At 43.4% G+C, this 287,408-nt stretch overlaps 11 protein-coding genes, 8 non-coding genes and 1 pseudogene across 33 annotated transcripts in view; 6 read left to right on the forward strand and 14 right to left on the reverse strand.

Moving 5' to 3' along the window:
* Positions 1–4,876, reverse strand: part of LOC124033608 (collagen and calcium-binding EGF domain-containing protein 1-like) — a 19,460-nt gene extending 14,584 nt beyond the window's left edge. The window contains exons 1-2 of one of the 2 annotated variants that reach the window (XM_046345699.1): positions 4,440–4,872; positions 3,204–3,284 (exon numbers count right to left, since the gene is read on the reverse strand). In XM_046345699.1, coding sequence (XP_046201655.1) covers positions 3,204–3,284; positions 4,440–4,555 — 197 coding nt within the window. In that variant the 5' untranslated portion in view covers positions 4,556–4,872. Of the gene's footprint in view, positions 1–3,203; positions 3,285–4,439 lie in introns of both variants that reach the window. The other variant, XM_046345700.1, reaches the window with a different exon arrangement.
* An 11,538-nt stretch (positions 4,877–16,414) lies between these two features.
* LOC124033609 (switch-associated protein 70-like) lies at positions 16,415–41,091 on the reverse strand. Its single transcript, XM_046345701.1, has 12 exons — positions 40,955–41,091; positions 39,262–39,402; positions 37,266–37,439; positions 36,905–37,132; positions 36,498–36,644; positions 35,026–35,134; positions 34,630–34,811; positions 20,439–20,546; positions 19,938–20,104; positions 17,730–17,928; positions 17,173–17,269; positions 16,415–16,997 (listed from the first exon to the last, which is right to left on the reverse strand). The coding sequence occupies exons 1-12, from the start codon at positions 41,051–41,053 to the stop codon at positions 16,879–16,881; spliced, it is 1,770 nt and encodes a 589-aa protein (XP_046201657.1). The 5' UTR covers positions 41,054–41,091; the 3' UTR covers positions 16,415–16,878.
* A 326-nt stretch (positions 41,092–41,417) lies between these two features.
* On the reverse strand, positions 41,418–46,831 carry LOC124033610 (wee1-like protein kinase 1-A). Of its 2 annotated transcripts, XM_046345702.1 has the most exons (10): positions 45,940–46,830; positions 45,426–45,637; positions 44,842–44,908; positions 44,559–44,731; positions 44,176–44,444; positions 44,001–44,090; positions 43,813–43,898; positions 43,562–43,732; positions 43,204–43,349; positions 41,418–43,002 (listed from the first exon to the last, which is right to left on the reverse strand). In XM_046345702.1, exons 1-10 carry the CDS (start codon positions 46,372–46,374, stop codon positions 42,849–42,851), a joined length of 1,803 nt encoding a protein of 600 aa, XP_046201658.1. In that variant the 5' UTR covers positions 46,375–46,830; the 3' UTR covers positions 41,418–42,848. The 2 variants fall into 2 exon arrangements, with proteins under 2 accessions (XP_046201658.1, XP_046201659.1); XM_046345703.1 differs by lacking the exon at positions 41,418–43,002 and having other exon boundaries at positions 43,207–43,349; positions 43,526–43,732; positions 45,940–46,831.
* Positions 46,832–54,552: 7,721 nt separating this feature from the next.
* Positions 54,553–69,782, reverse strand: LOC124033613 (zinc finger protein 143-like). Of its 2 annotated transcripts, none has more exons than XM_046345707.1 (16): positions 69,456–69,782; positions 68,539–68,651; positions 68,342–68,431; positions 67,937–68,020; positions 67,642–67,767; positions 66,958–67,151; positions 66,770–66,835; positions 66,581–66,694; positions 66,387–66,462; positions 66,015–66,140; positions 65,644–65,823; positions 65,306–65,533; positions 64,365–64,501; positions 58,334–58,489; positions 57,966–58,067; positions 54,553–55,032 (listed from the first exon to the last, which is right to left on the reverse strand). In XM_046345707.1, the coding sequence occupies exons 2-16, from the start codon at positions 68,642–68,644 to the stop codon at positions 54,952–54,954; spliced, it is 1,866 nt and encodes a 621-aa protein (XP_046201663.1). In that variant the 5' UTR covers positions 68,645–68,651; positions 69,456–69,782; the 3' UTR covers positions 54,553–54,951. The 2 variants fall into 2 exon arrangements, with proteins under 2 accessions (XP_046201663.1, XP_046201661.1); XM_046345705.1 differs by having other exon boundaries at positions 67,937–68,032; positions 69,456–69,780.
* A 570-nt stretch (positions 69,783–70,352) lies between these two features.
* Positions 70,353–87,792, reverse strand: LOC124033612 (importin-7). The gene is made up of 24 exons (XM_046345704.1): positions 87,580–87,792; positions 84,159–84,240; positions 80,539–80,692; positions 80,261–80,419; positions 79,962–80,118; positions 79,500–79,589; positions 79,222–79,316; positions 78,790–78,874; positions 78,395–78,629; positions 78,139–78,215; positions 77,171–77,287; positions 76,274–76,363; positions 75,866–76,031; positions 75,548–75,708; positions 75,207–75,335; positions 74,497–74,563; positions 74,192–74,317; positions 73,992–74,089; positions 73,799–73,894; positions 73,435–73,655; positions 73,099–73,307; positions 72,543–72,749; positions 71,548–71,664; positions 70,353–71,418 (listed from the first exon to the last, which is right to left on the reverse strand). The coding sequence occupies exons 1-24, from the start codon at positions 87,661–87,663 to the stop codon at positions 71,318–71,320; spliced, it is 3,123 nt and encodes a 1,040-aa protein (XP_046201660.1). The 5' UTR covers positions 87,664–87,792; the 3' UTR covers positions 70,353–71,317.
* LOC124034760 lies at positions 72,242–72,385 on the reverse strand. Its single transcript, XR_006838645.1, has one exon. It is a non-coding gene; the product is annotated as a small nucleolar RNA SNORD15 (small nucleolar RNA).
* Positions 77,460–77,628, reverse strand: LOC124034763. Its single transcript, XR_006838648.1, has one exon. It is a non-coding gene; the product is annotated as a small nucleolar RNA SNORA23 (small nucleolar RNA).
* Positions 87,793–88,163: 371 nt separating the features above from the next.
* On the forward strand, positions 88,164–96,056 carry LOC124033614 (transmembrane protein 41B). 2 transcript variants are annotated; one of them, XM_046345708.1, is made up of 7 exons: positions 88,164–88,440; positions 89,287–89,404; positions 89,959–90,087; positions 92,875–92,968; positions 93,094–93,198; positions 93,390–93,528; positions 94,854–96,056. In XM_046345708.1, exons 1-7 carry the CDS (start codon positions 88,338–88,340, stop codon positions 95,021–95,023), a joined length of 858 nt encoding a protein of 285 aa, XP_046201664.1. In that variant the 5' UTR covers positions 88,164–88,337; the 3' UTR covers positions 95,024–96,056. The 2 variants fall into 2 exon arrangements, with proteins under 2 accessions (XP_046201664.1, XP_046201665.1); XM_046345709.1 differs by lacking the exon at positions 88,164–88,440 and adding an exon at positions 88,559–88,784.
* A 3,568-nt stretch (positions 96,057–99,624) lies between these two features.
* On the forward strand, positions 99,625–162,334 carry LOC124033615 (DENN domain-containing protein 5A-like). 4 transcript variants are annotated; one of them, XM_046345710.1, is made up of 24 exons: positions 99,625–99,913; positions 128,143–128,211; positions 129,129–129,238; positions 129,395–130,094; positions 134,156–134,343; positions 139,121–139,435; positions 142,424–142,639; positions 142,864–143,098; positions 143,815–143,965; positions 144,105–144,198; positions 144,628–144,732; positions 145,379–145,510; positions 145,780–145,932; positions 146,064–146,151; positions 146,239–146,323; positions 150,721–150,849; positions 151,373–151,494; positions 151,734–151,879; positions 151,988–152,106; positions 152,349–152,530; positions 152,866–152,948; positions 153,167–153,290; positions 153,410–153,578; positions 160,757–162,334. In XM_046345710.1, the coding sequence occupies exons 1-24, from the start codon at positions 99,814–99,816 to the stop codon at positions 160,938–160,940; spliced, it is 3,999 nt and encodes a 1,332-aa protein (XP_046201666.1). In that variant the 5' UTR covers positions 99,625–99,813; the 3' UTR covers positions 160,941–162,334. The 4 variants fall into 4 exon arrangements, with proteins under 4 accessions (XP_046201666.1, XP_046201667.1, XP_046201668.1 ...); XM_046345711.1 differs by lacking the exon at positions 128,143–128,211; XM_046345712.1 differs by lacking the exon at positions 144,628–144,732 and having other exon boundaries at positions 99,626–99,913.
* Positions 115,215–115,269, reverse strand: LOC124034748. The gene has a single exon (XR_006838635.1). It is a non-coding gene; the product is annotated as a U7 small nuclear RNA (small nuclear RNA).
* Positions 117,495–117,549, reverse strand: LOC124034749. The gene has a single exon (XR_006838636.1). It is a non-coding gene; the product is annotated as a U7 small nuclear RNA (small nuclear RNA).
* On the reverse strand, positions 119,750–119,804 carry LOC124034750. Its single transcript, XR_006838637.1, has one exon. It is a non-coding gene; the product is annotated as a U7 small nuclear RNA (small nuclear RNA).
* Positions 121,615–121,669, reverse strand: LOC124034751. The gene has a single exon (XR_006838638.1). It is a non-coding gene; the product is annotated as a U7 small nuclear RNA (small nuclear RNA).
* LOC124034752 lies at positions 124,039–124,093 on the reverse strand. The gene has a single exon (XR_006838639.1). It is a non-coding gene; the product is annotated as a U7 small nuclear RNA (small nuclear RNA).
* LOC124034753 lies at positions 124,946–125,000 on the reverse strand. Its single transcript, XR_006838640.1, has one exon. It is a non-coding gene; the product is annotated as a U7 small nuclear RNA (small nuclear RNA).
* LOC124034756 lies at positions 127,031–127,089 on the reverse strand (annotated as a pseudogene).
* Positions 162,335–162,769: 435 nt separating the features above from the next.
* On the forward strand, positions 162,770–168,017 carry LOC124033616 (SIN3-HDAC complex-associated factor-like). Of its 2 annotated transcripts, none has more exons than XM_046345714.1 (6): positions 162,770–162,907; positions 164,161–164,311; positions 164,694–164,793; positions 164,900–165,014; positions 165,213–165,357; positions 165,504–168,017. In XM_046345714.1, the coding sequence occupies exons 2-6, from the start codon at positions 164,184–164,186 to the stop codon at positions 165,694–165,696; spliced, it is 681 nt and encodes a 226-aa protein (XP_046201670.1). In that variant the 5' UTR covers positions 162,770–162,907; positions 164,161–164,183; the 3' UTR covers positions 165,697–168,017. The 2 variants fall into 2 exon arrangements, with proteins under 2 accessions (XP_046201670.1, XP_046201671.1); XM_046345715.1 differs by lacking the exon at positions 162,770–162,907 and adding an exon at positions 163,000–163,181.
* Positions 168,018–169,587: 1,570 nt separating this feature from the next.
* Positions 169,588–192,790, forward strand: scube2 (signal peptide, CUB domain, EGF-like 2). Of its 6 annotated transcripts, none has more exons than XM_046345716.1 (23): positions 169,588–169,745; positions 170,291–170,407; positions 170,660–170,809; positions 171,083–171,217; positions 172,825–172,950; positions 173,063–173,179; positions 173,933–174,022; positions 174,655–174,771; positions 175,947–176,069; positions 176,476–176,592; positions 176,966–177,088; positions 177,477–177,593; positions 177,886–177,975; positions 178,184–178,306; positions 179,628–179,798; positions 182,120–182,326; positions 188,411–188,581; positions 189,350–189,517; positions 189,811–189,972; positions 190,229–190,426; positions 190,814–190,966; positions 191,170–191,249; positions 191,439–192,790. In XM_046345716.1, the coding sequence occupies exons 1-23, from the start codon at positions 169,658–169,660 to the stop codon at positions 191,583–191,585; spliced, it is 3,090 nt and encodes a 1,029-aa protein (XP_046201672.1). In that variant the 5' UTR covers positions 169,588–169,657; the 3' UTR covers positions 191,586–192,790. The 6 variants fall into 6 exon arrangements, with proteins under 6 accessions (XP_046201672.1, XP_046201673.1, XP_046201674.1 ...); XM_046345717.1 differs by having other exon boundaries at positions 182,123–182,326; XM_046345718.1 differs by having other exon boundaries at positions 170,660–170,785.
* A 2,399-nt stretch (positions 192,791–195,189) lies between these two features.
* On the forward strand, positions 195,190–201,087 carry tmem9b (TMEM9 domain family, member B). The gene is made up of 5 exons (XM_046345725.1): positions 195,190–195,904; positions 196,256–196,347; positions 196,696–196,804; positions 197,501–197,632; positions 197,912–201,087. The coding sequence occupies exons 1-5, from the start codon at positions 195,827–195,829 to the stop codon at positions 198,065–198,067; spliced, it is 567 nt and encodes a 188-aa protein (XP_046201681.1). The 5' UTR covers positions 195,190–195,826; the 3' UTR covers positions 198,068–201,087.
* Positions 199,884–287,408, forward strand: part of dennd2b (DENN domain containing 2B) — a 96,282-nt gene continuing 8,757 nt past the window's right edge. Inside the window, exons 1-14 of one of the 2 annotated variants that reach the window (XM_046345723.1) lie at positions 199,884–200,007; positions 237,258–237,356; positions 249,173–250,462; positions 252,975–253,123; positions 261,222–261,340; positions 261,839–262,057; positions 262,491–262,587; positions 262,750–262,794; positions 267,606–267,790; positions 270,017–270,126; positions 270,715–270,784; positions 272,057–272,134; positions 273,730–273,870; positions 274,020–274,168. In XM_046345723.1, coding sequence (XP_046201679.1) covers positions 237,283–237,356; positions 249,173–250,462; positions 252,975–253,123; positions 261,222–261,340; positions 261,839–262,057; positions 262,491–262,587; positions 262,750–262,794; positions 267,606–267,790; positions 270,017–270,126; positions 270,715–270,784; positions 272,057–272,134; positions 273,730–273,870; positions 274,020–274,168 — 2,726 coding nt within the window. In that variant the 5' untranslated portion in view covers positions 199,884–200,007; positions 237,258–237,282. Of the gene's footprint in view, positions 200,008–212,565; positions 212,716–237,257; positions 237,357–249,172; positions 250,463–252,974; positions 253,124–261,221; positions 261,341–261,838; positions 262,058–262,490; positions 262,588–262,749; positions 262,795–267,605; positions 267,791–270,016; positions 270,127–270,714; positions 270,785–272,056; positions 272,135–273,729; positions 273,871–274,019; positions 274,169–287,408 lie in introns of those variants that run through there. The other variant, XM_046345724.1, reaches the window with a different exon arrangement.

A 287,408-nucleotide genomic window follows, 5' to 3' on the forward strand; every position in this document is an offset into this window, starting at 1 on the left:
CTCTGTCAGAGTGACCATCAGATTTTTGGTCACCTCCCTGACCAAGGCTCTTCTCCCCCAATTGCTCAGTTTGGCCAGATGGCAAGCTCTAGGAAGAGTTTTGGTGGTTCCAAACTTCTTCCATTTAAGAATCATGGAAGCCACTGTGTTCTTGGGGACCTTCAATGCTGCATAAATGTTTTGGTACCCTACCCCAGATCTGTGCCTCGACACAATCCTGTCTCGGAGCTCTACGGACAATTCCTTCGACCTCATGGCTTGTTTTTTTTCTTCTGACATGCACTGTCAACTGTGGGACCTTATATAAACAGGGGTGTGCCTTTCCAAATTTTTTATATTTTTTCTTTCACCTTTATTTAACCAGGTAGGCTAGTTGAGAACAAGTTCTCATTTGCAACTGCGACCTGGCCAAGATAAAGCATAGCAGTGTGAACAGACAACACAGAGTTACACGTGGAGTAAACAATTAACAAGTCAATAACACAGTAGAAAAAAGGGGAATCTATATACATTGTGTTCAAAAGGCATGAGGAGGTAGGCGAATAATTAAAATTTTGCAGATTAACACTGGAGTGATAAATGATCAGATGGTCATGTACAGGTAGAGATATTGGTGTGCAAAAGAGCAGAAAAGTAAATAAATAAAAACAGTGTGGGGATGAGGTAGGTGAAAATGGGTGGGCTATTTACCAATAGACTATGTACTGCTGCAGCGATCGGTTAGCTGCTCAGATAGCTGATGTTTGAAGTTGGTGAGGGAGATAAAAGTCTCCAACTTCAGTGATTTTTGCAATTCGTTCCAGTCACAGGCAGCAGAGTACTGGAACGAAAGGCGGCCAAATGAGTGAGGTGTTGGCTTTAGGGATGATCAGTGAGATACACCTGCTGGAGCGCGTGCTACGGATTGGTGTTGCCATCGTGACCAGTGAACTGAGATAAGGCGGAGCTTTACCTAGCATGGACTTGTAGATGACCTGGAGCCAGTGGGTCTGGCGACGAATATGTAGCGAGGGCCAGCCGACTAGAGCATACAAGTTGCAGTGGTGGGTGGTATAAGGTGCTTTAGTGACAAAGCGGATGGCACTGTGATAAACTGCATCCAGTTTGCTGAGTAGAGTGTTGGAAGCAATTTTGTAGATGACATCGCCGAAGTCGAGGATCGGTAGGATAGTCAGTTTTACTAGGGTAAGCTTGGCGGCGTGAGTGAAGGAGGCTTTGTTGCGGAATAGAAAGCCGACTCTTGATTTGATTTTCGATTGGAGATGTTTGATATGAGTCTGGAAGGAGAGTTTGCAGTCTAGCCAGATACCTTGGTACTTATAGATGTCCACATATTCAAGGTCGGAACCATCCAGGGTGGTGATGCTAGTCGGGCATGCGGGTGCAGGCAGCGATCGGTTGAAAAGCATGCATTTGGTTTTACTAGCGTTTAAGAGCAGTTGGAGGCCACGGAAGGAGTGTTGTATGGCATTGAAGCTCGTTTGGAGGTTAGATAGCACAGTGTCCAATGACGGGCCGAAAGTATATAGAATGGTGTCGTCTGCGTAGAGGTGGATCAGGGAATCGCCCGCAGCAAGAGCAACATCATTGATATATACAGAGAAAAGAGTCGGCCCGAGAATTGAACCCTGTGGCACCCCCATAGAGACTGCCAGAGGACCGGACAAATCATGTCCAATCAACTGAATTTACCACAGGTGGAGTCCAATCAAGTTGTAGAAACATCTTAAGGATAATCAATGGAAACAGGATGCACCTGAGCTCAGTTTCAAGTCTCATAGCAAAGGGTCGGAATACTTATGTCAATAAAACCTGTTTTTCGCTTTGTCATTATGGGGTGTTGTATGTAGATTGAGGAAAAACCTTTTTTAAATCAATTTGTGGAGAGAGAGCGAGAGAGAGAGAGAGAGAGAGAGAGAGAGAGAGAAAAAATACATCTCATTGGCTCTTTGTTTCTAGTGGCTGTGTGGGTTTGCTGCCCGACACCACAATAACCCAGTGCAATTGTGCTAACCCCAACCACAGAGACATGGGAAAGCCTGCAGGCTGCCAGGACTCACTGAGCTATATGGTTAACTCACTCTGCTTGCACGGTTAGGCAGACCAGACAGAATCATTTTCATGCATGGCCATCCTCAAAATGCTATTTTACAGCCTGAGGCAGTCCTTACCACGCTTCCCTGGGAGACATGGCAGGAAAAACTAGAAAACTAGCTAAAACTCCACGACCACCACACACATTTCGTCTGGACCCAAGAATCAAATGAGACAACTTCTATTGCTGTGGTATAACCTTGACAGTACACAGATCATATGCTTCGGACTTAAACCAGATCTGCAGACTGGGGGATTCTCGTGTGTGTGTGTGTGTGTGTGTGTGTGTGTGTGTGTGTGTGTGTGTGTGCGTGCGTGCGTGCGTGCGTGCGTGCGTGCGTGCGTGCGTGCGTGCGTGCGTGCGTGTACATTCCGTGTTGGTAGATGGGGATTTTTTTTGAACGGACCACCCTATTTCGTCTCGTCACTATATCGGCATCGAACACATCGCCCTGCCTAGGAGAGTGGGTGACCTTGACAATTTATTGTTAAAATGATGGACCATCTGGATCTTTCATTTAAAGGTCCTCGCTCCCTTCAGTCTCAACATAGAGTTTGATCTGAAGCCATTCCTGCGATTGTGTTTTTGTTATCCATTGTAAATAAAGTGATTGTAGGTCTATATGATGTAGCCTAATTGTATCTATGATCGTATGTTATCCATTCATGCTTTTTTACATGTTCTATTGATATTTGAAAAATTGTCCAATGAAATCATGCCACACCCGGCCATGATTACAGACACCTGTGTGTGTTCTTTGAAACAATATCAATTAGTGACCCGCAGTGTTTGTCATTAAACCCTGATGGAGACAGATTGGCTGTCGAAACGTTGCTATTAAATTATTTCATCTGAGCTCCTAGAGCAGCATTCCCCAAACGTGGTCCTGGGGACCCCAAGGGGTGCACGTTTTGGGTTTTGCCATAACACTACACAGCTGATTCAAATGATCAATGCTTGATTATTAGTTGATTATTTGAATCAGCTGTGTAGTGCTGAAGCTAAAACCAAGATCTGCACCTCTCGGGGTCCAGAGGACCGAGTTTGGGAAAGCCTGTCCTGGAGTGTGCGGCTTTCCTTTTCTTTTTAAAGGATGGGACACTCTTACCTGAGACAGGTGCCATCCGTGCCCCTTGCTGTAATACAGGGGTACTCCACTGTCACTACCTTGTTTTCCGGACACTCTTCCCTTTACAAAGCCACGAGAAAGAAGACAAGAGAAATAAGTTTATTGGTAATAATGTTGTTACTATAGTAATAGGAGTGGTATTAAAGAGAAAGTCACTCAATTAAATTGGCAGTTATTTCATAGTGGAAATTTCCTTTCAAAGCAGTTCCCAAGCATTATGGCTACTGTAGTACATCATGCTACAATACATAATCACAATTCTATGGCAGCAACTATTGTATGTGAAGCAGTAAGAACATTTCAAAATGAAAGTAAGAAAGACAACTGATTGTGCCATGCAGTGGCCAGCATATGATTGCAAGAGAAACGTTTGTTAAATAACCCTGCAAAGAGGTGCATTTATCATCAGGCTTTGGATGATTTAAAGCAGGTGTGTAGTGCTAATACAAAAACAAAAATGTGCACCCCCTCTGGGTCGCCAGGACCAGGATTAAGAAACACAATAACTGGTTTGAAAATACAGATGTCTGTCACAAAGACATTTTTCTTGGAAAAGTAAAGTAAAATAATAATATCATGAAATCGTTTACAACTGGAATACTGAACTAAGAGGTAATAGAACAGTATTAAATGATCATTTCTGAGCAAAATTAGTTATTCTGGTCTATACTTTGCCCACTTCATTCAAACTATTGTATGTAGGCTATGAACTCCCTCTCCCTATGTGCACCTTAACAACCTATGTCACGCTATGGGCAGAGTTTACAGTTGGCATTGAGTGATTCCGATAACTACTCCTCTGTATTTGCGTGATCTCATTCAATATTCCAATCACATCACAACAGCCTTTTTACTTGCGGACGCACGGATCATTGGGTATGTAGGCTTGATGAGTTGAGCAACGTGGTGGTCTTTCTTTGACTGATTGTCGACATTTTTCACTATCAACGTGTTGTTTTTATTGTTTCTCACACATCACACATTACTATTAAATTCATTTACGTTTCGGTCTAAATAGCACACTCATCACCATGTCCAACTGGATAGCAAGTTACTGGGCAGTTTTATTAACTCCCTACCAATCGTTCACTTGAATTTACATGCACTTTACTTAAGCTTTGATCAGGTGTCCTATATTTTATTTTATTTTCTGATAGGAAATAACAGACTGATATCTACAACGTTCCGTCACAAATGCGCGGACTACCAACTTACCCTGAAGTGAGCACTGCAAATCTTGTTTTTATTGAAGAACTGGCACCACAATCCCAAATAAAAACAACGCAGATGGCACCAAATGGTAAGAGTGTTGCAGCGCAAAGCTGACCCATGTCCCTGGCGAGCTCCGTGACAGCCTTGTTTAGATTTTCTTGGTGCCTCGAAAACGAAGACTGCACTACTGCAAAACAGCTATATGTTTTAATTGATCAATGTCGCACATGTACTGATTTAAAGCTAACATCAGTTATAATTATACTCAGAGGTCAAACACGTGAGACCCTGCACATTAATTACTACACTCAAAACTTCCTCGCGGTACTGTAGTGCGTCAGAGTCTTGTCCCAACTGTTGCGCACTGAATCAGACCCCCTCGAGCGATTCTGGAAGAGTTTATAGACAGACATGCGCCGTGATGAGCGCGATTCCTCTCACTAATCCCCAGCGGAATTACATTCCTGTATTCCTGTTTTTTTTAAACTGACTTTGACGAAAAGGAAACATTTAAGACACAGTTGAAAATACCTCTGTCGTCCTCTTGTGGAACGAACTCTCACCTAGAATAATTTCTCTAATTCCACATGCGTCTCTCTCTCATCTTCTCCTCCCTACACATTAGTGCATTCATTTCATTTGATTTAGGAAATACATATGAGGGGGAAGAGGTCCATTTTCTATGTAAAGAACAGAAACAATTTAGAGGAAATCGTTTAACTGATTGTTTGTTATTCTCCTCTCACCCTCTCTTTCATCAAGGACAATCTGTAGCATAACACATTTACTGATTGCTGAAATTAACTTTCCCACTTAAATTTACCCTATAAATTGTTGATATAGGCCCACTCCTCTTTAATCAATGTCCAGAAGATTATTGTTTAGACTATTTGTTTAGACGATTATTGTTCATCTGTGTGTCATTTGCACTGTTGGCATACTGAAGTTATATGAAGTCCAATAAAGTCTGAAAAACATCATATCTTTTTTTATCATAATCGTGAAAAATACAAGCCTGTATTTGTAGAATATTTCTGTAATTCTAAATCAAAGCTGAATGAACAAGATAACTTTTCAGTTGCTCAGGCCCTAAAGCTGCCACTGTTTTCCTAATTAGATTTGATTGCTTTAAATTCAACCTTCCTAAAACAGAGAAGCTGTTGTCACTGAAGGAACTTTGTAGGGGACATCTTTAATATGTTTACACAACACAAGCTACTTTATTATTTTCAGATTCAGCGAGTAAAATATGATATAATCACACATTTAAATAACTGGTAGACACATTTGATTGCTCGTTAAGTAAATCATCAACTGTTGACATTCCCTTGACAAATAATTTAGGAGATGCAATGCAATATTACCATATTTGTCTGTATGAGGGAAATATTGTGCTTAATTGTTTTGTGCTGCAGTGCTAGGATTGTTCTGGAATCTGGACAGTTTGCAAGGAGAGTGACTTGCATAGTTGAGCTCTGTCTCTGAAGAGGGTAAGGGTTAACCACACTGACAGGGCAAAGCAGCCCACCAGTCACCCCAGTGGTCAGCCTAAAGTGCCAATGGTCAGTCAGTGTCAGTGGTGATGTTATGTAATGCTGTGTTCAGTTGACTTCTGTCCAGCCTCTCTGCATCTTTTCCTCCAGTGGATTTGTTGGCCACCAGTCAATTGCAACAGATGGTTTTATTCAACACAAACAAATCTGTCCTTTAAACTCCACTCCCACTTGCCTAAACGCACTGAATGAAACTGCTTCCCTAGTCTCCTTTTGTTACGTTCCCACTAGAATCAAATAAATGTATCAAATATATAAAGAAGCATTATTAAAGAACCGCAGAGAAAAGCGATGGTATAAACTGCAGTCTCTAGTTCATTATGATGACCACAGAGCCCATGCTTACTCATGTTCCCACGGAATGGAGCTCTTCTCTTGGTTTACTTTGGTTTTGGTTTTGAGTTGGTGTTTGTCTATCTGCGTACATTGAAACCAGTATAAATGTGTTTTCCATTTCAGGCTGGGGCCACATACACAGCAGTGTTTTTACCTTACTGTCATATCTTCTGGGTGAAACAGTCCAGTCCTGAAATGTACTGTATGCAGTAAGTGATAATACTTTGACAATATCCCAGCTAGACTCTCTGTTTCTTTAGTAATGGTTCTCTGACTGTTGTAAGGAATGTATGTCTTCCATGGTCCTCTAGTCCATGGTTCCACATCACCAGAAAAAGAACATTGATAAACACCCTCTCTGGATCAAGTGGAGAAATACATCATATTATTGAGATGGGCCTCTTTCCACAGTCACTTTAGACAGCTATTTCACTCATCTATTTGATGTTTACTTGTTTCTGCCATGTATGCACTGCTGTAGCAACAGCTCCATGCAGAACTGTCATAGGATGAAATACAGCAGTTGAGATGTGTGAAGCAAGCAGGGCCTGGGCTGGAGGCTGGTCCCCCCTTTGTCTTGTATTGGTTGCAGTAACACATAGCAGTCTGTTTATCTATTTGAATTGTGTCAGTGTCACCTTAGAAACCCTGGAAGATAGTTTTCTCATGACTCCAGTACAGCAGTAAACGCCTGACCGATCCAACAGAGTATCACAGAGGTGATTTATCACATCTGGACGTTCAAAATAAATAAATCATTGAAATATGCTTTTTTTTTACCTGGACAAACTTTGGACAAATGTTTTTCTTTTGTTTTCAGAAATCTGTATTTTATAAGACTGTCTATCTGTACTGTACAGAAGCAATAAGAATGTCTCAGCCTCTCAAACTGAGCGGACTCTGACAGCAGAAAGATTTTTACATTGTTCTTTATTGGGCCTCATTGTTACATTTATGCATGACCTGAGGTTGAGGTACCATACGTGCTTTATTTCTCATGCGTCCTTTACAGCAGGGTTTTCCAAACTCAGTCCTGGGGCCCTGTAAGGGGTGCGTACTGGCGGCAGAGAAGTCCGGCGAAAACTGTTACAACAGTGCAGTTTAATAATAAAAATCACCGTAAACAGAACAATCAATACAATGGGTACAAAACCCTTCGCACACCAGAAAATAATGTGTACAAGCACTTACAATAAACAATTCCGGACAAGGACATGGGGGGGAACAGAGGGTTAAATACACAACATGTAATGATGGAATTGAAACTAGGTGCGTGGGAAGAGAAGACAAAACAAATGGAAAATGAAAAATGGATCAATGATGGCTAGAAGACCGGCGACGCCCGAACAAGGAGAGGAACCAACTTCGGCGGAAGTCGTGACAGGCCCCTCTGAGTGCACATTTTAGTTTTTGTCCTAGAACTACACAGCTGATTCAAATAATCAACTCATCATCAAGCTTTGAATATTTGAATGAGCTTTGTAATGCTAGGTCAAAACATGTACACAGGGGGGCCCCAGGACTGAGTTCGGGAAACCCTGCTTTACAGCACTGGGACAAGGCAAGGACTTGTAAAAGAACAGGGGCATCAACTCCAGTTGTTTAATGAAATTCAAACTGCAAAAACTCTGATTTCTTATCATGTTGATTTTCTGCTTCTAATAATGTCCAGAGGGTTGATCCTGCTGCCAGTGGAACTGATTTCTTTAGTACAATTTACAGATTTTGTCACACCAGCTCCTGCAACGCCTTCTACAACTCATCCTGTGTATACTTGACCTGCCGCCACTCCCCTAGTACTCTCTCCCCTCCCTCTCTCTCTCTCTGTGTTACTTCATCCCAGTCTCCTCATCTGAGTCTGCTCTTAGGTTGCCCGGTTCCACTCTGTGTAACAGATTTACAGACTTTTCCTCCCTCGTCCTGCTGTTTTTCAGCCCCATGACTCCCAGCTGTGTCTCCAGGCCTTTGCCCCTAACAGTAATTTATTGACACGTCTCCTCTGCACGTGTATGGAGCTTGATAGGGGTCCTAAGCTCATTTCCATGCAGCCAAAAACCTGTTCATGTGATGAAATGCATGTTGTTCTTGGCGTACTAGAAAAGGAATGACACTAAGTCACTAAGTCAACCCTGTTACGGTTTTGGGTACACACCACTTCCATTCTGTTACAGTATGTGTATTCTCTACATCCTGCTGCCTGGGCCTGAATGTAGGATCGACCATGATCCACACCAGCAGATGGCCAGGCAGGGTGCTTGGGTTCCAGATGAGGTCTTAATCGTGTCAAAGCTCTTCCACCGCCTGCTGGGAGGCTCGGGTCTGTTCTATTCTGTCTCCGGGCTGGCTGCTGGCTGCTAGAAGCACCTGTGGGAGCAGGGGAACTGTCCTCTCCAGCCTCCTCAAAAGTTGAAAGCCTCCAACATCTAATAAATCAGAGGAACATGGAGGTACATGGCGCGCACACACACACAAACACACAAACAGAGAGAGCTGGTGGAGCCCCAGTCGTACCAAAAGGGTGGTATGGTGTGGGTAATCAAAGTGAACCATTAGACCCTCTCTCTTTTATGATAGCCTGGACATTCCTGGATGATAAGAGCAGGGAGTGGACTACACATCAAATGGAATGAGGTGATTAAAACAAGCCACTCAGAGAAGAGTAGGGAGACTTGAGAGGGAGACTGGGAGAGGGACTGGTGCTGAACCTACAGTACAGTAGCACCGGGGCCTGGCTGACTGCCTGGCCGGTTGGCTGGTTGGTGCTGACGTCTCACTTTGTGTGTGTGCAGTGACCAGTTGGGTTTAATCGAGTTGTGAAGCGGCTAGGTCTGGAATGTCTCTCAACATGGCCGTGACCCCCCAGGGACGGACCAGGAGATTACAGTTCTCTACTTCTCCTCTGGTTCCTGCCTCAGACTGGGAGAGTCGAGAGAGAGCCTCAGAATTGGAGATGAACCAGCCACTGACTTCACACACTTACAGTAACTCACTGGTTACTATAGAGAACAGCTGTGGAGCACTTAACCAGGAGTATGGGGATGGAGTATACTACGTTCTTATGTCCACACTAGCAAACCACTTACAATGTATTGGGCATTCATTCTAAGTAGTGTGGTAGTGTGGATATTGGGACATGCAGTATGATGGGACACATTTCTCAGACACTGTAGATAAGACAGAAAACAATAGCAAGTAATTGAAACCAGATCTGAAAAATTCTCTCCCCAGAGTTTAAAGAGCGAAGCGAGAGCAGAACATAGGCAGGGAGGCAATACTGAACCCCACCCCTCATTTAAAACTACTTCTGGCCTATTCTAATTGATGTTCCACTGAAGAAGAGAACCAAATGGAAAACTACAGACAAATGTCACTGGTGAAGCTTAAGTTTTGAATTAAGTACCTCTGAAAAGATCATGTGAACTCTTGCCAATTAATCAGTGTGATGTGCTGTACCTACCGCAGCTGAGCTGGGACAAACATTCCCATTCCCGTAGTCACAGGGACGCTGGTGGTGGCGGAGCAGGACTTGAAGTAGTGGAACACTCACTATGACAGAGAAGGAGAGAATTCACATCATGTCATTTGCATTAAAGGAAATAGTTTAGCATCCTAACTCAGTTTGGAGAAAACATATTCCCAGAGGGAATGGAAGTGTGTGTCAGTGTGTGTCAGTGTGTGTGTGGTGCAATTTCCCCTGAGACGGGTAGTTTAGCGGCTGGCCTGAAGCCAAGTCCTGCTCCGTTTTAATTCAATGGAGAGGAGCAGGGAGCGTCCTTCTCCCCCGGACTATAGCCTAATCAGATGTACCCCCCCCCCCACCCCTCTGTTATCAATGTTGACATTATCAAATTACCTTAATCAAACAAGCCCTGCAGCTACTTTTCCCTCTGCGATACTAGCTCAGACATACCCTCTGTGCTCCTAACGTTGTTGAACCAGAGAAATCTGTGGTCAATAAAGTTAATTTCTTTATGTAGCTACTAAGGGTCCCAGTGGTCTACAGGTCATGTGTTGAAGGACTGAAAGGTGGCATGGAGGCCTTGACTTAGTTATGTGCTCAGTGATATAAATGAATACCAAACAGATTGGACCGCAGGCTACAAATAAACCCTACAGTCTTTAACAGCAGATTTATTATATAGGACTAGGAGGCAATCTTGAAATGGGTGAGAAGCGATTGTTTTAAACAGTAAATGTACTGCTAAGCAGAAGCAGATTGTGACAGTGGGGGAAAAAAACTCAGAGAGGAGGCCTAAAATCACTCTGTGTAAATGTTTGGTTTTACTATTTAATTCTTGTAAAATACCCATTTGGAATTTGAGTAGGTCTTGATTGTGGAAGCAGTGGCAGTGTATAAGAAGCTATATCACAATGGTAGTTGTCGTTAGTTCAAACTATAGTCCTGCACTTTAAGCATTATAGCACATTAGCATGGGACCAAATGACTTGAGATTCCACAATATGGTTTTCTCAATGACTGTGGGTTCTGTGTGTGTGGTTGAATTGTAGGGGGTGCTGAAGCATTAAAGTCTCAGCAGTGAGAATTATTGCTGTAGAAGGACATTACCTAAGACGTGACAGGTTCGTCTTTCTCCACCCCAGTGTATGAATTATCACAGTCCCACTTTGAAACATCCAGATTAAGAAAATTTGGTCTGAAATGAAATGTTTGAGAAAATCAGGAACAAAGTTCAGGGAGGAGACAAACAAAGGATCTGGCATGGCTCTGTCAAACAGCGATGCCATTCACACATGTGGAGTTGGAGTTAGGAGAATGTACTGCAGCTTGGGTTCACATAAACAACCATGTTATGTTTCCCTTATGTCAGCCGGCTGTGTGGTGTTCTGCTCTCCTCCAGGCAGCTCATGTTGAAGTCTCTAGTCTGGGTGTGGAGGAGATAGGGGGTAAGGGTTTGATATGAGCTGTGAGGGAGGTGGTGGTGCTCTTTTGTCCTTTAGGACACCAGAACAAGCTCTGCTGGCAGCTCCACAGTGTCAAGGCTCACAATCTCTCTTCCCCTTCCCTCCTATGGTCATTGCTCTCTCTTCCTGTGCATCACATTCTGGGCTGGATCGATGCCCCCTAACGACATCACTGTCACATAATCATATGACTCTCATTATGTTTACTCTCTGTGTTTGGTCTCATTTATTTATTTTGGCTTGCAACAAAGCTGAGGTGACGCACTCTGAGAGTTAAGAAGGAAGAGAGGCTTTTCTCAGAAGAGAGGCTTTGTAGTGCAAGCAAAAGGAGTCAGTACCAGAGAGTCATTGCTGTACGTGGCAGCTATGGTCTTGGTTTAGCAAGGGAAACAGTACTTGTACACTCAGCTAACCAGCTAGCGATATTACATCTGGTACATGTGTAGGACACAGCAACATGCTGGGAGAGGAGAACCACAGACCCATAGCAGAACCACAGGACCTGGTCTGGCTCTTATCACCCAGAAGGCAGGTTGATGTCACTGACAAAGAGTGATGAGAGCCATCAGATGCATCATGCCCATAGTGAGCACATGTGCACATGCCCCCTCGAGGGGAGGGAGGGGGGTCGATCCCGCAGTCATAGGGTCGATGTGGGGGAAGCGAAGTGGCCCGGGCCTTGCTGAAAACCTCCCAGAGGTCCTGGTACTCCGCAGGAACGGCGGAGAGGTCAGAGGATTCTTCCGAGCCCACAGGAAGACATCCCGGGGCAGGCTGCGCCGACTTCAGGCAATGGGTGTAGCAGAACGGTCTCCAGCCCATGATAGCACCAGCAGTCCAGTTGATAAGGGGATTGTGTTGCTGGACACAAGAAAAACCCAATAAAACGTGAACCTGAGGAGACTTGATGAGCATGAACTACATTGACTCACTGTGGTTTCCTGACACTCGCAGGTTGAGAGTAGTATTGTGGGTGACTGCCTATAGAGCGCCTATCCAGCACACTAACGTGCATGGGAATGGAAAGGGGCTGAGTGGGGATGCCCAACTCTGACACCAGGGTAGAGTCCATGAAGCTCTCATCGGCCCCAGAGTCAATGAGAACCCGGAGAGATTTCGACTGGTTGCCCAACAGCAGGATGGCATAGAGAGGGGTGTGAGTAAGGGGAATAGAAAAATTCTCCATATGGCCCAGCAGAGTACTCGTACCTACTGATGAGCCTGGTCTTTTAATGGATAGCTAGACAGATAATGACCCCAGCCACAAACTCCTCCAGACTGAAGAACACGGCAGATTGTTGTTCCCACACCGCCATAGACAGTCGAGAGCCCTTCTGGACATCAGCGTTATGAGATACGCCATCTTCGAACGGTCCTAGGGGAAATACGAGGGCTGCAGCTCAAAGATGAGGGAACACTGAGAGAGAAACTCCAAGGTTCCTGACTCTCCAGCGAAGCGTTTCGGAGTAGGTAAGCAGGGTTCTCGGGAAGCTGGGGCGGCCTGGAGAGACGCGCTGCTTTCAGCAGAGTTACTGAGGGGCTGGGAGGTTACTGCCATGGCCAGCTGCCTAACAGATAATCCGCAAAATTGCACGGACATGGCGTTCCGCCAAGGTCTGCAAGCCTTCCATAAGACCTTAAAGTAACTCCTCGTGCCTCTCAATGATGGCTACTTGGGAGGAGACGGCGTTGCGGAGCTGGTCCGAGTCTGCTCGGTCAGTCATGGCCAGTTCTTACTGTCAGACTTCAGGGTAAAACCCAGATGCAGACAGTTCGAATCATAGATGTTTATTAACAAAACAGGGGACAAACAGACTCAGGGTCAGGGTAGGCAGAGGTCAGTAATCCAGGGCAGTGTCAGACAGATACAGAACGGCAGGCAGGCAGGCAGGCAGGCAGGCAGGCAGGCAGGCAGGCAGGCAGGCAGGCAGGCAGGCAGGCAGGCAGGCAGGCAGGCAGGCAGGCAGGCAGGCAGGCAGGCAGAGTGGTCAAAACTGGAAAAACTACAAAAACAGGGGCTAGAGAGAAACAGGAGTACGGGTGAAACACACTGGTAGGCTTGCAGAGACAAGACAAACTGGCAACAGACAAACAGAAAACTCAGGTATAAATGCACAAGTGATAATGGGGAAAATGGGTGACACCTGGAGTGGGGTGGAGACAAGCACAAGACAGGTGAAACAGATCAGGGTGTGACAGTTTCAGGTGTTTGAAAAATGCAACATTCTCCAACTTCCGTATGGAATCACCCTCAGCCATCCTCACATACTTTGTGCCCCCTCAGGCAAACCAAATCTTGCTTAGGGCCCCCAAAAGGATAGGGCTGGCCCTGACTAGCTCATGTGGGTGGCCAAATGTATGCAAGTCACACTCTTTACAAACACTTTCCTTTAAAGTGGATGCAGCATAAAAGTAATTAACAGTTTAATTCAACCGTTCCCACACCTCGTGTACCTGCCTCATCACCGGTCTTCACTTCCCTTCCTGTTATGTCACAAGAATGATCTGGGTCAATCAGTTACTTTTCACACAGGGATAATTGGCTCAAGGCATGATGCAGATTGAAGAGCAGATTGAAAACCCTTAACCAACTTATTTGTGGTTCTTTCATTGAGGAAAATGGAGAGGGAGGAGAGCAAACTGGAGATAGAGAGACTAAAGAACTTCTTGTGTTGGAGGAGGAGAGAGAGAAGGGAAAGAGGGGATGAGGAGGAGGAGTGAGATGGGAGGAGAAGGAGGAGGACAATGGGTGGCAGATGAGAGAGACTAAGTTCTTGTGGAGGAGGAGAGGAAAGAAGAAGAGGAGAAAAGGGAAGTAGAAGAGAGGGAGGAGGAGTGGCACTGGGCCATTTGTCAGAGCTAGTAAACAGGAAGTGGTGGATGGAATGCTCAGTGTTGAGGGTTGTGGCTTAAGAGTTGGCAGACACCCTTATTGACAGGACACCAAGAAACGACCTTCCAGGATTTGAAGTCATTCCTGTTAAAATTCCTTCTTTAACAGTTCTCAAAAGCCTCCTTCTCAACTAATAAAATTATCCTCCTCAAAGACAAAACACGTATTTAATTTGACAGAGAGTAACGCCTAACTGAACGTGGCTTTGGATAATTGCGTCTGCTAAATGTTTAAAATGTAAATGCAGTATGAGTCAAATTGGTTCTTTTCATACCTCAACCAACCTTCTACTGGTAGACTGTAGATGAGGTGTGGAGCCAGGTGTTTTCAGGTCTCAGAGTCTCAAGTCTGTCAGTGAGGATGGAAGTCACTTCACATACCTACAAAACAGCAGATTTCTCCACAATGAAATAAAACAGTTGAATGGAAAAATATATATTCAGCACAGAAAAAAGGCTGGAAAGCCCAATTACTGGAGCAACAACAAGAGAGATAGCTACAATAGAATCACGTATGTCTCATGTGTTTTTGTTTAAGCCTGCTCAGCTCTTTGTTAACATGGAGAGAGGCACTCTGAACTGGGTTGGTCTGGAACAATTCTGTCTGGAAGTCTTTGATGGATTGTGCTGCTTCAGCTATGCTTACTTGTATTTCTGTTATTCAAGGGGCTTAGTTAAATTATACTAAGATGTTCAATCCTTGAGTCTTTCCTGAAGAGAAGAAAATGCCTAAAGGGAGAAATTTACTATGTGTATCATGCTGCAGCATGGCTGTCGTGACAGTGTGATGGGTTGTTGTGATGTTTACATGTTTGCTTAGCGTGTTTCTCCATCCTGACAGACAGGCCTGTGGTTCCACACTCCAAGCGGTCAGGTCTCCTGTCTCCTCCCATCGACATGGCTTTGTTCTGCGGCTGCCCAGGGCGAGCCCTCTGACCAGACCACTCTGTGAAGTCAGCTCACTGCGCAACCCGAGCAGGGTGGACGAGAGTGCGGGTCCGGGCATGGGGGGGTGTGCTCGTGCTGTTGCATTTATTAATCATCATAATTGTTTGTCCAAGCTCTCATAAAGGAAAAGGGCTGGTAGAAGTCTGCACATATCTCCTCATACTCCAACTTAGTCACGACTGACTGTTGTTGTACAAGGTCCTAGACCTAGACCTACAGTAGTGAGCTCCAGATGTGAGAAGAACATGCTCACACCCACCCACACACACACACACACACACACACACACACACACACACACACACACACACACACACACACACACACACACACACACACACACAGGACTTAGCAAATCAAAAGCAGGATTTGGCCCCAAAGAAATAAGAAATCAGATTGTATTTGTTTCGACATGACACAAAGTTATTGTAATGAAAACCACAGATTTATGAATGAGGAGAGGGTGTCACTATCAGTCACACATGGTTGGGGTGGTTTGGTCAGGCTGGCTTAGAGAGAGAGAAAGAGCTGGACCTCAGCCTGCCAGGACAGATTCAGACAGACAAACAGATGGCCAAGCCAGCTCTTTGAAGCTCTGCAGAACATCCATTACAGAAATCTGTAGCGCTAGGCTGAGATGTAGTGGAGAGTGGAATTAAGCAGGACCTAGGGCCCCAAGAGAGCGAAAATGAATCCCATTCCAGGGCCCTGGTTCCCCCAGAGAGAATAGAACCCAGCTGAGAGTCCGCAGAGAAACACTAGATCCCAGCGGTTCCATCCCTGCAGTCAGATCTCATAAGTTCTCACCGCACCAACATTCACTATTACACACACGAGCGCAGAGGTCAGCTCACACTTGCATATGTTGGTTAAATTGAACTTTACCTGGCTACAATACAAGGGGAACTATAGCTATGGACTCATGCGGTTCAAGGTATCTACAGTAACTCCCAGCCCACCACAGTATAATATTACTGTGAGTTACAGCAGAGCCGTAAACAGATGCTTTAACTCATGAAACCACAAGAGGGCATCGGCCAAGTCTTTCATAGGAATACTACTGAAGGTTCCACAGTTCCCACAGGCAAACCAGGAAATTACATTTGAAATGGTTAGATTGAAAAAATGTTTTTGAATGAAATGTATCAAATATATAAATCAAGGCTGAGCATATCTAACCCAGAGTCATATATACATGCCATATTTATTTGTTGGATATAGTATATCTAACCTACCCCCCCCCACCCCTGTTCACTACTCGCCTATTCTAACACATAATTTTCACATCCCTCATCCAATAAAACAGACAGCAACAGTATAAAGAAATGTCTTTAAATATATTTTATAAGATACACTACTTATGCGTTGGCATTTTAAATAGAAAACATCTTATTACTTTTATCTTATTACTTTAATCGTATTACTTTCTCATGACATTATTTAAAAAATAAGTTTAACATATTATTCACTGAATATCTACAGCTCTATTTCCTGGTTAAAGACCACAGAATGGTGAAACACTTGGAATGTCAAAGCATTGGCACATTAGTAGGGTTGCAAAATTCCAGATATCCTGGTTAGAAGATTCACAGAATTAGGAGAAAATAAGCAGGAAATCCAGAATCCAGCAATCGGGATTTCTGGAGATCCTGGACATTTTGGGAAAGTTTCAGGAATTTTGCAACCGTACACATGAGTTAATTCTCAACAACAATACGACAACAGTATCGTGATGCTACACGATCACAGTAAGATGTCTGGACCATCAGGTAAGAAGCACCATCTCTAGTCTACTGGGCTGACTGGTTGTGGTTCTTCCTCTCCTGCCAGGACTTCTTCCTCAGGTCCAGCTCAGTGTCTGTGAAGGCTGCTGGGCCCCAGTTAGTCATCCTCTGTGGTCCTTTATCACCTTCACAGACAGAAGGAGAAAGAAAACATCACAGACTGTATTCAAACAATAGATCAATAGAACAAAGACATGAATAGCATTGTAATATGAGTATGGAGAGGAGAACAGAACAGAACATGAACATGCAGTGGAGGACATTCTACTATGGTGATGTTGGCCTCTCATTCTTACTTACCTGGCTGGATGAGACGGACCAGTCCCTCATGCTTGGCCACCTTGTCCTTCCAGCTCTTGGTCTTATTAGCTGCCTGCTCCAGTTTCATTCTCACCTCCTGTAACACAAACCCATACACATAGTTCATCCATATATCTCAATGATGGCCAAGTTCCTTTAAGTAATAAATAAGTTATGCTGTTGTTCTTGAAGTAGAGACAGTACTCAGTGAAATCACCACTAGATGGCAACAGAGTGCAAGAAGAGACCTCTATGATAGTTTTGTGTTGTGTCAACAGTTGACAGAGGAGTAATTCGAGAAGAAAGGCACATTTGGTGCCAGGGACGGACTGTCTGTTTCAGGCAGCCTTCCACTGACTCAACACTATCTTCAGCTGAATAAAGACAAGTAGTTGCTCACAGACATATAGGTCAAAAGGAAGTACTTCCTGCCAAATTAGTTTTAATCTTGTTTATGAAATGTCCCGGCAACACCTTACTTTAAGTGAAGTATTAATAGGGGACATGGTCCCTACTAACAGCCATATTGAAACACAGACAGTGTGTTGTTCTCTGACCTCGTACTGCTCCAGCGCTCCGTGCCTCTCTCTCTCAAGTCTCTCCAGCTGCAACATGGCTGCTTGCAGGGCCATCTCCTTGGCCAGCCGCTCGCTCTCCAGCTCCTGCTTCTCAGCCTGGGTCTGGGAGATGGCTCTCTGCTGCTGCAGGTGGATTTGCTCCAGCTCCGCCCGCTTGGCTGACTCCTCCTCCAGAAGCCTGTGTACATGCAGAAACAGACACACCACATGAACCAATCACAGACAGACTCAAACAAATGCTGGGTGCAGAAGCCTAAGAATGTGAACGTTAACATCTATACACAGCCTACTGATACACTGTTTTTGTGTGATAATGTACACTACATCTGTGTGTGAAGTTGTGTACCACATGGCACCATTTTCCCTATATAGTGTACTACCTTTAACCTGTGCATGAACACTGAGTGTACAAAACATTAGAAACACCTGCTATTTCCATGACAAAGACTGAGCAGGTGAATCCAGGTGAAAGCTAGGATCCCTTTGTCATGACTGACCATGAGAATCCAAATAGGTCAGATCAGGTTTACAATGAATAACATCAATCAGACCCCATTTCACCCGTAGATGGGGGAGGAAATAACTACTGGGGATTGACACTCACGTCCTGTTGTAAATCAAGGGAGAAGATCCAGGCTTGCGCTCTCCAAATTCACCAAAGGAATGTTCTTTGTCTCAACAGACCTTTTCCCACTGAAACTCTAACACATTAAAAAGTGAATACTGGAACAATATTTCTAACGTAGAAAGTGTCATTTTTTTGTTTTGTGATGTCATTAAAAATGTTATGAAGGAAATACTGTAACTTGGAAAGTATACATACCACATGGAAGAAGTTTCCATACTATGTGTTGTGCATGTAATATGGAAAATTGTGTTTTTTTTGTTTAAGAGAGGGATGTGATTTGAGAAGTTATAAGAGATCATTGTTTTCCAAAACATTGCACAGTGAGTAATCACCGCCCCAGCGTGAGGTCAGGGAGCATGCCTGCCTGCCGGAACCTTAAACCTTTCGAGCAAAAGGTATAAATAATGGGTTAAGAAAAAAACACATTGAACCAGAAAAAGTGTGAAGCAGCAACTACATGTTTAAAATGGTTTGAACTGTGAATCTCAACACAAGGTGGAGACGATGAACTCACCTCCAGGACAATCACTGGAACGGCTGTTTAGATGTCCTAAGTAAAGTATCTTCGAAAGCGAATTTAAGTAGGACCATCCTGTTACTCTGCTCAAACCATTGTATTACGTTACTCTCATCCCCCACTGGGAAACCATTGATACAGCTGGCTAGCCTATCTTCAAAGAAGTATCTTCAAGAGTGAATGGAAGGAAAATCAACTCTGTAGTTCTGTTCAGGACTATACAACAAGTCCCCAGATACTGGACAACTACGCAGAAGGACAACAGTAGAAGAGTTGTTTGAATCATTTGACAAAAAAAGGCCCAACACCCTTTTCAGGGCTGCCCCGTTTACCGAGAGATCCCAGGCGAACCCAGGCATTTCACGTAAATACATTTATCATGTCTAGCTCAAAGCGGGCCGCGGTTCGTGTGCAAAGTATATGGTTATTGTAGGTGAGAGTAGTTTCTGAATGTGGCAGTGTTAAGTGGTTCTGTCCCTCTATCTCCATCTATTCTTTAACAAGCAGCCATGTTGTTGTCATTCCGCTGGGGATAATAACCGGTGCAGAGTGTGTGTGTTTATCCTGTGTTCTCATTTAATTAGCTAGTAAATAAATAATTAAAACAATTTGTGTAGTACTGAATCAAAATTAATTAAGGCTCGGGTTTTTGCAGATGCAAGGAGGTTACGACTGCTCAGAATGATGATATGATATTATGAGGAAATGAGGTTATGATTAATAAGTTAACTGTTTATAGATATGATAGGTAAAGACCTTTCATAGTTTAATTCGGGAGATGGATGTGATAGGTAAAGACCTTTTAGATTTGAATTCAGGAGATGGTAACTCTTTAAAGAACCGCTCTCGTGGTGCCCCAGATCCTAATTAGTTAATTGCTACATTATTAATTTAATTGTGTAACAATTAAACAGTTAGTTAATTAGATAAATATGAGGGCAAAAGGGAAAGCAACTCAATATTAGAAAGGTGTTCCTATTGTCTTGTACACTCAGTGTAAGGCTACTGTCTATGAGTGTGTCAAGTGTGTGTTACGTCTAACCTGGTCTGTAGTTTGCGCATGGTCTCCTCATCCTGCCTGGCCTGTCTCTCATCCTCTAGTGCATCCTCCAGGCGGTGGTACATGTCCTCCAGCTCCCTGACACGCTGCAGGTACTGCTCCAACTCACTGGACTTCTGGGCCACCTGCTCCTCCATCTGCTGACGAACCTGACAGGGGACAATGGACACACGCAGGTTGATATGATAATCTGGACACAGATATGATTGCACACACGCACACACACGTGCACACACACCACCACAGTACATGTGCTGTGCATATGACAATCAATTCTGTTTAGTGTAGATTTTCCCAGATAACTCCATAAATAATACTCATACTGTGAGTAATAGTAATACTAATAGTAATAATACTTGGTTATACATCAAACGCAATGATTCAAAGTCATGAGAGAAGTCTTGCTGAGTAATACGTTGTTGCAGTGATTCTGAGTATTAACTTCCTGGAAGAGAGCTAGAGTGTAGCTTTGTGGTTGGTTACCATTTTCTCTCTCTCCAGGTCTGTTCTGTAGCGGTCCTGCAGGTCAGTCTGGTTCTGTTTTCTCCTCTGCTCCTCCAGAGTCGCTGTGGCCGCTGCCTCCTCCAGTTTCTGTCAGAAGCCAAGGGAGAGGAAGCCTTAACACTAGAAAAGCCTAATGTTAGTTGGCTACTAAATACATCGAACTTGCCAGGCAGTTTATTAACTATCTGCTATCTAAATAACTACCTAACATTTATTGACTTGATTATTCAAATAATTCTTAGCTAAGTGGTATAGTCGTTGTGCGTTAATTCTGGCTAAAGATTACTTCCAGCGCCGACAGAGATGGCTGCCTCGTTTAGCGTTCCTAGTCCCACGACTCCATTTTGTTGCTCCCAGCCTATAGACAGAGACTAAAACAGGAAGCTCCCGCTCTCAGGTCTGTTCAATGCTGGTCTGACCAATCTGATTCCACGCTTCAAGATTACTTTGATCACGTGGATTGGGATATGTTCCGCACTGCGTCAAACAACAACATTGACGACTACGCTGATTCGATGAGCGAGTTTATTAGCAAGTGTATCAGCGATGTCGTTCCCACAGCAACTATTAAAACATTCCCAAACCAGAAATCGTGGATTGATGACAGCATTCGCGCGAAACTGAAAGCGCGAACCACTGCTTTTACCCAGGGCAAGGTGACCGGAAATATGACCGAATACAAACAGTGTAGCTATTCCCTCCACAAGGCAATCAAACAAGCTAAGCGTCAGTATAGAGACAAAGTAGAGTCGCAATTCAATGGCTCAGACACAAGAGGTATGTCACAGGGTCTACAATCAATCACGGATTACAAAAGGAAAACCAGCCCCGTTGCGGATCAGGATGTCTTGCTCCCAAATAGACTAAACAACTTCTTTGCTCGCTTTGAGGACAATACAGTGCCACGGACACGGCCCGCTACCAAAACCTGTGGACTCCCCTTCACTGCAGACCAGCTGGCTGGTGTGTTTACGAACATATTCAATCAATCCTTATCCCAGTCTGCTGTTCCCACATGCTTCAAGAGGGCCACCATTGTTCCTGTTTCCAAGAAAGCTAAGGTAACTGAGCTAAACGACTACCGCCCCGTAGCATTCACTTCTGTCATCATGAAGTGCTTTGAAAGACTAGTCAAGGACCACACCACCTCCACCCTACCTGACACCCTAGACCCACTCCAATTTGCTTACCGCTCCAATAGGTCCAGAGACGACGCAATCGCAACCACACTGCACACTGCCCTAACCCATCTGGACAAGAGGAATATCTATGTGAGAATGCTATTCATCAGCACAGCTCATAACACCATAGTACCCTCCAAACTAATCATCAAGCTCGAGACCCTAGGTCTCGACCCCGCCCTGTGCAACTGGGTCCTGGACTTCCTGACGGGCCGCCCCCAGGTGGTGAGGGTAGGTAACAACATCTCCACCCCGCTGATCCTCAACACTGGGGCCCCGCAAGGGTGCGTTCTCAGTCCTCTCCTGTACTCCCTGTTCACCCACGACTGCGTGGCCATGCACACCTCCAACTCAATCATCAAGTTTGCTGACGACACTACAGTGGTAGGCTTGATTACCAACAATGACGAGACAGCCTACAGGGAGGAGGTGAGGGCCCTCGGAGTGTGGTGTCAGGAAAATAACCTCACACTCAACGTCTACAAAACAAAGGAGATGATCGTGGACTTCAGGAAACAGCAGAGGGAGAACCAACCTATCCACATCAATGGGACAGTAGTGGAGAGGGTAGAAAGTTTTAAGTTCCTCGCGTACACATCAACGGACAAGCTGAATTGGTCCACCCACACAGACAGCGTGGCTGAATAAATTTGGCTTGTCACCAAAAGCAACTTTTACAGATGCACAATCGAGAGCATACTGTAAGGTTCTCCAGAAGGTAGTGAGGTCTGCACAACGCATCACCGGGGGCAAACTACCTGCCCTCCAGGACTCCTACACCACTCGATGTCACAGGAAGGCCATAAAGATCATCAAGGACAACAACCACCGAGCCACTGCCTGTTCACCCCACTATCATCCTGAAGGCGAGGTCAGAACAGGTGCATCAAAGCAGGGACCGAGAGACTGAAAAACAGCTTCTATCTCAAGGCCATCAGACTGTTAAACACCCACCACTAACATTGAGTGGCTGCTGCCAACATACTGACTCAACTCCAGCCACTTTAATAATGGGAAAATTGATGTAAAATGTATCACTAGCCACTTTAAACAATGCCACTTCATATGTTTACATACCCTACATTACTCATCTCATATATATATATACTGTACTCATCTACTGCATCTTGCCATTTTTGATGTAATACATGTATCACTAGCCACTTTAAACGATGACACTTTTATGTTTACATACCCTACATTACTCATCTTATATGTATATACTGTACTCTATACCATCTACTGCATCTTGCCTATGCCGTTCTGTACCATCACTCATTCATATATATTTATGTACATATTCTTCATCCCTTTACACTTGTGTGTATAAGGTAATTGTTGTGGAATTGTTAGGTTAGATTACTCGTTGGTTATTACTGCATTGTCAGAACTAGAAGCACAAGCATTTTGCTATACTCGCATTAACATCTGCTAACCATGTGTATGTGTATGTGACAAATAGAATTCGATTTCTACTCCGATTTCAGAACTCTGAGTGTGCCAGAGTACAGAATAACTGATGAATTTACAAACGCTCAACACCCGTTGAATATGGTCGGTGTCAGTAAAAGTCGTAATAAAAAAATAAAAACGTAATTAAATTGTTGCCAGCAGCACAGTTACAGTCACCAATGCTATGGACAACATAAAAACAGCCTAATCAGCTCTGCTAGGGTGAGTAAAATGGTCAGAGTGATGTTTACGAACACCCAAAATCGTAATATGTCTAGGTAGTCATTTGTTATGCTAACAAGCTAGCAAGAGGTTGCATAGCAACAGCATCAACTTCCGGTAGACAAGAGAAGCGCTAGTACTCAACTGAAACGATACTGAAACATTTGTTTACAATATACCAAAATGATATGTAGTATATATGTAGTATATACTCATTAAGTATGTATACAGTATGTTAGTATGGGTATTCGAACACAGATAGTGATTTATTACACATAGAGTCATGATTTAAAAAATGACATTAAAAAGACTCCATGGGGGCTTTAAGGAACATTATGAAATCAAGAAAATGCATTTCAAAAGAACAGAATGGCATATTTTGAGTTTAAATATATTATTGTGGCTTGAGTGTTGCGCATGTATTCATTATATTATATTATATTTTGAAATCGAGCTCAAGGGGTCATTTTTAAGAGTTGTTTAACAAGGATATATTGCAGAATCTGCTCTTTCTGATACTATAATACATATATAGACATCAAAACTACCTGCTTGTGACTCTGTAGGCTCTCCTTCCCCTGCCTCTGTGTAAATATGTATTACTACCACTACGCTGCTGTTCATTGATTATTGATTTCCATTACTATAAGTATTTATCCATTTATTCTGCTACTGGTCATTATTACTCCTGTTTACATGAATATATTACCATTAGTATATTACCATAAGTATTTATATATTCCTGCTACTTTTCAGCACTTTTCAGCCCTGCAGTGGCGCAACGGTCTAAGGCACTGCATCTCAGTGCAAAAGGCGTCACTACAGTTCCTGGTTCAAATCCAGGCTGTATAACATCTGGCCGGGATTGGGAATCCCATAGGGCGGCGCCCAATTGGCTTGGGTAGGCTGTCATTGGAAATAAGAATTTGTTCTTAACTGACTTTCCTAGTTATATAAAGGTTCGAAAAATAATGTACAGTATTGTGCAAATGTGAAAAAATACTGTCAAGTAAAAATGCTTTCAAAAATAGACATGTTAATAGATTATATATTTATCAATTAACAAAATGCAAAGTGAGTGAACAGAAGAAAAATCTACATCAAATCAATATTTGGTGAACACCCTTTGCCTTCAAAACAGCATCAATTCTTCTAAGTACACTTGCACACAGTTTTTGAAGGAACTCGGCTGGTAGGTTGGGCCAAACTTCTTGGAGAACTAACCACAGTTCTTCTGTGGATTTAGGCAGCCTCAGGTGCTTCTCTCTCTTCATGTAATCCCAGACAGACTTGATGGTGTCGAGATCAGGGCTCTGTGGGGGCCATTCCATCTCTTCCAGGAAGGACTCCTTGTTCTTCTTTACGCTGAGATAGTTCTTAATGACTGTATGTTTGGGGTCGTTGTCATGCTGCAGAATACATTTATAGAAGTTACATTTATATTTTATACATTTAAATGTATAATTTATAGAATATATAGTTTAGGTGTAGTTTCGAGGGGCCATCATCTGTCTCGCAGGCTGACTGCTAGTGAATGACTGGCGCTGAATGAGGGGCAGGGGGGAACGTCCTCTTAAAATGGCTTATAACACAAATGATGTTTGTGATAATAAGATTCTAACAACAAGTGTGTTATATAGACTTATTTAGGAAAAATCAAGGACGGGGTGGACATGGCTTTAAAAATGGCAGAGTAATTGAAAAAGTACATTCGCTTTGAGTCAACGTGACAGTATTAATTCAGCCTTTACACGCTCAACTAAAGTTTACTTTGATAAGGAACTTACCTTTAAAAGGAACTTGCCTTTAAGTTTGGTCTAAAGGAGAAAAAACTGATATTGCTTTTCAGTGGGACAAGCTACACTCATTAGACTTATCGGACCCCTTTATCATATGTTTATCCTTTATAATTGTGACAACACAGAAACAAAATAATATTTAAACAATTGAACAGTGCTAGTTGATCTGATTTTGTTTGACATTTTAGTCATTTAGCAGATGCTCTTATCCAGAGCATCTTACATATATTTTCATACTCCCCCACCCACTTGGGAATCAAACCCTCACCCCTGGTGTTGCAAGCGCCATGCTCTACCAACTGAGCTACACAGGATTTGAGTTGAGAACTTGAGTAGAAAAGAATGATGCATAAGAAGAAAAGCTGGGCCTCCAGATGCTGGTGCAAAGGGGGAAGTGGGTAGTCTGAGACAGATCTAGATAACCAGCAGACCAGGACCGGAATACAGGCATCAGCTCTTTCACAGGTGTCCCTGAGCCAGCTACATTTGCATAAGTGCTTTTTTCCCCTCTTCTTAGATCTAATGAAAAACAAGGCAATAGTAAACATGTCGTCCCCCACGAATGATGCAGCACCCCCCTTCGGCCAATCAGTGTAATTTTATAAATTACGGATCTCTATGGCAAGATGAATCATTCACCCATGTTTAGTCAAAATCGGGCCAGTGGCGTCTGAGATATCGCTTGGGTTAGCTAGACTCATATCCCTGAGCATGTGGGCCAAAATTCATCACTCTGAGCCAAACAGATTAACCCCTAAGGTTGATGTCCGAGCCCCATGGAAATCTAATTAGCATAATACATTGCATTGGATGAGTCTCAATCCACCGCATCCGCCTATGTTGCACTTCCGCATCTGAGGTGAAAGCTGACAAAGCTAGAGCGGTCAGACCATGAGACATCCCAAAAATTGGGCTTCTCACAAAATCATCTATAGCGTCCGAAAGTTTTGGCATATAAACTATTTTTCTGCTCTAGGATGTCCACAGGCCTCACAAGACTCTTCTGAAGGTCCCCCAGTACCAATTGAAAAAAAATAATGGATGTACTGTATATATGGAGACTGTTTAGTGCGTTAAATACATGTAAAGAAATATATATATATACTAATGTTTTCTGATTTTTCTTATATCTTTCAGATATAGGACAAACACTTCAGAACAAACGTCCTTTAGATTTTTTGGTGGGGACTATCCGTTGTTCTATTTAGTGAATCTGTTATTCAATGCATTTGTATGGGCTAAAAGCAGTAAGGCCAAATAACAATTTTAATTGAAAAACATTGCATATATTTGCATATATAGGGTTGAATGGCGGGAAATCGGTTACCGAGGTTTATATGGATTTACCGCCCAAAACCTCTCCCTTTTCCAAGGATAAATAACTGCGAAAAAACATGAAATTACAATAAATTATTTACATGAACAGCATGGCGTGAAATGGAACTGTTAAATGATGTGATGTCTAAATCTGTCTTCTCTACAGCCTCTGCATGATGAATCGTCAACGCTCAGGGTGGGGGCAGACAGCCCATCTCAGGGTGGGGGCAGACAGCCCATCTCAGTATAGAACGCAGTTCACAATGCATGGAGACCTATTATTTCATCATGGTAACTTTTTTTTCTTGTGACAGGTAGGCCTTTATTTGCTGCAGCATAGCCTATGCTACAGCAATATAAATACAGAATGTGCATCTAATTTACCCATATCCATCTAGCTTTCGAGGGTCACTTAATTTTTTTATTGTAAAGATTTATTTAAATTTTATTGGAGCTGCAGAGTGATAAAACAACGTGTCACTCGAAATTCGTTGCTGTAAATCAGTGCATATGCGCGAGCACTCTCTCACAGTCTTTCTCTCTCCATCAACTCCATTCAAATTGCATCCAAAATAGATCATTCTGTTCTAGATTGATATATAGCCCTACCTATAGATGTCCTAGCCTACCTCTTTCAGGTAATAAATGTGTATTTCACCTTTATTTAACTAGGCAAGTCAGTTAAGGACGAATTCTTATTTTCAATGACAGCCTAGGAACAGTGGGTTAACTGCCTATTCAGGGGCAGAATGACAGAATTTGTACCTTGTCGGCTCGGGGGTTTGAACTTGCAACCTTGCGGTTACTAGTTCAACGCTCTAACCACAAGGCTACCCTGCAGTAGTAGCCTCATATTTAGCTAATTATCAATGGTTATGCATAATAAGATTCTAACATAACATTCAGAGCTCTTGGAGCCCCATGCAAGAAAAGCTAGACTAGAATAGCTTGCTGGACACACATTCTTTTTGCATTTCTTATACCAATAGACTATTCGAAGAGGGATGCAAGCCCTTGTTTGCTGAATGTTAAATACAGCAGCCAATATAACCCAGTTAGGCAATAGCAGTTACTTATTCACAGCCATAACCATTCAATCTTCATGAAGAGAAGTGAAAGCAGTGTGCATCTAATTCTAGTCTTATATTACTCAAGGATGACATTAGAATGATGACGACAAGGACTATGAAACGTACTTTATTTAACTATTGAAAGAGAGGAAGAAATGAAGCAACAAGAGAGAGAAAGAGGAGGTAGGCTAATAACATTAGGGGAAATATTATGAAAGGTAGGCATATATATATATATATATATATGCCTATCAGCCTACAAATTATACAAATAGGCCCTTTTATATTTCAAAATTTAAATCAAATTCGCTAGCCTATATTGGTAACTTTGTGTGCTACATCAGAATTGTATGTTCTCTCCCTGCTTTATTATGGTTTGAACGATGTGCGTAAATCCAGTACATAAAATACAGTATAATACAGTACAGTAATACAGTTCACACTCAAAAATATTAGCCTAGCAGAGCTAGTTTAATTTATTTACCCAAGAGAGCATACAGTGCCTTCGGAAAATATTCAGACCCCTTGACTTTCACATTTTGTTAGGTTACAGCCTTATTCTAAAATTGATTAAATCATTTCCCCCCTCATCAATCTACACCCCATAATGACAACGCAAAAACAGGTTTTTAGACATTTTTGTTAACTTATATACAATGAAATATCACATTTACATAAGTATTCAGACACTTTACTCAGCACTTTGTTGAAGCACCTTTGGCAGAAATGACAGCTTCGGGTCTTATTGGGTTTGACGCTACAAGCTTGGCACACCTGTATTTGGGGAGTTTCTCCCATTCTTCTCTGTAGATCCTCTAAAGCTATGTCAGGCTGGATGGGGAGCATTGCTGTACAGCTATTTTCAGGTCTCTCCAGAGATGTTCAATCGGTTTGAAGTCCGGGCTCTGGTTGCGCCACTCAAGGACATTCAGAGACTTGTCCTGAAGCCACTCCTGCGTTGTCTTGGCTGTGTGCTTCAGGCCATTGCCCTGTTGGAAGGTGAACCTCTACCCCATACCGAGGTTCTGAGCACTCTGGAGCAGGTTTTCATCAAGGATCTCTCTGTACTTTGCTCTGTTCATCTTTGCCTCGATCCTGACTAGTCTCCCCGTCACTGCCGCTGAAAAACATCCCCACAGCCGCCATCACCATGCTTCATCGTAGGGATGGTGCCAGGTTTCCTCCAGACGTGGCACTTGGCATTCAGGCCAAAGAGTTCAATCTTGGTTTCAACAGACCAGAGAATATTGTTTCTCATGGTCTGAGAGTCTTTAGGTGCATTTTACTGAGGAGTGGCTTCTGTCTGGCCAATCTACCATAAAGAACTGATTGTTGGAGAGTTGCAGAAATGGTTGACCTTCTGGAAGGTTCTCCCATCTCCACAGAGGAATTCTAGAGCTCTGTCAGTGTTACCATCGGGTTCTTGGTCTTATGTTTGGCCGGGCGGCCAGCTCTAGGAATAGTCTTGGTGGTTCCAAACTTCTTCCATTTAAGAACGATGGCCACTGTGTTCTTGGGGACTTTCAATGCTGCAGAAAATGTTTCGGTACACTTCCCCAGATCTGTGCCTCGACACAATCCTGTGTCTGTATGTGTATGTAAACTTCTGACCCCCTGGGAATGTGATGAAATAAATAAAAGCTGAAACAAATCATTCTCTCTACTATTATTTTGACATTTCACAATCTTAAAATAAAGTTGTGATCCTAACTGACCTAAGACAGGACATTTTTACTAGGATTAAATGTCAGGAATTGTGAAAAACTGAGTTTAAATGTATTTGGCTAAGGTGCATGTAAACTTCCGACTTCAACTGTACATATAAATATATGGATGAATGTTTATTGGTCAATAGAGGCCATGTTGTTTTAGGTACTAGTCTGGAAAATGTTGCATTGAGAGACCTTTGTCCATAGACGCCACATATCAAGTTTCGTGCAGATCGGTCATATGTTACCAGAAGAGCAGTATTTGAAGTGTTTTTCACAAAATTCATAATGGCAGACAATCCTTGTGAGGAAAGGGACCTATGTAGCGAATTTTATGACTTTAGGTCAAACGGGGTGAGGGGCGTGACCTTCCAAAATTAGCATTTTCAATCTGTTGTTATAGAGCCACCATCTGGCCAATCAGTGTACTTTTGTAAATCCCGGATCTCTATAGCAACACTCAAGTTGTCAAAATCGGGGCAATGCTGTCTGAGATATCGCATCTGACTAACGTATAAACATACAAACGTACTAACAGACGTAGACAGATCCACATTCCCCTCCCCGATTTCATTGTGGGGGACAATGATCTGTTTCTGAAATTCATAAACATTTCTAACATAATATGCTTGATTCACTGCATTCGGAATTAAGGTATGTTCTCTACAAGTGTTACACTAGTTAAACATGGGTCAAAATTAAGCATGAGACATGGTATGGTGTTCATTCATGAGGAACTGAAACTCCTCTGGGAATAACAGAAACCACAGCCCCGCATAAATCCCAGGACCCCCTCCCCCAGTCAATACTATGAGAGCATCTGAACCACGTGACAAATAACAAATAAACCTTCACTAAAATGTATATTTGTATACATAAATATATAATAAAAGGGTATGGGAGAAATCAAGTGAGGGGGGGGGATTAAGTAAGAAAGAAGGAAAGAAAGAGAGATGGAAAGAAAGAGAGCAAGAGAGAGAGAAAGAGAGCGAGCGAGAGAGAGAGAGAGAAAGAGAGAAAGAGAGAGAGAAAGAGAGAAGAAGAGAGAAGAGAGAGAGAGAAGAGAGAGAGAGAGAGAGAGAGAGAGAGAGAGAGAGAGAGAGAGAGAGAGAGAGAGAGAGAGAGAGAGAGAGAGAGAGGGAGAGAGGTTTTCCTTGACTCAGGAAAGGGAGGGTGGGTGTGCTCTGACCTTTCATTCTGTCCATTATAACTGAATGCAGTAAAGAGTAGAGACAGAATTCCACCATATAATCAGCCTATTGTCTTTAACAGTCACACCTCCTTCACACAGCCACTGGACTTTTCCATCAAGTACTTTCACCACAGACTTCAGAAACAGTGAAGCATTTTACAAATACTGTAACATGCTCATTATAATATATTTTGTACCTTCAGGAGTAGGCTACCTGTAAAATGACATCATGGATCAGGTTTACTGAGGTCAGCCGACAACTGGTAGTATAATTCCCAAACTACTATAATAACCCTACAATGTAACTACTACAATCACCCCTGATTGGCCATGAACGTGTCCAATTTAGTCTGGGTTATCTCAGCTGAGAGAGTGGAAGAATGTGCGACAGGTCTGTGTAAAATGCTTAGGAACAGGCCTGGATGAGGACAGAACCTGCGGCTTTGACCATAGAATACAATCAACATTCTTAGTGTTAATTCTTAAGGGGCTACAGCCCCAAGGCAGAAAAGTTACCTGTCATTTACAGCAGACAAACAGAGGACAATAAAAGTGTGATTAGTAACAGGGAGAGGTGTGAGGATTCCCTGTCCTGAGATGGCAGGTAAGTTTCTGTGGGGGTCTATAGTTCTGAATGAAAGGGGGTTTAACACACTGAATAACATTTGAATGACAAGTGGTGTGAAGCTACATAGCAATTATGTGAGAGAGCGAGCAAGAGAGAGACTGCGAGAGACAGAAAGCGAGAGAGAGACAGAGGGTCTGCTATATAAATGGTTGGAAAGTGGTGTTTGGGGAAAAACACACATTGTAAAATCCATGCACACAAACAACAAGTGTGCGGTTAATATTGGCAAAAAACACACGCACAGACTTCTTTCCACAGGGCCATGGAATGAGACAGGGATGCATCTTGAGGCCCACATTCTTCAACATATACTGTATATCAATGAATTGTCGGGGCACTAGAACATTCTGAAGCACCCAAGCTCACCTACTAGAATTTGAGTCAAATGTCTACTGTTTGCTGATGATCTGGTTCTTCTGTCCCCAACCAATGAGGGCCTACAGCAGCACATTAATCTTCTGCACAGATTCTATCAGACCAGGGCCCTGACAGTGAATCTCATTAAGACAAAAATAATGGTGTTCCAAAAATTATCCAGTTGCTTTACTCCATTAAAAGGAACATAAAATTAAATATCCCAATTAGGATCTGGCGAAAAATTATTGAATCAGTTATAGAACCCATTGTCCTTTATAGTTGTGAGGTCTTGTGTCCGCTCATCAACCAATAATTCACTAAATGGGACAAACACCAACCGTACAAATTCAAACACTAAATAATGCATGCAGAGCAGAATTAGGACAATATCTGCTAATTATCAAGATCCAGAATAGAGTCGTTAAATTCTAGGACCACCTAAAAGGAAGCGATTAGAAAACCTTTCATAACAAAGCCATCATCTACAGGCTGAACCAGGATGGGAGCTGTGGTGAAGCGATGTTTGAGGTCCTGGAACGCCCGGTCAGCAGCTGGAGACCACGTAAATGGAGCCTTGGGGTGAGGTGAGTGCTGACAGGGGGGGAAGCCAGAGTGCTTCAGATCAGGGTGTGACATATAACAAAGTAGTAAATGACCTAGAGACAGAAACCTGGCACAATGTACATTTTGCTGTCTGTTGCTTGATAGCACAATGTACCTTTGTATAATTCTACACATCTGTTGTTTGTCATGACATTCAGGAAGGTTGTACTTTGCTATAAAGAGCTACAACCCAAATATGTTTGTTGGGCTCCCAGCGATCACTTAAAACCATACCCAAACCAGACACGCTCGTGCATCAGCCTGTGTCATCGTGCACAAATCTATTTTGTTCCCCCCCACACCAAACTCGATCACGACACGCAGGTTGAAATATGAAAACAAACTCTGAACCAATTATATTAGTTTGGGGACAGGTCGAAAGGCATTAAACAATTATGGAAATTTAGCTAGCTAGCTTGCAGTTGCTAGCTAATTTGTCCTATTTAGCTAGCTTGCCGTTGCTAGCTAATTTGTCCTGGGATATAAAAGTTGAGTTGTTAATTTACCTGAAATGCACAAGGTCCTCTACTCCGACAATTAATCCACTCATAAAATGGTCAACTGAATCGTTTCTAGTCATCTCTCCTCCTTCCAGGCTTTTTCTTCTTTGGACTTTATATGGCGATTGGCATCTAACTTTCAAAATAAGGTGAATTATCACAACCGACTGACCGACCTCAGTTCATCTTTCAATCACCCACATGGGTATAATCAATGAGGAGATGGCACGTGGGTATATGCTTCTAAAAGCCAATGAGCAGAACTTGCATTGCGTTCGGCGTCACAAATAGAAGCTAATTCTATTTTAGCGCTTGGCAAAGTAGACGCTCGTTCGCGTGCGCGAGCAGTGTGGGTGCAATGATTGAATAAAATGTATGTGTACATTTATTTTGCATTGCGTTTTAGGTAGCGTGTAACTTAAGGGTGGTCATTGACCAACTCCATTATTACAATAATTAATAATCAAGTTTATTTGTTTTTAAGAAATCTAAAAGTCTCTCTCCTTTGAATCAGAAACGACACGCCTCATGGGTCTCTCGGTCGCAGCCGGCTGCAACACAAACCGGGATCGAACACGGATCTGTAGTGACGCCTCTGCTTCAAACCACTGCGCCACTTGAGAGGCCCATTGGTCTTCATTTAAGGTTAGGCATTTCAAATGATCACTGTTCCAGATATGAGATGCGAATCACTTCGCACTGTTCTGTTCTATTTTATTCTGTTATATTACATCATGTTTTTTTACTATAAAATAGGTGTCAAGTGTAAAAAGGGTTCAGGAAATAAGAGCATCTTGTCTGCTAAATTAACAAAACAAGGATATGCCATTGCACAGCCATACCTTTTTGAAGATTGTCTTCGACGATATAATATAACCAGTTGTTATTACAGTGTCAATAAATTAATCTTAAATGGCACTTGTTTTTTTATTGACTGAATATATGAGGCAATTTAGCAATTAGGATTCGTTATCTGTAACATTCTGATAAATTAGGCATTGTTGCTCACTGTTGGCATATACGGTGGATAAATACGCACATATTTTTTCCAGTGCCACCCTTGTTCTATAAATAGCTTATTTTGTTTTGAGTACTCCAAAAAGAATCAGGAGTACTTGAACAGTCAAAGAAGGTCAAATTCCCATCCCAAGTCCCCTCAGCAAGCTGGTCCTAGGGTTCTGTTCACAAACACCAACAGACCCCACAGAGCCCCAGGACAGAAACACAACCGGAAAAAACAAAAATATAATTACTTGACACACTGAAAAGAACTAAACAAAAAACAAAGCAAACTTGAATGCTATTTGGCCCTAAACAGACAGTACACAGTGGCAGAATACCTGACCACTGTGACTGAACCAAAATTAAGGAAAGCTTTGACTTCCGGCTCAGTGAGCATAGCCTTGCTATTGAGAGGCCACCGACTACCCTACCGGGGGCGGCAGGGTAGTCTAGTGGTTAGGTCATTGGACTAGTAACCGAAAGGTTGCAAGTTCAAATCCCCGAGCTGACAAGGTACAAAATCTGTCGTTTTGCCCCTGAACAGGCAGTTAACCCACTGTTCCTAGGCCGTCATTGAAAATAAGAATTTGTTCTTAACTGACTTACCTCGTAAAATAAAGGTATAAAGTAGGCAGACCTGACTCTCGAGAGAATGTGCACATTGGCCACAAAATAGATGGAAAGTGAACTGCACTTTCTAACCCCTAGCCAAATGTATGACCATATTAGAGACACATATTTCCCACAAAGAATGATAAATTAAATTTTGATCAACTCCCATATATATTAGGTGAAATACCACTGTGTGCCTTCACATCAGCATTATTTGTGTCCTGTTGCCACAAGAAAATGACAACCAGGGAAGCACAAAAACAACTCGTGTTTATGTTTATTTATACTTTCCCTTTTGTACTTCAATTATTTGCACATTGTTATAACACTGTACATAGCCAACATTGGAAATGTATCTATTATTTTACTGTTAATTTCTGATTTTTTATTTCACTTTTGTTTATTATCTATTTCACTTGCTTTGGCAATGTAAACATATGTTTCCCATGCCAATAAATCCCTTTGAATTGACAGAGAGAGGAGGGAGAGAGAGAGAGAGAGAGAGAGAGAGAGAGACAGACAGTACCTTCCTCATGGACTCCAGTTGTCTATGCTTGTTTTCATTGGCTATCTGCAGCAGCCTCATCCTCTCCTCCAGCTCCCCCTGTTCGGCCTGCTGTTTCTGCCTGAGCTCCCTGCGCCGCAGCCTGGCCTCAAGGTGCGGAGAGGGCAGGCCCAACCTCAGCAGCTGGATGCATGTTTGGATGGCTGGGAAGGGAAGTGAGGAGAGGAGGGTCAGATAAAGAAAGGCTGGCTGCTTTATCTACTGCAGCGCCCCCACACCCTGATAAACACACAGCTGGGACAGAGCGATGTGAGAACAAGTTACTCTGAGATTTAAAAATAAACCCTAATGTGGTGAGATAAAAGCTGTGCTGTTTACAGAATCTGTTAAGATGGTGGGAGGGATTGGTCACTTTACCTTGAATCCATTCTTGTTTCCTCTTCTTATCTGATGCACTGATCTCAAAGCTTTTGTCGCTGCACTTCACTATAAAGAGGCATTTCTTCCCCTCCTTGTCTGGTAGAGACTGCAGAGAGAACAAGACGTCACACACTCACTGCACACTTCCTTGTGTCGATCCCATTAACCCAGAGTTTGATGAAACATTGAATTTGTGATTCATTTCAGGAAACTAGGCGTGTGTTGCATGTCACTACATCACAGGTGAGCCATTTGAACTTAAACTTAAAAACAAATTGAAATGCGTTTTTTGGCAGAAATGCCTTCTGGAACATGTGAACTTTCATGTGCCTTAATAACAAACTTGTGGGCCTCCCGAGTGGCGCAGTGGTCTAAGGCACTGCATCGCAGTGCTCGCTGTGCCACTAGAGATTCTGGGTTCGAGTATAGGCTCTGTCGCAGCCGGCTGCGACCGGGAGACCCGTGCGGCCCAGCATCATGCGGGTTCGGGGAGGGTTTGGCCGGCGGGGGTATCATTGTCCAATTGCGCTCTAGCAACTCCTGTGGCCGGCCGGGCGCAGTGCACGCTGACACGGTCGCCAGGGGTACGTGTTTCCTTCGAAACATTGGTGCGGCTAGCTTCCAGGTTAAGTAGGCATTGTGTCAAGAAGCAGTGCGGCTTGGTTGGGTTGTGTTTCAGAGGACGCACTGCTCTCGACCTTCGACTCTCCCGAGTCCGTAAGGGAGTTGCAGAGGAGCCTCTTAAAGAAGAAGTTACAGGTCTGTGAGAGCCAGAAATCGTGCTTGTTTGTAGGTGACCAAATACTTATTTTCCACCATAATTTGCAAATAAATTCATAAAAAATCCTACAATGTGATTTTCTGGATTTTTTTCTCTAATTTTGTCTGTCTTAGTTGAAGTGCACCTATGATGACAAATACAGGCCTCTCTCATCTTTTTAAGTGGGAGAACTTGCACAATTGGTGGCTGACTAAATACTTTTTTGCCCCACTGTATGTGTAGGTAATCCTTTCTAACGTGGCTTAAAAATAAATATATAATGTAGTCGAACTGCAAAGGTGTTGCAATCCACTTTCGAGAGGACCGAGTTTTGAAATCAGTGGAATGCGGACGCTATAGACGTTTTTGTGAAAACACTGTTTTTTCGGCATGTCTCATGGTCTGACAAACACTGCTCTAGCCCTGCCACCTTTCAACATAGATGCGGAAGAGCGATACCGGTGGATGCAGTGGATTGAGACGCAGCCCAGATATCTCTAACTTAAACAGATAGATTTTGATGAGGATTGTTTTATCATTTTAATTACATTTACGTGGGGCCGCGGAAATTGTAGGCTATGGGTTAACAATGCCAAAGGAAGCTGGTTAACAAAAGTGGGCTAGCATGCATTCCAACGCTCCACACAATTTATTTAGGAGTTAAATGATAGCATTAAGAGTGACCAATGGAATAATACATTGTTCTTACCTCCACACAACAGTTGCGGTCCAGCGAAATGTCCCCCTTCTTGTCAGTGAGGTCCTCACTCACATAGTATGACATAGAGTTTGGTCCGAGCACAAACCAGCGCTCTGTCCAATTTTTCCTTTTGTGCCCTTTTTTCATCATGTAGCCCTTCAGGATAAAATACATGAATCTGTCACACTCAGGATTGTAATATCTTATCTATATCATTGTTACCACCAGCAGAGGTCTGACAGAGGTCAGTGTAGAGTAGACAGTCACTGTGTCCTAAATGGCACCCTATTCCCTATTTACAGCAGTACTTTTGAACAGAGCCCTATGGGTTCTCGTTAAAAGTATTGCACTATACAGGGAATATGGTCCCATTTGGGATGCATAAAGTGTTGTGAGAGAGGGTACCGCAGGCGAACCTGTCTGAGAACATCCAGTATGAGCTCCTGGAAGACCTCAGAGATGCCCATGGACAGGGTCTGGCGGTTCATGCCCTTACTGAAGTGGCCCATGCCAACCAGCTCTATCAGCTCCCAGGCAATCAGGCATTGCTGCTTCCTGTTCAACATGAGCTTGTAATCATCAAACCTCTCCTGATTCCAAATGCCTCCCATGGCCTCCATCAGCTTCCGCAGGAAGTACTCAATCTGGAGGGGGGAGGAGAGGACACCGTGAGTCAGTCCTGTGGTATGAATGGGAATCATTTTACCTGGAAGAGTATAATTACAGCTAAAATAATAAGATATGTATGTTTATTAAAGGTGTTGCCTTGTCTCTCACTTCCTCTGTGATGATGACCAGTGGGTACCTGTCTTCAGACAGGAAGTTGAAGATGCACCAGACCTTGAAGGCATCATCGTTGGAGATGAGAAGATGGCTCATGTTGATGTTTTTCTTGAAACACAGTGTCCAGCACACATTGTTGAACTCCAGTATGTCAAAGTTATCCCTAACCTGTAATTAACATAAACAAAGCCAACATTCACACAAAACAGAACAACTTCCCTATTTTTCTTCAACATACTATAAGTAAGGGCAACAAGATTAGAAAGAGTCAGTGGTAGCCTAATATTTCTCTGCCCTACGTTTTAGCCCACAGGGTGTGAAGTACAAACATAATGTTCTTCGTCGCTTCATTTTAATTCAAGTCAGATTCCGGAGGAGAAAGGCAAGGAAATAGCCCCCAAGTACAAATAGCGCTAGGACTAAAGCAGTTTACTAATTGACATCAGTGTTGGTGTTATTGCTATGGAAACAGTTGGCAAGCCCTGCAAGTCTACAGATGTGGGCTATATCTGATGGTCTGCCAACTAGAGAACTGAGGACAAAAAACTTTAAAGATCACTTCTTGCTTTATCACTGGTGTTTACAAAGTAAGTGCATTCATTACCAATGGCTGACTGCTTGAATATTAAAAAAGACATGAGTAATTATTATCTCTCCGATGCCAATAGATGGGCCTTTACTTCCCATGCACTGCCGAAGTCATAATAAAACTCCTTGTATGCTATTTGTTTTATTTCACTCGAGTTGTGTTCTGATTATGAGTCGGTCTCTATAAATTTGCTATCACAAAAGGGTCCCCGGCCACAAAAAGTTTGAGAACCCCTGCAATATGTGTAAAAACAAGGTGTTTACCAATCAGATTGTGAAGCTTTTCTAGAAAACAGACTCAGCGAAAACCAAAAACTCTGCATCATGCAATCATCATGTTCTGGAATCTATCTGTAGTAGTGTGCATGTTAACCCTTCACTTCTAAATGCAATGTATGACACAGGATGAAATGGGAGTAGCTGATGTGAGCTCAATGGACGTTTCTTCTGAAACGAAGGCTATATTTTCTTGCACTCATTGCAGTAATTTTCAGCACACATGGTTTTTTCTTTCGATAACTAACAATGGTGGGTCTCACACCTCCTTGATGGCTGTGAAACAGAAAGATTCTGCCACTCGCACAGTAGACATACCATAACAATGGCAGCCTTGTTCAAGGTCAAACAGATCCTGCTTCCTCCATTTATTTCTCAAAAACCAATACATTTTAATATGGTTGACATGCATAATATGGGTGACATGCATATCTTAGAAACTAAGATAAACACTGACAATAGAAATAACACTCATCATATTATGAGCGAGGAACGTTATATACAGAAAAGCATTGCCTTAAACAATGTTTCTAAAGGCACACATAAAACACTTTCCATGAAGTCTTATCATCCACTATGGGGATGCAGCACTCCACAGTTAAACCTCATGCTGAGGGATCTGTCGACCTAGGGGCTATGTACATTCTAGTGGTTCTATTTCTATGGACCCAACATCCCAGAGCCCTCCACTAAAAGAGCCACTGAGGTGAGGAGACAGGATGACGCAGGTGCTCAGAAGCCTTAGTGCAATGTCGGTTTGACATTTTACTGCATTGTTAGGAGCTCGTAACATTCACATTTTGCTGCACTCGCTACAACATCTTTTAAACTATGATCAAATCAAATCAACTTTGATTTAAAGTCTGCCAACTCCTTGTGAATTTATTTATTTAAGTCAGTTAAGATCAAATTCTTATTTTACAATGATGGTCTACCCCAGCCAAACCCTCCCCGGTTGTGATACAGCACAGGATCAAACCAGAATCTGTAGTGATGCCTCTAGCACTGATATGCAGTGTCTAAGACCACTGCGCCACTCGGGAGCCCACTTAGACCGCTTGCGCCACTTGGCATGACAATGAGCAATGGAGTTGGAAAGAGCACAAACAAATCTCTTACTGCTCACCTTGTCCAGTATGAATCTATTGAGGTAGGGCATGTAGCCCTGGTTGGACACAGGGCCCTCATCATCATCCTTAAAGTGCTGCTCCAGGGCGACTGGGTCATGGGGTATCTTCATCACAGTGCACAGGTTATGAGAGAGCACCTGTCAGATCAGATCATGCAGTCAGGGAAACCGTCATAGTAATAGTAATATCATAGTAATATCATTCACCAGGTATCCCCCCCCCCCCCCCCCCAATGCTCAGAAGCATTTTATACAGGATATGCACAATGAGTCTGGGGGCGAGGTTACTGCCATACTGTTGGTATTCACTGGGCATAGTAGAGAGATGTTACAGTAATATTTGGGTGTTTAAGGGATATCAAAAAGATTCCTCATACAAGTGGGCATCATGCTCCCATAAACACAATTACATGGTGATTTTTCAAAAGGATCTCTGTTTAGTCTAAGATCACATTGACATGCATGACTAAGCATGTGTTGCTGTCAGTTCAAGCATTGCTGCCCAAGCATTACTTCTGTTCCTTCCTGGAAACATCTACAAAAAGTGTGTTGAAAAGGTCCCTGTTGAGATGTAGAGTGAAGTAAATATATCAAAATAAATCTTATTATATTTATGAATAAGCCACTCACGAACATCTATAATCTATTCTAGACAAAGGAACAGACTGGACTGTCTGAAAAATAATATTAACAATGGATGGTTGACAACATTTCCGGGCAAGTCAGGATGTTCTCTATGCAGTGTTGTGATAGCTCAGGTTGAATTTAGGTGCTGAATGAAAGGTGAAGGCATATTTTCCAGACATCGAAAATACTTATTTTCTGGATGTCGAAAGTATGTTTTTACGTCTATGATTGGTTCATAATTGGTTCGGTCCGGACCAAAAATCAACGTCCTTGGAAATTGAAATCAAGACCGGTCTGGACTGCACCAAAAAAAAACCACCAACAAAATACAGTCAATCCAGACAGCACCAATAAACGGACCAAAAAAATAAATCCAAAAGACGTTGAGGTCGGTAAATGATGAGTGTAGTGTCTTCATCAGAGCCTGGCTGGTACACAGACCACCGGACAGACCCAGACAGGAAAACAATACCTACCCTTCCAAAGCAGTGCCCCTTGCCTTTTAAAATCTCAACACTCTTACGTTAGATTCTGTCCAAATGACAAAATATCCTGTGTAAAGCAAGATTATCATCAGGCACGCATGTCCCACATTCATAGGTATCTGTCAATCAACAATGGTTATTTCCACAGAACCATTGTTATTCCTGTTTTTTTGTGCGAAAAAGTTAGACACACACGAGTAAGATAAAATACTTCTGATATAAGCAGAAACTGTGTAGCCTGTGAGTTGAGGAACAGCAGAAATGTGTCTCTACTTTGTTGTCGATGTTGCCGACTGAATTATCACTTGGCAGTTGACACAAAATTAACTATAGTGGGGGAAGCGAAGCAGCACATAAAAGTAGTGTACACTGAATTAAAATTAAGATCTCAGATACATTGTCAAATATTTTATCCAACTGATCAGAACTTTTTGTTTGTGTCTGATATTCGGATCAGCAACATGAGAAAATATTCCAATGTCAGAATTAATCTAAATTTCGGTTTTTGAGCAAACATTTTTTTTAAACTTCATTATGGAATAATACTGTAGGCCTACTAGCTACGATTTAAAGCCTACCTTAAGCTGTGATTTGGACACTTTCCCACTTTGATCCACGTCCAAGGCTGTGAATGCGTGCCATATTGACTTCAGAAGTTCATCTCGCAGTAGTCCCATGTTCGTAGCCCCTAGCGCGCTCGAAGTCTAGGTAAAACTGCAATTTTTTCAGACACTGATACATAGTCACGTGATCGAGTGTCGCAGCAGGAAAATGAGACCGCATCATCCAATGACTATGGTAGCACCAGATAGCGCATAGTTGTCGAACGCGTTGCGCTTTCATCAGTATTCAATTGTGAAGAGTAAACGGTTAATAGACCAAACTGCTGAATAAAAAATGTCCCAACAACGAACAAACCTGTTGCATAGTAGTTGACGATCAACTTCACAATAAACTACATAGAAAAAAGTTTGTATAATCTGAAAGACCACCATCTCTCATTTACCCGTTTTCATAAGATAACTAGTCCATCACACAGAATAGTGTGTAGTCCAGGTTTATTCTTTTAGAGCAACATTCATCCACAAACATTTGACAATTCCAAGGTATCCATATTATCGGGAGTGAACATATTTATAATAATAATAATAATATGCCATTTAGCAGACGCTTTTATCCAAAGCGACTTACAGTCATGTGTGCATACATTCTATGTATGGGTGGTCCCGGGAATCGAACCCACTACCCTGGCGTTACAAGCACCATGCTCTACCAACTGAGCTACAGAACCACTAACTTGGAACAAGTAACATGAAACCAATAGCTGTCAAAATGATCTACATGCATAATATACATCATTGTAAAACATGAGATGATGTAAATTAGTCAATGCTACAGTTCTGATTAGTTTTGAACAGAAGAAAATACTGACTTTACTAAAACAATTCTTCAGTGGCTCCATGCATCATATATAAAATAAATGACACCGGGGCTTGACACAATGATCCACTTTGACCAACTGCATCACACACGATTGGATGACTCATCATGAAACATGTACATGAGTAAATCATCTTAAACAACTCTATACATAATGAACATCAGATAGGAAATGTATTACAGATGCAACACATTGAAATTCCATGTTTTACAGAAGAGATTGATTACTGAAACTATTCTAAACATCAATGGAATTTACAAATTCACTGAACTCCACTAACGTTCAAGACAAACATATAGCAGCAGTATGCATTTTTACATTTAGTAGACGCTCTTACACAGAGCGACTTACAGTAGTGAGTGCATACATTTTCATACTGGTCACACATGGGAATTCGAACCCACAACCCTGGCATTGCAAGCACCATGAGCCAAACAGTTTGACTTAGCCAAACAGTTTGCATATGGCAAGTTCAAAGTGCTCATTGAATCATTCATAGTCAATGATCCAGTTCCACTACCTGAAATCAGGTATAATAGACTGTAAAGTGCAAATTGGTATCACACCATCCCAAACCCGCACACTGGCAACAGAATGTTCTAGCATGCTACCACATTCCATTAAAAACAAAAATCGGCTATATTATGTAATACCAATTGCCAGAACATGCCAAGTGCTTGGGAAGGTAACAACCCTTTCACTCTTTAGAATCAAATAAATTTGGTCCATTGTCTTACTAACAACCCTTTCCAAGTACCAAACAGTAAGAACTATAATAGTTGGTTTGTACACTCTGAAGCCCATCTCTCCATGTCTGCCTAGGGAGGCCTTCCCAGTACACTACTGAGTGCAACCAGGGTTGTTTTCATTAGCGCACAAGGTAGCAAGAAATTTTGCAACAGAAAACAAGCATTTCTAATTGGACAATTTCAGGTAGTGCCCCTCTGTTTTGGCCTGTTTTTTTTTCTTCCATGTCGTGCCTAGTGAATATGACTCAGTCTGATACCCATTTGGGTTGGCAGTTGGCCCGCTCAGTAGATTGTCAGGCTGACTGAGCGGTTCATCTTCTTGCCGATGAGCCTGGAGCTCCTGCTGAACCGGAGGGTGGAGCGCGTCAGGACCCTATCTGAGATCAGAAACTTCTCCTCTGCAGCTACTTTGGCTTGCTGGGCCTTTTTCAGCTCCCTGCACGAGGACAAGCCCATATTATTTATTATTATATTATTTATTATTATTATTGTTAGAGAAGCCATTCAAATGTATCATCATGTAATTTTTCACAAAACAAACACTGTCGTAGTATTCTCTCTAACATTCATACTTAGGATATGATAAGTGAAAAAGGAATGGAAGCCTTGAGCCATGACATATGAAAAGGGTACGTACTTCTGCAGTAGCGCATTTTTGAACTTCTCTGCGTTGAGTTCCACGCGGAGCTGGTCAGCGCTCATGCGGGAGGCAGTGAGGAGGACGGGATGCTTGGTGAGGGAAGACGCAGACGGCCTACTGGCAGGGTCAGGGTGGATCATCAACTGCAGCACACAGAATTCATTAATACCACTAATTAAACATTACTACTGCCTGTCCTGCACACAAACAACCATTACAGAATGAAACACTGCACCCTAAACCCTTTTATAGGGCACTACTTTTAACCAGGTCCCATAGGGCTCAGGTCAAATATGCACACAATGTAGGGAAAGTGTACCATTTGGGAAGCACCCCTGGTCGTTTCTAGTCAAACCTTCAGTAAACTTGGGAATTTCTGTGAGAGCACTTGAGGTATCGCAGGTAGTTTTCCTTGTCTGATGTCATGCCACTTGTCACCATTGGTTGGGAGTGGTTCAGCTCCTGAGGCACTGATGACAGTCAGTGCTAGGGCAAAAATATCTGCCCTGGTGAGGTTTCTATAGTCCTGAAAAACACATTGGTCCAATACATGATTTTGGATAATTTAACAAATGAGGTGGTATGGGGGAGGAGTTATCCAATTACCTCTTGTAAGACTTCATTGACCAGGTACCTGCTGTCCCCTTCTTCAACTTGAGGATTGTCCATTCTGGTCACATGGCCAAGATCACCTGGGGGAAAAATACAAAAACAGAATCCAGCTGCCTGGTCAACAAGTACACTCAATTATTAGCTTGTTACATTTGCATGATCATTTTTTTTTTTTCAAGTACCTATTTTGTAAACAACATTTCTATTTGGTCCTTCCTCATCGTCAAATTCATCGACACACACCACAGTCTTCCGGGATAAGAAGATGTTGCCTGAGAAAAGTAAAGCACAGCAAGCATTAAATATTCTAAATGATTTCAATAGCTTAGCTGTATCCAAAACTCTACAGCTACTTACTTGGCTTGATGTCCATGTGAACCAGAGAGGTGGAGTGAATGTACTTCAGTCCACGGGCCACCTGAAGGAGAAGGTCCTTGAGGTCCAGCTCAGAGAAGAAGCGCATGGTTCTGTAGTTCTCTGAGACCACGTCTGCCAGTGTGCCGCCGTTACAGTACTCATTCTGTATGAGCATGTGGTCGTCCTCTGACCAGGCAGAGAAGTACCTCACTACATGGGGGTGCTGCCCCAAGACCGCGTGGGCATACACCTCCCGGAGTGCATTCTGTCTGCGGAAAACAGAACACAATATTAGCACAAAAATGGCATGGCATTAAGGTCAATGAGTCATTTAAATGTACACTTGGATTGTCAGTTTTTCAAAATCCATGGGATTCTCTTACTCGTCTACAGATCCAGCGAGGGGCTTCTTTGAGCGTTTGATGGCATAGATGCAGCCATCGAGTCTTTTCACACATTTGAAGACAGAGCCAAACTCCCCAGATCCTATCTTCTCCAGCTCATGAAACTCTGTGGCATATCTTGATATCATGTTGCTATCCAAAAGAGTCATTCTCTGCAAGAAAAGGACAGAGTTGTTAGACACTTATCTAAAGTACAATTTCAGTGTGTGTGTGGGGGTAGTGGGCGGGTAATTAAAGTATCATTGTGATTACAAAAATATACCTTTGATGGTGGAATGATGTCCTCTTCACACTCTGCATCACTGGCTTCCATGTCCTCTCCACATGAGCTTTAGAGATAAAGGAAGGTAAACTAAATGTGTTATATAACATTCCAACCACTCGAGGGCAGACAATCCCTACAAGTGTACATTGTTAGTAACCACATGGCTTTGGGTTGCTGCCAACAAGCATGCAATAGTCAACCGATTAATTGCACACTAGATCTAGAAGCATGTCTGAATCTATTGTCAACTAAGAATAGGCCATGCTCCATTGACACAGACAGAAATACCAATCTCCCAATTCTAAGATGCTTATTTTTGTTGTTGTAAAACAGTCATAAAAGGAACTTGAGTTGTGGCATGGTAGTAAAATCTGATCTACTTTACAACACTAACTGCAATTACTTTTGAGTTTTATAAAATGGTTTTGACAAACAGGAGTTCCACAACTACCTTAGGATAGGGGAGAGTATAAAGAGGAAATGGAGTTTGTTTGAGGTCAGTAGAAACTAAGTCCCACACCCACAAAATCCCAATGTAATACCTGGTAAATAATGACATCAGTATAAGGTGCTTCTCTTACTCATTCCTGTGTGATCTCTTTCTGTTGTTCCTTTGTAACATTGCTGCCTGGATCAGTAATGAGTCAGGGGTGAATGGATTGATGTTGATCATGGGTGCATGTCTACTCCTGCTGTCTGTGTGCGGTCTTCCTGTTGAGTCCCTATTCATGTAGACACCTATTCCTAGCCGGCAGACTGTGGATCCTGTGGCCACTGCTCTGGACAACAACCCCTGAAAGAGAAAACAAAACATTGCATTAGATAAGAATAACATGTATGGTTGGTGAGGGTCATCCATACAAATATGGAAAACAAGTCAAGGAAATCAATGATTCAGGGAAAACTATGCCATTGACTTTTTCAAAAATGGTAAAAGAATCATGTTCAAACATGTGGAAGACAGAAATAGTAATCTTGCACAGTGGCTGGTTCTCTGGCTGAAAACTTTAAAACGTTCATTTGATTTTACATTGTGGATCTGATAGAATCATTTGAGAACAATAACATGTTAACATGTTACTGTAGTTAACCCACCTTAGGTGTGTGGGGGACATCAAATAGTCGGAGTTTCCTGAAGGTTTTATGGGGCAGTGTGTCGGGACAATCTGGAATGGGAGAGCTTCCATCCTGATTGTCGGAAAACTCCGGGGACGAGCTGTTGTAGTAGGGCCGGGACCCTTTACTCAGAGACGGGGACCCCCTCATCAAGTCAGTCCCTGGTGATTTTAGGGGGAAAAGACATCCAAATCCCTCATCCCAATGTTCAACGCGATCCTCCGCGGTAGCTGTCTTCGTGGTGCCGTTACAGACGGCTTGGTTTAAGTTGGAGTTGTGTCTCGGCGATTGCACCGGGGAGTCAATTTCGGCGAGACTCGACTCGGCTTCAATGCTGTAGTCCTCTCCGTCACTCTGGTTGAAGTCTAGTCTCTGTCGAATAGGTCCCATCTTCGGGGACATACCGACGAACATTCGGCAACTGACACGTATCACTTCCCAGACACAGTAACGTTGGCTATAGCGTTAAAGTGGCTAGCTAACTAAATCGTTTTCAAATTATCCCGAGTAGTTTGACATCCGTGTGCCCATGGCGTTACAATGTTGAGTCAATTTGTAATCCAAAATGACGTGGCTAAATAAATTAGCTAACGTTCGCTCACTAGCCTCGCAAATACGTTAGAGGTTAGCTAGCTACTGTAACACCTTAGCTTCGTTCCATGAGGCGCAGAACACCGTACTGGTAAACGATTATGCTGGGCGCTTATTTACTACAAAAAAACAATTATTAATTTAGTACTTGTGTCTAGATGTCAAAATACTCCAGTCGACTGTTTGTTAACCTGAAATATTGTCACAATTTGTCTTGCTCCGCTTCCTGCGACCGTTGACAGAATTATTCCAACATAAATTTCTTCCACTCTTCAACCAATGAGAACCCATTCCTGAATTTTGAAACGTGGGCGTTACTTCCTTCGAAGTAAAGTTTTTCGTCACAAAATGGATATTTGACAAACGTCACTTGGGCGATTTGAATCCTTTGGATCTTTTTTTTAACCTTGGAGGCTCTTAATTAATTTGTCCTCATTGTACTGTACTGTACTTTTTATTTATTTCACCAGGTAAGCTAGTTGAGAACAAGTTCTCATTTACAACTAAGACCTGGCCAAAATAAAACAAAACAGTGCGACACAAGAGTTACACATGGAATAAACAAGCATACAGTCAATAACAATATAAAAAAATAGTATATACAGTGGTAAGGCAATAAATAGGCCATAGTAGCGAAGTAATTACAATTTAGCAGATTAACACTGGAGTGATAGATAAGCAGATGATGATGTGCAAGTAGAGATACTGGTGTGCAAAAGAGCAGAAAAGTAAATATAAACAATATGGGGATGAGGTAGGTAGATTGGTTGGGCTATTTACAGATGGACTATGTACAGCTGCAGCGATAGGTTAGCTGCTCAGATAGCTGATGTTCAAAGTTAGTGAGGGAAATATAAATCTCCAGCTTCAGTGATTTTTGCAGGTCGTTCCAGTCACTGGCAGCAGAGAACTGGAAGGAAAGGCGGCCAAAGGAGGTGTTGGCTTTGGGGATGACCAGTGAGATATACCTGCTGGAGCATGTGCTACGGGTGGGTGTTGTTATCATGACCAGTGAGCTGAGATAAGGCAGAGTTTTACCTAGCATAGGTTTATAGATGATCTGGAACCAGTGGGTCTGGCGACGAATATGTAACGGGGGCCAGCTGACTAGAGCATACAGGTAGCAGTGGTGGGTGGTATAAGGGGCTTTGGTAACAAAACTGATGACTGTGAGACTGCATCCAATTTGCTGAGTAGAATATTGGAAGCTATCGCCGAGGTCAAGGATCGATAGGATAGTCAGTTTTACTGGGGTAAGTTTGGCGGCGTGAGTGGAGACTTTGTTGCGAAATAGAAAGCTGATTCTAGATTTGATTTTGGATTGGAGATGCTTAATGTGAGTCTGGAAGGAGAGTTAACAGGCTAGCAAGACACCTAGGTATTTGTAGTTGTCCACATATTCTAGGTCAGAACCGTCCAGAGTAGTGATGCTAGTCGGCAGGTGGGTGCGGGCAGCGAACGGTTGAAAAGCATGCATTTGGTTTTACTAGCGTTTAAGAGCAGTCGGAGGCCACAGAAGAAGTGTTGTATGGCGTTGAAGCTTGTTTGGAGGTTACTTAACACAGTGTCTAAAGAAAGGCCAGAAGTATACAGAATGGTGTTGTCTGCGTAGAGGTGGATCAGGGAATCACCCGCAGCAAGAGCGACATCGTTGATATATATACCGAGAAATGAGTCGTCCCGAGAATTGAACCCTGTGGTACCCCATAGTGACTGCCAGAGATCCGGACAACATGCCCTTCGATATTACACTGAACTCTGTCTGCGAAGTAGTTGGTGACTCAGGCGAGGCAGTCATTTGAGAAACCAAGGCTAATGAGTCTGCCAATAAGAATACAGTGGTTGACAGAGTCGAAAGCATTGGCCAGGTCGATGAAGACGGCTGCACAGTACTGTCTTATATCGATGGCGGTTATGATATTGTTTAGGACCTTGAGCGTGGCTGAGGTGCACCCGTGACCAGCTCGGAAACCGCATTGCACAGCGGAGAATATTCGTGGTGGTATTCAAAATGGTTAGTGATCCGTTTTTTAACTTGGCTTTCGAAGACTTTAGAAAGGCAGGGCAGGATGGATATAGGTCTATAACAGTTTGGGTCTAGAGTGTCACCCCCTTTGAAGAGGGAGATGACCGTGGCAGCTTTCCAATCTTTGGGGATCTCGGACGATACGAAACAGGTTGAACAGACTGGTAATAGGGGTTGCAACAATGGCGGCGGATAATTTTAGAAAGAGAGGGTCCAGATTATCTAGCCCAGCTGATTTGTACGGGTCCAGGTTTTACAGCACTTTCAGAACATCTGCTATCTGGATTTGGGTAAAGGAGATGGGAAGGCTTGGGCAAGTAGCTGCGGGGGGTGCGGAGCTGTTGGCCGGGGTTGGGGTAGCCAGGAGGAAAGCATGGCCAGCCGTACAGAAATACTTATTGAAATGTTCAATTATCATGGATTAAATTGGTGGTGACCGTGTTACCTAGCCTCAGTGCAGTGGGCAGCTGGGAGGAGGTGCTCTTCTTGTCTATGGACTTTACAGTGTCCCAAAACTTTTTGGAGTTAGAGCTACAGGATGCAAATTTCTGTTTGAAAAAGCTAGCCTTTGCTTTCCTGACTGACTGTGTGTATCGTTTCCGGATCTCCCTGAACAGTTGCATATCGCGGGGACTAGTCGATGCTATTGCAGTCCGCCACAGGATGTTTTTGTGCTGGTCAAGGACAGTCAGGTCTGGAGTGAACCAATGGCTATATCTGTTTCTTAGTTCTACATTTTTGAAAGGGGCATGCTTATTTAAGATGGTGAGGAAATTACTTTTTTTTTAAAACTACCTGATGGGACTGATGGGATCAATATCCTTCCAGGATACCCGAGCCAGGTCGATTAGAAAGGCCTGTCACAGAAGTGTTTAAGGAGCATTTGACAGTTATGAGGGGTGGTCGTTTGACCGCGGACTCATAGCGGATGCAGGCAATGAGGCAGTGATTGCTGAGATCCTGATTGAAAACAGCAGAGGTGTATTTGGAGGGCAAGTTGGTCAGGATAATATCTATGAGGGTGCCCATGTTTATGGATTTAGGGCTGTACCTGGTGGGTTCCTTGATAATTTGTGTGAGATTGAGGGAATTTTTGCTTAATTCATTGCCCTTTAGCATATCAAATCAAAGCTTACTTGTCACGTGCGCTGAATACAACAGGTGAAGTAGACCTTACAGTGAAATACTTACTTACAGGCTCAAACCAATAGTGCAAAAAAGCTATTAGGTGAACAAGGTAGGTAAAGAACAGGCTATATACAGTAGCGAAACTACATACAGACACCGATTAGTCAGGTTGATTGAGGTGTGTACACGTAGATATGGTTAAAGTGACTATACATATATGATGAACAGAGAGTAGCAGTAGCGTAAAAGAGGGGTTGGCGGGTGGTGGGACACAATACAGATAGCCAGGTTAGCCAATCTGCAGGAGCACTGGTTGGTCGGCCCAATTGAGGTAGTATGTACATGAATGTACAGTGGGACAAAAAAGTATTTAGTCAGCCACCAATTGTGCAAGTTCTCCCACTTAAAAATATGAGGCCTGTAATCTTCATCATAGGTACACTTCAACTATGACAGACAAAATGAGGCAAAAAAAAATCCAGAAAAATCACATTGTAGGATTGTTAATGAATTTATTTGCAAATTATGGTGGAAAATAAGTATTTGGTCAATAAAAGTTTCTCAATACTATGTTATATACCCTTTGTTGGCAATGACAGAGGTCAAACGTTTTCTGTAATTCTTCACAAGGTTTTCGCACACTGTTGCTGGTATTTTGGCCCATTCCTCCATGCAGATCTCCTCTAGAGCAGTGATGTTTTGGGGCTGTTGCTGGGCTGTTGCTGGGCAACACGGACTTTCAACTCCCTCCAAAGATTTTCTATGGGGTTGAGATCTGGAGACTGGTTAGGCCACTCCAGGACCTTGAAATGCTTCTTACGAAGCCACTCCTTCGTTGCCCGGGCGGTGTGTTTGGGATCATTGTCATGCTGAAAGATCCAGCCACGTTTCATCTTCAATGCCCTTGCTGATGGAAGGAGGTTTTCACTCAAAATCTCACAATGCATGGCCCCATTCATTCTTTCCTTTACACAGATCAGTCGTCCTGGTCCCTTTGCAGAAAAACAGCCCCAAAGCATGATGTTTCCACCCCCATGCTTCACAGTAGGGATGGTGTTCTTTGGATGCAACTCAGCATTCTTTGTCCTTTTTTTTAACCAAAAAGTTATATTTTGGTTTCATCTGACCATATGACATTCTCCCAATCTTCTTCTAGATCATCTAAATGCTCTCTAGCAAACTTCAAACGGGCCTGGACATGTACTGGCTTAAGCAGGGGGACACGTCTGGCACTGCAGGATTTGAGTCCCTGGCGGCGTAGTGTGTTACTGATGGTAAGCTTTGTTACTTTGGTCCCAGCTCTCTGCAGGTCATTCACTAGGTCCCCCCGTGTGGTTCTGGGATTTTTGCTCACCGTTCTTGTGATCAATTTGACCCCACGGGGTGAGATCTTGCGTGGAGCCCCAGATCGAGGGAGATTATCAGTGGTCTTGTATGTCTTCCATTTCCTAATAATTGCTCCCACAGTTGATTTCTTCAAACCAAGCTGCTTACCTATTGCAGATTCAGTCTTCCCAGCCTGGTGCAGGTCTACAATTTAGTTTCTGGTGTCCTTTGACAGCTCTTTTGTCTTGGCCATAGTGGAGTTTGGAGTGTGACTGTTTGAGGTTGTGGACAGGTGTCATTTATACTGATAACAAGTTCAAACAGGTGCCATTAATACAGGTAACGAGTGGAGGACAGAGGAGCCTCTTAAAGAAGAAGTTACAGGTCTGTGAGAGCCAGAAATCTTGCTTGTTTGTAGGTGACCAAATACGTATTTTCCACCATAATTTGCAAATAAATTCATTAAATATCCTCCAATGTGATTTTCTGGATTTTTTCCCTCATTTTGTCGGTCATAGTTGAAGTGTACCTATGATGAAACTTACAGGCCTCTCATCTTTTTAAGTGGGAGAACTTGCACAATTGGTGGCTGACTAAATACTTTTTTGCCCCACTGTATAGTTAAAGTGACTATGCATATATGAAAAACAGAGAGTAGCAGCAGCGTAAAGAGACTTTGGAGGGGCAAGATAACATTCTATGACTGGGGTGGCTGTGGTCTTTGACAATATTTAGAGCCTTCCACTGACACCGCCTGGTGAAGAGGTCCTGGATGGCAGGCAGCTTAGCCCCAGTGATGTTCTGGGCCGTACGCCGAGCAATTTCCGTACGTCAAGCAAGAGGCTGAGCAATTGCCGTACCAGGCAGTGATGTAACCAGTCAGCATGCTCTCGATGTTGCAGCTGTAGAACCTTTTGAGGATCTCAGGACCCATGCCAAATATTTTCAGTTTCCTGAGGGGGAATAGGCTTTGTCGTGAACTCTTTACGACCGTCTTGGTGTGTTTGGACCATTCTAGTTTGTTGTTGATGTGGACACCGAGGAACTTGAAGCTCTCAACCTGTTCCATTACAGCCCCGTCGATGAGAATGGGGACGTGCTCGGTCCTCCTTGTCCTGTAGTCCACAATCATCTCCTTAGTCTTGGTAACGTTAAGAGATAGGTTATTATTCTGGCACCACACGGCCAGGTCTCTGACCTCCTCCCAATAGGCTGTCTCGTTGTTGTCTGTGATCAGGCCTACCACTTTTGTGTTGTCTGCAAACTTTATGGTGTTGGAGTCGTGCCTGGCCAAGCAGTCGTGAGTGAACAGGGAGTACAGGAGGGGACTGAGCACGCACCCTGTGGAGCTCCAGTGTTGAGGATCAGCATGGCAGACGTGTTGCTACCTACCCTCACGGGGGTGGCCCGTCAGGAAGTCCAGGATCCAGTTGCAGAGGGAGGTGTTTAGTCCCAGGATCCTTATCTTGGTGATGAGCTTTGAGGGTACTATGGTGTTGAATGCTGAGCTGTAGTCAATGAATAGCATTCTCACATAAGTGTTCCTTTTCTCCAGGTGGGAAAGGGCAGTGTGGAGTGCAATAGAGACTGCATCATCTGTGGATCTGTTCGGGCGGTATGCAAATTGGAGTGGGTCTAGGGTTTCTGAGATAATGGTGTTGTGAGCCATAACCAACCTTTCAAAGCACTTCATGGCTAAGGACGTGAGTGCTACGGTTCTGTAGTCATTTAGGCAGGTTGCCTTTGTGATCTTGGGCACAGGGACTATGGTGGTCTGCTTGAAACATGTTGGTATTACAGACTCATTCAGGGACATGTTGAAAATGTCAGTGAAGACACCTGCCAGTTGGTCAGCACATGCCTGGAACACATGTCCTGGTAATCCGTCTGGCCACGCAGCCTAGTGTATGTTGACCAGTTTAACGGTCTTACTCACGTTGGCTACGGAGAGTGTGATCACACAGTCGTCAGGAACAGCTGATGCTCTCATGCATGCCTCAGTGTTGCTTGCCTTGAAGCGAGCATAGAAGTGATTTAGCTCGTCTGGTAGGCTTGTGTCACCGGGCAGCTCGCAGCTGTGCTTGCCTTTGTAGTCTATAATATGTGGCAGAGCTTGCAAACTAAGACGAGCGTCGGAGCCGGTGTAGTATGATTCAAACTTAGCGGTGTTGACGCTTTGCCTGTTTGATGGTTTGTCGCAGGGCATAGCAGGATTTCTTGGAAGCTTCCGGGCTAGAGTCCCGCACCTTGAAAGCGGCAGCTCTACCGTTTAGCTCAGTGCGAATGTTGCCTGTAATCCATTGCTTCTGGTTGGGTTATGTACGTACAGTCACTGTGGGGACGACGTCCTCGATGCACTTACTGATAAAGCCAGTGACTGATGTGGTGTACTCCTCAATGCCATCGGAAGAATCCTGGAACATGTTCCCTTTCTGTGATAGCAAAACAGTCCTGTAGTTTAGCATCTGCTTCATCTGACCACTTTTTGATAGACCGAGTCACTCTTGCTTCCTGCTTTAATTTTTGCTTGTAAGCAGGAATCAGGAGGATAGAGTTGTGGTTGGATTTACCAAATGGAGGGCGAGAGAGAGCTTTGTACACGTCTCTGTGTGTGGAGTACAGGTGATCTAGAATTTTTTTCTGCCTGGTTTCACATTTAACATGTTGATAGAAACTTGGTAGAACTGATTTAAATTTCCCTGCATTAAAATCTCCGGCCACGAGGAGCACCGCCTCTGGGTGAGTGGTTTCCTGTTTGCTTATTTCCTTATACAGCTGACGGAGTGCGGTCTTATTGACAGCATCTGTCTGTGGTGGTAAATAGACAGCCACAAAAAGTATAGCTGAAAACTCTTGGCAAGTAGTGTGGCCTGCAATTTATCACAATATACTCTACTTCAGGCGAGCAAAATCTAGAGACTTCCTTAGATTTCGAGCACCAGCTGTTTTTACAAATATGCACAGACCCCCCCACCCCCCACCAGTGTGCTGTTATATCCTGCCGGTGCAGTGTATATCCCGCTAGCTGAATATCCATGTCGTCATTCAGCCGTGATTCCGTGAAGCATAGGATATTACCGTTTTTGATGTCCCGTTGGTAGGATATTCGTGATCGTACCTCGTCTAATTTATTGTCCAATGATTGCATGTTGGCGAGTAGTATTGACGGTAACGGCAGCTTTCCCAGTCGCCTTCTCTGGGTCCTGACCAAGCATCCGGCTCTTTGTCCTCTGTTCCTGCGCCGCTTCCTTGGTATATCATTCAATTATTTACACAAAAAGCAAATATGCCCCAAAATCTTATGTTGATAAGAATTGTCTAACTGCTCATATAATAGTATGAGTTGATGTAAAGATGTGGTAGACATTTTAAGCACTTGCTATCAACAAATATCACACTGGCTCTTACACATACAAATAAATTCAATAAAATACTAAACAATATCCCGTTTCAATAGTAATCAAGTAGATTTCAGATGATAAATCTACAGCATTATCACAAAAACAATTAGTGCAAATATATAGAATTGTACTGCTTTATTTAACAACCAATGTGTATCCATTATTTGTACACATTCAAAGTTAAAATATATGCTGGATTCAAAACATTGGCTATTTACTGTATATACACAGAATACAATATTCACACATGGAAAAATGGTACCAAAAGTCCAAACACGCCTTACATTTCTTAATCTCATTCATGCAGCAACACACATCTTACTCAACAAAGTAATGGATGTTTCAGCATTACAGACTCTTGGTGCAGCCATATCAAAATGTCTATTTACAAATCTTAATAAAGAATTCCATGTTTGATTTAAGAACAATACCCTTAAGTCAGAAAACTGTAGAATTTGTATAGATCAGTTGTTCTCGTCATATCAAATATTTCAATAGAAATTGAAAGGCTTATCTTATCTAATCATCCAATCCCATCTCTCCTTGTTGTATTCTTGATGCTATCCTGATGGCTTCTTCGAGTGAAGGTTGTTCACTGAGCTAAGAAACAGAAAGGTTGAAATCACACACTGAGAAAACAATATTTACGCAAAATTGATGGTCTGATCAGGTGTAAGTAACATAATACAAAATCTCGTCATTAGTGTGAGAGCAAAATACTTTTATTGCATCAAATGTTTTTTTTATGGACAGAATAGGGGGTTCTTATAACTATTGTCTGTGTGGACTGAAAGTGGGCCTCTGGGAGATAACACTGACAGGAGATTTACGATGTATTTTGGGTGATAAAACCTGAAGAGACCACAATCTGGAGCATTAAGTTCATGTTTTGTTCTATATGGAACCAGGGAGAGATGACCCCAGGGCAAGATCTTGGTCTCTACACAAAGATAACCGTTTTTACAGCAGATACTTAGAATTCACAGCAGACAGTATCTTTCATACAAATCTTTACCTTGTGATCCATTCCACACATCTGTTGTTCATCATGTAGACTGAAAGGGGTGTATCTTGGCTATAAAATACCTTTGTACTTTTGTCTCGGGGCTCTCAACAAATTTGTCGACCAGCCATCATTATCGTCGAGCACTCAATCGATTCACACTCACACACGCATGTATATATACACACACACATGTAGTGGGGAGAACAAGTATTAGATAAACACTGCCGATTTTGCAGGTTCCTACTTACAAAGCATGTAGAGGTCTGTAATTTTTATCATAGGTACACTTCAACTGTGAGAGACTGAATCTAAAACAAAAATCCAGAAAATCACATTGTATGTTTTTAAGTAATTAATTTGCATTTTATTACATGACATAAGTATTTGATACATCAGAAAAGCAGAACTTAATATTTGGTACAGAAACCTGTTTGCAATTACAGAGATCATACGTTTCCTGTAATTCTTGACCAGGTTTGCACACACTGCAGCAGGGATTTTGGCCCACTCCTCCATACAGACCTTGTCCAGATCCTTCAGGTTTCGGGGCTGTCGCTGGGCAATACGGACTTTCAGCTCCCTCCAAAGATTTTCTATTGGGTTCAGGTCTGGAGACTTGCTAGGCCAATCCAGGACCTTGAGATGCTTCTTACGGAGCCACTCCTTAGTTGCCCTGGCTGTGTGATTTGGGTCGTTGTCATGCTGGAAGACCCAGCCACGACCCATCTTCAAAGCTCTTACTGAGGAAAGAGGTTGTTGGCCAAGATCTCACGATACATGGCCCCATCCATCCTCCCCTCAATACGGTGCAGTCGTCCTGTCCCCTTTGCAGAAAAGCATCCCCAAAGAATGATGTTTCCACCTCCATGCTTCACGGTTGGGATGGTGTTCTCGGTGTTGTACTCATCCTTCTTTCTCCAAACACAGCAAGTGGAGTTTAGACCAAAAAGCTGTGTGTCTCATCAGACCATATGACCTTCTCCCATTCCTCCTCTGGATCATCCAGATTGTCATTGGCTAACTTCAGATGGGCCTGGACATGCGCTGGCTTGAGCAGGGGGACTTTGCGTGCACTGCAGGATTTTAATCCATGACGGCGTAGTGTGTTACTAATGATTTTCTTTGAGACTGTGGTCCCAGAGCTCTCTTCAGGTCATTGACCATGTCCTGCCGTATAGTTCTGGGCTGATCCCTCACCTTCCTCATGATCATTGATGCTCCACGAGGTGAGATCTTGCATGGGGCCCCAGACCGAGGGTGATTGACCGTCATCTTTAACTTCTTCCAATGTCTAATAATTGCACCAACCGTTGTTGCCTTCTCACCAAGCTGCTTGCCTATTGTCCTGTAGCCCATCCCAGCCTTGTGCAGGTCTACAATTTTATCCCTGATGTCCTTACACAGCTCTCTGGTCTTGGCCATTGTGGAGAGGTTGGAGTCTGTTTGATTGAGTGTGTGGACAGGTGTCTTTTATACAGGTAACGAGTTCAAACAGGTGCAGTTAATACAGGTAATGAGTGGAGAACAGGAGGGATCCTTAAAGAAAAACTAACAGGTCTGTGAGAGCTGGAATTATTACTGGTTGGTAGGTGATCAAATACTTATGTCATGCAATAAGATGCAAATGAATTACTTTAAAAAAATCATACAATGTGATTTTCTGGATTTTTGTTTTAGATTCCGTCTCACAGTTGAAGTGTACCTATGGTAAAAATTACAGACCTCTACATGCTTTGTAAGTAGGAAAACCTGCAAAATCGGCAGTGTATCAAATACTTGTTCTCCCCACTGTACATGTGTGTGTTGTATTGACCTGCTCCCTTAATGATTATTATTATTACATATTATTCACTTATTAGTGAATAAAGATTTATTTGAAGTATAACTCTGACTTGTGTGCTAAGTTTGTCTCTCCTCATTTGATAGTAAAGAAATGAACCACCACATTAGATACTTTAGTTTAAAAATTAAGTCTCCTCCCATTTCAGTAAACAGAAGGCGTCATGTAGGTGTCAAAGGGAAGCAAACCTACATAGCAGACTGACGGATGGAGTCTACAAGGAAGAGTCAAGACTAACCTTATATTATATTTATTTACTTAAAACACCTTGTATTAACATCACAATGGAAGGACTGATGTGATCGTTGAAAACAAATAAATACCAACACACCGAATGTTTTTGTTTCTATTTAGCAATGGATGTCTGGAATAGACAGGAGAGGTGCAGAGTTCCTAAAACACGTGTACCTCAAGACTGAATAGGACCCTTAGTGATGGTCAATACAAAAAGAGGCCTAATCTCAGATTCACACTGCTGTAGGCCAGCTCAGTGACTACAATATAATGCACTGTACTTCTTTGTAAGGCTGTGAATTAGGCTAACAAACAGCTGTTTGTTAAAGCTATTGCAGTGTCATTTGAACTCGTTATGCTTCTCAGCATCCAATGGGAATATATTGTGTGGCCTGCTTGTATGTTGCAATATGTAGCAATACTTGGTGTTTTGTGTCAGAGGGAGTCCCCTACCTGGACAGCGATCTGTGTGCCGTTTGAGGTGGCTAACAGAGTGACAGGGTGAACCCCCTCCTCTGTCTGCATGCCCTGAAAGGAAGCCAAATCAATGGCCACCTGGGGGGGGGAAAGAGGTCCAACATGTATTAAGACCTAAAGCCCAAAACGCATCACAAATGACAATGATTAGTAAGTCTGAAAGGGATTTTTGCCCATTAAGTGGAAAGTACACAGTTCTATTGGAGTTTGCTGTGGGTGCGTTGATAGAAATAGAATCACTAGTCATCATTCTAATTATCACTGTTAAGGTATCAAACAGAACTAAACACAGGGACACATTTGGGTATTTCAGATCATGGTGGTAAAGTTTTAGTAAAACTCACCTGCTCTTCTGTACCATCTGCTGCTACCATGGTAACTGAATGTGTACCATCTGCATTAAGCATTTCATGGGAAGGAACCGTGAAGGTGGTGCCATCACTGGTTACCATGGTAATTGTGTTTCCCAATGCCTGCATGTCAGCATGGGAGATACTGACCTGGGAATGAAAAGCATGTAACATTTTATCATACACTAAGTTATAACTTGCCCTCAATTAAATATTGTATAGCTAAACAAAGCGGTCTTCTGTGGGATGCATTGTAGTCAACATGGGCCAGTATCCTTGTGGAACGCTTTCGACACCGTGTACAGTCCATGCCAGATGAATTGAGGGTGTTCTGAGGGTAAGGGGGGTGGGGGTTGAAACTCAATATTAGGAAGGTGTTCTTAAGGTTGTGTACACTTAATGTATAACATTTGTATGTGACAACTATTTAAGATGCATACTTTCAGTTTTTCCAATCTCACTTCACTCGCGCACAAGAGGGAGGCTTGCAGTACTGGCACATGTGCAGACCAAATACACTGCTGGAACGCCGATTGAACTGTTTACATGTCCTTATAATTGGAAAGACTGCTCAGAAAACCAGGTGTTTTAATCGCTTAGTTCGATTATGACCATACACTGATTAAGATAAGCATAGGTAGGGCTTTACACAACTAATGCCATACTTGGCCCTCTGTCATAATCAGTCTCATATTTAATTATTAGTGTGCATGTAAAACATCCTCAGTGTACGGTGCCATGGGTAAAGAGGTGTGAAGCTGTAGGGGGATAAAGGGGGTTGTTGAGACATTAATTAAGAGAGGTAACATAGAAATAGAATGAATATGCTCATTCTAGTTTAGTATTTGCTCACCTATTGGGTAGTGAAGGGCTCATCCTTTAGTGGGGTGCAGGGCCAAAAAAACTAGGTAGAAAATAAAGAGCCTGCACCCGCACAAGCTCCACCACACACCTTTATTCACAAACAACGCTTCCATCCTTTAAGCCATTTCTTGTGAATGCCATCTAATTCATTTATTATTACTACTATTTGGTATCAACATATGTTTTGTCTACCTGATATAAATGTCTACAAGGTTATAATATCCAATCAATAAATAAATACAGTGCATTTGTTAAGTATTCAGACACCTTATCCGCCCCCCCACCGTTGTGTTATATATAGCCTTAATCTAAAATTGTTTTTTTCAATTTTTTATTCTCAGCAATCTACACACAATTCCCCATAATGACAAAGCGAAAAACAGGTTTAGAAATGTTTGCACATTTATTAACTCCACCAATCAGGCCTTTATGGTAAAGTGGCTAGACGGAAGCCACTCCTCATTAAAAGGTATAAGACAGCCTGCTTGGAGTTTGCCAAAGGGCACCTAAAGGACTCTCAGACCATGAGAAAGATTCTCTAGTCTGATGAAATCAAGATTAATTTCTTAGACATGAATGCCAAAAATAGCATCTGGAAGAAAACTGGCACCATCCCTATGGTGAAGCATGGTGTTGGCAGCATCATGCTGTGGGGATGTTTTTTCAGTGGCAGGTACTGGGAGACTCGTCAGGATCGAGGCAAAGGTGAACAGAGCAAAGTACAGAGATCCTTGATGAGAACATGCTCCAGGACTGCCGAGTGGCACACTGCATCTCAGTGCTAGAGGCGTCATTACAGACCCTGGTTAGTTTTCAGGCTATATCACAACCGGCTATGATTGGGAGTCGCATAGGGTGGCTCACAATTGGCCCAGCGTCGTCTGGGTTAGGGTTTGGCCGGGGTAGGCTGTCATTGTAAATACGAATTTGTTCTTAACTGACTTACCTATTTAAATAAAGGAAGGTAAACAATAAAAAGTTCACCATCCAACAGGACAACAAACACAATCAAGACAACTCAGGGGGGGCTTTGGGACAAGTCTCTGAATGTCCTTGAGTGGCCCAGCCAAAGCCCAGACGACTTGAACCCGCTCGATCAAACATCTCTGGGGAGACCTGAAAATACCTGTGCAGCAACCACCTCATCCAACCTGACAGAGCTTGAGAGGAGCTGCAGAGAAGAATAAGAGAAACTCCCCAAATACAGGTGTGCGAAGCTTGTAGCATCATACATATGACTCTGGGCTGTAATCGCTGCCAAAGGTGCCTCAACAATATACTGAGTAAAGGGTCTGAATACTTATGTAAACGTATATTTCAGTTTTCTAAAAATGAGTATTTGCTTTGTCATTATGGGGTATTGTGTGCAATTTTTATGTATATAAAAAAAACTATAATCCATTTTAGATAAAGGCTGTAATGTAACAAAATGTGGAAAAATTGAAGGGGTCTGAATACCTTCTGTATTTCACCTGTATTTAACCAGGTAGGCCAGTTGATAAGTTCTCATTTACAACTGCGACCTGGCCAAGATAAAGCAAAGCAAAGCAGTGCGACAAAAACACAGAGTTACACATGGAATAAACAAACGTACAGTCAATAACACAATAGAAAAATCAATGTACAGTGTGTGCAAATGAAGTAAGATTAGGGAGGTAAGGCAAAAAATAGGCCAGTGGCGAAATAATTACAATTTAGCATTAACACTGGAGTGATAGATGTGCAGATGATGATGTGCAAGTAGAGATACTGGGGTGCAAAAGAGCAAACAAATAAATAATGGGGATGAGGTAGTTGGGTGTGCTTTACAGAAGGGCTGTGTACAGAACAGTGATCGGTAAGCTGCTCTGACAGCTGATGCTTAAAGTTAGAGAGAGATATATAAGTATCCAGCTTCAGTGATTTTTGCAATTCGTTCCAGTCATTGGCAGCAGAGACCTGGAAGGCGGCCAAAGTAGGTGTTGGCTTTGGGGATGACCAGTGAAATATACCTGCTGGAGTGCGTGCTACGGGTGGGTTTTGCTCTGGTGACCAGTGAGCTGAGATATGGCGGGGCTTTACCTGGCAAAGACTTATAGATGAACTGGAGCCAGTGGGTGTAGTAGTAAGGGCCAGCCAATGAGAGCATGCAGGTCGCAGTTGTGGGTAGTACAGTTGAAGTTGTAACTTTACATACACTTAGGTTGGAGTCATTAAAACTCATTTTTCAACCACTCCACAAATTTCTTGTGAACAAACTATAGTTTTTGCAAGTCTGCTGGGACATCTACTTTGTGCATGACAAAGTAATTTTTCCAACAACTGTTTACAGACCGATTATTTCACATATATTTCACAGTATCAAAATTCCAGTGGGTCAGAAGTTTACATACACAAAGTAGACTTTGCCTTTAAACAGCTTGGAAAATTCCAGAAAATGATGTCATGGCTTTAGAAGCTTCTGGTGGGCTAATTGACATCATTTGAGTCAATTGGAGGTGTACCTGTGGATGTATTTCAAGGCCTACCTTCATACTCAGTACCTCTTTGCTTGACATCATGGGAAAATCAAAAGAAATCAGCCAGGACCTTAGATTTAAAAAAAATTGTAGACCTCCACAAGTCTGGTTCATCCTTGGAAGCAGTTACCAAATGCCTGAAGGTACCGCGTTTGTCTGTACAAACAATAGTACGCAAGTATAAACACCATGGGACCACGCAGCCGTCATACCGCTCAGGAAGGAGACGCATGCTGTCTCCTAGAGATGAACGTACTTTGGTGCGAAAAGTGAAAATCAATCCCAGAACAGCAGCAAAGGACGTTGTGAAGATGGAGGAAACAGGTACAAAAGTATCTATATCCACAGTAAAACGAGTCCTATATCGACATTACCGGAAAGGTCGCTCAGCAAGGAAGAAGCCACTGCTCCAAAACCACCATAACAAAGCCAGACTAAGGTTTGCAAGTGCACATGGGGACAAAGACCGTACTTTTTGGAGAAATGTCTTCTGGTCTGATGAAACAAAAATACAACTGTTTGACCATAATGACCATCGTTATGCTTGGAGGAAAAAGGGAGAGGCTTGCAAGCCGAAGAACACCATCCTAACCGTAAATTCCGGAGGTGGCAGCATCATGTTGTTGGGGTGCTTTGCTGCAGGAGGGACTGGTGCACTTCACAAAATAAATAGCATCATGAGGATATATTGAAGCAACATCTCAAGACATCAGTCAGGAAGTTAAACCTTGGTCACAAATGGGTCTTCCAAATAGACAATGAAAGGACAACAAAGTCAAGGTATTGGAGTCGCCATCACAAAGCCCTGACCTCAATCCTATAGAACATTTGTGGGCAGAACTGAAAAAGCATGTGCTGATTCTAGATTCTAGATGCTTAATATGTCTGGAAGGAGAGTTTACAGTCTAACCAAACACCTAGGTATTTGTAGTTGTCCACATATTCTAAGTCAGAACCATCCAGAGTAGTGATGCTAGACGGGTGGGCGAGTGCAGACAGAAATCGGTTGAAGAGCATGCAATTAGTTTTACTAGCATTTAAAAGCAGTTGGAAGCCGCAGAAGTAGTGTTGTATGGCATTGAAGCTCGTTTGGAGGTTCGTTAAAACCTCTTATGACTCCCCCTCTATACTGCCCCTGTTTGAGAAAGTGCGTACCAATAGTAAACTGAAAATATTTTTAACCAAAATTGCTAATATATGCATATAAAAATGATTATTGAATAGAAAACACTAAAGTTTCTAAAACCGTTTAAATTATGTCTCTATGTAAAGCAGAACTGAAAGGGCAGCCTTTCTCCCAAACTCTCTTGTGAAGAGAAAAGTTGGGTCAACTTTGACGTCATGAGCCCCACCCTTCCCAGGAACTACAGATCCAGGAACAGTCTCTATCTCTTCAGCGCGATGTCAGCTTTCAAGTGGCGCGTTCATTGTGAGAATCCCACGAGCCCGTGGCCGATTTGGAGAACGTCTTTTTCCATGATGCAGCATTTCAAGCCGGATTGTCTGTTAGCGTTGCTCTTTGTTCTACATGCTAAAAACATCATAAAGCTCGATTTTGCACATCGTTTGACCAGTTTAATCGACATATAATATGTAAATTGGAAGTTTTGATGCGCAAGCGTGCTGGACCAGAAGTCATTTTTTACGCATTTCAACTGAAGCTGTTAGCATATGCTAATACAGGGACACACAACGTGAAACCAAACGATGTATTGGGTAAGTATGACTCCTTCTACGTCTTCAGATGGAAGAACATCAAAGGTAAGGGAATATTTATGTGGTTATTTGGGGTTTCTGTGGACTCCAAACGTAGAGGGGACATAGTGCTAATATCTGAGCGCTGACTCATAGTATAGCCCAGTGAACGATGTCTGTAATGTTAAAAATAAATGTAATACAGCGGTTGCATTAAGAAGAAGTGTATCTTTGTAAATATGTGTAGAACATGTATATTTAGTCATGTTTATCTCTTGTTATCTGACGTTATCTGTCGGAGCTATCATCATTTCTCCGGACATTTGAGAAGCATTTTTTGAAATGTCGTCATTGTAAACCGAGATTTATGGATATAAATGGCATATTATTGGAAAAAAATGTAATGTACTGTGTAACATGTAATATTACTGTCATCTGATGAAGATTTTCAAAAGGTTAGTGAATTATTTATTTTTTAATCCTACTTTTAAATTTGATTTTTTTCTGGGACAAAATGGCCGCCGCTTGCCTTTTGTTTCGGTGGTTATCTAATATAAATATGTGCTATGTTTTCGCCGTAAAACATTTTAGAAATCTGACTTGCTGGGTAGATTAACAAGATGTTTATCTTTCATTTGAGCTATTGGACTTGTTAATATGTGGAGGTTAAATATTTTTAGGAATATTTTTGCGCATTGTGCGTTATGGTAATGAGCTTGAGCTGTAGTCACGATCCCGGATCCGGGATGGGGAGTCGTAAGAGGGTATTACACAGTGTCCATAGAAGGGCCAGATGTATACAGAATGATGTATATATACCCACACACATTATATATGAAAATCGCTTTTCAACTTACATGTATAGACTGCTCTAATTGATGCTTGTCCTATGGCTATAAATATGGGTGTGGTAGACTTCAGGTGAAATTATTAAATGAATGTGCAGATGCCACTTCTTTTAAACTAACCTGTTGGGTTCCATCTGGGTGTGTTATGAGCTGCACATGCTGCTGACCAATGGCCTCAGTCATCTGTTCCGAACAGGACTCCTCCTCCTCCTCCTCCTCAACCTGGGCAAAATTCACTGAGGGATCATCGATGGCCTCTGAATCACATGGAATAACAACAATGACATTTTTCAATAATTGTCTCGTGACTCAAGTCATTACTCTGGTTGCAGTCCTGATAAGGGCATAACAGCAGTCAGTGATTCACCGTGAGTCAACCTTTAAACACTGAGGTATACGTCAGAATTTAGAAGTAATCTACAGGTAACTGCCAAAATAAAGCAAACGCTTGAGCAAATTAGGAGTACAAAGTATATTGAAAACAGGTTCTTCCACACAGGTGTGGTTCCTGAGTTAATTAAGCAATTCAAAAACATCCCATCATTTTTAGGGTAATGTATAAAATGCCCATTTACCCATTATTTTGGCTACCATGGCTAGAAGAAAAGATCTCAGTTTATCTGAAAGAGGGATCTACAAGGAGCATAGGGGGTTTAAAGAGTGTGTGTCTCAGCCACCAGATCTCAACTCAATTGAACACTTATGGGAGATTCTGGAGTGGGCCTGAGACAGTGTTTTCCATCACCTTTAACAAAAAACAAAATTATGGAATTTCTCATGGAAGGAAGGTGTCACATCCCTCAAATAGAGTTCCAGACACTTGTATGCCAAGGCGCATTGAAGCGGTTCTGGCGGCCCAACCTCCTATTACGACACTATGTTGGCGTTTCCTTTGTTTTGGTAGTTACCTGTATGTTTATTAGGGCACCACACCTTCGTACACATAGGTTGTTTTTTTTTCTCCTCCCCAAAAAACAGAGGAGAGGAAAGACAAATAAGATGAAGTCATTCATTGATGACTAATACATCTGTGTAAGGTGGTGTTGACTTCCAAGCCTGACCTGTAGGGGGTTCATAGTAGGCCTCCTGCTCTTCCTCAATGGGCTCTGTGACGTTATGAGCTGTGCGTTTGTGCATGGCCAGGGTAGAGATCTGCTTGTAGGTCTTCCCACAGTGGTTGCAGTTGTAGGGCTTGCATGGTGTGTGGACAACGTGGTGTTTGTAAAGGCTGGAGTACTCTGTGAACCGCTTGTCACAGCCTGGGACTGTGCAAACGTAAGGCTTCTCTCCTGTAAATATATCCCATTCATGAATCACACTGTAAAAGGCCACACTACAAAAAGGACTGAATAATGTTGTTGTGTGACTTTTAACAAAGAGAAACAGAAGAACTACATACCTGTGTGGATCCTCACGTGGTTCTTATAGTTGGTGGCACTGGCGAAGGCTCGCCCACAGCCAGGCTCTGCACAGTAGTAAGGCCTCTCCCCTGTGTGTGTGCGAATGTGCACCTTCCTGATGTTAGAGGTAGTAAACGATCTCCCGCACCCCTCAAACGGGCACATGAATGGCTTCTCTCCTACAGTACAGAGGGGATGATGAGCTTGTTCAAGACCTCTTCAAGTTCATGGATGAGATCAATTACAAACAGCATGATCAAATGACTTCTAATCTAAATCAGAGGACAAAAATAAAAACTAGTTGTACACTGTATATTGCATATGTAGGGATAAGACTAGGTATAAGTCTGATTCTGGACAAGTTTTGTACCTGTGTGGGTTCTGATGTGCTTTTGGAGGTCACCTGACGTCTTGAACGACTTTGCACAGTGCACTTCCTGGCAGCGATAAGGCTTCTCACCAGTATGTGTCCTGATGTGACTTTTCAGGCCATACCCTTTTGGGAAAAAAAACACATTTTGCTGAGTTGGAAACACGTGCTGAAGATTTAATGGATCACAGTCACACTGACCGAGATTGTTCAGAGTGATTGTTCAGAGTGATTGTTCAGAGTGAGAAATTGTTAAAACTGATATCTCCTTAGCCATTTCAACAAGGTTACTATGACATATGCCTAGAGCACCTCAGCTTCATATCACAAAGGTTTTATGACCTTTGCATTAGTCTGAAGGTTGTTTATTACCTGTAGCAAACTTCTTTCCACAGCCCAGGTGATCACACAGATATGGCCGGTCACCTGTGTGGTACCTCTCATGTACCTGCAGAGGGTAGAAAAGAGCAAATCACAGGATAAACAGATGTCATTTGGACCAATTGAATCTGACTCATTCTACATTCAAGAACCCAAGTCATTTTCAGGGAGTGAGTGTGCTTTACCTTCAGATGGTGTGCTGTTGTGTAGAGTTTCCCACAGCCCTCATAGTCACAGCGGAAAGATTTCTCTGTAGGCTGCTCCCTAGAACTACGACCACTCTGCCTTTGAAGCACAATCTGAAAGAAATATGTATCCTATGTAAGCTGCTGGTAAATATGATATGACATAGATAAACATGAGAAGTATAGTACCTGCATCTGTACACCACAATCTTGCTCAGCTCTCATCAGTACGGAGTTGACATCATCAGCCTCCACCTGAGAAAACAAAAGGGGGAAATAACCAGTGACCATTTTACCTCAAACAGATAAGGTATTTGAAAATTCCATATAATGCTGAGTCGATGAGCTGTTAAGATACAATGTCAATAGCAAACTACCTTAGCGGTGTATTGTTCCAGCACGTTGATGGTCTCTTGGTCGAGGGTTCCATCAGCGTTCAGGTCTGACACTGTTCCATCTGCCTGGATGGCCAGGATGGTGTTGGTCTGAGGCATCTGTACTGTGTGCTGTATGTAAGCTGTGGTGCCATCCTCCAGCTGAACAGCCTGCAGGGTATTCTGGTCATAGGTATCTGTGAGGGAGTTTCAGTTAAGTTTAATACCCTACGGCAAAAAGTTGTTTTTATTTAATTTACCCATCCAAATTTCTGATGAAAAAAATTAAACACGGGGTAAAAACACATTTACAAAAGGTTTCTGACAATCTTAAAAATATGCAATATGCAGAAATCACTGCCAATTCCTAGTTGCTATTTTATTTTAAGTTTGCTTAATTTCATTTTATGTGACAAAACAAGCAATGTAGAGAATCATTGTACCATCTAAATCTCTGAAATATATTTTCAATAACCAAAACTATTATATTTTCAGCCGTTTGATGAATGTGTACAAAACCGAAAGTAAAAGATGCAAAAACTAAATTTAAGATTGGGAAGCATAGCGCACATAGAACAACAGATTGACCACTTATTAGACTTGCTTTCAATGAGAATTACATTTCTATGTGAATTTGGTCAGGTCGCCCAAAAGGTTACATGTTGCAGCTTTAAGATTGAGACAAACCTTTTGGCGTGTGGATGTAAGCGGTTGTGCCATCTTCCAGCTGCACAGCCTGACCATCCTCAAGTCTCAGACCATCTCCTCCAATGACATCACACAAAGGGGATCCTGTCCACCTGTTGGCCTCCTCTGATAAGTAAAAATGGGGAAATATTGACAACTATATTAATTTTCCCATTACAATACAGTTTGATCTTAAAGTGAATAGTGTCAGGAAAAAGAAAATCATGAATAAGCAAAATAAGCAATGAATCATTATAACACAGCAATAATTAACATTGCTAAGAGGAAAACAGACCTGCTCTTGGCATTGATACATGTTGGACATATGCAGTAGATCCATCCTCCAGCTGAATGACCTGTCCATCCATAAACTTGCCATCTGAAATGGAGACTGCACTCTTCAATCAGACTGCTCTCATCAAATAATGGACTAAATCATGCTAATAATCAATAGAAAGAATAAATCTGTCATGACTTGGCCAAGCAGGGTTATCAACTCTTTCTACCAATTTGTAAGTCGCTCTGGATAAGAGCGTCTGCTAAATGACTTAAATGTAATGTAATGTACATTGTCAGACCGTTTGGTGGTGTGGGGGGGGGGGGGTTACTTTATGGGGCAGTGTTCACTGTTAGTCAAGCCAATACCTTTATGGCTACTCTCCATTACTGTATGTTTGGAGATGATTGACACTTGAGTTACCTTTAGGGTTGTGCTGTATGTAAGCTGTAGAGCCATCTGCAAGGGTCACAGCCTGCAAACTCACAGTGTCCATGTCCATCTGATCGCCATCTATTGAACAAAAATTACACAAGAAAAAAAAAACAGCATGTGTAAGTAACTTTTCCTTTGCTGGAAACTTGACAGAATCCCCACCAATAAATTAAAAGTGAACTTACCTGAAACAGCCTCTGTCAAACAGAGAGTGACCTGCTGAGTGTCTCCACCTGCATTTTGGAACTCTGCAATGCCCTGGGCGTCCCGGTTAATCTGAGCCAAAAGCATTGTTGCTCTGTCCAGACGAACACACACACATTATATTAACTGTATGTGTGGCTGCAGTCAGTCACTGCAGTAGCCTGAGGCACAATGGTCATTTATGGATGCGACAAGACCCACGTTATACAATTAGGTAGCAATGTCTGTTGCCTTACTAGATCTGATATGTACACTAATAAAAATCAAACTTCCAGCTGACATGTTGTACAACAGCAGATGGCAACAACATGAACTGTTGAATCTAAGTTGGATGGAACTTGATAGGTAAGTCAACAGTGCAGCTTCAGCTAACTATGTCAGAGAACGTTACCGTATCAAATATGAATGTGACTGGTATGGGATATTTGTTACCTATTCCTAGGTAGCTATAGGTAACGAACTAAATTTGACAGGAACGTTAGCTGGGAACACTTTTTGTTCGATTAACGTTAACTAACCGACACTAAATGATAATTTATTTAACGTTAGCTAGCTAGTTTGTCATGTATGTATCTACTAGCTAACAATGTGGAGAAAATGAAAGTTATTTAGCTAAAGAAACAGTCAATGGGGAAATCGAGTTAACAGATTAGCCTCTTAAACGAACTGCTAACGTTAACTAGTTAGTAGTGTGAAGAGCGCGGACAAATAATTTGCTAGTGCTAATTAGCATGTGGGCTAGCGAATAATACACTTTTTTAGACAATACATGATTTAAACTATGGTTTAATTGAGTATATTTCTCATAGCAAACGCCGAGCACAGCTATCCCCTTCCGTCTCCCAAACTGGATATGGCTGTAGAAAGGCACACTGGGTAAAACCACATTTATACGAACCTCTAAAATTTCCAACAATCCCTTCGGTTCGACCACCATGCATCAGGGCAGGAAATGTTCTCCTGTGCGCGCACCCTTGAACATGTACAAAGATAGCATTTGCCCCGACCTGATCTGTATGATTGGCAAATATTTCAGTCGCGCAAGCTACTAGTAATCTCATTGGTTCAAAGTCCTTTCATTCATTGGTTGATGACCTCCCCTTTTCACTTATTTTTCTCATTCTGCTTTTGGGGTGTTCCATACGCGATTCTGGATCACAATTACGATCGCTTAACTTTGCTCAAAAATTCCAGCGGTTTCCAATAAAATTTTCACTTCACCTATGTTATTATACTTCATATCAGTGTTGTTCGTTCAGCACAACAAATATAGAATCCTAAAAAACGTTTCCGGAAGTAGGACACAGCCATTTTGGAACCGCAAAGCCTCATGGTAGCCTAAAGTCGAGCGAGGTAATGTGGGCAATGCAGTTGAATCAAACTCAAGGGTATTTGTAATGCATTTGATATACATTGACATTAGCCAGCAGTGTCTGTTAAATGAAACTACCCAGATCCAGGAAAACGGTATGCAGTTTGAAGCAAGTTTATGGCCACGTTCTAGTTCGTCTATATCGTGCTGCGCAGTATGCAGTTATATCGGTCACTGATAATGTAGACTCTGTAAAGCTCTACTAGTGGGAGTGATCAACGCTTGCCAAGGAGGACATGACACCCTTCTAGCCGTAGTAGCAAATAAACTAGAATTATAATTAGCTGGCAGCATAGTTCTAAATAGACTACATAATCACCTGATCTGACAAGAGTATACAGACATTCACTCAAATATAGGCTCCAAATCAAATGACTGAGTGCACAACTGTGTAGCTGTTAGTAAACAGTCAAATGCATGCAATCCAACTTAACTTTTTTTAATATATTGGTGTGTGTGTGTGTATATATATATATATATATGGTTCATCCATACACCAACCAAATGCTTGAAACCTTCACGATAAAGTCTAATTGTACATGCTTCAATGAAGTATCCAATTGACTTTCAGTGCTCACAACACGTCTTGTATCGAAACTGAACACCAAGAGCATTCTTTTTTTAGGAATCAAGAATGTTTCCACTTTAGCAGCAAGGTGATGCCACTCATTATTCTACACCGTAACCAAAGTTACAGCAGTTTGTGTTTTAAATGGTCTTATTTGATTTAAAAATTGCAGTCTGATACAGAAGGCTAGGAGACCTGAACAATATGAAAGTGCTAGTCATTAATTTACAGAGATCAGGCATCACATAGTGCTATGAAGTATCCAATATGCTACATATGAATACACTTGACACCTTACAAATACCTCTGGTTGTTTTAGCAAGGCTACTTAAAAATCAAGAACCTTGGCTTGTATATACATAACAAACATGAGAATTTGTTAATGCAGAAAATAACGTAGACAACACTACTGCCAGAGGTATAATCTTATCACGCACAGCCTTTTGGCCAAAACAGTGAAAATGATGAAACATTTAGTCCCGTTATCAATTTCAAATTGTTAAGCCCTCCCGTTTTGTTTAAGTGGGAAGAAAAAAAAAGGAAGTCTCCGTCCTAGTATCCTCCACATTGGATCCCAGAAGACAATGTTGTTTAGAGCTTATTTTTTCTCTTGCTTCAAGCTCAAGTTCTTGGTTTGTTTTCCCAGCCATTTGTTGCATTTGGTTGTCTTCCCACTTCTTCTGGTGCTATTTCCAATTTGATAGTCAGATTGAAGAGTCAGTGAGAAGAACCAGTTCTGGAACCACTACTTAAGGGAACAACACAAGCTTTTTTCACTTCACTACAATCAGTCAGAGTAATAAAAGGGAGAAGGGACGACTCAATTCATTCCTGGAGCGTTGCCTCCAAAGTTGAAATTAGTTGGCACCACTTCTGGCACCGTGAACTTGTATCCGCCGTGCTTCTCGATCATTTTGGATTCTAGAATGAAGAAAATAGGGCAATTATACAACAGGCCAAACATGGAAAGTGTTTGTTTCCTATGAAATTAAAACGATTAAATAAAAATGAAATGCTGTCTAATTGTATGACGGGGATACATTTACTTACCATGTGCTGCCCGTCTCTGGTCTGCAAGTGTGCCAATGTCATGAAGGTGTTTTCCTTGTTCCTCATCAAGGGTTTGTGTGAGTGCCTGGTACCATGCTGGGTCACGGGTCTGGATATCTGAGTTGGAGAAATACAGTTACGTTTTTTCCTCCCCTTTTAGGTACGAATTACACTTAAGCATAAAAAAATGCAACATATTGCATTGATATCTTCAATACCGAGATCTCGTTTGTATTGTTTTTTTTCTCTTTTTTTGGGGGTATCCAATTGTTAGTAGTTAATATCTTGTCTCATCGCTACAACTACCGCACAGGCTCGGGAGAGACGAAGGTCGAAAGCCATGCGTCCTCCGATACACAACCCAACCAAGCCGCACTGCTTAACACAGAGCGCATCCAACCCGGAAGCCAGCAGCACCAATGTGTCGGAGGAAACACCGTGCGTCTGGCGACCTGGTTAGCGTGCACTGCGCCCACCCACCGCAGGAGTCGCTAGTGCGCGATGAGACAAGGATATCCCTACCGGCCAAACCCTTCCTAATCCAGACGACGCGAGGCCAATTGTGCATCGCCCCATGGACCTCCCGGTCACGGCAGGCTGCGACAGACCCAGAGTCTCTGGTGGCACAGCAAGCACTGCGATGCAGTGCCTTAGACCACTGCGCCACCTGGGAGGCCTGTATTGTGTTTTTAAACCTTCTCAGACAAATGCCTCGATGTCTTCAACTGAAGAACACGCTGCTGTGGGGAACTGAACCCAGAGACACAGAACGTGACCCTGACCCAGTGACCACAGACACAGTGTCCCGTTCCGACTCGTCATCGTATCATCACCGAAGAGCATGTACTAATAATGCACTGTAAATAACAGGCCTCACAAATATGTTTCGTAATATTGACTGAGTGTAAACACTTATTCACTGTTTATATCAAATTTGTGTCCTTAACTTGACGACCCATCACTAGCTTTGTGTGCATGAAAGGTGGTCTCCTTACTCTGTAGTATGGCCTTGAAGATCTGGTATTCATCCACCAGGTTGTCTTCGTCGTCTACAGCTGTAGTGTAGCCCTCCAGTGCAGTCTCCTCTGCGTCGTCCTCATCCCAGTCCTCATCATCCCCATCCTCTCCTGCATGCTTGGCCAGCATCTCCAAGTACTCCTGGCCCTCCTCATCAATGTCATCCTCATCACTGCCCAGCTCAACTGAGGAAAGGCACAATGGATGCAATTATTACTGATCAATCTACTAACATAACTCAAACCATCTACCATTGAAGTGCTCCTTGCAGCTGTATCTTATCTATTTACTATAGTAGGAAGATTAAAATAGGTGAGTGACAATGGGACAGCACAAATTTCAGAGGATAGCACAAATTTGGGGTGGCAGGTAGCCCAGTGGTTAGTGCTGGGCCAGCAACTGATCAAATCCCCAAGCTGACAAGGTAAAAATCTGTCGTTCTGCTGCTGAACAAGGCAGTTAATCCACTGTTCTTTGTAAATAATAATTTGTTTTTAACAGACTTGCCTAGTTAAATTTTTTTAAATGCAGTACCATTCTCCTCATCCTCCTCTCCATCTTCATCATCATCTTCATCCTCATTCTCGTTCTCTGCTTGACAGGCGTAGGCCCTCTTGAGGCCGTTGAAGAGCAGGATGGCTGCGGGAAGCAGTTGGCCGGCCACCTGGTTGACAGCCTGGGGCCTCTGCTCCAAGTCAATAAGGGCACACAGGCCAAGCACGCAGATCTTCCTATCATGGAGCCTGGGGGACAACATAAAATATCTTTCTGCACATGTTTGTGCTCTATTTGATATCAAACTATATGTGCGACCATAGAAACTAGACAAGGTGTAAATATATTAAACATGAGCATCTTGCATGGTCTTACCCCAGGAAGCAGTCAACATCTTTGAGCCACTGGGAGATGAAGTGGTTGGTGATGGGCTCAGTGTTGTTTGGGAAGCGCAGGTTCTCCAGGGTGTTGAGCAGCAGAGGGGGGCTGTAGTACAGGGCTGCGATGGCCACTTGCAGACACATGGTCCTCAGTTCACTGGTCTTCACCTCCCTCGTCAGCCTCTCCAGCGCAGCCGCCACAAACAAGGGAACAACCTGCAGGAGCGGAAAAAAAAGTCTAAGGTGACTGTATAGTACAGTGCTTCTCAAAAGCAGTTACTATGATATTCAACCTGCTTAAATAAGATTTGAATAGAGTCGTAGCCATACAAGATTTAGTGTAGAAGCCAGACACTTACCTGATCAATTCCGCGCCCTTTGCACTGCAGAATAACAACCTCCAACAGCTTGGCTGCATGACACTCTGGATCCTCACCTGGATCGCCAGTCAGAACCTGCATGGACAGATTGTCAACCTGTTCACACCAGCAAAAATACACACCACCAATATAATGTGTGAACACATTGCACAGTGGCTGTAAATTACTGTACCTTCTTGCACATGCTGTAGATTATCTCCAGGTATTTAGTGTCAGACAGGAGAGTGTCTGTGTCAACCGTGACGTAGTTGTGAAGGAGAGGCATCATGTCTGAAATAGTCACATTCCCCATTTAATATGGTCTGTGTCTATATAATAGTCATATCACCATAACAGGCCAAGTTGAGACTAGCAGGTTGGTGAGCAGTATACCTGTGAAGTAGTCAAAGCCATCCTGCTGGAAAACCTCAAACACCAAGGGGAGGAGCTGCCACATCTGTTGGGACACCTGCTGGCAGGTCAGGCTGTGTGCCAGAGACAGGATCTCCTCGTAGAACTCTGAAAATCAGCACACACACACACAGGCTGGGTTTCAGACAGAGGTAAATATAGGACAACCCCCACAGAGTGAGTCAGTCACGTAAATTACTCTAGGCACCTCACCCACTTGCGCGTGTCAGAGAGACGGGAGGACCCGGTTGAAATGTGGTGTGACAGGAAGAGCAAGGGAGACTTACCCAGGACATGCTGCTGCAGGACGGTGCCAATCACCTGCAGACATATACCCTCCAGCTGCTGGGTGATCTAAAACAGAAACCCCATTCATTTAGTTAGAGCACTGGAACACACACACACACACACACACACACACACACACACACACACACACACACATATTCACCATGAACATACATGTGGTGCTGCAAGAGTAGATTTGATCATTTCATTGTGCAAGTCATTTCCAGAAAAACAAATACCTGTAGGTAGGCACATTGATAAAAACAACATAAGTAAACAGCTGATCGCTTTACTTTATACAGTCAACGACCATGAGTAGTATACCAAGAAGACATATCTAACTGTTGACCAACATTTGCTGGTTTGGCTGGTTCCAAGCTCCATGGTCCTGTGCGTTGGCAGACGTACGGGCAGAGAGCCACAGTGCTATTTCTAGAGATTTCAAAGTGCCTTGCAGGCTGATGAGAGAACAGCGTGTGTTTCCAGGAGCGGGTGGGCAGCTGGAAGTGTGTTGGCAGGCAGCACCATGACTTTAGCTGGGAGGGAAGCTGTTGTACTGAGTTGGTGTTTGGTTGAATGGCTGTAAGTAAATATGCCTTGTCCGAACCAGAATGGCCAATAGGATATGGGCTGCTGCCCTGTTTCTGTAGCGTGAGACAGCTTGATGTACAAGTAGACCCCACGGACAGGACGCTATGGCTGTACTCACCTCTTTGTGGTCCTCCACCACACTGAGCAGTGTGTCGATAGTGTTGAGGATGCCCATGGCTGTCACCGCTTTGTCGTCCCCTCCCTCCTCGTCAGGCCCCGTCTGGATGACCTGGTTGAAGGTCATCGCCTGAGGAGAGACGGGAATAACAGCCATAAGTGGGTTTCCCTGAGAGCAGAGTCTTTAAAACCAGACCAACATGGAACTAGGATAGATGGTAATTGGACCTTATTTCCTCTCTCCATGGCTGACAAACGGAATCATAAACTGATCAAAGGAAGGCGACTTCCTGCGCAGGGCCTTTTTATGAGTCAGGTACTGAGCGCACACACACTCCTCACCAAGTGCTGTGTCATCTCCACGGCGATGGGCGTGACCTCTTCGCTGTACTCGCAGATCATCTTCTGGATGACGTTAGTGAGGTCATCGTTCTCCGTTTCACGCACAATGTGCAGGAGGGCCTGCATCACAGGCCGGATGAAGGGAGTGATATACTCTTTGGCTAGGAAAGAGGAAAAACATGACAAAGGAGCACTTAGTGATAATCAGTTATATCATTTGGATTTAAGCAGAACACAAGTATTAATGTTATACAGCAAAGACTCCATATACACCTATGGTGTGTTTCTGAGTCTGACAGTGGAGAGATAGCTAGCTACCTTTCTCCTGGTTGCTTATGAGGACCTGCAGGGCGATGGCTGCCTCCACTTTAACAGGCATCTCGTTGTCGTTGATTAGGCAGAGGCGGGTCAGCTCCAGCGCTGTCTGCAGGTTCTGGTCACTCTTAAACTTGACCTCACAGAAGTAATGCAGGACCCAACAGGCCTATGGGGAAACACCAGAACAAACTGGCTATACTTTTGCCAAATTCTCCTAAAGCTAGAATTTCTATCTTGAACTATCAAGATGCGAAGAGTTGAAAACACCACTGCAATGAGGGAAAGCAGAACTTACAGAAAGCATTGGTGTTATACCAAATCATTGTCATTAATATTCTTGATACACATGCTCTCCCCTTCTCCCCACTGGAGCCCTGGGCCAGAATGATCTGGCAACGTGACACTTACTCTGGCTCTCATATAGCCCAGCTCACTGCGGAACAGAGTGAAGACGTGGTTCTGCAGCATGAACTCCATCTGGTCTTTATAGACCTTTTTCTGTTTGGGGGGGAAAGAAAATTTTATTTTTGTTGACCATGAATTTCATTAATATATTTGACTGCCACTTGGGATCCATAAAGTAAACTTAAGTAATAAAACAAATTGGCAAAATAGTTACAACTACTGCAAAATAGTTACACTCCCGGGTGGCGCAGTGGTTAAGGGCTGTGCCACCGGAGACTCTGGGTTCGCGCCCAGGCTCTGTCGTAACCGGCCGCGACCTGGAGCTCCGTGGGGCGACGCACAATTGGCATAGCATGTTCCGGGTTAGGGAGGGATTGGCTGGTAGGGATATCCTTGTCTCATCGCGCACCAGCGACTGTGGCGGGCCGGGCACAGTGCACACTAACCAGGTTGCCAGGTGCACACGGTGTTTCCTCCGACACATTGGTGCGGCTGACTTCCGGGTTGGATGCGCGCTGTGTTAAGAAGCAGTGCGGCTTGGTTGGGTTGTGTATCGGAGGACGCATGACTTTCAACCTTAAGTCTCCCCCGAGCCCGTACGGGAGAAAAAAAGGGGGGTAATTATATATATATATAGAAAAAAAAGGTACACGCAGAGTCAGCTACCTAATAATAATAATAATAATATATGCCATTTAGCAGACGCTTTTATCCAAAGCGACTTACAGTCATGTGTGCATACATTCTACGTATGGGTGGTCCCGGGAATCGAACCCACTACCCTGGCGTTACAAGCGCCATGCTCTACCAACTGAGCTACATACCTCATCTGATGAGTATGTGGTCAGACCAAAGGTCAACTAGAAAATAGGAGATAGCAGATGGTGTTGGGTTAATCACCTTGAGCAGGATTTCAGCCAGAGAGCCAATCATGTGCAGCGCTCCGTCCTTCTTCCTGGGGTCAGAGGTGGGCTCAGTGAGGATCTGATAACAGAAGCCCATGGTCTTCTGAAGAACCTAGAGAATAAAGAAATGTATTCTGGCTAACTGCTTCACATTAACATCAAGCACCTTTTATATGTCCCAAATGGCACACTAATCCATGTATAGTGAACTACTTTTGACCAGGGCCCATGGGTTAGTGCACAATGTAGGGAATAGGGTGCCATTTGAGATGCAGACCAGGAGAGTTTGTGGGAGAGTATGGAGGCTGGCCCGTGGTGAGGAGTCACAGGTCAGTACTATGATCTCCAGTGGCTTTATGGCTGCAGGTGTGGAGTGAGCACCGCCGCACAGACTATAAGACACAGCCAGACGACAGCACGTAACATGGACAGGCACCACACACCCTGTTCACCCACAGCCAAAACGGAATAGAACTACACGCTAAAACAACACCTTACATTTAGAACAGAAAGAAAGCCGTAATACGTAACACATCTGACTAAGGAGCTACAGCAACTAAAGTAGTCTTTCTTCCAGCTATGCTACTTTGTTTTCCAGAGTTCTCCTGGCTCAACACGTCCACAGACCGGTTCCAACAGCTCTGTACTGTTGTTGCAGCAACAGGGCGCTAATGAGAGCCACAGCAGGGCCGGGCAGGAAAGAGGAGTGGGCCAGGCCATAAATAAGGGCAGGAGTGAGGCCAGTAAAAAAACAGGCACTTGGCCATCGAGGGTATGCATCCCAAATGGCACACATTCCCAATATAGTGCACTACTTTTGACCTGGGCTCTGAAAAAAAAGAGGAAGTGCACTATATAGGGAATAGGGTGCCATTTGGGATGGAACCATGATCACATCATGGCTGGCTGTTGACTGTGCCAGGACCAGGAGGACTCAGCTTGCAAATTAGAACCACAACTCACTTCTTTCCTCTTGTTGCAGGAGGTGAAGAGCAGGGTCTGAGCTGCCGTGGTGGGAGAGATGAAATCCTCGAACACATCTGAGACATGACAGAGTCAGCAGATCAGATGGCACATTGCATTGGTTTGTTAGAATAGCTTTACAGTTAAATATTTTAACTGATCACTTCCAGGCAGTCTCTGATTCCAGGACATTCCTTTTGGATGACAAATACCACAGAATATTTCTCTGATTTCCAAAAACAAGAATGGCGCTTACCAAACTTCATGCGAATGTACTCGTATGGGTCCTCCTCCCACAACTCCTGGTCACTGTCCGTGTAGCACATGAGGGGGAAAACCACGTCCTGAATGATACCCTGGATATGTGGCTTCAGGTTCTTCCAGGTGACAGCGTGTGCGATTCCCTGGTTAATATAGTTGAGTGTCTGCTGGAGGACTCTGGGAGCCACGTATTGCTTCTCCTTGTACTGATATAAGACCTTCAGCAGCACCTACAGACAGACAGGCAAATCAGTTCCCTCTGGTTGAGATCAGACTTCCATGCAGACAGACACAGCTGAAAGGCAACCTTCTGTCCCTCAGTCAATCACAGAGTCATGCATCACACATCTTTCAGCTCAGACAAAGCCAAGAGCGGCCTTGGCCTCTCACCTGTTGTGCTGCCACTGCGTATCCCTTGAGGAAGAGATCGGCAAACTCTGTGTACTCTTTGGTAGTGTTGCCTGGGCTGCCATACCTGGGAGGGGATTAAAGATGCTTTCACATGTTAATATACACTGAACCAAAATATAAACACAACACGTAAAGTGTTGGTCCCATGTTTCATGAGCTGAAATTAAAGATCCCAGACATTTTCCATACGCACAAAAAGTTAATCCAATTTTGTGCACACATTTGTTTACATCCCTGTTAGTGAGCATTTCTCATTTGCCAAGATAATCCATCCACCAGACAGGTAATGATAAGTGACATCATTAAGGGATTATCACTTTCACCTGGTCAGTCTCATGGAAAGAGCAGGTTTTCCTAATGTTTTGTACACTCAGTGTAGTGAGTGTGCTGGGGTAGGTTGAGTAGGCTTACCTCTCAAAGAGCCTGGCCAGGATGTGGAGGGCCCACTTCTTACACTTCCACCAGGGCAGCTCAGGTCTCTCGTCCTCATCCACCTGCAAGGTCTCCTGTGAGGCACAGACGGGGAAGGGAAAAAAATACACAAAAATAAATAAATTAGCATTGTTTCAACTAGAAGCAATAAAATAAAGCAAACAAACTACAGCTAATCTGTTTGGGAGCTCCTTGATTTGCATAGTCAACCTATTTGTGATCCCCTCCTTGCCCTACCACAGTAAATCTGCCCTCACCGGAGGCACGTCTCTGTCCACCACTGTCTTCAGGATCTCCATCCACTCCGTCAGGTTCTGTCGGTTGATCAGCTCCAGGGGAAGGTTATACTGTGGGCAGAGAAAAGGAGAAATTCCATCTATTCAATTCAAAACGCTTTGTCGTCTTTCCAATGGACATTAGACAGCAGAGCAATCTGGCATGCTGAGCAGGGACAGGTCTTGCCCAGTGGCCCACATGACAGTGACATCACAGCCAGCAGAAGAAGCAGCCCACATGGACCAGATGGTCCTCAGCCCTCCCCTCCTACAGGACAATCATAACCGACCCATCTCCAAAACCAGTATTATGGAAGGAGTAGCTAAATAACTGGACACTACAGCAATACATCCACATTTAGACAAGTACCCTACACAATCAACAGACTAATATAAACACTTAACTTCGAAAAAGGTGAGAGTGAAGGATGTGGTCAGTAGTACCTGGAAGAGGGCGTAAAGGATCTTGAAGATCTGTTTTTGCACCAGGACAGATTCACTGGAGGGGTCAGGGAGCAGCTGGATGAAGCGGTCCTTCAGCATGGGCATGAAGATCTGCATGGCCGCCACCAGAGGACTGCGCTCGTCTGGCTTCTTGTACCTGTCAAACACACAATCAGAAACATCAGCCACCCGAAGACATAGAAAACAGCTCTATAATACTGTGTGTCCCAAATGACACCCCATTCCCTAAATGGTTGGGACTGTCACAGCATGGTCACTCTAAAACAAGGAGTCCTTACTCATAGTTTTTAACCAGCTGGTAGAGGCAGAGCAGGATGCCCAGCCATCCGGCGCTGTTATCTGACTGCAGGTAGAAGCCAATCTTGTCCACAATGGCAGTCCACTTGCCGGGGTAGTCGTGTTTAATCATGTGGTGGATGCATGTTGTCAGCTGCACTCTGAAGGGTTAAAGAGAGCGGAGAAAGTTTGGAAGACAATTTGGTTGATCCGAGCTACCTCTACCCCCCCTTTGCCGGCGCTGTGCAGTGAGCTAAGCAGCCACAGGGTGGTCGGTTACCTGATGCGCTCGGGGGAGTGGATGATGGCCTCCACGATGTTGTCACGGATGAACTGCCTGTCCTCCTCTGGGATGTTATTGACAGGCGTCTCCGTGCTGGTGCCATCCCCCTCGCTCCAGTGCTGGGTCACCATGTTCTTCAGGTAGATCACCCCTAGGGAAGGGAGAGGGGGGCCATCAACTGACTGAACATAACAGGCTTCTTAGAGATCCTATTGAAAATGGATTACATACAGTGCATTTGTAAAGTATTCAGACCCTTTAACTTTCCACTTTGTTACGTCAGCCTTTTTCCAAAATTGATTGAATAGCCCCCCCACTCAAAATACACCATGATGACAAGAAAAAAGAGAAAAAAGATTACATTTATTACAAATAAACTGAAATATCCCAATTACATTAGTATTCAGACCCTTTACTCAGTACTTTGTTGATGCACCTTTGGCAGCGATTTACAGCCTCAAATCTTATTTGGTATGACGCGACAAGCTTGGCACACCTGTATTTGGGGAGTTTCTCCCATTCTTCTCTGCAGATCCTCTCAAGCTCTGTCAGTTTGGATGGGGAGCGTCGATGCACAGCTATTGTCTGGTCTCAAGAGTTCAATCTTGGTTTCATCAGACCAGAGAATCTTATGTTTCTCATGGACTGGGAGTCCTTTAGGTGCCTTTTGGCAAACTCCAAGCGAGCGGCTATGTTCCTTTTACTGACGAGTGGCTTCCGTCTGGCCAAGCTACCATAAAAGAGTGGCTGCAGAGATGGTTGTCCTTCTGGAAGGTTCTCCCAACTCCACAGAGGAACTCTAGAGCTCTGTTAGAGTGACCAACGGGTTATTGGTCACCTCCCTGACCAAGGCCCTTCTCCCCTGATTGTTCAGTTTGGCTGGGCAGCCAGCTGTAGGAAGAGTCTTGGTGGTTCCAAGCTTCTTCCATTTAAGAATGATCAAGGCCACTGTGTTCTTGGGGACCTTGAATGCTGCAGACACTTTTTGGTACCCTTCCCCAGATCTGTGCCTCGACACAATCCTGTCCCGCAGCGCTACGGACAATTCCTTCGACGTCATGGCTTAGTTTTTGCTCTGACATGCACGGTCAACTGTGGGGCCTTACATAGAATGGTGTGTGCCTTTCCAAATCATGTCCAATCAATTGAATTTACCACAAGTTGTTTAAACATCTCAAGGATGATCAACGGAAACAGGATGCACCTGAGCTCAATTTAGAGTCTCTGTGTCTGAATATTTCTGTAAATAAGTTTGATAAAATTGCATACATTTCTAAAAACCTGTTTTCGCTTTGTCATTATGGGGTATTGTGTGTAGATTGCTGAGTAAATGTTTTATTTAATGCATTTTAGAATAAGGCTGTTACGGGAGGGGTCTGAATACTTCCGAATGCACTGAATGTAATTCTAAGGCAGGTTTAATGTACAGCTGGTATTCCACCCACCTAGATATAATTAATGCAAATTGTATGGTGTTGAAGTAAAAATCTGCTTTGATCATGAGGTTTAAAATGAACACTTCCAATTCCTATGGAATTGCAGCTGGTTAAAGTGGCACAATATTCTCTGTCTCTTTAAAATCACTTTACATCAGGGAGATCTCTAAATTGTTCGAGTCAGTGTGACATTGGGCGGTGTGAAAGAGTCCATCAGCCTAGATAGCAGCCGTGGATCTCATGACCAGCACATTCAATGTGACTCCTCTCATGTGCTCAGGCTGAGAGGGAGTAGCAGTCGGCTGGGCAAGTAAGGAGTGCTTTTAGGCCCCTTTCCTTTCAGTCCTAACACACTAGCATGGCCCTGTTCATTAGCACTCCCCATCCAAGCAAGGAGTCACATTCATCCTTCCTCTGTCCCCTGAAATTACAACAGAAATGACCATATTCAACTGATAAAATCAGAGCAGAGCAGCAGAAAGAGGCCTAATTCCTTGAGTGAGTCATAGAAGAGGTGTAAAAGTGCACTTTAGTTAGGGGTTTGCAATAGTTCCCCCTCTCGTGTTGCAGCTCAGACAGTGAGTCTGAATTTGGAGTACGGGTGTAAATTGTTCTATAGAGCCACAATGGAGTGTCTGAGGTCAGTGGCTCACAGGCAGGGCGAGGCGGTGGATAGGGGGTCAGACAGACTGCTGACACAGATGTGATCGCCGTGCTGCTGGCTGGGAAGTCATAATCCTGCCAGTCAGTGCTGACACAGCAACTCAACATCCCCCTAGCCCACACATGGAGGCAGGGAATAGATGATTCCTGAAATATCAAAGAATGCAATTGCCTATAATATCAGTGACAGATTTGAAAAAACAAACCATGACAAAAAAAAATGCTATTATCTGTCATAAGTATGAGGGCATTTCTCTTCAATAGGAGGGACCTGGGTCTGATCTCACTGCCATCATGGGAATCCCAGGCATTTGCCTGCTAGCTGGTGACGGAATCGCTTAGCTCCTCCCTTTGCGTGTCAGATTACAGCAAATGAGCCTCATTACCACGGCACTTCAGGCCAAAGTGCTGACTGTGAAATTCATGTGGCTCTCCTGGGGAGAGGTCCCAAGCCAACTTCTAAGCATATTTTACCCAATGGCATGACAGATATGATCTATCCCGTGCCACCACTGCAGCTGCATTAACTTAATGCAATCGGTCTGAATCGGAGTCAGGTGCAGCAGGGCTCTATGGCAGGACAAATAGCACAGTCACAAGAAGGATAGCATTCCTGCTCAACACACCAGTTCCTGGAGGTTTGTTTAGAAATATCCAGGTCATCTGTTTGACAAGAGGCACACAGATTAGCACCCAACGCATAAGGCAGGATGGGCTGCTGCCATGTTAGACTTTCCTCCAGGCAGTCACATTACTATTGTGTTGTTGAAGCAAACTACAATGTAGAAGAACTGACAAAATTGAAAGATAGTATCATGTTCTATGGGTGAGCACAAGTTAATATGGTAATGTGGAGGCTAGCAGCAGGTTGAAAATGATAGGCTCTGTCTGGCAGCCACCTGAGGACTGCACACTTTTAAAATGTAATAAAAGTCAAATGAGTCACCGATCAAGAGCAGATCGTCCTACCATATAACTGTACATCATTACCATAGAAGCATGTGTGACACATGGACAGGCTATGAACGGTCCCTCAAACAGAGCATCTCAAACATGTGGAATGTTATTTTATAATAAAGGCAGCTGTGTCAATGACTAGACAGACTGTCCAGACCGAGAAATTATAGAGTTCACTAGAGCTCCCTAGCAGACTAAAAGAAGTGTGAAATGTCAATGCCGTAGGACAGGATAAAATAAGCTGCAACGGTAGCATAATAAAGATGGCGTCATATACAACAAAAACACCTTCTCTTTCTATCATGTGTGTAACTTGGTGAACAAATGTACAGGTTCATGGGAAATTGGTCAGTCTTCACAATATGACTGGTGTCATCAGTGTGGGAGCTGTGGCAGTCAGGGCAGGGGTCATCTTTGAGAAAGCGTGCTCAGTTCATTTGAGCTACGGTTGTAGATACTCTTCTCACCTTTCAGTTCCAGTGAATTTCCATCTGCAAGAGAGCCCAGAAGCCCGCCCCACAGCATCATAATAATAACATCTACCCATCCTCTGAAACTCACCTGCTTGTCTGACGGGCAAATCTAACTGATCAGACATGGTGACTTGCAGCAGAGCTGACACAAAATTCACCTGGGTGTGACCCTGTAAATGAAAGCAGGAAAGGATGCATGAATATCAAACACTGATGTGAATTTGACCTACATATCAGCAAAACAAACCGTGTATAATATATTAACGAGAACCACGTGTCTGTCTTACCAACTGCAGATAAAAAAACAAAATTAAAAGCAAGAGAATTTTGCCATTTTATCTGGGTATGGTCACTGTGCCTGCTTTGTTTATTTGGAAGTATATGCTTTATTCATTTGGATGTATAGGTTTATGGCTGAAAATTAAACTATTCGCAATGAGGGATAATACAGACAGTGCCCGGTTTTTAGGGAATTGCTATAAGTCTACCATGTACTATTTGCAAGTAAGAAAAAGTGTGGCATGGCATTCCTCTTGATTCCTTGCCAAGCAAATTACATGACAATGCTGCAAAAGTTTGTGTTGGGGGGCTAGGGTCAGTCTGTTATATCTGGAGTGATACATTTACATTACATTTAAGTCATTTAGCAGACGCTCTTATCCAGAGCGACTTACAAATTGGTGCATTCACCTTATGACTCCTTGCTGTCCCCAGTCCACCTGGTCATGCTGCTGCTCCAGTTTCAACTGTTCTGCCTGCGGCTATGGAACCCTGATCTGTTCACCAGACGTGCTACTTTGTCCCAGACCTGCAGTTTCCAACTCTCTCTACCACACCTGCTGTCTATCGCTGAATGACCGGCTTTGAAAAGCCATATTCCTTAAGTGCTGACCTGTTGCACCCTGTACAACCACTGTGATTATTATTAGGCTACCCTAATAATAAGGGTATTCTAGTGGTTAGAGCATTGGACTAGTAACCGGAAGGTTGCAAGTTCAAACCCCCGAGCCGGCAAGGTACAAATCTGTCGTTCTGCCCCTGAACAGGCAGTTAACCCACTGTTCCTAGGCCGTTATTGAAAATAAGAATTTGTTCTTAACTGACTTGCCTGGTTAAATAAAAATAAATACAATTTGGCCCTACTGGTCATCTATGAACGTTTGATCATATTGGCTATGTACTGTTATAATCTCCACCTTGCACAGCCAGAAGAGGACTGGCCACCCCACCGAGCCTGGTTTCTTCCTAGGTTCTGGCCTTTGTAGGGAGTTTTTCCTAGCCACCATGCTTCTTCATCTGCATTGCTTGCTGTTTGGGGTTTCAGGCTTTGTTTCTGTATATCACTTTGTGCCATTGGCTGATGTAAAAATCGCTTTATAAATACATTTGATTGATTGATGACAGTAATGCCATATAACCATTATATTGAGGCATGGAGCTCCATTAGCTGTAGCTAATACACATACAGCCACTTAAGGTGCCAAAACATTGATGCAACAGGTACATTATATAATGTAACCCCCCCCCCATAAGAACACACATCAAAGGAATGCAGACCTCCACATGGCCTGCCAGGGCCCTGGCCAACATCTAGGCTGTCATTTGAGACTGCAGCATCTGCATCAAACAGTGAGTGTGTCACCTCTCCCTATTCTCTAGACACTAACTAATAATGTTAAATTTTAAGATGTCCAGTATACACAAGAGTGCAGTATACTTCCCCAGAATCATTGATCACATAAAAGTGAATGAAAATGGGTCTCAATGCCTTGCCCCACCCATCCTTACATCACTTGCTATATTAAGTGAATACTGTTCAGGCTTAACTGCTTCAGAGGAGTCAAAAGTAAGCAATGAAAAATAGCCTGCTCCCCTCCTTTCCCTATAGACAACAATGCACTACGAGACCTCTCCCTGGATAAAACACATGGCTCCGAACTAACAACCCAACTGCACATTCTTGTTCTGTGGATACAAATTATTGGCGTCGTATATTCTGTTGTCACGAAAAACAAAACAACTAACTGATTGTTGAGTGAAGAAGTTCATGTACATTTTATTTGAGCCTTGCTAGGCCTACTCTTATCAAACTAGAGTTAGCTAAAAATACGTTCAAGCTGATCATACACAATATGTACATATCACAGACATAACAACTTGACTTAAAGTTAACTCAAACCCCGGCTATAATGACAACACCGTACATATATTGTTCTAAGGACAGCATAACCGTTAACAGACCAGAGTATACTTGACAATTGCCCAAGAGAGACTTCTTCCTAATAGCTAACTTAGCCATGTTGCGCTCGCGACGTGAAAAGCTAACTATGTGACCATGAAATAATTCACGCCGTCCGTATGTTAGTTATCTATGGCACGTCTACATTTTACATGAAAAATCGACGTCTAGACAATGATAATAGGCCATGTTGCACATAGTTGGCTATTTAATTTGTAAGGCTAACAGTAGCGAAAGAACCTGCGCAAGCGGACAGCTCATCGAATGACTCAATGTAATTGATGTAACGCTCGCCTAAAAAGGTTGCTAACGTAGCGCTAGCCAGCGAAAATTCACTTCAAATTATGTACAAAGAAAACGTTTGCCCCGTTACTAATGCGTAGCTATTATTAATAATGATTGCTATTCTTTACTTTGTATCTTGCAAGTTAACTAGCGTTCCATAAATCAAACCTACCTAGCTAGTTAGCAAATATCAGTTAGCTTGCTAGTTAGCTACGTCCATGAAAGGCAAAGCCAGCAAGTAAAAATAATAAATCTAACATTAGCTACTCCCATATTAGACATACATTTATATTGATAGGAAAGTATGCCCATTAAAGTTTGATTAACTAACGTTACACCTGTCAATTCGTCCGATTGGTGACATTTTGGCTGGCCAACTAGTTAAGTTAGCTATTTAAATTCAACGAGCTAGCTAGTTAGCACTACTGCTGTGCAGGGCAATGTCAGCAGTAAAAAAAAACACCTGACACGTGAGCCACTTAGCCAACTTGCTATCACAGATTTTCAAGCTTTTAGCAAACGCTAGCTACATTCGTATACTAGATCGCATGATTTAGTTCGTGTAGACAAAACTGGTATTAATGGCATAATTTGTCTTTCCAACGATTCAAACATGATACATCAACTAGGCCAAAAGCAAGCATCGTCCAACAAGCCTTTTTACTGCGTAGCTAGCAGCTAATTATCAAGGAAGCTAATGCTAACTTCCCGCACGTTTTTAAAGAACCAGCTGCGGGTATACGGGGTGGATTCACTTGGAGTTGCAGATCTTGATGTTAAAATATAATTCGAAACTTTGACATTACACCCGTAACGGCAAAAGACTATATGTTTCGGTGAGTACCTATTTCGAAGAGAATAATTGATCTGTCAAAGTTCTAGACTGACTCTGGTCTCCCACAACCACAAGCTAGGAGGACTCCATTTCATCTTTGATGTGTGACACAACAGAAGAGGCCCGATTAGCACCATCACAAGTTTTTACCTCGTTCAGCTGTCTCTCCGCGGCCTCACGCAAGTTTGGGTCCATGGTACCCCGAAGGGCCTCGATCAATACGTTCGGATCCATAGCTAAATCTGGTATGACTCGGATTCAGTATTTCTGTGGTCTATGAATTCCCAGTCAATGCGCACATGGACGCACGGCTCTTCAGTTACCGGCGCGAAAGGAAGAAGTGAATGAAGTACCCGGATAGATCAGCGCCAAATTTCTCCAACACGAACATCCGCTTCGAACTATTGCACTCTAGGAGTTGTAGTTTTACATGTGTGATATCTCTCTCACACTGTCTTACAGTCAGTAAATAAAGACAACAAAATATTATGAAAATGGAAAGCATGTCATTGCAGTTGGCTAGTCGATTTGAAGTTTTCAGCACGATCTTTCATGATGATTTGGATGACATCATAACATCAGAACAACCAACCAACAACTTAGTCACAAAAATGAAAGCCAATAATATTACTGCTACTGTAAAAACGACAATAATATACTATATAAACACTAAACTATGTGCTGCTGTAACATTGTCTTGGAAATGCATGGTGCCCCATGGTGGCACTGTGGGGAAAAGGTAGAGAAACAAACTCAGAAAAGGTGAAAGGTTGTGGGAATGTGTCAATTTGCTGGTCGCCGGTTGGCAAAGTGGTATCTTGTCTCTTACTTTCAACTTTGACAGAAGCCCGGTATATTACACCCGAGGTCGGTGTAGCTAGATCGATATCTTAATTTAATAAGCGGACATGGCCAAGAAACGAAGAGAAAGACGAGAGGCCGATAGTGTTTCGTCAGTAACGTTACACGAGGAACCGAAGACAACATTTAACGAGGCACAAACCCTCAAAGGTATGTATAGATAACGACGTTGCTATCCCGCATAACTGGCTAGTAATAGCTAGCTAATTTATTTGTGTTTTAATTGATTAGCTAACGTTAAGATACATTACTGTTTATATGATATGGTACACGTCTCGTTAAATAATGTTGCTAGCCGGCTTGATAACTAGCCAGATGATTGTGAAATGCGGATATGCTGTTGTCAGTCAGCGTTGGCTAACTAACGTTACTAACAGCTGATTATCAAGATTCAGAAGTTACTTGCTTTCAAGGCTGGTGGTGGTATGACGGAGTTGAAGCACAGACAAAATGGGATAGTTACCAGTGTATTTGGTTGAAATTCACATGATCAGGTTAGTAACTTAGTAGCTTGCTATCTATCCAGCCACTGTCAGGGGCCATACCCAGTTTGACATTAAGTTACTAGTGTTAATCAGTGTCAATGACAGAACTACTTGGATGAAGTCAGGAAAATATTAGTAGGCTAACCATGTAATGTTATTCTTATATAGATGGAGCAACACAATTATCATAACAGGATGTTACATAATACGCATTTTATTTATACTTAAAAAATTTATTTAACCTTTTTATTTAAATAAACATAAGCTTGGAGTCATGTGATAACATAGTAGTCAGTTTCAAGGATTATATATCTTGAATGGTTTGACTACATAGCATGCTTCATGTACTCTGGGGAAATCAACCAGGAACTAGAACAACAAGTGATGCAAAGTGAAGCAAGACATTACATGAGGCTTACTGCTGTTGTTACAGAAGAATAGAGGCTTATCAAGTTATTTTTAATTTGCTGACTGTGTGTGCTATATAACTTAGCTACTTCCCTCTCCACAGAGACTCAATACACTGGAGGGGGCTCAGCTCGCATGTCTCTCCTCATCCTGCTGTCTGTCTTCACCTGCGCTGCTTCTGTCATGTACCTAGTGTACAGGAATTTCCCAGAGCTCAACGAGTAATTGTTCTTTGCATTTATCTTTCCAGCAAGCAGACTCATGTTTAGAGAGTTACTTTTGTATAACATTTGTAACTTTTGTGAAACAGCCTACCAAATGGCATTCACCAGCCAAGTTAAATAATTTCATTAAAATAGTTCTCATCATTAGCTGTTATAACAGTTGATGGATTATTTTATGGAGCGGAAATGGATATGATTTTATAACGGCGCATTTTCTCAATTCAAACATTCCCCTGCAACTAGCCATCAGAGTTTAGAAGACACCTGGGACGTCCGAATAGAGAACAAAGAAAGTATCACCATGTAAAGGCTGTTTGGAAATATGACTATTACAGATATGTAGGAGCCTGTTATCAATGATTATCACAGTTAATGATGAGAACCATTTGATTTAAAATGTCTACAGCCAAGTATGTCACACTCCAATAGACAGTCACGTTTTAATTTCTGTTTCTGTAAGTGTCAAAGCCCTTGCACACAGATTCACACATTTTTATTTATCCACAACATTGTATGATGGTGAATTGATATAAATGTTTTTTTCATTTCAGTGATGAGATGGCTACTATTAAAATCCCCAAAGATATGGATGATGCCAAAGCCTTGGGCACTGTACTTTCCAAATATAAGGACACCTACTACACCCAAGTGTTAGTAGCCTACTTTACCACCTATATCTTGTATCCTTTTGGGTAGTAAATGTATTGCAAAGTTTTTAACGTTTGGAGGATTGAGTTACATACTTATTAGCTGTTTCAACATGCATCATGTCTGCGAGGCCCCCTGTGTAATCCAGTGGGTCAGCAGAGGAGAGCGACAGACTGGGAAGCGGGCCAAAACAGGCTTTTGTTACTCTGTGATGGGCCTGTTGATTGCAATCTCCCCTACCTTTCTCTCGCCTGCTCGGTGTACCTCTCATTCATTATTTCCTTTGAACAAAGCAGCCAGCCAAGCCAAGGCCATAGTAAAGGCATGGGGTTGCCTCTGGATAATGAATGGAGAAGTAGGAGGTGGGGGTACAGTGGGCTTTGATCCTTGAGTATTAATTCAGGCAATTGTTGTGTGTTCACAACAACCACAGAGTGCAGTACATTTTCCTTAATTTTATGACCGGAGAAGACTGATGAACAGATGAATGCAGACATGGACATGCAGTTAAACTTAGTTCAACTTTATCAGTACAGTAGCTTCTAAGGACATCCTTTCCACCCACCGCTATTTGCAATAGAAACTCTGTTCCAGATTTGCCAATTGCACTTCAGACAGATATTACAGCCAGATAGAATTATCCGCTATAAAGGAGGAGATAAACATGGTCCTATGCATGTTATGGTCCCACCTCATATGTAAACATCACCCATCTTCAGAGCACATTTTATGAAGAATATGAATTAACACTGCACAGTATGAACTATGAATACAAATGCAGTATCATGCCTGATGTTTTCTACCCTGCTTCCTCTGCTAGTTTTCCTATTCTCTTTCCCCTCCACTGTCTTGGCACATATTAATGCATAGTGTCTGCTCTGGCCAGTATGTGCCAACAGCACAAGGACTGGACCAGCTGACCAGGCCCCAGCCAGTGTCTGGGATGTGTTGCCTTGTAGTTTTATTGGTAAATATATGTTTGATATCCTGTGTGAGAAATGCTTTGCCCACAACATGGTAAAGGTCAGCAACGTTACCAGTAAAACTACAAGACAACACGTCCCAGACAGTGTCTGGGGCCTGGTCAGCTGGTCCAGTCCTTGTGCTGTTAGCACATACTGGTCAGAGCACAGACACTATGCATTAACATGTTCCTAAAGAGTGGAGGGGAAAGAGATTAAGTAAACTAGCAGAAGAAGACATGAGACATGATACTGCATTTGTATTCATAGTTCATATTGTGGTCCTTCTGTAGCTCAGTTGGTAGAGCATGGCGCTTGTAACGCCAGGGTAGTGGGTTCGATTCCCGGGACCACCCATACGTAGAATGTATGCACACATGACTGTAAGTCGCTTTGGATAAAAGCGTCTGCTAAATGGCATATATTATTATTATTATTATACTGTGTAGTGTTAATTCATATTCATAAAAATAAATGTGCTCTCAATATGGATGATGTTTACATATGAAGTGGTACCATAACATGCATAGGACCATGTTTTTCTCCTCTTTTATAGCGGATACTTCTGCACAAATTAGTCCTGCAGCCAGATCTATAATAAACTTGTACTGTATGCTACTACAGTGGAGTATGTTTTAACAATACTGAACAAAAATAGAAATGCAACATTTAAAGTGTTGGTCCCATGTTTCATGAGCTGAATAAAAGATCCCTGAAATGTTCCATATGCACAAAAAGCTTATTTCTCTCATTTTGTGCACAAATTTGTTTACATCCCTGTTAGTGAGGATTTCTCCTTTGCCAAGATAATCCATCCACCTGACAGGTGTGGCAACAATAATCTGATTAAACAGCATGATCAATACACAGGTGCACCTTGTGCTGGGGACAATAAAAGTTCACTCTAAAATGTGTAGTTTTGTCACACAACCCAATGCCACAGATGTCTCAGGTTGAAGGAGCATGCAATTGGCATGCTGACTGCAACAATGTCCACCAGAGCTGTTGCCAATTTGGCAGTACGTCCAACCTGCCTCCCAACCACAGACCACATGTTACCACGCCAGCCCAGGACCTCCACACCCGGCTTCTTCACCTGCGGGATCATCTGAGACCAGCCACCCGGATAGCTGATGAAACAGTGGCTTTGCACAACAGAAGCTTCTGACAGTTTGTGCAGAAATTATGTCTCAGGGAAGCGTATCTGCGTGCTTGTCGTTCTCCCCAAGGGTCTTGACCTGACTGCAGTTCGGCATTGTAACCGACTTCAGTGGACAAATGCTCACATTCGAGGGTCACTGGCATACTAGAGAAGGGTGCTCTTCACGGTTGACTCCCAGTTTCAACTGTACTGGGCAGATGGCAGACAGCATGTATGGCGTTGTGTGGTCGAGCGGTTTCCTGATGTCAACGTTGTGAACAGAGTGCCCCATGGTAGCGGTGAGGTTATGCTATGGGCAGGCATAAACTACAGAAAACTAAAACCCATTGTCGTGCCATTCATCTGTCGCCATCACCTCATGTTCCAGCATGATAATGGAAGGCCCCATGTCGCAAGGATCTGTACACAATTCCTGGAATTTGAAAATGTGTCAGTTCTTCCATGGCCTGCATACTCACCAGATATGTCACCCATTGAGCATGTTTGGGATGCTCTGGATTTATGTGTGCAACTTCACACAGTCATTGAAGAGGAGTGGGACAACATTCCTCAGGCCACGAAATAATATAAATTGTTGCATCTTGCGTTTTTATATTTTTGTTTCGTGTATTTTTGTGACTGCATCCACAAATGTGTGTGCACATACTGCTGTGTGTTCAACCCTTGAGCTGTATTCCTTGACGCTACTGACTCAGCCTCCAGACATTTGCGATCCCTGGATCCATCTTCCTCAGTATCCTGTCTGGTTATCTCTACCCCTTCCCCCTGGCTCTTTTCCTCGTCTGCCTGGTGAGTATACTATTGACACAAGGAGAACTATGACTAATAATAGTGGTGACATTTACAAAATCTACTTTGACTCTGTAAACCAGACTCGGTTTACAAAATGTACTGCCTCTGTCACTGTTTCCCAGTGCTCTGGCCTGGGGGCTTCCTTCTGCTACATGCTGTCTTATCTAGTGGGGCGACCAGTGGTCTACAGATACCTGACAGAGAGAGTCCAGAAATGGTCCCAGCAGGTAAGACCTTTTTGGAAGGAAAAACAGGTTGATTTGGTACGTGAACAGTGTAGGAAGTTGTTGATATGAGAGTACAAGAAAACTTTTAACAATTTAGTAACACCCACAGAACAGTGGAGTCTTAGTAGGGGGCTAGTAGCCTCTGATCCTTTCTGTGAATGACAGGTTCTGCTATCTGTTTTTAATTGCAGGTTGACAAGCACAGAGATCATCTCATCAATTACATCATATTTCTGAGGATCACTCCCTTTCTGCCCAACTGGTTCATCAACATCACCTCACCCATCATCAATGTGCCTTTGGGGTTCTTCTTCCTTGGTACTTTCTTTGGTAAGGCTAAGATATATCAAACTCCAGTATTTCCTTCTCAGTAGAAAACAGTGTTGATAGTGCTGCATTGTCTTTTTTGCTGAGCTATTTTTGAATCTCTCATACCATTTAATGCAGTGGTCACCAAACTTTTCTGAGTCAAGATCACTTTTGCAGTCAAAAAGCAAGCTGAGGTCTACTGCTCAGATTTTTTATTTTTTATTTTTTTACATACATCTCACACAAACAGTTTTGTAGGAATGAGGTTTGGGCAGTAGGCCTAATGCATTATCACAGCATATTGGCTATATGATTGGCCTGCCAATATTGTTAATCTCAGACCATATTATATTTCAAAACTCGAGCTTTGATAATAAAAGAGATTAGTTGGTTTAGCACTTGTGAGGCACTGTGGAGCATGAATTTTAATAATTCGCTTTTAGATTTTACTGGACTGATGGTACCTGCGTCTGATGGCCAACAAGGTCAAATCACGACGTTAGTGATCTTCAGCTCGAAAAGTCAGAGCTTTGGAAAGATGCTAGAGTTTCCGAGTTGGATGACCGGTTAAAAGGATTTTCCCAACCGCCTCTCACGGTCGCTGCTCTCTCCTTCCTTTCCTCCGGTGAGACTGACCAGAGAGAGGGGACACACTCTTCCACCTAAGGGCGAAACTCGAGTCATACCGCATCTGCCTCATGCACAAATTCATGTTGTTCATATGACCAGAGAATGTAAAATATTCCTTGATATTAAAATCGACACGACGAGCTGCTAATAAAAATAAAACGCAGGGCTATCGATACTTGGCAAGTACGGATAAGGGAGTTTTATAATAGTGTTGAATAAAAACAGTGACAGCGCTGAATATAAATTTAAACATGCACTCACTCATAAAAACAGCAGCTCTTTGCTGTATTCGCTGACAGTCTCTCTGTGATCATGGTTTTAAAAGTTATTAAATCTTACATAGGCTAGTAGCCTATTAAATTTAGCTGTAGTCAAGGTTATGGAATTCTGCAGCCACGGTAATTTTAGCTATCCAATTGGGCAGCGCTGTAGGTGCACTCGATTTTGTCTCATATTTGCCGGTCGGCCGGGTAGACGGAGTTTGTCTCTTCAGACAAAATGGTTAAAAAGGAACACTTTGCTTACCCGGTGCACAGGGCTTTTGAATCAAGTGCATCTACGGTCAACAGCTCAACACGATATTTTTAAAAAAGGAGTGCAAGCCTTTATAGTTCGCTAGCTTTTCGACATAAATATTTGGTGATTGACTAGGAATGCCTTAGCCATGTGTTGTGTGTCTTACAATATTGACTTCCTCCCTTATCTCTGACTGTCAGGAGTGGCCCCACCGTCCTTCGTGGCGATCAACGCTGGTACAACACTGTACAAACTGACGACAGCTGGAGAGGCAGTGTCCTGGAACTCTCTGATTGTGCTAGGTGTCCTGGCCATACTCTCTATCCTGCCTGTCTGCTTCCAGAAGAAACTGCAGCAGAAGATGGAGTAGGCCCGAGACAACTCATCTGCCTGCCTGATCCCCCAGCCCATCCCTTGGCTCAGGAATGGTACACCCCGCTGTCACTCACATAGTCCTGCCTGTTGCTGTCCCACACACCTGCTGAGGTTGCTGTGGAAACATTGCTGTTGGCCCAACCCTGACTCCTGTGTCCAAAACATGTGGTGGTGGCCACCTCAACTTTGTGCTCTACAAAGGACTAACTGGCCTCTGCTCATCCTCGGGTTTGTTCTCCCATTTTTGTTAAATGTTGCTTGCCTGTAAAACGATTTAAGGAAGGATACAGAAAACATCAGGCATCTGTCTTTAATATTGTTTTAATCACAATTGTTCTCACAAGTTCAAGCTACACTTCCCTCCTTTGTATTTCTTGAACCATGTTTTGAATTGATTTAATCTCTTAACCTGTGTGATATGGGTGACGTCAAAGCAATACTGATCAGAATCGCAGTTTAGTGTTTTTGATTTTCACAAAATGTTAGGACTATTGTTATGACTGTTTTATACACTGGTTAGAATGTGAGTATATTAAATCATTTAGAATGTTCTATCATTTGAAGATATTGTTAACACACCACCCTAAAATGATCTGTGTGCCATCAATGTTGACATGAAAAATATGCATATGAACACATAGTATGATACATATGAAACTCTTGATGCTTTTGTTGAGCCTATCAGTAAACATATGAAACGGCATATCAAGTATTGAAAACTAGTGTTTTGTATAATATTATTTTATATTTGTTCTACTAATGGTGCTGAGACTCCCTCTCTGCCTGTGTGCTCTCCCTTGTGTGTCACCAGTCCAAATTTTCTGCCAGTTGAGAAATGCAGTAGTGGATGACCCAGCAGTGCCCTTTGCAAAGCTACCAATTCGATTTTTGGTTGTTCATGCTTTTCCCAGGTGTTAGTGATTTCACACTGCTACTTCATGTACAGTGCCTTCAGAAAGTAGTCACACCCCTTGACTTTTTCATAATTTTGTTGTTACAAAGTGGGATTAAAATTGATTTAATTGTAATATTTTTGTCAATGATCTACACAAAATACTCTGTCAAAGTGGAAGAAAAATTCAAACATTTGTAAAAATAAAACACTAATATACGCTACATGACCAAAAGTATGCCAAAATCATGGGCGTTAATATAGAGTTGGTCCCCCCTTTGCTGCAGTCTGTGTTCCAATTAATCTCAAAGGTGGTTAATGGGGTTGAGATCAGGGCTCTGTGCAGGCCAGTCAAGTTCTTCAACACCAATCGCGACAAATCATTTCTGTATGGACCTCGCTTTGTGCACAGGGGCATTGTCATGCTGAAACAAGAAAGGACTTTCCCAACACTGTTGCCACAAAGTTGGAAGCATAGAATCGTCTAGAATGTCATTGTATGCTGTAGTGTTAAGATTTCCCTTCACTGGAACTAAGGGACCTAGCCCAAACCATGGAAAACAGACCCAGACCATTATTCCTCCTCCACCAAACGCACAGTTGCATTGGGGCAGGTAACGTTCTGGCATCCGCCAAACCCATCTGTCGGACTGTCAGATATTGATGCGTGATTGATCACTTCAGAGTATGCTTTTCCAGTGCTCCAGACTCCAAGCGGCGAGATTTAAGTGAAAACTGTAACTAGGCCACTCAGAAACATTAAATGTTGTCTTGGTTAGCAACTCCAGTGTATATTTGGCCTTGTGTTTTAGGTTATTGTCCTGCTGAAAGGTGAATTTGTCTCAACAGTGTCTGTTGGAAAACAGACTGAACAAGGTTTTCCTATAGGATTTTACCTATGCTTTGCTCTATTCTGTTTCTTTTGATCATAAACTCCCTAGTCCTTGCTAATGACAATCATACACATAGCATGATGCATCCACCCCCATGCTTGAAAATATGAAGTGGCACTCAGCGATGATGTTTGGATTTGTCCCAAACATAATGCTTTTTTATCCAGAACATAACGTTAATTACATTTCCACATTTTTTTGTAGTTTTACGTTCGTGCCTTATTGCAAACAGGATACATGTTTTAGAATATTTTATTCTGTAGTAAGTATAGTATTGTGTAGTAACTACAATGTTGTTGATCCATCTCAGTTTTCTCTTATCATAGCCATTAAATTCATTGTGAAATCCCTGAGCGTTTTCCTTCCTTCCTTTACACCATCCAAAGTGTAAGATCTTCACCATGCTCAAAGGGATATTCAACGTCTTTTAATTATTAAAAAAAAACACATATACCTACCAATAGATGCCCTTTGTGAGGCATTGGAAAACCTCCCTGGGCTTTGTGGTTGAATCTGCGTTTGAAATTCACTCAATTCAGGGACCTTAATTATATGTATGTGTGGGGTACAGAGTTGAGGTAGTTATAAAAAAAAATGTTAAACACTCTTATTGCACACAGAGTGAGCCCACGCAACTTATTGTGACTTGTTGAGCACATTTTAACTCCTGAACTTATTTAGGCTTGCCATAGCAAAGGTGGTGAATACTTATTGACTCAAGACTATTCAGCTTTTCATTTTTTATTAGTTTGTAAACATTTCTAAAAACATAATTCCACTTTGACATGATGGGGTATTTTATGAAGGGCAGTGACAAAAAACATCTAAATGGAATACATTTTAAATTCAGGCTGCAACACAAGAAAATGTGAAAAAGAGTCAAGGGGTGTGAATACTTTCTTAAGGGACTGTATATATTTCTTAGAATCCAACCTGTATGTATCTGTTGGTGTGATGCCTAATTTGTACTATAGTTTGGGTGCTTTGATGTGATTGGAGTGATTTTTATTTAGCCTTACCTGATGTCATTATATGAATTCTCTGCTGCTGTGAAACCTTCTGGTTGTATCTAGAGGTTGATGCAGTGAATGTGCGCTTGGGCAGTCTTACTGTTGATGTTTCTTCAAAGTCCATGTCTCAAGCACTGTCCACTCTTCTGCATCTGAGATCACTCATTATTTATGAAAATTGATTTTAAAAAGTGAGGAATCATTTTTTATATTTGGATTATTAACGATCTTACTTGGATCCGCGTTTTAATCCACGATAGAAACCCTTTCTGAACATGAGAAAATACATCTCATTTGTTAGTATTTAATTACCTGAATTAATTTGTGTGGCCTCTTAGCATATCTAAGACTGTGTTGACACAGGCAGCCAAATTCAGATTTTTTTTTTTACCACTAATTGGTGTTTTGACCGATCAGCTCTTTTGCCAATAATTGGTCAAAAGATCATAACTGTTCTGCCTGTGTAAAAACAGCCCTACTGTATCCCAATCCCGCTGTTACCCATCAATTTCATGACCTGTTTCATGTGATTTAGTTGTGTTATTGTTCTTGTTGTTTTGAAATTTGGGCTTCACCTTGTTGTAGTTCATAGAGGTTGCATCATTACCTCATCTTGATTGCACTGCAGTAGTTTTCAGAGGGATCAAGCCCGATGGGAGATCCTGTAGCTGTTCAGTCAATACAAAGTGTGTGCTCTTATGAAAGCTGTTTTGGGATTTAATAAATAAGAATATTTTGTTCCTTTGCCCTTATTACTATCACATTATTATTTCTTCACCCAATTTCATATCAGACGTAATTTCTGGAAATTAATTGATACATATTTGCAAAAACTGTTTAAAAGTCCCCAGGATTTTTATCCCATTTTTAAAGTTCACTGCAATATTAGGGTGTTACATATGTTTCTTATTACAACTTTACAACCTTTGTTGATTTCATGCGGAGAATATTGAGAATATCTGCGCTGGCTTGGATGATTCTTGGTGTGTTTCCATTCATTACACCTGTGATCTTTACAGTATTAAGTTGTGCAAACTGATAATGTATTGCAATATGACCTATGTTTGTAAATTATATTAATTATTGTACATCTTTTTGTCCAAGCTAATGAATGTTGGTTCATTATTAACATATTTATTTTGAAATCATAAAAAATATTCTGTACTTTTTTTCTTTCTCACTGTCTGGTAAATGATTGGAATATGAGAATGTGAATCTAATGGCAATGTTCTGCATGTTTTTACCGTCACATTTTACCACATGGTGGAGCTCTTTGTACATGTCTACAGAGTTCAGCCCCACAGTTGCTTTGACTTATTTGACTTGAACTTTTTATCAAGTAGGACAACATTTTTCTTATGATTTATTGAAATATATTCAAAATTGTGCATCAGGCAAAGTTCATTTGACATGTTTTTCCGGTTTCTGACATCTACTTCTCCTTATCTGTGCTTTGAATACTCAAATAGAATACCTATTACCGTATGTGTATTACAACTATGGTATTACATGTGTATTACATGAATACAATTGTTCAGGCTAAATTGGTGAAATTAAAGTCTGCATTCAGTTGTACACTGGATGGTCTTGGCTACAGTGGAGTAAGAATACTATGGCTCAGGTTCATTATATGTGCAATAAGGCCTATTTAATGCTTCAATACTATAGCATTATTATTATAAAGGAGAGCATTTTACAAGATAAATCCTTAACTCAGGAACTGAAGGGTTAAGTGCATAACGTAATCTGTAAGGAGTTCGCGCATGCTCAGTGTGTTCCCTCTACGCAGCGGTAATGCAAGGGGTTGAGATCTGAGACCGATGAAAACAGCTGTACTTGAAGACCCATAATGCATTTCGGCTGGCATTCTGTTCTGATTTTCATGCTTTGCAGTACATCCACGATGGCTGCGCGAAAACACTACGCGATCATTTAATATGCACCCAACTGACAAAGCAGAGGAAAAGGGTACCACGGGACCAGTCTCAAAATGACCACCGGCTTCAGCTCGAATTCATGTCGTTTCGCAGATTATTTTGTTATCTGCGGACTTGACACTGAAAGCGGGCTTGAACCAGATGAACTGTCCGGTAAGTGTCGGGAACGGGCTGGTAAACCAATAGGAATAATTCTGCATGGTATATAATGTCTTTCCTAGTTTATGTTTCTTTTATATAGATTTTAGAGTACAATATTATATTAATGTTTAGAACAATAAAAACATGACAGTTTATTTATAATGAGGATGAAAACTGGTAATACTGTGTACATCAATAAGTAGGACCGCACACCAGTGTTGTTCATACAAGTTACTATAGTCTACTTTTCCATTCTATATTATAACGTTACGTTTAGTCGTTTAGAATGGATTATTCCAATAAGTGTTGTTATCTTGAAATGCTCGAGAACTGTAGGCCGTCGATGTTCCATAGCCCAGCTGTAATTAAAGACAACGAACAACTGTTCATGGATTAATCTCCTCCTGAGTATAGCCAGCACTCATTGAGTGGTCAAAAGCAGGACAGACACACATTTACATACGTACATCACTGACCTTGATTGGGTGTTTCAGACCTCACCAGAATAAGACATGTTTCTATTTCTACAATTTGTAAATAATAGGGATGTTTCCCCTATCACCATACTGTCAATGGTAATTACACATGCATAAACAAGCATATATATACAAGCAGGTTATGCCAAAAATAGCTACACCCAAGAAGCACATCTGATTTCTTAGTTGTTTATCACATCTGAACGATTTGATTAATTCTCCACTGCCTTCTTACACATTTACCCTCAGTGATAGATTGAAATTAATTGATCAATGCATGGCAGAAAGCAGAGTTCAGAAAACAGAGTGAAACTGGGGGTATCAAGGACCATAAGGTTCTCCCTGGGGGGGCAGAACGCTGAATATGATAGGATGATGTCATTATTAGACTGAGAGGGCCTGCTGTTTCTTCAGAGTGCCATGGGTCTCTGGGGGAGATGAAGATGGTATGTTACATAAAGCAGTTGTGTGTGTGGGGGGGAGAGAAAGTGAACTCTTCCTGAGCTCAGGGTGGTGGGTTAGTTGGGTTAGTTATGTACGAGTTTGAAAAGAAGTGAAACTGGTGTGGGTGAACCTGAAGATGCTGATCTTGGTTTTCTTGTCAACAACAATCATGGGAAGGAACTTGTAGAATCTAGGACATTGTTTTCAAAGGACCATTCAGGCTACACTTTCTTTGGTAGCCTAAGGTCTAAGGATATGTAAGTATGTGCATTTCCCTAAACTCAACTGTTACTTTACAATCAAGCCCTACAGTTTTCTTCTGTAAACATCACCTCCTGTTTATGAATATGTACAAATCAGAACAATAATTTATTATACTGCTGAGACATTTTTGTTAGTCTCGCAGGTGGTCTCAATCATGAGTCAGCACCATTTTATTTTGTGTGTGTGTGTGTCTCATGAGATGTCATTAGTTGCTCTCTACCTCTGTGACTTGTTTCTGGAGGCTCTCTGGAAAGAACAAACCCTTGTATAGTTCAACAAACACAATGAGCATGCATCCTGTGCCTTGCCTGTAAGTTTCCCCTCATAAAGTATCCTCATTTTACAATAATGAGGTATAATGTAGGAAAAGAGAAGACCGTGAACTGCAGTAATAAAAAACATACACAACTCACTGGTTTGTGAGTGGCACCACCCTAGCATGTCTCTCAATTCACTAAACATAGGCCTAAGGTTCTACTTATCATCAAGGGCCATTTTTTTGCAGGGGGGATGGACACATCTTTAGATAACACACACATCTCTCTTATAACACATCTATCTTATGCAAATTTACTTAACACATCTGATGAGATAAATTATTAACAGTATTTGCATTCGTTTTCTTAAATTTTAAGTTTGTCGCAAAGACACGTTTCCTTCCTCTCAGTGTAAAAATGGAAGTAGAATCTTTTACAGGAATCAGTCAAAGATGTGTTCACTTCTCTGTTGTTTATCTTGAGAGAATTATGCTATTCAGATTCTTATCATGATTGTCTCCTCTCCTCGAGTACCTGCCTCTCTGAGATAGAGACCAGCTGGTGAAAGTAAAAGGTCACTGAGGTGTTCAGCAGGAGATTGCATGTCATTCAGTAATTTGTAAATCTAGGAAGAGTGAATTAGACAAATAATGGTGGTCCTCTGACCAGAGACTAGACTGTAGAAGACTAGAGGTTATCCTGTAGGTTCCATACTTGGCCTTCATGTTTTCTCCTGTAGTGACTCACTCAGACAATGGAAAGCCTTTTTGGGGGCTAAGGGTGCTGTTGGCTGAGTTGATATGGGATGAGGAATTTGTCCTCTTTGCCATTCCATGCATAGTTCCAGGGCCATGAGTGCACTGCTGAGACTTATAGCACTGTTTGGTGTAATGGTATGATAGGCTCTTATTAGACATGCTTGTTACAGACAGTTTCCTGAGTCTGTCAGCCACATCTAAGGAATTAAAGCTGTAGGCCTATCAGATATCTCAAGCTGTGTGTTTTATGTATAATATGGTTTGAATGATATGCTTCCAGGATTCCTTCTCTTGTAAGATTGGATCAGCGAATAGGAAGTGACTGCATGCCTAGCGGGGATTTTGAATAGTGAAGACTGCCTAGGGCCAGACCCTGATGTAACCTTCCTCATTGTGGTCAAGGATCAACGGGGTAGGTTATAATGGTTAGGGAGCATCTTCTCTAATCAGAGAGGATTACAATACATCACATTTTCCCTTCTGCTTTTTTAGCTAGATCTTACTAGCTGACAAAAAAATGCTATTACAATGTTACTGCAATCTCGTAGCAAGCAGACAATACACTAGCAATGTTGTGAGTGTACAACTCTCTATGGGGTGTTGCCACGTCACTGAGATATTGTAGGAATGTCTGTGAAAAGTTCATCCCTGTGAGTATATTTGTGAATCTCCTCCAGCTGTACACACACGGCTGTTAGCGTTGGCCTTCCTAAAGCTCTGATGTGGTGAGGTGTCGTGATTGACTAGTGAGTAGATAAGCAGGGTTAAGGTGTCTAAGCTTCCTACAGCCTGGCCTCTGTTCTGCTGCTCACCGACTGACTGTAGAGACTGGCTCGTGACAGAGAGTGTGGACACATACACTACTGCCCCTCTGAAAGTTTTACAGTTTATTTCTGGATCAATTGCTCACCAAAAATTGTGATTTTCAACCATCCCTCTGGGCCTTATGTCACTCCCCCCATCTCCCCTAACCTCTACTTCCCGTCTCCTCTCCCTACTAGTCCACTGTCATGGTCTGCAAACAAATATACCATTCACACATTTCCACTGAAGATTTACCTTACTGTTTTACCAAAAAAGGCTCAGACTTTTCTGTTTCCATCTATGCAAGCCACCCTCCGGGTCTCACTGGGCATAGCTCTTGCAGACCTTCTCTGACTTGGGGCCAAGCCTAGGGTACTTTTCATTTTAATTTACATAACAATGGCTACTGTGGCCTTTTAACACCTCACAAGGCAACTGTTTTGATGATGCAGAGGTTGTTGGTTCTGCTCGTTACAAGTCTTAAGTGTCACACTCCTGATGGACACACATAAGTCTCATTGGAAAAGCACCTCTCCCTATCTCTCTACAGTAGAGATCCATGGAGTATGTATCCTCTTAGGGAGTATGTATCCTCTTCGAGAAACAAGGCCTTTGGATAGTTACATGAATGCTTTCTCATGCAGCTATTTTGGTATCTCTTGATAACACCCTCCACCACAACTATACTCTGTGGAGATACTGCCAGCAGTATGGTTCCTGCTGTGTGCAGGCTATGTGATCTCGGTATGAACTTCCTGCTGCCCCTCTTGTTCTCAGGCTGCTGAGACCCAGTTAGCACTAGCAGAGCTGCTTCATATACGGTAGCAACGGTGAGTCGAGGGGCTCTTCTTCTCCCTTGGCAGACTGAAGGACTCATGTGCACACAGCAAATAGACAGCCTAGCACAAGCTGCTCTCACTGACCAACCAGAGGAGATTATGGGTGTCATGTGCTTAGTGGACTGAGCAAGCTTCGAGCTGCAGTCTCTATGCAATTAGTCTGTGCTGTGGTGAGTGTGTCGAATAAAGGTGTCCGCATGCTTTCCAGCCGAAACACCTTGGAAGAGTTTGTGCATATATCATGACAACATTTTGTGTAGTTTTTGTTCGTATTTGACACCTGTAAGGCTTTTTTTTGTCTACACCCCTTCGTCGGTGATTGGTCAACAGTAGGGACTCTTCAATAAAGTCTTTGTTGTCATTTAATGAGAGACGACTTGTTTTCATGCAAATTTTTCATTGAGAAATACTGCACCAAACATCTTAGTTGGATGTAAAATGGAGCTGCGGCTAACATGTCCTCGGCAACAACGTCAAAACTAATGACAGATTTCATTAGTTATTTTAGATTAATTTGGACTATTTTGACGAAGTGTAGACTTGCTACAGCTTCTCAAAAACTATTGCCGCTTTTTTCTTGTTTTTCAAGTGTTTTTTTATGGGAGTATGCGAGCACACTCGTTCAGTTCAGCAAGACAAGTTTCTCTAGGCACTAGCCTAACTGAAGCACGCTGACACCTTAAGAAACATTAAGAATCACAATAAGGTAGTGTGGTCCATGATGCAGGCTCAGTTATCACTGGGATGTTTGTTGGAGAAAGAGGGGCTTGTCCATATGCTGATCTGGCAGTTTCACTTCAGGTGAGCAGAAGCCTTGTGAAATCATAAGAAACCCCACAATTCATGTCACTTGTGAACACAAGCTGATTTGTCAGTTTTACAGAGTGGTTTGAGTCACACTGGTCTTTCCATGGCTTGTGTTCTGACTCAAACGGTAAAGTCAGGCAGTCAGGATGGATGGGGCTTTCCAGATAGCCCTTTCTCTGATCACCACTAATGATAGTGGATGCAGACGACCTCATTCTGTATACTTCTGGCCCTTCCTTGGACACTGTACTAACTAACCTCCAAACAAGCTTCAATGCCATACAACACTCCTTCCGTGGCCTCCAACTGCTCTTAAACACTAGTAAAACCAAATGCATGCTTTTCAACCGTTCACTGCCTGCACCCTCCCGCCCGACTAGCATCACCACCCTGGACGGTTCCGACCTAGAATATGTGGACAACTATAATAGCTAGGTGTCTGGCTAGACTGTAAACTCTCCTTCCAGACTCATATTAAACATCTCCAATCCGAAATCAAATCTAGAATCGGCTTTCTATTTCGCAACAAAGCCTCCTTCACTCATGCCGCCAAACTTACCCTAGTCAGTAAAACTGACTATCCTACCTAGAGATCGACCGATTATGATTTTTCAGCGCCGATACTGATACCGATTATTGGTGGACCAAAAAAGCTGATACCGATTATTCGGACAATTTTTTTATTTCTAATAATGACAATTACAACAATACTGAATGAGCACTTATTTTAACTTAATATAAAACATAAATAAAATCAATTTAGCCTCAAATAAATAATGAAACATGTTCAATTTGGTTTAAATAATGCAAAAACAAAGTGTTGGAGAAGAAAGTAATATGTGCCATGTAAAATATGTGCCATGTAAAAAAGCTAACGTTTAAGTTCTGTCAGGACCCGGTTACGAACCCGGGTCTCCGGAGTGAGAAACAGTCACTTAACCAACTGAGCCACGAATAGTCAGCAGAACCCAGAAGATGAGGCAGACACAGCAGTACTAGAGACGGTGTACTTAATGAAGTAAAAAGTGAAGTCCTTCAGGAAAACATGTAACTCCACAACCTCAAAAGGAATTCCACAAGAACAAAGGTAATCCTCCAAGACAAAAAGGTAAATCCACAAGGTGGTAGATATAGCATAAAAAGCCTCAAAAGATACTCAAAAATAAATAAACAAGAACAAAAAACAGAATTCCACAAGAGAGTCCACCGGGATCAACAAGAGTTCACAGAATACTAGGGCTGGGTGCTAACATACAAACACAGAGCAAAGAACTGAGGAAAACTAAGGGTTTAAATACAATCAGGGGAAACGAGGCACAGGTGCAAATAATAATGGGGATCAAGGGAAAGCAAAAAGTCAAAAAGCACAATGGGGGCATCTAGTGACCAAAAACCGGAACAACCCTGGCCAAATCCTGACAGGTTCCTACTAACATAATAACACACAGAAATACGAGCCTTTTGTCATTAATATCATCGAATCCGGAAACTATTATTTTGAAAACAAAACGTTTATTATTTCAGTGAAATACGGAACCGTTCGGTATTTTATCTAACGGGTGGCATCCCTAAGTCTAAATATTCTTATTACATTGCACAACCTTCAATGTATGTCATAATTATGTAAAATTCTGGCAAATTAGTTCGCAATGAGCCAGGTAGCCCAAACGATTGCATATACCCTGACTCTGCGTGCAATGAACGCAAGAGAAATTACACAATTTTACCTGGTTAATATTGCCTGCTAAACTGGATCAGTAGTTATAACTAGTGATTATGATTGATTATTTTTTATAAGATAAGTTTAATGCTAGCTAGCAATTTACCTTGGCTTCTACTACATTCGCGTAACAGGCAGGCTACTCGTGGAGTGCGATGGTTAGAGCATTGGACTAGTTAACTGTGCGGTTGCAAGATTGGAACCCCTGAGCTGACAAGGTGAAAATCTGTTGTTCTGCCCCTGAGCAAGGCAGTTAACCCACAGTTCCTAGGCAGTCATTGAACATAAGAATATGTTCTTAACTGACTTGCCTAGTTAAATAAAAGGTATTTAAAAAATAATAATAATAATAAAAAATCGATGCCCAAAAATACAGTTTTCAGATTGTTATGAAAACTTGAAATTGGCCCTAATTAATCGGCCATTCCGATTAATCGGTCGACCTCTAATCCTGCCGATCCTCGACTTCGGCGATGTCATCTACAAAATAGCTTCCAACACTCTACTCAGTAAACTGGATGCAGTCTATCACAGTGCCATCCATTTTGTTACCAAATCACCTTATACCACCCACCACTGCGACCTGTATGCTCTAGTCGGCTGGCCCTCGCTACATATTCATCGCCAGACCCACTGGCTCCAGGTCATCTATAAGTCTTTGCTAGGTAAAGCTCCACCTTATCTCAGTTCACTGGTCACGATAACCACACCCACCGATAGCACACGTTCCAGCAGGTATATCTCACTGATCATCCCCAAAGCTAACACCTCATTTGGCCGCCTTTCCTTCCAGTTCTCTGCTGCCAGTGACTGGAACGATTTGCAAAAATTGCTGAAGTTGGAGACTTTTATTTCCCTCACCAACTATAAACATCAACTATCTGAGCAGCTTACCAATCACTGCAACTGTACATAGTCCATCTGTAAATAGCCCACCCAATCTACCTACCTCATCCCCATACTGTTTTTATTTTATTTACTTTTCTGCTATTTTGCACACCAGTATCTCTACTTGCACATCATCATCTGCTCATTTATCACTCCAGTGTTAATCTGTTAAATTGTAATTATTTGCTCCTAATGCCTATTTATTGCCTACCTCCTCATGCCTTTTGCACACAATGTATATAGACTTTCCTTTCTCTACTGTGCCATTGACTTGTTTGTGTTATTGGCTTGTTTGTTCACAGAGCCCATATATCCGTACAGGAAGCCTCCATCATCTTTCTCCAAGACACTGCCCCTTATTGGGTTACACCACCAGGACTTAAAACAGATGTGTCCTTTAGAGGGTTATTTGTCTTAAGAACCGGAACTGGAGTCCGCCTGAAGATATAGGCCTAGGAATGTTCTGTATCAACACTGTACTGACTATGTTCTCTTATAAGAGTTCAAGCCCCTATAATGAGCAGACATTGTGACTTGCCAAAGGACATCCATGTTAGAGGAGAATGATTCGATTCTCTCTAGGGGAGGTATAAAAAATGTCTTCCGATGTAGAAATTGAAAAAGCTGTCAGTAAAAAAGTATATTTCACTTTCATAAGGGGGCTCTGACTGTCAACGTGTTGACGTTAGGAATATGGGTACTGAGGGTGGAAATGATCAGGCTGAGGTGAATGAGGATGAGCTGTCTGTCTCAGAATGCCTCTGTGCTGTAACCAGTGCATGATTAGCCCCTCCAGATCATGAGCTCTGACAGGGGAACAGAAACCCACTCTCTCCCTATCCACTGCCTAAACATGGCCTGAAGCTTTCCTCTGTAGAGCACTGCATTTCCTTGTGTGTCCCCCACAAAGAGACAAGATAGTCATCTGCCCCCTCTCCCATTTTCTCTTTGATTTTTAATAGATTTTTGTGCACAAAGCCTCTTAAGATGGGACTGTTATTATTATTATTTTTTCATGGAACTCCCTTTGTCCTCTTCTTTTCAATTCAATATGATGAAGTTATTAACGTCCAAAGCTGTGTGATCTCCAGAAAATACTCTTCATATCCAATAAGACAGACTAGTAATTATTAAATGTGATCTTTTCCAAGGCAACATGGACAAAGGTCTCATAATTTTTTGCCATGTCACGATCACGATCACATGTAATTTTTGAAAAAACGATTTAACTAACCAGCTAATATCTCTCTCCCTTAGTATGCCATGCACATGCTATAATCTTTTCATGACACTGACTTTGCCATCAGGGGGCAGTTATATCACTGGCTGCAGCAGCCAAAACGTGGCAAACTTGATGACAAAACCCTCCTTTATGCGACAGTGTTGGGGTGCAGGGTGAGACTAGATTAGCATATGTATTAGGGGCCCTCCTGCCAGGCCGACGTGATTGGCTGGCTACAACTTGGACCTGCTGAGTACATGGGGACAGGCAGCTGACACAACCCACCCCCACTATTCAAATGCTAACATCCCTCGAGTTTCCCAGAAATTCCCTCAGTGAATGACATCACTATAAAGCCCCCCGCACATGCTCAGTGTGTGTCTGCACTCATATTCGCTGCCAATTAATAATTCATAGGTGTTTTAAAGGAGCTCAAGTCCTAAGGAAGTTTCCTCGGGCATCTTACAGTGTCTAACTAAATAGTGTTTAAGCAAATCTGTAACCCTGTGGAATTGAATAATGACTGTTGAAGTGTGTTATACACATGGAAGTATAATTCAATAGGGGAAACAAGTCTGTGTGCCCTTAAAAAATCTAGCCCTCCGGTACTTGTTGGCCATTTCGGATGGCCAGGCTGGACCTCTCCTTTCTGTACTTTTATGTAATTCAAAATCACTTTTTGACTCGAGAACTTGAGACTGAGAAGAAGCCAAGCCATCCTTTATTGAGCAATACACATAATACTTCTCTATATTCTGAGATTATAAAAGGCAGATTTCTACACTGAACAAAAATATTAACGCAATATGTAAAGTGTTGGTCCCATATTTCATGAGCTGAAATAAAGGATCCCAGAAATGTTCCATACACACAAAAAGCTTATTTCTCTCAAATGTTGTGCACACATTTGTTTACATCCCTGTTAGTGAGCCTTTCTCATTTGCCAAGATAATCCATCCACCTGACCAGAGTGGCATATCAAGAAGCTGATTAAACATCATGATCATTACACAGGTGCACCTTGTGCTGGGGGACAATAAATGGTCACTGTAAAATGTGAAGTTTTGTCACAACACAATGCAACAATGTCTCAATTTTTGAAGGAGCGTGCAATTGACATGCTGACTGCAGGAATGTCCACCAGAGCTGTTGCCAGAGAATTTAATGTTAATTTCTCTACCATAAGCTGCCTCCAACGTCATTTTCGAAAAATTGGCAGTACATCCAACTGGCTTCACAATCGCAGACCATGTGTATGGCGTTGTGTGGGCGAGCGGTTTGCTGATGTCAATGTTGTGAACAGAGTGTCCCGTGGTGGTGGGGTTATGGTATGGGCAGGGATAAGCTACGGACAACAAGCATTTTTTATCAATAGCAATTTGAATGCACAAAAATACCATGACAAGATCCTGAGGCCCATTGTAAGGCCTGTTTTATTTAAGGTATCTGTGACCAACAGATGCATATATGTATTCCCAGTCATGTGAATTTCATAGATTGGGGCCTAATGATTTTATTTCAATTGACTGATTTCCTCATATGAACTGTAACTCAGTACAATCTTGGAAATTGTTGCATGTTGGGTTTATATTTTTGTTCAGAATACAGTATATATACATTCACTATGGTGTGTGCATGGTCCACACATGCCTTGAGACCTCTCTGCAGTTCCTGACTCTGGATGTCAAAGCTCAAGTCATACAGAACTGGAATAAATGCTTCACATAAGGAAACCTGCCTTTAAATCCCAGGCAGAGTTCATGACTGGAGAAAAGCTTGTAGAATAAGCTAACTCCGCCCTCTCAGCACCCTGAGGCTCTCTCTATCTCCTCTGCTCCGCTCTGTGGAAACAGAAAGCCATTCTTATAAAGGGGGTTAAGGCGGCTGCACGGCAGAGGAGTAGATAGCGTTTTTACGAAAGCGATGATGCAGACTGACTCCCTCATTACCTCTTAGCCTGTCTGTCCATTTGATCTTAACTCTGCTTCAGCTCTGCTGCTGAGGAGGCAGTCTGCCATGAAGAAAGGCTCATGCTGCTTTTGTTGAAAGGTAATGGAGACAATTCATTTTCAACATTGGTCACAGCCAATGTGGCCAGGCCATGTTGAGTCACATGATCGGGATACTCCTCTGTTTGACAGGGAAAAGCAATGATTGGATGCCACTGGGGCACTGCTTCCTCAATAGACTATACTGGAAAGAGTTCAGTCTTTTCATAAAGTTAGAGAAAACATACTTTCAGTCCTACTCATCCTTTGGAATTGTCTCCCTTTGCCATTAAGCAAGATTTTTATAGAGTGTGTGAGTTGGTTCAGTGAAAATGAGCACATTACCCATGTCTCCTTTTCGACAAGTCCTAGAAGGTCATTCTGTACATGTCACCCCTGGTTACAGTGTCCGTACAGTACATCTCTCTGTGGAAGCTACAAACCCTGAAAGCACTACCAGCAGCCAGACTGGAAATGCCAGACGAGAATGACAGTCTTTTCTGTTCACCCCCAGATAATGTTCCGAAAAAGCCTAGCAAGACACTAGATAGTGTTTAGGGGCAGAGGATTCATTCACATTGCCACTAACTTTAACTGAATGCTACATTAAGCTGTTCTTACACTGAACAAACATATAAACACAACATGTAAGGTGTTGGTCCCATGTTTCATGAGCTGAAATAAAAGATCCCATACATTTCTCTCAAATGTTGTGCACAAATTTGTTTACATTCCTGTTAGTTAGCGTTTCTCCTTTGCCTACATTATCCAACCACCTGACAGGTGTGGAATATCAAGAAGCTTATTAAACAGGATGATCATTACACAGGTGCACCTTTAGCCGGGGACAATAAAAGGCCACTCTAAAATGAGCAGTTTTGTCACACAACACAATGCCACAGATATCTTAAGTTTTGAGGGAGCGTGCAATTGGCATGCTGACAGCAGGAATGTCCACCAGAGCTGTTGCCAGAGAATTAAATGTTAATTGCTCTACCATAACCCCCTTCCAACGTTGTTTTAGAGAATTTGGCAGTATGTCCAACCGGACTTACAATTGCCGACCATGGCGTTGTGTGAGTGAGCGCTTTGCTAACGTCAACGTTATGAACAGAGGGCCCCATGGTGGCAGTGGGGTTATGCTATGGGCAGGCGTAAACTATGGACATTGAACGCAATTGCATTTTATCAATGGCAATTTAAATGTACAGAGATACCATGACGAGATCCTGAGGCCCATTGTCCTGCCATTCATCTGCCGCCATCACATCATGTTTCAGCATGATCATGCACAGCCCCATGTCGCAAGGATCTGTAAACAATTCCTGAAAGCTGAAAATGTCCCAGTTCTTCCATGGCCTGCATACTCACCAGACATGTCACCTATTGTGCATGCTTGGGATGCTCTGGATTGAGGTGTACCAAAGCGTGTTCCAGTTCCCATCAATATCCAGCAACTTCGCACAGCCATTAAAGAGGAGTGGGACAACATTCCACAGGCCACAATCAACAGCCTTATCAACTGCATGCAAAGATGTGCTGCATGAGGCAAATGGTGGTCACACCAGATACTGACTGGTTTTCAGATCCAAGACCCTACTTTTTTTTAAAGGTATCTGTGACCAACGGATGCATATCTGTATTCCCAGTCATGTAAAAATCCATAGATTAGGGCCTCATTTATTTATTTAAATTGACTGATTTCCTTATATGATCTGTAGCTCAATTGTTGCGTGTTGCATTTATATTTTTGTTCAGTATAATTTGTTTCTTCATCATTATGCTTCATATTGTTGGCATACTCTCCCTCCTCTAGTTGTGTGCATCTTTAGGGTCATTTGAACCTAATTTGCATATGACACACCCACACCATGTAACATGGACAACCATGACCCATGTTCCTATGTGTTATGTAGGCATACCACCCTGATGCCACATTGAGGTAGGGAAATTTAGCTAATTATTATTATTATTTTTTTAAGTAGGTAGTGATAATTAGGCATCACGCTTATTAATTTTGGTTGTGTCCAGTATTCCTAATACATGTTCCTGCAACTTTGTGGTCTACTGTATTGAACAAGTCCCCCCTCACACACATTTTGGAGACCCTTTTCCAGATGTGTTTCATTGTGGATGTGAAATGGCTGCATTCATTATTACATTTCTGAATAGTGTAGATTGAATTCCATGAAATACATTCAAAGAGAAAATGGGTATGATATCCTTGAATGTGAACAATAGTACATTTTGATAAATTTTATATAGACAGCCAACATAGTAAATAGACTACCATGACCCATATTCCTATACCACCCGTAGTGCTATAATCAAGTAGTGTCAGTAAGGTACATACTTTCGTGATGTGAAGTAGCAGACCAGAATGAAAGTTTGATGAGAAATTGTTTTCACCTGGTCTTCTGAGAAATGCAATGCTCTGGAGATGCTGTTGCAATTAACTGACAATGGAAGAATAAGGAGTAGAGGGCATGAAGCTCTGTGCTTTCTCTTAAGGTCACAGTCAAAATGATGACCTCTTAGTTTCTGTGCAGTAGGTGTCCTGATATAGGAAGCCCCCTAGGCATTTTAAAAGAAATCAGAACAACAATTTGCATGATTCTGTATGAGATTACCCCACTGATAGAGTACATTGAGACAGCAGTCAGATGTGCTGTATGAAAAGAGGACTACTGGTTTTCACCACGATTGTCTCAGATATTTGTAAACAAATGGTTCTCTGCTGTCACAAAGGGGTCTCCTGCCCACAGCTGTGTGTCTCCAGTTGTTTGGCTGCACATCCCATTCTCACAGGAAAGCTTCTCTGCCGCCTGCTCCCTGTCTGTCTTACTAATCGCCTGACGTTATGCTGCTGGAGTCAACATGGAGTGAACCCATCCATCTCAGTCCACTCAGTTATACATGGACAGTGACTGGTATAATATAGAGGATTTTAAATCCCCATCCATACAAGTGTCTTGGATAGATGAAGCAGTTACTCATTACCCATCTTGTCCCCTTGGCGTAAAGAGTCACTGGTGGCTGTTAATCAACAGGGCTGATTTACTAAACTCTGCTCCATATGTTAGAAATATGCCCTTTCTTATTTCTCATTCAAGGAAGTGATTAAACCCCTAGATCCTCTACCCCTATCCCATTCATCTCTGCTCTGTCATGTATTCTTATACAGCCGCCTTGTGGACAGATTGCGCTGTAAGACGAGGGCCTCCCTCATCTTTATGTAGTGTGACGTCTGATGTGGTGTAGTAATACCCCATAGGATAATCGATTGTCCTGAGAGGTGGGTTTGCTCTGAAGGCACCTCATGCTCAATAACATGGTGTCGTGTCGTGCAGAGGCCAATGCTGGCAAGCTTTACACCACTCCAGCCAACGCTTTGCGTATGGTATCTTAGGCTCTGCCATGGAAACCCATTTCATGAAGCTCCCAACGAAGAGTTATTGTGCTGACATTGCTTCCAGAGTCAGTTTGGAACTCGGTAGTGGCCTACTACTTGTGACTTTGGGTAGTCCATGGATGAGACCAGTACTTTGTGTGCATAGGCATGTGTACTAAACCTACTGGCAGAGAAATATATATTTAAAAAATATATATATTTGACCGTTATTTAACTAGGCAAGTCAGTTAAGAACAAATTCTTATTTTCAATGACGGCCTAGTGGGTTAACTGCCTGTTCAGTGCTCTAACCACTAGGCTACCCTGGCGCCCATAATGAATTCAGTGGCCAACAAATGCATGTCAAACAATTGATCACTTTTTTCTTAGCTATTAGGGGCCCTGCCTTAAGGGCCCTGCCTTACACAGTATTCAGCCTTAAATAGATAACAAGGAAAACCAGTCTAAACATTCATTTATATGGTGATGTATAGGCCTACTGATTTAAGGTGCATTATATAGACTACTGACTGCTGTATCATGTTCTCTTTAACATTGTTGTGGGGCTTCCCCTCTGAGGAAACTACTAGACAAATACTAAATAAGCAAATTTTCCATTATTAATTATGAAAATATGATATGGCTATCTTTGGCATGTATTTTTCTCGGTCATGGGTGGCACACACTGGGATATGGGGGAGGGGAGGGGAGTGGGTGGGGTATATGCATTGTCCCATTTCCCCCTCACTGAAGAGACACACACGAAGGTACAGAAATATATGCCATTTACAGACACATGCATACATTGTGATATTGTTGTGTGGTGGTATTAAACATGTTGTATTGTAGATGTATTGGTGTAATAATGTTATATGATGTACTTTTGTATCTTTTGTTGTATATGTAATGTAAGTGTTTTTATATAGTTTTGGACCCCAAAATAATACTGACCTGGCTGACACCTGGCTGAACTGACCCTGACTCATTGTGACTTTGGCTAGTCCATGTATGAGACCAGTACCGTGTGTGAATAGGCATGTGTACCTGGCCTACTGGCAGAGAAATAATTATTTCAGTGGCCCATGACAGTGGCTTTTAAACACCCACAAATGCTTGTTAAGCAAGTGTTAATTGCAAGTGTTAATTGGCTTTTAAACACCCACAAATGCTTTTAAGCAAGTGTTAATTGATCACTTTTGTCTTGGCTATTAGTTGCCCATGACAGTGGCTTTTAAACACCCACAAATGCTTTTTAAGCAAGTGTTAATTGATCACTTTTTTCTTGGCTATTAGTTGCCCGGCTTTGAGCAGTATTCTGAGGTAACTATATAACAATGAAAACCAGCCATAACACTACCTTACATAGTGATGTATAGGCCTAGTGTTTTGTGGTGCATTATATGGGCTACTAAATGCTCACATCATATTTTCAGTGTTTATTTTTTAACACATTTGTGGGGCTTCCTCTCTGAGGACGCCTACTAGACAAATACTAAAAGAGCAAATTTTCCATGATTCCTCATCAAATCATGATATGGACTCTCTTTGGCATTTACATTTCTCGGTCATGGGTGGCACACACTGGAATATGGAGGAGGGGAGTGGGTGGGGTTTATGCAAATGTTCACATTAACATATATCTGGACTTATAGTTGTATAGTAGCCAGGTTTTCATGACTGGATAGATAGCATGATAAATGCCATGTTCTCTGTGCTCTCTGTTTGTCTCCTGTCTGATTGTGCCTAGTATTGTTGACATACCACTCCATAGTTTGGCTAGTCTAATTGTTCACAATTCTGGCCTAGTTTTCAGCCCAGCATTCTAGGATATGGACGTGAAAGTAAACAGCAGATTAAGCAGTTAATTCTACAGCCATGATTTTCTTGCCCAGGTACCCCCTCCCAGGCAAACCAGCGACCCATCATATGTTAGCAAAGAATATATATATCACGTCATCAGGTGAATGACAATTGTCCCCCACAATGAAATTGGGGAGGGGACTGTGGATCTGTCTCTGTCCATTTGTACGTTATTCACACAATATCTCAGACAGCACTGGGCCGATTTTGACTAAACTCGGGTGAATGATGTGTCTTGCCATAGAGATCCGGAATTTACAAAATTACATTGATTGGTCAAAAGTTTGAGCTATAGTAATTACGTATGGGTGGTCCCGGGAACTGAAGTGGAATATCTCTATTGACCCAAGGGGGGCACTGCATCATTTATCTGGGACGACTTGTTAACTGTTGCCTTGTTGCAAGAAGTAATCAACAATTTAAAATGACTAGATTTGGTGCATCATTTTTCATTGTTTTTACCTCCCCACATTATAATTGGAAGAGGAAGTGTAATCTCTAACATAGCCTATAAGCTAGAAAGGTTACGGCAAACACGTTTGCTAAGAACAGCTGTTTAGCTGGTTCAACAAAGACAATACATTTGTTATTTTCTTCAAAATAACATTTCTAATCAAATTTAGAAAAAATTCTAAATAATAAACAATTCAAACAATAAGCAATCAATCAACGTAAGTTAATGAAATGAGAAACTAACAAAAGACTAAAAAGAAATGCAGTCAATAAACAAAAACAGGTAACAATCATCAGGTTCCCAAGCTTTTTATAATCAAATCAAATACAAGCACACTTTAAAATGTTATTTTTTTCCATCATTGTAAGCCTACCACACACACACACACTAAAATATACATATATTAAACATAAGAATGAGTGTGAGTGTTTGTCACAACCCACCTCGTAGGAAGTGACAAAGAGCTCTTATAGAACCAGGGCACAAATAATAATATAATAATAATCAATCATTTTGCTCTTTATTTAGCCATCTTACATATATAACCTTATTTGTTCATCAAAAATTGTGAATAACTCACCACAGGTTAATGAGAAGGCTGTGCTTGAAAGGATGCACATAACTCTGCAATGTTGGGTTGTATTAGAGAGAGTCTCAGTTTTAAATCATTTCCCACACACAGTCTGGGCCTGTATTTAGTTTTCATGCTAGTGAGGGCCGAGAATCCACTCTCACATAGGTACATGGTTGCATAGGACATCAGTGTCTTAACAGCGCAAGAAATCTGGCAGTGGCTTCTGACTGATTAAATTTTCACAGAACCGCTTGTTGCAATTTCGATGAGGCTCTCTCTCTTGTTCAGATTTCGGTAAGTGGACTGGAGGCAGGGCATGAAAGGGATAACGAATCCAGTTGTTTCTGTCATCCGTTTCGGGAAAGTATCTGCGTAATTGCGCACCCTACTCATTCAGGTGCTTCGCTATATTACATTTGACATTGTTCGTAAGCTTGAGTTAATTTGCACACAAAAAAACATACAATGCTGGAAAGACCTGTGTGTTGTCCTTGTTAATCCAGACAGACAAGAGCTCTAAAGTTCTTTTAATCATAGCCTCAAGAAAAAACATCACCCAGTACCGTGTGTGAATAGGCATGTGTACCTGGCCTACTGGCAGAGAAATCAATAATTCAGTGGCCCTTAAACACCCACAAATGCTTGTTAAGCAAGTGTTAATTGAGCACTTTTTTCTTGGCTATTAGTTGCCTGGCTTTGAGGAGTATTCTGAGGTAACTATATAACGATGAAAACCAGCCATAACACTAACTTACATAGTGATGTATAGGCCTAGTGTTTTGTGGTGCATTATATAGGCTACTAATGCTCACATCATATTTTCAGTGTTTATTTTTTAACATATTTGTGGGGCTTCCTCTCTGAGGACGCCTACTAGACAAATACTAAAAGAGCAAATTTTCCATGATTCCTTATCAAATCATGATATGGACTCTCTTTGGCATTTACGTTTCTCGGTCATGGGTGGCACACATTGGAATATGGAGGAGGGGAGTGGGTGGGGTTTATGCAAATGTTCACATTAACATATATCTGGACTTATAGTTGTATAGTAGCCAGGTTTTCATGACTGGATAGATAGCATGATAAATGCCATGTTCTCTGTGCTCTCTGTTTGTCTCCTGTCTGATTGTGCCTAGTATTGTTGACATACCACTCCATAGTTTGGCTAGTCTAATTGTTCACAATTCTGGCCTAGTTTCCAGCCCAGCATTCTAGGATATGGACGTGAAAGTAAACAGCAGATTAAGCAGTTAATTCTACAGCCATGATTTTCTTGCCCAGGTACCCCCTCCCAGGCAAACCAGCGACCCATCATATGTTAGCAAAGAATATATATATCACGTCATCAGGTGAATGACAATTGTCCCCCACAATGAAATTGGGGAGGGGACTGTGGATCTGTCTCTGTCCATTTGTACGTTATTCACACGATATCTCAGACAGCACTGGGCCGATTTTGACTAAACTCGGGTGAATGATGTGTCTTGCCATAGAGATCCGGAATTTACAAAATTACATTGATTGGTCAAAAGTTTGAGCTATAGTAATTAACTGAAGTGGAATATCTCTATTGACCCAAGGGGGGCACTGCATCATTTATCTGGGACGACTTGTTAACTGTTGCCTTGTTGCAAGAAGTAATCAACAATTTAAAATGACTAGATTTGGTACATCATTTTTCATTATTTTTACCTCCCCACATTATAATTGGAAGAGGAAGTGTAATCTCTAACATAGCCTATAAGCTAGAAAGGTTACGGCAAACACGTTTGCTAAGAACAGCTGTTTAGCTGGTTCAACAAAGACAATACATTTGTTATTTTCTTCAAAATAACATTTCTAATCAAATTTAGAAAAAATTCTAAATAATAAACAATTCAAACAATAAGCAATCAATCAACGTAAGTTAATGAAATGAGAAACTAACAAAAGACTAAAAAGAAATGCAGTCAATAAACAAAAACAGGTAACAATCATCAGGTTCCCAAGCTTTTTATAATCAAATCAAATACAAGCACACTTTAAAATGTTATTTTTTTCCATCATTGTAAGCCTACCACACACACACACACTAAAATATACATATATTAAACATAAGAATGAGTGTGATTGTTTGTCACAACCCACCTCGTAGGAAGTGACAAAGAGCTCTTATAGAACCAGGGCACAAATAATAATATAATAATAATCAATCATTTTGCTCTTTATTTAGCCATCTTACATATATAACCTTATTTGTTCATCAAAAATTGTGAATAACTCACCACAGGTTAATGAGAAGGCTGTGCTTGAAAGGATGCACATAACTCTGCAATGTTGGGTTGTATTAGAGAGAGTCTCAGTTTTAAATCATTTCTCACACACAGTCTGGGCCTGTATTTAGTTTTCATGCTAGTGAGGGCCGAGAGTCCACTCTCACATAGGTACATGGTTGCATAGGACATCAGTGTCTTAACAGCGCAAGAAATCTGGCAGTGGCTTCTGACTGATTAAATTTTCACAGAACCGCTTGTTGCAATTTCGATGAGGCTCTCTTGTTCAGATTTCGGTAAGTGGACTGGAGGCAGGGCATGAAAGGGATAACGAATCCAGTTGTTTCTGTCATCCGTTTCGGGAAAGTATCTGCGTAATTGCGCACCCTACTCATTCAGGTGCTTCGCTATATTACATTTGACATTGTTCGTAAGCTTGAGTTAATTTGCACACAAAAAAAACATACAATGCTGGAAAGACCTGTGTGTTGTCCTTGTTAATCCAGACAGACAAGAGCTCTAACTTCTTAATCATAGCCTCAAGAAAAAACATCACCCAGTACCGTGTGTGAATAGGCATGTGTACCTGGCCTACTGGCAGAGAAATCAATAATTCAGTGGCCCTTAAACACCCACAAATGCTTGTTAAGCAAGTGTTAATTGAGCACTTTTTTCTTGGCTATTAGTTGCCCGGCTTTGAGCAGTATTCTGAGGTAACTATATAACGATGAAAACCAGCCATAACACTAACTTACATAGTGATGTATAGGCCTAGTGTTTTGTGGTGCATTATATGGGCTACTAAATGCTCACATCATATTTTCAGTGTTTATTTTTAACATATTTGTGGGGCTTCCTCTCTGAGGACGCCTACTAGACAAATACTAAAAGAGCAAATTTTCCATGATTCCTCATCAAATCATGATATGGACTCTCTTTGGCATTTACGTTTCTCGGTCATGGGTGGCACACATTGGAATATGGAGGAGGGGAGTGGGTGGGGTTTATGCAAATGTTCACATTAACATATATCTGGACTTATAGTTGTATAGTAGCCAGGTTTTCATGACTGGATAGATAGCATGATAAATGCCATGTTCTCTGTGCTCTCTGTTTGTCTCCTGTCTGATTGTGCCTAGTATTGTTGACATACCACTCCATAGTTTGGCTAGTCTAATTGTTCACAATTCTGGCCTAGTTTCCAGCCCAGCATTCTAGGATATGGACGTGAAAGTAAACAGCAGATTAAGCAGTTAATTCTACAGCCATGATTTTCTTGCCCAGGTACCCCCTCCCAGGCAAACCAGCGACCCATCATATGTTAGCAAAGAATATATATATCACGTCATCAGGTGAATGACAATTGTCCCTCACAATGAAATTGGGGAGGGGACTGTGGATCTGTCTCTGTCCATTTGTACGTTATTATAATATATAATAATATATGCCATTTAGCAGACGCTTTTATCCAAAGCGACTTACAGTAATGTGTGCATACATTCTACGTATGGGTGGTCCCGGGGATCGAACCCACTACCCTGGCGTTACAAGCGCCATGCTCTATCAACTGAGCTACACAGGACCATATTATTCACACGATATCTCAGACAGCACTGGGCCGATTTTGACTAAACTCGGGTGAATGATGTGTCTTGCCATAGAGATCCGGAATTTACAAAATTACATTGATTGGTCAAAAGTTTGAGCTATAGTAATTAACTGAAGTGGAATATCTCTATTGACCCAAGGGGGGGCACTGCATCATTTATCTGGGACGACTTGTTAACTGTTGCCTTGTTGCAAGAAGTAATCAACCATTTAAAATGACTAGATTTGGTACACAGTATTCAGCCTTAAATAGATAACAAGGAAAACCAGGCTAAACACTCATTTATATGGTGATGTATAGGCCTACTGATTTAAGGTGCATTATATAGACTACTGACTGCTGTATCATGTTCTCTTTAACATTGTTGTGGGGGTTCCCCTCTGAGGAAACTACTAGACAAATACTAAAATAGCAAATTTTCCATTATTAATTATGAAAATATGATATGGCTATCTTTGGCATGTATTTTTCTCGGTCATGGGTGGCACACACTGGGATATGGGGGAGGGGAGGGGAGTGGGTGGGGTATATGCATTGTCCCATTTCCCCCTCACTGAAGAGACACACACGAAGGTACAGAAATATATGCCATTTACAGACACATGCATACATTGTGATATTGTTGTGTGGTGGTATTAAACATGTTGTATTGTAGATGTATTGGTGTAATAATGTTATATGATGTACTTTTGTATCTTTTGTTGTATATGTAATGTAAGTGTTTTTATATAGTTTTGGACCCCAAAATAATACTGACCTGGCTGACACCTGGCTGAACTGACCCTGATTCATTGTGACTTTGGCTAGTCCATGTATGAGACCAGTACCGTGTGTGAATAGGCATGTGTACCTGGCCTACTGGCAGAGAAATAATTAATTCAGTGGCCCATGACAGTGGCTTTTAAACACCCACAAATGCTTGTTAAGCAAGTGTTAATTGATCACTTTTTTCTTGGCTATTAGTTGCCCGGCTTTGAGCAGTATGAAAACCAGCCATAACACTAACTTACATAGTGATGTATAGGCCTAGTGTTTTGTGGTGCATTATATGGGCTACTAAATGCTCACATCATATTTTCAGTGTTTATTTTTTAACATATTTGTGGGGCTTCCTCTCTGAGGACGCCTACTAGACAAATACTAAAAGAGCAAATTTTCCATGATTCCTCATCAAATCATGATATGGACTCTCTTTGGCATTTACGTTTCTCGGTCATGGGTGGCACACACTGGAATATGGAGGAGGGGAGTGGGTGGGGTTTATGCAAATGTTCACATTAACATATATCTGGACTTATAGTTGTATAGTAGCCAGGTTTTCATGACTGGATAGATAGCATGATAAATGCCATGTTCTCTGTGCTCTCTGTTTGTCTCCTGTCTGATTGTGCCTAGTATTGTTGACATACCACTCCATAGTTTGGCTAGTCTAATTGTTCACAATTCTGGCCTAGTTTCCAGCCCAGCATTCTAGGATATGGACGTGAAAGTAAACAGCAGATTAAGCAGTTAATTCTACAGCCACGATTTTCTTGCCCAGGTACCCCCTCACAGGCAAACCAGCGACCCATCATATGTTAGCAAAAAATATATATATCACGTCATCAGGTGAATGACAATTGTCCCCCACAATGAAATTGGGGAGGGGACTGTGGATCTGTCTCTGTCCATTTGTACGTTATTATAATATATAATAATATATGCCATTTAGCAGACGCTTTTATCCAAAGCGACTTACAGTCATGTGTGCATACATTCTACGTATGGGTGGTCCCGGGGATCGAACCCACTACCCTGGCGTTACAAGCGCCATGCTCTATCAACTGAGCTACACAGGTCCATATTATTCACACGATATCTCAGACAGCACTGGGCCGATTTTGACTAAACTCGGGTGAATGATGTGTCTTGCCATAGAGATCTGGAATTTACAAAATTACATTGATTGGTCAAAAGTTTGAGCTATAGTAATTAACTGAAGTGGAATATCTCTATTGACCCAAGGGGGGCACTGCATCATTTATCTGGGACGACTTGTTAACTGTTGCCTTGTTGCAAGAAGTAATCAACAATTTAAAATGACTAGATTTGGTACATCATTTTTCATTATTTTTACCTCCCCACATTATAATTGGAAGAGGAAGTGTAATCTCTAACATAGCCTATAAGCTAGAAAGGTTACGGCAAACACGTTTGCTAAGAACAGCTGTTTAGCTGGTTCAACAAAGACAATACATTTGTTATTTTCTTGAAAATAACATTTCTAATCAAATTTAGAAAAAAATCTAATGAATAAACAATTCAAACAATAAGCAATCAATCAACGTAAGTTAATGAAATGAGAAACTAACAAAAGACTAAAAAGAAATGCAGTCAATAAACAAAAACAGGTAACAATCATCAGGTTCCCAAGCTTTTTATAATCAAATCAAATACAAGCACACTTTAAAATGTTATTTTTTTCCATCATTGTGAGCCTACCACACACACACACACTAAAATATACATATATTAAACATAAGAATGAGTGTGAGTGTTTGTCACAACCCACCTCGTAGGAAGTGACAAAGAGCTCTTATAGAACCAGGGCACAAATAATAATATAATAATAATCAATCATTTTGCTCTTTATTTAGCCATCTTACATATATAACCTTATTTGTTCATCAAAAATTGTGAATAACTCACCACAGGTTAATGAGAAGGCTGTGCTTGAAAGGATGCACATAACTCTGCAATGTTGGGTTGTATTAGAGAGAGTCTCAGTTTTAAATCATTTCCCACACACAGTCTGGGCCTGTATTTAGTTTTCATGCTAGTGAGGGCCGAGAATCCACTCTCACATAGGTACATGGTTGCATAGGACATCAGTGTCTTAACAGCGCAAGAAATCTGGCAGTGGCTTCTGACTGATTAAATTTTCACAGAACCGCTTGTTGCAATTTCGATGAGGCTCTCTTGTTCAGATTTCGGTAAGTGGACTGGAGGCAGGGCATGAAAGGGATAACGAATCCAGTTGTTTCTGTCATCCGTTTCGGGAAAGTATCTGCGTAATTGCGCACCCTACTCATTCAGGTGCTTCGCTATATTACATTTGACATTGTTCGTAAGCTTGAGTTAATTTGCACACAAAAAAACATACAATGCTGGAAAGACCTGTGTGTTGTCCTTGTTAATCCAGACAGACAAGAGCTCTAAAGTTCTTTTAATCATAGCCTCAAGAAAAAACATCACCCAGTACCGTGTGTGAATAGGCATGTGTACCTGGCCTACTGGCAGAGAAATCAATAATTCAGTGGCCCTTAAACACCCACAAATGCTTGTTAAGCAAGTGTTAATTGAGCACTTTTTTCTTGGCTATTAGTTGCCCGGCTTTGAGCAGTATTCTGAGGTAACTAATATAACGATGAAAACCAGCCATAACACTACCTTACATAGTGATGTATAGGCCTAGTGTTTTGTGGTGCATTATATGGGCTACTAAATGCTCACATCATATTTTAAGTGTTTATTCTTTAACATATTTGTGGGGCTTCCTCTCTGAGGATGCCTACTAGACAAATACTAAAAGAGCAAATTTTCCATGATTTCTCATCAAATCATGATATGGACTCTCTTTGGCATTTACGTTTCTCGGTCATGGGTGGCACACACTGGAATATGGGGGAGGGGAGTGGGTGGGGTATATGCATTGTCCCATTTCCCCCCCACATGATATCACTGAAGAGACACACACGAAGGTACAGACACATGCATACATTGTGATATTGTTGTGTGGTGGTATTAAACATGTTGTATTGTAGATGTATTGGTGTAATAATGTTATATGATGTACTTTTGTATCTTTTGTTGTATATGTAATGTAAGTGTTTTTATATAGTTTTGGACCCCAAAATAATACTGACCTGGCTGACACCTGGCTGAACTGACCCTGACTCATTGTGACTTTGGCTAGTCCATGTATGAGACCAGTACCGTGTGTGAATAGGCATGTGTACCTGGCCTACTGGCAGAGAAATAATTAATTCAGTGGCCCATGACAGTGGCTTTTAAACACCCACAAATGCTTGTTAAGCAAGTGTTAATTGATCACTTTTTCTTGGCTATTAGTTGCCCATGACAGTGGCTTTTAAACACCCACAAATGCTTGTTAAGCAAGTGTTAATTGATCACTTTTTTCTTGGCTATTAGTTGCCCATGACAGTGGCTTTTAAACACCCACAAATGCTTGTTAAGCAAGTGTTAATTGATCACTTTTTTCTTGGCTATTAGTTGCCCGGCTTTGAGCAGTATTCTGAGGTAACTATATAACAATGAAAACCAGCCATAACACTAACTTACATAGTGATGTATAGGCCTAGTGTTTTGTGGTGCATTATATGGGCTACTAAATGCTCACATCAAATTTTCAGTGTTTATTTTTTAACATATTTGTGGGGCTTCCTCTCTGAGGATGCCTACTAGAAAAATACTAAAAGAGCAAATTTTCCATGATTCCTCATCAAATCATGATATGGACTCTCTTTGGCATTTACGTTTCTCGGTCATGGGTGGCACACATTGGAATATGGAGGAGGGGAGTGGGTGGGGTTTATGCAAATGTTCACATTAACATATATCTGGACTTATAGTTGTATAGTAGCCAGGTTTTCATGACTGGATAGATAGCATGATAAATGCCATGTTCTCTGTGCTCTCTGTTTGTCTCCTGTCTGATTGTGCCTAGTATTGTTGACATACCACTCCATAGTTTGGCTAGTCTAATTGTTCACAATTCTGGCCTAGTTTTCAGCCCAGCATTCTAGGATATGGACGTGAAAGTAAACAGCAGATTAAGCAGTTAATTCTACAGCCACGATTTTCTTGCCCAGGTACCCCCTCCCAGGCAAACCAGCGACCCATCATATGTTAGCAAAGAATATATATATCACGTCATCAGGTGAATGACAATTGTCCCCCACAATGAAATTGGGGAGGGGACTGTGGATCTGTCTCTGTCCATTTGTACGTTATTCACACGATATCTCAGACAGCACTGGGCCGATTTTGACTAAACTCGGGTGAATGATGTGTCTTGTCATAGAGATCCGGAATTTACAAAATTACATTGATTGGTCAAAAGTTTGAGCTATAGTAATTAACTGAAGTGGAATATCTCTATTGACCCAAGGGGGGCACTGCATCATTTATCTGGGATTTAACACAAGAGTTTTTTTGTGACAAAACTATAGGTAGAGTTGAAAATGTGATGGAAACACATTGAACATCCGATTTTTATTCCGTACATGAAAACTTAAGTGAAAAAGTACATTTTTGTGCAGTACATCATCAAGCATTGATTTGGATCAGTTTGGTGGAATCGCACAACTGGTTGGAAATGTGCATATTTTATTTATGCATATTTTAGAATATTCACATGAAAATCTGTCACCAATTGGATGGAAACCTAGCTAGTGATTCTTCAGTTTTGTTCAGCTGTCACTAAATTCCAGCTAAAATAAGCACAATAACATGGTTAAGCAGACACACAATGAATCAATCACATTACTCAGTACTCAGGAAAGAGGATTTCTTTTCCACAGCATCATCAATAATCTGATGTACTGTGTGCCATCACTGGATCACCCCACTGTAGGTGAGTGGGTGAGGAAAATGATGGGTTAGGCCAGACAGGTTTACCCGTCAGACCAATCAGAAATGGTCCTATTTGTGGGTTATCACAGAAAGGAAGTTATACATCTGATGGGTTCGAGAGGAAGGTCTGGGAGAGGCTCTGGATTGGACCAGATCTCCTGACTCAGGGACGTCATACGTCCCACGCAGCCACAGGCTCCCTCAGCTCTAAAATGTGGTGTATAATGTGTGTGACAGCCGGACTGGAGGAGGACTGGACCCTAGCCATGGCACAGGGAGAGAGATGCAGACCTAGGTTTTCTATCTCCTTGTCTGTGTCTAAATCAGGATAACACTGAATGAATCAGCAGACTGACACCTGTGTGATAGCAGGTGTGCTATAAATTCCCCAGGGATGGAGATCATTTACTTTATCTTTGGCTGACAATTGGCCCTTGCTAAGATGTCAGTATAATAATTATATAATCAAAACATATTGGCCCTTGCTAAGATGTCAGTATAATAATTATATAATCAAAACATATTGGCCCTTGCTAAGATGTCAGTATAATAATTATATAATCAAAACCTATTGGCCCTTGCTAAGATGTCAGTATAATAATTATATAATCAAAACATATTGGCCCTTGCTAAGATGTCAGTATAATAATTATATAATCAAAACATATTGGCCCTTGCTAAGATGTCAGTATAATAATTATATAATCAAAACATATTGGCCCTTGCTAAGATGTCAGTATAATAATAGTACAATCAAAACATATTGGCTATTCTTAACAGCAGTCAGTATAATAATAATATAATCTAAACATATTGGCCCTTTCAAACAGCAGTCAGTATAATCAAAACACATCAGTTTATTCTTTGACAAAGCTGTGGTGGTGTGGGGGCTTCTTCTTTGAGGAAACCTACTAGACAAATACTAAAAGAAGGAAGTAATTCCATATTTGCTATGAAGTCAAGATAAGCTCTATACTTGGCATGGGTGGCAGACATTGGGGTGTATGGGGGAGGGGAGGGGCGTGGTATATGCAAATTGTACTGTAGAATAACATCCATCCCCCAGGTTTATCTATCTTTGTGGACAGTGTAGGAAGGAACACAGGGACCAGTCTAGAGATTCTTTATATGATCTCCCACCGACTGTCTTAGGACACACATGATCTACCGACTTCTACCTCAGGCAATCAAGAACATGTTTGTTCATAGCTTTGACTAGAGAAAGACAAAGACAACAGTATAGAATGGAGACTGTTTATTATTGATGTTTGAGCTGCCAGGCCTTTTTCTAGACAAGACTCCATGGGACAATGTACTGTTATGACCATATAGGGAAGAATGTGTGTCATTCATAACTTTGACTGACAGCCGAGCACATATTTTTTAATACTTTCAGAAGAACTTATTGTTTAACAAATACTTTCTTTGTTCATTACCCTAGTTTCTTTTTTATAGCCATGTGTCTGCCACATTCCACTTGTTCTGAAACACCACAGTTGATGTGTGTTTTTTGGGATCGTCCACAATCCTCTCAGGTGTTTTTAAAGTGTTTTAAGTTACACTGTGTTGCTTCCTTCAGAACCAGCACAGGCCTGATCATATTCCCTCATGTATTATAACACACAGATATAGCTCTTCAAGTGTGTTCACTGTCATATCATAATCCACAGCATAGCACTGTCAACAGGGATTAATCATGGGCTTTGGAGAGGAGAGGAGAATACCGCATTGCTACAGCAACACACATTCTCTGAAAACACACCCAGCTGGTTTAGACAGAATCTTGACAGAACCCTGAACCTAACAGAAACCTCTGTTCCTCCATACACACATGAAGAGGATGTGTTGTTCCCTCAGTGTTTCTCTCACCTATAGGAGAACACTGTCAGAACCCTTCTGTCCTGAGTAACTCCTGCTGTGTGTGCACATATTGAGAAGTGATGCGGTACTCAGCGGTAGCCATGTGATTAATTACTGTTGTTTTATCTGTTGTCTAGCTTTATGCCAGTATATAGAGGCTACTAAATTCAGAGATGGGGCCAGAGGATTGGCGAGTGCAGATGAAGGTAACCCCCACCAGCCCCCCTCCTCAGAATGACCTCACCTCCGCTTGCTCCTTTAACCTGACACGCCCTTGTTTCACAGCACTCTCCTTTTGTTGATTTGTAATGTTTCTGAGAACCCAGTTCTGCACAGGTGAGGGGAACTCTGCAAGCACTTTTCCTTCTGTCCTTCCTCCCTCTTTCCACCCTTCCCGGTCCTCCCTCTCTCCTCCTACTCATTCTTCCTCTACCTCCTCCTCCTGCTCTACCTTCACCTCCTCTTTTGGAAGCTAGCTACTGAACAACAAGCCAATCTTTTTGACAATCACTGCGTCTCTACCTCTCACACACCCAGTTCTACCTACATGTACAAGCGCTGGTGTTGCTTGGCCAATGTGTTCTCTCCCCTTCCACTCTGAATGACTTATCAATCATGTCTTGGTGTGTGCATCACTTCTGCTTTCACTGTGGATCTGAATCAATTTAATTTGTGTTGGTTTGTTTGATTGATTGATTGTTTTGCGGGTTGCTTTGCCAGTATTGCCATAAAAGCTGTCACTTTACTGGTAATTCTATATGTAGAAGTTTGTTTTCTTATAAGCAACAAGCATTGTCTTTTTCTGAATAGATTTATACAAACAAAACCATTATTATTATCTGACTATTTGACCTCTTTGGCAGCGGTTACTTTCCTTCACTGACCCAGTACAGGATGCTGTTGACAGCTTTACATGATGCAATACAGCCTTTCTCTCCAGACCACTGTGCTCACTTCCTATTTCCTGTGAGGAGGGTTGTCTTGTGCCTCAAGTCTGCTTCTGATTGGGCCTCTGAATCCTTTTGAACTTCTGTTGCTCTTTGGGCCCTGAGTCCTGAATTATTTGCTCTCTCTTTTTTCTTCTGTCTTTCTCTCTGTCTCTCTATTTCTCCCTCTCTTTCAGGTGAGAATTTTGAGCAGAGTCCACTACGGAGAACCTTTAAATCCAAAGTTCTAGCGCACTACCCAGAGAATGTAGAGTGGAGTCCCTTTGACCAGGATGCCGTTGGCATGGTAATGGAACTGCGGAATGTGTAACTAACACAAAGTGTATTTTATTTGAAGCTATACCCATTTCTGTTTCCAGGGTTTACATCTGTATATCATTATGGGTTAGAACCTGTATTGTTTAGCTGACCAACTAACCTGATCTATTACCTCATCTCTCAGCTGTGTATGCCAAAGGGTCTGGCCTTCCGCACGCAGGCGGACACACGTGAGCCTCAGTTCCACTCCTTCATCATCACTCGGGAGGATGGCTCGCGGACGTACGGCTTTGCCCTCACTTTCTACGAGGAGGTGACCAGCAAGCAGATCTGCAGCGCCATGCAGACCCTGTACCACATGCACAATGCTGAACAATACGACATCCTGCACACCCCCACCACCCCGCGGTGCCCCGAGGACCAGCTCCACCTCCAACCCCACCCTCTCAACCCCCACCCCCAACACACGCTCCTCCCCACGCCCTCCATCTCCCGGCTGCAGCGCTTCAACTCCTACGACATCAGCCGCGACACGCTCTACGTGTCCAAGTGCATCTGCCTCATCGCGCCCATGGCCTTCCCCCAGGCCTGCAGGAAGGTGCTCCAGCAGCTCCACCAGGCCGTCTCCTCCCCCCAGCCCCCACCCCTCCCCTTGGAGAGCTACGTCTACAACATCCTGTACGAGGTGCCCCTGCCTCCCGCCGGGCGCTCCTTGAAGTTCTCGGGGGTGTATGGGCCAGTGGTGTGCCAGAGGCCCAGCACGGCAGAGCTGCCTCTCTTTGACTTCCCTATCAGCCAGGTGTTTGAGCTGCTGGGGGTGGAGAACATCCTCCAGCTGTTTACCTGTGCCCTGTTGGAGATCCAGATCCTGCTCTACTCACAGCGTAAGTCCTTACTTAGGATCTTTCTCTCCGATCTGCTGAACTTTCTGTGGTTTTCTGTCTATTGTCCCCAAGCATCGCTTTTAGAAGGGATTGTGATTTGTTATTTCAACAGAAATACTGACATTTTAGAAGAAATCAGAAATAACAGTTGTGGTTAGGATCTTTGGTATGTTCATTGGAACTATTATCCAGGCAGATTAAATAAACTATCCTGTGATTCCATTAAAGGCCCAGTGCAGTCAACAACTCAATTTCCCAGTGTTTTATATATATTTCCATGCTATGAGTTTGTATTAATACTGTGAAATTATGAAAATGATAATGGACTTTTAGTGTGAGAGCTGTTTGAAAAGACAGCCTGAAATGTATGCATGTTTTGGTGGGATGGAGTTTTGGCCTTCCATGGTGACATCACCATGCGCTAAATTTGTTAATAGACCAATAAAGTTAGAGTTCCAAACCTCTCTGCCAATAACAGATAACAGCTAGTTTTCCCCTCCCTACCCAGACAGTCCTAGCAAAATTCTTGCTTGAGACATTGCCCTTTGCTAACAATCTATTTTTATATATTTTTTTAACCATTTTAATTTGAAACAATCACATTAAGATACAACATTGTCATCCAGGAGTTATTTGATGTTGAGATAAAAATGGCTGCATTGGATCTTTAAGGAAATCTGTGTTCTTCCCAGTTTATGTAAATGTTAGTTTCTCCTCATGGGCTCTCAGCTCAGGCTGTGTGTGTGTGTGTGTGTGTGTGTGTGTGTGTGTGTGTGTGTGTGTGTGTGTGTGTGTGTGTGTGTGTGTGTGTGTGTGTGTGTGTGTGTGTGTGTGTGTGTGTGTGTGTGTGTGTGTGTGTGTGTGTGTGTGTGTGTGTGTGTGTGTGTGTGTGTGCTGGTGTGAGTTGCTGGGGTAAACAGGCTGTTTTGCAGCAGCAGTGTGTGTGCTGTGATCAGGCCTTTGTTTCCCCCTGCTCATGTTCAACCCCAGGCCCACACTGAGAGAGATCGACAGTGAATAGGGACACATTCAAGAGGACCTTTTTGGGAGGAATGAGAAATATTTAGATATGACACAGGTCATTTAGCACATATAAAAATGAGATCTACAGAATTGATAGAAACAGGTCTTCCACTATGTGTGAAAAGAAACAGCATTATACATAATAAATCAGCTCCAATCAGGAATTGTTTTGTTCAGAGACCAATGTTGGAGGTTTTATACAGAATGGTGTATTCTTCTTCCATGGAAGCAGACTGGGATTGACTTTGATCAGAGTCAGTGGAGTGCAGCAGGAAGATTGTTTCAGGATTGGAGAGCTGGCGTGTTGATAGGATCCATTACGGAGACAGGGAAAAGGCAAATTGTTTATAAAACTGTCAGGGGCTAGAGGAGCAATGCTGTGATGTTGCTAGGCAACCCTTGCAGGAGGATAAGGAGGAGGACGCAGTCAGAGATGCAGGATAAAGATGATTGGTTGGAGATGACATCATCCCTTTTTTTCTCCAGAAGGCTCATTGCAGGATGTGTGCTGAGGAGTGTTTTCTAGAGTGTGAACCTGTGAGCTTTCCACTGAGCAGGGACAGGGTGTCGTTAGTTAAAGCTGCATAGGCTGAGGCAAGTGATGCTCCATACTAAAAATTAGCTGACTGGAGAGAGTCTGTTCTAAAAATAGAGGCATAATTCATAACTCAGATACATAGGCCCTGGCCTGGCCAGTGTCTTTCCCACATACAGTACATGAATCCTCATTGAAACGAGCATCTGCTGCTGATTTTCCTATCTCTCCAAGTAGATCAATGGAAGCTTGCCATTTCCCCTACCTGGTCTGCATGTTAGTAGTCCGTATATAGAGATCTCTTTCTGTTAGCAAACCACTCAAATAGGCTCCGATGACCTTATTCGTCTTGGAAAGTCCTTGTGGAAAGCAGCGTAACAGAGGGGAGGACAAGTGGAGGACTACGCCAACACTGAAGCTCATTAGATTAGCCCCAGTTGAATATCTGATGAATGACCATATTAAAGAGTGTTTTCTCTTAGACTAGATTAGCTGTTGGCAAGGCCTGTGTGTGTGTGATAATGTTGTGCAGTGTGTGTGTTTGTGTGTGTGCACGCACTTGTGTGTTTGTGGTTGTGTGTGTGTGTGTGTGTATACTATCATGTGTTTGATTGTGCGTGAGCACACTTCCTTGCGTGTGTGTGTGTGTGTGTGTGTGTGTGTGTGTGTGTGTGTGTGTGTGTGTGTGTGTGTGTGTGTGTGTGTGTGTGTGTGTGTGTGTGTGTGTGTGTGTGTGTGTGTGTGTGTGTGTGTGTGTGTGTGTGTGTGTGTGTGTGTGTGTGTGCATTTGTCTGTCTGCCTGTGTCTGTTTGTGGTTTTTCTCAGGAGGGTGGTATCATGCTCTGAAAAGGCCTGTTGTTGTTCACCAGGTAAGGTCAGAGCACCAGCAGACAGGCTAGATTTGTATTCCTGTCTCTGAGTCCCTTGTCCAGGTCCTGGGAGAGGGCCTGTTATGGGTGGGGGGGGTTCTGTTCTGGGGTAGAGAGGAGAGGGCCTGTTCTGGGGAGAGAGAGGAGAGGGGAGAAGGCCTGTTCTGTGGAGAGGGGAGAGGCCTGTTCTGGGGTAGAGAGGAGAGGGGAGAGGGCCTGTTCTGTGGAGAGAGAGGAGAGGGGAGAGGGCCTGTTCTGTGGAGAGGGGAGAGGCCTGTTCTGGGGAGAGAGAGGAGAGGGGAGAGGGCCTGTTCTGTGGAGAGACGAGAGGGGAGAGGGCCTGTTCTGTGGAGAGAGGAGAAGGGAGAGGGCCTGTTCTGTGGAGAGAGGAGAGGGGAGAGGGCCTGTTCTGGGGGAGAGACGAGAGGGGAGAGGGCCTGTTCTGTGGAGAGACGAGAGGAGAGAGGGCCTGTTCTGTGGAGAGACGAGAGGGGAGAGGGCCTGTTCTGTGGAGAGGGGAGAGGGCCTGTTCTGTGGAGAGACGAGAGGGGAGAGGGCCTGTTCTGTGGAGAGACGAGAGGGGAGAGGGCCTGTTCTGTGGAGAGACGAGAGGGGAGAAGGCCTGTTCTGTGGAGAGACGAGAGGGGAGAGGGCCTGTTCTGTGGAGAGAGGAGAGGGGAGAAGGCCTGTTCTGTGGAGAGAGGAGAGGGGAGAGGGCCTGTTCTGGGGGAGAGAGGAGAGGGGAGAAGGCCTGTTCTGTGGAGAGAGGAGAGGGGAGAGGGCCTGTTCTGTGGAGAGACGAGACGGGAGAGGGCCTGTTCTGTGGAGAGACGAGAGGGGAGAAGGCCTGTTCTGTGGAGAGAGGAGAGGGGAGAGGGCCTGTTCTGTGGAGAGACGAGAGGGGAGAGGGCCTGTTCTGTGGAGAGACGAGAGGGGAGAAGGCCTGTTCTGTGGAGAGAGGAGAGGGGAGAGGGCCTGTTCTGTGGAGAGAGGAGAGGGGAGAGGGCCTGTTCTGTGGAGAGACGAGAGGGGAGAAGGCCTGTTCTGTGGAGAGACGAGAGGGGAGAAGGCCTGTTCTGTGGAGAGAGGAGAGGGGAGAGGGCCTGTTCTGTGGAGAGACGAGTGGGGGGAGGGCCTGTTCTGTGGAGAGACGAGAGGGGAGAAGGCCTGTTCTGTGGAGAGAGGAGAGGGGAGAGGGCCTGTTCTGTGGAGAGAGGAGAGGGGAGAGGGCCTGTTCTGTGGAGAGACGAGACGGGAAAGGGCCTGTTCTGTGGAGAGGGGAGAGGTCCTGTTCTGGGGAGAGGGGAGAGGTCCTGTTCTGGGGGGAGAGGGGGGAGGGCCTGTTCTGGGGGGAGAACAGAAGGCCAAATGAAGAACTAGTAGTTATTTTGGCAGGAGAACAGCAAAGACAGAGCTGCTACTGAATATAGACTCGTTGTGACTGATAGAGAAGGAATGTAGATAAACATGACTGGATGGAAGTTTACATGGATGCCAAACACTTGCCTTGGAGTGGACTGTTTAACCCTGTACATTACAAAACATTGCATACTGTAGGTGTCAAAACATTTAGCCTTTGTGACCATATAAAACCAGTCAGTTTGTGACTCTCTCCTCTGTTGTTTGTGTGACAGACTACCAGAGGCTGATGACTGTGGCCGAGAGCATCACAGCCTTAATGTTCCCTTTCCAGTGGCAGCATGTCTATGTGCCCATCCTGCCCGCCTCACTGCTGCACTTCCTGGATGCCCCAGTGCCCTACCTGATGGGACTGCACTCCAACGGAGAGGGTGACCGCACCAAACTAGAGCTGCCCCAGGAGGTAACCTATACACTCATGCACCTATGCACGCATGTTTGCACACACGCACATACGCACAGCTACTCCCATAAACACACGCACACACACAAATTGAAATATAGATTTTTGAGAGTTGTGCATGTAATTATTTCTCTAGGGTTGTTTACCTTGTTCATTTCTCTCATTTCTCTCCTCTCCCATCCTCCCTATTCCTTCTCTCCAAAAGGCTTTTTAATTGGAAACATTGAGCTCTAGCTGAAACCATTTAGTTGGATGCCCTCATCCCAGCCCTCTTTAAATGCAGCCTGTCAGAGCGATAACAAGTCATTTCTAATCAGATTGCAATGCGTGAATGTGTTTATCTGTAGAGAGAATCACAGGGCCTTACAACACAGATTACAAACCATCCCTCGATCCCTAGATCTCCAGGCTTGTTTTTGTCCTTTGTTTTGATTAACAGTCGTTTTTCCACCAGATTTACACGCAGGACGTGACTTTTTTTAATCAATTGACTTATATGATTGATTAATTACTTAGATAACCCATTGATAAATGCTAAATGGTTATCATGAATCATTATTCATGCTTAATGATTGTTCTTAAATAAAATGGGTTTGTGTTTACGTCTTAATGATGTTCTCAAAGGGTCGAGTGTTTCCTTTGTGAGGACAAACAGCCCTCATTAACCATGCTGTAGCTTACCCATGCTTTTACGGTTGATCAAAACACGTTGCTTTGCTCCTGTACACAGCAATTCTGCTAAAGGCCCTTCAACACAGAGCCTGGAGGAAGGGTGCTGTGTGTGCAACAAGCTTTTACACATCTGGAGGAAGGGTGCTGTGTGTGCAACAAGCTTTTACACATCTGGAGGAAGGGTGCTGTGTGTGCAACAAGCTTGTACACATCTGGAGGAAGGGTGCTGTGTGTGCAACAAGCTTTTACACATGTGGAGGAAGGGTGCTGTGTGTGCAACAAGCTTTTACACATCTGGAGGAAGGGTGCTGTGTGTGCAACAAGCTTTTACACATCTGGAGGAAGGGTGCTGTGTGTGCAACAAGCTTTTACCCATGTGGAGCCGGTCTAATGGAAAGAGCTATGATGAATAAAAAGCCTGAGAATTTGTGAATCGAGGACCTAAGTCAATCTCAATATTGCCTTATTCATCCATGTCCACTCAACGGAACGACTTTATTAGTGTAGTGTCAACAACGCAGCCACTGCCAGCTAGCCTACAAAGTCAACAACGCAGCCACTGCCAGCTAGCCTACTTCAGCAGTACTGTATCATTTTAATCATTTTAGTCAATAAGATTCTTGCTACGTAAGCTTAACTTTCTGAACATTCGAGACGTGTAGTCCACTTGTCATTCCAATCTCCTTTGCATTAGCGTAGCCTCTTCTGTAGCCTGTCAACTATGTGTCTGTCTATCCCTGTTCTCTCCTCTCTGCACAGACCATACAAACGCTCCACACCACGTGGCCGCAGCCACCCTAATCTGGTGGTCCCAGCGCGCATGACCCACGTGGAGTTCCAGGTCTCCGGTAGCCTCTGGAACTGCCGATCTGCGGCCAACAAGGCAGAGTTCATCTCAGCCTATGCCTCCCTCCAGTCCCTCGACTTCTTGGCACTGACGGAAACATGGATCACCACAGACAACACTGCTACTCCTACTGCTCTCTCTTCGTCCGCCCACGTGTTCTCGCACACCCCGAGAGCTTCTGGTCAGCGGGGTGGTGGCACCGGGATCCTCATCTCTCCCAAGTGGTCATTCTCTCTTTCTCCCCTTACCCATCTGTCTATCGCCTCCTTTGAATTCCATGCTGTCACAGTTACCAGCCCTTTCAAGCTTAACATCCTTATCATTTATCGCCCTCCAGGTTCCCTCGGAGAGTTCATCAATGAGCTTGATGCCTTGATAAGCTCCTTTCCTGAGGACGGCTCACCTCTCACAGTGCTGGGCGACTTTAACCTCCCCACGTCTACCTTTGACTCATTCCTCTCTGCCTCCTTCTTTCCACTCCTCTCCTCTTTTGACCTCACCCTCTCACCTTCCCCCCTACTCACAAGGCAGGCAATACGCTCGACCTCATCTTTACTAGATGCTGTTCTTCCACTAACCTCATTGCAACTCCCCTCCAAGTCTCCGACCACTACCTTGTATCCTTTTCCCTCTCGCTCTCATCCAACACCTCCCACACTGCCCCTACTCGGATGGTATCGCGCCGTCCCAACCTTCGCTCTCTCTCCCCCGCTACTCTCTCCTCTTCCATCCTATCATCTCTTCCCTCTGCTCAAACCTTCTCCAACCTATCTCCTGATTCTGCCTCCTCAACCCTCCTCTCCTCCCTTTCTGCATCCTTTGACTCTCTATGTCCCCTATCCTCCAGGCCGGCTCGGTCCTCCCCTCCCGCCCCGTGGCTCGACGACTCATTGCGAGCTCACAGAACAGGGCTCCGGGCAGCCGAGCGGAAATGGAGGAAAACTCGCCTCCCTGCGGACCTGGCATCCTTTCACTCCCTCCTCTCTACATTTTCCTCCTCTGTCTCTGCTGCTAAAGCCATTTTCTACCACTCTAAATTCCAAGCATCTGCCTCTAACCCTAGGAAGCTCTTTGCCACCTTCTCCTCCCTCCTGAATCCTCCTCCCCCTCACCCCCCTCCTCCCTCTCTGCAGATGACTTCGTCAACCATTTTGAAAAGAAGGTCGACGACATCCGATCCTCGTTTGCTAAGTCAAACGGCACCGCTGGTTCTGCTCACACTGCCCTACCCTGTGCTCTGACCTCTTTCTCCCCTCTCTCTCCAGATGAAATCTCGCGTCTTGTGACGGCCGGCCGCCCAACAACCTGCCCGCTTGACCCTATCCCCTCCTCTCTTCTCCAGACCATTTCCGGAGACCTTCTCCCTTACCTCACCTCGCTCATCAACTCATCCCTGACCGCTGGCTACGTCCCTTCCATCTTCAAATCAAATCAAATTTTATTTGTCACATACACATGGTTAGCAGATGTTAATGCGAGTGTTGCACCCCTTCTGAAAAAACCTACACTCGATCCCTCCGATGTCAACAACTTCAGACCAGTATCCCTTCTTTCTTTTCTCTCCAAAACTCTTGAACGTGCCGTCCTTGGCCAGCTCTCCCGCTATCTCTCTCTGAATGACCTTCTTGATCCAAATCAGTCAGGTTTCAAGACTAGTCATTCAACTGAGACTGCTCTCCTCTGTATCACGGAGGCGCTCCGCACTACTAAAGCTAACTTTCTCTCCTCTGCTCTCATCCTTCTAGACCTATCGGCTGCCTTCGATACTGTGAACCATCAGATCCTCCTCTCCACCCTCTCCGAGTTGGGCATCTCCGGCGCGGCCCACGCTTGGATTGCGTCCTACCTGACAGGTCGCTCCTACCAGGTGGCGTGGCGAGAATCTGTCTCCTCACCACGCGCTCTCACCACTGGTGTCCCCCAGGGCTCTGTTCTAGGCCCTCTCCTACTCTCGCTATACACCAAGTCACTTGGCTCTGTCATAACCTCACATGGTCTCTCCTATCATTGCTATGCAGACGACACACAATTAATCTTCTCCTTTCCCCCTTCTGATGACCAGGTGGCGAATCGCATCTCTGCATGTCTGGCAGACATATCAGTGTGGATGACGGATCACCACCTCAAGCTGAACCTCGGCAAGACGGAGCTGCTCTTCCTCCCGGGGAAGGACTGCCCGTTCCATGATCTCGCCATCACGGTTGACAACTCCATTGTGTCCTCCTCCCAGAGCGCTAAGAACCTTGGCGTGATCCTGGACAACACCCTGTCGTTCTCAACTAACATCAAGGCGGTGGCCCGTTCCTGTAGGTTCATGCTCTACAACATCCGCAGAGTACGACCCTGCCTCACACAGGAAGCGGCGCAGGTCCTAATCCAGGCACTTGTCATCTCCCATCTGGATTACTGCAACTCGCTGTTGGCTGGGCTCCCTGCCTGTGCCATTAAACCCCTACAACTCATCCAGAACGCCGCAGCCCGTCTGGTGTTCAACCTTCCCAAGTTCTCTCACGTCACCCCGCTCCTCCGCTCTCTCCACTGGCTTCCAGTTGAAGCTAGCATCCGCTACAAGACCATGGTGCTTGCCTACGGAGCTGTGAGGGGAACGGCACCTCAGTACCTCCAGGCTCTGATCAGGCCCTACACCCAAACAAGGGCACTGCGTTCATCCACCTCTGGCCTGCTCGCCTCCCTACCACTGAGGAAGTACAGTTCCCGCTCAGCCCAGTCAAAACTGTTCGCTGCTCTGGCCCCCCCAATGGTGGAACAAACTCCCTCACGACGCCAGGACAGCGGAGTCAATCACCACCTTCCGGAGACACCTGAAACCCCACCTCTTTAAGGAATACCTAGGATATGATAAGTAATCCTTCTCACCCCCCCCCCTTTAAGATTTAGATGCACTATTGTAAAGTGACTGTTCTACTGGATGTCATAAGGTGAATGCACCAATTTGTAAGTCGCTCTGGATAAGAGCGTCTGCTAAATGACTTAAATGTAATGTAAAATGTAATGTCTATATTTAAATCCTAATACTCTTCAGATGAAAAGCAGCAGATCAAGTCTTGAAGTCATCCACATCTTTTCTCACTATACCGCAATTGGTACTGCTCTGCATTAAGCCACCTAGTGGAGCAAAGTGGGAATGGTTCTGCTATAACAAGAACATAACTATCACTCAGTTTGCTTCTCTCTGGTGTTCTCTGTTTCACCGACATGTTTACAATGACAACTAAACAAGACCACCTGTCATTCCAGGCCAACTTGTGTTTCGTGGACATCGACAACCACTTCATTGAGCTGCCAGAGGACCTCCCTCTGTTCCCCAACAAGCTAGAGTTCATCCAGGAGATCTCCGAGGTGCTGTTGGCCTTTGGCGTGTCTCCGGAGGGGAACCTGCTCCACAGCCAGGGCCAGGCCAAACACCGGGGCTTCCGCTCCACTGACATGGTCACAGACAGACGCAACGGCAACCTGGCCAGCTCGCCCCTCAACTCCTACCTGCTGAGGGAGAACGAGACCATCGCTAGACTGCAGGCCCTGGTCAAGAGGACTGGGGTCAGCCTGGAGAAGGTGAGAGCAGGTCATCTGTCATCCGTTTGACTGGAACATATTATTCTAGATAGAGAGTCTGCATATACACTGAGTCCTAATGTTTGGTATACTCAGTGTAAATTCATGCAGAATAATACTGCCTGTCTGTCACACTCTTTTGAAAATGACTAAGGTTGGGAAAGGCAGTCTATGAGCTGCCCATGTAAGCTGCTGCCGGCTAGCTCCGAGTGTGCTGTGCTCAGCCCTGGTGACGAAGGAAGTCTGTTACATTGCCATCATCAGAAAATTGTCGCCCATAAAGAACCTAATTGCCATCTCGTTTGAACATGACACAGAGGGACGTTGGTAATAGATGGTAATGCTTCAGCAGAATCACATTATAGACCAGTGATTGAATTAATTAGCTTTTAACTACAGAGAGGAGGTCTCTTCATATCTGTAGGAGCCCAGAGTAAGCAGCTTATGGACTAGTAGGGGCTCATCATTAGCTTTCTCTGGAGAGATTGCCTGCCCTGGTAGTCTGCTTTTAGCTCCTCATTTTGTGGGTACGGCTTCAGGTAGGGTCATTGTGGCCATGTCTCACATTAAGGTAACCACCTGATTTAGGATCAGTGGTGTCTCAATGAATTAGAAGGTAACCACCTGATTTAGGATCAGTGGTGTAGAGCAATGAATTAGAGGAGGGCTCAGTGGGTCACATCCCTGCCATCTGATCTGGGCGTCGTAGCCATTACTCATCTTAATGTCTATGCGGACATGTATAGGCGATTCACTCACTGTGTCTTTTTGTCCTGCTCTTGCATGTTGAGATCTGCAATTGTGTCACACTTTGATTGTAACAGAGGAATGTGTGTGTTTTCAGTTTTTTTTTGTCAATAAATCAAAACATCTCAGACGTTTTCCCCCATGCCCCTATCAGTGCTCCAGCAGCTTGTGCTAACATGGAGATAAGAAACCCATACCCTCTATGGCAGGAGTAGGCAACTAGATTCAGCCGCGGGCCGGTTTTTATCACAGCTGATGGTCAGGGGGCCGGAATATAATTCAAATCATTTGAAAACTGCAAGTTGACCACATCTAAGCCCAAACATTGATTGGATTTGATAATAACAATAATTTCATACCTTGATTACACGATCACATATTTATATATTTTTAATTAGTGGAAATATTGGTGATTTTACAGTTATTTTCTTACCAGCCCACCCGCTGCCGGCCACCTGTTGTCAACCCCTGCTCTATGTCTTTCTTAACTTCTGTTGTCAACCCCTGCTCTATGTCTTTCTTAACTTCTGTTGTCAACCCCTGCTCTATGTCTTTCTTAACTTCTGTCGTCAACCTCTGCTCTATGTCTTTCTTAACTTCTGTCGTCAACCTCTGCTCTATGTCTTTCTTAACTTCTGTCGTCAACCTCTGCTCTATGTCTTTCTTAACTTCTGTCGTCAACCTCTGCTCTATGTCTTTCTTAACTTCTGTCGTCAACCCCTGCTCTATGTCTTTCTTAACTTCTGTCGTCAACCTCTGCTCTATGTCTTTCTTAACTTCTGTCGTCAACCTCTGCTCTATGTCTTTCTTAACTTCTGTCGTCAACCTCTGCTCTATGTCTTTCTTAACTTCTGTCGTCAACCCCTGCTCTATGTCTTTCTTAACTTCTGTCGTCAACCCTGCTCTATGTCTTTCTTAACTTCTGTCGTCAACCTCTGCTCTATGTCTTTCTTAACTTCTGTCGTCAACCTCTGCTCTATGTCTTTCTTAACTTCTGTCGTCAACCTCTGCTCTATGTCTTTCTTAACTTCTGTCGTCAACCCCTGCTCTATGTCTTTCTTAACTTCTGTCGTCAACCCCTGCTCTATGTCTTTCTTAACTTCTGTTGTCAACCTCTGCTCTATGTCTTTCTTAACTTCTGTCGTCAACCCCTGCTCTATGTCTTTCTTAACTTCTGTCGTCAACCCCTGCTCTATGTCTTTCTTAACTTCTGTCGTCAACCCCTGCTCTATGTCTTTCTTAACTTCTGTCGTCAACCTCTGCTCTATGTCTTTCTTAACTTCTGTCGTCAACCCCTGCTCTATGTCTTTCTTAACTTCTGTCGTCAACCCCTGCTCTATGTCTTTCTTAACTTCTGTCGTCAACCCCTGCTCTATGTCTTTCTTAACTTCTGTCGTCAACCCCTGCTCTATGTCTTTCTTAACTTCTGTCGTCAACCCCTGCTCTATGTCTTTCTTAACTTCTGTCGTCAACCCCTGCTCTATGTCTTTCTTAACTTCTGTCGTCAACCTCTGCTCTATGTCTTTCTTAACTTCTGTCGTCAACCCCTGCTCTATGTCTTTCTTAACTTCTGTCGTCAACCTCTGCTCTATGTCTTTCTTAACTTCTGTCGTCAACCCCTGCTCTATGTCTTTCTTAACTTCTGTCGTCAACCCCTGCTCTATGTCTTTCTTAACTTCTGTCGTCAACCTCTGCTCTATGTCTTTCTTAACTTCTGTCGTCAACCTCTGCTCTATGTCTTTCTTAACTTCTGTCGTCAACCTCTGCTCTATGTCTTTCTTAACTTCTGTCGTCAACCTCTGCTCTATGTCTTTCTTAACTTCTGTCGTCAACCTCTGCTCTATGTCTTTCTTAACTTCTGTCGTCAACCTCTGCTCTATGTCTTTCTTAACTTCTGTCGTCAACCCCTGCTCTATGTCTTTCTTAACTTCTGTCGTCAACCTCTGCTCTATGTCTTTCTTAACTTCTGTCGTCAACCTCTGCTCTATGTCTTTCTTAACTTCTGTCGTCAACCCCTGCTCTATGTCTTTCTTAACTTCTGTTGTCAACCTCTGCTCTATGTCTTTCTTAACTTCTGTCGTCAACCCCTGCTCTATGTCTTTCTTAACTTCTGTCGTCAACCCCTGCTCTATGTCTTACTTAACTTCTGTCGTCAAACCCCTCTTTTTCTTCTTCTTTTTCACTCTCTATTTTTCTGTGCTGTGTTTTCCTGAGCCGCTGTGTTTCCTCTCCCTCTTCCAGTTGGATGTGAGGGAGGATGCCAGCAGCAACAAGGACCTGAAGGTGCAGTGTGATGAGGAGGAGCTGAAGATGCACCAGCTCAACATCCAGGTGCGAGAGGTCTTCGCCAACCGCTTCACCCAGATGTTCGCCGACTACGAGGTGTTTGTCATCCAGCCCAGCCAGGACAAGGAGTCCTGGTTCAGCAACAGGGACCAGATGCAGAACTTTGACAAGGTGAGATCAGGGATTCCCTATATAGGCACCTATATAGGGGCCCTAGGACTATGGTCAAAAGTAGTGCACTAAATAGGGAATAGGGTGCCATTTGGGACGCTGTCCTACTCCAGACTCTGAAATTAATTTGAGTGGAGGTCTTCAATGCTCTTTAAAGCTTTTCATATTTATTGACCCCCAGGAGACCTCACTTCATTTTGTGATGTGATTCTTGTCGATTCCAGGCCTCCTTCCTCTCTGACCAGCCTGAGCCCTACCTGCCCTTCCTGTCCCGTTTCCTGGAGACTCAGATGTTCGCCTCCTTCATCGATAGTAAGATCCTTTGCCATGATGATGAGGACAAGGAACACACGTTGAGGGTGTTTGACTCCCGCGTGGACAAAATCCGCATGCTGAACGTGCGCACGCCCACCCTGCGCACCTCCATGTACCAGACCTGCACCAATATCGACGAGGCGGGTAAGAAAAGAGGAAACCCATCTTCACACCTGTACTATTAGGAGATCATTGTCTCAGATGGTGCAAGATACTTGTATGTTTTCAAGACATACATGGGAATAGTCAGTAACACCTGGAATAATTCATGTCAAACAGGATTTAGCTGTGGATTTTTTTTCTTCTAACTATAAATTATTTCAAATTCCTCTCTGTAATTGTATGATTCATTGCATGCATGCTAGTTATGTACTAACCTAATACATTACACAGTTATCTACACCGTTGTAATAGTCTTAACTATGTATGTAGCTTGCTGTCATTGGTGCTGATGATGTTGAGTGTTGGGTTAGGTTAGGGATGCATAATTCCAATAACTTTGCAAAAATTCCCAGTTTTTCCAGAAATCCAGTTTGGAAGATTCCCGGAATCAGAAGGGAACAAGCAGGAAATCATGAATCCTCCAAACAGGATTTCTGGAAAACCTGACAATTTTCATAAGATTAAAGGAATTTTGCAAATTCAGGTGATGATAACTCACAGCATGGAGGTGTGGCGGTGAGGAGTCAGAGATGAGATGTGGAGTGGTGAATCTATGTGACTCCTCAGTGCTATGACTCATAGGCACTCACAGAGGGGCTTAACATTGACATAAGACTGTTAAATCCTCCATGACGGTTGGTGCTAATGGATCTGCTGTGACAGTACCTCATCCTCCTCCCCTCTATGTGTCACCCCAGAGAAGGCCATAGAGATGCGGGTGGTTAAGATCGACCACACGGCCCTGCATCCCCACCTGCTGGATATGAAGATTGGCCAGGGTCGCTACGAACACGGCTTCTTCCCCCGGCTGCAGTCTGACGTGCTCTCCACTGGACCCGTCAGCAACAAGTGAGTATCACACCTCCGCAAGAGAGACTGATTTACATACTTTGATTGATAATACTTAAAAAATATGTTTGTTTTGTCTCTCTCTTTGCTATTTGGCTTTCATATCTTTCTAAGTGAAGTTGTTTTGTTTGTATGTTAGATGGGCGAAGAGGAGTGCTCCAGCACAGTGGAGGAGGAAGGACAGACAGAAACAACACGCTGAGCACCTTTACCTGGACAATGACCAGAGAGAGGTGAGAGGACATCAAGCAGCCCTAGAAAAACGGGATTAACATTCCCAAACCATATTCACATGGATTTTGTCTATCTGTTTTTGTGTTATTGTTAGTTTCTTGACGATTTCTTCCTCACTCTTCTTCATGGCTTGCGGTATTCACTTCTAAATATCTAACGTCTGGAACGATTGAATTAAAGTCTTGTTTGTCCATTTTTCTCTGTTACTTTCCCTCAATTATTTCCTCTTGACCTAACCTCTCTTTCTGTTTCTGTTTCTATCCCTCTGACACCTACTGTCTCCCTCATATCTACCTACTGTATTTCTCTCACACACTCTCTCTTTCTTTCTCTCTCTCTCTCTCTCTCTCTCTCTCTCTCTCTCTCTCTCTCTCTCTCTCTCTCTCTCTCTCTCTCTCTCTCTCTCCGTCTCACACACACGCTCCCAGCATGTGGAGTGTCTGTTCCCGGAGCTACAGCTCCTGCTGTTTCTAGACTACTACTGGCTCTCGCAGTCCTTCAGGCCCTGTCTAAAGTCTGTGACTGTGGATGTGGTATGTGTTGGCAGTGGGTGGGGCCTGAGCCTCACACCATGTCCACATGGCCCCTCCCCCCATGTGGTCCTCAATCCCTCCTCCTCCCCCCAGCATCACAGCTTTACCTGATACTCCAGATCACTTTCCAGGGTTTCTTCTCAGGTTTAGGGTTTCACTTTAGGGTGCACTTAACTCCACATTAAGAAAGCAATATTTAGATTAATTTGACAGAATCTCAGAAAACACATGGCACTGACATGCCTCCCAGGATGGATGTTGAGGTCAGAAAGGTAAAATCGTCCATCATGAAATGACCTCAGTACAGGCAGCGCAGCTCATTATACAACTGACTCAGAGCTCCTCCCTCTCCCTCTGGAATGATCAATCCCTCACTGTAGTAGTTACCAGAAATCTATCCACAGTATGCACTGTATACGTTCTGTGGTTGGTTGCTGAGTGGTGTGACCCTCTGTGTTTATGTGATGATGAACATTGAGCCAGATGAATTACTCTCCCTTGGTGTATAGCCTACTCTTGGGCCACTCCACGTGTGTCCTCTCTGACCCTGTCCTATCTGACCCTGTCCTATCTGACCCTGTCCTATCTGACCCTGTCATGTCTTATACCTGTCCTGTCTGACCCTGTCCTCTCTATCTCATTACAGAAATACATCCAGGAGGCCAGGAACCTGGGCACTACCATCCGGCAGCCCAAGCTGTCCAACCTCTCCCCCTCCGTCATCGCTCAGACCAACTGGAAGTTTGTGGAGGGTCTGCTGAAGGAGTGCAGGAATAAGGTACAGTAACTACCAGTCTTCCTACATCTCACTCTTACGCAGACATATTACGATTGCAATAACCATTGCAGTAGACAATCCCATGGATATTGAGATACGACACCTTCAGTGAGTCTCCATTAGTTTCAATGTCACTCAGAAGTATTCTGATGTCAATGACCATTGCAGTAGACTATTACTTGGATATTGAGATCTGACACCTGTAGTGTCAACCATCTGGCCTCCAGAGATGGTAATCTCCCTGTACGGTGATGTGTGTGTCCCTCCAGACCAAGCGCATGCTGGTTGAGAAGATGGGCAGGGAGGCGGTAGAGCTGGGTCATGGGGAGGTCAGCATTACAGGCGTGGAGGAGAACACACTTATCGCCTCCCTCTGTGACCTGCTGGAGAGGATCTGGAGCCACGGGCTGCAGGTCAAACAGGTCAGCACACACACACACACACAGAGTGTGTTATTTAAAAACAGTATATATACACACTAACACACATGTATGCATTTAGGTGCATTCAATGCACATTCATTCATTCCCGCATCTCCATCTTCATCTGCCAGGGTAAATCTGCCTTGTGGTCCCACCTGCTACATTATCAGGAGAGCAAAGAGAAGACGGATGCAGCACCGGCCGGTTTGGGTCCCCCAGGTAAGCCACTCGTTGAATCCTGAAATGTGATAAATGGACGGTGATGTAAAGCCATAGCCACATCCCTCTCTCTCCTCCCCACAACAGGTCTCATCCACAACATAGAGAGACGCAAATCTGACGCTGGCGCTGCCTTGGCCCCTCTCAAGGTATCCCTGATCAGGGACATGAGGTGAGTCTCCTCATCCATTCACCAGGTCTACCACAGTACCAGTGTCTTCAGATGCTCTACCTACCATATATAAACTATTTGTCAAGTATCCTCCTGAATATACATTTCAAGTCATATGGTCTTGAAATGATGGATGGTTGTAAGGGGAATGTTGCAAGTGATACTATACTATTCTGCCTGTGTTGATTGTCCCTTCTGTAGTGGCAGAAGCGGTTCAAATGTATGCCTTCGTACCTCTACGTACTTCTTTGAAAATGACAATTTCAAATCAAGGTGAGATAATGATCCAATTTGTAAGTCGCTCTGGATAAGAGTGTCTGCTAAATGACTTAAATGTAAATGTAAATGTAAATGATTGATTGATCATACCTCAGAATGCAATGATTTCAAAGTGTTTTCACTGCCATCTTGTGGCCAACTGACAAAAAAACACTTTTAGTCAAGACAGAATATTATCAATGATTCAAGACCATATGTAGTGGAAAAATACTGACATCAGCCTCATAGCCATGCATCTCAAGCTTTGCAGCAGGCATAAACACTTGATTACCAGCTATGATTTAAAAAAAAATATATATAATATATGTATATATACACTGTACAGCATATACTGAAAGCTTAGCCTTCCATCTTTGTGTTCTATTTGATGAGACTTGACCTACAGTCCTCATGGTCTTCATGTCTGGTCCCTCATGTCTGGTCCCAATGCTATACCAACATGTAAATCTTGGTGGGACAAACTCCCCAAAATGTATTTAGATGCATGCCAGCAAAACCACTACACAACACAACACTAAACAATACATGAATTGTGCTATAAAACGAGACAAACGGTGCCCACAAACTGTTAGGGCCAACATAAAGCTGTCCCAGCAGCAAAGCTTTCTTTTCAGCACCATGAAGTGAATCCTTAACACTGCTACACCTGGCTATCAGCGGAGTCTTGTCTGGCAGCGACACAGTTCATTCAGCCACATTTACTGCCTTTAAAAACACCACAGCTGATATGGCTGACTTTCATAAACAAATGTGATTTTACTGACAATTGAGATGTACAATCTATGGCATAAGATGACGACGAGCCATCTGTAATTTCGATTAAGACATTAATGAGTGAGCTAGGGCGGATGTAGTCAATATAGCTATTTGTTCTGCACTTTTGAAATGTACAGCGACAGAATTTAGAACATGGGCTGTTCTTACAGTATTCTCCATGTACACCAAGTCAGAACCGTAGGATAAATAAAGGGGCCTGTAAGCAGACAATGAAAGCTCTTACAATATTCAATTATTATATTTCTCGGAAACAGTCTATAGGCTACATGTGCACCACCAAGTCAGAACAGTAGGCTAAGTTATGAGGGGGAAAGTCAAATACATTTAAACTCAGTTTTCCCCAACTCCTGACATGTAATCATAGTACAAATTCCCTGTCTAAGGTCAGTTAGGATCATCACTTTATTTTAAGAATGTGAAATGTCTGAATAAGAGTACAGAGAATGATTTGTTTCAGCTTTTATTTCTTTCATCACATTCCCAGTCAGTCAGAAGTTTACATACACTCGATTAGTTTTTGGTAGCATTGCCTTTAAATTATTTAACTTGGGTCAAATGTTTCGGGTAGCCTTCCACAAGCTTCCCACAATGCGTTGGGTGAAATTTGGCCCATTCCTCCTGACAGAACTGCTGTAACTGAGTCAGGTTTGAAGGCCTCCTTGCTCGCACATGCTTTTTCAGTTCTGCCCACAGATTTTCTATAGGATGAGGTCAGGGCTTTGTGATGGCCACTCCAATACCTTGACTTTGTTGTCCTTAAGCCATTTTGCAACAACTTTGGAAGTATGCTTGGGGTCATTGTTCATTTGGAAGACCCATTTACGACCAAACTTTAACTTCCTGACTGATGTCTTGAGATGTTGCTTCAACATATCCACATAATTTTACTTCCTCATGATGCCATCTATTTTATGAAATGCACCAGTCCCTCCTGCAGCAAAGCACCCCCACAACATGATGCTGCCACCCCCGTGCTTCACGGTTGGGATGGTGTTCTTCGGCTTGCAACACTCCCCCTTTTTTCTCCAAACATAACGATGGTCATTATGGCCAAACAGTTCTATTTTATGTTCATCAGACCAGAGGACATTTCTCCAAAAAGTACGATCTTTGTCTCCATGTGCAGTTGCAAACCGTAGTCTGGCTTTTTAATGGCGGTTTTGGAGCAGTGGCTTCTTCCTTGCTGAGCAGCCTTTCAGGTTATGTCGATATAGGACTTGTTTTGCTGTGGAGATAGATACTTTTGTACCTGTTTCCTCCAGCATCTAAACAAGGTCTTTTGCTATAGTTCTGGGATTTATTTGCACTTTTCGCACCAAAGTATGTTCATCTCTAGGAGACAGAACGCATCTCCTTCCTGAGCGGTATGACGGCTGCGTGGTCCCATGGTTTTTTATACTTGGTACTATTGTCTGTACAGATGAACGTGGTACCTTCAGGCATTTAGAAATTGCTCCCAAGGATGAACCAGACTTGTGGAGGTCTACAATTGTTTTTTGGCTGATTGCCTGATTTTTTTTACATTTCCCATGATGTCAAGCAAAGAGGCACTGAGTTTGAAGGTAATTGACTCAAATGATGTCAATTAACCTATCAGAAGCTTCTAAATAAATTTTCTGGAATTTTCCAAGCTGTTTAATGGCACAGTCAACTTAGTGTATGTGAATTTCTGACATACTGGAATTGTGATACAGTGAATTATAAGTGAAATACTCTGTCTGTAAACAATGGTTGGACAAATTACTTGTGTCATGCACAAAGTAGATGTCCTTACCGACTTGACAAACCTATAGTTTGTGAACAAAACATTTGAGGAGTGGTTGAAAAACGAGTTTTAATGACTCCAACCTAAGTGCATGTAAACTTCTGACTTCAACTGTATATATTTGTTATTTTTTTATTTGTTTTATTTAGCTAAACAGGTGGGTCTCTGTTCTGAAACACTACCACACTAGTTCATTTAGCAGAGACTTTTATCCACACTAGTTCATTTAGTAGACACTTTTATCCACAGTAGTTAATTTAAAAGACACTTTTATCCACACTAGTTCATTTAGCAGACACTGTTCCCCACAGTAGTGCTCAGCCAGGTTGAGAGGAATCCTGAAGTAGGCGATAGTTTATGGGATGCATTGTGTGTTAAGGCAGTCAGACCACTGTCATGTCTACGGTGCACCACAGCCAGTGGTGTTGAGTCATACAGGACGTCATTCCTGGTGTGGTGTGAAGGAGGTGGTAAAGAGGGCTGGGCTGATCTGTGTGACAGCATGTTACTTCCAGCCTAATTCCCCTGCAGACCCCCTGCAGACCAAGCCAGGGAGAGGGGGGTCTGGCTCAGGGCAATACCAGGCAGCTGTTTATTTCTTATTTAGGCAGGTCAGTTAAGAACAAATGTGTATTTACAATGACGGCCTACCCATGGCTGTGGCGTAGTCTTGTAGAAGTCTACTCTGATCACACGTCTGCACAGACACACGTCATGTTTTCTTTCCAAGGGTCCAGAATTTTCCATTGGTGCTTTTTCATTTGTGTGTTGTCACATTGATATACGAACACATTTTAATCGATAAATATTTATATTTGGGTATCTTTACTTAAAAATGGACAATACAGGTTGACCAGGTTGCTTCATTCTACATATCAACATTTCATATTCACCTTGCTGTGCTCTTTATTATTTGACATTTTTCTTCTATTCTACAGGAGGTGGATTCCTGTAGTTAGTCTGCAGATTGCAGATAACCATTGTTTTTCTTACAATATCATTCATGCAATAACAATCTGCATTGTGAATGTTGATATTTTGCCATGGGGAACAGAGGGGAGTGGAGGAAATTGGGTTAATTCGTGAGAGTGGGGGTAGGGGGGAGTAGGAGGGATGAGAGGGGGGTGGGGTGGATGGGGAGCACTTATAGCGCAGACAGAAGTGGAAGGGAATGTGTCTGGACACGGAGGGCTTGATAGTGGCTGGGAGCGATGACAGGAGGCTGGCTTAAACACTAGGGAGTCTGGGGCTGGCCAGGGCTTCTTCCTGGCTGGGCTGGCTACCCCCTCTCAGCCCTGCATGCTCTGGAATCTAGAACAGTGGTGAAAACAACATGCAGCAGAGGTCTATCACCTTGTTCAGAGGGACTTCTCTTGCATCTTATCATATATTAGATTTGTGGTTTGTGTACCTTGGCCAAAGGATGCAAAACATGCTACAACATTATAGACCATCGCTGAAAGGATGACTGTTTGTATATGTGTGTATTTGTGTATGTTTTTCTCCTCTGACCTCTGTGCTGTGTACTATATTATTATTATATTATTATTATTATTATACATTATATCCTCCGTAGACACATCCAGAACATTGGTGAGATCAAGACAGACGTGGGCAAGGCCAGGGCCTGGGTGAGGCTCTCCATGGAGAAGAAGCTGCTGTCCAGGCACCTCAAAAAGCTGCTGTCTGACCATGAACTTACAAAGTGAGCAAAACAACAAGGACCTAGTATACAACTGGCAAATCAAGCTAAACACAAAATGTGTACTTTTTGTAAGAGCCTCTGCTTCAGTAATTGGGATAATACCCCATTCCCTTTAAGTCAGTCTCCTCATAAATCCTCACTAGTTTTTATTGGAATGTCCCACTCCGTCTCACACACATGAATCAACCTGATGTCTGAAAACTATGCATGTATAATACATGAGCTCTTTTGACAGATCCACACGTCATAGTACAATCACCTATTAAACATTTACAATGTTTTTTATAATTGATGAGATGGTGGTGAAGTGGGTCACGTTCAGGACGATTCATTATGGAGGTATTGCATTGTGACCGTTCCATTACCATTCTCCAGTTGTTTATCAAGGAAAACACATTCATCAGCTACTGATTCAGCCTTTTAGGCTTCAGACTGTTACTGTTCAATCTATGATCATTACATCATATGAAATGCTAAACTGATTTTTTTTGTGATTTTTTTGTTGCTTTTGTTTCTTTTGCAGGAAACTATACAAGCGTTATGCTTTTCTGCGCTGTGACGATGAGAAAGAGCAGTTCCTGTACCACCTCCTCTCCTTCAACGCTGTGGACTACTTCTGTTTCACCAATGTCTTCACAACCATCAGTGAGTGCCAGCAAATAGCATACAACCTGGCCACGACACTGACCACTATGTAAACAGAAGCTGGGTAGACTTAATTAGATTAGAGCAATAGATGAATTAGACTTATTTCCTGGCTAAACCTTTTTCCTTGATTTGAGATGCTTACTGAGAAATATATTGAAGACAGAGGTAGCTCTTCTTGTGACCATACTGTACTTGACTGAGTGATTTCAGGCTTCCCTCTCTTCTCTGTCCCACAGTGATCCCATACCATGTTCTGGTGATTCCCAGTAAGAAACTAGGAGGCTCCATGTTCACAGCCAACCCCTGGGTGTGTGTGTCTGGGGAGCTGGCTGAGACAGGGGTGCTCCAGGTCCCCAAGCACACTCAGGAGATCACCTTTGAGGTTGGTGCTCCCCTCACGATTGAATATTCTTGGGATTTTGATAATAATATCAATATATATTCACCTCAACATGACCTTTGCTCTTTGCCTATTCTCTCTCTGTCACAGTGCCAGAACCTGGGCAAGCTGACCACAGTGCAGATGGGCCATGATAACTCCGGTCTTTATGCCAAGTGGCTTGTGGAGTATGTTATGGTCCGGAATGAGATCACAGGTCATGCTTACAAGTGAGTGATATATTTGGTAGCAGCTGCCTTATGCTGGAGATTTCAGTGGCATCTACTCACAAGAAAGACCCTGTTGAAGCTTTGGGTAACTGTTATATTGCTATATTATATTGTGTGTGTGTGTGTGTGTGTGTGTGTGTGTGTGTGTGTGTGTGTGTGTGTGTGTGTGTGTGTGTGTGTGTGTGTGTGTGTGTGTGTGTGTGTGTGTGTGTGTGTGTGTGTGTGTGTGTGTGTGTGTGTAGGTTCCCGTGTGGCCGGTGGCTGGGGAGGGGGGTGGACGATGGCAGTCTGGAGAGGGTCCTGGTGGGAGAGCTAGTGACACCAAACTCAGAGAATGAGGACAGAATGTGTCGCACGCCCCCCATGCAGCAGTCCCCTGGAATGATGAGAAGGTTCGTCACCATCTCACCAAACAGCAAACCAAGTGAGTGACCATTCAAATAAACTGCAAAAATCGTCATCAATATTAACCAATAATCTTCACCAAGGGACTACACACACAGCCCCAAATGTTGCTCTCCTGTACGTCTGCAGTTTTTTCACCGTGGTGTGTTTTAGGGACCATCCTCTCTGGCTAACGTTGGACTGAAAATAATTCAGCGTGAATCTACATGTAGAATCGGTTTGCAAATTACGCCCGGCACTCTGTTAAGAGGTGCTAAGTACTCTCGGCCGGCAAACGCTACCGGTGTGTCACTTTGGAGGGTCTTGTGTCTGCTGGCATTGACTGATTTTGTCCGACTCTTTCCCATCATCCAGAGTTGAACACTAGTCAGATCCAAGAAGGAGTGGGAGAGGCCATCAATGGGATAGTGAAGCACTTCCACAAGCCAGAGAAGGAGGTGAGAGACACAACCCCCCACCACATTGTCTATTATTCATCACAGTGAAGGAGACAGTGGGTCCTCTGTCTGTACACTGCATGCAACACTGATAGTCTCACTCACATGTGTTCCGAATGAACAGATTCATATGGCCACAACTGATGTGTTGGACCAGGGTACTTTGAAAGTAGACAACATCAGTCACACTTTTTCTTTCCCTATCTGTTTTTCTATAGAGGGGCAGTCTGACCCTTCTGCTGTGTGGGGAGTATGGTCTAGTCTGGGCTTTAGAGCAGGTGTTCCAGCATGGCTTCAAATCCCCACGCCTCTTTAAGAATGTCTTCATCTGGGACTTCTTAGGTAAAGCCTCCAATACACAACCATTATACCTGAATATACAGTATACAGTGTCTACCGTGCCATGCTATTGGATGAGGCTGCGCTTATCAATGTCTTCTGTCTGTGATTTCTCCTTATAGAAAAGTCACAAGTGTACTTTGAGAGTGCTGAGCAGAGGGAGGTGACTCCAGATGAGAACTGGCAAACCAGAGTACGCCACTTCTGCCGCTTCATGCGGGCCATCAACAGCACATCTAGGAACATAGGCAAGGATGGGAAGTTCCAGATGCTGGTGTGTCTGGGTGCCAGGTAATATCTCCTCTGTAGCCTCACAAACGCACACAGAACAACAGCTATCATCAGGAACATTTGAATGGGAATTCATTGTACGGCACTAAACGTCCTGGTCAAAAGGGCTAATTAGATTGCTTGAGATGTTTTACAAGACATCTTCAATTCAACTGAAAGAGAGGTGCTTTCATTATCTCTCTAATATCAGCTAGGGTTGCAAAGGGTCGGAAACTTTCCAGTAAACTTTATTTCAGGACATTTTCCGTGGGAAGTTAAGCCCGGGAATTGGGGAATTTAGCTTAAATTCATCAAAAAAGTTAGCTTATAACAGTGAACTTGTTCTAGGTTAGCAATTCTAGGTCTTGGGGCATATTTTGGTTAAACTATCCTAAATGCAATGGAATTGCAACCCTCTGCATGCACAGTGCATTCTTCCATCACATGTGCAGTGCAGTCTTCCATCACATGTACAAATGATTCTTAAGATCTTGCACACTAATGAGATGCTATTGAGCCCACACTACTGCACTTCCTTGTCTGAGCCAAGGACTACATGCTTTCTAGTAAGTTTTGATTACAATACTGGGTGGGATGAATATATTTAATATGACATCCATGATTTGTTGTTAACTAGTAAATAGTAGCCTTCAGCAAAGTGTTTTTAAATTATTTCTAATGTGTTAACAATTTCTGCTAGTTCGTTTTTGCTACCATGTGGGTTTTAGCTTGCTTGAGCCTGCTAACTGAGGAGTGTTTTTTTTTCTTTTGGAAAAGTTTTATTTACACAATTCCTTTTAAAAACAGCTCATACATTCATTTAATCATTTATACACATAAAAACGGCAACAAGGCATAAAACACAGCATTTGGATTTACATTTAAATTTGTTAAAAGTACATGTTGTTAAAACCAATGACAACAACTATGAATAAAAGTACTTTCTTTGTAAAAACCTCAAATCTGTAAAAGCCATTTAAAATGTGTACGAAATGATTCAACAAAGATAAAACATTTTTAAGACGTTTAGAAACATGTTAAAAAGTCACTTTGTTAAAAGGCTGTCTTCAATCGCTTGTACAGGAGCGGGGTGAGTCCTTATCAAACTCGCCTCATCCTGCTCTCCCGAATAGACCATCGTCCCGTCCTTCGGGGCCCAGAGGAGATCCCTCCCCTAGGCGCATCGCCCTAGGCGCCGCAGCGCTGTCAGGCCGTGGCCGCCGGGACCTAGGGTGTTGTGGGGGACCCTTCGCCTGGGGTCGAGGCCCCCTTCCGTTCGTACCACCCCAGGGCTTCCGTGGCTACCATGGCCACTGCCTGGGGGGGGTGGTCTCTACGCTTTTGGCTACCAGCAGGTTACGGGAGGACCACAGTGCTTCCTTCAGGCACGTGAGGGTGGGCCAGTGCTTGATGAAGGCCTTTGGTGGAATGGCCCTTCGGCCCACTCCGTACAGCACGAGCTGAGGTGTTAGGTCCTCCCCTGCTGGTAGACACGATGTGATCAGGGGGCCTGCTTCCTTCCACAGGTCCCTGGCGGCTCTGCACTCCCAGAGCATGTGCCTCACCGACTCATCTTGGCCGCAGCCCGGTCGGGGGCACGCGGATGTCCTCGCCATGCCCCGTGAGTGCATAACGGCCCTGACCGGGAGGATCTCGTGGGCGACCATCCAGGACAGGTCCCGATGCCGATTCAGGAGTGCAGGATGGGCCACGTTGCGCCAGACCGTTGTGGGCTCGCCTATAGCGAGCCCGCGCACTGGACACACTGGTTCCCGTTCCTGCACAAGAGAGAGAAGAGAGCGGTGTTTAGTTAAAACCGTGACTGCTTCCTTTTCCAGTTTGAAATGTCTTAAAAATTTCTGGAGCTGGACGTAGTGGGTGGGGAGCAGGAAAGAGACTGGGGCTCGCAGGTCGACTGGGATCAGCCTCAGAGTCCTGAGGTAAGATCCCAGCCAGAACCGTGCGAGGGCCTGTGTCTTGTTATTGACCGGGGAGGTGGCCAGAGTCAGATGTAACGCTGTGTAGCGGCTGCCCAGGAACAAGTAGAGGTCAGGCAAGCCTTTCCCCCCCCTTGGACCTGGGCCTCTTGACCACCTCCCTCCTCAGCCTCTCCCACTTGCTTCCCCACAGAAAGTAGAACAGCATCCGCTCCAGGGCTAAAATACTCCTTCGGGGGGGATAAAAACAGAACTGATTAATAAAAGCACAGGTAAAATCACAGCTTTTATGATTAAAACCTTGCCCTCAAAAGTCAGCTGTCGTAGTCCCCAAAAACCCAGTCTCTGTCTTACTGTCCCCAGGATCCCACTCCAGTTCCCACTCCCTCCTCCCTCCTGGTCAAACTTTACCCCCAGTACCCTTATGTCCGTCAGTTTAACTGTCAAAGGTAGTCTGGTCAAGTCTGGGTCTGCCCACGGTCCGAAGAATTGGGCCTCTGTCTTGTCTCTGTTCAGTCTCGCCCCAGAGGCTCGTCCGTACCAGTCAGTCCTGTCCAGAGTCCTGTCGACGGATAAAAGGTCAGTGCATAAAATGTTGACGTCGTCCATGTAAAATACGCACTTGGCGGTCATCCCCCCACTCCCCCGGGATACCCACCCCACTGATCCGTTGGTCCCTTCTCAAGACCTGTGCCAGTGGTTCAATGCAGGCCACGAACAGAAGAGGAGATAAAGGACAGCCGTGACGGACGCCGCAGTGTACTCCCACTGCTTTTGATAAATGCCCGTTTACAAGAATTTTGCTGGTGATGTCCCCGTACAGCAGTCCCACCCAAACTAAGAACCTGTCCGGGAAACCCTTTTTTTTTGCAGTACCTTAAAGAGGTACTGGTGCGAGACCCGATCAAAGGCTTTTTCAAAATCTAAATTTAGGACTACAAGCCGCATATTTCTGTCTCTCGCATAACAGATGGCATCTCGGATCAGTATCAGGCTGTCCGTGATCTTCCTTCCGGGCACGGCACAGGTTTGGTCCGGGTGGATCACCTCCCCTAAAACAGAAGACATTCTGAGTGTTAAAACTTTGGTAAAAAGTTTACAATCAAAATTTAAAAGGGTAATCGGTCTCCAGTTTTTCAAGTCTGTCCTGTCGTTTTTCTTATATAAAAGAGTCACGATCCCCACTCTAAAACTGTCAGGTAGTCTGTCGAGGTGTTCGAAGTCAGTAAAAACAGTCAGAAGTTCGTCGGCTAAAACATCCCAAAAGGTCAGATAAAACTCCAAAGGGAGGCCGTCCTCCCCCCGGTGATTTACCCCTCTTAAAACGTTTCAGTCCTTGGTCGATTTCTGTCCTCGTCAGGTCTTTTTTCAGGTCGTCCGTGTTGGGTAAGGTCTTGTCAAGATACGTTAAAAGGTCCCCCATTGTTCCCTCGCACACATCTTTTTCCCCAAACAGTTCCCCATAAAAGTCCTCGACCACTTCCTTTATTCCCTCTGTGTCTGTTTTTAAAACCCCGTCCTTGTTTTTCAATCCTGTCATTGTCCTACCCTGGCTAACTATTTTCTTAAAAAAGTACCTAGTGCACTTCTCCCCCTCTTCTAATTCCCTTTCCTTACTTCTTAAAATAACCCCCTTACTTCTCTGTTCTGCTAAAAGTACCATTTCCTTTTTTACTTCTTTGATTTCTTGGTTAAAATCAAAGCCCTGTTGGCGTAAGTTAAAATACCTTTCCAGTCGCTTTTGCAGTCCCACCATGCGTCTATCTTTTGCTTTGCTTTTTTCCTTTCCTATCTCTCTAAAGAAGGTCCTCGTCCTTCCCTTCACCATTTCCCACCACTGTGCTCGTGTGTCAAAAAAGTCCTGTAGCGTCTGCCACTGGCTGAACTGCTCTCTGTACTGGCTAACTACTCTATCATCTTCTAGCAGGGAGCAGTTCAATTTCCAGGGCCCTCTTCCCACAGTCACACCCGAGGTTAGTGAAAGGGTGCACGTCAGCATTACGTGATCTGAGAAGAAAGCAGGGGTTATTCTAGCATCAGTTGGGGGACAGTCCCGGGTAAACAGATAATCAATGCGAGAGGCTCTGGTGCCGTCACCACTGGTCCAGGTGAAGCCCTCCTCTCTTGGATGCAGGGTTTTAAAACAGTCAGTCAGCTTAAAATCCCTGCACAACCCTTGCAATAAAACACTTGACCTGTCTACCTTAAAATCCTCTCCTGCCCCTCTCCTGTCTGCTCTACTTAAAACACAATTAAAATCCCCACCCACCACTAGAGGATCCCTCCCTAGCATGTGGGACTGCAGGTCCTCTAAAAGTGCGCACCGGTCATGTTTGTCATTAAAACCATATACGTTTAGCACGTTAAACTCTAACGCTAACTGAGGAGTGTTAATTCACCTGTTTCCATACATGTTTCATTTTAAAACAAAAGAGTTGTTTAATCTAACTGCTTAACTATTTATCTGTACATGGAATTGTATTCTGGTTTTTTTACTAATTATTTTCCAATCTTTACAGGAAAATGCCACTGATGTGTGGAGACATTTCACTGCAACTAATGTAGAAGGAAAAGCTGTGTACGTGTTCAAATACTGTGCCAAATCAAATGTGAAGAATGCAACAAAGATGCAGAATCATCTGGCCCAAGTGCATACAGTTCCCTCAGCGCTCACAACAAGCAACCTCTGACAAAAGTCCCTCTACTTCTATTCGAGGTGAAAATTATGAATCAGGCACCTTATCGATAGCAACAGCTCATGGTCCTCCTGGAATCAGAAGTTTTTTTACTCAATGGAGGAACATAGTCAGAGAAATGCCAAGGAAATGGTTAGGTATGTGAAGGGTCATCAAGTTATAGCAGCAATCTACCTCACCAATCAAAGTGAGAAGAGTAAGAGCACCACATTGAAGCTGCCCAGCAACACTCATTGGGGTGGTGTTGTCATCATGCTTGACAGTCTCTCCTGTCAAGGGGAAGGAGTCTCTCCAAGAAATGGCCTTATCACAGTCTGCCCATATGGACAGCCCCATCAAGAGGATCCTACTGGATGATGTATTCTGGAAGAGAGTGGTAAGCAGCCTGAAACTCCTGAAACCTATAGCTGTAGCCATTGCATGGATTGAGGGGGACAATGCCATCCTGTCTGATGTTCAGACTATGTTTGCAGATGTAAGAAAAGAAATCCGTACTGCCCTGCCCATTTCTCTGTTGCTCCAAGCAGAGGTAACTGCAGTTCTGAAATACATCAAAAAGCGTGAAGACTTCTGCCTGAAGCCCATACACGCCGCAGCGTACATGTTGGACCCCAAGTATCCTGGAAAGAACATCCTGTCAGGTTCAGAGATCAACAAGGCTTATGGTGTCATCACTACCGTGTCTCGCCACCTTGGCCTGGATGAGGGCAAGGTTCTTGGCAGTCTGGCGAAGTACACTTCCAAGCAAGGGCTTTGGGATGGAGATACGATATGGCAGTCTTGCCAACATATCTCATCAGCCACCTGGTAATAGGGACTTTGTGGATCTGAGGCTATTTCCCCTGTTGCCTCCATCATCCTCCAAATCCCACCAACATCAGCCACCTTAGAGTGCAACTGGTCCTTGTTTGGGAACACACACACCAAAGTCTGCAACAGACTGACCAATACAAGGGCTGAGAAATTGGTTGGTCATCCGGGCAAATTTTAGGCCTTTTGAGCCTGGCAACGAGCCATCCTCAACAAGGTTAAAAAAAGTGACCGTGAAGATGAGGCCTCGGAGTCTGATGTTCAAGAAGTGAACATTGAGGAGGTGCTGGGAGAAGACATGGAAGCCTTAGAGGAAGACATCCAAAGCTTTAGTTTCTAGATTATAATTTTACAGATGTATGTTGAAAACGTTTTTGGGAGATAAGATGGATCATTGGGGATCATTCAATATTCCCTTTCTTCTGTTGTTCAGTGAAATCATCCCATGTGAAGAGTCAACTCATTTAATTGAAGTTAAATTCGTAACTAAATCGTTTTAAAAATTTATATTGGAAGGATTTAATAATTTGCAATAATGTCTACTTATGATAAGGTAAAAGGTTTATGTTTCTGGCTCCATATGATATGGTAAATATATCCAATGCAAAAAACATCTACATTTAAATGGTATTATTAATTTGCATATATTTCAGTTAATTCCCAAATATTCCTGTTAATTCCCACGGAAAGTTTCCACCTCTGAATATTCCCCAAAATGTGCAACCCTAATAGCAGCACAGCATTTATCACTGTGATAACAGAGTGGGCGGCTTTGTCCTCTTTTGTAGTGTAGTGCTAGGGTGATCCCTCCCCGCCTCCTGCTTCAGATATTCTCCCTCACACTGTGTGTCTTCCTGTCTTGTTGGGCATTGTATGAGTATGTGTGTTTGTGGAGGTTGAATACATAGAAATAAAATTATATTTTTATGGTTGTATAGTTAAGCAATAAGGCACGAGGGGTGTGGTATATGGCCAATATATCACAGCTAAGGGCTGTTTTGTGTCGTGCCTGGATATTTTATTTATTTAACCAGGCAAGTCAGTTAAGAACAAATTGTTATTTACAATGACAGCCTACCCTGGACAACGCTGGGCCAATTGTGCACCACCCTATGGGACTCCCAATCACGTCCGGATGTGATACAGCCTGGATTCAAACCAGGGAATGTAGTGATGCCTCTTGCACTGAGATGCAGTGCCTTCGACCGCTGAGCCACTCGAGATACAGCCCTTAGCCGTGGTATATTAGCCATATACCACAAACTCCCAAGGTGCCTTATTGCTATTATAAACTGATTGTCAACGTAGTTAGAGAAGTAAAAATAAATGTTTTGTATACGGTCTGATATACCATGGCTGTCAGCCAATTAGCATTCAGGGCTCGAACCACCCAGTTTATAATCCCACTTTAAGCTTCCACACACTAGTTCAAAACATACAGTATATATCCTACCTGTTATGACACCTCAGACTTCCTCTTTCTCTCTCTTAACCCTTTGTGGCAGAACAGGGCTTGGTACTGTAGCTCAAATGCACCTGCCGCTTCAATGAAATACCTTCTCTTTGTTCTTTGTCAGAAATCTTTTTAAGTGGCACTTAGCGAGACCAGACATGCCTAAATGCTACGGAAATAATACCTCAGTCATAACCAAGCTTGAGCCCTTCCTATCCTGTCTTTTAGCAGGGATGAGGATTTACTAAAAAAGTTCCCTGAAGTCAGTCTGGTAAACTTCCTGTTTCTCTTTGCTCTTCCTAGGGACCATTTGTTACACCACTGGATCGCTCTCCTCACAGACTGTCCAATCACAGTCCAAATGTACGAGGACACAGCACTGATAAAGGACCGCTCATTGGTAAATTCTCTGATCAGAGTGCTACAGACTTTGCAGGAGTTCAACATTACCCTAGAAGCTTCACTTGTCAAAGGGATCGGTATCTAGGCTCTCTTTCGTTCAAACCAATTGGACCTGACTAAGGAAAACTGCTAGGGACCACTAAAGAACAATTAAACCTTTATATGCAGAAAGATACTTGAACAATTAAGGGATGATTTCTGGCTTATATTAAAGCTACTGTTACATTTGCCATATATTAAGTGCAATGAGCCTTTCAAAATGTGTTGTTATTTTTATCCTCAACAATGTTGCTGTTAGATGTTAAGAATATGTTTTCTATTACGATCCATTACTTTCACTTTGTTGAAGAAGATAACCCACCTGTTGTATACTACTTTATTGAAAGTTAAATATTTTCATTGTTATTGTGAACTGCTGACAATGGCTATATTCTAAAAAGGAAAACAAGGAACAAAAACTGTTAATATATTTTCAGAGAAGAACAGTATTATTTTGATATGTCTGTCAAGTTGCTTGCTCTGTTCTAATTCTAACTGTCATAATGCAGAGCTTGAGGCAAATGATGCAGAAGTATGCTTTATAAGTATGAATATGACATGGTATAGATGTTTGTGTAGGGTGGGAAACTGAATCCTCTACATCAATATGACAGTGTGTAAGTTTGGATCAATCCCCCTGGAAGTACTGTAGGATGCAACTATTTTATATGGAATAACTTGGCCTAAGAAGAGGCCCCTGAATAAGATAATGTAGCGTATGCTAGTGATGCACAATATGTATTCAGTTGGAGAAGTGTCACTATAAGGCCATGTCAGTGCTTCACATTTGACACACAACTCTTCAACAGTACAGTACTCATCATAACCATGGCTTGGTAGAAAGTGAGTCATTTATAAAATGACAGCCTTTGTGTAAATACCTCTAACCAGTGCATCCTTCTTTCCAACAACTTCTCATTATTCCTCACCTGTTCTGCCCATTCCTGGCAGGTTTACAACATCATGTTTTTTCAGTAGTGAAAATTGTATGAGCTGATTGCCACTTAAATTAATAATGAGTGGTACATATGGTTGCTTTAAAAGGTCAGATTCAAAATAGAGCAAACAATTCTCCCATGAACTGTTGGTATTTCTGCTATGCAATATTATCCACATCACACACAAAAAATCAACCCAAGATCTAGATGAGAATCATTGGACCTCCTCCAATTGTCTTACTGTGCAGCATATGATGATGAATAACAACAGCAGTTTGACAGAAGTAGGTGTGAAGGATATCTTTCCTGTGCCAACTTCTGAATTGTGTTGGTTGTACTATTCCATTTATAATCGACATGAGCATCTTGGGAGATATATTTTTGTTTTTCAATACTGTTGTACATTTATTGGCATAGCCGTATAATGTTGTGTTTACTAAGTGAGGAAATGTGTACAGTGTAAAAAAATAAAATTAAGAATAAAATTACAGAAATGCATTAATATGGATGTTATTTTTATTGAAGGAGTATAACTGACTAGAATGGGTACACTATAAATTGCTATATGGTTATCGATGGTATTGTAAATGCCCCATATATTCCCCATATGAACTGTAGAGCAAAAATAAGATAACTTTACCCAGCAGAGAAATCAAACACTGATAACACTTGTAACAACAACAAATGCTGGTTTTAAAATGTAAACAAACTCATTCGCGCCATTTCAAATACTTTTTTTAAATTGTCCATTCATACGTTGATGATACGATGCTTGCTGGGACATGGAGTCTAATGAGGTGTTGATTTAAATAGGATAAAACGGAAAGCATTTCCATACTCACTACTACTCCCAGAATCCCATATTGTTAAATACCATGCATAGTGTGCGCCAATTGGTTGAATTTGTGTTCAAACGGACACGTTACACTCCTAATATGGTGTTTCTACGATGGAACGCTTATGTTCATGTTTTTTTATGCTAATGTCATTCTAATACCCAGCTGTATGCAGCAGTAGTAGTAAGGCATGCGCAGTGTGTAAAAAGACAACGGCGAAGATTCAAAGTTTTTGTTCGGTAAGTCCACTGTTATTTACCATTTACGCAATTTGCATTTAGAAATTAACGCAAATGCTGATGTTTTACAGATCTTACATTTAATTCTAGTCTGTCGCGTGCGAACTATATCTGCAACGGGGTCATTGTAACAATGGGAGAGCATGGATATGGAGCGTGGCGTGGTAGCTAGCTAACGTTAGCAGGCTAGCTAACAACAATAGTCAGATTGCTATTTGGCGCTCTCAGCGGGCGAACGTTTGAATTTAAAGGGAAGGAAACTATATAAAGTATTGTGCGTGTTAAATCTTGCAACAATTTAATTTGAAATGATAAAACAAGCTAGTTTCGCTCAATTCACTTTGTCGTATTTGTTTTTTATGACTTGGTCCGCTTTTTGTTTCTTCAGTGAAAGGAGTTCTCCTTCCCCGCTTTTTGTTTCGGATCCCCCAAGTAACTGAAAATCACTTTCCCGACGGGAACATATCAGTTTTAAACACGGTTAATCAAGGGCAATATGAAAAGCATAGTTAATGTATTTACCAGCGACACACTGTTCTCATTTGTCGAGTATTTGTAGTAGCCAAGTTAGCTAGCGATGGCGTCATTACTAGCGGGGGTTGCCAGATGCTGACATTCTATTTTGTTGGATTGCTTGCAAGTAACAATGATAGTTTTGGCAATATACCGTTGGTGTATTGTAATCTACTAAATTGAATAGCTAGCTTGCAATGGTTGGCTAGATTTAGTTGTGTGAGTCTGTGCTTAAAAACCATTCAAACAATTTCATCCTTTGGTTCCTGTCCCGCGGGCTTTGTTTAAAAATAGTCTCCTCCAGTCAGGAAACAAAAAAGCGAGATGGGAGTCGCAGCCTATAACGTTAATTGTGTATGCATAATAACGGGGACGTCTAGCAGATCTATCACCGGTGGCTAACTGAATGTCATTAATTTGTATAGTAGCATGCAAGATTGATAAAAGGTGTATCTAAATGCGTAAGAAAGTTTATTTATTTATTTGCTCCGCATTGCTTTTTTGTGTAGTTAAAATAGGTCAATCGTCAATAAATATGAGGAAGCTTGTCTCAGCGTGAAGTTATATCATGGATCGCTGAAATTGTAGAATAAGACTTCTAAATGGAAATAACACAATGTTTTGACCAATGTGGCGACCCGCCCCTTTCCCCCAGGGGAAAGCATTACAGCAGCAACGTTACAGTGCTATTACTATTCTGCATGGCATCCTTTGGTAATCTATTTGTTCTTTCTTGGTAGGTTTCTTTCTCCCATTGATCATCATGTTTGGTTTTCACAAGTCGAAAATATATCGCAGCCATGAAGGATGTTGCATTTGCAAAACCAAGTCCTCCAGTTCACGCTTTACTGACAGCAGCAGATATGAAGAAACCTTCAGGCTATGTTTTGGGTAAGCTTTAAGTGTTAATGGCATGATAACATTGCATTCATCAAATACTTCCTTTTCGGGGAGTATTAAACACTACACACTTTTATTTCTGTATTGTAATTCATGTTAATGCTGAGTTTGCACCAGTTTTTGTCCCGGTGATTGTATGCCATAAAAGGTCAAACAAGTGATGGTCAACAGATTGAATTGGGAAGATTATTATTAACTAGTTTAGGATTGGTTCTAGGATGGCTTACCTTGTTTTTTTGCTGTCTGAAGAACAGCGACGCTAACTTTGCGGTGCTTCATATATAAGTTAATGTTATGTAACAATGTTTACTGATTTGCTTGAGGTGTATTGTTTATTGTGCTTTTGTTTTCATTTCCTTGATTATTTATCAAGGTTGTCAGAGGATCGTGTGGGAGACATCTGCAATGCTTGTGTGCTGTTAGTAAAAAGATGGAAAAAACTGCCAAAGGGCTCTAAGAAGAACTGGAACCATGTATGCACCATCTTTTTATTTTAGTTCAATGAGGATTCACTGTGAATTTTCATATAATTGATGCTGTGTCGAAGTTGAGTGATTGACATGTATTATATGACATTAGGTTGTGGATGCAAGAGCTGGGCCTGGCTTCAAGCTAACCAAACCCAAGAAGATGAAGAACAACGATGGGAAGAAGAAAAACAAACTGAAGAGGCTTCACAAATTCAAAAGACAAAGTAGGTCTCTTGTTAAATCAACAAAATTATAGAATATATACTCCAACATTTTTGCACTACTGAGTTTTACTACATAAGTCTTTGTTTCACTTTAGTCATTAGGCCCTACTTGGAGGATCCCGGTAGACATGCAAATGTTGCCTCTAAGTCATGTATCATAAGAGAATGCCCCCAAAATGGTTCTGTTTGTCCTTTCAGACTCGGATGCCCACAGCACGACATCCAGCATGTCTCCATCCCAGTCCCCCAGCTACGAGTCAGATGACGGCTCAGACATTGAGTCCAAACAGAGGCGCCCCACTCCTTCTGTCTTTTCCTTCCTGGACCGTTCTTACTGGAAAAGGTATCTCAATGAAGTATATGAAATTGAAGTCTGTCTGAAAAATCTAAGTTTATAATTTAGTACTGTAGTTTTATCTGGGACAATTCTGCAGAAATGTATTTTTTAGGACAAACTATTGAATGGATACTTCATCCTCTTCCCTGTAGACAAAAGGTGTGCTGTGGGATTGTCTACAAAGGGCGCTTTGGTGAGGTGATGATTGACCCACGTCTCTTCAAGCCCTGCTGCAGCTCCAAGAAGCAGGAGACGTTGATTCCCATGCAGGACACACACCTTCCCCTTCCCGCCATTCACCCCCCGCCTCTCCTGCTACCAAAGGCCCTGAAAGAGGACTGGTGATGGCTCTTGAGCATCCCCTTGGGGTGTCAATGGCACCCGACAAGTTGTCTCCAGTGGCAGACTACCCCCAAAACCATTCCCTATTAGTTCACTGTGTATTTAGACGGCCAAATGATTTTCCTATTTTTGCTTTGATATGTGTTTTTGTTTTTTATACATTCATTTTCTTATCTTTTTTAAAGAAAACTAAAAAGAACCAAAAAAAATGTTTTTATAAAGGCATTAGTTGTACTATTTATAGGATGGGGAGGCAGAATTATATTTGGCCTTGAAGGGCACACTATCCAGGTCTGATTAATTTGGTTTACAACATTTAAAGCTTATTTTCTGTTTTACGGTTACCAGCGTTTGTGTATATATTATGTTCCTTTTGCCAGCATCGTCTTTTTAAAGAAACATTTTACTGTTGTCTAATTGGCAATGAAGTGTTCATGTGCTGATATGCAAGACTCCACCAGCTAGATTTCTAAAAACTAAAAACAACAGCTTATTTGCATTGATGGAATGGACACTTTCAAGTGTTTTCTTATACTTATGTTCCCCTGACACTCAAGCAGATTAATTTGATTTATAGCATCTTAATATATAAAGGGTTATGGGCTATGAGAGTATTTGGGGGGGGGGGTCTTCAGTGAGTTTATACATTATGATTGGCCTTTTAAATGTATACATGCATGTATTGTCTCACTCTCCCACACATGCATGGTTTGGCAAGAGCTGAGTAGTATTGTACATTGTCAGATTTGTAAACACTCCGTACCATGAGCTTATCCATTGCTTTTCCAGCAATTTCATGCAAGTGAATCGAGATAAATTGAGTTCGACCAAGCATGCAGAACTCATCTTTGTCTTGGAATGAAAACCAGCAAATATTTATTTGTAGTTTGTAGTCTTCCATGAGCTGAAAATGCACATTTTATAACCATATTTTGAAGTGTTTTTGTATATACACTTGTGAGTGTTGGCTATGAGAACTATTTTAAATTACAGGATTGACAACTCATATTTTTAAATCACTAAATGTGTACAGATGTGAAAATATTTAGATTGAGGTTTTCTTTTATGGCATCACTTGTAACTTATTCATTGGCCAATAAGTGGCTAGCCTACTCCCCAAGTTTGTCACAACATTTCAGGGGGTTGTGTTTGGTAAGGCACAATGCATTTAAGCTTTAGCAACCAATTATGAAAATTAGCAGTGTGGTGTTGGACAACTTCCGGCAGTAACATAGTTTGTGCCTGCTGAATAACAACCATATCTTTGTCCTATGAGTTGAAGGCTAAAGCAATACTTACACTATTAATGTTCTGTGTTTGTTGGCATCTTGATATTCTGTTATTGAACGTGTATTTTATAATTTTTGTTTTGTTCATCGACAGAAATCAAATCAAAGCTGAGACTATGCAGACATTTTGAATGTGAGAAATTACCTAAATGTTAAAGGAGCAACGTTTGTAAGTCCATCTCTGCCTCGTAGCAAATTGATTTTTCAGCTTTTCATTTTTTTAAAGTGATATTTCATAATTATTATGCGGCTTTGCCTCAAGGGACAACATACATTTATGGTTAGTGGTCGAGTCAAACCAATAAGATGTGTACCTCTGTTAAATAATGAACAGTTTTGCAGTAAGTGGCATGAATTATCAGTTTGTTGTCAGACATGCAGACAGGTAGCCTGAGTGCCAGTCTGTCTGTTCTGTCATGCCAACTTCTTGTTACTCTTTTTCATGCCAAACATTGTATGGCTTGACAATGATATCAATGGTGTTTGCAAGAGCACAAACAGATCTGGCACCTGGCTAGTAGACAGAGTATCCTGTTGTGCAACGTTATTTATTTGCTGTAACTGAACTTCATCACACTAGAATGGTTTGTGTCAGTATACTGTATAACCTTGGTTATCAAAACAGTTACTTTTGTGTGGCAGGTTAGTTGAGTGTTAAAAATCTTTCTGTGATTCTTAAATAATGTCATTAAAAGGAGAGCTGCTGCTTACTTTTATCAAGATGGAAATTCTAAACGGTTTTTGTATATAGGGAAACGCCTATTTTATTGCCGTTTGCGTGGTACATTTGATCATATGAGGTGTGCCTTATAAGAATGAACGTTCCTTTTACATTATGAAATTCAACCTGTAATGTAATTTAATATGTATTTATTTCAAATCCATTTGGAAAACTGATTCTGTTAATTGAACCGTTAGGACCTTCAAGTCATTTTCATTTTGTGCACTTTCGATTTTGTTATGTTTTTGTCTATATTGTTATTGTGTATCTCAAAAACTACGTTAGTTCTGTCTTGTAATAAAACATAAATCCTTTTTGGGTCTTTGTGATCTCATTTCAACCGCTAGATGGTACTAAAATCTTAACACTCGTTTAGTCATCGTAGAGATTGGAGAGAAGGTTGGTTTAAATTAAAGCAATGAATAATGCTTTTTATGAGTTGCACTTGATCGACTTTTTTTCACTAGTTCAGTATAATAGCTCACAAGTAAACTATTTTAATTTCGTTGCCAGTACTCTTAGGCATATCAGAAATGCCAACCCACCTTATGAAAGTACGGCTAGCGCCCCACGGGAGCAGTGCGCAGAATCAATGATCACAGGTGGGCCTACGAGGCACAGAATGTCTGTTGCCCAAACCTCTCATTTTCATTCGGATAATTGAAAATTGAGCGGGTAAGGCGCTCAGCTCAATATTCGATTTTGCCTCTGGTGTTGAACACAAAGGCGCCTAAATTAGCTCGCATGAAGGCTTCTTCAATATAAAGCCGCATTCACGTCAGGCGAAAGGTACCAGAATCAAATAATAGGAAGCTCCAGGCAAATAATTTACTTTCATTTTAACTCTTGAGGTCCCGAGATTATGACATGACGCAGCATAAATCCACATTCCAATGTCGATTGCCTATTCAATGTCTCATTCATCTCTTGCTTAAACCATGTTCGGAAATGTAAGATTTGCCAACTCGTTGTATAAGAATGAACCCGAGTTTCGCACTTGGGAAGTATCAGTATGAACCAATAGTAAGTTCTAAGCAAATAACTTACGTTCATTTAAACTCGGAGGTGTAATGGTCTAGATCTTATATGTGAAATTATATTCACTTGGATAAAGATGAGCGCGATTCAACGCAGCTTTGCGTGAGCTCCTATTTCAACAAAAACGAGTTTTAGACAACAGACGGATTTCAAAGGATGACACTTTGATCGCCGACAAAGACTCTAGACAATTCTGGAGCAGTCAAGTGTGAAATACGATGGGATAATTTATGGCCACCATTATTTCGAGGATTGGGCATTCAGAGATGCCCGCCTCATACAACAGGAGGATGAAAAAGAACATAGAACAGGGCACAGTGCAGATTTGCGGAGTTACATTTATTTTACAAAGTCAGGCTTTTAAGCAATATTTCGGGAACCACTCTTTTCGTCCAGCCAGAAGAGAGACACATTTCCTAGGCCTACTTAAAATACTTTAGGCTATAATTGTATGGTTATAAAATCAGTTATACAGCCTTATCTAATATTCTCAATTGCTTCTGTTTTCAGTACTCTCTCCCTCTCTCTCTAAATTCAAGTAAAGGGCTTTATTGGCATAGGAAACATTTTCACATTGCCAAAACAAGGGTAATAGATAATAAACACAAGTGAAATAAACAATCAGAACTCAATAGTAAGCATTACACTCATAAAGTTTAAAAATAATAGAGACACTATCTCTCTCTCACTCAGACACACACACACACACACACACACACACACACACACACACACACACACACACACACACACACACACACACACACACACACACACACGTAAATTCTTTTCTCTTTCCAAATCCACTCGTGAAGCCGACTGACAGGCTAAAATGAAAATGAGGCGGACACTTGGTCAAGACTTCAGAGCAAACGCGTCCTTTTAAGGACACCTCCAAAACTCGGATCATATCACCATGGGAGCTATTTGCAGTGCAAGGGACTTTTGTTTGTTTTTGCTCTTGTTAAATACTCGTCAAATCGCCGCTCTTCTAGAGAATCCAGGTGCGTTGTATGAGTTTCAAAGGCTGTTTTTATGCACTTTTATAAGAGTGTTTGCGCTCATGTTGTTGTTATTTTCAAATTATGTATAGTTTCCAACTACTTGGCAGACTTTATTTTGTTTTACATTATTATAGTTTGCCCACTCAGTTTTGGCTTCAATTGTAAAAATTGGAACTTGATGAATCTCTTTTGTCTGTTTGCTTTTTTAACGAAGTCCTACATTTGAACCAACCTACTCACTTGTTTTCAGATAAAATGAATAACAAATGTACCAATGATAAGGAATGGGTCCTGACTTGTATTCTTTCTTAATTTTAGTAGTGGATCAGGTTCAATCGGATCAATGTTTTGTTAACTTTAGTACTCAGAACCTGGCGAATTAGACGTTTACCTATTTAACTGAAAGTATTCAGTGTTGAATTGAATATTGGGAATTTAATGAGGACCACATTAATATCATAATCTTAATGTACATGACTAAAATACAGATAACGAAATGCTGTTTCTGGTAACATTTTATGCCATAATGTGGATTTCAAATCCAGATGCATGCGCAGAAGGAAGTGATGGATGTCACATTGATGCTATTTGTCAAAATACCCAAGCCTCTTACAAGTGCTCGTGTAAAGTAGGCTTTAAAGGCGACGGTAAACATTGTGAAGGTAATTATCTCCTCTAGCTCTGTAATTCCTTGTTCCTTTCCTTTTGTATTGGGATCCACATTTGAATTATTTGGACCAATAGTTCCTTGGATTTCAAGACAAGTTTCAATGACATTTTGATGATATATCATATACCTTGTCATAATGCATGACTTTTTATTTAAATGATGTGGCCCATTGTTTGAAAGGACCCTTTTCCATTAAATGCTCAAATGGCAAACATTCATCAATCTCGACTTGACTCCCTTTTAGACATTGATGAATGCGACATCGAGTACAATGGTGGCTGTGTACACGAATGTAACAACATACCAGGCAATTATCGTTGCACTTGCCATGATGGATTCAATTTAGCGCACGATGGACATAATTGTCTTGGTAAGATACATTTCAGACTACAAGGTAAACAACATTTGATGTATTGAGTGTTTGACAATCATTTCGCAGATATAACTTTAGGCCTATAAGGTGAATTAAGGTGGCATTAAAAGTGTATAATTTCAATAGGGAATTCGTTTCTATTCTGCTAAGACCATTGAACAATGTGTGGCAGCCAGGTAAATCGAGATTTGTTGTAATATTTATTTAGTTTTCATGAAGACAGCCTAGGAATTCATGGACATTCATCCAGCTATTTCATTGTTCTGAGAAGTCATGTCCTGGCTCTGCCTGCAGATGTGGACGAGTGTGTCTTCAACAATGGAGGGTGCCAGTATACATGTGTCAACACCATGGGGAGTTATGAGTGCAGCTGCAAAGAGGGCTTCTTCCTCAGTGACAACCAGCACACATGTATCCACCACTCTGTGGGTGAGTACCCCTGAATACCTGCCCTGTGATGGCTTCCAACTCTCCTTCCCACCTTCAAATGTGTGTATGTACAGTATGTGTGTCTCTGTGGCTGTGTGTGTGCGTGTGTGTGCATGCATGTCTGTTGGGTCTCAGTCCATGCATGTTTCTGTATGTTTGTGTCTCAGTCTATGTGTGTGTGTGTGTGTGTGTGTGTGTGCGTCCTTATGTGTGTATGTGTATATGTGTGTTTGTGTTAAGGTAGGCTACTAAGCTGTGTCCAGGGCACAGCAGAGAATTATGGAGCTAATTCCCGAATGTTCACATACAAGAGTGTGATTGACAGCACAATGATGGATGACAGCTGTTAAATCGGTCCCCTCTCTGTGGCATTATCTAGAGCAGTCGGGCTCCAAAGGGCCCATGCTGTGGGAAAAGGAGCCCCGTGTCCCAGAGAACAAAACAAGTTAATAACTGCAACACTTGGGCTTTGTGGCCTGTGTCTTACATTAGAATAAAGCTCTCACACGTATTGTTGTTTTATTCTCACTAAATTCAATGAAGAGATCCAAAGGTTCTTGACTACATTGGGTTTCCCTTGGAAAAGTTACGAATCCTACCAGCACATCCACTCAGCCGTTGCAGCATAAGAATAAAGGAGCTGCTCTCTACAGTGACCTGGGAAAAGGCCAATGATGGTATTAGGATAGAAAATAATAGTGTGATTCTGACTCCCATACACACTGAGTGTACAGAACATTATGGACATCTGTCAATTTTGGAACTACTTCAGATCAGTAGTTTCCAAATATGAGGCTTACTGCCTAAACCTACATTGAGTGTACAACACATTAGTAACACCTGTTCTTTCCATGACATAGACTGACCAGGTGAATCCAGGTGAAAGCTATTATCCCTTATCGGTGTCACCTGTTAAATCCACTTCAATCACTGTAGATGAAGGGGAGGAGACAGGTTAAAGAAGGATTTTTAAGCCTTTAGACAATTGAGACAAGGATTGTGTGTATGTGTGGGGGGGGGGGGGTGCAACTTAACATTAGGTAGGTGTCCTTAATGTTTTGTCAACTCAGTGTATAAAGTATATGAATATGTAGATTGACCTCGGTAAAATCTGATTAAATAAAGTACTTATCTGAGTGTCCACTCAAAGTGTTGGTGGTTAGCTTTGTTTCTGTTTTCCTTCAGGGAAAAGCTCTCTGCCTCTGCCAGTGGGCTTTACTCTTTGTCCTTTCCCAGCCACTTGGTTTTCTTTCCCCTCTTTTTTTTGACATGGCTTGAAAAAGCTATGTCAGCCCAGTCCATTTGGAGTTGCACATTTGAGGGGTCCACTGCACTTGCATGTCAGCTGAATGCATCAGCCCTCTCGAGGAAGTGTTATTGTTGGGCCATGCCCCAAAGGGTTGTGTCAGATTTCTAGTCAGGGGTCTTCAATAATCTATCATCAGACATCATTGGTGTTGTGCAGTGTCAGTTGTTTTGCATCTGTATTTCATTACCATGTACTATGTGTAACAACATGTGAATACACTGTTGTGAGTAGTGTAATTACAGTGTTATTACCCAGGTATAGGAGACACTTAATGTAAAGTGTAACCTCTCTTTCCCAGAGGGTCTTAGCTGTATGAATAAAGAGCATGGCTGTGCTCACATCTGCAAGGAGACACCCAAGGGAGGAGTGGCCTGCGAGTGCCGCCCAGGATTCGAGCTGGCCAAGAACCAAAGAGGCTGCATCTGTATGTGTGAAGTTTTGTGATTGATCGTTTAGCCAGCTCAACCAAGAGTTTTGTTTAGATAACACATGAGTTGAACTTTGGAATTGACCCAAGTTTTGTGTTATTGGCCTAGTGACCTGCAACCATGGTAACGGGGGCTGCCAGCACACCTGCGAGGACATGGAGCAGGGGCCCATCTGCAGGTGTCATGTGAGGTACACCCTGCACCCTGACGGCAGGTCCTGTGTAGGTAAGAGCTGACCAACCACATCCAGGCCTACTTACATACTACTATGGACCCTCACTTTCTCACCACCCGATTCCTCCCCTGTAAGCATCTCTACATATAGCAAACCAGATGACCTAGTCAATAATGGTGAAATGGACTGGATCCTTCTAGATATTTCCATCTGTACACTTCTTCATCCTTTTTGTTACTCTCGCCCACTGAAACTCACCTGGATCACATCTTGAGCCTGTGGATGAAATGGCAATCCTTTTGAGGAGCTTGCCATCTCTCCTGACAGCGAGTGTGTATTTCCTCCATTTGCACCCGGTGGATATGATAAGCATCAGCCGTCAGATAGGAAGGAGACGTACAGTAGGCCTGTGGGTAGTATCTGTTTCTCCCGCGGCGCTACTGTGTGTGTGGGGTCCAGGATTATCACTGAGTTGTCTCCAGCTCCATCTCACAGTTCCATCTCCTGTCTTATCTGCCACACGCATAGACAGCCAAACTGCATGTCTCAGGTGTCACCATGCTTCTGGTTCCAGAGAGGAACACAGAAAAACATCCAGGGGACCACCAAGGTGTGCACTGGGCAATTCAGCTACTGTGCATCAGCAGACAGAACAGAACAGGAGGCAACTTGGTGCAAACCATTTTCTTAAATGTTGACCTGTGTTTATTTTAGTTAGACTAAAACACTGTGTATGTATCTACGTGTATTCTGTTGGTTAGGTTACTGACTGTTACTCACGTCACCCACTGTCTGTATTACAGAGCGGGACGAGACAACTACTGAGAGCTCTGATCACAACGCCACGTCCTTCACTGAGGTGGACAAACGTGTCAAACGCAGACTGCTCATGGGTAATAATTGTATAATTGCACAAATTCCACTGTTATTACCCATTGATACTTTTACAACACTAAAATAACAAAACCAAACAGACTCAGCTACTGAGAGGATTCTGTCAGTTGGACTATTTGAATGACTTTCGTTGCCATGGGTTACACTGCCAGGAATCAGCCAGAGGTGTTTTTCAGAGGGGAGAAGAGCAAGGCCCAGTAAACCAAGGCATTCCATAGGCTTTCGAGCAAACTGTGAAATGACTATGGACCCTCACATTCTCACCGCCCGATTCCTCCCCTGAAAAATATGCTTTTGTGACAGTGTGGTACATTTCACGTTTTCCTTCCGTTTAGGATGGGGATAATGTTGGGTTGCCCAATGTATAGCACTGTCAGTCATGGTGTTCTGTGTCAATGTTCACACCTAGTAAAACACTGTATTGACTGTATGTATGTGACTGGGTTGCTAGCTCAGTGTCTAGGACTAATGCTGTTGTTTACTCAATGTCTGTTGGTAGGGTTAAAAACCAGACTTTGGCAATAGCTCTGTAACGACAGTACATAATGTATAGGCATTTTATAACCCTTCATTCAGTATAGTACACAGCAGCAGCATGTTGACATTGAATCTATTCACTCTGGCCTTTCAGAGAACTGTGCGGTGAATAACGGGGGGTGTGACTCCACGTGTAAGGACACATCCACGGGGGTACGCTGCAGCTGCCCCGTGGGCTTCACTCTGCAGCCTGACGGGAAGACGTGCAAAGGTCAGACCAGCCGTCCACCAAGAACCTCAACTCCATCTCTATGTCTGAGTTACAAATGGCACTCTATTTCCTATTTAGTGCACTACTATTGACCTGGGCCCATAGGGCTCTGGTCAAAAGTAATGCACTTTATAGGGAATAGGTGCCATTTTGGTGGCAGGCCATCTTCATCTCCATCTCTTATTATTCAGTTCAATGTAATTTTACTTAACAAGCTTCACATTTCCCCTCCATAGGTATTTGGACAGTGAAGCTAACATTTTTCATTTGGCTCATTTGGCTCTATACTCCAGCAAATGTTTCATATGAGGCTACAGTACAGAATGTCAGGTTTATGTATCAAATGTCCTCCATGTGAATAATTTAAAAGTATTTGGACGAATTCACTTATAGTGTATAAAAGTAGTCAAAAGTTGATTATTTGGTCCCATATTCCTTGCACGCAATGACTACATCAAGCTTGTGACTTTACAAACTCGTTGGATGCATTTGGAGTTTGTTTTGGTTGAGTTTTGTGTTATATTTTGCCTAACAGGAACTGAATGGTTGAATGATGACTGGAGTAATTTTCTTTCTAAGTGAGTAGATAATATGTTTCTGAATACTAAATTAATCCTGTTAATGCCAGGATTAAGAAAAATCATGAAAGAATTATGAATAATGATGAGTGAGACTGTTCTTTCTGCCTCTGTAATCATTATTCACAAATCATTCATAATCATGGCAGCATCCATGTAGAATGTAGAAGTTCAGAAACATCTTCTATTCTTACTTATAATAAAAGTGACTCCAAAATGTCAGAAGACATTATTCACCATTCAGTTCCTAATGGGCAAAACATAACCCAAAACAAAACAAAAACAAATGGCAAAACATGATGTAGTCATTGTGTGCAAGGAATATGGGACCAAATGCTAACCTTTTGACAACTTTAACACACTAAAAGTGATATACTTATGACTTCTTTAAATGGGGGGACTAGATACATAAAGTTATTTCATTTCTAAATGGTTAAATAGATATGTATCGAAATACCCTCAAATAAAAGCTGACATAATGTACTGTCTCCTAAGTATAGAGACACATTTTAAAAAATTGCTTCTCTGACCAAATATATATGGAGGGGAGTGTATGTTTGTCTGAATAATAACAGTTTTATAATTTGCCTCTCACAGACATTAATGAGTGTGAGCTGCACAACGGCGGTTGCGACCACTTCTGCAGGAACACCATCGGCAGCTTTGAGTGTAACTGCTGGAAGGGCTTCAAACTGCTTACTGACGAGCGCTCCTGTCAGGGTAGGTCTCTTCTCTTCACTCTCCTTCCAGGGTAGGCCTCTTCTCTTCACTCTCCTGCCTGTCTGCCCTACATCTGGGGAAGGGGCTGGGACAGCACAGTATACTGAGTTGTTGTTCTGTGTAGGTGCTGCTTGGAAGATAAGACAGAGAGGGTGGGAGGCTGAACGGTTTGCCAGTATTGACTTGAAGGATTCCTCTGAAGATCCTTAACATGTGCTAGTTTAAAGCTTAACGTTTAGTACAAACTGATTTCATCCCTCTGATACAACCTGTCATTAAGATGCTGCTGTCTCTACCATTAATTATCAACAGACAATGCCACAATTCATCACCTAGTGATACCATGCTGTACCCAATTTCTACTACCTTAAATTGAAAAAGAATATCCCTCTGCTTTTAATGACAGATATAGACGAGTGTTATTTCGAAAGGACATGTGGTCACACGTGTGTGAACTCCCCTGGTGGTTTTGAGTGTGTTTGCAACAAAGGGTACACCCTGTATGGACTGGCCCACTGTGGAGGTAAGACTATAAAACTAATGCTTATGGGGTATTATACTTATGGTATGGGGAAAGGGCTTTGACACCATTCTGAATAGTTCATGTTTGGGTTTTCTATAGACTAATGTGTATAGGGTTTTATGCTTATGGGGAAAGGGCTTTGACACCATTCTGAATAGTTCATGTTTGGGTTTTCTATAAACTAATGTGTATAGGGTATTATGCTTATGGTGAAAGGGCTTTGGTACCATCTATACCATTTCACACCAGTCTGAATAGTTCATTGTGGTGTTTTTAGTCGTTTTTGCTGAAAAAATAATGGCTGCTTTGTGAATGAGGTGAGGTGAGAGATGCTGCGAATAACATATGGATGTTTTCCCTGTTTTCTTCTCAGACATAAATGAGTGCAGTGTGAACAATGGAGGTTGTGAGCAGGGCTGTGAGAACACCATGGGTGGGTTTGAGTGCCAGTGCCACCCTGGTTATAAGCTACACTGGAACAAAAAGGATTGTATCGGTAAGACAGTGCCCCTTCAGGCCTGGGGGGCTCTAGACGGTTTGGGGTGTGTTGTGATAAAAGTTTTTGGTCAACTGTTTTTGACATAAAATCATACATGTGTACCACATGTATGTTTTGAAACTTTTGGGGACTAAAAACAGGAGATACTTTGAGTTATTTTCTTCTCTTTCTCTTTACTTCTCTGTTTTTCTCTCTGGCCTTTGGTTTAAAACCTGGGACAAAAGTAGAATAAAGGCAATTGCTGGAGTTCCCATTTTCTTATTTTCCTTGGATAGAATTCACTCTTTTCCCACAACTTCTCACAACTTCTACCCTCCTCCGTCTGTCTGTCTACCACGGCCAAAGTCTGCACTTTACCTGTGAGTTTGTTATGGTTTCCATCTAGAGGCAGAGGGTTTCCCAGCAACAAAGCCCCCCTCTAAACCGACCTTAAACTGCAGCAGGCAGGAGGGAGGTGACCGCTGCTACCTGACCTGCCAGTCCCAGGTCCACATCACCAGTGGTGAGTTATCAGTTACTACTACTACTATTGGTCTGCATCCCAAATGGCACCCTATTCCCTTTATATAACACAACTTTTGTCCAGGGTCCACATGGCTCTGGTCAAGGGTAGTGCCCTATACAGGAAATAGGGTACCATTTGGGACACAAACTGAGTTACTACTACTATCAGTCTGCAGAGCAGCGCTGTCTCATGTTCCAGCACCCATCTGTTTGCTTTTGGCGACCAGGCCTTTTGTGGCTCTGCCTTTTGTCTTTGGTGGCCTGTCTCATGCCCCTGTGTGCGTTTACAGGGACGGAGGATTCTTATACAGTGACCTGTGGAATGCCTCTGCCCTGCTTGGCTGGAGCACAAAGGAATGGAAGTGGCTCATATTGCTTGGGCAAGTACACACCATCACAGGTCTGCATCAGCCTCTGTCACTCCAGCCTGACCTAAACAACCAGAAACACAACATATAAAGACAAAACAACGTCATACCAAATCAAGTCTTCAGTATTCGCATTTTCATTTATAGACATATGGAAGTCAAGGGATTTTTCTTTTTTATCAAAGGTTAACAATGTGCTATTATTTCCTTTGTACCGTAGGACCAGAAATGTCAAGTGTCCTTCGAATTAAGACCACAGCCACTTTTAAGTCTGGCACAGGAAAGTGCAACTTGAAACGTAGTCAAGAGAGACTGAAGGAGAGCCTGAACGCAGCTCACTCAGGTACAGAGGCTTCTAACATGTCCAACAGCTCCTCATTCATTAAAACAATGCAGATTAACCTGGCACTGCCTACATATCATGCAACAAACTTGATAACAGGAACCAAACCCCGAGGCTGCTTAGATTGTAGTAAACTGGGAGTGAGCTAAATATGAAAGAAATACGTGGGGGGAAGTAGTGCGGTCTGAAATGTTTTGAATGTCTCAGCACTGCACATTGGATGGCATTGACAGGGGAAAACGTAATTAGCCATAGCATTCCTTTCACTTGGCCCTTACCCAGCTATCAATCAAACAGACTTCCGATTGTTGGATAAAATATTTTCTACAATGAGTTCCGGCATTGGTGTTCAAATAAAAAGGGAACTTTTCCCATTCGCCTCTCGTTACCCCCCTGTCCAAAGGCAACAAAAAGGGCAGGAGGAAAAGAGTGCATGTTTAACAGGATACACACACTGCTTTTTAAAGAATGATTAGAAACATCAGTACTTGAACAGTGCTAGAGGCATCACTACAGACCCTGGTTCGATCCCGGACTGTATCACAACCAGCCGTGATCGGGAGTCCAATAGGGCGGTGCACAATTGGCCCAGCGTTGTCCGGGTTAGGGGAGGGTTTGGCCGGTGTAGGCCGTCATTGTAAAATAAGAATTTGTTCTTAACTGACTTGCCTAGTTAAATAAAGGTTAAATAAAAAATAAAACCACACAAAGGATATAATCTCCTTAGATTTAAGTGTTATGACATTCCAATTAAGTTTTATCCTCACTCTACCTGCTACAGTTAACCAGTTATACACCATATAGTTATTCAGTAACGTGTGTGTGTGTGTTTGTCTCTATGCATGCATGTGTGTGTGTGTGTGTTTGTCTCCGTGCATGCATGTGTGTGTGTTTGTCTCCGTGCATGCATGTGTGTGTGTGTTTGTCTCCGTGCATGCATGTGTGTGTGTGTTTGTCTCCGTGCATGCATGTGTGTGTGTGTGTTTGTCTCCGTGCATGCATGTGTGTGTGTGTGTGTTTGTCTCCGTGCATGCATGTGTGTGTGTGTGTGTGTGTGTGTGTGTTTGTCTCCGTGCATGCATGTGTGTGTGTGTGTTTGTCTCCGTGCATGCATGTGTGTGTGTGTGTGTTTGTCTCCGTGCATGCATGTGTGTGTGTGTGTTTGTCTCCGTGCATGCATGTGTGTGTGTGTGTGTTTGTCTCCATGCGTGCATGTGTGTGTGTGTGTGTTTGTCTCCGTGCATGCGTGTGTGTGTGTTTGTCTCCGTGCATGCATGTGTTTGTGCGTGTCCATGTCCTGTGTGGCTGGTCGTGTTCACAGACAGCAGGTCCCCCTTCACGGAGAACGTCCAGTTCAGCTATGTGCGCTTGCGCTGCAGCTCGTCTGGCCCCCGGATGCGGAGCCGCCACGGCAGGAAGGCGGGTTACGAGGAGGAGGGCTCTTCCATCACGGCTGAGTTTGAGTTGGATGTGAACCTAGAGGAGGTAACAGGTTGGTCTCTCTGCCCTGCCCTGCTGTGACCCCAGTCCTCTGGCTGACACTCTGCTTCCTGATTCTCTCTCTGCTCTTGCTTTTCGTCACTTAACAAGCCAAACATGTTAAAGTATCTCCTGTTTTGACGTGGTGTTTTGAGGTGGTGGGATCTTTGGGGAAGGTGTAGGTTTGGAGGTTTCTCTTGTATTCTGAGGGAGCAAGTGGTTGATCAAATGTTCTGGTGTCTGTGTGTTGGAATGGATATGTACACAAGTGTGTGTGTCTATTTTAGTACCGGTATGTGTGTGTGTCTGTCTATTTTAGTACTGGTATGTGTGTGTGTGTCTATTTTAGTACCGGTATGTGTGTGTGTCTGTCTATTTTAGTACTGGTATGTGTGTGTGTCTGTCTATTTTAGTACTGGTATGTGTGTGTGTCTGTCTATTTTAGTACTGGTATGTGTGTGTGTCTGTATATTTTAGTACCGGTATGTGTGTGTGTCTGTCTATTTTAGTACTGGTATGTGTGTGTCTATTTTAGTACTGGTATGTGTGTGTGTCTGTCTATTTTAGTACTGGTATGTGTGTGTCTATTTTAGTACTGGTATGTGTGTGTGTCTGTCTATTTTAGTACTGGTATGTGTGTGTCTATTTTAGTACTGGTATGTGTGTGTGTGTCTGTCTATATTAGTACTGGTATGTGTGTGTGTCTGTCTATTTTAGTACCGGTATGTGTGTGTCTGTCTATTTTAGTACCGGTATGTGTGTGTGTGTCGATTTTAGTACTGGTATGTGTGTGTGTCTGTCTATTTTAGTACCGGTATGTGTGTGTGTCTGTCTATTTTAGTACCGGTATGTGTGTGTGTCTGTCTATTTTAGTACCGGTATGTGTGTGTGTGTCTATTTTAGTACTGGTATGTGTGTGTGTCTGTCTATTTTAGTACTGGTATGTGTGTGTGTCTGTCTATTTTAGTACCGGTATGTGTGTGTGTCTGTCTATTTTAGTACCGGTATGTGTGTGTGTCTGTCTATTTTAGTACCGGTATGTGTGTGTCTGTCTATTTTAGTACTGGTATGTGTGTGTGTCTGTCTATTTTAGTACCGGTATGTGTGTGTGTCTGTCTATTTTAGTACCGGTATGTGTGTGTCTGTCTATTTTAGTACCGGTATGTGTGTGTCTGTCTATTTTAGTATCGGTATGTGTGTGTGTCTGTCTATTTTAGTACCGGTATGTGTGTGTCTGTCTATTTTAGTACCGGTATGTGTGTGTCTGTCTATTTTAGTATCGGTATGTGTGTGTGTCTGTCTATTTTAGTACCGGTATGTGTGTGTCTGTCTATTTTAGTACCGGTATGTGTGTGTCTGTCTATTTTAGTACCGGTATGTGTGTGTCTGTCTATTTTAGTACCGGTATGTGTGTGTCTGTCTATTTTAGTACCGGTATGTGTGTGTCTGTCTATTTTAGTACCGGTATGTGTGTGTCTGTCTATTTTAGTACCGGTATGTGTGTGTCTGTCTATTTTAGTACCGGTATGTGTGTGTCTGTCTATTTTAGTACCGGTATGTGTGTGTCTGTCTATTTTAGTACCGGTATGTGTGTGTCTGTCTATTTTAGTACCGGTATGTGTGTGTCTGTCTATTTTAGTACCGGTATGTGTGTGTCTGTCTATTTTAGTACCGGTATGTGTGTGTCTGTCTATTTTAGTACCGGTATGTGTGTGTCTGTCTATTTTAGTACCGGTATGTGTGTGTCTGTCTATTTTAGTACCGGTATGTGTGTGTGTCTGTCTATTTTAGTACCGGTATGTGTGTGTCTGTCTATTTTAGTACCGGTATGTGTGTGTGTCTGTCTATTTTAGTACCGGTATGTGTGTGTCTGTCTATTTTAGTACCGGTATGTGTGTGTGTCTGTCTATTTTAGTACCGGTATGTGTGTGTCTGTCTATTTTAGTACCGGTATGTGTGTGTCTGTCTATTTTAGTACCGGTATGTGTGTGTCTGTCTATTTTAGTACCGGTATGTGTGTGTCTGTCTATTTTAGTACCGGTATGTGTGTGTCTGTCTATTTTAGTACCGGTATGTGTGTGTCTGTCTATTTTAGTACCGGTATGTGTGTGTCTGTCTATTTTAGTACCGGTATGTGTGTGTCTGTCTATTTTAGTACCGGTATGTGTGTGTCTGTCTATTTTAGTACCGGTATGTGTGTGTCTGTCTATTTTAGTACCGGTATGTGTGTGTCTGTCTATTTTAGTACCGGTATGTGTGTGTGGTTTTGTTTGAGTGTTTATTGTTGTCTCATTGCGTTGCAAGGACAGTTTTGGTATCTGGTGTTTCTCTCAGCAGAGAGCTGTGACCTGGGCTGTGTGCGCCGGCGCTCAGAGAAGAGGCTGAGGAAGACTATCCGTACCCTGAGGAAGTCCATCCACCGGGAGCAGTTCCACCTCCACTTCGCTGGCTCTAACTACGAGCTGGCCAAGAGGCTGGCGCGGCCGGTGGACCTGCCGGAACACTGTGGGAAAGGGCAGGTACTGGTGGACAGGAAGTGTGGTGAGTGAGCATCTTGAGTGTTCTGAGTATAATAAGATTTAGGTATAAATGTATGTATAAAATTAGTAGCATCTTGAGTGTTCTGAGTATCATAGGATTTAGGTATAAATGTATGTATAAAATGAGTAGCATCTTGAGCATCTACCTGTATCTGTTTCTGCCTGTATCTGAGCCACCCCTGGAGTCTAGTCCTGGCTCCCACACAGAGCAGCTCATAGTCATTGCCATGCCAGCAAGATATATTTAGACAGGTTGGTTTAATGATTGGATTTGGAGCAGGTGTCGGCCAGATTACTGCCATATTTGGCTGCCGACATGCTGTAATGAGCTAATATGGGGAGTGCTCGCACGGAGAAAAGAGAGCCCGTTGTTGACTGGCTCGCAAAGCTAGGAGATCTTCCAGCATCTCCGTGGGATAAAGTGCAACAGAAGGTGTGATGGCAGCCGCTAACTTTTGCTGTTGATTCCGCTGGTCCTATTTAGTTTTACAGCCATAATGGAGGAAAAGTCTATTAGCTTTAATGGCACCTTGTCAACATCAGCAGTGGAAAGGAGTTGGCATGTGTTTTCTCTGGCGGAGGGGAGGGGAGCAGAGAGCTGCGTGGCCCCAGTTCAGGGCCTCACAGTAAGCATAGTAAGCCTACTGCCTGCTGCTGCATTCTGCCTCGCTGTCTCAGTGTGGTCAGTAGAAGAGAGTCCACCGTTAACTCTGTAATGATTGAATCTGATCCAAGCCACCATATTTAAGGGGTCTGAAGACTATTGTAGACCGACCTCTCAAAGTTGTTCTAGCCTGCCTCTGTCTTGATCCAGAGCTCTCCTCTCTTTCCCCCATCCTTATTGAGGTTGAGTGGGTGAGGATGGAGGAAGTTGAGGGGGTGAGGATGGAGGGGGTTGAGTGGGTGAGGATGGAGGGGGTTGAGGGGGTGAGGATGGAGGGGGTTGAGGGGGTGAGGATGGAGGGGTTGAGGGGGTGAGGATGGAGGGGGTTGAGGGGGTGAGGGTGGAGAGGGTTGAGTGTGTGAGGGTGGAGGGGTTTGAGTGGGGGAAGGGTGGTGTTTGATCCATTCTGGTTCATAGAGCTTTTTAGGAATAAAGACTGCCCATAGCTGGTTAAATGTATTGATTTGCACACAAGAGGGAAATAGTCTAACAGTTTTACAAACCAAGCATCCCTTAATCCAAGGTATAAGTGAACTCTCGCTGGTGTCCGTTTCTTTCTACCTCCAAATAACAGGAGACTAACATTTTGTGCTGGATTCAAATGACCCTTAGCTGTTGATTTTGCTTTGTAGCTTTGTTGCTTGTTGTTTTTGTGTTTCATATGACTTACCTCATAAGTAAATCTTAAGTCGTAAAACAAAAAATAACTCAGAAGAGTAAAGTTACCCGTGTGTAGGATTCCCACACTGCAGTTAGTTTCAGATGATCATTAAGCAGACCAGTGGACAGGCAGGGGTGTAGACATGTCATTTGGAAGTGGGGCTGAAAGGGAGCCGTAACCCCCAGCTCTATACAGGAGCAACATTTTCCCCTCCACCCCTGGTTTAGCTCACTAAGTGCAGTTTAACCCTTTCAGTTTGCCCACTCCATTGTAAATCCCATTGGGGCTTGTTCTCACTGCTTCAGTTGGGAGAGAAATCCTCCAAACAACATGGCCTCAGCCTCACTAGTACTGAGAGAAAGCAATGCCTTCTTATTCCTCACTCATAAAATATCTAGCGCTCTTTCTCTCTAACCAAATTGTGAACGTTATGAATCTCATTATATAGTACCCGGCAGTATTCCAATAAACCAACTGGTGAAATATCTCCTATGTTTAATCAGAGTTTTTTTTCATTCTAAACTCAGCAAAAAAATAAACGTCCTCTCACTGTCAACTGCATTTATTTTCAGCAAACTTAACATGTGGAAATATTTGTATGAACATAACAAGATTCAACAACTGAGACATAAACTGAACAAGGTCCACAGACATGTGACTAACAAAAATGGAATAATGTGCCCCTGAACAAAGGGGGTGTCAAAATCAAAAGTAACAGTCAGTATCTGCTGTGGCCACCTATGCATTAAGTACTGCAGTGCATCTCCTCCTCAAGGACTGCACCAGATTTGCCAGTTCTTGCTGTGAGATGTTACCCTACTCTTCAACCAAGGCATTTCTGGGGGAATGGCCCTAGCCCTCACCCTCCGATCCAACAGATCCCAGACATTTCTGGGGGGAATGGCCCTCACCCTAACCCTCTGATCCAACAGATCCAACAGATCCCAGACATTTCTGGGGGAATGGCCCTAACCCTCTGATCCAACAGATCCCAGACATTTCTGGGGGGAATGGCCCTAGCCCTAACCCTCTGATCCAACAGATCCAACAGATTCCAGACATTTCTGGGGGAATGGCCCTAACCCTCTGATCCAACAGATCCCAGACATTTCTGGGGGAATGGCCCTAACCCTCTGATCCAACAGATCCCAGACATTTCTGGGGGAATGGCCCTAACCCTCTGATCCAACAGATCCCAGACATTTCTGGGGAATGGCCCTCACCCTCTGATCCAACAGATCCCAGACATTTCTGGGGGAATGGCCCTAACCCTCTGATCCAACAGATCCCAGACATTTCTGGGGGAATGGCCCTAACCCTCTGATCCAACAGATCCCAGACATTTCTGGGGGAATGGCCCTAACCCTCTGATCCAACAGATCCCAGACATTTCTGGGGGAATGGCCCTAACCCTCTGATCCAACAGATCCCAGACATTTCTGGGGGAATGGCCCTCACCCTCTGATCCAACAGATCCCAGACATTTCTGGGGGAATGGCCCTCACCCTCTGATCCAACAGATCCCAGACGTGTCCCTAGCCCTCACCCTCCGATCCAACAGATCCCAGACGTGTCCCTAGCCCTCACCCTCTGATCCAACAGATCCCAGACGTGTCCCTAGCCCTCACCCTCCGATCCAACAGATCCCAGACATTTCTGGGGGAATGGCCCTCACCCTCCGATCCAACCGATCCCAGATATTTCTGGGGGAATGGCCCTAACCCTCTGATCCAACAGATCCCAGACGTGTCCCTAGCCCTCACCCTCCGATCCAACAGATCCCAGACATTTCTGGGGGAATGGCCCTAACCCTCTGATCCAACAGATCCCAGACGTGTCCCTAGCCCTCACCCTCCGATCCAACAGATCCCAGACATTTCTGGGGGAATGGCCCTCACCCTCCGATCCAACAGATCCCAGACATTTCTGGGGGAATGGCCCTCACCCTCTGATCCAACAGATCCCAGACGTGTCCCTAGCCCTCACCCTCTGATCCAACAGATCCCAGACATTTCTGGGGGAATGGCCCTCACCCTCTGATCCAACAGATCCCAGACGTGTCCCTAGCCCTCACCCTCCGATCCAACAGATCCCAGACGTGTCCCTAGCCCTCACCCTCTGATCCAACAGATCCCAGACGTGTCCCTAGCCCTCACCCTCTGATCCAACAGATCCCAGACGTGTCCCTAGCCCTCACCCTCTGATCCAACAGATCCCAGACGTGTCCCTATCCCTCACCCTCTGATCCAACAGATCCCAGACGTGCTCAACGGGATTGAGATCCAGGCTCTTCGCTGGCCATGGCAGAATACTGACATTCCTGTCTAGCAGGAAATCACGCACAGAACGAGCAGTATGGCTGGTGGCATTGTGATGCTGGAGGGTCATGTCAGGATGAGCCTGCAGGAAGGGTACCACATGAGGGAGGAGGTTGTCTTCCCTGTTACGCACAGCATTGAGATTGCCTGCAATGACAACAAGCTCAGTCCGATGATGATGTGACACACCACCCCAGACCATGACGGACCCTTCACCTCCAAATCGATCCCGCTCCAGAGTACAGGCCTCGGTGTTACGCTCATTCCTTCGACGATAAACGCGAATCCGACCATCAGCTCTGGTAAGACAAAACCGCGACTCGTCAGTGAAGAGCACTTTTTGCCAGTCCTGTCTGGTCCAGCGACAGTGGGTTTGTGCTCATAGGCAACGTTGTTGCCGGTGATGTCTGGTGAGCACCTGCCTTACAACAGGCCTACAAGCCCTCAGTCCAGCCTCTCCCAGCCTATTGCAGACAGTCTGAGCACTGATGGAGGGATTGTGCGTTCCTGGTGTAACTCAGACAGTTGTTGTTGCCATCCTAGGTGTCTCACAGTACGGACATTGCAGTTTATTGCCCTGGCCACATCTGCAGTCCTCATGCCTCCTTGCATGTTCACGCAGATGAGCAGGGACCCTGGCCATCTTTCTTTTGGTGTTTTTCAGTCAGTAGAAAGGCCTCTTTAGTGTCTTAATGACTGTTCCACAGGTGCATGTTCATTAATTGTTTATGGTTCATTGAACAAGCATGGGAAACAGTGTTTAAACCCTTTACAATGAAAATATGTGAAGTTATTTGGATTGTTACGAATTATCTTTGAAAGACAGGGTCCTGAAAAAGGGACGTTTCTTTTTTTGCTGCATTTAAATCATTCATGACTGATCAACAACAACATTTGCATTTCCGTATGCCTCAACCCAGTATAAGAATCAGCTGTATGTTGGACTTTAGTTTCAGACCACTTAATGGGGCAGAATAACTGTATTACTATGAAAAAAAACAATAGCCAACAGCAAAACTTGCCAGTGTGTCTGAAACCCTGTGTACAAGTATTCTCCTGATCTCTGTTACGTAAAATAGTGCATGTTCATTTTAACATTGGAGATGATTAGGAAGTGCTGTTGATTCAAGCTGGGAGTTTGAGTGCTTATATCCCCCCCTCAGTCAGGGCCACTCTGCATGACCCCAGCCACTAAACTGCTGCAGAGAATTGACTTCAGCAACACCATGGGAATTAATTAGCATCAGCTGTTTGGGCCTCTGCTTGATAGGCGCAAGAAGTGATTGGGGCAGGCAGAATGGGTGGATTCAGAACTCTGACCCCTTTTATTGGGTTCAGCTCCTTACCATTGTGATACCATAGTGTTTGCCTATGTCATCAAATACTTGAATAGAGGTGAAAGGTCTTTTAAACCTCTTTGGGGCCATCAATTCGAGGACTCTATAGAAGTGCCTCTGCATTTGAAAGGCTTCAAGGTTTTTTCTCTCTCTCACTCTTCTCTTCTCTTCTCTCGCTCTCTCCATCAAATAAAAGCTGGCGGAGACAATGCGACGGTGGCTCCTCATGGTCATTCAGGATAAACAAAAGGCAGAAAAAATTAACTGCTCTTGAGAGAATTACATTTTCTTTCTCAAAGAAAATCAAGTTGCTGAGGCACATATAATGGATGTGCATTAAAGGCTTTGTGTGTTCCTCATTAACTCATTATGTTTGGTTCTCTCCTGAAAAGCTCTTCTTACTTAGATTTCCCTGAAGGATATTTTTTTATGAAAACACAAAATGGTTTCACTTCACTGCTCTCTGTTCAGTGAGATGATTAGATGTCATTTCCCCCTTTAAGAAGTTCTTGACATCACCAGACACACAATAATTCAAACATAAATTAGAGACGTTGTTCTACAAAGTAAAACATGAAAAGGGGAAATGAAAGCTGATGGTGTGCATCCCTGTAATCAGGCTTTGCACGCTCTTGTGAGATAACAGACAAACACTCATTTTGACTGGCTCTGTGTGTGCTTTGGTAGAGGTGAGGGTGCTTAGGATGGTATGTAGAGTTCTTTCCCCAATGCACACCGGTGTTATGTGAAGTGTAAGAACTTGTTTGATGTGGGACACAAAAGCATCTGGAGAGCAGCTCAGCGCTCTTATGTCTTTATTTGTGCATAACTGCAGCAGGTCGATTTGCAATGCCTTTTTAGCAGCTTAACACTGGGCCTCTTGTGGTGGGCTTGAATGCCAGTGTGTGTGTGTGTGTGTGTGTGTGTGTGTGTGTGTGTGTGTGTGTGTGTGTGTGTGTGTGTGTGTGTGTGTGTGTGTGTGTGTGTGTGTGTGTGTGTGTGTGTGTGTGTGTGTGTGTGTGTGTGTGTGTGTGTGTGTGTGTGTGTGTGTGTGTGGCATCCCTATTATCTAGCCAATCTGCCTCATTCTTCTACTTTTTGCTAGTGAGCTGCACTGTTGGAACGTACTATGACAGGGATCAGGGAAGGTGTGTTCTGTGTCCAGCTGGAATGTACCAAGATGAAGAGGGGAAGAATTCTTGCGAGGTCTGCCCAGGGCCAGAGGTGAGAGGAAGCACCAGGTCGGTTGGGGCGCGGAATATCTCTGAGTGTGGAGGTAAGGCTCAAGAGTTGAGGATATGAGTAATCATGTATTTCCTAACTGTGTACAAGACATGAGACATGAGTCACCTTGGACACTTACTTAATCAACCATAATAATCATAAAGATAACTGCAGCAAAATACACTGAGCTCCTTCAAAGACCTTGGCTTAGTTTTCCCTCATGGTTGGATCTTTTAAAAAAGTGATCTTAAAACTAGTCTCCCAGTCAGAATCACATCCTGTTATGAGTATATATGAAATACACAGGAAGGAGTGATACCCTGATCAAAATCTCCCCACAGGCAGATGTTCTGCTTTGTATAAAGTTGTGTAAGCCTCGGAACTTTCAAGCCCTGTTTGAATTCAACTGCCACACCCGGCCCCTGCCCACTCCTGAATAAAGAGAAGAAGGGGCCACCATGTTTTCACCCCCCCCAAACACTGTTATCACAGCCTATTTGTGGCTAAGCCACAGATCCCATCTCCTGCTTTCCCCACCAATAGACTAAACAAAAAAGAGCTATGGGGAGAGACAGTTTGTTCAAGTCAGTCAGGAGATATGAGAGAGGTTGTTCCATGGTAGATAATGTCCTTGCGTTACATCACTCCACTGACATCTGCTCTCCTGGCCTTAGTCTTATTGTGGTAGAGTGCTCGTCTTTAAGTCACTCTGGATAAGAGTGTCTGTCTGCTAAATGACCACATGTACGATGGGAATGATGCTTTGAGCAGACTGAGTAAAACAAGTTTCCCTCTGACCAATCCTCTGTTGTTTTCCCAGGTCAATGTCCCCCTGGTCAGTTCTCCCATGATGGCTTCATCCTTTGCCTGCCCTGTCCCCTGGGTACCTACCAGCCAGAGGTGGGCCGCACTTCCTGTTTCCACTGTGGAGGAAACCTGGTCACCAAACACAATGGTGCCGTGTCCTTCCAGGAGTGTGAGACCAAAGGTGAGGGGTCAGCTTATCCATCCCATGTAGTTATGCCTATAAAGTCTGGATGTGAGTCCCAAATGCCACCCTATTCCCTACACAATGTATAACTTTGACCAGAGCTCTAAGGACCCTGGTCAAAAGTAGTGCACTATATAGGGAATAGGGTGGCATTTGGAAGACACTCTGGATTTTTAAGGGAACGCTCCTGCAGTTTCTGTTTTATGTAAATATACTACATTGGTTTATGTTGGTGTATGTTGGTGTTTGAGAGGTGCTAAACCGTGGTACACTCCATTCTGCTCCCTTAGTCCAGTGTTCACCAGGACATTACTACAACACCAGCACACACCGCTGTATCCGTTGTCCCATGGGAACGTATCAGATGGAGTTTGGTCAGAATTACTGCATCTCCTGCCCAGGAAATACCACCACCGACTTTGATGGCTCCACCAATATCATGCAGTGCAAAAGTATGTATGTTCACACAAGAGTTGTCTGTGTATGCGTACGTTTGTGTGTGCATGTGTATGTATTTGTGTGTTCATGGCTTCACACTTTAGATGTACTTAATGACTACACATAGAGTAAACTAAAACTACATGCAGGTTTCTCTACTGTGCTCAAATAAATATTGTTCCTGTCCTGCTTTGGGATGCTACTGTAGATAATTAGCGTCGCAGCACCAAGGCAACATAAACTATTTGACACTATCTTGTCACCTCACAGACAGACACTGTGGTGGAGAGATGGGAGATTTCACTGGCTACATCGAGTCTCCCAACTACCCAGGGAACTACCCAGCCAACATCGAGTGCACCTGGACCATCAACCCACCGCCCAAGCGCAGAATCCTCATCGTGGTTCCAGAGATCTTCCTCCCCATCGAGGATGAGTGTGGAGACTACCTGGTCATGAGAAAGAGCTGTGAGTGTTTGTTTTTCTGTGTGTGCGTGCATGCATGCATCTGTCTTTTCTGTGTGTTGTGTTGGAGGTTAGAGCTTGTTAGGTGACTGGGTGTTATCATGGTGCTACAGTATTAATGTGATTTCCCTGCAGGTGACCAGATGTTGGTGATGAATGTCTTTAGCATTATAAGATGGTGGCAGTGTTGGTAGGAGGTTCTGCATAATAGGATAGCACCTCTCAGAGATCATGGGGGTTACTATGGGCTTCTAATAGACCATTAGATCTGGCTACCTTCAGAGTAATTTTACATTTACATTTAAGTCATTTAGCAGACGCTCTTATCCAGAGTAATGAATGGTGCTAGTGTTTGATTTGTCATAATGTGACCATATCCTCAATTCACAGCTCTCTCCAACTCTGTGACGACCTATGAGACCTGCCAGACCTATGAACGGCCTATTGCCTTCACCTCCCGCTCCAAGAGGCTGTGGATACAGTTTAAATCGAATGAAGGGAACAGTGGGAAGGGCTTCCAAGTCCCTTATGTGACCTATGATGGTAAGAGACATCCTTAATGGTGGAAATATTGACATTTAAAAATTTTTAAAACAATGGATCAAGTGTCTGTGAATTATTATTTAATTTGGAATTTTAAGTCTGGATAGGTCTACATAATACCACAAATTTGTCACCTACTTCCAATTGCACAAATAATATAGAAATATACTCTTGGGTATGTTTATATATGATATATGTTTCAGAGGACTACCAGGAACTCATTGAAGATATAGTCAGAGATGGAAGATTATATGCCTCTGAAAATCACCAAGAAATTCTCAAGGTAAAGATTTCATGTATTTCCTGTGGAAAAAGCTTTTGTCTGCCATATACTACCCTCTTGTGGACACAATAAGAAATTCAGGATGCAAACTTCACTTGAGCACCAACGTAAAAATGTCAGATGATTGTTGGCTCTGTCTGAGATTGAACTCCAACCTGTACTAATTTTTGGTTGACATTTTCTTCTCAGGACAAGAAGCTTATGAAGGCACTGTTTGATGTATTGGCCCACCCACAGAACTTCTTCAACTACACAGCACAGGAGTCAAGAGAAATGTTCCCCAAATCCTTCATCCGATTTCTACGTTCTAAAGTCTTGAGATTCCTTCGCCCTTAAGAAGGCACTATCATCAAGTTGCTTTGTGGATATCTCGGATACTCCTGAGAAAAGAGTCCTTTACTTCTCCTGTCTGCACAGAGACTGACTGAGTCTAGAGTTGACTAAGAGTGATGGCCTCAGACACTTTCCTCAAATGGACTTCAATTGGACCTTCTGGGAATAGGTGGGCAGTGGACTGTCATGGTGCAGACAAGTGTCAGCTCCCGCTATCACATCTGGTCTACACTCTAGAGCTAAGTTTTTTGTACTTCGATACCACATCTATCTCTGATACTTCCATACACCCCTGTGCGTGAGCATTGCAACATTTAGACAGACTTTGTCTTTTCCTTTTGATTTTAAACTTTCAGTCTCAGGAATAAAGCTTGAAGTGGTAAGCTGATTTGATTGTTAGCATTTAAATTCATGAAAGCTTCGATTTGCATACGGGAGTAACAACAACATATTGAAAATAATTATGGTAAATGGAACTTTCACCAATAGCATAGAAAGCGGATGAGAAAAGACTCTTGATTATGTATAACAAGTGAACTGAGGTTTATGCTAAATGTCAACCACATAGATAGTGTATACTTATAACATACATTATTAAAGTCATGTTTCACATTTAGATTAGAATTGTTGACAGAAATATGCCTGAATATGAGAAAAGAATATAGCACAAATGTGACCTGATGGTGGGAACTTTAAAGCATTGTGATACCACAAAATAAATTATCCTTATGAATGTATTGTATATTGTGTAAAAAGTATTAGATTAAAATGTTAACGTATTGTAGTTAACTGCATTCCTGACATGTGTGCAGTATCGACACATCCCTTCACAACCTGTATTTTTGCTGTCCTGAAAACATAGTTGTACTTTAAAAATGACTGGACAATGAATACTCCATGCCACTGGGCTTTGAGTGAACAACAGATGCCCATGGATCAAGACTAGCTCTTCACTATGATCATTCAAACAGCTACCAAAGACTACTTTTCACTACTCATAGAAGTGAGATTATTGAGGGTGTGACTAGAAATGTAGAGCAATATGAGGGGGATCAGGTGAGATTATACATTCCAGATATGGAACGAGAGGTTTGTGAAATAGCATTGCTCTATTCACTTATGATTTAGCAGATAAATGTATGTCTATATTTTTATGTTTGTACATATAATATGTTGTAAATAAAGTGAATAAACATAATTGTTCTTTTGCTTGACTTCTTTTACTTTCTGATATGCTATTTTCAATATAAGCAACAATGTCCAAATCCAAATAATACATTAATTATGTCGTTTTTTATATAGGCTCTATAACATAAGTTATTGTGTTACATTAGTTATAATTGTTTTTGCTCTTGAATTAAACAACAAATTGCCTGCCACACTGTCATCTATTGTAATTACTTAAAATTCACATTGATTATATTTTCAGCACTGTATCAGAGGCATTGGGAAATCAGAGACAGTAAGAAAACAGAAGTGTTAATGCTATCAGGCGTCCTTGGGATGACCCTACTCTAAATTTACCATAGTCTCGCGTTGCCATACCTCCAAAATCACGTCTTTAAAAAATATATTTTTTATATTTTTTATTTATTAACAACAAATCAATACATAAAGCACACGAGGGAACACAAGCATACATAGATTACAAACAATGGACAATCGAGCTAGGGGGTACAATATCACATTACAATTACACAAGGACCTTAAGGGACATGCATATACTTACAATTCTAACAGCTTTTTTGTTAGTAGAGCATTTAACCATCTTAAAATACAGTTCAATTTATTTTTGTAGGATACGAAAATGTGGTTTTCTGTTTGTAAATTTACATTTGTGTATATGAAATTTGGCCAAAAGAATAATGAAATTAATTACATAAAAATGATTCCGCTTATTTCTATTGTATGTAAAGAATCCAAACAGTACATCTCTCCACAATAGTGTAAAATCTTCATAAATGTGTTCAATTATAAACCTACTGATGTCTTGCCACAGTTTTCTTACATGCATACAATGCCAAAAAAGATGCACAACTGTTTCTGGGTGGTCATTACAAAAGGAGCAATTTGAGTTGATGTTTTCCTTAAACTTCTTCATATAGTGGTTGGCAGGATAATATTTATGAATAATTTCAAAGGAAACTTCCTTAATTTTGTTAACAAGTAGGTATGTTTGTAGCAACATCCAAACTTTTTTCCAACAGATATTATCAATAAATCCATTCCAATAAGGCATGACATAAGGTATAGATACAACATCCTGCTGAAATAAGGATCGTATCGCTCTGTTGTTGAATGGACCAAAAGAGAAACAAATCTTTCCTACTGATGAGTCAACAGGGTCAATAGAAGGTAGGCTCTGAGGGTCAGGTCTTGACATGTTCCTGAATAACATAGCAACACCTGAGGGAATGGCATCTAAAACAATTGCAAAATCTTTAGGTGTTACATGGACCTTGTAAAGTGATAAGAATTCTTTATAACTGAGCAAAAGACCCTCTGCATTTACCAGTTGGCTGATCGATAGGATATTATTTCTGAACCAATATTCTAAAAACAGATAGGTATTTTTATACAATATATCCCGATTATTCCATATATAATATCTGTGTGGAGAAAATTTGTGTTTATAAATTAAGGACCATGACAAGAAAACCTGCCGATGAAAAGCAGAAAGTTTCACTGGAACTTTGTCAATATTATAATTGCAAAACAACATGAAGTTAAGGCCAACAAAAGTAGAGAAGATATGATGAGGAATAAAATTCCAGATAGAAGTGGGTCTTCTTAGGAATTGTTTTATCCAATTGATCTTGAAAGTATTATTTAAAGTAGTAAAATCCAGAAAATTCAGTCCACCATTCTCATAAGTGTTCATTACAACAGTTTTCCTAGTGTAATGGGTACGGTTTCTCCAAAGAAAGTTGAAAAGCATCTGGTCTATCTCCTTGCTTATTTTACGGTCAAGATATAAAGATAGAGCACCATATGTTAGTCTAGAGATACCTTCAGCCTTGGTTATTAGGACTCTACCTTTTAACGATAAGTCCCTCTGTAGCCATTGAGTTAGTTTCTTCTGGGTTTTTTTAATAAGAGGGTTAAAATGTAGTAAGCCTCTAGACTTCTGATCCTCCAAAATCACGTCGTTGTCACGGGAAGCCTGGTTCGCGACGAGGCTACCCTAGCCCGTACCAAAGATTTGCATAACTAAACCAATGCCACAGCCTGTCGTTTCCAATCTGAACAAATAAGTAATAGTGGGGAGAACAAGCAAGGAGTTGGGCATAGCTAAACACGAGTTAGGGAGATCCTATTGGCCTCTGCATATTTCCGTTAGGGAACGTACGTGTGCAATAACTCAATTCGACTTTGCACTCCTAAACGCGGTTTCTTACAACTTTGGCAATGGGTAAAGTCTGCATAACATATTTTTAGTTTGGGAACACAAATCCATATTTTCCCACTGCCGGCCAGAGGGCTTCCATATTTGGTAGTGAGTGGAAACGCCAAGCGGATGTTTCACGTTTATACATCCGGTCAAATCTGACCTTTATATAACTAGACAAGTCAGTAAAGAACAAATTCTTATTTTCAATGACGGCCTAGGAACAGTGGGTTAACTGCCTTGTATTTTTCGGCGTTTATCCAAAATCACACGACGAACCATGACGGAGTTAGAGCCTACAAAAATATGCCATTACATGTATCTTTATAAAGTTAAAATTTTAAAAGGTCAGTTCGGATATTCGATCTTGCTATCTTTCGGTTGCTAGTCCAGCACTCTAACCACTAGGCTACCTGACATAACATTTTAAAATTTTAACTTTGTAAAGATAAATAGTAATGACGTCTTTTTGTAGGCTCTAACTTCGCCATGGTTCGTCGTATGGTTTTTGGATAAACGCCAAAAAAATAAGGTCTGTTGTAAACGCAGGTTTAGGAGATTTTATACGCTTTGTTCTATGAGATAATCTAAGAGGGGTATGTACATCCCAAGGATTCCGGATAGCAAGGACCCTCAAAGAAAGGCCATCATTGCTATAGGTTTTTGTTCCGACAAGCTGTTGACCTGGGGAATGCTATTTACGCGCACAGGAAGAGATGTCAGCTGATCAGTCGAAGGAAATGTTTGATGCTAGCAGAATAATTGTTGTCAGTTATAAAAAAACGTGTATCTGATTTCAGTATATCGTTTCTCCAGTTTCTTAATAGCTTGTATTCTGGTACTTCAACATAGAAAAATGATGTCGAGCGTTGCCTTCAAACTGCTCTCTCTTGTTGGTTTGTTATTGATGTCAATACAGACGACGGATGCGAAGGTAGGCTCTGTTGTTGTTCACTTGACTATCATCTGCTTTAAATGCATAAAAGCAATTTATATTGACATTGTTTAATGCTAGGTGTTGAGGCAGCAGCTGGCTAGATACTGTAGTTAGCTAGCTAGCCAAATATGGATCAGGCTAGTATGTCCTTTCTTGTGACGACAGTCAATGGATAAGTTAGCTAACTAGCTAGCTGGTAACCTGCTCTGTACAGTTACAGTAAATATGATTATTCCACTGGCTGTGTAAGCTTATTTTAGGAGGCAGGCAGCTAGTTATATCACCATATATGGCATTACATGTTTTCTGATATCACAGCCTGAACATTTTCCCCTCCTTTTCCCATAGAATTCAGAGGATATCCGGTGTAAATGTACCTGCCCACCATACAGAGACATCGATGGACAGATCTACAAACAAAATGTATCTCTAAAGGATTGGTATGTTATGTTGTCATGATGTCATTTAAAGATGATTACATACCGGTCATGTTCCACTGGTTCCACGTTGCCAGAGCTTACATTGCCTGGATGGGTATTTTACCTATCTGCTAACCACACTATATCTTATAACAATCTGTCAATCGATGACAGTCTATGATGTGGCATGCAACCATTTGGTTGATGCATGCAGTGGAACGTGACCACTGTCTGAGGTGTGGTGAACGTATGGGTAGGCTAACTGTAATTTTACAATGTCATGAATGATCTCAAATCATATTTGGAGAACTGTTACAGACTTCAACCTTTCAAAGACATATTTTGATTTAATTGTATATTTGTTTTCAGTAACTGCCTTCATGTTGTGGAGCCAATGCCAGTTGATGGAAAGGATGTAGAGGCGTACTGTCTGCGTTGTGAATGCAAATATGAGGAGAGGAGTTCTGGAACTATCAAGGTAAGTCTGGGAAATCTAAATCTATCCAATCTACTATCCTGCCATGTCATGTGGTAAAGCAGAGAGGAAATGATTCTTCATACTTGCATGTGGATATTTTTGCTTAAATTGCCAACGGCAGAAGGACAACAGGCAAAGTAGGTTCAAATATAATTTTATTCAATGTTCCTGACACACAGGAGACATTACGATTTAGGCGATGGGATATCGCAACAATGTTGCCCACGTGGGATAGCATCTGCACATGTTCTCTGCTACTAACCAGTCAACTCTTGTCTATTATTGTGGAGCTGAAATGGAGTCAATGGGTTGCAGGCAGCCAAGGCCTAATGGGTTAATGAGTTTGACTGTTGAACAACTAATCAAATGGCCATCCGGACTATTTACATTGACCCCACCCTTTGTTTTTCCACTGCTGCTACTGACTGTTTATTATCTATGCATAGTCATTTTACAAATTACCTCGACTAACCTGTCCCCCTGCACATTGACTCGGTACCCCCTGTATATAGCCTCGTTATTGTCTTCTACATGTAACTTTTTGATTTGATTTAGTAAATATTTTATTAACTCCATTTCTTGAACTGCATTGTTGGTTAAGTGCTCGTAAGTAAGCATTTCACGGTGAGGTCTACCTGTTGTATTTGGCACATGACAAATAAAATATTAATTTGATTTGTGTCCACTGTGTTCCAGGTGACTATCATAATCTACCTGTCCATCCTGGGCCTGCTGTTCCTCTACATGGTGTACCTGACCCTGCTGGAGCCCATGCTGAAGAGGAGGCTCTTTGGACACTCACAGCTTCAGAATGATGATGATGTTGGGGTATGTGTGCATGTTGCCCATCCCAACTATAGTGGTGGCCTTTAAGTCAAAGCAGTTGTTGTAGCCATGACATTTTTGTTGTTTGATTGTGGATCTTGTATTGTGTGACTTGTTGGGGCAATGTATGTGGTGGTGATTTCAGATTTCTTTCATGCTATAAATTTGATGAATAGCTCATAGAGAATTATGTTTGGAAATGTTTCTAAAAAAAAAGGTCAACTCTAGCTTGTCACAATTTCACTGTCCTCCTCACGAATGTCTGTTTCTCTTTGGGTTCAGGACCAGCAGCCTTTCGCCAACGCCCACAACGTATTGTCTCATTCGGCCTCTCGCCCCAACATGCTGAACAAAGTGGAGCACGCTCAGCAGCGCTGGCGGAGGCAGGTCCAGGAACAGAGGAAGTCTGTGTTTGACCGCCACGTGGTGCTCAGCTAAACCCATCCCCAGGAAACAAAAACCCGGGGTGAAGCAAACAATGTTACTGTGACTGGGTGTTCCCTCTTCTTATTTTGTCTGATTCTTTCCCGAACTTCCGAGCTTCATCCTTACTGGTGTTTTGATCCTCAACTGGACCTGTATTTCATGAAATGTGATCATATAGCTCTATGTATTCAGGAGGTGATCGTAAAGGGTCTCTGCATCAGTAGGTTGAAGTAGGGCGTTGCATTTGAGACCTTTGGCTTAAGATAATGCTAGTGTCTGTATGGCTTTGTATACTTTCTGATTTAATAATACTAATAGAAAGTTAGATGTTAGTTTGTTGCCCCCCCCCCCAAATGGATGATACGTGCCATTTTGCACAAGCTGATGATGATATTTGGCTTCTGATAAAGTAGAAACAATGGGTGACAGTGCACTCTTTTACAGTAATATTGGTAGCTTCTGATAACAGTAATGTTGGCCATGTCACCAATGAAATTAGGTGAGACATGTAAGGGTAGAGTAAATAACAAACAAAAATATCATACCAAAATTAATCACTCAAACTAATGAAAACATCTACAATAAATGTAACATCTGCTACCTAAACAACAGAAGATGGGAATGAGTTGGAAACAGTAAAAATGTGTAACATCATTCTCTTGTCCAAAAGCATGTTTTTAAGAAGTGATGTATAAATTTATTTACAACCTTTTACCCTAAACAACAGTTGATGTACAGATGTATGCATTTCGTGGTGTGAACACTCCTGTATCATGTTCTCCTGTAAGGCTTAGTATAATGTAGCATTTGGGAGACATTTTGACAGTTAATGACAGTTATCATCTGATGGTACATTTAATGTAAACATTAGTCCTCTCCTTTGAATATATGTGTGTTACTGTAGTCAGAGCCCTCAGCTGTCACTGTCTAGAGTAGATGTACACCATCTCTGCACCTTGCTTGTTTTGTTTTCAGCTATCTACTCCTCTCCATTTAGATACATTTGACATGAATCATACATGAATGAGATCCTCCTTTATTCAAAATTTAAATAACTCTCATTGTCTTTTGTTAGACAGTAATGATGCTACCATCTGTCTTTGATGTAAAACATTTTTTAATGATCATTTGGGATAGCTAGGGTGGTTGTAAAGTGGGTAGAAAATGCTACTATTGGGTGACCTAATGAAAGTGTTAAGTCTTATCTGTGATAACATCACATTTGAAATACATTTCTGTAATATTTATAATGCATTTGTTTAATGCTGACCATGTCAAATTCATAGACCATCCTCCAGGAGTCGTGCTTCAATATAAAGGGTCAAATACATTAGCCAAAATTGATGATCGCATTGATAGGCGCAAAAAAACATATTGCACTAATGCAGACATTGATAGGTGCACAAAATGGCAGGTACTCTATACCTTCGGAGTTCTATCAATATGATCATAGTACAGGGCTTGTACAGGGCTTTGCTATGCATAGGGCGATAAACATCAATGCTACAACTGATGAGAAATTTCAATAACCAATGGATTTAAATTGTATCAATGCATTAAAAATCCATCATTCATAATATAGCCCAGAGGACACGAAATCTGAACGAAAATAATCCGTCTATTTCGCAAGTTCAACATTGAACAATAGAACACGGAGTAAAATGACAGGATACATTTGCAAATAAAATTGATCTCTAATGACAGTATGTTGATATCATACAAGACAATAGTGATCATTTATTTACTTTTCAATTACTTTTGCAAAGCTGCCGTCATCGTTTCCTGTTCTCCCCTTTTATTTTTTTGTATGCATGCAGTCCGTTATCCAGAAAAAAGTAGGCTACACTCGGGGCAGAAAATTCAGATTTAAGGATACTCGGCAAGAGAGCTACATTTGTGTTGTCAAAGAATGGATTGTTGAAAAATACTCCAATAAGTGTATAAAGGATAAGGTAAGGATCGTTTTCCTTTTAATTGATTCATAAAGTAAACCCATATATTGTAGTTTTTAACTTAATATAATACATTAACTGTTTTATGGAACTTATTCATGCATTTTCTGTTTTATGAAACTTGCGTGGGCAGTAATGCAGAAAATCATAAAAAATTGCCACAAAAAGGTTGAGATTTTTTATGTGAGTGACTTGCTGGTTTGAATTAATAACCTACGACCATCAACAGTTTCCTCAAAATGGTTTTATTCAATACAGTAACCTCAAAATCAAGTGCTGTACTCTGAACATAAACTAGGGGGCGCCTTAGGCCTTTTATAGGAACTACCCTAAGTACCCAATCTGGCATCTTAACTGAAATAATAATATATGAATCTTTTGTACCATTCTTACCATTTGAATATCAGTCAATTTGGGTGAATTCTTTTTCTTTCTTTGCAGTATGCTTTTATTGAAGTATTAAAATGTTGCTTCATGTCTGAGGGAATGCAGGCTTCTGGACGAAAGTAAAAGTATTAGAACTACTCTTTTACCTGAAACTCTTTCAAACTGAATTATTGCATGTCCAAACAAAAACAATACTCCAAGGTACTTCCTTTTAATAGGACCCATCCTGTGTTTTAAGGGCCAGGCTCTTATCTGTCCCTCTTTGGTTAATGACAGACGGAGAGGGTCTGTCTCCTCAATCCCCCCTTCAGTGCCTCAGTGTCAGACAGTGGGAATCGTTTCAAGGCTCATAGAGGCTGCATCCCTCCAGGAGAAGATTCAGTCAGAACCTTCCCAAGGTTAGTCTGACAATGGTCAGACTAACATTATGGCTGCTGTCTGGAAAAACCTTTCAATGCCACTGAAATGCAAGATAATAAAGTGTATAGGTAGGTCCCTGCAGAGCAGTTACTCCCTGTGCTTGAAATTGATGATGGGGTATTTGGTATGATTTATTCCTGTCTATAACAGTACAATGCTTTCCGATGTTTAGAATATGAATTATTAGACATCTCTTGAGTAAATACTGTGGTTGAGGGGCCCATTCTCAGAATAGAAATCTCTTTCATAAGGGAGAATAAATACTTCCATGCATGTGTTTATCCTGTAATTCTTAAAGGCCCAATGGAGCTGTTTTTATATCAATATCAAATCATTTCTGAGTAACAATTAGGGACAGCGGAGTCAATCACCACCTTCCGGAGACACCTGAAACCCCACCTCTTTAAGGAATACCTAGGATAGGATAAGTAATCCTTCTCACCCCCCCCCCCCCTTTAAGATTTAGATGCACTATTGTAAAGTGACTGTTCTACTGGATGTCATAAGGTGAATGCACCAATTTGTAAGTCGCTCTGGATAAGAGCGTCTGCTAAATGACTTAAATGTAAATGTAAATGCAATTAAGTAACTTACTGTAATATTTTTTTATTAAAATGGGAAAAAATACTTTTTAGACAAAAAATGATCGAGCTAGTTTTTGCTTGGACTGTCTGGGAGTGGTCTGAGTGGGGAGGGTAAAACTTAAAACTAGTTATTGGCAGAGAGGTTTGGAACTCTCTTTGTCATTGGTCAATTATTAAGCAATTTACCGCCTGGTGATGACACATGTAAGCCAAAACTCTCGCCCATGCAAACAGGCTGATTAGAAAGTCCTGTGTAGATTGTATTTTCAACCACCAATTATCAGGAAATAACACTGATCAAATGTTTTTTACAATTTTGCAGTATTAGTTTAATCAGTTGTTATACAATATGATACAAAACACAGATTTAACTAAATGTTGACTGCACTGGGCCTTTAAGAAAGCATCTGGAGCAAGAATTAAGACAATGTGCAGGACATTCCTCTACTTTCAGTATGTGAGGCTGACAGCTATAATACCATTAACACATTGAACTAATCAGGATGAAGGCTAATGTGATTGGAGGCTGCCAATTTCCTCCCTGATAACAAATACGGCACAGGATCATGTCCTAAAGTGTTTGCCCAATTCCAACAGTGCTGCAAAACATCGGCGGGTGTTTATTAAAAATAAAAAATAAATCCCATGTGCGGTAGTAACTTTAGATCTGTGGAGATGTGTATTATTTGTATATGGGGACAGCAGTGGCAGATCTTTTAAAAGTCTCATGGCAGCCTTTGATAACAGCGTTCTCCATGGGTCACAGATTCCAAATGGACTCCATATGGAGAGAACAGTCAAAAGGGGCCATAGTGATGCCTGAGGCTGTAGCACCTATTACAAGTATGCATAACAAACACTCACACACACAGAATAGTTTATATGCCTCTAGTAGCTTTCCTTGTGACGACAAAAAGTTCAGCTTTTTGTCAATTTTGAGATATTTCTCAGCAACAGAATGAGATCGAATCATATTATTGCCCTATGCCAAGGGGTAAAATAAGATGGATACGATTACCTTATGATGCTAGATGAACCTAGATGAACCACTGAAAAGTCTACAGGCCCTGAAGCTTATTTTAATGCAAATTGGTACTTTAGGTGGAGAGGAAGTATTTATAGTGTGAGACTTGTCATCTCTCTTCATTGCTGTAGGCCTTAGGGCAGTAGTATTGGATAGACATCATGAACATGAGAGGACTCGACTGCTGGTGCCTCATGACCTGTCTTGAAATTGAATATGTTGTTCCTAAAAAAAACATCTTTATGTTAAAACAAGCAGTTTAGACTTGCGATTCAATCAGACCCTATGCTGTTAGGCTGCTTGGAGGCTTTTGTATGCGACTGGCCCATCCTCATTTCCATAGCTCCCTTGACCCGCTGGCCCTCGGCTATTTAAAATCTCCAGATGCCGGAGGAGAGGCTCTCACAGGAATATTTTGTGGTAAGGGTGTGGTGAAAGCTCAACAGTGTACTGGAGAGGGTTACTGTCAAATTTCTGAGGCTTTTGTGGATTCACTGAACATGACCGATGGATCCTACGCAAGGTACATTGGACCTGTAACGGGTCCAAAAAACACTGGCCTGGTCGTATGTTTTTTCCCTTTGCCTGAATGGCTTTAGCAGGTGTAAAAGGTGGAGAGTTGTAGACCTCAGGGAGATGATTTTAAAACAGATTTATGCCATCAAAACTGTGTGGACAAATTCCTGAGCCCGAGCATTGAAAAGGGTTGCATTCTTTTGTGAAAGTAGCCCTATACAAACAATAACAGTCTCTCTTTAAAGTAGTGCATATTTAGGATTGGACTGTATTTGATTTTCTCATGTTACACTGACAGAGAAGCAGCATAATGTATTGCTTACATTGTACAGAAGAAACCCTGAAGACAAGACTTCTCGACACCACAGCAGATTCCAGGAGGTTGTTCTTTGTTGTGCATCCATTCTACTGGAGCCAGCCTTTCCCAGTATGAAACAGCACTAGTACCTCTGCTAATTTGAAGCACAAAGCTGTCAGAGTCCACTCAGTAATCTTTATACTTTATGAGGCTTTGACATGTCTGAGAGACAACTACACTGAACAAAAATATAAATGCAACGTGTAACGAGTTGGTCCCATGTTTCATGAGCTGAAATAAATATCCCAGAAATGTTCCATACACACAAAAAGCTTTTTTCTCTCAATTTTGTGCACAAATTTCTTAAATCCCTGTTAGTGAGCATTTCTCCTTTTGCCAAGATAATCCATCCATCTGACAGGTGTGGCATATCAAGAATATGATTAAACAGCATGATCATTACACAGGTGCACCTTGTGCTAGGGACAATAAAAGACCACTCAAAAATGTGCAGTTTTGTCACACAAAGTCAATGTCATAGATGTCTTGTTTTGAGGGAGCATGCAATTGGAAGGCTGACTGCAGGAATGTCTACACGAGCTGTTGCCAAATAATTGAATGTTAATTTCTTTATCATAAGCCACCTTCAACATCATTTAAGATAATTTGGCAGTACATCCAACTGGCCTCACAACCACAGACCACGTGTATGACGTTGTGTGAGCGAGCGGTTTGATGATGTCAACGTTATGAACAGAGTGCCCAGTGGTGGTGGTGGGGTTATGGTATGGGCATAAGCCACGGACAACGAACACAATTGCATTTTATTGATGGCAACTTGAATGCACATAGATACCGTGACGAGATCCTGAGGCCCATTTGTTTTTAAAGGTATATGTGACCAACAGATGCATATCTGTATTCACAGTCATGTGAAATCCATAGATTAGGGCCTAATGAATGTATTTCAATTGACTGATTTCTTTATATGAACTGTAACTCAGTAAAATCGTATACATTTTTACATGTTGCGTTTATATTTTTGTGCAGTATAGTTAGATCTCAGAGTAAAACGACATACTGACAAAGCTGTGGACTTCCTGGAGACATGTTATGGGACATGAGTCGGATGTCTGCATCTTACGACTTCCTCCGTTCCTCAGTCAATAGAATGAAAGGATGCTCCGGGGGAAGGGGGGGACGGGACTGTATGAAATAGTGCAAACTGTGAGTAAAATATATGATACATACTGTAGTTGGAGACTTGGTAGAAATATGGTGTGGATTCTATTCATGACAGGTAGATCGACTCCACATTTTGAATCAACGTTGTTTCCACATAATTTCAACAAAATTTGGATATTAAGAAAATAAATCAGTGTAAGGGAATTCCGTCTATTTTTCACCCAACTTTTCACCTAAATCTAATGACATGGCACCATTTTTTGTTGATTTCACGCAGAATTCACATGAGTTGACAACTCAACCAAATGGAAATCAGAACTAGGTATTGAGCTGATGTCTGGGCCCAGTGGAATGGCTTTAGATCTGATCCCCATCTATGTTTCTACTGCTGATGCTCAGAGGGTTTGATGAGAGAATGGGTTTATGGGTAAGCTGTAAACTGACATTTGTTTGTGATGATTAGGCATTTCATTATAAAGTAGATATGAAAGACAGGCTTTATAATGACCATTTTCAGTCTTCTGCATCCTTTTCTGTGAAAGGGGACATTGATTCTTGATTGTAGACTTCGTGCCAATTGTTTTGGATAGAAATGTTCAGTTCTTTTTCAAATTCTGCTGTGGCCCAATAGCTGTTCCCTTAACCAGAGCAAGGTTGAGTGGACTCGAGTGTTGACTCATGCATGTTTCCAATACTTTGAATTCATGTGGCTTGTTTGTATTTTTTCCTGTTTTTCTTAAGTGCATCGAAAATGTTCCAGAAATCAGTAGCGTAAAGGTAGGGCACATACTGTTTACGGACCATACACATATTGTTTACCGACCAAATTTTTATTTGATAACAAAGAACGAAAATCTCAACAATTACAACAATGATTGTTAAAAAGGCTGTTTTGCTTGGAGGTAACCTACACTTAAGAAAGCGAAAAACAGACACAACTTTGGGTATGGTGATCTTCATAGCAGGCATCCTCCCCCTTGGGTATTGTTTAGTCTGGACTCAGGCTGCAGTGTTGTTTCTCAACATGCATGTGTGCTCTGGGAGGCTTAATGTTGGGAAAGCAGAGCATGAGGTTTAAGCCTGTCTAGAGCCCTCTTATATAAAACTAACCACAGAGTGACAGGATCCACACTGCAGTCCAACAACAAGGAATCACATCTGCTAATATGTTCATGGATTCTGGTAACTGTCCTCAGTGAACATGTGTTCACTGTTTTGAATATCTGAATTATTACTTTGAGATATGTCTCCAACCAGTATAATGTCCTAGTATAATTACATATAATGTCAAAAAACATTTAATGGATCTTGTTAATAGTTTTGTAAAATAAGTGTTTTCTTAACTTGTTTTTTTGTCAAATATTATTGTCATGTTTTGTCATTTATTATCTTGTCTTGTCCCTGTGCTTCCCATTCTATTCGTTTCCCTCTGCTGGTCTTATTAGGTTCTTTCCCTCTTTCTATCCCTCTCTCTCCCCCTCCCTCTCTCACTCTCTCGCTCTCTCTTCTCTCTATCGTTCCGTTCCTGCTCCCAGCTGTTCCTATTCCCCTAATCAATCATTTAGTCTTCCCACACCTGTTCCCGATCCTTTCCCCTGATTAGAGTCCCTATTTCTTCCTTTGTGTTCCGTTCCTGTCCTGTCGGTTCCTTGTCTAGAATTCACCGTGCTGTGTTTGTGTATCGCCCTGTCGTGTCGTGTTTTCCTCAGATGCTGCGTGGTGAGCAGGTGTCTGAGTCTGTCTGGTTCAAGTGCCTTCCCGAGGCAACCTGCTGTTCACCTGCTGTTCAAGATCGAGTCTCCAGTTTGTCCTCGTCATTTCGAGTGAAAGTTGTGTTTTTTGTTTGTATTTACTTTACTGGATTAAAGACTCTGTTTTCGCCAAGTCGCTTTTGGGTCCTCTTTCACCTGCATGACAGAAGGAACCGACCAAGGAATGGACCCAGCGACTTCAGACGCTCGTTACACTGCCGTCGAGATCCAAGGAGCCATGCTCGGCAGACACGAGCAGGAATTGTCTGCTGCTCGCCATGCCGTGGAGAACCTGGCCGCTCAGGTTTCCGACCTCTCTGGACAGTTCCAGAGTCTACGTCTCGTGCCACCTGTTACTTCCTGGCCTGCCGAGCCTCCAGAACCTAGGGTTAATAACCCACCTTGCTACTCCGGGCAGCCCACTGAGTGCCGCTCCTTTCTCACGCAGTGTGAGATTGTGTTCTCTCTCCAACCCAACACATACTCTAGAGAGAGAGCTCGGGTTGCTTACGTCATTTCACTCCTTACTGGCCGGGCTCGAGAATGGGGCACAGCTATCTGGGAGGCAAGGGCTGATTGCTCTAACAAGTTCCAGAACTTTAAAGAGGAGATGATTCGGGTTTTTGACCGTTCAGTTTTTGGTAGGGAGGCTTCTAGGGCCCTGGCTTCCTTATGCCAAGGTGAACGGTCCATAACGGATTATTCTATTGAGTTTCGCACTCTTGCTGCCTCTAGTGAGTGGAACGAGCCGGCGCTGCTCGCTCGTTTTCTGGAGGGACTCCACGCAGTGGTTAAGGATGAGATTCTCTCCCGGGAGGTTCCTTCAGATGTGGACTCTTTGATTGCTCTCGCCATCCGCATAGAACGACGGGTAGATCTTCGTCACCGGGCTCGTGGAAGAGAGCTCGCATCAACGGTGTTTCCCTGCTCCGCATCGCAACCATCTCCCTCCTCTGGCTCAGAGTCTGAGCCCATGCAGCTGGGAGGGATTCGCATCTCGACTAAGGAGAGGGAACGGAGGATCACCAACCGCCTGTGCCTCTATTGCGGAGTTGCTGGACATTTTGTTAATTCATGTCCAGTAAAGCCAGAGCTCATCTGTAAGCGGAGGGCTACAGGTGAGCGCAACTACTCAAGTCTCTCCATCAAAATCCTGTACTACTTTGTCGGTCCATCTACGCTGGACCGGTTCGGGTGCTACATGTAGTGCCTTGATAGACTCTGGGGCTGAGGGTTGTTTCATGGACGAAGCATGGGTTCGGAAACATGACATTCCTTTCAGAGAGTTAGAGAAGCCTACGCCCATGTTCGCCTTAGATGGTAGTCATCTTCCCAGTATCAGATTTGAGACACTACCTTTAACCCTCACAGTATCTGGTAACCACAGTGAGACTATTTCTTTTTTGATTTTTCGTTCACCGTTTACACCTGTTGTTTTGGGTCATCCCTGGCTAGTATGTCATAATCCTTCTATTAATTGGTCTAGTAATTCTATCCTATCCTGGAACGTTTCTTGCCATGTGAAGTGTTTAATGTCTGCCATCCCTCCCGTTTCTTCTGTCCCTACTTCTCAGGAGGAACCTGGCGATTTGACAGGAGTGCCGGAGGAATATCATGATCTGCGCACGGTCTTCAGTCGGTCCCGAGCCAACTCCCTTCCTCCTCACCGGTCGTATGATTGTAGTATTGATCTCCTTCCGGGGACCACTCCTCCTCGGGGTAGACTATACTCTCTGTCGGCTCCCGAACGTAAGGCTCTCGAGGATTATTTGTCTGTGTCTCTTGACGCCGGTACCATAGTGCCTTCTTCCTCTCCGGCCGGGGCGGGGTTCTTTTTGTTAAGAAGAAGGACGGTACTCTGCGCCCCTGCGTGGATTATCGAGGGCTGAATGACATAACGGTTAAGAATCGTTATCCGCTTCCCCCTTATGTCATCAGCCTTCGAGATTCTGCAGGGAGCCAGGTGCTTTACTAAGTTGGACCTTCGTAACGCTTACCATCTCGTGCGCATCAGAGAGGGGGACGAGTGGAAAACGGCGTTTAACACTCCGTTAGGGCATTTTGAGTACCGGGTTCTGCCGTTTGGTCTCGCCAATGCGCCAGCTGTTTTTCAGGCATTAGTTAATGATGTTCTGAGAGACATGCTGAACATCTTTGTTTTTGTCTATCTTGACGATATCCTGATTTTTTCTCCGTCACTCGAGATTCATGTTCAGCACGTTCGACGTGTTCTACAGCGCCTTTTAGAGAATTGTCTCTACGTAAAGTCTGAGAAGTGCTCTTTTCATGTCTCCTCCGTTACTTTTCTCGGTTCCGTTATTTCCGCTGAAGGCATTCAGATGGATTCCGCTAAGGTCCAAGCTGTCAGTGATTGGCCCGTTCCAAGGTCACGTGTCGAGTTGCAGCGCTTTTTAGGTTTCGCTAATTTCTATCGGCGTTTCATTCGTAATTTCGGTCAAGTTGCTGCCCCTCTCACAGCTCTTACTTCTGTCAAGACGTGTTTTAAGTGGTCCGGTTCCGCCCAGGGAGCTTTTGATCTTCTAAAAGAACGTTTTACGTCCGCTCCTATCCTCGTTACTCCTGACGTCACTAGACAATTCATTGTCGAGGTTGACGCTTCAGAGGTAGGCGTGGGAGCCATTCTATCCCAGCGCTTCCAGTCTGACGATAAGGTTCATCCTTGCGCTTATTTTTCTCATCGCCTGTCGCCATCTGAGCGCAACTATGATGTGGGTAACCGTGAACTGCTCGCCATCCGCTTAGCCCTAGGCGAATGGCGACAGTGGTTGGAGGGGGCGACCGTTCCTTTTGTCGTTTGGACAGACCATAAGAACCTTGAGTACATCCGTTCTGCCAAACGACTTAATGCCCGTCAAGCTCGTTGGGCGTTGTTTTTCGCTCGTTTCGAGTTTGTGATTTCTTACCGTCCGGGTAGCAAGAACACCAAGCCTGATGCCTTATCCCGTCTGTTTAGTTCTTCTGTGGCTTCTACTGATCCCGAGGGGATTCTTCCTTATGGGCGTGTTGTCGGGTTAACAGTCTGGGGAATTGAAAGACAGGTTAAGCAAGCACTCACGCACACTGCGTCGCCGCGCGCTTGTCCTAGTAACCTCCTTTTCGTTCCTGTTTCCACTCGTCTGGCTGTTCTTCAGTGGGCTCACTCTGCCAAGTTAGCTGGTCATCCCGGTGTTCGAGGCACTCTTGCGTCTATTCGCCAGCGCTTTTGGTGGCCGACTCAGGAGCGTGACACGCGCCGTTTCGTGGCTGCTTGTTCGGACTGCGCGCAGACTAAGTCGGGTAACTCTCCTCCTGCCGGTCGTCTCAGACCGCTCCCCATTCCTTCTCGACCATGGTCTCACATCGCCCTAGACTTCATTACCGGTCTGCCTTTGTCTGCGGGGAAGACCGTGATTCTTACGGTTGTCGATAGGTTCTCTAAGGCGGCACATTTCATTCCCCTCGCTAAACTTCCTTCCGCTAAGGAGACGGCACAAATCATTATCGAGAATGTATTCAGAATTCATGGCCTCCCGTTAGACGCCGTTTCAGACAGAGGCCCGCAATTCACGTCACAGTTTTGGAGGGAGTTCTGTCGTTTGATTGGTGCGTCCGTCAGTCTCTCTTCCGGGTTTCATCCCCAGTCTAACGGTCAAGCAGAGAGGGCCAATCAGACGATTGGTCGCATACTACGCAGCCTTTCTTTCAGAAACCCTGCGTCTTGGGCAGAACAGCTCCCTGGGCAGAATACGCTCACAATTCGCTTCCTTCGTCTGCTACCGGGTTATCTCCGTTTCAGAGTAGTCTGGGTTACCAGCCTCCTCTGTTCTCATCCCAGCTTGCCGAGTCCAGCGTTCCCTCCGCTCAAGCGTTTGTCCAACGTTGTGAGCGCACCTGGAGGAGGGTGAGGTCTGCACTTTGCCGTTACAGGGCACAGACTGTGAGAGCCGCCAATAAACGCAGGATTAAGAGTCCAAGGTATTGTTGCGGCCAGCGAGTGTGGCTTTCCACTCGCAACCTTCCTCTTACGACAGCTTCTCGTAAGTTGACTCCGCGGTTCATTGGTCCGTTCCGTGTCTCCCAGGTCGTCAATCCTGTCGCTGTGCGACTGCTTCTTCCGCGACATCTTCGTCGCGTCCATCCTGTCTTCCATGTCTCCTGTGTCAAGCCCTTTCTTCGCACCCCCGTTCGTCTTCCCTCCCCCCCCTCCCGTCCTTGTCGAGAGCGCACCTATTTACAAGGTACATAAGATCATGGACATGCGTTCTCGGGGACGGGGTCACCAATACTTAGTGGATTGGGAGGGTTACGGTCCTGAGGAGAGGAGTTGGGTTCCGTCTCGGGACGTGCTGGACCGTTCACTCATTGATGATTTCCTCCGTTGCCGCCAGGATTCCTCCTCGAGTGCGCCAGGAGGCGCTCGGTGAGTGGGGGGGTACTGTCATGTTTTGTCATTTATTATCTTGTCTTGTCCCTGTGCTTCCCATTCTATTCGTTTCCCTCTGCTGGTCTTATTAGGTTCTTTCCCTCTTTCTATCCCTCTCTCTCCCCCTCCCTCTCTCACTCTCTCGCTCTCTCTTCTCTCTATCGTTCCGTTCCTGCTCCCAGCTGTTCCTATTCCCCTAATCAATCATTTAGTCTTCCCACACCTGTTCCCGATCCTTTCCCCTGATTAGAGTCCCTATTTCTTCCTTTGTGTTCCGTTCCTGTCCTGTCGGTTCCTTGTCTAGAATTCACCGTGCTGTGTTTGTGTATCGCCCTGTCGTGTCGTGTTTTCCTCAGATGCTGCGTGGTGAGCAGGTGTCTGAGTCTGTCTGGTTCAAGTGCCTTCCCGAGGCAACCTGCTGTTCACCTGCTGTTCAAGATCGAGTCTCCAGTTTGTCCTCGTCATTTCGAGTGAAAGTTGTGTTTTTTGTTTGTATTTACTTTACTGGATTAAAGACTCTGTTTTCGCCAAGTCGCTTTTGGGTCCTCTTTCACCTGCATGACAATTATGTTAATTGGTTTGGACTAATCATGGCATCTGTCTTCCAAATCATTAACTGTGTGTTCGTCATTCAGTTTGACCTGAAATTATGTCTTTGACAAACCCTTCCCTCTGGAGATAGCCTCATCATCATGCCCTTGAGGCTGTTCAAAATTACATGATTTCACTAATTGACACAGGTCTTTAAAGGTTCAACCTTGACTTTATCTTCTGAGATGTGTTTTGACATTTTATCTATCTCCTGGATGAATAGCGGATTCATTCTGCATCTCTGAGTACCATTCTGTAGTTGAAACCGCTACAAGACCATGGTGCTTGCCTACGGAGCTGTGAGGGGAACGGCACCTCAGTACCTCCAGGCTCTGATCAGGCCCTACACCCAAACAAGGGCACTGCGTTCATCCACCTCTGGCCTGCTCGCCTCCCTACCACTGAGGAAGTACAGTTCCCGCTCAGCCCAGTCAAAACTGTTCGCTGCTCTGGCCCCCCAATGGTGGAACAAACTCCCTCACGACGCCAGGACAGCGGAGTCAATCACCACCTTCCGGAGACACCTGAAACCCCACCACTTTAAGGAATACCTAGGATAGGATAAAGTAATCCTTCTCACCCCCCCTTAAAAGATTTAGATGCACTATTGTAAAGTGGCTGTTCCACTGGATGTCATAAGGTGAATGCACCAATTTGTAAGTCGCTCTGGATAAGAGCGTCTGCTAAATTACTTAAATGTAAATGTTGAAACGTGTGTGTAGGCCTATTAATTATGTTCTTGTTACATTGTGATTTTGCTAGTTTGTGTTATAAGTAGTTGGATACAGCAAAACCATACAATTACACAGAAATCTTCTCTAATTGTTTCCCTGAGAGAATATCCACGCTGAGTTGAGTAGTTATTAATTCCAGAACTAAACATAGTGTTATCTCGTAGCTGTTATTGATGAATAAATCTCTCTCTCCAAATGTGGAAATATACTATACTGGCTCATCATGCTGTCCACTTTATATGTTGTAATAGTCACTTGTTGACTTTAGTTTTCAACTCGAAGACTTTCTTACCCCTCTGGCATGTGTGTATTTGAGACCACTCTAGCGTTGTCTTGTGCACTCCCAACTGTCACTCTCTTTATATGCTGTTAGAAGGCTAGGAAGAGAGTGTCAAAAAACATACAAAGGGAATGTGGACCACATGTGATAATGATGTCCTGAGGATAATTCCAGAGCCTATCTGACTCTCTTGGTCATTCCTATGAAATATTCTGTTTAATAGACAAAGAACTGATGCAAGCTTGTGTGTGGGATAGAGGAAAGGGGCCAGATCCATTGAAGTGGGGGGCAAACAACCCATCTCCATGGAAACAAGTCCAGCCCTCGCCTCTCCAGAGGTCTCAAGGAGGGAGGGATTTGGTTGGAAAGAGATGACTCTCAGTTCAGTGGGAAAGCTGCAGCTATCCGGCAAAACGAACTTTTTATTTTTTTGCTACAATTTATCTAACGGGATTGATATTTGCTGGCATTTTTTGGGGGTAAAAATGGCTGTGGAAATGAGGCGCTACTCTGAGGTAAAGCCGGTCGCCATTTGAATTTTTATTTTTTTACATGATTGGGGATAGTTTATAAAGGGTTAACGAACATATAGCTAGTTGCAGCAAAAGTATCCGAATGCTGTACAGACAGATTTCGGAAAGCGCAAATTCATCTCGTGGTTATATGCGACTGTATCAATTGACAAACCTAAAGTATAGCCTACAATACATTTTTCGCTGAAGTGATTTTAGTGATTTTACCGTATTTGGTAACAACAGTTTTGGGGATGTAACGCTATCCTGGTTGTTAGCGTTACATCCCCACTTGAGCTCTTTCAATTAGATAAGGTGAATGACAAAACAATTTCATTAAATCGGACTGAGTGAGCTGAGGCTAAATAAATTATGCCAAACTAAAGTTTACATTGTGGAGCACGATATAATTTATTCAATTCAAAAGAGGGTCAACTGTAAACTCACTTGGGCCTCCTTGGGGTCTTGAGAGCTACGGATAATAAACGTTCTGAGATTGCATCCGCCTCAGATTTACTAATGCTGTTGAGTGAGAATATCCATAATCATAGCCTATTATGTTCTCTAATGTGGATTATATTTTTTCTCTGTTAGATGAAGTTTATTCCAGAGCTTTTCTTTCCAAGGGTACCTCCTGCTATCACTATCACTGCAACTAGGCAGACGCTGCAGCTGCAAGCTCTTTTTCTTGAACATTTCCCGAACAGACTGTCTATTGTGCATATCTAACAATGACCTTTCCTTCTCACTGGACCGGATTGTCAGCAGCAAGATTGGGAGGCCCCTCTGTTCTCTGGCCAGGGCTTGCATAACAGGGGCGAGGGTGGGATGTCACCAGATGCTTTTTAGGCCGGCATTATCAGACAATGTGTATGATATCATACACACACCCCGTTATTGGGTAAGACTGGTAGACTATATGTATGCTGTTATGCCCAGTGCCCACACATCACCCATAATAGAAACTCAATGTCTAGTGGAGCCACACAGCTTTAGGGTGCCTTTTTCCATTTTATTTACTGCCATCTAAATAGCATGCTTGGCATACTATTAATCTATAAACCATATAATGATCACTATCCTGTTGAAGCTGTTGGAATTCAATGTCAGTTTGCCAACTTTGATGATGAGTTGTAGATCTGTGTTGTTCCCTCAATGGTTTAAGATTCATGGGGAAACCATGTGATAGACTGTGAATAGGATCTGAGTGGAATATAGCCCACAGAGAATGACTGTATTGGATGTCACAGTTAAGCGATAATCTGACTGGGTTTAGGCTATACATGCAGCAATGGATAATCCAGCCACAAGTCTGCCCCACAAGTGTCAAAAGTTGTGTCAGTTCTTTTTTCTTAGCCTTGTTAAAGGTTAATGGTGCATCACTTTTATGCAGTGCCTTCAATGTGCCGCATCTTCCTCCCGGTCCTCCCTTTTCTACTCCATTTCATCTCAGCCATTTGCCTTTTAGGCCCATAGCAGGAATAAAGATGTCAAGACATAGGGCCATCTATGGTTCTGGAATGGAAGCGTGGTAGTTCAACCAGTGTATGGATCCTAGGTAATCATGTAGCTAAGCTTAGCTCGTAACTTGGCATAAATTGTCACACAATACACATTATGGAGTGATTCAAGTTTAACATTTTTATTGTCAAGTGCACAAGTACAGTGAAAAGCCTTTTATTGCAAGCTCTTTCCCAACAATGCAGTAATTAATATCAGTAGTACTATAAAAATGCCTAGTATTGACACTGATTCACAGGTATTCTGTGTTATCCTTTCTGCTCACCACCCAGCCTTTGTAACTAAGATCCTGTACAGTAGGCTGTCACTTCCTTTTAATTCTTGTTTTTGTTTTGAATGACGGAGACCTTTGATTTACTTTTGGGTGTAGTGCAATCTACTCCCTCTGTTTAAGCAGATGGGGAATGCTATCCTTTTCAAATATCACCAGTCCCATTCTCTCTTTGGAGTTTGGCATTACAATTATTGAGTGTTTGCACAACCTTTCATAGACATTCTTAAACCTGTCCAAGGCATATTCAAAATGGTTTGGGCATGGCATTCTTTCAGGCTCACTTGCCATGTAAAGGCTATTGGTAAGTTAAACTGCCTGTGACCAGAATTAAGTGCTGGGAGGCTGGCACTCAGGCTCCACCTTGATGTGTCGTCACTATCTCACCCTGGATTACATACCATTTGCCTTACTATACATTATATCTTCCTGTTTTGATCTTGCAAAGGTGCCTTAAAAGGAATGATATTCAGATGTATTTTCTCTGCTTCTCCTTTGATAGCTCACTTTACACATTTCTGTAATCCATCTATCTTTTACATAGGATATACACTCCGTGGCCAGTTTATTAGGTATCTAGTACTGGGTCGGACCCCCTTTGCCTCCAGAACAGCCTGAATTCATCAGGGCATGGAAACATTGCTCAATTGGTATCAAGGGACCTAACGTGTCCTATGAAAACATTTCCCACACAATTACACCACCACCAACAGCCTGTACTGTTGACACCAGGCAGGATGGGGCCATGGACTCATGCTGCTTACGCCAAATCCTGACTCTGCCATCAGCATGACACAACTGGAATCCGGATTCATCGTACCAGGCAATGTTTTTCCACTCTTTAATTGTTCATTGTTGGTGATTGTGTGCCCATTAGAGCCGCTTCTTCTTGTTTTTAGCTGATAGGAGTGGAACCTGGACTGGTCGTCTGCTGCAATAGCCTATCTGTGACAAGGACTGACGAGTTGTTCATTCCGAGATGCCGTTCTGCACACCGCTGTTGTACTGCACCGTTATTTGCCTGCTTGTAGCGTGCCTGTTAGTGTGCACGATTCTTGCCATGCCCCTTCGACCTCTCTAATCAACAAGTTGTTATCGCCCACAGGAGTGCCGCTGACTGGATGTTTTTGGTAAACCCTAGACATTGTCGTGCGTGAAAAGCCCAGGAGGCCGGCCATTTCTGAGATACTGGAGCCGACGCACCTGGCACCGATGATCATACCACGCACAAAGTTGCTTAGGTCATCCATTTTTGTTATGCAGGTGAATGAGGACCCAAAAGCGACTTAGCGAAAACAGAGTCTTTATTCCAGTAAATGGCAAAAGTAATAATCCAGGAAAACTCAAGAAGAAAACAAAACAGGAAAAAAATTAAATCCACTCGTAGTAACGAGGACAGACTGGAGACTCGACCATTGACTGCAGGTTGCTTCGGGAAGGCACCGACCGTAGCAGACTAAGACACCTGCTCACACGCAGCATCTGAAGGAGACAAGACACGACAGGGCGAGACAAGGACACAGCACAGCGAACATCATACAAGGATCCGACAAGGACAGAAGCGGAAAACAAGGGGAGAAATAGGGACTCTAATCAGAAGGCAAAATAGGGGACAGGTGTGAAAAGACTAAATGAGTGAGTTAGGAGAATGAGGAACAGCTGGGAGCAGGAACGGAACGATAGAGAGAAGAGAGAGAGGGAGGGGGAGAGAGAGGGATAGAAAAAGGGAACGAACCTAATAAGACCAGCAGGGGGGAAACAAACAGAAGGGAAAGCACAAGGACAAGACAATATTAGACAAAACATGACAATTTTTCCCAATCTAACGTTAAATCGAACAGTAACTGAATGCCTCGATTCCTGTCTGCCTGCTTTGTATAGCAAGCCATGGCCACGTGACTCACTGTCAGTAGGAGTGAACTGTTTTCGTGAATGGGGTGGTGTACTTAATAAACTGACCACGGAGTGTAGGCAGTTATAAGGGTTCAGTCAGATCCCCTCTCATCCCTCAGATTCATGATCCATAAATGAACCCTCTTCCATATCAGAGTAAGGGAGAACAGTGAGTCAGTTGTAAGGCAGTGGAGGCACACAAAATGTTTTGTCCTCCTTTCCTTCTTTCATTGGAAGTTAAAGCCTGTGTGTCAAAAGTCAGCCCATTGACATATATCCTACATCTCAGCTCCCTGCAGCGGCTCAAATGGACATAAGCCTGTTTTCCACATGCCAGCTCCGACAGCTGTGCATGCTCATATCCAGGTTGCCCAGAACACTTTTCCCCAGCTTTCCAAAAAGGGCATATCTGCCATTAGTATTGCCTTGAAGATAAAAGAGAACTGTAAACAGCTGAAAGAATTGGTTCCATCTGGCACATTGAGTCAGAGAGCTACGGTGGCAGGGACTTGTGGTTATTGTGTAGGGAGTGTGCAGCTGCCATGAACAGTGTCAACCTGGGGTGCCCCTGCCCATAAAGAGGCGAATGGAGCTCTGTGGGATGGATATTTAAGGGGCCCGACAGTGCTCAGCAAACAGCCGCCCACTCTACGAAAAGATGTCCACTGGACCATTCTTTAGAAAATCTGGCACTGAAAGTTAAAAGGAGACAAAAGCCAGCCTCTTGCGGCCTATGTGTTAGAGCGAGGCAGAGAGGACATTTGTATGGACTGTTAATTAGGAACGGAGGTCCAGGTGGAAGGCCTTTTATAATGCTTTCATGTTAACGGAGACGTTATTCATAGTTGTTCTCCTCAACCTAAACACATGCTTGGTTCATGACGACAGGCTGTATGCACATACACCACATGAACAGTTCCAATGCGTCTCCTCCATGTAAAAGGTTTATGAGGACCATATGATGTTATGTTAGGGACTGAGTGTCTGGAGTAGCTCCTCCTTCCCCTCTACCATATTTACCCAGTAATTCAACCTCCAGACTCACGTCTGATGTCGGATTTCCAACAGCAGTCCCAAAACCTCTTTCCTCGCTGAGAACGCACGGAAGAAAAATTAAATGGTCTTTTGAAGACGATAAAGAATGCCTGTGGATACATGGGCCCATACACTCCTCATGTCCTCTGGTGAGTTGTGACGTCTGGAAAGAGTTTTCAGAGGTTTTACTCTGCTTTCCCTGGCTGGCTCATGGCTGTAAGTGAGCTCAGTTCAACAGTAGTTTGAAAACCTTGGAGTATGCTGATCAGCAGAAATGGTCGGGAGGACATGTCTGCCAGAGAGGCCGAGACAGAGGTGTAGTAGCAGACTGGAGAACAAAATGAGAACAATGCTTCTATTTCTGGAAGCCATTGTGTCTGTTGTTATTACTTGATTTCCACCAGAGATGTGGTGGTGCTGGATGGAAATTACATCAAGCCAAGGCTACTCCTCAGGAGGTTCATTTAAGTTCATCCATTGTGATGACAAACACTAAATAACAACTTACTGTTATCATCACAGCCCAAACCATGAAAAGTGTTGTGTTTAAAAAAATAAAAATAAAAGTTTTATTTGACCTTTATTTAACCAGGCAAGTCAGTTAAGAACAAATTCTTATTTTCAATGACGGCCTAGGAACAGTGGGTTAACTGCCTGTTCAGGGGCAGAACGACAGCTCGGGATTTGAACTTGTAACCTTCCGATTACTAGTCCGCCCCTGTGTTCACCAAATCACATTGACATCTCATATTCGGTATGTAACTGCCAGGTGTTGATGAACAAAGATGCATAGTTGAGTGTCTGAGAATCTTTGTTGGATGATAAAGAAGCTCTTATCATTGAAGCCAGGTGCTCCGAGCTCCCGCCCCTCTCCTGTTCATCCACCCTTTAAAACATAGTCTAATGTGTTGAATACCAGGCCTGATGGACAGGACAAATATTAGCACATTCTTCTATGTGATGGGCTGGCCTGTGGGCCTGTTGACCTGTCAAGGCTGACAAGGCCATGGACCTAATGGCTTCACTATGAGATGAAACATTCCACAGCCCATGCACGTCACACACACGCACACCCACATACACACAAACTAGCGGGAGTAGCTTTGTATAGTATTTGTGTGTTTCGGTCACCCGATAAAGGACTTACTTTTTAACCATGAGTTTCCCCATTCAAGGACATGTTGAAAACAAAGAGCTCTTCTGTTCCACCCCAAACAGTCTCAGGAACACACACAGACTTGCCTCCTCAACAAGCAAGCATAGTTTGTGATCTAATGGTATAGTAAGGACATAGTAACTGGACATGTAGTAACTGATATTATCTAGCCTCATGATTTCCCCCCATAATGGATATGCCTTTTGCTGTAGAATATGGTATGGCTAAGACACAATAGGACAGTTATGAGTTAGTGGTTCGGATGGCAGGTACTGTAAGTCATGTAGACAGTTCGGGAAAGAGTAAATGTCTTAGAAAAAATGTTGCCTTCTGTCTGGGGATCTAACTGTAACTGGTTCTGAGGAACCTGACGAGAATAAACATATACCTTGAACATTGTTGTTGATAGATAGGCCTGTTTATTTTTTACTCATGATTCAGAGAGATCATATCACAGGATAGTTATTTGTATTCCTTGTAACTACTGTGGAACAACATTACTTGCTCAATCAGTGTTTATCCAGTGCGCATCCCAAATGTAGGTAAGACAAGGAACTAATCACCTTTGATGTGGAGTGTTTTCCATCAATCCATCCGTTTTTCCACCTTGTGTCCTGTAGTTCAATAGAATACTGTATGCGTTATGTATGAGCCTCAGTCATGCAGGGTCACAGTTAACCTGCAGTTCACTTCTGGTTGTCTGTGGACCCCTGGATGAGGTCAGAGTGGGTGTAAATCTGCCTGCTGTCATCCTGCCTGCTGTCATTCCCCATATGGCACCCTATTTCCTATAGTGAACTACTATTAGACCAGGACCCATAAGGCTCTGGTCAAAAGTAGTGCACTATGTAGGGAATAGGGTGCTATTTGGGAATTAGACCATGTGAATGCAGCATGGCTCGACTAGAATGCAGAGGTGGGAGGACAGAGAGCCTGTTGAAAGGACAGTTGTTAGCTCCCTTTTGTCATAATTCCAGGCTGTGTCTTGTTCATAATGTTCGCTGAATGTTAAGTCAATACTCAAATTACATGTCAATATCTGACAGGGCGGTGCATCCCTGCATAGGTAGTGATGCAGTGGTGAGAAAATAGGTGGATAAACTCTGATTGCCGGTCTCTTAAAAAAAGTAATGCCTACTTTCAATGCATTTTTCTGCAAAAGGTGGGTAAACTGTCAAGCAAAAATAAAGTGTGTTTACTTGTGTTTACCCTCCACTACACTACTTGTCTCATCTGAGCATCTCTTCCTTGACATTTATAAATTACTGAAAATATAAGTTTAATATGCAGTGTTCTTAAATCTCATATACCAAGTGCCAGCAGTCAGTATTTTCATAATATGTGTGCAATGCTTGATAATTTGTGTGATATTAACAGAGAGGTCTATTTTTTGGGTGACCTGAACATTGACTGGTTAGCATCTAGCTGTCCTCTCAAGAGGAATCTTCTAACTGTGACTAATACTTATAATACTTGCAATATGAACCAGGTTATCACTCAACCATCTAGAGTGCATACCAAAAGTGTTGGATCTGTGACATCCACTTATATTGATCATATCTTTACTAACGCTGCAGTGCTTTCCTCCAAAGCAATATCAGATTCCATTTTCTGTAGTGACCATAACATTGTGGTAATAACAAGGAAATACAAAGTGCCAAAGGTTGGGCCTAAAGTAATTAATAAGAGATCATACAAAATGTTTTCTCAGGTCTCTTGCTGAAGATGTTAAAAATGTATGTTGGTCTGATGTTTTGAACAGAGGCCCATTGACCTCTTTTCAAAAGTAGTGCACTATATAGGGGATAGGGTGCCATTTAAGACATTGCCATACTCTAGCCCTAGACACGAACCATGACCACCTCTTACTGAACATGGTTTTACAGTTTGCTGCTGCTTTGACATCCCAGGAAAGAAACTGTATTTTACCCAATTTTTCTCCCCAAATTTTGTGATATCCAATTACGATCTTGTCTCATCACTGCAACTCCCCAACGGACTCAGGAGAGGAGAAGGGCGAGTCATGCATCCGCCAAACCAAGCTCCTTAACACCCGCCCACTTAATCCGGAAGCCAGCTGCATTAATGTGTCAGAGGAAACACTATTAAACAGACGACCGAAGTCAGCCTGCAGGTGCCCGGCCCACCACAAGGAGTCGCTAGAGCGCGACGAGCCAAGTATAGCCCCCCCTGCCAAACCCTCCAATAACCCCGTCGAAGCTGGGCCAATTGTACACCGCCCACGGCCGGTTGTGACACAGCCTGGGATCGAAACAGGAGGCCTATAGCTTTGTTTTTAATGTGAAGAGATGGTATCAGTCTCCACGAAGTCAGCTGGTTAACACCTTGCTGTTTACACCCCAAAGCTCCATCTTAGACTTCTCTGACCCAAATCTCTCCATTGTTGTGAACTTGTGAAGTAGGTTGTGCATATAACCTATATCACTACACTTTTAGAAAAAAGGGTTACAAAAGGGTTATTTTATTCTTTTGGGTTCCATGTAGAACCCTCTGTGGAAAGGGTCCTTCATAAAGGGTTATTCAAAGGGTTCTTATGGGGACAGCTGGAAAAAATGTGAGTTCTAGATAGGACCTTTTTCTCTAAAAGTGTAGACATGGGTGCCACATGGTAAATATTGGCTGATTGCACATAGAGTATGAGAAAGGTGCCGAGACATTGCTACAGTGAAAGTTGAGACACAACACTCAAAACTATGAATCACCAATTCACTTGTTGCCCTCAACTTGGCTTCTTTGTAATTACATGCTGAAACCTGCCTACTTGCATTGCACAAGTTGCCTGTTAAAGGGAATTTATTTAACAATCACTGCCATTTCCTTGTCATTACAAAGTGTTCCAGATACACTGAGTGTACAAAACATTAGGAAAACCTTCCTAATATTGACTTGCACCCCTTTTTGTCCTCAGAACAGCCTCAATTCAAAGGGGCATGGACTCTACAAGGTGTTGAAAGTGTTCCACAGGGATGCTGGCCCGTTTTGACTCCAATGCTTCCCATTGTTGTGTCAAGTTGGCTGGATGTCCTTTGGGTAGTGGACCATTCTTGATACACACGGGAAACAGTTGAGCGTTAAAAACCCAGCAGCGTTGCAGTTCTTGACACACTCAGACCACCTACTACCGTACCCCGTTCAATGGCACTTAAATCTTTTGTTTTACCCATTCACCCTCTGAATGGCACAGATATACAATCCATGTAAACATTGTCTCAAGGCTTAAAAATCCTTCTTTAACCTGTCTCCTCCCCTTCATCGACACTGATTGAAGTGGATTTAACAGGTGACACCAATAAGGGATAATAGCTTTCACCTGGATTCACCTGGTCAGTCTATGTCATGGAGAGAACAGGTGTTACTAATGTGTTGTACACTCAATGTAGGTATAGGCAGTAAGCCTCATATTTGGAACTACTGATCTGAAATACTTCCAAAATTGACACCTAGGCCTATAAAGAATCCTGGGGTACTCTACATTTGTTTTGATAGAACCATTAAGATTAACTGAGACACTTTTCAAATGTGTTTTTAATTGCTGCGGTTTATCAGTATGCCTGTCTCGTTAAGTTCTCCTTTTTTCTTTTTTGAATATTTTATTTTTGCATTTTCCAATTAAGAACATTCAAAACAAAAGTGAAAAGATATTAGACAACAATAGGACAAAGTGACAGTAACAGACGAGCGTAACAATAAAAAAAAAATATATATAATTATATATACACATACAATAAGACAAAAATAATAACGAGACACTGGATCACCTGCCGTAGGCTACATATTATACATTACGTGTGAAACATTATGTGAGGATTATATATAGATTCAATCAATGAGATGTGGGGGGGGAGATTCTCCATATAGTCAATAAAAGGTTGCCAAATTCTGTAAAATTCTGTAAAAAAATAAAAAACTTATTCCTCAAGCAGTAAGTGATTTTTTCCAAAGAGATACAACTATTAACTTCCGATAGCCACATTGCAACTGGCAGGGAGGAATCCAATTTCCATTTCAAGGCTATTTCAAGGCAATCGCTAGCAATATTTCTGTTAACTTTATAGTATGGCTTCGCCTAAAATTGGTGTTAGTAAAGTTACCCAGTAGACAGACCTCCGGGGCTAAAGGGAATGCAACCCCGTGAATTGAGGATATGGTATCACATACCCCCTGCCAGAAACCGTGTCGTTTTGAACACTGCCAAGTGGAATGGAGGAATGTTCCTTCATCTGAGCCACATCTAAAACATAGGGAGGAGATATCTGGGTTGAACTTGTGCAGTCTAGATGGGGTGATATAGAGCTGATGGAGGAAATTAAACTGGATCGGTCTGTATCTGGAGTTCAATGTGGATGTAACACCATCCCTGCATAGGTCACTCCATAGCTCCTCATCAAGATCAATACCCAGATATGTTTCCCATCTAAGTCGGGGTTTATCTAGCCCAGGCAGTGTTAGTCCTGACATAAGAGCATCGTATACATGGGAAATGGTCTTGAACAGTGGTTGGTCTGCGTGGCATTGTTCAATAAGGGACATCTTAGGTAGGTTCCATTGTCCCTTGAGAGTCACCCTAATAAAGTTTCGTAGTTGTAGGTAGCTAAAGAAGTCTCTGTTAGGCAAGTGGTATTTCTGTTTCAGCTGATCAAAAGACAGAAGAACTCCCTCCTCGTAACAATGTTCCAGAAGAGTGGTCTAAAGTTACTATTCTGGAAAAACATAGGGATCAATCTATTGTTCCATAAAGGGGTTTTAGGGGAAAGGAATCCCCCTCGTCCGAACAGCTCATGCAGTTTGCACCATGCCAGGACAGAACGTATGATTAAAGGGTTTGTCTGTGATGGTTTTTATAGATTTTCTGTCCCATTTGTAAAACAATTCTGCCCCAGAGTCAACATTTACCTCAAGCTTTTCAATGTTCAACCATGAGGGAGAGGGACCATTGTCAAACCTCTGAGCCAGAAACCTAGACTGTGCAGCCCAGTAGTACATTCTAAAATTGGGGAGGTTTAAGCCCCCTTGACTGTAATCAAGGGTCAGTTTATCCAGGCCAACCCTAGGGGTTTTGCCGTGCCAGATAAACCGTCTGGTCAGCTTGTCGAGAGAGGAAAAAAATGCTGCGGGATCAGGGATAGGGAGAGATTGAAACAGATATAGAAATCTGGGCAGGACATTCGTTTTAATTACATTGATTCTACCCAGTAGAGTGAGAGGTAAGTCCATCCATTTACAAAGGTCAACCTCCACCTTTTGCAACAAACTGGCCAGATTGAGTTTATAGAGGTTGTTCAGATTACCATCCACCATTATGCCCAAATATGTGTAGCCCATAGGCGACCATCTAAAAGCAAACTTGTGCTTGATGGTAAGATGGTCAAAGACAGACAAATTTCGCTTTTATCAAAATTGACCTTATATCCAGAGAAAGAACTATAACACTGTAGTAGGATCTGCAAGTGGGAGAGGGAGTATTCTGGGTTTGTTAGCAATAAGATAAGGTCGTCCGCAAATAGTGATAATTTATGGGTATGGGGGCCCACCTCAAAGCCATGTATGTCAGGGCATGTTCTAATAGCCTCAGCCAACGGTTCGATGGCGAGGGCAAAGAGGTGGGGGCTAATTGGGCAACCTTGTCTGTTCCCCCTATAAAGAGGGAAAGAGGAGGAAGTCATCCCATTGGTAGCAATCCTAGCTTTAGGAGATTTGTAGAGTGATTTTATCAAATTTACAAACACGGTACCTAAACCGAACTTTTCCAAGACGCGAAAGAGGTATGGCCATTCAACCCTATCAAAGGGCTTTTCAGCGTCGAGGGAGACTGCGACACTAGGTATTTTGTTTTTGTTAGCAAGGTGAATTATATCAGACTGGACATGACTCCAGTCTCTTAGATAGCATCTTGGTGACCAGTTTACAATCTGTGTTAAGGAGAGAGATTGGTCTATAGGAGGCGCACTTTAGCGGGTTTTTCCCTTGTGGATTACAGTAATCACTGATTGAGAGAAGGACTGGAAAGCAGTTGTCTTCTCTGGCTTTTTTAAGTACCTCCATAAGGTAGGGGACCAACAGCTCCCCAAATTCTTTATAGAACTCTGGATTTTATTAGAAGGTAAGGATTTAATGGCCTCCAATAATTCAGGAACTGAGAAGTGTTCACTCAGGCGCTCGATGTCTTCCCCTGACAGGCATGGGAGGTTGAGAGAGGAGAGAAAGGAGTTGATCTCTGATAGATCATCACTTGATTGGGAAGTGTAGAGGTCTTCATAGTATTTCATAAAAGTATTATTCATTTCAGTAGGGTCGAAAGATATCTCATTAGTTAGAGTTTCTATGGCATTAATTGTCCTCTTACTTTCCTCTGCTTTCAGTTGCCATGCCAATACTTTGTGAGCTTTCTCTCCAAGCTCGTAATAATGCTGTTTTGATTTAGTGATGGCCCTTTCAGCTTGATATGTGTTCAGAATATTATATGTAAGTTTTTTAGTTAGCAAAAGCCTGTATAGATCTTTAGTCGGGCCTCTTTGGTAGGTTCTCTCTAGCTCGGAGATTTCAGATTCAAGGGCACTCAGTTCCGCACCGTGTTTTCTCTTCAGCCCTTTAGTATAGGAAATAATCTGTCCCCTCAGATAGGCCTTCAATGTGTCCCAAAGAATGAAGCTGTCAGGAGCAGAGGGTTTGTTTCTCAAAGTAAAAATATTGATCTGCTCTTTGATGAATGCACAAAATTCAGGTTGCTTTAGGAGTGTAGAATTTAGTCTCCATCTATATGCTCCATTTACCTTGGTAGGAATGGAGATTGATAATACCAGAGGAGAATGGTCACTAAGCAATCTGGGGAGATACTTGACATCTAACACTATATGAAACAGTTGTGTGGAAAGTAAAAAGTTATCTATGCGTGTGTGTGTCTTGTGTGGGTGTGAATAATAAGAGTAGTCCCTATCATGTGGGTGCAACTGTCTCCAGATGTCTAGTAAATTGAGATCTTTCATGAATGACATGGTGAGCTTGCCGGCTTTGGTAAGAAGTGAGGGTTTATCAGAAGACCTATCAAGAACTGTATCTAAGCAAAAATTAAAATCTCCTCCAACCTGTAGCCATCCTGGTGGTGCTTGAGCGACGTGAAGGAAGACATTCTGAATAAACATATGGTCATCGAAGTTAGGAGCATAAATATTCAATAGGGTCCAAGTGTCAGGACCCGGTTACGAACCCGGGTCTCCGGAGTGAGAAACAGTCACTTAACCAACTGAGCCACGAATAGTCAGCAGCACCCAGAAGATGAGGCAGACACAGCAGTACTTGAGACGGTGTATTTAATGAAGTAAAAAGTGAAGTTCTTCAGGAAAACATGTAACTCCACAACCTCAAAAGGAATTCCACAAGAACAAAGGTAATCCTCCAAGACAAAAAAGGTAAATCCACAAGGTGGAAGGTAAAGCACAAAAAGCCTCAAAAGATACTCAAAAACAAACAAGCAAGAACAAAAAACAGAATTCCACAAGAGAGTCCACCGGGATCAACAAGAGTTCACAGAGTACTAGGGCTGGGTGCTAACATACAAACACAGAGCAAAGAACTGAGGAAAACAAATGGTTTAAATACAATCAGGGGAAACGAGGCACAGGTGCAAATAATAATGGGGATCAAGGGAAAACAAAAGGTCAAAAGGCACAATGGGGGCATCTAGTGACCAAAAACCGGAACAACCCTGGCCAAATCCTGACACCAAGGCTCTAAAAACATATGCCCCTGCACCAAAACAAATGTGCCAGAGGGATCAGAGATGGTGTTGTTGACGCAGAAGGGGATGTGTCTACTTATCAAAATTGCAGTTCTTCTTGCTTTGGAGTTAAAAGAGGATGCAAAAACTTGTCCTACTCTTTCCCTCTTCAATTTCATGTGTTCGCTGGCTGTAAGATGTGTTTCTTGTAAAAACACAATGTCAGCCTTTAATTTCTTAAGGTATGTATAGGACTCTTTTCCTTTTAATCGGGCTGTTAAGACCTTTCACATTGAATGTGACATATTTTAGTGGAATAAGCATAGGTTGGGTTTCAAATATGTAACTGGATAGAATCCGGATCTATCATATCATATGCAGATAATTAGGAAATGTTTCAACTTTGGTTTGAGCACAAAAGTGACCTATGTGTCTCTTTAGGAAGGAAACAATAAACATAGAAAAAATGAAGATAAAAATAATAAAAATCCCACCCACCCCGATTGTCAGACTAAAACAATAATCCTAACAATCAAACATGAATACACTTGTAGAGATACGTTGCTGCTCGCTTTCCATCTTGCTCTTCCTAGCTAAACCTTGGCGTAAACTAAAACCTGCGAGCTCTCTAAGTTGAAAACAAACGCTGTGAATAGATATTTATGGCTGAATATTAACTGCCCACGGCAAGGGCTGCTTGAGTCTCTTTACGAAAGATGAACATAAATGAGGGGGAAAGCAGTGGGCCTAAACCCACTTATTGCTTTGTCCAGTGGATATGGACTAAACCAAAATATACTCTCCTGTAAATGTAATAGAACTCACCCCGGAAAGATACGGTTCGTTGAAAATGTACAAATCAATTATAGTGACCGGAAGATACCAGCAGAAAACAAACAAACTGCATTTTATCCCCCAGAGAGACCGTCCTGGCTCAGACGTTGCTCAGTTCTTTGAGAAAAGTGTGCACTTCTCCCGGTGTGTTGAAGAGATGGCTTCGGCCTTTGTACTGAACTTTCATCCGCGCAGGGTGGATGAGGTAGCCGGTGATGTTCTTCTCCTTCAGTGCTTTGGCGGCAGGTCTGAACTGCTTGCGACGTCTGACGAGATCCGCGCTCATATCTGGGAAAGGCTGAACCTCTTTCCATCGATGGTGATGTCCCCTTTGGCTCTTGCGAGTTGCAGTATCTTCTCTCTGTCTTGGAAACGGAGGAACCTGATCAGGACGGCTCGTGGGGGCTCATCAGGCCGGGGTTTCGGCGCTGATGTTCTGTGGGCGCATTCGATTTCCAGCGGCTTGGTGAAGTTGATTATGCCTTGGACCTCCGGGATCCATTGAGTGAAGAAATGGACCGGGTCACGGCCCTCGCTGTCCTCTTTCAATCCCACCACACAGATATTACTACGTCTACTCTGGTTCTCCATCTGATCTACCTTGTTTTTGAGGTAGGCATTGTCCTTTTGCAGTTGTATCAACACCTGGTCATGTCTAGCGATGGTATCTTCAACTGTGCTAATGCGCAACTCTGCCTCAGTTGTTCTCAAAAGGAGATCATTCATGGAGGATTTCAGGTCGTCAATGGAAGAATGGAGTTCAGCCGATTTCTTATCAATTTTCAGAGAAAGACCTCTGTTACCATCCTGAATTTCCCGGAGGAGAGTAGCCAGCATGTCGGCATGCTCGCAAGAGGCTGCTGAGAGCAACAGTCTGGAACTGTCGTCAGTTATGAGGGCTAATGTTAATCTTGCTAGCTGTAGCGTTATCGTTATATTGGGAATCAACTACGTTTTGGTCGTCCTTCTTGCCTCTCGGTCGGAGGTCCATGGCTCTTTGGGAAGGTAAGTACTTGACAATTTATCAGCCGATGTTAGAATATTGTTTCAACGTTGTTATTTAGGTAAAAATAGAATAACTTTGAAGAGCTCGGTTTGTCAACGTCTGCTCAGCTCCGCGGCATCACGTGCTCCCAAGTTCTCCTTTTTTTCTAAGCATACTGTATTTGCTTTCCAGATGTTACAATTAAAAGTGTTTTTACGTGCAGCCAACAGTATTTTTATAGCTGTGCATCTTTCAATAAGTCAATGAAAAAAACGTATTTCATCAAGCTGTAGCAGGTATCTAAAAGAAATGGCATAATTTTCAGACAACTGATATTCTGTACATCTAAAATTTAATGTGCTTCAGTGGTGGTTGGTGAAGTTTAAAATGAGTGAGGAGGATTATAATTTTTTATTTCTATTACAGCGTATTGGATAACTGTCATTCATATTCCATTCACCCAGCTCAATGTACCATTGATAGGTTTAGGCTACTACATGATACTCAAATGCTCTCTATTCCCATCATGAGGTTGCTACAACCTAGCCTATGAATTAAAGTTTACAACATAGGTCACAGGTTGAGAGAAAAATGTGAGTAATCAAGGTGACAGTGACACATTCAATAACGCCTTGCACACTCTTGCTAGCATCTCACTGATCTAGGGTGTAATCATTAGTCCAACAGTTGCAAACGAGAGTTTCTATTGGACAAATACATGTACGTTTATCCCCATTTCACATTTTTTCTACAGAATCAGCTGTCTGTGACCACGCAAAAAAACTTCATATCATAAGCGCTAACTGCTACACACAGCCTATACCATTGTCACCATATTAGTTAACATCTCATAGTCAACATAGCTACTAAAACTAAGGTGTTTAGTAAACCTGCTACAATCATGCAGTACAGTGTACAGTCAGCAAGCAGTTTAGCAGTTACACCGGTGGGCCCAGGTGGCAATAAGTTAATAAAAACAAAAGCTTATCTTGTCTTGGAAGAGTTCCAGTGTTGGATAGCCATAGCCAGCTAGCTAACATAGCATCCCTGTATGTTTGAGCCGGGTGTTTGAGTAGACTAATCTAGCTAGCTGCATTCACTAGCTAAGTGAAAGTGAAAAAAAATACAACTAAATTTCTCTCTTTCTCTTGCTTCTCCTTCATTTTTAAAGAATTGATTTGTTAAAAACTGTTTAACTATTGTTTTCCTCTCTCTTTGTGTCAACTACCTACCAGGTTTTATGCACTGCAGTGCTAGCTAGCTGTAGCTTATGCTTTCAGTACTACATATATTCTCTGATCCTTTGATTGGGTGAACAACATGTCAGTTCATGCTTCAAGAGTTCTGATAGGTTGGACGACATCTTCCGGAAGTTGTCATAATTACTGTGTCAGTCTATGGAAGGGGGTGAGAACCATGAACCTCCTAGGTTTTGTGTTGAAGTCAATGTACCCAGAGGAGGTCGGAAACTTGGTTGTCCTTCGGCTACATAATGGTGCTACTCTACAGAGTGCTGTTGAGGCTACTGTGGACCTTTATTGCAATTCAGTGTGTTTTAATCAATTATTTGGTGATGTGAATATGTTTAGTATAGTTTTATCTAAAAAGGAGAACTTTTTTAAATGGTCCACTATTTTTATTTGTATGAAATTCACTGGAGATGATGGTTCTCCTCTGAGGAGCCTCCACGGATGTGCTTTCATGTTCTGTTTTTCTCACATGCCTTTTAATGTTGGTGACATTAATGACTGTAGTAAGGGAAAGCATGTACAGGTGAAACCCAAAGTACCTTTGGGTACTTATGGTTGTGTGCACAGAAATAAATACAGACCAGAGCCTATGGCTGTGTTTGAGTGTAGCCTAATCACCATCACCGTACTCCAAGGCTCACATTTTGAATATCTTGGCTTTCCCTGCCTGCAGAAGATCTGAATGAACCAAAACAACTGCAGTTGTTAGGATCTGTCAGGATATTCTGGCAATTCCCTGTGCTGCTGGATCAAAATGAAGATGTATGCTCTGTCCTCTCAGTCCACTAAAACAGGAAATAGATGACAGCAGGAATGCCTTCTCTCTCCTCATCTGTCTCTATAGGGCTCAGTGCCGTCTCTCTCCTCATCCGTCTCTATAGGGCTCAGTGCCGTCTCTCTCCTTATCTGTCTCTATAGGGCTCAGTGCTGTCTCTCTCCTCTGTCTCTATAGGACTCAGTGCCGATTCCTCATCTGTCTCTATAGGGCTCAGTGCCGACTCCTCATCTGTCTCTATAGGGCTCAGTGCCGTCTCTCTCCTCATCTGTCTCTATAGGACTCAGTGCCGATTCCTCATCTGTCTCTATAGGGCTCAGTGCCGACTCCTCATCTGTCTCTATAGGGCTCAGTGCCGTCTCTCTCCTCATCTGTCTCTATAGGGCTCAGTGCCGACTCCTCATCTGTCTCTATAGGGCTCAGTGCCGTCTCTCTCCTCATCTGTCTCTATAGGACTCAGTGCCGACTCCTCATCTGTCTCTAAAGGGCTCAGTGCCGTCTCTCTCCTCATCTGTCTCTATAGGACTCAGTGCCGACTCCTCATCTGTCTCTATAGGACTCAGTGCCGACTCCTCATCTGTCTCTATAGGACTCAGTGCCGTCTCTCTCCTCATCTGTCTCTATAGGGCTCAGTGCCGTCTCTCTCCTCATCTGTCTCTATAGGGCTCAGTGCCGTCTCTCTCCTCATCTGTCTCTATAGGGCTCAGTGCCGTCTCTCTCCTCATCTGTCTCTATAGGGCTCAGTGCCGTCCCTCTCCTCATCTGTCTCTATAGGGCTCAGTGCCGTCTCTCTCCTCATCTGTCTCTATAGGGCTCAGTGCCGTCTCTCTCCTCATCTGTCTCTAAAGGGCTCAGTGCCGTCTCTCTCCTCATCTGTCTCTATAGGACTCAGTGCCGACTCCTCATCTGTCTCTAAAGGGCTCAGTGCCGTCTCTCTCCTCATCTGTCTCTATAGGACTCAGTGCCTACTCCTTATCTGTCTCTATAGGACTCAGTGCCGACTCATCATCTGTCTCTATAGGACTCAGTGCCGACTCCTCATCTGTCTCTAAAGGGCTCAGTGCCGTCTCTCTCCTCATCTGTCTCTATAGGACTCAGTGCCGACTCCTTATCTGTCTCTATAGGACTCAGTGCCGACTCATCATCTGTCTCTATAGGGCTCAGTGCCGTCCCTCTCCTCATCTGTCTCTATAGGGCTCAGTGCCGTCTCTCTCCTCATCTGTCTCTATAGGGCTCAGTGCCGTCTCTCTCCTCATCTGTCTCTAAAGGGCTCAGTGCCGTCTCTCTCCTCATCTGTCTCTATAGGACTCAGTGCCGACTCCTCATCTGTCTCTAAAGGGCTCAGTGCCGTCTCTCTCCTCATCTGTCTCTATAGGACTCAGTGCCGACTCCTTATCTGTCTCTATAGGACTCAGTGCCGACTCATCATCTGTCTCTATAGGACTCAGTGCCGACTCCTCATCTGTCTCTATAGGACTCAGTGCCGTCTCTCTCCTCATCTGTCTCTATAGGACTCAGTGCCGTCTCTCTCCTCATCTGTCTCTATAGGGTTCAGTGCCGTCTCTCTCCTCATCTGTCTCTATAGGGCTCAGTGCCGTCTCTCTCCTCATCTGTCTCTATAGGGCTCAGTGCCGTCTCTCTCCTCATCTGTCTCTAAAGGGCTCAGTGCCGTCTCTCTCCTCATCTGTCTCTATAGGACTCAGTGCCGACTCCTCATCTGTCTCTATAGGGCTCAGTGCCGACTCCTCATCTGTCTCTATAGGACTCAGTGCCGACTCCTCATCTGTCTCTAAAGGGCTCAGTGCCGTCTCTCTCCTCATCTGTCTCTATAGGGCTCAGTGCCGACTCCTCATCTGTCTCTATAGGGCTCAGTGCCGTCTCTCTCCTCATCTGTCTCTATAGGACTCAGTGCCGTCTCTCTCCTCATCTGTCTCTATAGGACTCAGTGCCGTCTCTCTCCTCATCTGTCTCTATAGGACTCAGTGCCGATTCCTCATCTGTCTCTATAGGGCTCAGTGCCGACTCTCTCCTCATCTGTCTCTATAGGACTCAGTGCCGATTCCTCATCTGTCTCTATAGGGCTCAGTGCCGTCTCTCTCCTCATCTGTCTCTATAGGGCTCAGTGCCGTCTCTCTCCTCATCTGTCTCTATAGGGCTCAGTGCCGTCTCTCTCCTCATCTGTCTCTAAAGGGCTCAGTGCCGTCTCTCTCCTCATCTGTCTCTAAAGGGCTCAGTGCTGTCTCTCTCCTCATCTGTCTCTATAGGGCTCAGTGCCGTCTCCCTCCTTATCTGTCTCTATAGGGCTCAGTGCCGTCTCTCTCCTCATCTGTCTCTATAGGGCTCAGTGCCGTCTCTCTCCTCATCTGTCTCTAAAGGGCTCAGTGCCATCTCTCTCCTCATCTGTCTCTAAAGGGCTCAGTGCTGTCTCTCTCCTTATCTGTCTCTATAGGGCTCAGTGCCGTCTCTCTCCTCATCTGTCTCTATAGGGCTCAGTGCCGTCTCTCTCCTCATCTGTCTCTATAGGGCTCAGTGCCGTCTCTCTCCTTATCTGTCTCTATAGGGCTCAGTGCCGTCTCTCTCCTTATCTGTCTCTATAGGGCTCAGTGCCGTCTCTCTCCTTATCTGTCTCTATAGGGCTCAGTGCCGTCTCTCTCCTTATCTGTCTCTATAGGGCTCAGTGCCGTCTCTCTCCTTATCTGTCTCTATAGGGCTCAGTGCCGTCTCTCTCCTCATCTGTCTCTATAGGGCTCAGTGCCGTCTCTCTCATCATCTGTCTCTATAGGGCTCAGTGCCGTCTCTCTCCTCATCTGTCTCTATAGGGCTCAGTGCCGTCTCTCTCCTCATCTGTCTCTATAGGGCTCAGTGCCGTCCCTCTCCTCATCTGTCTCTATAGGGCTCAGTGCCGTCTCTCTCCTCATCTGTCTCTATAGGGCTCAGTGCCGTCTCTCCTCATCTGTCTCTAAAGGGCTCAGTGCCGTCTCTCTCCTCATCTGTCTCTATAGGGCTCAGTGCCGTCTCTCTCCTCATCTGTCTCTATAGGGCTCAGTGCCGTCTCTCTCCTCATCTGTCTCTATAGGGCTCAGTGCCGTCTCTCTCCTCATATGTCTCTATAGGACTCAGTGCGGTCTCTCTCCTCATCTGTCTCTAAAGGGCTCAGTGCCGTCTCTCTCCTCATCTGTCTCTATAGGGCTCAGTGCCGTCTCTCTCCTTATCTGTCTCTATAGGGCTCAGTGCCGTCTCTCTCCTCATCTGTCTCTATAGGGCTCAGTGCCGTCTCTCTCCTCATCTGTCTCTATAGGGCTCAGTGCCGTCTCTCTCCTCATCTGTCTCTATAGGGCTCAGTGCCGTCTCTCTCCTCATCTGTCTCTATAGGGCTCAGTGCCGTCTCTCTCCTTATCTGTCTCTATAGGGCTCAGTGCCGTCTCTCTCCTTATCTGTCTCTATAGGGCTCAGTGCCGTCTCTCTCCTCATCTGTCTCTATAGGGCTCAGTGCCGTCTCTCTCCTCATCTGTCTCTATAGGGCTCAGTGCCGTCTCTCTCCTCATCTGTCTCTAAAGGGCTCAGTGCCGTCTCTCTCCTCATCTGTCTCTAAAGGGCTCAGTGCTGTCTCTCTCCTTATCTGTCTCTATAGGGCTCAGTGCCGTCTCTCTCCTCATCTGTCTCTATAGGACTCAGTGCCGTCTCTCTCCTCATCTGTCTCTATAGGGCTCAGTGCCGTCTCTCTCCTCATCTGTCTCTATAGGACTCAGTGCCGACTCCTCATCTGTCTCTATAGGACTCAGTGCCGTCTCTCTCCTCATCTGTCTCTATAGGGCTCAGTGCCGTCTCTCTCCTCATCTGTCTCTATAGGACTCAGTGCCGTCTCTCTCCTCATCTGTCTCTAAAGGGCTCAGTGCCGTCTCTCTCCTCATCTGTCTCTATAGGGCTCAGTGCCGTCTCTCTCCTCATCTGTCTCTATAGGGCTCAGTGCCGTCTCTCTCCTCATCTGTCTCTATAGGACTCAGTGCCGTCTCTCTCCTCATCTGTCTCTATAGGACTCAGTGCCGTCTCTCTCCTCATCTGTCTCTAAAGGGCTCAGTGCCGTCTCTCTCCTCATCTGTCTCTAAAGGGCTCAGTGCTGTCTCTCTCCTCATCTGTCTCTATAGGGCTCAGTGCCGTCTCTCTCCTTATCTGTCTCTATAGGGCTCAGTGCTGTCTCTCTCCTCTGTCTCTATAGGGCTCAGTGCCGTCTCTCTCCTCTGTCTCTATAGGGCTCAGTGCCGTCTCTTTCCTCATCTGTCTCTATACGGCTCAGTGCCGTCTCTCTCCTCATCTGTCTCTATAGGACTCAGTGCCGTCTCTCTCCTCATCTGTCTCTATAGGACTCAGTGCCGACTCTCTCCTCATCTGTCTCTATAGGACTCAGTGCCGTCTCTCTCCTCATCTGTCTCTATAGGACTCAGTGCCGTCTCTCTCCTCATCTGTCTCTATAGGACTCAGTGCCGACTCTCTCCTCATCTGTCTCTATAGGACTCAGTGCCGATTCCTCATCTGTCTCTATAGGGCTCAGTGCCGACTCCTCATTTGTCTCTATAGGGCTCAGTGCCGTCTCTCTCCTCATCTGTCTCTATAGGGCTCAGTGCCGACTCCTCATCTGTCTCTATAGGGCTCAGTGCCGTCTCTCTCCCCATCTGTCTCTATAGGACTCAGTGCCGACTCCTCATCTGTCTCTAAAGGGTTCAGTGCCGTCTCTCTCCTCATCTGTCTCTATAGGACTCAGTGCCGACTCCTCATCTGTCTCTATAGGACTCAGTGCCGACTCCTCATCTGTCTCTATAGGACTCAGTGCCGTCTCTCTCCTCATCTGTCTCTATAGGGCTCAGTGCCGTCTCTCTCCTCATTTGTCTCTATAGGGCTCAGTGCCGTCCCTCTCCTCATCTGTCTCTATAGGGCTCAGTGCCGTCCCTCTCCTCATCTGTCTCTAAAGGGCTCAGCTCAGCTCCACTAGGGCTACTGCTGCTTCATATAACTACTTCCTTTAAACAAACAGCTTCTGACCAGAATCAAACTCCCAACCCCGGCGTTACAAGTACCATGCTCTACTAACTGAGCCACACGTGATCACGGGTTACTAACACGGGTTCCTCTGGGTGCTGATGTCTGCCATGTCATGGACACCACAGCATGTGTGGCGTAATAGAGAGAAGCGTTGAAGAAACAACACATTTGACCTGAACATCCATTTCAACACAATAATACATGAATATATAATAAAATATGTTTTGGTGAAATGATAATGGAAATGATATGAACTACATTATCAGGCAGAGAAATATGCAAGACTGGAAGCCATTACCCTTTGATTGAATATAATGTTGATGAGAGTTGTGTAAATGTGATGGCCCGTTTGGCTCACATGCCGACTATACCAAGCATGCGCGTGCGTCTGTCCGTCCGCCATCCGAATATCAGGTTGAAATATCAACATGAACTCTGAACCAGCTATATTAATTTGGGGACAGGTCGAAACACATGAAACATTCATGGACATTTAGCTCGCTAGCTTGATGTTGCTAGTTAATTTGTCCTCGGATACAAACATTGGGTTTTATTTTACCTGAAATGCACAAGGTACTTTTTTTCTGGATCTTTGTAGAATTTTGACCCATTTTGAGTCTACTCCAACAGTTAATCCACAGATGAAATGGGAAACATGGTTAGTTTCTAGTAATCTCTCCTCTCTTCTTCTTTTTCTGTGGACTTTATATGGTGGTGGGCAACCACCTTTAAGGTGCATTTAACACCACCAACTGGAATGGAGTGTGGACCTCAGTTCATCTTTCAATCACCGACGTGGGTATATGCTTCTGAAAACAACAATGAGGAGATGGGAGTTCTATTTTAGCGACTGGCTACGCAGATGCTCGTTGAAGCATGCGAGCAGTTTGAACGAAATGATCAAATAACATGCATATGTGAATGTATTTTGCAAAGCTTGCGCCCGTAACGCGGGCGATGTGGTCATCATGTCAGTCAGATCAGAGAAACGTGTCTCTCTCCCTGTGTAGCTTGTGCCCTCAGAGCCTTCAGCAGCACACAAACTACAAGCCCCTAAAAGTAAAATCTGCAGTAAAACACAGCCAGGCTTTTTTTTTTTTTGCCCTCTTGGTGAACACGTTCATGGGAAGAGAGCAAGTCTGTTAATCTTGGCTGCTCTAGTCAAGCAAAGACTGATACAAGCACACATTCCAATCAGAAGGGGATGGAGTGTGTCCTCTCTTTAGTTGGCTCTGTGCTTTGTTTGCAATTACTGGCTATTCTTGCCCACTTCAATCTCAAACAGCGATTTTAAGGGTGCACCGTAATTACAATCTAGAGACCGTGCTCTGTAATTTCTTTAATTCTACCTTTTAAAGTTTTGTGCTCTCTAAATTGATGGGAAAACAATGGAGTGAGATTGAAGGTTTCTTTTAAACAAGCCAAGATCTTCTGTCCAACTAGCCTGAATGATTCAGAAATATTTCTGCCGTTTCTGTGGCAACCAAAGACATTTGTCTTCTGTTGTGAGACTTCAGGGACCATTCTCGTTTGGAGCTGTGACCTCATGATTACTGTATTTCCATTCATTTGTATGAAAAGAGAGAGGTGCTGGATTAACAGAGCAGAGCACAGATGAGTCCCTCACACAGCACAGCCCTTTCTCTCCTTGGTTGTTGTACTTTATGCTCTGGTGTTTACTCACACGGTTAGGAATCCAGTGAAGTCATCCATCTGATATCTGATATGGCACTCCCATGGCTGAGATTAAGCTCCATATTTGTCATGGTTTTGGCCAAATATGCACAGAGGACATTGACCCACTTACATTCTCAAGGTCTCAAATTCAAGCGTGAGTGTTTTGGGTAAAGCTATATTTCACATAACTAATTTTCTTATTACTGCAATATATTAACAGTAAGTAATGAATTGTTGTGATTTATAAACAACATGTACACGGCTACAAGTATACCCTCACCCAAACAATCACAAAGACTTCAATCTGTTGGATGCTGATGTATTGTCCATGTTACGGCTGGGGAGTTTCATGTGTTGTATCCTGTCTGTCTATCAGGCGTGTGGGCGGTCCGAGGGTGACGATGACTGCCAACAAAAGTTCCAAGGCTGCACCCCGAGCAAGAGGGGCTAATGTGCCCCGGGACATCCCCGACAGGTCAGTGACATCCCCACCAGCCTCTAGGCCAGGGGGAGGGCGAGGGAGAGGGTGGATGGACCGTGTTGAGGGAGAGGGTGGATGGACCGTGTTGAGGGAGAGGGTGGATGGACCGTGTTGAGGGAGAGGGTGGATGGACCGTGTTGAGGGAGGGGGTGGATGGACCGTGTTGAGGGAGAGGGTGGATGGACAGTGTTGAGGGAGGGGGTGGATGGACCGTGTTGAGGGAGAGGGTGGATGGACCGTGTTGAGGGAGGGGGTGGATGGACCGTGTTGAGGGAGGGGTGGATGGACAGTGTTGAGGGAGAGGGTGGATGGACAGTGTTGAGGGAGAGGGTGGATGGACCGTGTTGAGGGAGAGGGTGGATGGACCGTGTTGAGGGAGAGGGTGGATGGACCGTGTTGAGGGAGGGGGTGGATGGACCGTGTTGAGGGAGAGGGTGGATGGACAGTGTTGAGGGAGAGGGTGGATGGACCGTGTTGAGGGAGGGGTGGATGGACCGTGTTGAGGGAGAGGGTGGATGGACAGTGTTGAGGGAGGGGTGGATGGACCGTGTTGAGGGAGAGGGTGGATGGACCGTGTTGAGGGAGGGGTGGATGGACCGTGTTGAGGGAGAGGGTGGATGGACCGTGTTGAGGGAGAGGGTGGATGGACCGTGTTGAGGGAGGGGGTGGATGGACCGTGTTGAGGGAGAGGGTGGATGGACAGTGTTGAGGGAGGGGTGGATGGACCGTGTTGAGGGAGAGGGTGGATGGACCGTGTTGAGGGAGGGGGTGGATGGACCGTGTTGAGGGAGAGGGTGGATGGACAGTGTTGAGGGAGGGGGTGGATGGACCGTGTTGAGGGAGAGGGTGGATGGACCGTGTTGAGGGAGGGGGTGGATGGACCGTGTTGAGGGAGAGGGTGGATGGACCGTGTTGAGGGAGGGGGTGGATGGACCGTGTTGAGGGAGAGGGTGGATGGACCGTGTTGAGGGAGAGGGTGGATGGACCGTGTTGAGGCAGAGGGTGGATGGACCGTGTTGAGGGAGGGGGTGGATGGACCGTGTTGAGGGAGAGGGTGGATGGACAGTGTTGAGGGAGGGGTGGATGGACCGTGTTGAGGGAGAGGGTGGATGGACCGTGTTGAGGGAGGGGGTGGATGGACCGTGTTGAGGGAGGGGGTGGATGGGCAGTGTTGAGGGAGAGGGTGAATGGACCGTGTTGAGGGAGGGGTGGATGGACCGTGTTGAGGGAGAGGGTGGATGGACCGTGTTGAGGGAGAGGGTGGATGGACCGTGTTGAGGGAGAGGGTGGATGGACCGTGTTGAGGAAGAGGGTGGATGGACAGTGTTGAGGGAGAGGGTGGATGGACCGTGTTGATGGAGGGGTGGATGGAAAGTGTTGAGGGAGAGGGTGGATGGACAGTGTTGAGGGAGAGGGTGGATGGACCGTGTTGAGGGAGAGGGTGGATGGACAGTGTTGAGGGAAAGGGTGGATGGACCGTGTTGAGGGAGGGGGTGGATGGACCGTGTTGAGGGAGGGGTGGATGGACCGTGTTGAGGGAGAGGGTGGATGGACCGTGTTGAGGGAGGGGGTGGATGGACCGTGTTGAGGGAGGGGGTGGATGGACAGTGTTGAGGGAGAGGGTGAATGGACCGTGTTGATGGAGGGGTGGATGGAAAGTGTTGAGGGAGAGGGTGGATGGACAGTGTTGAGGGAGAGGGTGGATGGACCGTGTTGAGGGAGAGGGTGGATGGACCGTGTTGAGGGAGAGGGTGGATGGACAGTGTTGAGGGAGAGGGTGGATGGAACGTGTTGATGGAGGGGTGGATGGAAAGTGTTGAGGGAGAGGGTGGATGGACAGTGTTGAGGGAGAGGGTGGATGGACCGTGTTGAGGGAGAGGGTGGATGGACCGTGTTGAGGGAGAGGGTGGATGGACCGTGTTGAGGGAGGGGGTGGATGGACCGTGTTGAGGGAGGGGTGGATGGACCGTGTTGAGGGAGAGGGTGGATGGACCGTGTTGAGGGAGGGGTGGATGGACCGTGTTGAGGGAGGGGTGGATGGACAGTGTTGAGGGAGAGGGTGAATGGACCGTGTTGATGGAGGGGTGGATGGAAAGTGTTGAGGGAGGGGTGGATGGACCGTGTTGAGGGAGAGGGTGGATGGACCGTGTTGAGGGAGGGGGTGGATGGACAGTGTTGAGGGAGAGGGTGGATGGACAGTGTTGAGGGAGAGGGTGGATGGACAGTGTTGAGGGAGAGGGTGGATGGACCGTGTTGAGGGAGAGGGTGGATGGACAGTGTTGAGGGAGAGGGTGGATGGACCGTGTTAAGGGAGGGGGTGGATGGACCATGTTGAGGGAGAGGGTGGATGGACAGTGTTGAGGGAGAGGGTGGATGGACAGTGTTGAGGGAGAGGGTGGATGGACCGTGTTGAGGGAGAGGGTGGATGGACAGTGTTGAGGGAGGGTGGATGGACCGTGTTGAGGGAGGGGGTGGATGGACCGTGTTGAGGGAGGGGGTGGATGGACCGTGTTGAGGGAGAGGGTGGATGGACCGTGTTGAGGGAGGGGGTGGATGGACCGTGTTGAGGGAGAGGGTGGATGGACTGTGTTGAGGGAGGGGGTGGATGGAAAGGAGATGGCTCTCAACATGCACTATGATGTCAGTAATAACCAGTGCAGGTGCTCTTATCCTTTATTGTTTCAGAGGACATTTTCCTCAGGTAGTAAATATATTTTTTAAAATCTGTACCGTGGGATCCCACTATGTGTCTGTGTTGAGTGACACACTGCATACAGTAGGTGACAGGGCTCATCATCCCACAGTTGTTAGTGTTATTCAATTATTAATAAGGAAGTACTGATTGTATTCTGCAGTATTCTGTCTGCCTTTTCTCTAGAGCTACAGGGATAGGACTAGTAGTATCTGCTTTTGTAAGCCATCCTCTACATTCTGGAATAGGGCCCCATTCAACAATAAACTCTTTGTGGTCTGGGCAGAGGCTTGTTTGAGTTACCATGTTGAGAGATGACATCTTCCTCCTGGAACAGAGAAACAAACAGGGCTCGTAATGAAAGTGCTGGCTATAGACTGTTCTGTTTTGTGATCAGTCTTTCCCTTCAACACTATATATACCCACACTGTATCCACTGAAACTAGGCTTAGAGTGAAGATTTAAAGTCTACAGGAACTGGCATCAACTGTCATGGAGTGCTTACATCGGACTCACAGGGGTAAAACTGCAAGCCTTCACCATCTGCTACTTGGTGTGTAGTCTGTCAGGATGTTAGTTTACCTAGTGCTACATGTCCTTCTATAACACAGCAGTCAGTGGCTATGGCTCTGACATGTTTTAGTTGGATCTCTTATGTGAATAACCTTGAGAAAGGCTGCCAGTTGGAAGCTAGCTACAGCCCTGGCTGGTACATTGAGTCAGTGTGAAAACACCATCGCCTGTGAGGAGTTTAAACATGACTACCACTGACAGATATATTTTTTAAGAGAAATATATTTTGTGCCGAGTAGTTGTTTTTCTGTTACCTCACCATTTCTCCTGAGTTAGATACACTCTTAGAAAGAAAAGGTGCTATCTAGAACCTAAAAAGGTTATTCTGCTGTCGCTATAGGATAACCCTTTGAAGAACCCTTTTTGGTTCCAGGTAGAACCCTTTTGGTTTCCATGTAGGACCCTTTCCACAGTGTTCTACATGAAACCCAAAAGGGTTCTACTTGGAACCAAAAAGTGTTCTCCCTGGAACCAGAAAGTGTTCTCCTATGGGGACACCCGAAGAACTCCTTTGGAACCCTTTATTTTAAGAGTGCAGTTAGCCCTGGTCTCCTTATGATAATCTACTCAGGTTACACCAAGTGTTTGAATCTAATAATTGTACCCCAATGCTCATCTAACGACCCCAGTCGAGATGAAGACAGTTCTCTAGAAACAATAACACTCCCACTATCTCTGTTACCATCAACACTCTACACAGTTCATTATGTTTGATAATTTTTACTGATTAAAAATTGCACAAAGTTAAGATGATTTAAGAGAAGAAACTGTCATTTATACACAGAGAGAGCACCATTATATACTTGCCCCCAACTTCCCACAAGTTGCTAACCCCCCCCCCCCCAAAAGAAAGAACGATTCTGCCGGTAAATCACTTGACAGGAAATAATTCTGAGAAGACAACTTCTCATAAGATCAGGGAGGGGTGCAGCAGGGCTTTGATGGGCACTTCTTTTAATAGAAAAGATTATTGCTGAGAAAATAAATGAAGTCACTGGAAAGCTGGATATAAATCTATAAAAAGGTAAAAGGAAATGAAATAAAACACATTAATGAGAGGAAGAGGGAGTGTGTCTTGAGGGTGAAGCTCAAAGTGAAATGGAGCAGATGTTAATGTCTTCTCTCTCTTTTCTTTTTGAAAATCTATCTATTTATTTGGGTTACTGGAAGCCAACCTGTTGTGGCCCGGTCTATCAACAGAACAGGAAGTGACCTGTGGTTGATATGATGTGCCCTGGCTGGAGGACAGTGGGTCCAGGACCCATAAGCCAGTCCCTAATTGGCACCCAGCTCAGTACATGTGTGGCCGCCACAGTTGAAGCTGCCCAGCGCCAGAGCCAGGCTTGTTTTAACTGGCCCAGTCCTGACCACCAGAACACCCTCACAGACCCCAACCACAACGCAGCTATCCGTACTGGAGAATTCTGCACTTGATGTTTTCCTTTTGTGTGAAAAGGAACTTACAGGGGCTTAATAATGCAGTCAAACCAGCTTTTTATGACTCTTGGAGTAATCTTGGCCAGGGCGTGCCTAAGGGGGTATTTTTGAATGTGTGCTGTTATTCTACCGGCTGATTGAACTTAAATTTGGGTATAATGGTCTGATGGCTGGATATGGGGTGTTTGAATCGATATATTACACAGGGTCTGTTGCTATTTGAAATACATCTACAGTGATTTTACACTGAGGCATTTTTGACTATCACAATGTTATGGCTGCTGCTAGGTCAAACAAGAACCAGACTGAATTTAGACTAAACTCAAATATAAATGCAACATTTTCAATGATTTTACTGAGTCACAGTTCATATAAGGAAATCAGTCAATTGAAATATTTTTTTTAGGTCCTAATCTATGGATTTCATCTATGGGCAAGAACCAGACTGAATTTAGACTAAACTCAAATATAGGAGGGCATAGGCCCGCCCACTTGGGAGCCAGGTGTAACGCAGGTCAACTAATGTTGAAGACTTGTTTTCATGTTTCAGGTAAGACCCAAATGCAGACTGTGTTGAAGTAACCATGTTTATTACAGCAACAAGGGCAGGCAAATGACAGGTCAAGGCAGGCAGGGGTCGATAATCCAGAGTAATGGCAAAGGCACAGGACAGCAGGCAGGCAGGCTCAGGGTCAGGTCAGGCAGGGGTCGATAATCCAGAGTAATGGCAAAGGCACAGGACAGCAGGCAGGCAGGCTCAGGGTCAGGTCAGGCAGGGGTCGATAATCCAGAGTAGTAGCAAAGGCACAGGACGGCAGGCAGGCTCAGGGTCAGGTCAGGCAGGTGTCGATAATCCAGAGTAGTAGCAAAGGCACAGGACGGCAGGCAGGCTCAGGGTCAGGTCAGGCAGGGGTCGATAATCCAGAGTAATGGCAAAGGCACAGGACAGCAGGCAGGCAGGCTCAGGGTCAGGTCAGGCAGGGGTCGATAATCCAGAGTAGTAGCAAAGGCACAGGACGGCAGGCAGGCTCAGGGTCAGGTCAGGCAGGGGTCGATAATCCAGAGTAGTAGCAAAGACAGAGGACGGAAGACAAGCTCAGGGTCAAGGGCAGGCAGCGTAGTCGGGCAGGCGGGCTCAGAGACAGGACAAGCAAGGGTCAGTCAAAACCAGGGTGCGAGAAAAAGCAAAACTGGGAAAAGCAGGAGCTGAGAAAACCGCTGGTTGACTTGACAAACAAGACGAACTGGCAACGGACAAACAGAGAACACAGGTATATATACACAGGGAATAATGGGGAAGATGGGCGACACCACAAGTGAAACAGATCAGGGCGTGACAATTGTTACTAGTGAGATTCCAGCAACCAATCATATTATATTGTGATATGTTTAAAAGCTTACAGCTATTACAAATCATCTGTCAAAAGCTGCATGACGAGCAGTTTATTTTGAGCCAATCAAAACTCAATATTCTCTCTTAGTCCCTCTCCTAACCACACGCTCTACACTAGTTGGCTCCAACATGTTGAAAAGGAGCTAGAATGGAACTTGAAGACCTACTGCCATTCTATGGAAGAAAAACTATGTTTCAAATCGAAGTGAGAAATTGTACAAAACTGAACTAAAAAGACAAAACCAGATACTTATCTATCTGAACGTACTGTGAAGGAGTTGGAGGAAAGATTGACCCTGGGATTTGGTTACGTTTAATAAGGAGAACAAGCCGCTAGCGATTAGACTAGCTAAGCTATTGCTAGCGTTGTGTGCGTGTTCATACTGAACCTATCATACGCACAAGCCGTTAACATTTAGGCTAGCTCAGCTATCGATCAATTTAAATAGCAAACATTAGTGATCATGCTAATCCTGCATGGCGAACTATTTTCGTTTTCATACTTTTATAAAATGTGATTAGCTATTATCATAATCCATGTTGGTACACAGTTATGTTTTAGATTATTTTATAAGAAATGGTGTATAGGTGTAAGCACTAGTACTTTCCATTTGCCCAGGCTAGTCTATTGTTCAGTCCACGTGAGCCTGGTGCTGTAGTTGTGTAAAATCCTTTGCATTGCCCAGGCTAGATTATTATTTAGTTCACTTGAGCCTGGTGCTGTAGTTAAAGTGTAAAGCATTTTGACTACGTTTTATTTTATTATTCCTGTAAGAGATTAAAGCTAAGAGCTATATTAATGTTTATATGAAAGGTACTCATGTTATATATATTGTGTGATCCTGTTTGTAAAACAGGTCAGATTTTTTGAGTATTCATTCAGTTCCACCAAGGATGGCGAGCCGCCCGAACTCAGGACATCCGTGAGAAAATGTGCATGCAAAGAGGTATTTTTCCTTTTCCTTGGAGGACACTGAATTTGCACTGCCATACAACGGTCTGGTAGGACTCTTTGTTGTAAGACATCATTGCACCATACACTGCAGTGGGACTGTCATAAGCATATGCCACACTTAAACACCTTAGTGGTTTTTGATATGCAGTCACTCACATTTGATTCCATCTCATGGTGGTTTATAAATCAGTATTTGTGAATTGGGTTGTGTTTTTCTGTGGATTCGGATGTGGAGGTCCTGGGCTGGCATGGTTGCACGTGGTATGCAGGGTTGAGGTTGGTTGGACCTACTACCAAATTCTTTAAAATGATGTTGGAGGTGGCTTATGGTAGAGAAATTAACATTACATTATGTGTCAACAGCTCTTGTGGACATTCCTACAGTCAGCATGCCAAATGCACACTCCCTCAAAACATCTGTGGCATTGTGTTGTGTGACAAAACTGCACATTTTAGAGTGGCCTTTTATTTCCCCCAGCACAGGGTGCACCTGTGTAATGATTATGCTGTTTAATCAGATTCTTGATATGCTACACCTGTCAGGTGGATGGATTAAATTGGCAAAGTAGAAATGCTCACTGGCAGGGATGTAAACACATATGTACACAACATGTGAGAGAAATAAGCTTTTTGTGCATATGGAACATTTCTGGGATCTTTTATTTCTGATCATGAAACATGGGACCAACACTTTACATTGCGTTTATATGTTTTGTTCAGTATATAATGTGCATTTGGAGCAATACTGTGGATATATACCGTACAGTTTGATTTAAAGGCCATTAGCAATAATGTTTCCCCAGCAGGAGCTTATTGTTGAACATTGATCCATTCAAAATGCTTTCTAGATATATTCTTATAAATTAATTTGGCAAATCAAAACTACATGTAAATTAATTACAGAGCTGATCAATGGGGTTCAACCTTGAGAATGTTGGTTACTAAAACTCATCCGTCCTCTTGCTATTTTCACCCTTGTTTGGTCTTTATCCATTTGCTTTCCCTTGAAACCATATTGCATATGTTTCCGTTTTAGACACACTGGATAATTGGACATAACTTTGGACTTTTACCACAGTCAACTGGAACATGATCTAGCTAGCACTATTCTGTAAAACGATGATGTATGAATAGCTTCATCCAGGACACAGCTCACCGTGTCCAGGAAACTGAACCTATGAGTCCAGCCTCTGGACTGGGTTTAATGAGAGTGAACCCTGAGTCCAACCCCCAGGTCCAAACCAGGCATGTGGGGCCAGTTTCACTCCTCTCTACCTCATTATGAGAAACCAAGCAGTTTCAACTGGAGAAGTTAGATACAGTAGACCCTCAGAGCTAATCTGTAGTGATCTGGTTCTCATACATACTGTACTGTCTATGGCATTGTTCCTACATGCTGATTGTTGGTATGTGTTAATCTGTCAAGTTCCACTGGTTAACTCACTTACCAGGAGCCATTTTAGTGGAGTATCATACACTGCCTTCAGAAAGTATTCACACCCTTTGACTTTTTCCACATTTTGATGTGTTACTGCCTGAATTTAAAATATATTCAATTTAGGTTGTTTTTGTCACTGGCCTACACACAGTACCCCATGATGTCAAAGTGGATTGATCTTTTCAGAAATGTTTACAAATTAATTAAAAATTAAAATCTGAAATGTCTTGAGTCAATAAGTATTCGACCCCTTTGTTATGGCAAGCTTACGGCAAGTAATACGTCCAGGAGTAAAAATGCACTTAATATGGACTCACTCTGTGTGCGATAATAGTGTTTAACATGATTTTTTAATGACTACCTCACCTCTGTACCCCACACATACAATTATTTGTAAGGTCCCTCAGTCGAGCAGTGAATTTCAAACACATTCAACCACAAAGACCAGGGAGGTTTTCCAATGCTTCGCAAAATAAGGGCACCTATTGGTACCTGGGGACAAATAAAAAAAGCAGACATTGAATATCCTTTTGCGCATGGTAAAGTTATTAATTAGACATTGGATGGTGTATCAATACACCCAGTCACTACAAAGATACAGGCGTCCATCCTAAACTCTATTACCGGAGAGGAAGGAAACCGCCCAGGGATTTCACCAACTTTAAAACAGTTACAGATTTCAATGGCTGTGATAGGAGAAAACTGAGGATGGATCAACAACATTGTAGTTACTCCACAAAACAAACCTAATTGACAGAGTGAAAAGAAGGAAGCCTGTACAGAATAAAAAATATTCCAAAACACACGTCCTGTTTGCAGCAAGGCACTAAAATAATACTGCAAAAAATGTGGCAAAGCAATTGCCTTTTTTTGCCCTGAATACTTATTATGTTTGGGTCAAATCCAACACAACACATTGCTGAGTACCACTCTCCAAATTTTCAAGCATAGTGGTGGCTGCATCATGTTATGGATATGCTTGTAATCGTTCCGGAATGCGAAGTTTTTCAGGATAAAAAATGTGGAGCTAAGTGGAGCTTAAGTGGAGCTTAAGTACAAGTAAAATCCTAGAGGAAAACCTGGTTAAGTCTGCTTTCAGTCAGACACTGGGAGATTAATTCATCTTTCAGCAGGACAACAACCTAAAACACAAGGCCAAATCTACGCTGGAATTGCTTACCAAGAAAACCATGAATGTTCCTGAGCGGCCAAGTTACAGTTTTGACTTACATTTTCTTGAAAATCTATGGTAACACCTGAAAATGGTTGTCTAGCAATGATCAACAACCAGTTTGACAGAGCTTGAAGAATTTTGTAAATAATAATGTGCAAATGTTGCATAATCCAAGTGTGGAAATCTCTTAGAGACTTACCCAGAAAGACTCACAGCTGTAATCGCTGCTAAAGGTGATTCTACAAAGTATTGACTCAGGGGTGTGAATACTTATGTAAATGAGATATTTCTGCATTTAATTTTCAATACATGCATAAATGTTTAAAAACATGTTTTTACTTTGTCATTATGGGGTATTGTGGATAGGAAAAAACATCTATGTAATCCATTTTGAATTCAGGCTGTAACACAACAAAATGTGGAATAAGTCAAGGGGTATGAATACTTCCTGAAGGCACTGTAATTGAAAGACTTATTGTCCCTCATATTGTTATTTGTTCTATAATAGGCCTACCCTACACTCTTAGAACCCTTTCCACAGAGAGTACTACATGGAACCCAAAAAGGTTTTACCTAGAACCAAAAAGGTTCTACCCGGCACCGAAAAGGGTTCTCCTATGGGACAGCTGAAGAACCCTGTTTTCTATGATGAGTGTATGATGAGTATGGGAAATTGAAATCTTTTGACCTTCATAGGTGTACAGTTCAGTAATGCTATTGAACTGGCTCCATTTCATTTATTATATTTACGTTATGGCTTAATCAAGCTTTAAAGGGCGTTCTTTAGTTAATACCTAACTTTTCCTATCTTGCTGCTTTCTTCACCTCTGGGCTGTTACTATAATGACAAAACCTTTCCTGCTGTATAGGTGTGTTGTACTGGATTTGAACCTGTAATGCTTGTTTAGAATTTAGAATGAACAATTTGAATTGTTTGAGAAGGAGGCAGGCCATTTGAACATAGCAGTTTGTCAGGAGGAGTTAGGTCACTGACACAGTGAGTCAGAGTCAGACAGTCGGTGATCAGGTGATCAGGTGCTGTACAGCTCTCTCCCCAGTAGTCCCCACCCTCGTGTGGAAGACCAAGCCTAGAGGTGTGAAGAGATCTGTCCCAACCTGCACCTCGGATCACAGCCCTCACTTCCTCCTCCCAGCCCAGCCCAGCTCAGCTCACACTTGTAATTCTAACCGTTGCTAGCTGTGACATCAGATCCCCACCACCGCCTTGGGTTTCGCAAGCCTCAGTCAGGAGCCAAGTCCAGAAAGTTCCCAAAGTCTTCTGAGTGGGGTAGAAACGGAAGAGTCAGAGATGGGTGAGAAAGAGTGTGTTTCTCTCTGTGAAAAGCCCAAATGAGGTCAGCAGCAGGGTGTTTTATCCACATTGCTCAGCATTGAGGATCAGTAGCATTGCGTGAGCGGCGGTGTGAGGTGAACAATGGACCAGTCTGTAATGAGCCAGGGGCCGGGCCGGTGTCCACTCTGTGATGCTGTTAGCTGTTAGCATCAGGAAACACAGACAACTCTCCCAGGACTAGTGTGGTAAGCTGCTGATGAAGGTAAGACCTAAGAGCAACTCATCTGTCTCTCAGCGTGCTGTATTCCCATGGCTTTGTGTGTGGCGTCTATATACATTCTACCCAAATCATTTTAATTATGTGGTAAAATCCACGCATGCATTTTTACTTTTGATATGTATTTGCTCTGGCGTCGAACAGGGATCCTGTACTGCCAAAGTTATGTTACATTACTGGGTATTTTCCATCGGTTATTTCACGAGTGGTCAAAGTTTTCATGTTGCCTATTATCTTAGAAATACATTCTGGCGTTGAAGGGTTTTCCTTTCTTTTCTTTCTTCTCTAAAGAGAGAGTCCCCCCCCCCCCCTGTTGCCCTGTAAACTTTAGCTGCTATGATTAATCTTCAACTGGTAAGCTGAACACACCTGAGGTAACCACTGGTATTCCATGCCTAGTTTCTCTCAATGTGCAGTCAGCAGTGTTGAGAGAAATTCACAGCAGCTCTCAGCGCCAGACTCTTCCGAGCTGTTTAGTGAGCTAAAGTATTTTGGTATTTGGGAGCAAATAAAGTAACGTTGTAAGGAATGGTATCATGATGTTTCTGATCCTCCCTCCCCCTTACTCTCATTCCAGGTGCCAGTCTGCGTCCCCACCCCCCATTCTCTCTGCCACACAGGGGCGGTGCCACGCCCCGCTCAGCGACAGCGAGGACAACAGGCAGCACGTCAGATACGTCAAAACAGACGGCAGACTCTTGGGCCGGGCCGGCTGGAGCAGCAAGACCGCTAGCCTCTGCAGTGGAGCCTCCCTCTCCTGTGACTTACCGTCCCAGAGCCGACTTACCAAGTCCAAGAGCATTAGCTGCCTGGACAACAAGCTCTCCATCTACAAGGCCTCTGGTGGGGCACAGGTGCGTCAGGAGGCCCAGGAGGAGCAGAAAGAGAACCAGAAACAGGAGGACATTCCAGGGGGAGGTGGACTGAGTGGTGGTCCCCTGAGCTGGAGCACCCTGTCCCTGGGACCTTCATCCAACCACGGCCACAAGCGCACCCTCTCTCTCAGCCGCCCCGTGTCAGGAGCATCCTCTGTGGCCATCCGTAAGAAGATCTCAGAATGGGAGTGCAGGAGGGTGGCTCTGCCTAGGATGAGCCTGTGTCTGGAGAAGAGGCCTGTAGGTGAGCGTGTGGGCGGCAGCGAGGGCTGCCCCAGCCTCCTCCCCTCACCTTGCAGTGAGAAGACCTTTGACTTCAAGAGTATCCGGAGGATGAGTACGGCTTTCTCAGAGTGCTCCTACCCAGAGACGGAGGAAGAGGAGGCAGCCTCAGACAGGGAGTGCCTGGGCCGCTTCCAGAAGAGGCCAGGAAAGACAGACTCCTCTTCCTTATTCCTGAGCTCCCTGTCTGCTCGGAAGGAAACGTCTGCTGTACTCAATCGGATACAAAAGATTGAGAAGGTGCTGAAGGAGAGCCCCAGCCAGCCACCGCGGTATCTTAGTAACTGCTATGCACCAGACAAAACGAGACAGAAGTGTTTTATGATAGGTGGGGTCGAGGACTTGGACAGTAGGGGCACCAGTAAACGCAGCAGTATATGTTCTGTGGCCACAGAACCAGACGCCCTGCCGGCCTCTGATAAACTCTCCAGACAGAGGTTCAGTGTGAGCTCAACCCGGTCAGAGACCGAGAGCCCAGAGCCCCCCTGTCAACAGACCCCGGAGGGCATGCCAGTCAACCCCCTGCCCAAACCTAAACGCACCTTTGAGTACGACGCCAACCGCAACCACAAGGGAATGTTGCCAATCAACGGACTACCTCCTGGCAGTGCCTCTGAGGAGTCACCACCCCTGCTGCCCATCACCCCCGCACCCAACATGACGCGAAATCTGACAAAGGACGGGAGCTCCCCCAAGAGACTCCAGGACAGGTGAGAATAGTCACATCACCTCTAGACGTGTACGCTCTTAGAAAAAAGGGTTCCTAATAGGTCATTCGGCTGTCCCCATAGGAGAACCCGTTTTGGTTCCAGTTAGAACCCTTTTAGGTTCCGCCTAGAACCCTCTGTTGAAAGGGTTCTTTCTACCTGGATCCAAAAGTGTTCTACCTGCAACCAAAAAGGGTTATTCAAAGTGTTCTCCTATGAACTCTTTAAGGTTCTAAATAGCACATTCTGTTCTAAGTGTACTCTTTTGTTGTTATGGCATGTGTCATTAAGTCCATGGTTCAGTGAACTGATGTTTTTGTATTGTGTTTAGTGCATTCTCAGACAGTAAAACATGTGTATCTCATCCCCCGGGCCCCCCCTCCCCCTTAGAATCAGCCATGCTGATCAAACAACACGGCGAACAGGAGATGCTGATTTATGGAGCTGCAAAACAAAGCATAGGTCCTGCAGGCTGCAGTAAAAACAGAGAGGCATTGAATTTGTTTAGTTCCTTTCTGAGAGTTGCACATGGACGGCTAGAACATTTATTTGTCTTGGATTTGTAAATGTCTTTAACATGTCCTGAGAATGTTTTTAGGGGGGTAAGGATCATAGACCAAGCGTGTACTTTGTTGGTGTTCAAGTGCATTAAATGATTGGCCTTTTGTCTGGCTCTGGTTGTAGTCAGATAGACAGTAGAGTGGCCTCGCTCACTTCGTAGTGATGCTGCTAACTGAATTGGTTCCACCAAGTCTGCCTCTGTTCAGCGTTTGATAATAAGCAGATAAACATTGAATCTGCTGTTCATTTTCTTAAGGCCTCAATGTTTTCCTGCGTTAGAAAGACAGTATTTTTGGCTTCATATGAAGAGGATCACATTGTTCTATTGATATTGTTCATGGCTTTTGTATTTTCTCATTTGATTTGTCCAGAATGTTGCCATTGAAATGGAATATGTTAAATTCAGTCTCTGCTGTTTTTCCAGTGTTATTTTGTAAGAATGCCAGGCTTTCATTGAAGAAACATCAAGTAGCCTAATTGCAATACAAACTTATTGCAAATGTCAACTACATTAGACAGGGCATTGTGCATCTTAGTATAAGGCCAGGTAACGAATGTCTGCTGTCCATGAGAAACAAAGTATTACTGTAAATGTCTATAACACAGTGTACTGTAATAATGGTTGAATTAGAACATCCTTAAATATCACTGCTCAGCTCCAGCCAAACTGTTCATGTCCAAGACCATCAATTGTTCTATCCTTGAAATCCTACAGCTTTTCAACAACGTTCCAAGTAACATCAAAACAGGACACAACAGTTTTCTTCTTATATCATGCCTGTTATTTAGCAAAAGGCCTACAGTATGTTGTCTTGCCAGTGGACATCCCAAGGTTCCCAGTGTGCCTCCTCATCCTTCTTCATTATGTTGCTATAGAGCTGTGCAGTACAGACAGCTATTAGCCTGTTATGTCTTTCTGGAACACTTGATATTGTTTATTACCCTCGTTATTTATCCCCCTTTAAATTGCCTTCAGAGCACAACTTGTTTAGGCCAATGACTGAGGACAGGGCCTTTCCAGATCCTCTTGATGAGCGGAGAAGAGGAAGAGATCCTTTAATGTCCCTGACTTGGAGTCAGTGTTTAACATTCCTGCGGCAGAGGCAATTTCAGAGCATGTTTAAAAGCCATGAGCCGTCAATGGAGCAGGACAGCAGGATAGCAGCCGTGATCTCACTGATCTAATGGCTGTCCTGAGCATTCACAGTCCAGACACACACAAGCTGTCATGCTGTGTACATACGTACAATACACGGAACTCCAGAAAATGTTTGGGTTGGTGGTAAATAAACAGGAAATGACTTTGTGATTGGGGCACATGATGCTGTCAGCATAATTAGATTAGAGGTGCTCTGAACCAGTGTTCCAGGTCTCTCTCTCTCTCTTTCTCTGTTTAATTGGCAGCTTCATAGAGGGCTGTTGAGGGATGAGGCATATTTGGGTCTCATTGGAACAGTGGCTTTCATCCACTCAGGTGGTCCTCGTTGATTGTAATCGGCCAGTAGAGGATGTCAGGATGGAATGAACCAGACCCTCTGGACTGCAGCTCTCCTCTCCACTGTTTCAGCACACAGCCATGCATGATTAAATGCAATATTATTTTCTGCTTTTTTCATCCTCCCTGCCTGTTTCTGGTTTCTTCCCATCTTTCCCTCCCTCCCGTTCGCTGTCCACCCACTTTTCCTCTCTGTGATTCTCCCTCCATCAATCCCCTCGCTTTCTCTTTCTGACTCTCTCTGACTCTCTCTCTTTCTGACTCTCTCTCTCTCTCTCTCTCTCTCTCTCTCTCTCTCTCTCTCTCTCTCTCTCTCTCTCTCTCTCTCTCTCTCTCTCTCTCTCTCTCTCACTCTCTCACTCTCTCTCTCTCTCTTTCTCTCTCTCTCTCTCTCTCTCTCTCTCTCTCTCTCTCTCTCTCTCTCTCTCTCTCTCTCTTTCTGACTCTCTCTCTCTCCAGGGAGTCATGTGAGTTGGAGGATGCTGCCAGCCTGGCCTCCTCGTACCCATCCTCTCACACAGAGAATGGCACTGTTTCCACAGAGACCCGCAGCAGCCGGCCCAGCTCCAAAAGCACTTTAGAGGAGAACGCCTATGAGGACATAGTGGGTAAGAATGCATCTGTGTCTGGATAACTCAGGATAACTCAGCCGACCTGCAACACTTACTGATGCATTGTAATTCAGTGATTAACCAGGATTGTTGAAAGCCAAACTCTGTTAGTGACTGCTGATGCAACCAGTAATTCCAAAATCCTTTCACACACTTGGTAGATTTCTAGAGAGTTCTGATTGTTGGTCACTCTCTCATATCCTCACACTCTCAGCTGCCAAGTAGACCGGATTGTCTTTATTCTGAAGGATGGCATGAAGATGTGTGCTGTTTTCTGGTTTCACCATCAACTCCTAATTGTTATGGACTGATAACAAGTATTTCTTTATATGCTGAAAGCTCTGTGTGTCTGTCTCCAGACAATGGTTATGTGGGAGCCAGCAACAACAGATGGGTTATATATTGCGAGCTGGCCTTCCCCTGGTTAAAAGGAATTTGACAGTCATGGTGTACATTTATACCCCATCTGCTTTCGATTGGACAATCCCAAATAGTTGACTGAAAAACTCTCAGGGCTTTTCAAAAATCAATGCTAGATTTATACTTAATATTCCTGCTTTATGTTTATTCAGCCCTGTATGGTTATGTAAAGAAAATATGATCATCACTCACTCTTCATTATCAGGCCATTCCTCGAGACAAAGAATGGCACTCCTCCGTTTACTGGATTAAATTGTAAGATTACTCTGTGGCTTGGGAAAATGTCAACTTGATATGCCTCAGCTAAAGCCCAGACCTAGCACTAAAGCTAATTTCACATAAATCAAGGGTTCGACAGTGTCACAAGGAATTGTTTTCACAAAATTGGGGGAATATCTATCCTCTAACAAGGACTTTTGGTAACATGGAAAACTACAATATCACGCTATAAGCAAGACCAACTCTAATTTCTCTGTATTGAGGGTGACAAAGTACAAATGTATGCCAAATTCCTTTCCAGTAGTAAACATCCTGAGGACTGTGGACAGTGAAAAGGCTGGTTCTCCTGAGGTGCTTCATGTGGCAGCGATGTCTGTCACGTCTCGCCCGGCCATTCTCGGCCCCTCCACTATAAATCTCCTTCCTGCTCATCAGGCTTGAATGTGAGACCCAGTAAAAGAATGGGGGCTGACATGTTTTTAGTTGGAAATTAGAGATTGAGTGTTGGTTGATATATGTTTGTAATATATAATAAATAATATATGCCATTTAGCAGACGCTTTTATCCAAAGCGACTTACAGTCATGTGTGCATAAATTCTACGTATGGGTGGTCCCGGGAATCGAACCCACTACCCTGGCGATACAAGCACCATGCTCTACCAACTGAGCTACAGAAGGACCCAGAAGGACCCAGAAGCCTTTGAGAATTTTTTTTACAAGCACATGGGTCAAATTAAGACTGTAATGGCCACATTTCTCCCTCATACATGGTTAACTCTCTTCCTCTATTCGTCCTCTATGGCGTTTTATTCAGTCTCTGAAGATGACCAATTGTTCGAGGCAGAGCATGAATTGGTGGCTGCGAGGGGACCCGGGGGACTTTCATGCGTACCCCAAAAAAGAGTCCATTGTTCGCCGGTCGAACACTTTGAGTATGGAATAGGCGATGCGGTCGAAGGCATTTTGGCTGAATGATGATTAGTTACAGAGAAATGCATTGCCTCTGTGAGCTGTTCCTCCCCAGTGATCCTGGCTGCTCCAGTCTGAAATAGGCCTAGCTGGCTCTGATCACAGCATGGAATGGCGGTCTCCACCACTGCTAAGAAGCGGTTTACAGGTCAGATGTGCCGTTGGAGGCAGCAGCCACAGCAGTGGGAGATAAGCCATGTTCTAGTCCCTCTCCGCTCGTATTTCAACGTGTAGCAGACCAGCAGCCCAGACACTTTGGACTTAGACACATTATGGTGGAAAATAAGTATTTGGTCACCTACAAACAAGCACGATTTCTGGCTCTCACAGACCTGTAACTTCTTCTTTAAGAGGCTCCTCTGTCCTCCACTCGTTACCTGTATTAATGGCACCTGTTTGAACTTGTTATCAGTATAAAAGACACCTGTCCACAACCTCAAATAGTCACACTCCAAACTCCACTATGGCCAAGACCAAAGAGCTGTCAAAGGACACTAGAAACAAAATTGTAGACCTACACCAGGCTGGGAAGACTGAATCTGCAATATGTAAGCAGCTTGGTTTAAAGAAATCAACTGTGGGAGCAATTATTAGGAAATGGAAGACATATAAGACCACTGATAATCTCCCTCGATCTGGGGCTCCACGCAAGATCTCACCTCGTGGGGTCAAAATGATCACAAGAACAGTGGGAAAAAAAATCCCAGGACCACGCGGGGGGACCTAGTGAATGACCTGCAGAGAGCTGGGACCAAAGTAACAAAGCCTACCATCAGTAACACACTACGCCGCCAGGGACTTAAGCCAGTATATGTCCAGGCCCGTCTGAAGTTTGCTAGAGAGCATTTGGATGATCCAGAAGAAGATTGGGAGAATGTCATATGGTCAGATGAAACCAAAATAGAACTCTTTGGTAAAAACTCAACTCGTTGTGTTTGGAGGACATAGAATGCTGAGTTGCATCCAATGAACACCATAACTACTGTGAAGCATGGGGGTGGAAACATCATGCTTTGGGGCTGTTTTTCTGCAAAGGGACCAGGACGACTGATCCGTGTAAAGGAAAGAATGGATGGGGCCATGTATCGTGAGATTTTGAGTGAAAACCTCCTTCCATCAGCAAGGGCATTGAAGATGAAACGTGGCTGGGTCTTTCAGCATGCCAATGATCCCAAACACACCGCCCGGGCAACGATGGAGTGGCTTCGTAAGAAGCATTTCAAGGTCCTGGAGTGGCCTAGCCAGTCTCCAGATCTCAACCCCATAGAAAATCTTTGGAGGGAGTTGAAAGTCTGTGTTCCCCAGCAACAGCCCCAAAACATCACTGCTCTAGAGGAGATCTGCATGGAGGAATGGGCCTAAATACCAGCAACAGTGTGTGAAAACCTTGTGAAGACTTACAGAAAACGTTTGACCTCTGTCTGTTATGCAGGTGAATGAGGACCCAAAAGCAACTTGGCGAAAACAGAGTCTTTAATCCAGTAAAGTAAATCTACAATCATAAAGCATAATTCCACTCGTAATGACGAGAACAGACTGGAGACTCGATCATGAACTGCAGGTTGCCTCGGGAAGGCACTTGAACGTAGCAGACTCAGACACCTGCTCACCACGCAGCATCTGAGGGAAACACGACACGACAGGGCGATACACAGACACAGCACGGTGAACAATAGACAAGGATCCGACAGGGCAGAAACGGAAAACAAGGGGAGAAATAGGGACTCTAATCAGGGGGAAAGATAGGGAACAGGTGTGGGAAGACTAAATGATTGATTAGGGGAATAGGAACAGCTGGGAGCAGGAACGGAGCGATAGAGAGAAGAGAGAGAGGGAGGAAGAGAGAAAGAGGGGAACGAACCTAAAAAGACCAGCAGGGGGAAAACGAACAGAGGGAAAAGCAAAATGACAAGACAAAATAAGACAAAACATGACACTGTCATTGCCAACAAAGGGTATATAACAAAGTATCAAGAGAAACTTTTGACCAAATACTTATTTTCCACCATAATTTGCAAATAAATTCATAAAAAATCCTACAATGTGATTTTCTGGATTCTTTTTCTCATTTTGTCTGTCATAGTTGAAGTGTACATATGATGAAAATTACAGGCCTCTCTCATCTTTTTAAGGGGGAGAACTTGCACAATTGGTGGCTGACTAAATACTTTTTTGCCCCACTGTATGTCTACAAACACCTTAGCCAAATACATTTAAACTCCGTTTTTCAGAATTCCTGACATTTAATCTTAGTAAAAATTCCCTGTTTTAGGTCAGTTAGGATCATCACTATTTTAAGAATGTGAAATGTCAGAATAATAGTAGAGAGAATGATTTTTTTCAGCTTTTATTTCTTTCATCACATTCCCAGTGGGTCAGAAGTTTACATACACTCAATTAGTATTTGGTAGCATTGCCTTTAAATTGGTATTTGGTAGTATTGCCTTTAAACTTGGGTAAAAAATTTCAGGTAGCCTTCCACAAGCTTCCCACAATAAGTTGGGTGAATTTTGGCACATTCCTCCTGACAGAGCTGGTGTAACTGAGTCAGGTTTGTAGGCCTCCTTGCCCACACATTTTCTATAGGATTGAGGTCACACAAACTTGAGGTCACTTTGTTGTCCTTATGCCATTTTGCACAACTTTGGAAGTATGCTTGGGGTCATTGTCCATTTGGAAGACCCATTTGCGAGCAAGCTTTAACTTCCTGACTGATGTCTTGAGATGTTGCTTCAATATATCAACATAATTTTCCTTTCCCATCTATTTTGTGAAATGCACCATTTTGCAGTCCCTCCTGCAGCAAAGCACCCCCACAACATGATGCTGCCAGCCCCGTGCTTCACGGTTGGGATGGTGTTCTTTGACTTGCAAGCCTCTCCCCTTTTCTTCCAAACATAACAATAATCATTATAGCCAAACAGTTCTAATTTTTTATTTTTTTATTTTTTACCCCTTCTTCTCCCCAATTTTGTGGTATCCAATTGTTAGCTACTATCTTGTCACTACAACTCCCGTACGGGCTCGGGAGAGACGAAGGTTGAAAGTCATGCGTCCTCAGATACACAACCCACTGCTTCTTAACACAGCGCGCATCCAACCCGGAAGCCAGCCGCACCAATGTGTCGGAGGAAACACCGTGCACCTGGCAACCCTGGTTACCTTGGTTAGCCACCTGGCAACCCCGGCCCGCCACAGGAGTCGCTGGTGCGCGATGAGACAAGGATATCCCTACCGGCCAAACCCTCCCTAACCCGGACAACGCTAGGCCAATTGTGCGTCGTCCCACGGACCTCCCGGTCGCGGCCGGTTACGACAGAGCCTGGGCGCGAACCCAGAGTCTCTGGTGGCACAGCAGGCGCTGCAGTACAGCACCCTTAACCACTGCGCCACCCGGGAGGCCCTCTAAACATTTCTATTTTTGTTTCATCGGACAAGAGAACATTTCTCCAAAAAGTACGATCTTTGTCCCCATGTGCAGTTGCAAACCGTAGTCTGGCTTTTTTTTATGGCGGTTTTGGAGCAGTGGCTTCTTCCTTGCTGAACAGCCTTTCAGGTTATGTCGATATAGGACTCGTTTTACTCTTGTACCGGTTTTCTCCAGCATCTTCACAAGGTCCTTTTCTGTTGTTCTGGGATTGATTTGCACTTGTCACACCAAAGTACGTTAATCTCTAGGAGACAGAACGCATCTCCTTCCTGAGCGGTATGATGGCTGCGTGGTCCCATGGTGTTTATACTTGCGTACTATTGTTTGTACAGATGAATGTGGTACCTTCAGGCGTTTGGAAATTGCTCCCAAGGATGAACCAGACTTGTGGAGGTCTACAAATTGTTTTCTGAGGTCTTGGCTGATTTCTTTTAATTTTCCCATGATGTCAAGCAAAGATGCACTGAGTTTGAAGGTAGGCCTTGAAATACATCCACAGGTACACCTGCAATTGACCCACAAACTTCTGACCCACTGGAATTGTGATATAGTGAATTATAAGTGAAATAATCTGTCTGTAAACAATTGTTCTTGTTCTTGTTACTTACAACCTCATGCTAATCGCATTAGCTTACGTTAGATCAACCGTCCCGTGGACGGGACACCGATCCATAAGAAGATTTATGGTATAAATGGTTATATTATGACAAGCTATAGTTTGATTAGCGTAGTGCCACTGGGAATAGGTTTCCCGTCTGGTGAATCAGGTTCTGTACACAACAGTGACTAAGCAGTAATGGATTATGTCTGCGTCATCAACCCCAAGCTGAACTGAGTCTGTCTAACATCATTGTCAACAGTGGTGGTGGTGAGGTAAAATGGCCTCCCTGGCCTGTCTGTCTGATCCAGATTATCTCTGCTCTAACACTGCATGGGAATCTGCTGACTGGAATAATGATGCTTTGTTTTGTCTATGTAATCATACATGTATACTGTAGTTTTTAGCATTTTTGAGGTATGAGTGTTAAACAACTTAGATTCCAAAAATACTACATATATCTCCCAACAAATTTGGCCCATGTGGTCCCAAGCCTTCTCTGAAGGATGTACACTGTACAGTTACAGCATGGTTTGTGGTGCCACCAAACATTTAGACAGATCTCAAGCCCGTTTTGGTCCTGTGAACATCTCTGTTTATTACATGAATGACTGGTGCCACTGTAGCAGCCACTCGATGGCGAGGGACATTCTGTCCATAGCCCTTTTATGGGGTAATCCTATCCTGACATTGTGTAGATAGTCTGTCCTCTGTCTCGCTCTAGAGAGAGCCTATTGTGTAAACAGATGCCGAGTCACAGTGTGGGTGCAGCCAGGTCAGGAGAGGTATGTGTGTGTGTGTGTGTGTGTGTGTGTGTGTGTGTGTGTGTGTGTGTGTGTGTGTGTGTGTGTGTGTGTGTGTGTGTGTGTGTGTGTGTGTGTGTGTGTGTGTGTGTGTGTGTGTGTTTGGATGTGAGTAACCACAGCAGTTGATTCGTAGCCTCCAGTGCGTCAGAAGCCATGGAGACATATCATCATCCCAGCAGGCTGTCATTACTCTGCTTCAGTGGAATGGGGTCGAGAGCACTGAGACGTCAGTCAGTCCAGCCCTAGAGCTGGACCATACAGGCAGACATCCATATCGCAATAAATTGCCTGAATTGATGTGATAATCATAAATATAACAATAGTTTATAACAATGTGCATGCATCACAGTATATATTTTTTATATTACCCTTAAAACTACTACTAGAAGTGTGATGGTTGTAGCCATCAATTGTCCCATTAACAATCACACATATTAGTAAACTTATTTAATTTCAAACTTCACATTTCTCTAGTATACGCTACTTATTTTAAAGAACAATATCAGCAAACTGCCTGAGATAAGTGATTGGTATGGTCAGTCTCAATTTTCAGTTTACGGTCCCAGCTATACCCAGGCTTGTTATTGAATTCATCAGCTCTGATAATACATAGGGAGGGAAGAGGGAAGAGCCCAGTCTGACTGGACTTTCATTTTTAGTATGACATGGCAGAATGCTCTGATGATCTCACTAAGATGGTTCATAAATAGGCAATAAATGATTAACCCCTTTTAACAAAACAGATACCTTTAACAGATACATTTATCACAGTTTAACATTGGCCTTCAAGGTGTTCCTCCAGTTTATAGGATTCTCTTCCATCATTGAGATGCTGAAGTGTAGATTTAGTGTAGTGCTCGTCTTTCACTGCAAGACTTTTCCCTCATGCCTTTCGACACCATCTGGCTCTGTTTTCCTTTTTAGTGCGGTTCTTTGGTTTTCTCACAACCTTTTCAGACCCAGCTGAAATGCTATTCTCAGAGCACGTCTGGATGGACATGGGCAGTGGTGTTATACAAGTTTTTATACACGCTGGCTGGCCCTTTTCCAAGTGACATCAGTGAAAGCAGTGCTGTGTGAGATTCCCGTCAGTGTGCAGTGGAAAAACCCAAAACTCTTTGTGCAACACCTCTGAAATGTTGAGTGAACATCTCTACATCAATAGTTTCATTCAATGAAGTTCAGTGATACCTGAGAGGAGGAGGATGTCCTGCTCCGCTCCTCCCCTTCGGCCTCCCGCAGCAGACATCCTGCATACTCCGGCCATGACTCACCACTAGCAGCCCAGTGTCCGGGAGTCTCGGCACAGTGCAGTCGGTCAGGGGCCAGCGGGGCCGCCGGGGCCCTGGGCCAACAGTAACTGTTTAAAGAGACAGTACATTTGGGCATTGTAGCAGCCAGCTGAGAGTGAGCTTTAACCTGCCCCCTGCATGATTTATTTGATCTGAGCACCACCACGGGGAGCCTCTCTCCTTCCCCCCAACTCCCTCTCCTGCCCCCCGTCATCTCACACAGACTCTGGCCTGAAGCCCCTCTGGCTTTATCTTGTCTAGTCAAATACCTTCCTTCTCCCTGAACCTTAACAGATCCTTCTGAACAGCTGCTGCTGTTATCTTAGACCTTAATCTGTTTTCTTAATGTCGTCACACAGAGAAGGAGAACCCGTACGAGGACGTGGACCTGAAGAGGAGGAGTTTGGGTCGGAAGAACCGCTTGGTACCGGAAAGCAGCCGGACCTGGACCTCCCAGAAACTCAACTCACCTCCTCAGGTAACCCAGCTAGCTAGCACAACTGAGGTATTTTCCTGCAGTAAAATTCTCCCTCAGACTGGAGTTAGAGCTCTGAAACCTGGACAGGATCCTCCAATAATCTTATTTCACAGCTAGATTTCTCATTATTTGCGCTACAGAAGCCTTTTGATGTGTTGAAACCTGGTGGAGTTCCAGTAAAATACTGTCAGTCTGCCTGGAAATGTAGGTTTGGCTCTGCTGCTTTAATATGGATGGGCACTGTCTCGTCATAGGAAAGATGATTTAGAATTTCCTTGTGTTCAACTGGGAATGGGGTCACTGTGCGGTGAGGAAAATATATTGTATTTATTTGGTACGGTTACTTATTGTCATGACAAAAACCTCAGTCAATCCCAGACCAAACCAAGGTCCATTGCGTCATCCTATGGGCCCTGGTCAGAAATAGTGCACTATAAAGAGAATAGGTTGCCATCTGGGATACAGCCTCAATATTGTCCTCTCTCTCCCCTGCCACAGCTGCCCTCTAAGCCCAGTAGCCAGTCCCTGCGCCTCTCTGGTCCCACAGACAAGAAGAGTCACCGGGCATCCCGCCTGTCCAAGCGACACAGCCATGATGACATGCTGCTGCTGTCGCCCCATCTGGGGGTCTCTCCCTCCCCCTGCTGCCTGCTGGATGACAGCCTGAGCAGCGCCAGCGAAACTCTGGCCTCCCGTAGGCACCGGAGGATCCCCAAGGTACAATATAAAACACTCCAGGCTGTAGGAATGAACCTGTTCTCTCCATGATGATCTCCTCAAGGACTATTCTATTTTTGCAAGCCATGTATCTACGGGGCCATGCATCTACCTGGAAAGCAAAATGAAGATGGATTTGCTGTAGACTATACAAATGTATTTCTTTTGAATAATTCCTAAATGGACTGTTTCCGAAACTCTTTGCTGATTCTGTTCATAGTTTGTTTTAAACACAAGCCATATCCCAGGGATAGTTCTGGACATGCAGAGAGAGAGAGAGAGAGAGCACTGAGAAGGATTTTATGTCTATCTCTTCCTCCTCCCACACATTGAATGGAGCCAACTTTGAAGAGCTTCACCACAGGAGATCAGATAGTCCTCTACAGTAGATTGTACAGACACTGAGCTTCCCCTTCCCTTTCACTGTTTACAGATTGTCCAGAGAATCAACTCCATTTACTCTACCAAGAGAGGGAAGAAGAGGCTGAAGAAGCTGTCCTTGTCAAATATTGAGACGGCATCTCTGAGAGGTACATAGGGGCTCCTCCCTTCCTTCTCTCCATCCACTGTCTGGATCAGGGAGTAAATATTTGTGCCTTCCCCAGTCATCTCATCTGTATGGCATAAACATAGTTGTAGAGTTGACCCCTGACCCTAAACAAACCTTTTTTCTCTCTCCGATCTGTTTACAGATGACAACAGTGAGAGCGAGAGCGACTCTGATGACAGGTTCAAAGGTGAGAGGTCACAGTATGCAGTTGAAGCTCAGTCCCTGGAGAACAATGGTGCACTTGGTCTATAGCTGTATGTTCAAATACAAATTCTATTTGTCACATACACATGGTTAGCAGATGTTAATGCAAGTTTAGGGAAATGCTTGTGCTTCTAGTTCCGACAATGCAGTAATAACCAACGAGTAATCTAACCTACCAATTCCACAACAACTACCTTATACACACAAGTGTAAAGGGATGAAGAATATGTACATACAAATATATGAATGAGTGATGGTACAGAACGGCATAGGCAAGATGCAGTAGATGGTATAGAGTACAGTATATACATATAAGATGAGTAATGTAGGGTATGTAAACATAAAAGTGGCATCGTTTAAAGTGGCTAATGATTCATGTATTACATAAAGATGGCAAGATGCAGTAGATGGTATAGGGTACAGTATATACATATGAGATGAGTAATGTAGGGAATGTAAACATTACATTAAGTGGCATTGTTTAAAGTGGCTAGTGATACATTTTACATCCATTTTTCCATTATTAAAGTTGCTGGAGTTGAGTCAGTATGTTGGCAGCAGCCACTCAATGTTAGTGGTGGCTGATTAACAGTCTGAAGGCCTTGAGATAGAAGCTGTTTTTCAGTCTCTCGGTCCCTGCTTTGATGCACCTGTACTGACCTCGCCTTCTGGATGATTGCGGGGTGAACAAGCAGTGGCTCGGGTGGTTGTTGTCCTTGATGATCTTTATGGCCTTCCTATGACATTGGGTGGTGTAGGTGTCCTGGAGTGCAGGTAGTTTGCCCCCGGTGATGCATTGTGCAGACCTCACTACCCTCTGGAGAGTCTTATGCTTGTGGGTGGAGCAGTTGCCGTACCAGGTGGTGATACAGCACGACAGGATGCTCTTGATTGTGCATCTATAAAAGTTTGTGAGTGCTTTTGGTGACAAGCCAAATTTCTTCAGCCTCCTGAGGAGGCTGCTGCGCCTTCTTCACAACGCTGTCTGTGTGGGTGGACCAATTCAGTTTGTCCGTGATGTGTACGCCGAGGAACTTAAAACTTACTACCCTCTCCACTAGTGTCCCGTCGATGTGGATAGGGGGTTGCTCTCTCTGCTGTTCCTGAAGTCCACGATCATCTCCTTTGTTTTGTTGACGTTGAGTGTGAGGTTATTTTCCTGACACCACACTCCGAGGGCCCTCACCTCCTCCCTGTAGGCTGTCTCGTCGTTGTTGGTAATCAAGCCTACCACTGTAGTGGTGATTGAGTTGGAGGCGTGCATGGCCACGCAGTCGTGGGTGAACAGGGAGTACAGGAGAGGGCTCAGAACGCACCCTTGTGGAGCCCCAGTGTTGAGGATCAGCGGGGTGGAGATGTTGTTACCTACCCTCACCACCTTGGGGCGACCCATCAGGAAGTCCAGGACCCAGTTGCACAGGGCGGGGTCGAAACCCAGGGTCTCGAGCTTGATGATGAGTTTGGAGGGTACTATGGTGTTAAATGCTAAGCTGTAGTCGATGAACAGCATTCTCACATAGGTATTCCTCTTGTCCAGATGGGTTAGGGCAGTGTGCAGTGTGGTTGCGATTGCGTCGTCTGTGGACATATTGGGGTGGTAAGCAAATTGGAGTGGGTCTAGGGTGTCAGGTAGGGTGGAGGTGATATGGTCCTTGACTAGTCTCTCAAAGCACTTCATGATGACGGAAGTGAGTGCTACGGGGCGGTAGTCGTTTAGGTCAGTTACCTTAGCTTTTTTGGGAACAGGAACAATGGTGGCCCTCTTGAAGCATGTGGGAACAGCAGACTGGGATAAGGATTGATTGAATATGTCCGTAAACACACCAGCCAGCTGGTCTGCGCATGCTCTGAGGACGCGGCTGGGGATGCCGTCTGGGCCTGCAGCCTTGCGAGGGTTAACACGTTTAAATGTTTTACTCACGTCGGCTGCAGTGAAGGAGAGTCCACAGGTTTTGGTAGCGGTGTCATGTTTTGTCATTAATTATCATGTCTTGTCCCTGTGCTTCCCCTTCTATTCGTTTCCCTCTGCTGGTCTTATTAGGTTCTTTCCCTCTTTCTATCCCTCTCTCTCCCCCTCCCTCTCTCACTCTCTCGCTCTCTCTTCTCTCTATCGTTCCGTTCCTGCTCCCAGCTGTTCCTATTCCCCTAATCAATCATTTAGTCTTCCCACACCTGTTCCCGATCCTTTTCCCTGATTAGAGTCCCTATTTCTCTCCTTGTTTTCCGTACCTGCCCTGTCGGATCCTTGTCTATATTCACCGTGCTGTGTCTATGTTTTGCCCTGTCGTGTCGTGTTTCCCTCAGATGCTGCGTGGTGAGCAGGTGTCTGAGTCTGCTAGGTTCAAGTGCCTTCCCGAGGCAACCTGCAGTTCTTGATCATGTCTCCAGTCTGTTCTCGTCTTTACGAGTAGTATTATGCCTTTTGTTTTGTTAAGTATCTTACTGGATTAAAAACTCTGTTTTCGCCAAGTCGCTTTTGGGTCCTCATTCACCTGCATGACAAGCGGGCCATGTCAGTGGTATTGTATTGTCCCCAAAGCGAGCAAAGAAGTTGTTTAGTCTGTCTGGGAGCAAGACATCCTGGTCCGCGACGGGTCTGTTTTTCTTTTTGTAATCCGTGATTGAATGTAGACCCTGCCACATACCTCTTGTGTCTGAGCCGTTGAATTGCGACTCTACTTTGTCTCTATACTGACAGCTTGTTTGATTGCCTTGCGGAGGGAATAGCTATACTGTTTGTATTAGGTCATGTTTCCGGTCACCCACCCTGGTTAAAAGCAGTGATTCGCGCTTTCAGTTTCGCGCGAATGCTGCCATCAATCCACGGTTTCTGGTTTTGGAATGTTTTAGTAGTTGCTGTGGGTACGCCATCGCTGATGCACTTGCTAATAAACTCACTACCGAATCAGCGTAGTCGTCAATGTTGTTGTTTGACGCAGTATGGAACATATCCCAGTCCACGTGATCGAAGCAATCTTGAAGGGTGGAATCAGATTGGTCGGACCAGCGTTGAACAGACCTGAGCGTGGGAACTTCCTGTTTTAGTCTCTGTCAATAGGCTGGGAGCAACAAAAGGGAGTCGTGGTCAGCTTTTCCAAAAGGAGAGCAGGGGAGGGCCTTATATGAGTTAGAATAACAATGATCCAGGGTTTTACCAGCCCTGGTAGCACAATCAATATGCTGGTAGAATTTAGGGAGTCTTGTTTTCAGATTAGCCTTGTTAAAATCCCCAGCTACAATGAATGCCGCCTCAGGATATGTGGGTTCCAGTTTACATAGAGTCAAATAAAGTTTGTTCAGGGCCGTCGATGTGTCTGCTTGGGGGGGAATTTATGCGGCTGTGATTATAATCGAAGAGAATTATCTTGGTAGATAATGCGGTCGACATTTGATTGTGAGGAATTCTAAGTCAGGTGAATACAAGGACTTGAGTTCCTGTATGTTGTTATGATCACACCACGTCTCGTTAATCATGAGGCACACCCCCCCGCCCCTCTTCATACCAGAAAGATGCTTGTTTCTGTCAGCGCGATGCTTGAAGAAACCAGCTGGCTGTACCGACTCCGATAGCGTGTCTCGAGTGAGCCATGTTTCCGTGAAGCAAAGAACGTTACAGTCTCTTATGTCTCTCTGGAATACTACCCTTTCTCGGATTTAATCAACCTTGTTGTCAAGAGACTGGACATTGGCGAGTAGTATGCTTGGGAGCGGTGCGCGATGTGCCCGTCTCCATAGCCTGACCAGTTTTACAGTGACGTTGTTTTGGTTCGCCGGCTGGGATTCGATCCATTGTCCCGGGTGGTAGGCAAAACACAGGATCCGCTTCAGGAAAGTTGTATTCCTGGTCATAGTGATGGTGAGTTGACGTTGCTCTTATATCCAGTAGTTCATCCCGACTGTATGTAATAAAACCTAAGATTACCTGGATACAAGCAGCGCACATCTCTGTTTTGACAAGTCGGTGTTTGGAACGAGACATCGATCAAGTGACTTGTGACCAAAGGGACCACAGAAATGTAACTGAAAGGCAAAATGAAGATGTAATGGATGTGCTATAGACTATACAACTGTCATTCTTTTGAATAAATACTAAATGCACTGTGTTCGAACTCATTGCTGATTCTGTTCATACTCTGTTTTAAACACAAGCCATCTGTGATGACAGTTATGGTGAACTATAAGGTTTGTACTTCTCTCTAATCTGTGTTTAGGTTGTTATGTGTTGGACTGTGTGAGGATAAACATGTGTGAGTATAGAGGTTTAATCAGTGTGTTGAAACACAGCTAACGTTTTAAATCCGGTTAAGTTTTGGTTCCCAGAATGCTTTTGGTAGGTTAGAGATAACAATCATTTAACCTCCATTTGTTTGGTTTTCAAAGCATTTTATGATTTAAAAAAATAAAAATAAAAAAGATCATCCCAGGAACCGCCTGGCAACTTTTCAGGGGTTCTTGAATGTTTGATTTCCTTTTACATCCTAACATGGTTTTGGAAACATCATGCTTGACTAAATATGTTCCAATAATGTTTGGAGAACATTCTCTCATTATGTTCTCTCTCAACCTAAGGGGAATCCAATGGTAACGTTTCATTAGTTATGGGAATGTGTCTTGTTAGCTGGGAAGTGAATGTTGGACTGTAAGCTATTTGTCAGACTGCATGGTTTGTAGTGATTTATTAGCTGTGAGTGCTGTCAGTTGTGTGTAGTACACAGTGTTTGGGATATGCATTTTGTCAATACAACCCTGTACTGAAGGTTGAACTGTCCATATCCCTCTCTCTTCTCTCCCCAGCCCATACCCAGAGGCTGCTGAAGCTGCAGTCAATGCTGAGGAGGGCCCCTAGCTACCGCACACTGGAGCTGCAGCTGATTGAGTGGCAGGAGAGGGAGCTGTTTGAGTACTTTGTGGTGGTGTCCCTCAAGAAGAAACCCACCAAGAACTCCTTCTTTCCCGAAGTCACCTACCAGTTCCCCAAGGTAAGGGACCAACCAAACTGTAATATGGCCCCTCGGGACCCTTGGTCATGGGTCAGACAGCAGTGTCAAGTCCCTTAAGTGAAAGAAAGGATTTAAACAGGAAGGGGTCCTGGTAGATAACTGTTTCTTCTGAGACATTACTCACGGAACCTACAGAAGTATGTATGCTGAGAGCTGTGATATATGGAGGTCGGAGACCCTTACCAATGTTGTTTGCATGTTGAAATAGAATTGAAAATGGCTCATTTTCATACAGAACAATATTGATTTCGGTGGTCAAAAACGTCTGTGTTATTTAATCTACTTTTAGTACCCGTTATGGCCACATTAGTCCAGCACATACAGTTCCTTCAGAAAGTATTGATACCCCTTGACTTCTTCACATTTTGTTGTGTTAAAGCCTGCATTCAAAATTATTACTAATAAAAAGTGTCCCACTCATCTACACACAATACTCCATAATGACAAAGTGAAAACAGGTTTTTAGAAATTTTTGCACATAAAAAAAAGCTAATACAGAAATATCAAATTTACATAAGTATTCATACTCCTGAGTCAGTACATGTTATAATCATTACAGCTTTCTGGGTAAGTCTACTAAGATCTTTGCACACCTGGATTGTACAATATTTGCATATTTTTAATTTTTTTAATTCTTCAAGCTCTGTCAAGTTGTTTGTTGATAATTTATAGATTTTCAAATCTTGTCATAGATTCAATGTTATCTTGGTTAGCAACTCCAGTGTATATTTGGCCTTGTGTTTTAGGTTATTGTCCTGCTGAAAGGGGAATTTGTCTCCCAGAATGAACCAGGTTTTCCTCTAGGATTTTGACTGTGCTTAGTTCTATTTCATTTATATAAAAAAAACCTGTGCAGTCCTTGCCGATAATAATTCTACCCATAACATGATGCAACCACCATGCTTGAAAATATGAAGAGTGGTACTCAGTGATGTGTTGTTGGATTTGTCCCAAACATAACACTTTGTATTCAGGACATGAAGTTAATTTCTTTGTCAGTTTTTCTTTAGTGCTTTATTACAAACAGGATGCGTGTTTTGGAACATTTTTATTCTGTAAAGGCTTCCTTATTTTCATTTAGTTCATTTAGTCATAGGTTAGTATTGTGGAGTAACTACAGTGTTGTTGATCCATTCTCAGTTTTCTCCTATCACACCCATTAAACTCTGTAACTGTTTTAATGTCACAATTGACCTCATGGTGAAATCCCTGAGTGGTTTCCTACCTCTCCAGCAACTGAGTTAGGAAGGACTGTAGTGACTGGGTGTATTGATACACCATCCGAAGTGTAATTAATAACTTCAACATGCGCAAAGGGATATTTAATGTCTGTTTAATGTTTTTACCCATCTACCAATTGGTGCCCTTCTCTATGAGGCATTGGAAAACATCTCTGGTCTTTGTGGTTGAATCTGTGTTTGAAATTCACTGTTCGACTGAAGGACCTTACAGATAATTGTAAGTGTGTGGTTACAGAGATGAAGAAGTCATTAAAAAATAATGTTAAACACAATTTTTGTCCATGCAACTTATGTGAGTTGTTAATCACATGTTTACTCATGAACTTGTTTTGGCTTGCCATAACGAAGGGGTTGAATATTTATTGACTCAAGACATTTCAGCTTTTAATTGTTTATTTATTTGTAAATGTTTCCAAGAATACAATTCCGCTTTGGCATTATGAGGTATTGTGTGTAGGCCAGTGACACAAAATCTAAATGGAATCCATTTTAAATTCAGGCTGTGACACAATAACATGTGGGGGAAAGTGCAGGGGTGTGAATACTTTCTGAAGGCACTGTAGATGCAGATATTGCTGAAGAGTAGGGCCATGGCCGTAACATACGGGTTGAGGGAGTTTTCAGAGTTTATTGACAGTAAGTGGTGTAACCAGGAAATGGTTTCTATGGTAGTTAAGTGTTTACTTACTCAAAGATCTCTTTTTAAGTTATTTAAGATTTGGTTCAGTGATAGAATCCCCTGGGAGATATCGGTATGTTGGTTCTCTGCCAGAGAAAAGCATGACCCAATGACGTCGGAGGAGGCGCTGACCCTGTGTGGGAGAATGCTTAGGCTGGTCATTTATTCTTACTGTAGGGGACATTTTTGGGGACCCTGTAAAGAGGACAGACTTAGTAGACTGTAAGCGTCTGGGTCTGTTTCTGACTGAGACATTTCCTGTTCCTTTCTCGTCTCGGCTCACAGCTAGAGAGGCCCACCAAGCTGATGAGGGAGGCAGAGCAGAGACTCAAAGCCATCCCCCAGTTCTGCTTTCCAGATGCCAAGGACTGGACCCCAGTGTCTGAATACAGCAGGTACAGTACAGATCACTGTACAACCCCATTGCATCACGGAGGAAAGCTCACCACCACACTGGGGACCTATTAATCTCATTCCTTGCCTGAACCAGATGGGTACTAATCAGTTGTGATGCACAAGTCTTCCATATATAGGTTAAGGTTAAAAAACGAACAAATTGATAGTATGATTAGATGTGTAAATATCAACGAGTAAAATTAGGAAGTAAACACAAAGCTGTAATGCCATTATCTTCATGAAATCCTGGTAGACTCTTACTCTCACTCCTGCTCCTGACAACGTGGGTCCCTAAAACAGTCTTCACTCTCCGCCACAGAGACTGTGCTACTTCACTAACCCTAAAGTGTGAATGAGATCCAACACTACGTTTCCTTTGATCACTGTTCAATCTCTACAATCTGTATGCTGGTTTGACGGTTTGACTATAACAGAGACTGTGTGTGTGTGTGTGTGTGTGTGTGTGTGTGTGTGTGTGTGTGTGTGTGTGTGTGTGTGTGTGTGTGTGTGTGTGTGTGTGTGTGTGTGTGTGTGTGTGTGTGTGTGTGTGTGTGTGTGTGTGTGTGTGTGTGTGTGTGTCGGTACAGTGAGACCTTCTCGTTCATGTTGACTGGAGAGGATGGCAGCAGGAGGTTTGGGTACTGCAGGCGTCTGCTGGTAAGCAAGCCACCATTAATTCACTGGTCTCTGTTCTGTTCACACCCTGCTGAGCCAGCCCTGTTTGTTTTGACAAGGTTTTTTTTCTTCCTGTGGGACCATTGAGGTGTTATTGCGTCACCACGCTGGGTGTGAATAGGAGAGAAAGTAAATAAAGTGAATTTTAATGTCCGTATGTAACAAAGCTTGGTCGTTTTTGCCTTTCAAAACGATCGGGATGAATCCTAGTAAAACTGGACTCCTTCTGTTTCATGAGAGTTTCTCAGGGGAAGAATGATGAAAAACAAACCATGAAATGTCTAGGTTTGTCATTCTAGTCATTTTAAATTTTATGACGAGCCCACAGTTCAGAAAGTATGGCTGTGTGGGATGTTGTGCTTGCTGTGATTTTTTTAAATGTCACTGTTATGCCCAAGAATGTGTACATTCACAAAGTGTGTATGTTTTGTAGGGTTTGTCAGTGTGTTTTAGTAGCCTACTGTATTTGTGTGTCACATAGACTGAGATGGGGGCCATTCTTAAACTCAGTTCTGACTGTTACTTGACTGTATTGAGCTCAGTAGTTGCTGACATTAAGTAGCTGTAGATCAGACGACTCCTGATGCTGTGAGAGAGGTGAGTTTTCCCCTCTCTGGTAACCCAGCTCCTTCCTTCTGATGGAGTTGGCATGAACAACACATTCCTAAGGACTTTAACCAAGTTCCACATGCTTCATTTAATCATCCATTTGGAGAAAGCAGAGGAGAAAATTGCATACCTAATATGGACAAGTGGATCGGGATTTCTTTATATGTATGCACGTGTTAATTTGTGTGTGTGTGCACATGTATGTGTGCGTGCACGTGCAGGTGTGTGTGTGTTTTAGATGGATAGATCCAGGAGGCCTGGTTGGCTCCAGAGTAGACTGGTCTGTGATTGTTTAGTGTGGAGGGTAGAGGTGATCATTAACTGTGCAGCACCTGTGTTTAGTTTACAAGGAGAAGCCTCTGTCTCTCCAGATTAAAGACGTCCACATACAGCAGCTGAAAGACCAGATTTATAAATATTTGTTCAACCACAGCCGATTGTGAACTAACCTGGTACTTTATCTGAATAAAAGCAAGTACAGTTTGTGTGTATGATAGTGTTTCAGTATATTCTCATTGATGTTGCATTATAAACCTAACCAAGTATCTTATGTTAGTATCTATTGCCACATTACTGTCTGTGTTACCTTACAAGCCTCTCTTCCCCAGTGACTGACGAGACTCTTAATTTGTGCCCTTGTTCCAGCCGAGTGGGAAAGGGCCTCGACTTCCTGAGGTGTACTGCGTCATCAGCCGACTGGGCTGTTTCCACCTGTTCTCCAAGGTGAGTTCATGCTTACACACACACAAACACACACACACACACACACACACACACACACACACACACACACACACACACACACACACACACACACACACACACACACACACACACACACACACACACACACACACACACACACACACACACACACACACACACACACACACACACACACACACACACACACACACACACACCCTAGTGTAGCCGTCATCGCAGTTACCTGTCTCTGAGCCGAGCCGAGGCCAGTGTTCCCAGGAGTGAACTAGTTGAGGCTGTGCCAACATTTCCACTCTAAGGCATCCTGTCCAGCATAAACCTTATTTTCTGCTTTTTCCTTTCTGATTTCCCAGTTAAATTGTTTCCTTCACCTGTTCCTGAGTTTATCTAACATGAAACAGAGTGCTCATTGTGTTTAAGTACTCCATGCCTTATCTGCCTCCTCATGAATTCTCTATGAACAGTGTATTTGAAGTGAATAAGGCCTGTGTTAAGGGAAACAATTAAGAGGTAGTAGACGTATCTAATGAATGAAAATAACTTTTTATTACTGTGTCGTTAGTGATAAAATGTGGCAAAAAGCTGTCAGTTAGTTTCATTTCATATTCATTTAAGGCCAAAAGTATGCATAAATACAATAGATTCTGTCTTGTGACAGCACAGGCACCTCAACAGTGAGGGTTGAACATCCCTCATACAGGTGGCGGGTCTAGGTTTCAGAAGGCACCATTTTGAGGGCTTGAGACCTGCGTAGGTGAGAGAGGAAATGTTTTCCAAGGAGTATGAAATGCTTTTCTAGTTAAGGAGAGAAAGATGGGAGTGTTTGATTTCACCGGGAACAGAGGGTGTGTGGGGAGTGGAGGGGATATCATATGACCCTGAATGTGAGTGTGTCTCTCTCCAACAAACTTTCCAGACAGGAGTAGACAGGTCTGACACAGACAGACACGTGGGCATATTGGGTGGGATTTTCCTTTGCTACTTTCCAAATATATCAGAGAGCCACAGATTGAAATTCATAATGTATTTGTCAAAAGGGGCAAAGGTAGCCTGGTTCCAGACAATAGCAGGAGCTTTACTTCAGACAGCAACACACATTTCCATTTACTGGCCATACTGACTGAATGTACTTGGTCTTGGTCTATTACTAGATTCTCAATCTACATCCCGAGTGAAACCTTATTCCTTATTTAGTGCACTACGTTTGCCCACAGTCCATAAGGCACTATATAGGGAATTTGGGACTTTCTGTTTGAAATATTGAGTGTTGTGTCTGCAGTGTGGACTAACTCTCAACCCCCTGTCCTGTGCTGTGTGGTCTAACTCTCAACCCCCTGTCCTGTGCTGTGTGGTCTAACTCTCAACCCCCTGTCCTGTGCTGTGTGGTCTAACTCTCAACCCCCTGTCCTGTGCTGTGTGGTCTAACTATCAACCTCCTGTCCTGTGCTGTGTGGTCTAACTCTCAACCTCCTGTCCTGTGCTGTGTGATCTAACTCTCAACCTCCTGTTCTGTGCTGTGTGGTCTAACTCTCAACCCCCTGTCCTGTGCTGTGTGGTCTAACTCTCAACCCCCTGTCCTGTGCTGTGTGTAGATCCTGGATGAGGTGGAGAGGCGGAGGGGGATCTCTGCAGCCCTGGTCTACCCCTTCATGAGGAGTCTGATGGAGTCACCCTTCCCAGCGCCGGGGAAGACCATCAAAGTCAAGACCTTCCTGCCTGGAGCAGGGAATGAGGTTGGAGACACATCAGCCCTTGGTTACTAAGGTTCCATCAAAGAAGGATGATGCATGAAGATAATGCAATGTATGCTTAATTGAGCATGACCTGTGATCTCTGTAAATGTATGATTGGTTGTGACCCCAAGTGGTGTTCTCCTCCCCAGGTCATTGAGCTGAGGCGGCCCATGGACTCCAGACTAGAGCATGTAGACTTTGACAGTCTCTTTAGCTGCCTGAGCGTGCGTCAGGTGGTGCAGGTCTTCGCCTCCCTGCTGCTGGAGCGCAGAGTCATCTTTGTGGCTGATAAACTCAGGTGAGCAGCAAGACTCTTATTGTTAGTAACCCTTCTAGTAATAAGTAAAGATGGAGAGAGAACTGAATCACCTACTCATGGGAAGCTGTCCCTGACTAATGGTCATGCCCTGTTAGAGGCAGGTGGGGGTTGTTGAAACTTGTAGTTGTTAGATGATGGTTACTTGTGCCAAGTGAAATGCTCAATAATACCTTTAGTGGCAGTGTTTTGTTAAGGTAGTTCCGAAATGCTAAGGGCTGTTGTCATTGTTAGATAATGATTGAAAGTACAGTATTTACAGAGAACTGATACGTAGAGCTCTCAACGCCTGCTCATATTGTAGTGTAAGGTTATCGCCTGACAAAGATCTTAACCCTTCGATATTAGGCTATAAATAGTACAAATAGCTCCTAGAATACTTCATCCTTGTCACACATGGTGGCTAGGAGTGAGATCAATTACTGTCTAGGATTACGGTGTATGTTAGCAAATATTTCCCTCCTCAGTTATCTCTGAAGTCCACTGTCTTTTTCTGCAGTGAATCCACCTATTCTAACCCCATTACAATAACATCTGCCTTACATGAGAGGGATTTTATCTCAAGCTCTTGTACATTTTCCCTTTTCTGTTTACGTTCACACAGAGGCCTGACTGTTTTTCTCAGACCCACATTTTAAAAAAATAAATAAATGTATTTTACCTTTATTTAACTAGGCAAGTCAGTTAAGAACAAATTCTTATTTTCAATGATGGCCTAGGAACAGTGGGTTAACTGCCTGTTCAGGGGCAGAATGACAGATTTGTACCTTGTCAGCTCGGGGATTTGAACTTGCAACCTTCCGGTTACTCGTCCAACGCTCTAACCACTAGGCTACCCTGCCGCCCCGCACATTGCTGAGCTCAGGGATCCTCTATCTGTATCTTTCTGGACATGTGTCAGTCTGTATACAGTACAGACTGACTATGATACCGTCATCATAACACTGTTTCACATGTCTTGGTGCATTTCCTCTCACAGAGATGACATATCCTGAACTTTTAAAAATTGACTAACTTCAAAGAGAGATCATTTACATAGTATGTATAACAGTTCCAATAGTGGGGATTGCCCTGCCACTGCACTCTGGCTCACCCTAACTGTTGATGGCAGATTTAATTCCTCAGTTGAGCTGCTTGCCATTCACCCAATCTGCACGGCAAATAGCAGCCTTCTACTGTGGGTTTGTCAGTTGGTGCTTAACGGGTTTAGCATGTGGGGACATCGTTAGAGCTGTTAAATGAATTCTCCCTGCATGTACTCACAACTGATGTTGTTCCAGAAGTGGGTCATCTCTCTGACGGGGGCCACTGTCCAACCCCGGCAGTCAGGGTGGGGTGGGGTGGTGCAGATAACATGGAGCTAGGGGTCTCCAAGGAGCCAGAGTCCCACCAGGCAGCAATCTGCCCCTGGCTATAGGACAGCACTCTGGGCTGAGGGGCTCTGTTAGAGGGGGGCAGTTTGTGTTGAACGGTAATCTCTACACATCAGAGGACAGTTTAAACAAACATCAGTGGGGGCAGTGACTGTGAGGGGAAGGAATGTACTTCCTGTGTGCAGCGACTCTCCCCTCTGATCTATGGCTTCACTGTCACTGTGTGACTGATGGCGCCATGTTCCCTCCCTGGTCCCTGCCTGGCCTGTTTACGACAGCCCTCTCTCCACCCAGGGGGACTCAGAGAAAGCTGTTTCTGTCGTCACTCTGCCGTTTGAGACAACGACTCCCGGGTACATGTCAGTTTGCACATCACCCAAAGATTGTTAATCAGTCACCCATTTCTAAGGGCTCTTGTGAACAGCAGCAAGGACTTGAGAGCTGTATCGAATAGTCTGTGTCTGAGGTACTGTTAGTGAACAACACTGAAAATCAACACCATGAGTCTTGACAGATGACAGTACTATAGACTACAGTACCACAGTCTACGGTACTACAAACTACAGTACTACAAACTATAGTACTACAGACTACAGTCCTGCTCAATGTTAGAACTTCATTGAAAACCATATTTACATTTACATTTAAGTCATTTAGCAGACGCTCTTATCCAGAGCGACTTACAAATTGGTGCATTCACCTTATGACATTCAGTGGAACAACCACTTTACAATAGTGCATCTAAATATTTTAAGGGGGGGGTGAGAAGGATTACTTTATCCTATCCTAGGTATTCCTTAAAGAGGTGGGGTTTCAGGTGTCTCCGGAAGGTGGTGATTGACTCCGCTGTCCTGGCGTCGTGAGGGAGTTTGTTCCACCATTGGGGAGCCAGAGCAGCGAACAGTTTTGACTGGGCTGAGCGGGAACTGTACTTCCTCAGTGGTAGGGAGGCGAGCAGGCCAGAGGTGGATGAACGCAGTGCCCTTATTTGGGTGTAGGGCCTGATCAGAGCCTGGAGGTACTGAGGTGCCGTTCCCCTCACAGCTCCGTAGGCAAGCACCATGGTCTTGTAGCGGATGCGAGCTTCAACTGGAAGCCAGTGGAGAGAGCGGAGGAGCGGGGTGACGTGAGAGAACTTGGGAAAGTTGAACACTAGACGGGCTGCGGCGTTCTGGATGAGTTGTAGGGGTTTAATGGCACAGGCAGGGAGCCCAGCCAACAGCGAGTTGCAGTAATCCAGACGGGAGATGACAAGTGCCTGGATTAGGACCTGCGCCGCTTCCTGTGTGAGGCAGGGTCGTACTCTGCGGATGTTGTAGAGTATGAACCTACAGGAACGGGCCAACGCCTTGATGTTAGTTGAGAACGACAGGGTGTTGTCCAGGATCACGCCAAGGTTCTTAGCGCTCTGGGAGGAGGACACAATGGAGTTGTCAACCGTGATGGCGAGATCATGGAACGGGCAGTCCTTCCCCGGGAGGAAGAGCAGCTCCGTCTTGCCGAAGTTCAGCTTGAGGTGGTGATCCGTCATCCACACTGATATGTCTGCCAGACATGCAGAGATGCGATTCGCCACCTGGTCATCAGAAGGGGGAAAGGAGAAGATTAATTGTGTGTCGTCTACATAGCAATGATAGGAGAGACCATGTGAGGTTATGACAGAGCCAAGTGACTTGGTGTATAGCGAGAATAGGAGAGGGCCTAGAACAGAGCCCTGGGGGACACCAGTGGTGAGAGCGCGTGGTGAGGAGACAGATTCTCGCCACGCCACCTGGTAGGAGCGACCTGTCAGGTAGGACGCAATCCAAGCATGGGCCGCGCCGGAGATGCCCAACTCGGAGAGGGTGGAGAGGAGGATCTGATGGTTCACAGTATCGAAGGCAGCCGATAGGTCTAGAAGGATGAGAGCAGAGGAGAGAGAGTTAGCTTTAGCGGTGCGGAGCGCCTCCGTGATACAGAGAAGAGCAGTCTCAGTTGAATGACTAGTCTTGAAACCTGACTGATTTGGATCAAGAAGGTCATTCTGAGAGAGATAGCGGGAGAGCTGACCAAGGACGGCACGTTCAAGAGTTTTGGAGAGAAAAGAAAGAAGGGATACTGGTCTGTAGTTGTTGACATCGGGGGGATCGAGTGTAGGTTTTTTCAGAAGGGGTGCAACTCTCGCTCTCTTGAAGACGGAAGGGACGTAGCCAGCGGTCAGGGATAAGTTGATGAGCGAGGTGAGGTAAGGGAGAAGGTCTCCGGAAATGGTCTGGAGAAGAGAGGAGGGGATAGGGTCGAGCGGGCAGGTTGTTGGGCGGCCGGCCGTCACAAGACGCAAGATTTCATCTGGAGAGAGAGGGGAGAAAGAGGTCAGAGCACAGGGTAGGGCAGTGTGAGCAGAACCAGCGGTGTCGTTTGACTTAGCAAACGAGGATCGGATGTCGTCGACCTTCTTTTCAAAATGGTTGACAAAGTCATCTGCAGAGAGGGAGGGGGGGGAGGAGGAGGATTCAGGAGGGAGGAGAAGGTGGCAAAGAGCTTCCTAGGGTTAGAGGCAGATGCTTGGAATTTAGAGTGGTAGAAAATGGCTTTAGCAGCAGAGACAGAGGAGAAATGTGTAGAGAGGAGGGAGTGAAAGGATGCCAGGTCCGCAGGGAGGCGAGTTTTCCTCCATTTCCACTCGGCTGCCCGGAGCCCTGTTCTGTGAGCTCGCAATGAGTCATCAAGCCACGGAGCGGGAGGGGAGGACCGAGCCGGCCTGGAAGATAGGGGACATAGAGAGTCAAAGGATGCAGAAAGGGAGGAGAGAAGGGTTGAGGAGGCAGAATCAGGAGATAGGTTGGAGAAGGTTTGAGCAGACGGAAGAGATGATAGGATGGAAGAGGAGAGAGTAGCGGGGGAGAGAGAGCAAAGGTTGGGACGGCGCGATACCATCCGAGTAGGGGCAGTGTGGGAAGTGTTGGATGAGAGCGAGAGGGAAAAGGATACAAGGTAGTGGTCGGAGACTTGGAGGGGAGTTGCAATGAGGTTAGTGGAAGAACAGCATCTAGTAAAGATGAGGTCGAGCGTATTGCCTGCCTTGTGAGTAGGGGGGGAAGGTGAGAGGTCGAGGTCAAAAGAGGAAAGGAGTGGAAAGAAGGAGGCAGAGAGGAATGAGTCAAAGGTAGATGTGGGGAGGTTAAAGTCGCCCAGAACTGTGAGAGGTGAGCCGTCCTCAGGAAAGGAGCTTATCAAGGCATCAAGCTCATTGATGAACTCTCCGAGGGGACCTGGAGGGCGATAAATGATAAGGATGTTAAGCTTGAAAGGGCTGGTAACTGTGACAGCATGAAATTCAAAGGAGGCGATAGACAGATGGGTAAGGGGAGAAAGAGAGAATGACCATTTGGGAGAGATAAGGATCCCGATGCCACCACCCCGCTGACCAGAAGCTCTCGGGGTGTGCGAGAACACGTGGGCGGACGAAGAGAGAGCAGTAGGAGTAGCAGCGTTATCTGTGGTGATCCATGTTTCTGTCAGTGCCAAGAAGTCGAGGGACTGGAGGGAGGCATAGGCTGAGATGAACTCTGCCTTGTTGGCTGCAGATCGGCAGTTCCAGAGGCTACCGGAGACCTGGAATTCCACGTGGGTCGTGCGCGCTGGGACCACCAGATTAGGGTGGCAGCGGCCACGCGGTGTGGAGCGTTTGTATGGTCTGTGCAGAGAGGAGAGAACAGGGATAGACAGACACATAGTTGACAGGCTACAGAAGAGGCTACGCTAATGCAAGGAGATTGGAATGACAAGTGGACTACACGTCTCGAATGTTCAGAAAGTTAAGCTTACGTAGCAAGAATCTTATTGACTAAAATGATTAAAATGATACAGTACTGCTGAAGTAGGCTAGCTGGCAGTGGCTGCGTTGTTGACTTTGTAGGCTAGCTGGCAGTGGCTGCGTTGTTGACACTACACTAATCAAGTCGTTCCATTGAGTGTAATAGTTTCTACAGTGCTGCTATTCGGGGGCTAGCTGGCTAGCTAGCAGTGTTGATTACGTTACGTTGCGTTAAAAGAACGACAATAGCTGGCTAGCTAACCTAGAAAATCGCTCTAGACTACACAATTATCTTTGATACACAGACGGCTATGTAGCTAGCTATGTAGCTAGCTACGAACAATCAAATCAAACCGTTGTGCTGTAATGAAATGAAATGAAAAATGTGATACTACCTGTGGAGCGAAGCGGAATGCGACCGGGTTGTTGAGTGTGGAAGTTCTATTCAGTAGACGTTGGCTAGCTGTTGGCTAGCTAGCAGTGTCTCCTACGTTAAGGACGACAAATAGCTGGCTAGCTAACCTCGGTAAATTAAGATAATCACTCTAAGACTACACGCTCTAAACTACACAATTATCTTGGATACGAAGACAGCAAAGACAACTATGTAGCTAGCTAACACTACACTAATCAAGTCGTTCAGTTGAGTGTAATAGTTTCTACAGTGCTGCTATTCGGTAGACGGTGGACGTTTGCTAGCTGGCTAGCTGCTGGGCAGATAGCAGTGCAGACTACGTTAGGACGACGAAATACGAAGTTGCAATAGAAGTGCTGACTGTTTCACTTTGTTGTCCTCTTTCTTTTCCTTTTTCTTCTGTCCTTCTTTTGTCCTTATTTTGTCTTCCTTTCTTCTGTTAACTAGATATTTTTTGTTGTTATTCTTTGTAAGCTAGCTAGCTTCTTCCAGGAGAGTCCCTAGCAACTGCTTAGCAACAAGTAAACAATTCTGCTAGCAATTCAGCTAGCTAAGATAACTGTACAATTTTATGAAAAATAGTTAATTTTTCAAAAGCCTGTCTTTTTTGGTTTGTTCCTTGTTTTGTCTTCTATTGAGTCTTGCAGTTTTCTCTTGATTTTTTCGATGTACTTCACTCTAAAAAACCATTTAAATCTCAATATATACAGGAGCTCATTTTTCAGCAGCTGCTCAATTTAGAACTCCGGAACAACATACATATACTGTTACTTATCATAAAACCTGCTTTGTATCAACACAATGACATACTTCACCATTCAGGTCTTATTCAGGTTCTGAATAAAGGCAAAACAATAAGTTTTCATTGTGGATTAGCGTCACAAACCAACCAGTCCTTTCTGTGTGTGTCTAACTGGACTTAGTCTCCAGGGCTCACACCCAGAACCACAATAGATGGAGCTCTAGTTGCCAGAGTGCCCCAGAACACATACCAGACCCCTTGTGTCTCAGTTCCCATTGGAAAGAAGGGAAGAGAACCTCTACTGACTTCACTGGTAAAAGGGTCTGATCCCATGGGAGACAGAGAACGCAATTCAATCCCAGAAATCCCTTCCATCACAACATGATGTATGTCTGGGTGTAATGTATATCCAATAGGAGAAGGATCTGAGGGAGGGAAAACACAGAACAGGCCATGTTAGGGAATGTGTCTCCACTGGGTTGTACTGTGGTAAGACTTGATATATAAGTATTATTTTTAAACCAGGTGGTTCAAGCCCTGAATGCTGATTGGCTGAAAGCCATGTTATATCACACTGTATACCATGGGTATGACAAAAATAATACTATTTACTGGTCTAATTATGTTGGTAACCAGTTAATAATTGCAATAAGGCACATTGAGGGTTTGTGTTATATGGCCAATATACCATGGCTAAGGGCTGTATCCAGGCACTCTGTATTGCGTCGTGCTTAACGACAGCCCTTAGCCATGGTATATTGGCCATATCCCACCCACCACTTATGCTAAGACAGAGGTTGGCAGAATGGCTGTACCGACTTTTTATTTTTATTTTTATTTCACCTTTATTTAACCAGGTAGGCTAGTTGAGAACAGGTTCTCATTTGCAACTGCGACCTGGCAGTTGCAAATGACTTCTGACTTCAAACGAGTCCCAAGACGCTTGTGGGGGTTGTAGAGTAAAATGGAGAACACCATCATGTCCCTGAGAGTCTCATCTTTCCACAGAGGGTTTTGTAGGCCAAACCGTTTGGACACTACAGACGATTTTGTAAGAAGACCGATTTTTATGACGTCTCATGGTCTGAAAACCCCCTGCTAGCTCTGTCACCTTTCATTGCAGATGCGGAAGTTCGACATAGACGGATGCAGTGGATCCAATGCAAAACAACATATCTCATCTCTAGCTTGAATGGACTATTTTGTATGTTTTTTATTAGTAGTATTATGCTAATTAGACATAGGCCTTAGGTTTTTTACAAATGTTTATCTGACTCCATTTGATATTATGGTAAAATCATGTGCAATCAAGTATTATGTGTTTAGCCGACTAAGATCAAGAAATGGTCACGAGAAGCGAATTTCAAAGCATGTATGTTAATATTTATTTACTTTTAAAATTTATGAAATTACATACAAGGCATGAAGCTTAAGTTACAAGGCAATACTGACCCTTTGGCATTGCCTTGGGCCATTTGCCATGTGGCGAGTAAATTAGGGCCAAGCCTACGGGGTTACATGGACTGTTGCAGTAACCATTTATTTGTACTGTAGGCTGTGTAGGACTTGCTTAAGAGGTCACAACGGGTCGTTTGCCAAAAGCAAGCGTCTTTGTATGTATAAAAATGCTTTATATCAGACATGTTGCTGCTTATCTGTGACATCAAACAGCGAGACAGACAGTTACTCAGAACTGATGATGATTAACCAGCAAATGGCTGCTGTAATAACAACTTTGATGCCTAATTACATGAATTCATCATCGGTTACATCAGACTGTAATTGCTTAAACAGATTTACCTGAAGGCTCTGTGCTGGGATTGCTGCAGTGCTCATAATGTCAACATCATCTTCCAGTTATTATGGGTCTAGGCCAGAGAAGGGTTACCACCACAGAGAGAGTGTTGGCTTGTTTGATCTGCCTCTCAGTGGGTCTAAATGGGCGGGTCTCAACTTCTTCCCTGCCATTCCTCCATTGTTAGGGCTTGCCTGTGGGCTAGAGTCAAAATATACAGGTTAAGACAAGAGGATTCTAATATCCCAGAACTCTTTGCAATTCATGTGACCAGCGTTGCTAGTTAACAACGGCGCTAGTAGATATCAATGGAGCTGTTTCCTTGCATTTGTTTATTTTCGAACGCTTTTGTATAGAATGACTTTGTTGTCTTAACCTTCCCATCTTCAACCTAGCCTGTGGGTGTAGAGGTGATTGAATCACTTCTCTTTTTTTGGCCAATCTGATAATATGGAGGTCGTTTCCGATTAATGAGGTGCTTTAATAAGTCAATGTTTCTAATGTATTTGCTGAGCGGCCCACAGTAGAACAGACAGGGGATTGGGAGGAAGGTAGTGTGTGTATGAGTGGGAGAAAGATGGAGGGTAAGAGAGGGAGAAACAGGGAGAAAGAAAGAGCGGGGGTGCAGAGGGAGAGCAAAAGACCGCCTCTGAAAGCTTTTCTCATGGTCATGGTGAATTAATCAGGCTCTTGTTTACTGAGGGGGAGAAGGAAGGCTGTTTTCTGAGGGGGAGAAGGAAGGCTGTTTTCTGAGAGGGAGAAGGAAGGCTGTTTTCTGAGGGGGAGAAGGAAGGCTGTTTTCTGAGGGGGAGAAGGAAGGCTGTTTTCTGAGGGGGAGAAGGAAGGCTGTTTTCTGGGGGGGAGAAGGAAGGCTGTTTTCTGAGGGGGAGAAGGAAGGCTGTTTTCTGAGGGGGAGAAGGAAGGCTGTTTTCTGAGGGGGAGAAGGAAGGCTGTTTTCTGAGAGGGAGAAGGAAGGCTGTTTTCTGAGGGGGAGAAGGAAGGCTGTTTTCTGAGGGGGAGAAGGAAGGCTGTTTTCTGAGGGGGAGAAGGAAGGCTGTTTTCTGGGGGGAGAAGGAAGGCTGTTTTCTGAGGGGGAGAAGGAAGGCTGTTTTCTGAGGGGGAGAAGGAAGGCTGTTTTCTGAGGGGGAGAAGGAAGGCTGTTTTCTGAGAGGGAGAAGGAAGGCTGTTTTCTGAGGGGGAGAAGGAAGGCTGTTTTCTGAGGGGGAGAAGGAAGGCTGTTTTCTGAGGGGGAGAAGGAAGGCTGTTTTCTGAGAGGGAGAAGGAAGGCTGATTTCTGAGGGGGAGAAGGAAGGCTGTTTTCTGAGAGGGAGAAGGAAGGCTGTTTTCTGAGGGGGAGAAGGAAGGCTGTTTTCTGAGAGGGAGAAGGAAGGCTGTTTTCTGTACCTCGTTTCCCCTTACACCGCTCCCTGTGACATCAGAAAACTTCAAACTAACACATGGTAGTCACCAGATGTATTGCATTTTTATTAGTTTGAAATCCTCCATTCAAACCCCATTCATAATTTTCTTCTACCACCTGTTGAAATGACTGGGGTTTGCATTAGATTCAGGAAGAGCCCATTGCTCCAGACTCCAGACTCCAGTCTCCAGCCATATAATATGATGTGTGTCTGTAACCCCAGTCTGTTAAAGTGAGCCACTGTAGGTAGCTACAGTGTACCACTCTAATCTGGGAACAAGCTGTACAGTTTATTTAGTCCCTTATTACTCCTGAACACTGTTGTATCACACAGAGCAATGCTGTCACCGCACCTAACAACCTGCAACAACTTAACACTTTCCCCGTGTGTATTTCTAACGCCCAAAGGTGGAGTGGATGAACACAGTGGAAACATACTGTATCTAAAATGTTGCTGTGAGACTGAAGAGGGAAACTCAGAAGATGGAAAACAGAGGCCAAGCATCTGACTTTCCCATAATTATTATTATTATTATTATTATTATTATTATTATTATTATTATTATATACACACACTGCAATGCTGCCCACAAGAAGCATTGGAATCAATAGGCTTGACTAGGACCATATGTAGTGTTGCCCAAGGGAAGCCTGGTCTTACTGTTCAACAGCTTCCACTACAACTGTTCATACCAGGGAGTCCAAGCCTAGGCTGTGATGGGGACTTATGGAGAGGAAGTGAGGAAAAGACATTGGAGCTCTATGTGAATACTAAGCATTCTACTAGATGCACCAATGAGCAGTATGCACACCCTCATTCATCCTTCACACCATTGCTTCATTTGAGCCGGATCCTAATAAAAGCGATCAAAGTTAATTCGTCATGTGAAATAGTAGATTTTCAGCCCGGGCCTGATATTCCAGTTGATTCAGGTTGGGCCGGCCTGGGTTTATGTTTGAGACCAACGCGTGGCCATGGCTGTGTGAGAAGCACAGAACTAGAATGAGATTCACGTTCTATGATCTCTCTCTGCAACTCTCATCTCTCCAGCGTTGCACTTCATCATTTATTTCCTTATAGAATCATAGCCGTGCGAATTGGAAAAGTTATAGAGTTACTGCTGTCTGTTCAGAAAGAAATGAAATAATTCAGAATAGCCTAGTACACCATGAGAGAGCCTGTGATTTAGCCACAGAAGATCACTATCTTATTTTAACAACTTAACTAGCTATGGATTGTGTGTAGCCAATAACAAGGGATAGCCTAAATCTGTGAGTGAACAGCATGCAGATAAAAAGGCAATATTTATTTGAAAAGAGAAGACTCTAATCTGTTTGCTGTAGGCTACCAACATTTTTGATCAACTTCCAAATATTGTTTTACAAAGTAAAACAAAAGAGATAAAACAAAAGAGAGTGAGGCTTTTGGCACGAATCACCAGCCAGTGAGCTGCACATCATTGGGTGAGTCAGTGAAACTGGAAAGCATTTTTAGGACTATCATTTCCTCTTCACATTGTAACCTACAATATGTGTCTACACACACCTATGCCTAGACTATTGATGGATTCAAGACAAGTGTAACGCTCATAGTCGGTGGAAGGAAGAGTGGACCAAAGCGCAGCGTGGAAAGTGTTCATGATATTAATTTACAAGAAGCACTCAAACAAAAATAACAAATCCGAAAACGAAAGCGAACAGTTCCGTCAGGCACAGACATTAAACAGAAAATGACACCCCACAAAACCCAAATGGAAAAACACAACTTATATATGATCCCCAATCAGAGACAACGATAGACAGCTGCCTCTGATTGGGAACCACACTCTGCAAAACAACAAAGAAATAGAAAACACAGATTTTCCCACCCGAGTCACACCCTGACCTAACCAAACATAGAGAATAAATAAGGATCTCTAAGGTCAGGACAGACAAGGTTGTTTTTATTGATCTCACTGTGTCAGTGTCAAAGTATACTGTCATTTTGACCATTTGTACGATATTAAAAAAGATTCTGCCAAATTCTCAAGTCATGTAAAATGATGCAGAATTGCATGAAATGCGTTTATAAAAGGTAACATTTTTTTGCAGACCCTAGGTTACTAAAAATGTTCTCCATGAGTGCAACTTCTGTAAGTGCCTCTGCTCTACTTTTCTATGCCACTACGCAAATGCAATGATCTGCATGCAGTGCTTTATTAAAGGGGATTTATCTCTCATGCATTCTGGTACATCAGAGCTCCCCAGGTTACCCCCCTCTCGCACTAACTCTTTTGTTCCGCTACCTCCCGATTTACAAATGAAGCACTGATTCTCACCCAGAAAAATATGTATGTGCTTCAGTATGAGGAGCTGTTAGTCAACAGCTGTACTGATGCTCCTGCCAGAGCCTGTGTTTGTCCTGAGCTGAAATGGGCCCGTCTGGGCTCGTGGACAGTGCTGCTGACGCTGGGACTCTCCATCCTGCACCTGTGAGTTTGGCAGAGTAAGCCTCTCTATCCTGAGAGTTTCCTGGGAATCTGCATGGTCAGCCACAGACAGACCCAGGACAACCATTCCCGATCTGACATGCTTATATAACCCCAAATGCAATATATCACAAAGCAAAGTAAGTATCCTCTAAACTTAAGTGGATGGTTATGCGGATATGGTTTTGTTATGACCTGGTCTGTAAAGGTCTGCCATTCCTTTGCGCTTTAGAATGTGTTCCAAATAGCACCATTTTCCCTATGTAGTGCACTACTGCCCATATTGGCTCTGGTCAAATGTTGTGCAATATATAAGGAATAGAGTGCCATTTGGCACGCACCCTTAGAGAGTTGACTGGCAGCTCTGGGCAGAGATTGTGTTTTTATTGCAAGTTCATCATTTCCCATGAGTGTTTCCCTCAGGACTGAGTGTGTAAGTGATACTCATGGTATCAGTCCTCTCCTCTGCAGCACTTGCTCTGTCTTGCCTGTGGCTGAGGTTCTGCGAGCTGCACCCCATCACTCCCTGGTGGAACATGTCAAACCCCGGAGACTGGATCTGTTCAAAAGGATCAGCTCCTTCTGCAAATACAACTCAGACAGTGAAACTGAGACTGCTTTCTGCTCCATGCTATGATGGGTGAATAAGAAACCTGAACAGGCCATGGGGCTGCAGTTGTTGAGCCATGTAGATACTGGTCTCGCTTTACAGTGTTCGTTAACTATAATAGCTTGCCATTTTACTCATAGATCTATTCACAGTAAACTGTACCAAAACAAGATAAAGGTTCCGTCAAGGAGAGGCTGTATGCACATCAATATTGACGTGATAGAGCATGGTCACTTATATGTAGTGGGAGTACTGTGTGTTTGGTAGGATGTGCCCTCTGCTGTTGAAGAGAACAACTATACACAACATTCCTTATTAACAGTGCATTCATCTTCAGTGGAGTGTTTGATCCCCACTGATTTAGAGTTGTGGTATCTGTGTGTTTCTGATGGGCCTCATGGCTTATTTCCCCTCTCTATCTGTGTGTACATGGACTGTATGGAGTGCAGGGGGACAGAGGGGAGGAGGGTTGGCCACTGTCAACAAACTTGGGACCGTGAGAAAGACGACGTACTATTTGTGATTTTGTGTTAAGCCACAGCTGTCAGAATTCACCAGCGGTAAGGGTGCTGTTTTGGGTAATATCAAATGGATTCAAGTGTT

This window comes from Oncorhynchus gorbuscha, linkage group LG04, assembly GCF_021184085.1.
Source record: "Oncorhynchus gorbuscha isolate QuinsamMale2020 ecotype Even-year linkage group LG04, OgorEven_v1.0, whole genome shotgun sequence".
Classification (NCBI taxonomy): domain Eukaryota; kingdom Metazoa; phylum Chordata; class Actinopteri; order Salmoniformes; family Salmonidae; genus Oncorhynchus; species Oncorhynchus gorbuscha.

Coding starts and splice junctions, on each gene's coding strand:
- LOC124033613 (XM_046345705.1), bottom strand. CDS start 68,644: ATGCTTTTGGCTCAGATTAACCGGGACGCCCAGGGCATTGCAGAGTTC. Junction 66,695..66,769: donor ATTGTGGTGTACAGATGCAG/GTACTATACTTC, acceptor TATTTCTTTCAG/ATTGTGCTTCAAAGGCAGAG. Junction 64,502..65,305: donor CTACTATGAACCCCCTACAG/GTCAGGCTTGGA, acceptor CATGTGATTCAG/AGGCCATCGATGATCCCTCA.
- LOC124033610 (XM_046345702.1), bottom strand. CDS start 46,374: ATGTTCGTCGGTATGTCCCCGAAGATGGGACCTATTCGACAGAGACTA. Junction 44,732..44,841: donor ACATCATTCCACCATCAAAG/GTATATTTTTGT, acceptor CTTTTCTTGCAG/AGAATGACTCTTTTGGATAG. Junction 44,091..44,175: donor TCACATGGACATCAAGCCAA/GTAAGTAGCTGT, acceptor TACTTTTCTCAG/GCAACATCTTCTTATCCCGG.
- LOC124033616 (XM_046345714.1), top strand. CDS start 164,184: ATGTTTGGTTTTCACAAGTCGAAAATATATCGCAGCCATGAAGGATGT. Junction 164,312..164,693: donor ACCTTCAGGCTATGTTTTGG/GTAAGCTTTAAG, acceptor TTATTTATCAAG/GTTGTCAGAGGATCGTGTGG. Junction 165,015..165,212: donor TCACAAATTCAAAAGACAAA/GTAGGTCTCTTG, acceptor TTGTCCTTTCAG/ACTCGGATGCCCACAGCACG.
- LOC124033615 (XM_046345710.1), top strand. CDS start 99,814: ATGACCACCGGCTTCAGCTCGAATTCATGTCGTTTCGCAGATTATTTT. Junction 129,239..129,394: donor ACCAGGATGCCGTTGGCATG/GTAATGGAACTG, acceptor CTCATCTCTCAG/CTGTGTATGCCAAAGGGTCT. Junction 130,095..134,155: donor GATCCTGCTCTACTCACAGC/GTAAGTCCTTAC, acceptor TTTGTGTGACAG/ACTACCAGAGGCTGATGACT.
- LOC124033614 (XM_046345708.1), top strand. CDS start 88,338: ATGGCCAAGAAACGAAGAGAAAGACGAGAGGCCGATAGTGTTTCGTCA. Junction 88,441..89,286: donor CGAGGCACAAACCCTCAAAG/GTATGTATAGAT, acceptor CCCTCTCCACAG/AGACTCAATACACTGGAGGG. Junction 92,969..93,093: donor CTCTTTTCCTCGTCTGCCTG/GTGAGTATACTA, acceptor ACTGTTTCCCAG/TGCTCTGGCCTGGGGGCTTC.
- LOC124033612 (XM_046345704.1), bottom strand. CDS start 87,663: ATGGATCCGAACGTATTGATCGAGGCCCTTCGGGGTACCATGGACCCA. Junction 79,590..79,961: donor TCCTTTACGCCCTCTTCCAG/GTACTACTGACC, acceptor CTCTGCCCACAG/TATAACCTTCCCCTGGAGCT. Junction 78,216..78,394: donor GTACATTCGCATGAAGTTTG/GTAAGCGCCATT, acceptor GTCATGTCTCAG/ATGTGTTCGAGGATTTCATC.
- LOC124033609 (XM_046345701.1), bottom strand. CDS start 41,053: ATGGGACTACTGCGAGATGAACTTCTGAAGTCAATATGGCACGCATTC. Junction 20,105..20,438: donor ACCTGGAGAGAGAGAAAATG/GTAACCAACCAC, acceptor GTCCCCTGTCAG/GTTCGTCAGCAGATGGAGGA. Junction 16,998..17,172: donor GGTCCGTCTCATCCAGCCAG/GTAAGTAAGAAT, acceptor CTGTCTGTGAAG/GTGATAAAGGACCACAGAGG.
- scube2 (XM_046345716.1), top strand. CDS start 169,658: ATGGGAGCTATTTGCAGTGCAAGGGACTTTTGTTTGTTTTTGCTCTTG. Junction 174,772..175,946: donor TGACGGGAAGACGTGCAAAG/GTCAGACCAGCC, acceptor TGCCTCTCACAG/ACATTAATGAGTGTGAGCTG. Junction 176,593..176,965: donor TGGACTGGCCCACTGTGGAG/GTAAGACTATAA, acceptor TTTTCTTCTCAG/ACATAAATGAGTGCAGTGTG.
- tmem9b (XM_046345725.1), top strand. CDS start 195,827: ATGATGTCGAGCGTTGCCTTCAAACTGCTCTCTCTTGTTGGTTTGTTA. Junction 195,905..196,255: donor TACAGACGACGGATGCGAAG/GTAGGCTCTGTT, acceptor CTTTTCCCATAG/AATTCAGAGGATATCCGGTG. Junction 196,805..197,500: donor GGAGTTCTGGAACTATCAAG/GTAAGTCTGGGA, acceptor ACTGTGTTCCAG/GTGACTATCATAATCTACCT.